Raw genomic sequence first — 288,358 nt, forward strand, 5'->3', positions numbered from 1 at the left:
TTGAGCACAGCTTAATTCTGTGAAATTTGCCCTCTTTCTAGGCCGCTGGTTAGAGACTCCTCTGTCAAGAGACGGCTCAGGTCCACGCCAGGGCTGGCGGTGCTGCTTTCCGGGTCCCGTGATGGTGATGGGCGGAGGGGCAGGTTGCCGTGTCCCAGGACCGGGTACGTGGGTGGGACTCCAGGGTCACCCCTGCCTTTTCCTCGCAGCAGAGCCCCAGCTGGTGCCAGCCCTATGCTGCAGCCCCGGAAAAGAGCTCTGGAGAAAGGAAAGAGCTCTTTCCCCGGAGGCAAGAGCTCTGGCTGGATGCCATCCTCAGGTGAGCCCCGCTGCAGTAGCAAACCTCTGGCGCCAGCGTGGCCGTCAGTGGGATGCTCCAGCTGAGCTGAAAGGGAGCTCGAGAGCTGGGGGAGAGGTACCCCCACTGCTGGGGCAGCTGCGGGGCAGCGCTGGCCGACTTACTCAGCTTTAATTGTTGGTAAAGTGACACTGAGCCAATCCTGCTGCCACCACTTGCTCCTTTTGTGCCTGGATTTCTTCTGCTGTAAATGGTGCTGGAGGGGCTGCAGGGGAGACAGCAAAGCCAGGTTCAGTGATACAGAGCTCCTCCTTTGTCCATTCCCTGTGCATGGGCAAAGGAGTAGAGCCCAGGAGATGCAGGTGATCCCACTGCCCTCGACTGGTCTACTCATGGAAGTCTTGGACCTCGGTGGATCTGGAAGTGTCTTCGTTGTTCCAGCTGGGTCAAGGCAGTGACTCTGCTTTCTAGCATGGACCATCAGAGGAGTTTCTCCCACTTGGCCTTTGTTCTCTTTTCTAGCCGGTGATGTTAACTGCCTCGACCGTCAAGGCTTTGCTTCAGTGCCAGGCAAAAGTAAGCAGTGGCTACATTTCTCCTCCTTGGCATTGTGTATGGGCGGGAGGGTCGGCCTTTCTGGGATGGGAAGCCATCAAGACACAGGCCTCTTCCTCCCTGGAGGAGGTGGGGCGGAAACCTCCAGTGCCGGGGTGAGAGCACAGAGGGGCAGGCTGTGTTCCCTGTGCTCACGCCGGTGCCCTGTGCCCGGCTGTGGCTGTTCTGGCCCACGCAGCAGCCGAGAAGGGTGCTGGGGCAGGGCCCTGTGGGGCAGGTCCCGAGGAGCTGGGTGCAGCGCAGGCCTGGGGAGCAAACACCCCCATGGTGGACGGAGCCCACGACTCCCTCCTGGGGGTCAGGGCCCTGAACTGCACGTCTGTGGGGTGAGAGGCGATCATCTTCGTTTACCTGTGGGCAGAAGGAGTACCACTTTCATACAGAAAGTAATCTGGGATGGATTTATTTTTTTTCTTCCCACCTGGCCAGAGTATCCCACATCACTGTCCTCAGACTCCAAGGCACAGAGAAGATCTCAGGAGAGCCCTGGCCGAGGAGCAAGTGCGGGAGCAGCTGGAGCCAAAAGCACCTGAGCCTGAGGAGGTCAGAGCACACGCTGCTGTGCAGACAGGTGGAATGCTGTAAAGGTCTTGATTTCATGGCCAACTCAAAGCCCATCGATCCAGATACACCTGGAACAGGCAGTTCATGGTGCAGTTGGGAGCATCCCCTTGGGTGGCGGTTCTCTAGCCATTGCCCTTATAACATCTTGGAATTCACTGCTTTGAATGTTAACAAACAGGGTGAATTAGGGTGGCCTTTCCAGAGGTTAACTGACCTTTCTTCAGGTTTCAGTGCACAACCTGGCACACAAGCCAGGGCTTCTTTCTTTGTTTTTTCCAGATGCTCATCAGATGTGGCCTGAGGTCTGTGACCGGTGCCACTGCTGGGCCCTGCTGAGCCTGCTGCCCAGCGGCACTGAGGCTCCTCTCCGTTGGCACAGAACTAGGTGGTCTGCAGTGGGAGTTTTGTTCTCTTACCACCTGACTAATGTAGATTGTGTTGTGTTCTCTGTAGCTCTTCTTTTCTGAGCAGGGTCTTTTAGCTGTCTTGTAGTGGACAGGTACCATTCAGACCAAGTGCCCACATTTCAGATGTGGTGTCACCTCCAGGGCAGTTCTGACAGGGGGAGGAAGAGAGCTGCGTGTTCTTCACGGTGAGACCCGGTGCTCTGGGCTGCAGTGTCTGACATCTGCTGAGTGACGCCTGCTGCCAGGAGTCCATCCTGAGGAGGGCAGCAGGGCTGGCAGAGCACACGGTGTCAGAGGGTCAGCAGTCATGACCACGTCCCTCTTCAGTTGGGCTGTAGGTTTTTGCCATCTTACTTCACAGGAGTCACTCTGCAGCACGGTGTTGGGATGTAGTTTGTCCTACTGAATCAAAAGGCAGAGTCATGACTTCTGAAGCTCAACAGAGCCCAACACGTGTCTTTCCTTATGCTTTTGCTTTCCAGAGTTGTGTTCTGATGAGCCTGGGGACCACGGAATAAAGGTGGAGATGGTGTGTCAGGCAGACGTGCCCCTTGAGCGACCACCCGCTTTGGTGCCCCTTGAGCGACCACCCGCTTTGGTGCCCCTTGAGCGACCACCCGCTTTGGTGCCCCTTGAGCGACCACCCGCTTTGGTGCCCCTTGAGCGACCACCCGCTTTGGTGCCCCTTGAGCGACCACCCGCTTTGGTGCCCCTTGAGCGACCACCCGCTTTGGTGCCCCTTGAGCGACCACCCGCTTTGGTGCCCCTTGAGCGACCACCCGCTTTGGTGCCCCTTGAGCGACCACCCGCTTTGGTGCCCCTTGAGCGACCACCCGCTTTGGTGCCCCTTGAGCGACCACCCGCTTTGGTGCCCCTTGAGCGACCACCCGCTTTGGTGCCCCTTGAGCGACCACCCGCTTTGGTGCCCCTTGAGCGACCACCCGCTTTGGTGCCCCTTGAGCGACCACCCGCTTTGGTGCCCCTTGAGCGACCACCCGCTTTGGTGCCCCTTGAGCGACCACCCGCTTTGGTGCCCCTTGAGCGACCACCCGCTTTGCTCTGCAGCCTGGCAGAAGAAGGAGGAGCCATGGCCTGGCAAGCTGAAGGAGGAGAGGCAAAGCCAGGCTCACAAACCCTGTAGCAAAACAACCCATATCTGCAGTTTCTGGGGCAAACCAAGGCAGTAGACTGTTTCTTTGAAGCAGCTGTGCTCTGGGACTTTGCCTTGTTAGATGGCTCATCAAGAGGACAAGCCTGAGAGCAAGCTTTTTCCGTACCTCATACAGTTGTAAGTCAAGCAGTTAGCTTAGCTGTGTTCATGATGGTAACACTCTAAACAAATACTTGCAAGGCTCTGAAATTCAAAAATTCATCCTCCTACCTTATAACCTAAGTGGCAGCGCAATGCGGCCGTGATTTCCAAGTAGTCAATGGATGATAGGAGTAATTCCCCATCAGCAGTAAGCTGGAAAGGTATACCTGTATTATTCATTGTAACTCAACCTTATACATTTTTTTTTCACTCTTTCCTTATAAGGATATACAGAATATCCTGTTTGTTACAACAAACAGGGTAGAAAATAGGAATGCTGGAAAGTGCAGAAAATCCTGGAGCGCTTTCCACTTGCCCCATGCTAACTGTCATCTTTATTTGCAGTCCCAGTAACGCCATGTGTCTGGAGATCAGGGCATGCTGAGGCAGCAGGAAAGGCTTAGTCTGGCCACTCACAAGACACTTGCCTTTCAGATCTACCACAAAGAAAGCCAGTACCTCGAGGAGGAAGTTCCCCTCCAGCCCGTGGGGGTTTTGCTGCTGGCCAGGCTGAACGCACGCCTGCTCTCCAGCACTTCCTCCTGGGAATGCTTTTTGCAGAAGTAGAGGCTGGAGGGACCAGATGCTGCACAGACTCGTGTCCTCGGTCGTTCTGTTGTTTGAGTTGTTCTTCCAGGTCAGAGAAGTGGCAGCTGAAGTCTGAATGTTTGACAGGTGGCATTCTCTTGGCAGGAACCGTGCGAAGGCCGGCAGACACCGCCGCTGCAGGCCCAGGAGGAGCCCTCCGCGCCGTCGGCACCGTGGGCATTTGATGAGCAGGTCTCGGCCGAGCTGTTTGACTCGGCCTTGCACATCACGAGTGAGAGCGACTCTTCTAATTGACCCCACTGAGAGAGGTTTGTGTTATTTTTTCTTTCTCATATGTGCATATAGCAATGTAGCAGGCAGAACAGACATAAACCAGACTTGACAGTCCCATTCTATGGTATTATGTGCTCAAAGGAACCTTTTTGTATTCCTTTACAATTTTAGCTAGGTGTGGGAGAGAGGCAAGTCGACATCGGCCTGTCAGCTCTGCGCAGCCCCTGAGAAGCAGCAAGGCTTTGATGAGAAACAGGCCTTGGGAGAAAGATCAGAAACTGCTGAGTTGTGCCCGGGTGGCAGGGAAAAACAACAGACGGCGGCAACACTGAGCTGTGGGAAAATCCTGAACTGTGGGAAGTTACCGCCGTGTGAACAGCGCCTGAGCGAGCAGGGGATTGGTCTGCACAGCCCCTGTGAGAGTGGTCCTGTGCTGATAGAGAAAAGGCTGAGAGCTGTCGAATTGTTGATTTGCTAATTGTGGAGTAAAAGATTTAACCATAGCATAAATATGTCCTATTGTAATAATAAAGGGTCTTTGCTTTTGCACTTCATGGAGAGTCTGTGTCTCAGTTGCCACAGCTAGGAGAAGGGAGAAATGCATGTCCAGTCCCTGTTCCAATAAATAAACCTCAATGAAGAAAATAAACCCAAATCCAGCATCTGGATGAGCAGCTAGATCGACTTTGCCCAAAACTTTAGATTGTAGAGCTTAGTTTTCTCAGGTGTTGGCTGCAGGGGTTGGGTAGGGGTCTCCTGATGGAGGCGGGAGCTGTGGGAAATTCAGGCCTGTTGGGATCCCACCATGTAGCAGCGGGTAGTGACGACAGGCAGGTGTCCTAAAGGGGGTGGATTTACGGAGGAGCTGGAGAGGGCCACAATAAGCTGAGAGGCTGGGAACCCCGTTTCTTCCTCCGGTTCTTACTGCTGGATGCGTGTCCCAGGCGGCGCGATGGGGAGATGATGTGCAGCCTCCTGCCCGTTCAAAGTTAAATGTGGTCCTGCAAATCCCAGGTGGATCCCTTCCCCAGTGAAGCAGACAGCAGAAGGGAGCTTTCCTTGGGCTGCTTCTGCATGGACCCTGATGCCCTTGGTGTAGTGTGAAACACTCACCCCGGTCCCTGGAGAGGAGCCAGGCGCCGAGCTGTTCAGCACTTTTAAAGCCGGCCTGCTCCTAGGGCAAGCCCAGGAACAAGCGTTTCCCACAGCTGAGAAGCTTTGCTGGTTGAGACAGGGATTGCCCAAGTGAGGTGGCAGACAGGGGGAGTGCTGCTTCCAAAATGCTCCCTTTGGAGCCATGGGCCTGGCATCCGTTCATAAATCCAGCCTCCAGCCACTGCAAGGCGTACATCGCTTCCCCAAGGCGCTTGAAATGTATTGCCATCCATTTCTCTTCAAGCAGAACACACAGTAGTGCCAGGTATAGGAAAAGTCTTCTGAGGTGACCCTACGTGCTTCCTTAGAAAAGATAAGTGTCTGTTCTGCGTAAGAGAAGTCTGTAGGTGGATTTACACATCAGTTTTCTAAAGCTCTTACGCAGGTTGAGTATCATGTTATACGACTATTTCTTGAACCTCCAGATTCAATGTTCCTGATAAGGTTGGTGTAGCAAAGTAGCATCTTTCCACCTCTTATTGAAAGAGCCTTTTTGTTTGAAGAGGAAGATATGTTGCCCAGACTGTTCCCTTCTACTCTGTGAACATCCATTCCCCCTGACAAAGGTCATTTCAGGCTGAGGAGAGACAATTGATGGGAGCCAGTTTTAAGGTGGTGTTAGAACAGCTCAAACTGTGTATAGAAGCACAGAAAAATATTTAGGTTGAGCTGATTTCTGTATGAAGAATCTCCTAAAGGTCTATAAAGCAGGAAACAAAAATTCTTGTTCTTGTCTGTTCCAGCATCTGCCTGTAGCTGCTCTATAAATCCATGAATTGAAAACAATTAAGAAACACCCAAGCTGAGAGAATCGTGATATACAGAATCTACATGACGGCTCTCAGCCACTCTCGGGAATTAGTTTGTAGTGTCTGTGTTTAGAGAAGAGCTTGAATCGTTGATTTCACCGCAAACACAAGTCACATTCTGTATTTATTTTGGGATCTGCATATATAATTTGCATTAATGCAGTTCCCATTACTACCAAAACAACAGTACATAGATGGGATCAGAAAACTGCTTCATGAGCTAAATTTTGACTATTTGATAACAAACCTTCTTCCAAAGTGAGAAGAGTAAGCAAGCTAGATGAGCGAAAATCAAGAGAAAGAATTAGTTTAGATCAGACAACCAGCAGTATGAACTGAGGGGCAAGAGTAAAATCAAGTTTAGATCTAAAGGCAGGGAAGCAGGATCCACACTGCAGTTCTTCGCCGAAGTTGTCTGTCTGGTTTTGAGCTGGAAGTCTCCTCGCCCAGCAGGTTTGAACCACTGACGGAGACTCACACTGGAAGTTTTGCTCCACGTCTGCCCTGACGGCATCTTTGCCAGCTGCCCCAGTTCCCCGCTCTTACCGTGAGCTGTGATTAACCGCTCTGTCTGATGAGGGAGCACAGGCAGGCGGTGGGGGGGCGTCTGCCCACGAGTGGGGAGCGACGGCTTCACCGGGCAGCGCAGAGGGATGGGGAGGGGCTGCCTGTTGGTACCCTCTGGGTTGGCGATGCCGGGCATTGCTGTGCTCCATTTCTCACCGTCATTCTGGGAGCGCAGCTCCCGCCGCAGCACTTGATGGCTGAAGAGTATCGAAAATAAGAGGGGGCGGTTGGATGCTGCAATCCGAGATCCACAGCAGAGAGCGTGCCAGGCAGGAGCACAGCCCAGCCTGTCCCCAGGAGATGCAAAGGAGTGCCTGTCTCCCAGGCTGGGCACCTACTTGTCATCCTGGGTGTGCCCACGTGCGGCCATCGGCTTCACTCTGAACTGGAGCCAGACCTTCTCTGTCAGTGCAGGCAACCTGCATGTCTCATTCCTTGGAAATATGGCCTCTGCTAGTGCTACCCCCTGTTTTGTGTCACAGCTGAGCAGTTAGAGCTTGGGGGAAATATCCAAGTTCAGTGCCCTCCTTAGACCCAAGGAGTTCAAATCCACCCCTCTCCTAAGAGTTCCTGAACCACAGACCCGCGGAGCATCCTCAGCTTCCTCCACTGACTGCAGACCTCATGGTACTGGAGAGTCGGAGACATGGGCAGAGGGAGAGCGTGTGGGAGCAGCTCCTGCCACCCAAGGAGCAGAGCAGTCCGTGTGGAGGAGAGGGCTGGGTCCTGTTCCTTGCTCCCGGGATTATATTCTCCTTTACCCAGTTACTGTTTAATGCAAAATAGCGACATAGCGCTGAGGGATCTGGTGTAGTTGGGATCTGTCAGTGCTAGGTTAACGGTTGGACTGGATGATCTTCAAGGGCTTTTCCAACCTAGCTGATTCTGTGAAAATATGTAGTAAATCCACGTCAAGAGTCTCATGGATAGTCATAGTAAATGAGTAATAAGTCAAAGGCCAGGAACTAGAGCCCAAACCCAGCTGCGGGCATGACACTGTGGATCGAGTATGCTTCCCACTGGGAGACTTTGCCCTCAGAATGGGTAATTTTTAGGGGTATTAGCTGAAGAAAAGCCTGAAATGCTAAAGCAAGACTTCATCACTTCTTTGCAGCTTCTTTTTCTTACGTTTGTCAGTGCACGTGAGCAGTGTGGTTTTCTCTCCTAGTGTAGAAAACCCATCTTGCAGGAACAACCCCATATTAAATAGAAGAGAAGCGGCAGTAGTGATTCCTGGAAATATATGGCTTATGCTGGTAAAGACTGGAACTGGAGATGTAGCTGTGAGTTAAAGGTTTTAAGAGGAATTAAGATAAATCTCTTAAAAATACAGGTCCTTTCAATAGTGGGCATTACAACTTACAATTACTTTGCCAGCTGCTTCTAATGGCTTTGCTGGCACATTTTACACATTCGGGCGCTCTCTCTGCCCCTGGGGTCTCTAAATAAAGCCATCTGCAGAGACAGCGTGCCACTTACTCCTCTGGTTGCTGCACTGGAGTGGAGAAGATAGATGTTCGTATTTCAGTCTCTTTGCCGTATGCCAGGATGCTTTTGAAGGCGAGGAAGCTCAACAAATTAAGTGCTTTATGTTTTTAGGACAAGCTGTCTGTGTCAGCACTGGTTCACTTACAGCTCTGTTTCAGTGCGTGACTCTATGCAAAACCTAGCATCAAGACTGACATGTAGGTATGTCTATATAGAAAGATGTTTGTGCACGAAGAAGATGAGTAAGTTAAATTCTGTGTTTTCTGTACCTTGGTGGTTAGGAAACAATGGTGAAGTTGCAAATAAGGAAGACTTACACAAAAAAGATAAAATTTTAATAAGCTCGCATGCATCTTGAGTTTTGGGAATCCAGTTGTGCTGCTGCCAGCGCTGGGGCTGTTGTCTCCGACTGACCAACAGCCCGACCCCAGCGGACAGTGGAGGGGCCCTGGGCTGGGGGTTCTCTCCAGCATGGCCCCTCCTCTCCTGCCCTGGGGAGCCCAGCGCAGGACGGAGCGGAGGGAAGGACCCTCCCTCTCTCCACCTGCTGGCAATGCCTCTTGCCTTGGGCTTCCCCGCTGGCTCCAGCTGGACTTGGTGCCGCTGCTCACCACCCCTGGGCTTGGCTCTTCAGGCACTTTCTACCCACCTCCCCCTCTCCTCAGCCAGCCCACGCTGCTTCAGCGTCTCCACAGGGCTGTTCTGGCAAACGCTGCGGAAAGCCTTCCTCACGGCGGGGTGGACAGTGGCCACCACACTCCTCTCGTCTCCCCAGCCGGTCATTTCACCACGGAAGGTTATTAGGTGGGGCGAGCAGGCTTTCTCCTGCTGGACCCCTGCTGTCTCCTAGTGCCAATGACCATCGTTCCTCCGTGTTTCCAGGCCATGCTGTGGCATTCCCAGCACCTCCATCAACACAGGATCCCCTTTTCTTATCCATTATAATAATACGTTCAGGGTACCTGGTCCTATCTAAAACTGCTATGGAAATGCTTGTGTGCTCGGCCTTAACTCAGGCGTGTTATTTTCCAAGCCTCTCCAAGAACGTGACTGTGAACACTATAGTAACTATTGAACAAGATGTGCGGGCTTTGTCCTCATCAGTCTGTATGAGAGGGGAGAAGCAGCTGTGGTAATTCCCCCCCATGCTTGCTGGGCCGCCTGGTGCTTGGTGTGATTCCAACCCCTCTCCTGGGCCACACACCAGCCGAGGGTGGTGTGGATTGTAAATGGCAGGGGACTAAAGCCTGCAGCTCATCGAGGATGAACTGGAGTTCACTGCCCATTGGCCAGGATCCTGCAGCCACTCATCATGATGGTGCCGGGGACACACACACAGAATGTCAGAGGGGGGGGTCTTGGGAGGAACCAGGCACCTGGGGAGTCCCCAGCTGAAGTGCTAAGGCTTGGACAACCGGCCCAAGCCAGAGTCAACCTATAGATGAATCCTGTACATTTTATACCCAATAACAATTGCGCTAGTAGGTGTTGTACTCAGTTATAACAACGCACTTATGCTGATGTAAAAAGTGATAAAGCATGGAAGTACTGAAGCCTGAACAACAGGCCCCAAGCCAAAGCTGCTAACTTAGTGTGTAGTCATGAACACAGTATGTAAACTCGCTAGTGAGAGACGCAGCTTAGACAGAATATAGTCAGCAGTGAGGGGAAAATGTTTCCCATTTTCCTTTCTCAGCCTTCTGCAAGGCCGAGAACCCAGGTATCTGGCCTTGTAAAAACTCCCTTGGTTTCCCCCCTGAGCCCTGGCCAGGCTTTGGGTGGAATCCAACAGGAGGATGAAACCAGAAATTTCCCGCTCAGAACAGAGGTGCCAGCTGTTCTGGCCTGTCGATCTCTGGTATCTAAGGGTCGGCCCGTTTGCAGCGACTCTGGCAGCCTCAGCTACGGGTGGAGGCACCGCGTAGGATTTCCCCCTTGCCGGGACAGGCTCTGCAAACCCTCGCTGTGACCGGGGCTGCCCAGCCACTGCGGGGCTGGGGGATGGTAACGTGTGCGAGGGGTGATGTGTTTTTCTTAATCTCCATTCTCTCTCTCGTGTAGTAATGATTTAATGCATTACCCTGTTTTTTCCTGTTTGCTGCTTTAAGTGCACTATTCTGCTTTTTCTTACTGCGTGTTTTCTGTATTACACTGTTACATTGGTTATCGCCAGTAAAATACGCCTGCTCTTTTCACTCTGGTGTCGGAGTGTAATTGGTATCCGTAATCAGCAGAACACCAGCCCCACTCTGAGGGGACCCAGGTGTCTGGGGGGGTATCCTGGTGTGTGTGGGGGTCACCGGAGTGGAGGTTGGTCACAGTGGTGGGGTATTGGAGGCTGTTGGGGTTGTGTGCCATCACCCCCATCTCAATGGATCCTGGCCATTTGTCCACCAGCTTGTCAATGCAGTCCCGGGGCAGGTCATGGGGGGGTGTAAGGGGACCCTCCCAAAACCCCCCAGGAGCCCCTGCTGGCTCCCAAGATCCGCACCCCCTGTGTGCTCTACAGCAACCCCATTATCCTGTGGGGCACCCAGTTGCCCCCAGGACACCCAGTATGTCCCCAGGGCACTCTCAGTGTCACCGAAGAGCCGGGATAGAAACTTATCGACACCAATGTGATGCAGATAAGCAGACATTTCTTTATTGACGGCCGGGTGCGCGGGTGAGTGCTCTCACCAACAACGCACACCAGTCACAAGAATCATACAGTTTATGTGTTATTCACCCATACATATTCATTAAGTATTCATACATAAACACAAGAATTCCTGGAAATCATTATCATACTTCCCTCCTACTTCCGATTCTGCGCACTAAAGCTTAGAAATCTCTAGAAATGAGTCTGGGGTGTGGTTTGGGTCGGTGGCCCATGAGTCGGTGGTCGCGATCTCCCCCTGCCGGAATTACCCATTACCTAGTTTCACTGTTCCTTGGCAGAGATCTGTAAACTGTGACAGTTCATTCTCCCCAGTTCTCATTAATCTCGAGTTGTGGTACATCTGAGACCTTATCCAATGTATTCTAGGTAATAAATTACTTCTGTGTCTAGACATCTCTAACGACTTCAAACAGAATTATTTTCAATTCTAAATCTAATTCCCTAAGCAGTATGTAGGTGTACCTAGTAAATGATTACTGACCAATTCTTCGGCCTTGGTACAGGGCTATACAGAGGCGTTTGTAGTAGCATTGGTTGCTGGTTAGATGTGCAAAATGCAAGATAGATGTAAACATGTAACCCTACTAAAATATTTCTGTATTCATACTGGAATCAAACATTATTAATTCTGATTGGTGGCAAATCAGTGACATCAGGTCCTCAGTGTTCTCCCCAAGCCCTGCCCCCAACCCTGGGTACCTCCTAAGACCCCTATAATTCACGAAGACACCCCCAGAACCCCTGTGATACCCCTCGGGACATCTATGAAACACCAGGAGCACTCAGGACCCCCATCTGACCTCCCAGAACCACTCTAAGTTCCCCTCGGGAGCACATAACACCCCCAGGATCCTTCCAAGGGCCCCCAGGACCCTTCTAAAGACCCTCCCAGCACCCCTTGACACCGTCTATGACCCGCCCAGGACCCCTGGGATGCTGCCGAAGACCCCCATAAGTGCCCACATGACCCCCCCCAAGCCTCGCTGTCTTGCGCCCATTGCTCAGCTTGGCAAGGGCCCCGCACATCTCATGGAACAGCAGCGCCTCATTGGACAGCAGCGCCCCTGGACCCGCCCATGCCACTCCTGAATAGGCCATGCCCCCTCCGGGGCCACGCCCCCCGGAGGTGCCACACCCTCAAGAGAACTCCCTTTCTCGTCACTATGGCAAGGGAGAGTGGGGAAAGCCCCGCCCCAAGGTGGGACACACCCCTGGAGAGGCCACACCCCTACAGGGGAAAGCTGCGCCCCCCTCAGAGGCCCCCTCAGCCACAGCTCAATAATAATGGGCGGGGCTCTGGGGCTGTCCCCACCCACCAACAGGCCACACCCTCTGAGCCGCTCCACCCACTGGGGAGAGATCCCACAGCTGCAGGTGGAGACAGGCCACGCCCCAGCACAGCAGACCCCGCCCCAGGAAGGCTCCACCCAGGAGGCTTTAACCCATGAGGGGTTAAGGGAGAAATGGGGCAGAAATGGGGGGAATGGGGTCCCGGGTCACCGGGGCAGTGGTCGAGCAAAGGCCGAGGGCAGCCATGGAGCCAGGGCCCGGCAGGACCAGGACCCCATCACCGCGGAGGGGCTCACGGCCGGCCCTGCTCCCCCACGTCCATGGCGTTGTGAGGGGGTGACATCATACTGGGGTGGTTCCAGAACCACCGGGCAGGGTTTCCAGGGTGATGCTGGGGGGCCACAACAACGCTCCACAGCACCACAGGGAGAAGCACCTGGCACTGCCTTGGGCTGCAGCAGGGGTGACAGCTCAGCGCCCGCCGGCTCTTCGTCCTCACGCCCGGAGAGGCAGGTGAGGGAGATGGCTTCCCCCAGCTTCAGCGATCGCTGCCTGGAGGGGAAGGGCTGTGACGTGGTCATCAGCGTGGACGGTGTCGAGTTTGAGGCTCACGAGACCATCCTATGTAGCTGCAGCGACTATTTCAGGTCGGTGCTGGACGCAGGAGGGGATGGGGACAGACGGCAGCTCCTGGCCTGGCTCACAGCGCCTGGGGGTATCTCCAGCGCTCCCACCAGCACTAAACTCTCACCCAGCAGTTCCCCTGGTCCTGGTCCCTCCCTGAGCACCAGAACTCACCCCCAGCCCAGCACCTACCAGCAGCTCCGAGGCAGTGCCTGACGAGCCCCGAGGCGGTGCAGGGCTGGCAGCGTGGCTGGCCGGGCTCACCTGCCCTCGGTGCCAGGAGGTTTTCCTGCCCCATAGGCCGTTACCCGCTGCTGCTCTTGCTGAAGCGAGGGGACCCTCGCCCTGTCGCTCTCTGGCCGCAGCTCGAGGCTGTGGCTCCTTTTTACAGCCCCAGCTCCTCAAACGGGCACTAACCCCCTGCCCGGCCTCCCGGCATGGCTACTGCGGGTGCCCACGCTGGTGCCCAGGGAAGGCAGCCCAGGGGATCAAGGGGCCTGGGCTTAACCCAGCAAAGCTGGTTTTCACCCCCTCCCCCCCCGCTGCTTTGGTTTTGCAGGGCTTTGTTCAGCAGCGGGTGGAACAGCGCCGAGAAGCCAGTATATAAAATCTCCGGCACTTCACCTGACATGATGAGCCTCATCATCAACTATGCCTACACCGGGACAGTGCCGGTCACGGTCGACAATGTGCAGAGTTTGCTCATCGCAGCAGACCAGTTCAATGTCATGGGCATCGTTGGGCTGTGCTGTGAGTTCCTCAAATCCCAGCTCTGCTTGGAAAACTGCATCGGCATCTGGAGGCTCACAGGGTATTACTTCTGTCCCGACCTGCGAGACGCAGCCGACACGTTCATCCTCCGACACTTCGCAGAGGTGACCCGGGTGTCCACGGAGCTGCTCGACCTCTCCATCCCCGAGCTCAGTCTCCTCGTCGAGCAGGCCGAGCGCGGCGGGACACGAGACGACGCCGTCTGCGAGGCTGTCGACAGATGGGTCGCTCACAACCTGCCCAGACGCCAGCAGCACCACGCAGCCTGGCAGCAGCCACAGCGCGGCTACCCTGCGCGTGGGTGACGCAGCAGCAAGCCAAGACAACATCTTTCCCCCTGTTTCTTCTCTACTTTGATAAATTTTACCTCTTCAACCTACACTTAAACATGACATGATAAGTCCGTATGGTGGTTTCTGTTGTGTGGGTTTTTTTCCCTTCTACAAATAAGCTAGAACACACCCCATGAGAGGAATAATTGCTTGGAGGTTTGGTAGGTTGTTCCTGTGTATGAAGCCAATTTGTGCCGTGACGAGCCGCCCCTTCCACTAACAGGTTACAGCCATTTCTCCAGGGGTGCCTCCGGTAGCAATCGCAGCAATCCTCACTGCACACAGCCTGCGCTTTCTCCTGAAAAGCCCGTGGAGTAACACCGGGAAAACAGGATGATAGGGGCTTGAACGCTCCTCACTGGCTGAGAATCTGGTTGCAGTTTCAAGAGATCGCCTGTATTGCCTTTTTTTGGAGTATTTACAAACCCATGAATCTCCAGTGTCACCGTCATTCCAACCCAGCGAGAGGCCCCACTGCCGGCCCTCGGAGAAAGCCAGAGCCGGGACCAAACCCAGCTCCAGTCAGCCCAGGAGATCACAACAGACCCAGATGCAGAATTACACGCAGACCTGGCAAACCCATCACTGCCCCTTCAGAGAACTGCAGGATGGTTTGTGTTGGAAGGGACCTTAAAGATCATCCAGTCCCACACCCTGCCCCGGGCAGGGACACCTTCCACCAGCCCAGGTTGCCCAAAGCCCCGTCCAGCCTGGCCTTGAACCCTTCCAGGGAGGGGGCAGCCACAGCTGCTCTGGGCAGCCTGTGCCAGGGCCTCACCGCCCTCACAGGGAAGAATTTCTTCCTCAGATCTAATCTAAATCTCCCCTCTCTCAGTTTAAAACCATTACCCTTATCCTATCCCTACCCCCTGATCAAGAGTCCCTCCCCCCTTTCCTGCAGCCCCTTTCAGCCCTGGGGGGCCGCTCTAGGGTCTCCCCGGAGCCTTCTCTTCTCCAGCTGAACCCCTCCTCTCTCAGCCTGTCCTCACAGGGGGGTGCTCCAGCCCCCCGAGCATCTTTGAGGCCTCCTCTGGACCTTCTTGAGCTGAGGGACCCCTTCTGGGGGCCCAGAGCTGGACACAGCACTGCAGGGGGGTCTCACCAGAGCTGAGCAGGGGAGAGAATCCCCTCTCTTGACCTGCTGGCCACAATTCTCTTGATGCAGCTCAGGACACGGTTGGCTTTCTGGGCTGCAAATGCACCGTGCTGGCTCATAGTCACTGTCTATGACAAGCTCAGTTTCTTACATGAAATGTGTCTTTAAGTCATTTCATCTTTCTATAGTCATTTCCCCAGAAAAAACCTTACTGTCCTTTATAAAGTGCTTTGAATTCTATGGATGAGAAGGACTGTATGAAAAGAGTCAGATTTTAATCACTATTGTTACTATTAACCTAACATGATGATTTGTCAAATTATGAGTTTAATGACACATACTTTTCAAAAGTAAGTAGTGATGCTGGCAGAAAAGCCCTATACACTACTTTCTACAGTTGGTCATATTGACAAAAACAAGGCTTGTTTAATACAGAAATGTTCCTGATAAATTCCGGAACTTCCTGACAGAGCAAAAGCTGTGTATAATCCCTTCATGAGGAGCAGAAGAGCAACCCAGGACGGACACTACCCAATTCAAAAGCTGATACGATTCAGGGGTCACCCATCACGAGCGTGGAAACACGTCCGACACGTTTTCCCTGCAGGAGCTCCATGAGCACAGACGGCACCAAGAACCTCTTCCACTGCTTTCAGCACGTGGAGAAAGAAACACACAGATTCGGATAAACCCCATCGGCAGCCCGGCTGTTCAGGAAAAGCCCGGCGGCCAAACTCGGTGTCAAGAGAAACAATGTCCTGAGGCAGCCAGAGCGTGAGTGCGGACGTTAAAAACTGCTGCTATGAACCACTCCGGTGTGAAATCCCGTCGATGGACAGCCTGGGACTGGTTTCATCATGCTGTGCTTGTGCCACCTCGAAGAAAGTAGCTGAGACTTGGTAAAACCAAGGGAGGAGGTGTTGCTTTCACAGTTAAGTTGCTGAATTTGGTAAGATACATGGACCTTCGGTCCCCTTAATACGTGAGCAGAGCAAATTTTTACCCTTACTGAATCAAACTGTACACACCACACTGCTTTATCCCTCGAGCTCAGTTTCTGACTAAGTCATGTTCACCACGAAGTGCAGCCCACTTTTTCATTCACATTTGCAGTGGGATATAGCAAATATGAATTCTGGCCACACTTGGTTGCCCTTTTCATGTCTAAAACCTCACTGAAATGCACAGCATGACTGCAAGGTGTTCTACTTCTAACAATATGTATTTTGTTGTACGAAAATTGAATCACAATCAGAGGTAGACAATATTTGGGAAAAAAATGGAGTACACGATCAACGCTGTAGAAAAAAAAATCCAGAAGAGCTGTAAAAGTCAAAAGTGACAACATCTTCCTTTTTCTGGTAAGGATATTTAATTATTAATCCACATAACAAAAATAGTGAATGTTAAAGAGCCTTCTGCTTTGGCAAACTTTAGTTTATATTTGGTTAAAATCCCTATTTTTCCTGTAACATTTCCTTTGAGAGGTTCTCAAGGTACCTCATAACATGCCTGTGAAATACATCACTTCTCTCCCTTACAGATGAGAAAATCAAGCAAAGCGTAATTAATTCATCCTTCTAAAGCTTCAGTCATCCCTAACACAGAGATCAAAGATTCTGGGAGTGAGGGAGCGAAACAGAGAAGCGATGTTAACCCCAGTCTCCAAATCTCCTGGTGAATCAGGGATAAACCTCCTTGCAGCGTGCTAAGGAACCGATTTCAGATTAATCTCTCAAACACGGCCACCCCTCGCCAGGCTGCAGGCAGAAGGATGTGCCACCAAGACAGACGAGGTGCTGCCGTCCGACGGTGTCACTGGCCCTGCCACTTGCAATCCACTGACAAAATGGTACTGAACTGCTGACCTAAGTCTGCAGAGAGGGAACGGAGGTTGTATGAGGCAGAGCTGGGACTGAGAATAAGATTGGATCACAGTGTGAAAAATCTGTTCCTTCCCAATTACTGAGCTTCTCCGATAAGCTGGAGGTTAAAAACAATCCTGCCAAATCACTGATGATTTCCTCAAATATACAGAGAACTCGAGGCTGAAGTGTCTATTTTGCTTGACGAGCAAAGCAGACACGCTGAGAGGGAAGGAGTGAAATACATTAACTACAGACTGAGTGAGAGGGCATCAGAAAACATTCTGATTTTTCAGAAAACCTTCTTTATGATCCCCAAAGTGTATGCAAGGCAGTTAGGGGGAATCTTTGGAATTATGGGGAATCTTTGACTGGCTTCTCTTGCCAAAAACAACTGGAGGTTGACAAAAAGTCAGCCCTATGGTGGGCCTGCCCCATCAGCACACACACAAACGTTTATTACCCCAAGGAAACAAGTCCCCCACCCTCAGAAACCTGAAGGATGTGGGTTTAGCAGCCACTACATCCAAAGGCTGTGGTTAGGAACTGTAAGCGAGGCATAGCCAAGACACCAACCAAATGCAATAAAATCACAGAGCAGTAAAAATTCAGCTTTGGTCTAGAAAAAAGCCCACCACTATTCTGCATGGTATCACTAACGTTCAAAATAACGTTTGAAGGCTTCACCAGATGCCAGATTTCTTTATCATCACGCACGATGTACAACACTTCCCATCTTAAAAGCACACACCGACGTGAAGGGATGTTGCCTGCAGGAAATGCGACCAGGGACCCAGCACATTGCCTGCAGCGCCAAAAAGCAGCAGTAACACGGGATGGGAACAGCTGGCCCAGGAGCAGCCCTGCAGGAACAGCCCGGGAGCTGCAGGGAATCAGAAGCTGGATGCACACCCTGTCTCATAAAATGACAGCAAAGGTCCCCGGGGCGTCCGAGCCGGAGCAGAGCCTCCGAGGCACGAGCGGCCGCCCCTCCGCTCTGCCCAGCACCGAGGAGGCTGCTGGGCACTCGGCTCCACGGGAGCCAGCTCACGGGCTGATCCACCAGCAACCGAGAAAGTGCAAGTTTGGAGCCAACGGAGCCGTCCAGTCTTGGGAGGAGCTGGGGTCTGCATTTCTGCAGCAGAGGACCAAAGCGGCGGAACACAGCACAAAGCCAGGAAGCTGAGGAGCAGCAGCTCTGCTGAACGTCGGCCCTGAGCAAGGTGGGAAACAGCAGATTTCAACAGCAGCAGGGATGCTCCGGGTTAGAGCTCAGGGAAAACTGTCCAGTGTAAAGGCTGATAAAGCGCTGGCAGAGGGTGCTTACAGGAGAGGTGGGGACTTTTTAAGAAGATTAAACAAACACCTTGTAAGAAGAACACGAGCAGATCTGACCCTGCCTGAGGCCAGGAGGCCAGACGAGGCAAGAGCCCACGGCCCCGGCCGAGCCCACGGAGCTGCGTGTGGCAGCCCTGAGCCTCCCCACGGGGCCCTGCAGAGACACTGCACAAGGACAGAGCTCACCCCGCTGCCCTGGGACAGTACGGCAGACACACGCCCAGGAGACCTCCGCGTACAAGGACAAAATTCTACAGCCACTGAACAAATCTCAAAGCTGAATGAACTGTTTGTCTCCCTCTCCCTTCAGAATTCCTACACACACACACACACAGAGTTTTAATATAACTCCAAGAATTTGAAATATGGGTAAAAATATCTTCTCACAGCTATTATCTCCATACTACAGGTTTGACAGTGAACTCTGTACAGTGCCTTAAAGCTCCAGAATAACTTGTCATCAGCTCCATCCACATTTCTCCTCTTATGAGCCTTCCCCACCCTGCTCCTACTTCCTTATTTTCTTTCTTCTTCTTTTTTTTTTGTTTTTTTTCCTACACTATGGAATTATCGCAAAAAGCAAGATGAACAAAGATGATTAGATGAAGGTCACAAGCTGAAGTATGCGAGTTTTGGTATCAGCAGAGTTAAATACATCAGGGAGGAATGAGATATATTGACAGCTGAAAGGTTTATTCATTTGCAAATTTTCTGCTAGATCCACTTTTGAGAAAGTCAGAATGTAATAAACAGTCATTCTCTGCAGGGTTATGGATGAGAAAAAAGAAGAGTTCTAAGTAGTATTGATTTGGGGTGAAGTGGCAGAACGTGACAATCAATAGAGTTTAGTCAGATAAATAGGAATCACACCAGTCATGACAGGATTGTTACAGGAGTCAAAATCTGGTATTAGCTTGACCTGTACTGCAGTTTTGTGTTCTTAAATAATTAACCATCAAAACAGGAAGGCAACTTTAGCCGATCTGTATATCCCTAGTAATACAAATAGGTACCAAATACCGGGTACCAGTACTTCAGCTTCTTAGAAAGAACAGTGAGAGTCTAGACAGTCTGAAGTGCAAGTTTACTTAAGTGAAAACAGTCATCTGACAAAGAAACAACAAAACAGTCAGCAGCACAGTCCTTGGAATAGCTTCCTTTGTGGAAGCCCGAGCACTGTGTTCAGATATCTACCATACTTAGCCATGAAAGTACCAAAATACTCCATGTGTTACGTAGGCTATATTGAGTAAAAATAGTAGTAGAAATGTCACCTGAAAGCAGTTTCTAAGATTTTGTGTGATTTAGGAGCCCTGTGACAGAAAGAAAAAAAAAAAGAAAAGAAAAAAAAACCAAAAGAAAAAGGTGTTAATTGCCAGAATTTGCTTTAAGATAATCTTGAAAATGCTGCAATATTTTAGGAAATATTTATTACAGTTGAAAACTTGCTGAGGTTCCACATGCTCACTGATCTGTATCGGCATGCTACTCATCATGTCACGAATCAGACATGCAGCCACTGATACAGTTAACAAACAATCCATACTTCAAAGTGTCCCATGAGCAGGGGCAATTCAAAGGCGGCTGTGGAATTTATGTGCAAGTAGAAAGGCTCACGCTTCCCCCACCGCTAGAACACCACCAGCCCCGCGAACACAGCCGCTCCTGAGGGTGGGGAAGGCCAAGGAAACCCTTTAGATTACCACACAGTAATTTCTTCATCCATTTACCTCGAAGAACATACTACGAGGCGAGTTATGCGTTTTTGAAGGCCCCTCCGCTGTTACAGCACACATTCCTCATTCCCAAACATTCACCACTCTCCCCGTTGTTTCTGCAATGTTTCCAGCTGAAGGATCAGAAAGCCAATCGGCCTGGTTCATTGTCAGTGCTGGAACAGCAGTGCCATTCTTTCTTATCCCCACATGTAGGTATTCGTTTGATCTTCGATGCTAGCAGCACCTGTCCTCTCATTTCAGGGCAGCATTACAACACGAGGAGAGGCTGCCATCCAACCAGAAACAGAGGGTGCAGTGACAAGACAGCACTAAGCAGACATATCTAAATCAACCCCCCAAACAAGGACATGCTTATAAGCACAACGCAGGGGCGTCCAGAATTTCTAGGCTGTTGCCTGAAATCTCTGCAGCAATTCCTGCAGTAATATGCCCAAAGTTTGCATGCAGAGCCACATAAATTCAGGGGGTTTGGCTTGCAAATGCTTCAGTGGGTACCAGGATGCTGCTGCACTGTTAGTTCAAGATGCTCTGTAGCTCATCGGTCTGCAGGGAGAGGCGCTCGGAAGACCTCGCGATGTACGGGAAGAATAGGGAACCAATCAAACATGCCAAAGAAGAATGTTACCAAAACACAGCCATGCTTAAGGTGGATGCCTTTAAGGAGCATATATAAAGCAATTGCGCAGCTAATAAGTTGAACAAGTAGTCAACCCACATATTGGCGTCTGTGCTTTTGTTCCCGCGAAGGTTTTAACCTCCTGCAAGGGTTAGCGGTGATCTGAGTGCCACACGTCTGTGGATTGGCAGGTAGAAAAAGACAGCTGATGCCTTACCACAACAAATGGTGACCCCGACGTGATGGCAGTGGTGATTTCGGTGTGTGGACCGGTGGCGGTCGGCGGCACACGGCAGGAGGTGACGGAGCTCCACGCAGGACGGGAGACTCCACGGCGCGCCATGGAGGCCACAATCAAGGTACTTAAAACATGGGGAATGCAATATAAGACTTCCATGAAGTTGAGCGCTTTAAGAGCTATGCTACAAAGATTATTAAAGCTCGGCATTTTGGCCGAGCCGATGGATTGCATGAAGTCAGAGCTCTGGCCTCTGATAAAAGCTGATTTAACAGAGCAGGCAAAATTGGGAAATCCAGAGCACTTGGTGACTTGGGATAAGGCAAATGCATTGATGAAAGCCACCCAAGCCGAACAACATGCATCTAAGGATGCACACAGGGGACTGCAACGCTTCTCAGAGGAGACTACTCAGTCGGAGGAGTCCGCGGGGTCCAGCAGCGGTCGGGGCGCGCAGTATGGAGATGGCAACGGCAGCCCGGGGCCTCCCCGAGCCCCTGCGCCACGGAGCGGCCGCCTGCGGATGAGCCCGGCACCGCGCTCGGCCCGGCCCCCCGCACCCCCCCCCCCCACCCCGACAAAAGCAGCAGGTTTTTTCACGGAGAAGGTGCTGACGCTGTCATGCAGCACAGGCTTTATATGTTCTTAATGGAGTCTTCGTATTTGTAATATTTGTCATTCTATGTTGTGTCAGTAAGGAGTGTGGGGGACTTGTTGGTGTGGTTGTGTGATTGTTCTGCGTGTGTGAGACGCAGCCCAGCTGCAGCTGCGGAGTCATCGGTGCTGCTGTCTGTTCGGGCTCAGTGTTACATGTAAAATGCCTCCTCTAGCGGGAGGCAGCAATTCTGTGTTGATTGTTGTCTTGAATTTAGGTGCGTGCTCTGCGGGGAGAGTGCACCACTGAACCATCTGCCTGACGGAAATATTCTTGAAAGATCATCTACCACCTGACAGGGGTTGGTTTTTTTACCAGGGGTCGTAGATGCTGGTTATAAAGAGAAAAATCAAAACTATGGTCTGTACCCCTGTGCTCTGTAACAAAACGGTCAAAAATTGTTCAGCTTGTTAATTTTACTGTGGCTCCCCCTACTACTATGCCGAGAAGCCGCGATGACTCGGGATTTGGATCAGCAGGTACCCCTTAAATATTTTTGGACTCAGACAGTGACACAAGGTTAACTTCTGGTAAAATGTACTCTCGTTAAAGCTAAAAAATCTGTCGAGCTGACAGGCATTTTAGATACTGGTGCAGATGTGACCATAATATCTGTGAGCAGTCTGGCTGTTAGCTCTGGTACCTCAAATGCTTTTCAGGGTTGGTGTCATGCTGTAACAATTCAAAGCAAGGATCTCATTCATGTAAGAGGCCCAGAAAATTAGGTAGCAAATATTCACCCATTTATATTGGAAACCCCTATTACGTTTTGGGGTTGTGACTGTGTGGCTCAATGGGGAACTCCAACTGGATCAAATTTGTCTTAATTACCACTGTAGCACAACCCACCCTGAAACCCACCCTGAAACTCACCTGGAAAATGGAATCACCGGTGTGGGTGGGTCAGTGGCCCTTGCCAAGGAAAAAGTCATGCCACCTTAATGACTTAATTCAGGGATAATTAAGTTTCTTATTTTAAAGAAAAGTGGTTAATAGTGACTTTTACATGATCTCCAACATATTAATGATACCACACAGGATAAAAATACTTTACAACCATGAATGCCCTCCCCAACAATGATTACCTGAAACTGGCATCTTGTAGTAATTGATCTAAAGGATTGATTTCTTTTATCATTCCCTTGCATCCGAACGATGCACCTACAATTACCTTTTCTATTCCCACTATTGATGTCAGTGAACCTGCAAAACAATACCACTGCATTATTTTACCATAAGACATAAAAGTCCCACCAGGTCCCCCAAACTGTTACATATCATTATATGGATGACATCCTTACAGCAGCAGTAACACAGGAGATCATGGAAAAGGCTCTTGCTTTAACCAAGCACTCACTATCTCAAATGGTGTTGCAAATACTACTTGAAAAGGTAGATATCATCACCAGGCAGTACCTGGGCTGAAGGATTTGTGAACAGACTATGGTCCTGCAACAGCTTAAACTTAAAACTGATGTTAAGACTTTAAAAAAGATTTACAGAAACTGTTAGTAACCATAAATTGGATACAGCTGTGTGGGCCTAACTCATGATGATCTGCATAGCTTGTTTGATATTTTATGAAAAGATCCTTCACTGACATCACCCAGAGTACTTACAGAGAAAGCAAAACAAGATCTCCACCGTATAGCTAACCCCATCTCAAACAGACAAGCATCGCAGGTACACTGCATTCCCCCACGGGACAAGCCATCGTAGAAAGAGCACGCCAAACCTTGAAAGCACTTTTGCAAAAACAAAAAGGGAGAGAGATCTTGGCTCCAGGTCAGCCATATGCTCCGCTGTTTCAGTGGGATGAAAAACACATGCCTTTTTTCCACCAGAATGCCAGAGCAAAATCAAAACCAGTTTTCTTTGTCAAGGCGTCAGGCTAAAGACATCACTGCAACTTGCCCTGAATACCAGACAGACTCCATCTCCTCAACAGGGAAGTGGTGTCGACCCTTGGGGACTCACCTCCTCAGAATTATGCCAAACTGATGTCACTCACTCAGCTGCATTTGAAATGTTAAAATATGTACATGTGTCTGTTAATACCTTTTCTGGAGCACTGTTTGCATCCTGCCATACAGTGGGGAGTCAAGTACCTGACCAGCATTCCCCACTCACCGACCGGTCAGGACATGGTGGAGCATACATCTAGCAAGCTAAAGCGTCTATTACAACAACAACAACAACTAAAGGGGGAAGATGCAAGATACCAGATCAACAAGAGGACCAGAGCAAGTCTCAAGTGTTAACAAAAAACTTAGAAAGTAGTAACTGAGGAGGACCATATCTTTTAATAACCTGGGGAAGAGGTTATGCTTGTATCTCCACAGGTCTCAGTCTCCAGTGGTCACCGGCAGGGTGTGTGCAACCACACCTGAGGGTGAGAGGCAGCCAGCACTCAGGATCCAGCTGTGGGTGCTGTGGGTGCCCCTGTGCTGACAGTTTGTGATCTCTTCGACTGATCATTTAAGCAGAATGTCTGGGTAATGTTTGCTACTGCAACAGGACAAACTACACTACAGTTGCCAATTCTTTTAAGAGAAAATGCTAACAGTAATTGCAACTCCTTAATGAAGTATCTAGGCTTACTAGTCACTATTGAAAGATGTAGTTTAGATGAAATGCAGTTATTAATAAGGATGAAATGCTGTAAGAATGTGTGTATTCCACTTTCTTTGTTTAGCAATATTAAGAATTAAGAGCTCAAGTGTTTAACCTTATTAGAAACTCCCTTGGTTTCCCCCTGGAGTGCTGGCCAGGCTCCAGGTGGAACCCAACAGGAGGATGAAATCAGATGTTCCCGCTCAAAGAAAAGTGCCAGTTATTTTGGCCTGTTGATTTAGAGGCCGGACCTGCTTGCAGCGACGTTGGATGCCTCACCTACAGATGGACGCATCACGTAGGGCTTCCAGTTTGTGAGGAAGGGCACTCTGAATTCTCGCTGCATCCAGGGTTCCCCAGCGATTGCAGATCTGGATGTTAGTACTTCTATTAAGTGTGCTATTCCGTACTTTCCTTACTGTTTATTTTGTAGTATTTAGTCATATCTCTTATTTATCAGTACTGAAATTAGCCTACTCTTTTAACTAATAATTGTAACTGCTGTACTGTTTCAGCCTTCTGTGGAACTATTGTAAGTATGCTGTGTTTTTGAAGTTTGTCTAACCCTTAATTGATACAGCTCTCAAACAAGCCTTGCAGGTGCCGTTGCAGAAACCAAGAAAGGGGAGATCTGGGAGGCATCGGCCTTACACAGCCTCTGACAAACAGCTAGGCTTTGATGAAGAACAGGCCTCAGAAGATAGATAAGAAACTGCTGAGCTGTGCCAAGGTGGCAGGGAAAAATCAGTCAGGACAGCAGGCATTTTGCCTGGGCTTAGCAACTGCTGCCGACCCATCCCAGACCTGTTTGATTGGAGTTAGAGCTGAGAGGCTCTCTTCCCCCAGTAGCTGGGAATAGCATGCGAGGTCAGGCCTGGGGATGTATATAGTTTGGTGGACAAAAAGCCTATCTGACACATGGTTGGTATAATCGGACAGTCTGGCTGGGATGGCAAACCCGTGCCTTTAGCCTGGGCTTGTCAAAATACCAACAAGGCCGCCTTTGTTACCACAGTCGCTGTTGTAGCGGACCTCATAGGATGCCTACGCAACATGACCCTTCAACACTTTGGGAAGGAACCTGACACAATACTCATCCCCTGGAAGCAGCAAGTGTGGGACGACATGGTTACACGTTCGGAAGACTTACAACGTGCCATCTTTGACTTTCCAGGGTCCATGACAACTGGAAAGGGTCTACAATGTGTTACACACCTGAAGACACTTCAGCTACAACTTACACTACCCCTAGTCATGTGCCCTCTTAACAGCACAACATACTTCACAGATGCCTCATCACAATCACAAACAGCTGCAGTCGTATGGAAAGCTGAAGGACACTGGGAAAAGAGGTTGTGGACTCAGACTAATAAATCAGTACAATGGTTGGAAGCCAAAGCGGTCCAGACGGCACTCCAGCAGGAAACAGAGAATCCACTTAATATTGTTCCAGACTCTCTCTCTGTTTATAAACTTGTACACAAAATGGTAACCATAGGATTTGTGCAGACGGAAGTATCGACTTTGCTTTATGACGCTCTACAACAACACGTAGGACAGGCCTTTCTTACACATGTGAACAGTCACCAATCCTTACCTGGTCCAATTATAGAAGGCAATCATAAGGCTGACCAGGTGGCTTGGGGTGTATAGTCACTAGATGCTGCAAAGCATTTACATGCCTTTCTACACCTCAGAGCAAAAGCTTTAGCAAAAACATGTCATATTTCTCTGTCACAAGCAAAAAACATAGTGGCACTTTGTCCCTACTGTCAAAAGGGCCCACTGTGGGAAGCAGGTGTCAATCCAAGGGGTATCTCCCCCAGTCAGATATGGCAAACTGACATAACAGAATTTGACCTATTAAAACCAAATAAATACCTCATGGTAACCATTCACACCTTGAGTTCTACAATATTAGCCACGATGGCTTGCAGACAAACAGCCAGACACATTATTGCTCACTGGGAGGGCGTCATCGCCTTATTAGGGAAGCCACAAGAGATTAAAACAGATAACGGCCCTTGTTTCATCGCGAGACGTACGAAAGAATGGTGTGCATTATGGGACGTCAAGTTAGTACACGGCCTTCCTTACAGCAGTCAAGAGCAAGCAATAGTGGAATGTGCGCATCGCACCCTAAAATCCAAACTACAACAGCTTGGGGAGGGGGAAGGTCATAAGGGGACAATACCCATAGACCGGCAACAGACTTTATTGTCCCGCGCCCTTTATGCTTTAAATCATTTTGTAGAGGCGGCGAGTCCACACTTCCCCTGTGGAAACACTTTATGCCAACCCAGGAGACAAAAAATTATCCTTTGGTTCAGGTCAAGGAACCGGGAGTGGGAATTAGGCTGGTCACTGAGAGTGTTTGGGCGTGGGTATGCAGCAGTGGAAAAAGATGGTTTAATTAAATGGATACCTGCCCGATGTATAAAAGCTGAAATAACCATTTCTTCTTAAAGTTTTTGCGGATTTTCTGTGGCTTTTGGCTACTTGGATCTTCTGCTAGATGAACCATCTCGCCCAAACCCAACATATGGGCAAGCACTACAGAGAAGCATGCAGCAGCTGTGGTTAATACAGAGAAAGAATGGAAAAAAAACCCAACACCAAAAAAACCAACAACGAAAAAACCAACACCAAAAAACTCACCCTTGCACATGAAGAAATAGAACAACAAGTCTTCAATTATTACAAATATAGCTATATAGCATGGGGAGGGGGAAGTGTAGGGAGAGGCGCTCGGAAGATCTCACGATGTACAGAAAGAATAGGGAAGTAAAGATCTCGCGATGTACGGGAAGGCATATATAAAGCAACTGTGCAGTTAATAAATCGAACAAGAAGCAACCACCATATTGGCGTCTGTGCTTTTGTTCCCGCGAAGGTCATAATCTCCTGCATGGATTAGCTGTGATCTGAGCGCCACACCTCTGCGGATTGGCAGATAGAAAAAGACAGCTAATACCCCTACCTCAACACAGGACTACTGCAGCTGGAATATTTTTGGATTGCAGAGAGACAAAGCTCCTGCTTAAGGAAAAAGATTAAAAAAAAGAAAAAAAAAGGCAGGGTGTCATGGAATGCTGTTTTGACTGAATATCACCTAAGGCCCAAGCCCTCTACTCATGTTGTTGGATAAATGAGATTGTCTTTGTTATTTGATTTCTCTATCTCGATACTGAATTTCACACCTCCTATCTTATTTTATTGAATCTGATGGAGAACCAAAACTTGCTGGCTTTAACTTTGCTGGTATAGCTGCTGCTACGATTTGGGAATAATTTTTTGAGGGGTGATATTAATGCATATTAAAAGACAAACCTGTGCTGGATATTAGATGACTGAACTCCAGTAAGATTTAATTCCCATTTCTACCATTCTGTTACTTCTTATTAAACTTGAAATAGTTGTCAGATTTTATTTTTCTATTGAGTCTACCAACAGGAGAGTACAATCAGTACTATAAAAGTGTGTTCTGGAATGTAAGCATTCAGTTTCTGCCCGAACTACCACGACAGGTGATTTACCATTCCACTGAGAACATTCTTGTCTCACTACAGACAGGGCAGTTTGCAGAAACCTAGGCAGGAACAAGGGAGGCACAATCTTTCGTGGCAATATCCTGGGCTTAATTTAAATTGCCTCAGCAGATAATGGCCAGTGCTGGCAGTTTTTTCTCAACTAAGTAATCCGACATCACCTCCGTGAATGGGAGGAGGGGAGCGTAGCCAATGCACAGCAGCCCTTTCATTTACCGAGGTATGACTTTGTTTGCAGAGAATATGCCCTGGGGTGGTGGCAGGAGGGAGGAAGAGGAGCCACTTCTAGGAGCTTGGGTCTTCTGCTTTGATTAGGTCACAGCTACAAATAGATTTAGGACTCAGCCATGGTCAGTATTTTGCTCCTACTCGTACACAATGCTTTTAGAAATAAAAAATTAAAAAATGGAATGTGAAATTAAGGTGGTTGATTTAAATGACAGCAGAAACCAAAAAATTACAGATCTCATAGTCCAGCAGCTCCTTAAAGGAGTCTTAAACATCAAAAAGCAAGAAAAATCCTTGCGGGACAACATCCCACCCAAGAGGAGGAAGATGGTGGAGCAATGGGTGGGAAAACGCTCCAAAACCCCGCGGGAGGCGAAGCCGGACAGGCACAGCGTGGCGGCAGGCAGCAGCAGGCAGCAGCAAGCGGAGAGCATCCGATGCCGACCACGTGCCCGGCAAGCGAGCCAGAACCTGAGGGACACCACGGACAGAGTGACGCCGCCCCCCGACCCCTTCCGACAGGCGGGCAGAGAAGACGTGGAGCCGGATCCCCGTCGCACGCAGCCTGCGCCCGCCCGCTCCAGCCCCAGCCCCAGCTCTCTCCCGGCTCTCTGTTTCTCACTTCATTAAAGGTTCGATGTTCGTTTCACAGCGCCTCTGCCTGGGCTCATCCCTGCAGCGGGAGGCGGGGGGCCAATGCAGCCCCTGACCCGTGTGTAGATCTGACCCTCCACCGCTTCACCCACTGCATGAGGAACCCCCCATGACTCTGGGTGGAGATGTTGAATCAGAACATTAGTTCCCAGACTCACGGTTAACGAACTAGAAAGAGCTCTCAAAAATCCATCTGCTCCCATGGAAGCAGAAAAATTCTTCTTTAGCTTTGAGAGCAGGACGAAGCCATCTGGGACTCGATACGCTCACGCTGCACAAACCCCCTGTTACACCAGTGTTACAAATCTCGACAAATCGAACACCATGTCCCGGGCCATTTCCAAACATTTAAAAACGTTACATCAAATCGCCATATCTCCTGGGGGATTTTCACTTCCTGGCCTGTTTAGGTGGACACCATCCTTAAATTTTGCCCTGGTTTGAGCCCAGAGGGCAACTGCGCATCACACAGCCGCTCACTCACCCCTTCCCCGCAGTGCTGGGAAGGAGAAATGAAGCAAAGAGCTCAGGAATGGAGATAATGACAGAGAGGGGTGGCTCGAGCACCCATGAGTCAGGGCAAAAGACAGACTTGTTAGGGGAAGAAAACAGGAATAGCACCTGAATTCAAACACTAACAATGCTTAACAGACACAGTGGGACAGTGAAAAGCGTTATGTTACCACAGTTAAAAACCCCTCGCCCCACCCCTCCCTCCCTGGATAACGTCCTTGGCTCCATGCCATGCAGCTGCCGCCACAGCCCGATCAGTTTTTAACTGTTTCAGGAATTCCTGTACCAGTCGCCATGCAGTTGAAGATGACACAGCGATGGTGTTCTTCCTTACGGCCGCCTCGAATAAGGCGCTCCCTGCCCCTTTCCATGTTTCGAGATCAAAAGCAGACCGTGCATCAGCAGGGACCCCATTCCTTTTGCACCAGATAAGCAAAGTGCGCAGGGCTTTCCCCTCGTCAGAGGGAGGTGGCAGCAGAGGGCTCCACGATGGGAGGTGGAGGGGGCACTGCCTGAGGGGCTTTCTGCTCATTCGGTCTTTGTGGAGGAAACAACTCATCTTGTGCTTCCTCATCAGAGTCCTCACACAATCCCCTCGCCCTCAACCACGTCTACGTTTGGGACGGGCTCCCCCCGCTAGGTCCTTATCTTGACCTCTCGCCACCAGGACCCGGCCCGAGGACACCCCTGGATTATAAGGTGTTTCCCCTGAGCTTGCTTTCTCCGCCTTAAAGTCTTTTAAAGTCTCTTTTAAAAACCTCCAGGTTGTAAGGAGGTCGGCTGCATTCTTATTACCGCGAGAGGCACACTCCAGCAGTTTCTGTCCCAGTTCTTCCCATTTGCTCACACTAAATGCAGTGGCAGTGCCAGCTTCATACCCTTGCGCTTTGATTCACGACAACATTTTTTGGAGCGCTACATCATCCAATTTGACTCCCCTGCGCTGAAGCACCAACTTCCACATTGTCAGAATCATACCCTCCTCCTTAGAAAGGATGGCACCCATCGCTTTGTTCCCAGCCACTCACCTGGACGGTGTCAAATTCCAAAAGGTTGTCGGGACTGTGCAGCTCTCCCCGCCACTGCGCTTGACTGGGCTCCATCTCCGCAGCTCTTCCTGCCGCCGTTATTTATTTCCTCGGTGTTGGGATCACATCGGGGTCACCATTTGTCGTTGTTGAGACAGACACGACAAACACCGAATTGTGCAAAATGGCTACTTTATTGTTCCAACAAGCCTTTTAACGACTTTATGAAGCGTTTGTGTTCATGTGTGACTGGTTTTGGTGGAGACTAACAGTTCACGGCTGGATGCCCTCTTCTCTGTTGCAGCCTCGATGACCTTCCTCTCCTTGTGGTCAGGCAGTTCCGGTCTGGCAGTTCCTTGATCTTCTCAGCTCTTCTCGGGACTTTCAAGTCTCTTAAGGGTACGTGGTTATCTGCTCAAAGTCAGTATCAAACTTACATTCTGATCCCTCAGACCAGCCCAGGTCTCCCATAGTACCAGTACTGGTTCCCAGCTCCAAGCACGGGAAGAGACACTGGGCGGCTCAGGCAGCATGCTCTGCCCGAGCCAGAAGGTCGCTGGGGCACAAGGGGCAGCCCTGGCTCTGAGTTCAGGGAGGAGCAGTGTGGGAGGCTCCCATGCCCCAGCCTTACCGTGGGGGTCCTGGCTGATGGTGGGATACAGGCAGGTACCCCTGCAGTGCACCTGGTACTGTCGGTTCGTCCCCAGCACCTCAAAATGCAGCGTCTGATCAAACTGCCCCGGCACCGTGGAGCTGAACTGGACCCTCAGTTCTACCTCGCCGTGGGCAGGCACTATCCACCGGCAGCTGCTCAGCCTGGCAATGAAAGAGGAGGCTTCAGACATTGATAACGAGCAAACGAGAGAAGGAGGCGGCTCATGGACTCGCCATCCCCCCATGGAGGCCCTGGCAGAGGGTCCCTGCGGGGCTGGGGACGATGGACCCCGCTGGCAAGATGGACGTGAAGCAGAGGGATCACCTCCTCCCTCACGGCTCACCTGACGGATCTCCCCGGGGATGGGACCGTGTCCATGTTGCTTTGGTGTGCCCCGGGGCGCTGCGTGGGTGCTCCCGTGCCCGGCGCCTGGAGACCTCTCCTGCCTGGAGACCTCGCCCGGCTGGAGCTCCGCTTCCTCCTCACAGCCTCCGGCCTGCCCGCGGCTTTCTCCTTCCCCGACTGGCCCCTGCTTGGCGTGACCTGCTCCTCTGACACCTTCACACCAAGGCAGAGAGGAAAGGGAGAGAGGTGAGACCTGCCCTGAGACGCCCCCATCCCAGAGAGAAAGCTGCAGGTTTGTTAACAGACGGGAGAGAGAATAAACCACCAACCACCTCTGCCCATGGATTTGGTCTTCCGTATGGGACTTTGTTTTGCCTACAACACCCCTCCTTGCCCAGGACCCTCTCCTCAAGGGAAGTTGAAGGGTTTAGCTGATTTTTTTTTCCTCTCATCTTACAGAACTGGCCCATATTTCAAGCAGAGCTGTCTCTTTCAGACAGACAGGAGGGATGCCTGCAGACATGGAGCCCTGTCATGTCTTCGCTGCCCTTCCACAGTGATCCTTTTCCATCCCACCCACCGCCCATGCCCCCATCCAGCCTGGACCCTGCCCTGGCACCTCCACTGCAGGCACATCCAAGAGACTTCTGGTGTTCTTCTTTTCTTCTTCTGCAGTGGCACCTTCAGGCACGACAAAGGCGAAGTGCTCGAGGGCTTCTCCTGCTGCAGGGACCATCCGCTTCTCCGGGTAGCGGATCACGGAGTAGAAAGCCGTAGGTGGAATGGGAGGCCCCGAGGGACCCAGTCCCAAGTCATCCAGGATCTAAAGCATAAGAGAAAACCCTGTTTATGCTCCCGTCGCCTTCATCCTCACACTCCCTGAAAGACACTGAGCTTTTGGCAATGGTTTTTTTTATGTAGATGGAGTACAGTGATTTTTTATGCCCAGCGGGGTGGGCAGGCTCCAGAGCAGTGCCAGGACCTACAAGTGGGACCTAGAGAGAAATCTGAGTGACTCGGCTGAAGGAAACAATGACCAGGAGCTGCCCTGCCCTGGGACCACTGTGAATGATTTCCAGACTGGGAAACTCTCTGAACAGAGAGGATGAGAGCCCCCCCTCTTCCCCCCGACCTGAGGGATGGCAAGAACTTCCCCAGCCACGTGGCTGCTGTGAAGCCATCGTGGAACATCATCAGTGGCCCGGACAAGGCTCTGTGCTGTTGTCACCTGGCGGGACACAATGCACCAGGGCCCAGACCACGGCAGGCTCAGCATCTGAGCCTCACAGGGCTTTACCTGCTCTGCCGCTGGCAGCTTGCCACTCTCCAGGATCGCCCTCGTCACATCTGCAGAGCTCAGCACCTGGATGTCCAGGCAGGGCACCCCGACGTCCTGGCCTCTGGATGACCCTTCTGCACCTTCCCCTTCCAGCCCAGATAACTTGGAGTCCTCAAGAGCCTTCAGTTTTTCCAGATGCTCCTTCTCCAGCCTCTCCTGGTGCTCCTTCTCTCTGTCCTTTTGGCTCCTGCAACGGCGCTGGCCTTGGACTTGCTGCTGTACCACCTCCTGGTTCAGAGGGGACAGCAGGATACCCTGAGCCCTGTCCCAGGATGACAAAATATGTGTGACATCCTTCTGCGATGCCTCGTAGATCTTAAACCTCAGGGCCAAGTTCTCGCTGTCACTCTGCGCCTCGGTTTTGGTTTCCCCCTGTTCTGGGTCCGCAGGTTGTACAACCTCTGCTGGGCAGACATCTGCCAGGGGAGCCTCGCTCTGCTTTTTCTTATCTTCCTTGTCACTTGCAAGAGAGTCCGGGTGCTCCTTTGCAGATCCCTTCCTCTCTCCCCCCTCGGTGACTTCGGACAGGTTGCCAACGGATGCTCTGGTGTTTCTGGTGGATGCGTTCGTATTCTGGGCAGGACGAGCAGGAAAAAGCGGTGAGCATTTCCAAGCACCAACTCAAATGCTGTAGGACAGCGGCGAGCTTTGCAATAGCACCCCATGTCTCATCTGAGGCTTGTGCTAGGTGCTCTACAAATCCCAGTTCAGAGCGCAGCTGGTACCCAGTTGAGCTCAACTGAAACTAAACTCCCCAGCGTCAGACTGATGAGGAGTCCTGCAAACCAGCTGAGAAATGGAACAGCTTCCCCGACCCAAACTTAAGACACCTCCTTACTCCTGTGCAGTCCTCCGGGCACGTTTCTGGTGTGCTGAACATCCATCCCTGTGTCTGGCTGACACTTTGGGAAGCCTGGCTGCTAATGAATACCTAGAGGGCCTGGTGGTATCTCCTGCCAGACAGGTAGCAAAAGACACCACATCCCAGGCGGGTCACGGCTCAGAGGTGTAAGTCACATGCAGAACGGGGACAAATGCTGGACTAAAACTATCTAGGGCTCGGAGTTATGTGAAGCCATGACTCAAAGGCAGCATGACCCTAGAAGAGCAGCTCTACCCAACAAACCCAGCCAAAAATAGCCCTGGCGAAGCAGCAGCAGGATCAAACACTGGCTGCTGTTTCCCAGCACAGCCGCGTGTGTTACCGACGGCCAGGTGCTCATCCCCAGCACTGCGGGTGGCTGCTGGCTGCGCCAGGAATGGTTCGGCTCAGCAGGAGGGGCCCCAGGGCTTTTACTCATCTCTATAAACACAACCACCCACCTGCCCGACTCCAGGCTGGCTTTTCTTCCTTGCAGCATTATCTTTCCCAGGCTTTCTCTTGGCCCACTTAGATGACTTCTTCAGATCTTCTTCCTCCCTCAAGTGTTCTAGCTCCCACCGGTGCTTTTCCTCAAGCTCTTGAGCCAGCCGCTCCATCTCCCTTCAGCAAGACAAACAAAACATCCCCAAGAGTCACTGCCAGAAATCTGGGCTCGTTGCAATCCCAGCTGGTCCCGCACTTCATTCACTGACCCTGAGGCCAGGCACAACCGTTAGACCAGCTCTGTGGACTTCCCTCAACCTGGGGAGGCTGGGACATCCAAAGTGAGGGAAGGCGGGAGGGGACCTCCAGGGCCAGCCAAATCTAGGCTTTGCTGTCACAAGGCCTAAATTGCACTACTTCTCCAGTGAGGTCCACCTGGACACCTCCAGCAATGCTGCCAAAGACTGGCTGATCCAGGGAAACAAACTTCAGCTGGGGCTGAAAGAAGTGCTGACACACAGGCTCGCTTTAAGCAAGTCCCTCCCCAAGTTTCAGGCAGGAGTTAAGAGAGCCATAAGCTTATCCTGTGTATCCTCCTGAACAGGGCTGCTTTGCTGGATCAGAGCTTCCCCCAGGCTCACCTGCTGCTGCAGAAGCTGAGCCTAGGAGAAACCAGCTTTATGGCTGGTGTCACTCAGTAAAGGAAAACCCTGGGAGCTCAGCAGTGCAAGGGCCTCACCTGCACCAGGACTGGGATCTAAACCAAGCCAGCACAGCTGTGCCTCACACCAACCCACACCACAACCCCTCTGGTTTGGAGAAGAAGGGCGATGAAGAAGATGAGAATGAACATCATTAACTAGAGACACCTGTAAGCACAGTGGCAAGGCAAGCACAGAGCCCAGCTCCCTGCAGCCTGTGTCCAAGCCGAAGGGCTCACCACTAAAGCGGAGAGAGGATGTTCTCATCTCACCGGAGGAAGGTGCCTCCTCTGCTGGGAACCAGGGAGGTGGAACTGGCAGTCCTTGTGCTGCTGGTAATTAATGCTTTTGGCCTTGGTAACCCCTCTGAGCTCAACCAAGGTCTCCGGAGCAGGGAAACCCTTCGGGGACACTATCCTGGGGAGACACCCATAGAAAGCTTACAGACCTCTTCTTCCTCTCACGCTTGACTTGCAGTATACTGTTATCAAACTGAATTTTCTCCTCCTCGGTGAGGGCATCATACTCGTCCTCGTCCATCTCCCAGAGGCGTGCTTTCTCCCTCCTGGCAGCTTCTTCCCGCTCCCGTCCTTCAGCACAGACCAGAGGAGAAACCGTCAGTGCCTGCAAGCAGAGCTTGCTGCTCTGGGTGAGCTGCCAGGATTCACAACTCTGTCCCGACCCAGCCTATCATCCTGCCAGGAGATACTGGCGAGCTCACATTCCTGCTTCAAAATTCAGACAAGCCCCCAAACTATCGCTGCTCAGTGAGTTCCCGTGCCTTGCCTGGCTCACACGCCCCAGCGCCGTGGACGGCTGGCCGGTGGTTAGTTATTGAGCCACAGCAGCTTACACTTGTGCCCAAGCTTTAATGTTAGAGACTGAGGTCAGCCTCAGCATTGCTGTATTTTAAGCAACTGTGAGCTGAGTGCTGGCTACACCGAGGCAGAAGGTGGAAGGATTAATAAAAACCCCTCTTACAAGTTCTGCTGGTAACCCAGATACACACGGGTAAGGTTGAAGGCTTGAGAGAGAACATGTCAGAGTTACGGAGACGAAGAGTCTCACCTTCCTGCTCTTTTGCGGCCATCTCCCTGGCTTTCCAGGAAGCATAATCCTGGAACAGGTTCACAAAATAGATGTAAGGCCGATTTCTGACAGCTCTGAGCAGGCAGAGGAGAGCAGACGCCGTGCTGCGTGCATAGAGGGTCTCCAGGCCATCAAACACCACTCCCTGGTAGCAGTCGCTCAGCTGCAGATAAAGCCAAAAAGGAAGAGAAAGTCAGCTGTCGCACGCATTGGGCTCTCAGCCAGTCACTAAAGCCTGTCGTCAGAGATCACCAGCCATCACAGTTCCAAGTGCAGCAGCTCAGACAAGCTCTGATCTTCCCCCGCGCTCTGCCAGCTCATGGCATCTGCAGCTTCACCCATGGATCCCTGCACGCAGCCCAGGACTCCTCCAAGAGCAGGCACAGCCCTCCTCCTCCTCTCTGAATTGTACCTCGCTGCCTGTCTCTCCCTAGCAAGAATGCCCCCACCCCACGTACCTGCAGCCTGTCAGAGAGGATGGCCACCAGCAGGTCCTCGGGCAGCACGCAGCTCCTAAAGCCCAGCTCTTCTGATGTGCTGCTACCGATGCTCAGCGATCGCTGCGCAGGAAAGCAGGGACGGGGAGAGAGGTGAGAACTTGATGAGCCTTGCAATGTCGAACACCACCAGAAAAATCAACCGCTTTGGAAACCCCCAAACAATTCCAACTGCTGGGCTTGGAGCTGGGGTTTCTCACTAGCAGGAGACTAGAACAAAACTGCAGGCCAGCAGCTCCGGGGGAGCACGCTGGAGGGTGCGTGCGTGGCCAGCAGAGACCCAAGCTCGCAAGCCCCCAGCGCAGCATCCAGCAGCTTTGCCCACGGCTGCAGCCACATTAGCCAGGACTGCACTTTGCCAACAAACGGCTGAGATGCCGTAGAGTGTTTCTGCCAGGGTTTCATTCCCAGCCCGAGCCATGCCCAGCCTGCCCAGCTGGCTCTCTGCACTACAGACCCCTGCACCAGGCTCTGGGTGACACAGAACCTCCACTGGAAGCACCCCCTTCACTTCTCAGAGGCAACAGAAAGGTCCCAGGCATCAACCAGTGCAGGCCGTGCTTCACCTGGGAGCCCGTCAGATCCATCAGATGCTGCTTCTGGGATCGGGCTGTGGGGCCATCCCTCTTCTCGCCTGCCGCAGCTCTCACCTGGCCTTGGGAGCTGACGGACTGCCGGCTGACTTTGTCCACAGAGCTGGACCGGCTCGTCTCTAGGCTGCGCTTGGCCTTGGCGTGGAACTGCTTGCCGAGGGACTCATCTGCGTTGTGACCTGCGGAGGGGACAGACGCTCAGTGGGGAGCAAGCAGGCACCTTCCACCCCAACGGGCACAGCCCTGCGCCCTGGCAGGGACACGGCCCTCGTCCCCCAGCCTGCCGGGCACTAGCAGCACCCATCTCCAGAAGCAGCTCCTGCCCTGCTTCTCTTTTTAGCATGGTAAAGCACACCACCTGATACTGGATTTTAAAGCCAGAGAGTTTTTAAGGCACAGCTCCGCATCCCTCCTCACAAATGTGCACGCAGGTGACGCCGCACAGTAGCTCCCCTATGGATCAAGCCGAGGCTCCATCCTCCAGGAGCATCATTTCTGTACCTTGCGCCCATCCTGCACTCTCACGTGGAGACGGTAACATGCAGCCCTGCCCCAGCTGCATCCCCATCTCCACTGGAGCCAAATCCTCCGCATGGGCTAACCCCACCTGGGGCCCAGACCCTTCTTCCTTCCGCCAGCTCCCAACCCAACCAGGTTCAAAGCTGAGCAATGCAAAACTTCCCCCACCAGAACCAGGGTCTGGCCTCACCCTGCAGAGCTCGGGGCACCAACTGCCCAACCAGGTTTTCTAAAAGTCTCTGGTCTCAGGTGGAGAATGGCACCACATGCACGAGCTGTGTGACCTGACAGCGTGTATAGGGAAACCTCTGGAGAAGAGTCTCATCTGAAACTCTGGGAGGTTATTCTTCCCTTCCTCTCGTGTTTCTGAAGCCACACTCAAAGTCAGTTGTCTAGTGCTTCATGAGCAGCTTCAGAGGGCTTCTTCCTTGTTCAAGTGGGCATCAGTTCTGCCTGATGGCCACGAGGAGTCAGCTGGATTCAGCTTTGAGGAAATGTAAAAAAACCCTGAGAAAAATTCAGGTGTGCTTCACCACTCCTAGGAAAAGGAGTGTGTGCTGAGAAGCCCAGAGGCAGTAAAAGTGCCCCTGTCTGAGCCCTTAAAACAGAGATTATTTTCTTTAATAACATGAAATGCTTTATGAAATGGCTTTGCATTTCTGCACGCTGCACCCATGTTCCCTAAGAGACCCAAGGGCTGTCAGACTCCCTCTCTGGAGCAAGCAGAAGTGGACGGTCAGGGTGGGTTTCTGAAGCGCTGCTCTGGGTCCAGCGTGTCTCCTTACCGGCACCCTCTGCCTCCTTGCAGCTCTGCTCGATGGCAGCCCCGATGCACAGCTCCTGGGCGCGCAGCCCTGCCGAGCTGCTCCTGTCCGAGATGGCTTCTGTCACCACGGCGTCGATGGACAAGCAGGCAGCGCCGTAGTATTTGGACAGGGCAACCGCTGCCGCTGTCTTTCCTTGAGAGAGAGGAAGACTGCTTGGTGACACTTGCACGTGAAGCGTTTTCAGGGACAGGCTCTAGAAAGTCCCCAGACAGGATTTCAAAGTTTCAAGGACAGTGGGAAATCAAGTGCCCCTTTAGGGGAGACCACGAGGGAGGGAGCTGAGCACGGCTGGAAGCGTTGTCCTCTAGAGCCAGGCGGATCACCTCCACCTCACACCCAGCTGAGCGCTTTGTCCCTCGTGGGGACCTCAACCCTGGGCCAGGACATTGTTTCGAGCCCGGTCCCGCCACCCCTGCGCTGGCCGGCGCTGCCTCAGGCAACGTCTGGGCACAGGCTGGGGGTCAGTGTGGGCGAGGGACCGCGCCCAGGAGGCAACCTGGGCACTAGGCACCGTGCTCCCACCAAGCAACGGGGACACGGCCACCCTGTGTGGGGGGAGGATAGCCTGGCTCTGTGGACACGGGGTGAGCCACAGCACTTGCCCCAGCTGGTGAAGGCCTGGGACCATTTCATGTACCAGCAGGGCTGTGGCTTACCTCGCTTCGCTTCAAGTGGTCAATCAAGCAGCACGGCCCACCAGGACGTGTCTCTCCTGCTCCCCCCGCATTCCTTGCAGCCACGGGCTCGGCTCACCTACCTGTCAGGGGTGCCCCATGGACGATGACGACGATCCCTCTGCGGTCTCGGGCCGCGCGCCCCTCTGCAGAGATATCGATGCCAAGGTGGCGGGCGATGGCCCTATGCACAGGGCTGTCGGTCACTTCTCCCGAGGCCGCCCTGCTGCTGGTGACGCTCTGCCCATGCTCTGCTGTGCGGAACCAGATAGAAAAGTCAGCCTCCTGCCTACCTATGACCCTGATCATCCTCCCCATCCCCTCAGATCCTGGGAGAGAAGACTCTGCTGAAACCAACACATCTCACCATGCCCCTCCTTTAGGCTTGTGCAGATCAGGGTCTGCCCTAGATGGTGGTCAAGGTGCCTCTTCAGAGTATAGGAAATGGGCTGGCAGAAAGAGGAAAGAACAAGCCTTTGGCAATACCTAACAGGACTGGGCCAAATGTCCCGTCACCTGTCAACGTGGTCCCAGGTCCTGCTGAGTAAGGGGCGGACAGGCAGAACCAGGCATTTTACACTGTCCCAAGGGAGAGGCTCCATTTGCACATTGAGCGATTATCCAAAAGCTGGATGCTTTAGGAATATTACTCCAGGAGATGTAGCTGGGCTCTGAATTCATCATAACACATTTGCAAAGAGCTCCCACCTTTGCCCTTAGGAGATCACCAAAAGCCATCTCGGCTTGCAGTGTCACGCAGGACAGAGAGCGCGCTGCCCTGCCTAGGAAAGGGAACAGCATCACCCTGATCCCAGCAGCTCCTGGGGCAAAAAGGTGCTCATTTGGCAAAACTGGGAAGAACCTCTCTGGCCTCTCACTTGTCCCTGTCCCATCTGCAACAATACCCAGCCCCTGTCTTTTCTCAACACCTTCCCTCTCCTCCGCGTTCAGATTTAGAGTCCACCTCATTGGACTGGCTTTCATCAAACACGGAGGAGAAAACGAATGAGCTCTGGGATGAGACAGCGTGAATGATCCCAGCAGAGGACTTTCTTCCTTGATCTGACAGAGACTGGACATTTTCAAAGTCTGCGTGTTACAAGGCACAGACTTTCACGCTGGAATTCCTCCACCAAGCTGGGGAATGGGTGGCTGCTGAAAGCCTGGGCTTCCCGTGGAGAGCTCGGGGTTTGCGGGCTGGACTCCCCGCTGTGTCCACGCTCAGGACAGCCAATGCCAAACCCTCACCGTTGTCCTGGCCTGCTGGTTCCCCAGTCTTGGACTCCTCATCCTGCAGCCTCTTCTGCTCCTGATAGTACTCCAGCACCTCTGGGGGCAGCTTCTCACCCGGGGCACGTGGAGGCAGCAATAAGGTGTTACGGCAGTCATAATCTTTAAGCATCTGCAGGATCTGTGCATGTAGGGAAGAGAAGACACATGCAGGACGTGTTTCTAACAACACGGACTATCCAAGCCCCTCCACAGTCTGCCAGCAGAGCTGGCTAACCCTGAAATGCCACCAGGCTTTGCCCTGGGGACTGTCTCCATCTCCCTGGCACGAACCCGGGAATGCTGGAGCACTGTGAAGCTACGGGAGCGTGCACATGGGGACCAGAGCTTCCCTCTCACCTGCTCCTCAGCAAGGTACTGCTGGTCGAACTCCAGCGAGTAAAACTCGATGGGGAACTCGCATGGGTTCTTCACCACCACCGTCCCCTCTGCTCCACGGCTGTGCGGCAGCAACGGTCCCAGCTCGAGCACTGGGGGGCTGAACTCCAGCCGTGGCTCCAGCCCACGCCCCGAGACCTGCAGCTGGAGGTTCTGGCTGCTCTGGCAAACAGTAATCTTCATCTCACTTCTGTAGGACTTCTGAAAAGAGAGAGGCACAGAAAGCTCCTCCATGAAGTCCCAAGTGACAGGGCCGCAAATTCAACTCTTTCCCCAGGGCAGGGGTGTCACCAGTACCTCTAAGGGAATGGAAAACAGATGCTTACTTCCAGCAGGGGCTACAGCATCTGCATGCTGGCTCTGAGGAACTGGGATGAATCCTAATGTGAAGTCTAACTGGCTATTTTGGTGTCAGATGAATCTAAAATGCACTATCAGATGTTTTCACCTAGTCACAAGGGAGTGTGATGCTCATGAGAAAGGTCCTCAGGGTTACGTTTCCCAGACACAGTCCTGGCACTGCTGCATCAGGCAAACATCAGCTCGATGAATGAGGCAGGTGAGCTCTCACTGGCTAGAAATAAGGGTCGACTTCTCTGCTCAAGAAGATGGTTACACCTCTACAGCAATTAAAACATCCCTGGGACTGTTCCCAGGCACGGAAGCACCTGTGTCCATCCTGTTACCCACTGCCAGTTTCCAAGCCACGGTGGCCACAGGCAAACTGCCTTTGGGAACGCCCCGTCATTGCAGCTGACTCCCAGAGTGCCTGGGAACGCGCAGGCAGGCTGAGCCAGAGCCACAGGGACTGCTGGCAGCAACCACTCCAGGTGACTGTCCTGCCGTGCCCAGGAAGGTGCCCGGTGGCTGTTTTGCCTGCTGGTACCAGCAGCAGGACTTGACTAGACTGGCCCTTGCAGGGTTATCCCCTGTGAGCGCGCCAGCTGCTCTGCACCAGGGCGCTGCAGCCTCAAACAGGCGCCTGCAAGGGGGAGACGAGGGCAAACAGGCAGATTTCCCCCCATGCACCAAGAGGCAGCCAGCCCAGCGTGCCCTGATGCTCTCTGAGCAAGCTCCCCAGGGGGATTTCAAAGCCCCTCTCAGAAGAGTGTGCTGCAGGGGAAACTGAGGCACAGCGGGTACAGGGCTTGCAGAAAGCTCTCTGTGGAGGCAGACGCCGTCTCCTCCTCCCCGTGCTGGGCTCTCGTTACCACACTGTCCTGCCAGACCTCCTGGGGGTGACACTCGCCCATCTCACCTCTTCTGTGGGCGAAAACCTCACTCGGACGTTGCATCGCTGTCCCGGAGCGAGGGTTCCAGCCGAGGGCAGCGCCTCGAAGACACACGGCTGGGCTTTCAGCTTCTGGGGCACCTTCTGACGCACCCCCGCTGGCCAATGCTTGTCCACCTGAGCACAGAAAACAATTGTGTGAGGTCTCCTCGGTCTGCGAGGACAGACCCTCGGTTCCCACAGTGCTCTGAGACACCGTCACGGTGCTGAGGGCACCCACAGCCAAACCAGCCGAGGCCACCCCTGGCCTGAACTGGAGGGAGAACACGTCGGCAGGGCAGGCAGATGGGGAGGCACCGTCCTCAGAAGAGGAGGAGCGGGGGAAGGTGGCAGAGAAGTGAAGCACCAGCTAATGCCCAGGTCCAGGTGAGCCAGCCTTGCTCTGTACCCTCCAAAGCTTCCTCAGACGAGCTGCAGCCCAAGTGCTCACGCAGCCACCGGGGCAGAAAGGGCAAGAGAGGCAAAGAAAACCCAGCCGAGAAGGTATGTGTTACACATGGTCTGTGCTTTACCTTCTTAACAGGCTCATTTATAGTGATGAGCCAGTTACAGGGGACCTGGACCTGATTGTGGAGCTGGATGGTTTCCTCCTGGCACTGCCCACACTGGAGAGTGGAGAACTCCAGCCTGTCCCTGGAGACGCAGAGGGCTGGCATGGCCACGCTGGCACGGAGGTGGACGTGGAACGTGGGGCCTCCTGCTACCTAGGGAAGGACAGAGCATCCAGCTGAGAGCCACAGTGACATCTACTGCTGTCCCCAACCTGCCCCGAGAGGTGCACGGGCACAGTGGGGCGAGGAAGCACGCCGCAGGTACCTTGATGGGCAGGAGCACGTCCACCTCTCCCAGCGGCAGGTTGGCACTCTGTGGGTCAAAGCGCACTTCAAATGTCTTGCTCTCGCGGCAGGGCAGGTGCTTCACGTGGTCCAGCTCCACACTGAAACCTTGAACAGATGAAAATAAAGCAGCTGAGATACACAATCGACATGAACGTGTCACAAGCACGTTAAGGCCGTATGTCCTGGCTGGCAGCTCTGTGAAGGACCCCTTTGTACCTGTGGAGAAGACTGCCACTCCTTCTCCCTTGTCACCGCACAAGGAGAAAGGGTTTTCACAGCCAGAATCCAAGACCCACATGGTAAAAAGGAAACATCTCAGTTGAGGAGCTCCAGCCATTCCTTCACTAGGGATCCCAGGAAAGGATGCACAGACCTCTCCAAAGGAGAATTTCCAACTAAGATTCCCCCGTGCCATGGTGCTCTCTGAAAAACGATTTAGAGGAGGCACCTGATCACCCTTCAGACACGGCGAGGCACCGTTTGCTGGTGCTGCAGCCTTACGTCACGGCCTGTTTCGAAGCCTGTTTTGATACAACAGAGGACCTCACAGGCTGTCTCCTCACTAAAGGCTGAACAGAAGTGCTATGGCATGATGAACTTTAAACAAAGCACTTCCAAACCACAAAGGGTCCATCTGTTTGCAACACAAGCTCATGGAGTGCCCATCAGATGATGCTCATGGTAGCCAAGAGCAGAAGATGCTGAGAGGTGACCAAGGTGATCAGCCCACCCAGCCCCGGAAGGGAAGCGTTAGGGCAGGCCCGGGCGGGCCGGGTCTCTGAGTGCTGCTGGCCCGGAGAACTCAGGCTCTAAAGCACCAGGCAGCAGGTCCCAAGGAGGAGAGAGTTACACATACAAGCACTCAAAAAACCTCCCCATGTCCAGTGGCTTAAGCTAAACTGTCAGAGACAGCTCCTTCGAGCCCACGTGAAGGCTCTTCAGCACTGGTTACCTGTGTCACGCAGGACCTGTCTGTCAGCGCAGAAGGACACAGGGAACTGCCCGGTGTTGGTGATCCTCACGACGTGCGTGGGGGTGTTACCGAGAATCACGTACCCAAAGTCCAGGAGGTACTCGGGCAGCTCAGCTCTGAAAGGAGGAGTAAGGACAGTCCTTAAACCACAGCCTGGCTGCATTTCCAAGAGCATGGAAGATGCAAATAAAATATTTCTGGATTCACTGTTGTAAAAACTCAACTCAAGACCATGAAATCCAAGGCCTGACCACCTGGTAATGAGACTTTGGTAAGTCACGAGGAGCATAGGACCTAGGTTTTATCAGCTACCAGTGGGGCCTTAAAATAAAATTAGTTTAAAATGAATTATCATTTATCACAGCTCCTCTGCTACGGGAAGCCACTGTAGGTAAGTCCAGTGGACCTCCACTGGTCTCAGTGAAACTGCTATGCCCCATGTGCAGCCCCAGCCTGAAAGTGCTTCAGGACCTTGTCATGGGATTCGCCTGCACAGGAAATCTTCACTGCTCTGCAACCAGATCTGTCCCCAAAGCAGCACGGACAAATGTAGTAATCAACACCTGCAAGATTCATGGGAGGGGCCTTTCCCAGAGCAATCTCACTCGGCAAAGCACCTACGTGATCTGTTTTGCAGAGCATCTTCCTGAACTGGAGGCTACCGTGCCCATGCCTCCTCATGGAGGAGCAGAGGGAAGATACCGAGGTAAGCCCTGCAGTCCCACCAGCATCCGAGCCACCTGATTTGTCAAGGGTGTGTCAGCCTCTGCGGTTCCCTACTCTTTTTGCTCAGTGTGGTCTGTTAGCCGGAACAAAGATTTGAGTTGCCTCTTTCAGATCTGGTCAGCAGGGACGGTGCTGGTGCTGTCTGGAAGGGCTTGATGCTCTGCACTGGCCCCCTCAGCCCTAAGAGCAGGACCCAGCGCCTGTGGGGAGCTGAGCACCTCCAAAGCTCAGGGTGGCTCTGTGGCAGTGAGGACACTCAGCTGCTCACAGGGAGCACGGCAAAGCCGCCAGGATCAGACCCTTTCTGGAGTCCCCACTACCCCCAGCTCTCAGGAGCAGGGGTGCACTGCTGGGTGTTACCCTCGGGGCACCTGGAGACAGGGTACGGGAGCCCCTACTAACTTGAGAAGCCTCTGACGAGCCCGCTGGTCAAAGGCAGTGGCCTCTGGGGGACCAGAGGTGAGAGCTTTCTGCTGCTCCAGGGCGTGTTCTTCCATCAGCAGCTGCTCCATCTGCATCTGCAGCCCAGGGTCCAGCTGAGGGAAGGAAAGGCAGCGGCTGGTTAGCAACGGTCCTTCCCAAGGCTCCCCCCTGCTCGTGCTGGAGGGGTGATGGGGTCCTTCTGTCTCGCTGCTCAGTGTCTGTGACACCTCCTGCTCTCTCAGTCAGGGCCTCATCTCAAGGGCAACGAACTCCAGCAACTTCGCCTGCCCAGTCACTGTTACAAAAGCTGATCTGGCCAGACAGACAAGCCAGGAACCTTCCAGAGCTCCAAGTCTTTGCCTGCCCCCAGCCAGTGCCAAAGCAGCTTGGACAAGAGCTCTCTTGTAAAGGGAGCCACGATAAAGCTGCTGTCTCTTAGAGATCAGCACTGGCAGCACAGTCCCAGAGCACAGTCAGGCTGCTGCTATTAAGCTCTGTAAACCTGGCAGGGCTTGGGTTGTGAGCAGCAAATCCCCCAGTGATGACCTACATCCCATCACGAAGTGCCATAAATTTCATCACTTGAGCAGGGTCTTCAGGATCTCTCCCTGGGGCAGCCCCGGGGGCACTGCTGAGCTGTGCAGGATCATGGGCAGGTGTGGGCAGGGAGGTCCCAAGTGCCAGCAGGGCCCCGGGAAGCCTGCTGCGGGCTGCAGGGGACCCAGTGACACCGGGGGAGGGTGGCACGCGTCAAACGGGGCAGCAGCCATTCTCACCACGGCGTCCAAGGGATCTGGGGGTGGCTCCGCAGCCACAGCCGCCCCCAGAACTGCTGCTTCCTCTCTCTGGCCATCTTCTTCTATCTTTTCTATCACCTCCTTGAGGACCTTCTCATATTTTTCATTTCCTGAAGGAAGAAAACATCCACAAATAGAAGCGGGGCACAGAGCCATTCCCCTCAAAGCTGGGAAGCCCCACTCCCCCGACTCTGGCCTCTCCCAGAAACACCCTCCCCAAGCAATGTATGGAAAGTCCATGCTGCTTCTCCTCTATCAACCCTGATGTTCATTCCCACTCATCTTCCTCCCCACATGGGAGCATCTCATCCCCTGCAATGTGCTGCAAATCCAACCCTGCCAAAATCCCTGCCAGCCTGTGCTCAGCTTTCCAGAGCATTTCTGTCTAGCCATCACCTTCCCAGGACTCCGACACATGCTGGAAAGCTCTGCAGGATGGTTCCTGGGGCAAAGCCCACATGGGCTCATCTGCCAGAGCTTCAGGAAGCAACCGGGGGTTGAGTGTTGGTCTGACAGCCCTGAAACCTCCAGGCTTGGTGGAGGCAGTTTGAGCTGCCCTACGGGCATCTGACATGGGGGAGAAACAGGGGCCCCTCCTGGGGAGCAGACAGGCCGTGCTCACCTTTGATGTTCCTGGGCAGGTCCAAGTAGATCCTGGGAAAGCTCCCCTCTCCCTTCACGGAGATTTCTTCGGGCTCCAGGTGACCCACTTGGATCTGGAAAGTCCTGCGGAAGGCTCCAGGCACTCCTGGCAGGTAGTAGACTTTCAGGACTTGCTCCTTGCCAGGTCCAACGTAACCCTGCAGGGTGTGGGAGAAGAGGGAGGGAATGCACCAGAGAGGGTTTGGTGGAGGGATGGCTCAGACGACAGACATGCCGAGAAGAGAAGGCAGGTTCTCGTACATAACAAAGTATCAGACAGCATCACCTTCTAGCTTTCATAGAATCACAGAAGCTGAGGTCTCCTACACCAGGTCCTTCGGAAGGCCCGTAGGGATGCATTCCCCCAGGACAGACCCACAGACCACCCCCTGCTCAGCATGAGCACAGCTCTGCCCCTAATGGTGTTTACCCTCTGCTAGCAAGAGCCAGACTGAAGAAATAAAAGCTCTTTTAGCAGCCACTATACAAAATAAGGGAAGTGCCCACACTCTCGGCATGGCCAGCAGCTCCTGCCACAGCACACCAGCGGTTCCCAGGCTGGTGTTGAAGGGCCTGACCCCTTACAATGATCCAGCCAAACACCTCCTGCCTATGCGGTTACACCGGGGTGCGTGAGCCTATCCAGACTCACGGTGACCTGCAAACATGCATCTCTGGAAAGGCAGGAGCAGAGACTAGGATGAGATCTGGGGAAGGCGTTGCCAGGAAGGGCACCTCCTCTCCGGGCTTCCAGAAAGGCTGCCCCAGCCCCAGGCTAGGCTCACGCCAGCCAGGCTGAGAGCTAATGCAAGCGGACAGCAACACAGCCCTGGGTGACGGGACACAGCCGCAGCTTCCCTCGGCTCGCCCTCTGCACGCTGAGCTGGACCCTCGGCTCCCCGCTCCCCTTCAGGCTGCAGGGAGAAGGTGCTGAGCGGGACAGATCCTGCCACTTGGTGCCCTGAGCCCCTGGTGCAGTGCAGAACACAGCTGCAGTGGAAGCCAGCCCTGCCAAGCTGCCAGCACCGGCGGGGCTGTTAAAGCGACCGACTGCGCGGGGCCAAGCAGAGCTGGGTCTTGGGAAGCTGGCAGGAAGAGGGCATCAGTGTGTCACCCCTTGTAGGAGACAGGCATGAGGAAATGTGAACGCCGTTTGGCTTCCTCTTCCCACTGCAAAAAGGGACTAGACAGGAATGCTGCTCCAGCCCAAAGACAGCCACGCAGGACTGAGAAGTTCGGACGGTGGGATGCTGCAAACTCCTCACTGTTCCAGCCCTGCTCCTGCCTGGCCCCCTCACTGCCCCACAGAGCTCCTGCAGAGCAGCAAAGCTGGGGGAGTGGGGGACCGGCACAGGGGCTGCTACAATTCTGCCAAAGCAGCTTCATGCCCAAGTGAGAGAGGATTTAAGTCCCGCTCAGTGCTGGCAGGGGCCTGGCAGGGTGTGCTACAGGCAGGGACAAGGGCTAAGCCCTGTCCGATCACACAGCCTGGGCACGGTGACCCCCAGGAGAGCCGGCACAGCGCGGCCCCGGTGCCCGCACAGCCGGAGCGCTCAGCAGTTGGGGTCCCCAGAGCCACCAAAGCGCTGGTGCCTCCAGCCAGTGGCTGCTGTGTGACGGCAGGGTCACCCGCTGGCAAAGGCCGTGAAGGGGGGCCGTTAGGACCGCGCTTGCTGGACCACCCCTGCCCCCCAGCAGCAGCTGCTTACAGCCCTGTCTCTCCCGTCTGCTTTTGTGGGTTGCTTTCTTTTTTTTAATTTTGTGTTTTTCCCCCACAACCCCCTCCTGGGCAGCCTGACCCACAGCCAGGGTCCAGGCGCCACCTCCGTACTCACCGTGCTGGGCAGGACCAGGGGCACGCCGGGCAGGGGGCTCTCTGCGGTCCCCACGCCGGGACTTAGCACCACGTAGTTGAAGCCCATCTTCCCTCTGTTCTGCAGGGTGACCTCTGCTTCGGTGACTTTGTTAAACAGCTGGAGAGAGGACAGAGGAGTGGCAAGATGAAGGCACAGGCCTGATACTGGGAACCTCCTTCTGCTTTCACTGGGATGTGAGCAAATGAACTCAACGCAGGAGAAAAGCAGAGGCAGAGGACATACGGGTACTTGAGTCTCCCTGGTTAACCTGGGTAAGCCACCACCACAGGGCACCCCTTAGCCCTACGCAGGAACAGACACTGATGGTGGCACGCAGAGGGGCAATGCCAACCACAGAGATCAGTCATAAGGAAAGCAAAGAGGAGACAAGCTCTCTGCACCTCATGGTGTGTCATCTCACACCCAGCTGGGACAAAGGAGGTGGCATCAAGACACTGCAGAAGAAAAAGCACCTGTAGTGACAGCAAAATGGGAGACAGGGCCAACAGCTGGAAATATCTGTGGGGTTTTTGACTGAAAAGAAGTGGGGATTATTCTAGGACATTCTCTCCAGCTACAGTGACTGGGAAGCCCAAGTTAACTTCCTCCCTGGTTTATTTTGCTGATTAATCAAGAACATTAAAAGAGAGCCCCTCCTGGGACCTCAGGCTTTAGGAGCGGATCAGCAGATGGACGTCTTGGGGCACGTCCCTCTGGAGATCACCACTGGGACCCTGCCTGCCCCAGGAGGCGGCGTTAGTTACCTTGAGGAGGAGGAATTCCCAGCTGGAGGGGGACGGACATGGTCATCAAAAACCAGCTTGGATGCAGCACATATCACTCCAAGGTTGTACTTCCAAGCCATAGAGCCAACAAAGTAGTTGGGAAGGGGAGAGAGCCCCAGCCCTAGGTGGCAGCAACACGCCGGTGATGGTTTCACGGCAAGGACCTCTGCCAAGAGAAGCGTGCGGTACCTGCAGCCCGCAGTCGATCTCCGTGACGTCTAGGAGGTAGTTGATGAGTGAAGCCTCCCCGCTCAGCGCGATCTCATAGGTCGGGCCTCCTTCCACCCTGCACAGCGCCGTGACGTGGGCGACGATATTTGTGTGGCCAAAGAAGGTGAACATGACCCGCTGGCTCTTGCCTGGCTGCAGCACACCGCAAAGCGGCAGGACATCGAAAACCTGGAGGTAGGCGAGGAGAGATCAAGATGTCAAGCATGGAAATTGATGCAGAAGAGCAGCCACGGCTTGGAGCAAAGTACAGACGTGGCTGGAGGGGGCTCTTCCTCAAACACAGGCAAAATCATCCTAATCTCATCCTGTACCCATTCCACTTAGCAGTGGAGGGGCCACGGGAAAAACCTTCTCCCATGCTCCCTCATTAATTAATACACTACATATTAAAAGTAATTTGGGATGTCGCCTGGCAGCAAGAAATTCTCTCCACTGCAGAACTTGCCTTTAAAAGCACCTTTTACTGCCCTAAGCAAAACACAGTATTCAGAGGTGAAAGCTCTCAGAGCTGGGGGGAGGACTCCAGCCCAGCTCATCTGATGTTTTTCACTCTCTCCGATTCGCATGCTGCGCGCTCTCAAGATGCTACAGCAAAAGCTACTGCAGAAATTTCCTGTTGACCACTTGATTAGCAACAAGATGAAGAATGCCCTCCATAGCTGCTGCACAGGTCAGCCCTACGACACGTCCTGCGTGGCCTCTCCAGTGACCGGTTGCTTCAGCAGCGCTGTGCGATGGGCTTGGAGGGACGCGAGGCCACTCTGCGAGCAGCATCGAGGGCCACCAGTGGGGAGGGGAGCTACAGAACTGCTTGCCACACTGGAAACGTGGCACAAGATGGATTCCCACTTACCTCCTCCATTCCCAAGCTGACGGGCTCTGCCTCCACAGACTGCATCAGTCTGTTGATCCCCACCAGGCCCTGTGTCTCCACAGCCCCTTCCAGCTCCTCAGCAGGGGATGGCAGCACCTGCAAAACAAGCACCATGGGCTGCAGCGAGCACCTGGCTGGTCTGGGCGAGAGCACTCTGCTGCAGGCTCCGCCACCTCACCCAGCCAGGAGCAGCTGAGATGGGACCTGGGTGCAAATCAAGTACGGGTATGTCCGTGCCATCCGTTGAGTGGGTCCAAGCCCACCCACAGGTGAGACACGGGCTCCGCCTGCGCTTCCTACGCACAAGCGTGCATGGGGAAGCTGAGTGCACCCAGCCCTCAGTCCTGGCAGAGACCTCAAGGGCATTTTGCACCCTTGTGCCAGACCAGCTTCGCTCACTCCTGCCCAGGGAACGTGCCCAGAACCCCATGCCTAGACAGGTTGGGTTCTTCAGGACAAAAGCAGGAGCACAGCTGCAAGCGAGAAGTATCAAACCAGGAAAATAAGGGCTTGGCACAAGTATCCCATTTCAGAGAGTGCTTAGGTTTCATCTCGCGCACCCATCAGTGCTGGAGAGCTGAGGATCTCCCCCAGGTCACTCTCTTGAATGACACCTTCCTGAAGAAGGTGGCAGAGATATTCTTCTGTCTCCCAGCAGCTGAGAGCTGGTGTTTGACCTCAGCGGTGCCATGTTTCAAAAGGAACCTCATCCCCTATTTAATAAGCGAGGGCTTTGTGAGTGCTTTTGAAGTGTGGCAATACCTGCTTCTTCAGTAACGTGAAGAAGTGCTTTGTGCTGGGGCCTTGGCATCAGCAGAATCTGCATGAATTTTTATGGGACATCTTTACACCTAATCAGAGGCTACATCTCCCCAGTAGATGAAGCTCAGAATCAGAAGATTCAATGCTCTTTCTCTCGTCTCCACATTTTCAAGCCTAGCAAAGCTTTGCCAATCACCTATTCCCAAAGATTCTAACCCGCATCTTTCCTAGGCCTATGGTCTCCCACCTCCCCAGGGAGGTTATGTGGGTATTGCCTTGACACAGTCACACAAGCAGAAGGGGAAGCTGCAATCCAGGCGTATCCTTTGAAGCCTTTTGGATCCTACTTAGCCACACCTACTGGATTTTCTCTGGTTTGTTTCTGCATACGTTGCAACAAAGCAGGAAATAAAGAAGATTCCACGCTTCTATCCAAAAACATACAGCCACGCTATTCTTTACGTCTACGGGGTATCATTTCTCCTGATCCAGAAAAAATGTGCCGTTATAATGTTAAAATGACCGAAGTTTGGATGTGAGCAGGTGCAACCCCTCTCCTTGACCTTAATGTCAACGCCAGTGCTTTCAGAACTTCCCATGCTTTCTCGCATCCTCTTTTATTGCCCCAGGAGCAGCCTCTGTCCCACACGATGCAGAACAAGGCGCCAGTTCCCACTAGCACGGACGTCAAGCTCCAAAGCACCGAGGTTCACCAGGAAGGTCAGCAGACCAAAGGCCATTTTTCATGCCAGGAGGAAGAGACAATGACCTTGAAAAGTCTCATTTTATCAAAGATGGCTCTGTGGCCATCCCTGCGATACTGCAGGTCTCGGGTGAAGGCAGAGACATAAAAACATGCAGCTCCAGCTGGGGGTGAGAAGGTGGTACCTGGAGATCACAGTACTTGGCACAGCTTGATACAGGAAGGAAATTGGAAGCCTTCACATCATGATGCAGATAAAAGGCTCATTTTACAGTGTAAAAACGAGCTAAAAAACCCCAAACTCAGCATAGGTCTGTAGGATCTCAGTGGGCTTCTCCAAGCAAAACTACCCGATTTCTCCCTCCCCAGAAGCCCCATGTCCAGCCGCTGGCCCTGCTGCCCAGCCCACCCTCAGGGCACACGAGAGCAGGGCAGCTAAAAGGGGGATTGGCACAAGCACGGCTTTTCGGTGGCAAGCTGGGGGAGGCAACGCAAGCGGTAGGTGTACAAGAAAATCTACCTTTGCTTCCAGGGAGTCATCTGCATCTGCTGGCTCTTGAGCAGGATCCCCTGCGGCTCCCAGGGCTTCAGCTGGCTCCTCCACACCTCCATCCCTGCAGCTGCTCCCTGCAGACACCGAGCGCTCCGACCAGGCTCCCTCCTCCTTTGGTGGTTGGGGTTTGGTGAAAAATTTCGGTACCGGAGGGCTGAACCTGGAAAATAACATGACTTTGATTGTGGACCTGCAGTGGGAGGGAGGGAAGCCTGCACGAGCAGCTCCTCGGCAGGATGCGGCCCCCGGCTGGGCACTGGTGGTGTGAATTCAGTAACGGGTCTGAGCCAGCAGCTCCCAAACCAGGATGGAGCAGGTCAGCATACGGGGCTGCCTAGGGATGACGCTGGTGTAGCGGCGGTGCAGGCAGCTGGCAACTGGTTGCAAGGAGAAATGGAAGAGGACACGGGTGAAAGCCTTGTAGGGAGGTAAAAATCACAGCAGGAAAGGAAGAGACACACAGACTGTGCAAAAAGGTGAGCCTGAGACACAAAGGGGCAGATCCGGAGAGCAACAAGCCAGTGCAGAGCCACCAGTGCCCTCCTGAAAGCACCCACAGCTGCAGACTGGGCCTCCCCCACCCAGAGGGCCAAGGCGAGAACTTCTGCAGCTCCACCAGGTGCTAACCCGGAATATTTCCCCTGACACCACCCGCAGCTGCAGGTCAGCACAAGCAAGCAGCAACGCCCGAGGCTTTCTCCAAGCACGTAAGGCAGGAGCAGGGATAGAGCCCGGAGCCTGCTGTGCCCTAACCCCGACAGAGCCCAGCGCCGTGCGGGGCACCCACGGAGCCCGGCACGGGACACCCCACACACGCGGGGCAGCGTGGAAAGACCCGCTGAGCAACTCCGGGCAGAGACACGGCTGAACAGCCCGTTGATCCCTGAGGAGCGCCGAAGCAGCAGCGATCGGTGCTCCGGGGAAGGGAGCTTTGGGCATTTGTAATCAATACACGGCACACGCCGGTGACAAGGCGCAGCTCCCTGCTGTGCCACCGGCATGCCCTGGTTGTGACACAACGGCTCCAGCCGCACCTCGCGCTCAAAGGGCAGCAGCTCTGCTGAAACAAGGCTGTAACCGATGTGGCATGATCACCTCCCCAGCAGCTTCTACACACAAACCATTTGAGGACCAATTTGGCAAATGGTTCAGCAAAGCAGTTCCACAGCTCATCCTACTGACAGAACTGAGTTGATAGTCTGACCAACACGTGTCAGTAGAAAGTGTATGGTTTAACATTTTCAAACAGTCCCAGTGACTCAGACTACATTCCCTGTTTCAAATCGCAGCAGGTGCTCACGGTAACTCTGTTCATCCTTCCAGTGCCCCATGGAGGGACACGCTGGAACCGTGCCTGCCTGTCACCACGCCTATCTGCAAGTGTTCCCGGGGGCAAACGAGCCCCGTCTTTCACAGCACTGTGGGTGCTTCATTCCCAGCCGGGAACTCAGGGCCTTTAACGACGTGCTCCCAAATGAGTATTTGTCTCTGGCTTTGCAGCTTATCGTTAAAGGCTGGTTTCCATTTCTGGATTAGAGGCTCCGCTCCTCACAACCCCCGAGAGATCCCACCTGACTTGTCCTTCCTGCAGCCACATGCAAGAACAAGGCTCTGCCCAGGCGAGCTGCCCCAAGCAGGGACCGATGAGCAGCAGTGCCGTCACCCCCCCCAGCCCCCCTCTGCCTGCTACTGGGACCCCATGGGGGACCCCAAAGGCCACCTCGGCACCGTCCACGTGGAAGAGCAAAGCAGGGCTGGAGGGGACGAAGGCGCGCGCTTGCCCCTGCAGAGCATCGCCCATCTCCAGTCCCGCCAGTGCAACCTTCGCTCCTCTCAGCCGAGGCGCCTTAACAAGTATTGGGGTGCCCTGAGGGGTGACCCACCTGCTCAACACCTCCAGCAGCCACTAACTTGGGCATCTGCCTCAGGATGAAATCAATCCAGCTCATCTGCAACAACGGTGCCTCCGGGCAGCCTGCAGCCGAACGCTGCCTGTCCCTGGTGACAGGGAGATGCCCCCGGCGCAGGGGCAGACACATCCAGGGCCAGGAGCACTCGAAGCCCTCCAGCTACACACCAGTCCATGCACCAGTTCAGCGCATGGCTCTGGCCATTGTCATGGTGATTGTCCCAAAACTGCTAGCTGTGACTCCTCCTAGCCAGGCAATGAAAGCGCGGCTCTCAGAGCTGCTTGTGATAAATACTGCAGGTTAAGAACAGCTCCTGAGGAGAGGTAAACCCCCGAGATGCAAAATCCATGATCACTTACGAAATTACCCTCAGTTGTATAGAATGGCTTGAGGCCACCTCATGGGATCGTGGTGCCTAGACAACAGTATTTTTCACTCTAAAGCAGAAGCCTCTGGGACCTGGTGCTGGGAGATGATGTGATTAGTGAGTCCTGCTGTGGAGAAGCACAAAGCACGGAGAGGGACTTTTTCCAGTGAATGAACAATAAGAAATGTAACATGAAAAGAAAGGGAGGGAGGAACCCAAGGTGCAATAGAAAGCTGACCCCTGGGACAAGAAATCTTCCTGGTGCTGAAGGGGGTTGTCTTCAAAACAGAGAAGAAAGGGGAAGATGCTCAGCATCAGCCCAAGCTTTAGGCAGCTCTTCCCCTCCAGCACCTCCTGGCCAAGGCTGTGAATGCAGGGAGGAAGGCCAGGAGCAGAGAGCAGCTCCTCCACCTGCAGAGAGGACCCATCCCAAACCAGAGGGGCCGAAGGGCTGTGGACATGCCTCCATCAGCACTGTGGAGCTGAGAGACGGAGCCTCCTGACATAAGCAGGTCAGCCTGGAGCTGGAGGGGCTGAAAGCAAGGGGTTAAGCCCTCCAGGTCCATCTCACCCAACCTGGCCACCCCTCAGGTGAGACAAAATGCATCCAGGAGTTAACAGTGGGGATTTAATGGCAGCGAAGGGCAGATTGACACCAGGGGGAGAGGAGTCCTTCCTGCTAAGGCCAGGACAGCCTTGTGTCACCCACTGTCCCCAGCCTCAGAGATGTTGAAAGAAAATATCTCAGACTGTCTCTTGGTTTCTGAGCCTGCTAGGGCCACAGCTTCCCACACCCGCCCCCCAGAATAGAGGAGCTAGAAATCACACTGCTTCTGCAAACTACACGTGAAGATTCACACAGGACGACATGACCCGGCCGCCTGAGGCTGTGCGAGAGCCAGCAACATGAGGACCGTCCCCCCAACCCTGCAGCGCTGCAAGAGGAGTGCCCCAGCTCCCACAGCCCGGCCAGCACCGGGGACAGGAGCCAGAAGCCACCGCCCCTTTGCATGAAATGCAAGAGTTTTAACAGTGCTGAGACTGCTTCCCTAGTGCATGGCACCCACGTGTGGAGCATCCTTGCCCAGGCCCCCAAGGACCACCCGCTGGTGCCCCCACTAGCCACGGCACTGGGTTAAAACGAGCCTCCCAACAAAGCACGAGCTCTTCTCAGCTCATCACAGGGAAAAGCACCCGAGACCGCATGCCCATGAGGCACCCGAACAGCCTACAGGCCCCTACAGTGCACTTTTATTTCTCCTTCAGGCCATCAGATGCATATTAAAAAGGCACTTTGGAGCCAGCTACAGACAGCTCAAGGGTGTTTTCAGCTGAAAACAAAATAATATAATACAGGCGCAAACCAAAAGCCTTCCCAGTGCACCATGTGGGAACACTGGGCTTGAGCTGGGCCAGCTGGCCAGCAGCTGAGGAAGGCAGTGGCGAGGGTTTGCCCTCATCAAGAGTGACTTCTGAACAGCATTTCATCCAAATGGCCCTGAAGCCTATTTCTTTGCTGGGATAAATTCCCCTGCTGAGCTAAGGTTTGTGTATTTACTGAACCACCCACTGAAATCCAGACCAGGCAGCGGAGAGACAGAGAAGAGAAGCAACATTGCTGCGGTGAGACCCGACACCTCCAACTCCTGCCTTGCACTCGCTGCAAGGGATTAAGCTGGATTTGGCATTCATCTAAATCCAGCGAGCAGTCCCACTGTGACCAAGTATTAATTAACTCAAAGTTCATACGCAATTTCAACAGCCACTTACTTATCCAAGTCAAAAACGTGTCAGTTTTGAGAGATGAGGGAGAATTTTGATTTCTTGTTTGAAAGCAGAAATTGTGTGGGAATGGATGCAGCAGAACTGAAGTGTCTCACGTTCCCGGGGCAGCAACCAAAGCTCGCCAGCACCTTGAAGCAGGAACCACAGGATTTGATTTTTGGATGCACAAAATTCCTTGGCTCCTGCTGAAGCCCACAGACCTTGGCCATCCCATCACTTTAGATGAGAAGAGTCAGAGGAGGGCCTGAGGCCCCTCAAGCTCCATGTGACAGGGCTCATGCCTCTCCCAGAGTATTTCCATGAGATGTGGCTGGTCCAGTTTTGCAGGGGAGAGGCACTAAAGCTCCTCAGGCACTTTGGTTCAACCGAAGCTGGACCAGGGCCAGCCACCACTGGCACTGCAGGCACAGCAGCTCTTTGTGGAGATCACCCTGAGGCAGCAGTACTTCCCTCTCTTGACAGGTCACAGCCCTGGAAGAGTCTCCACTGACTTTACTGGAATTATTTTGACTTGCACTGCTTTTACAGATGGTAAAACATGACCCAGTAAGTCCTCTCCTTCCTCATGCTTTGCACGTCAGCCAGGCAATTTATAAGCATCAGGTGAGCTCCTGACTCTCTATCAGATAGAAAAATGCTTCTCAATCAGACTCTGGCCAGAGGTCCCTCTGAACAAATCAGCAGCTCTAACAATAAATGTAACTGTAGTCTTTGTTCAAAATGAAACAAGCCCTGACAGCTGTATTTTGCAGATGCTATTTAAAGTAATCGGCACCCATTACAATTGTACCAGCTGCTTCAAAAATCAGCTCTGCCAACAGACGACTGCATTGACTCCCGTGACTGATAGCAAAGCAGGAGGGATGTGCTCCAGCCGTCTTTGTGGCAGGGATCTGGACACTCACCGTTTCAGGATGCCTTCATGGGGACAAGCGCTAGAGCTCGGAAACACAAAGGCTATGGCTGCAAGGGTTAAGAATACTAGGAAGCAGGGGGGAGCAGAAGTGGTTGAGCATAACCAGCTCCTGGGTGATTAGAAAGGCAAGCAGGAGGCTCCCAGCCCTGGGAAGAGAGAGATTCTCAATGTCCTCTCCTTAGGGAAAGGCTGCAGGAGGCCGAAGCTGGATCTCAACAAGTTTGTGAAAAGGGTGAACAGGACAGTCTGAGGTGGTAGAGGCCAGGCTGGGCGGGCTTGGCAGGCCAGTTTCACCCTAAAGGAAGCCAAAAAGCAGCTCAAGCCTGACCTGGGGCATCCTGGAGGTTGAGGACCAGCAGGTACCTGGGCTCTGCTCAGGCACCCATGTGCTCTGGGTGCCTCGCTGCACCCAACGGCAGTACAAAAAGACCTTGCAACCCCCGGCCAAGCACCCTCCAGAGCACAGGGGCTCACAGCTGCACCAAAGGAAAAGCCAACCACGGCCCCTCTGCCCACCAGCTTGCATCACTGTCTCTCCACGGTGCCAAGAGCTGAGCGAGGAAAAGGAGTGAGATACAATGACGGCCCATGTCCTGAAGTCCTCACCTAGAAGGAAATGTCCCCGCTCATCTTGACAGCATCTGCTGAACCCCAGGAGGTGCCTCCACTGGCCCGCACTGGTGCAGGCTGCCCAGCACGCCCGGGGTGGGCAGCGATGCCACAGCACACCCTCCCAACGGGGCTCTGCAGCGGGTCACCGCGGGGAAAGACAGGAGAAGGTAAAGCAGCAACGATAACTAAGGCAGAAGGAGAAGCAAACCAAAACAAGCTCCAGTTTCATGTACTTCCTAGGATCACATCCCCAGATCACTCAGATGCTGAAGCTCCACCCCGCTGAGTACGCCAGCACTGCCACCCATCCCCTGTCCAGAAGGAGCAGGGCTTGTGGCACCAGCAGAAATCACAGATCTAAGGCTGTGCGTGGCTTTCGCCTTGTGTAAAAGGTGAGTTAACGCCACTGCTGAGTTACTAAAGGTCACTCCCACAGCACAACATCATTACCCCCTGCTTTACCAAGAGCAAGGCAGAAATACTCCCAGGAAGCGTGCTCACAGGCCAATGGCCCCACTGAGCTCCTGGGGCCAGGGCAAGGGACGAGCAGACAGGATTGGCCTGGTCCAGGTGACACCGGGACAGCTGGGGACAGCTGTGGGGTGATGGAGGCAAGCGGGTGAGGGAGAGGTGACAGGTCCCACCGAAGAGGAAGCAAGCAAAGCAAGCTCACAGTTGGAAGGGTTTCACACAGACAGAAAGATGACTCTCCTGAGGGCAGAGCAGCTGAAAAGGCGGCATTAATTGAGTCAGGCACTCTCAAAAATGCATGACATGTCACAGCTGGCCCAGAAGGACCCTTGGGGTGCCCAACCCCCCGGGACTCCTGCCTCCTGCTACAAGAAGCGGATGGTGGGAAATAAACCAATCCTTCCGGCACCAGCCTACACCATTAACTCTGGGGTGGGCATCTCTTTGCGCTGCCCCACTCTTTGCAGAGCCCCATTAAATCTCCCTGGGACCTGAAGTCCTCCCCAGGCTGCTGTGCTGTAGAGAGCTGAAGGTTTGCCCTCTCTTTGCCCCTGGCTGCCTCCCTGTCCAAGTCAGGAGACACAGACTGATGGTGATACATCCCCGACATCCCAAAGTCCTCACCTGGGCTGTGTGAACACGGGGTCCATTCTGCCTTAACCCAATTGCTACTTGTTCTCTGAGCTGGCAAAGCAACCCACCTGCTTCTGCGAGCAGCGTGGCAACCTGTCAGAGTTCAAGGATCACCTGGACAATGCTCTTAGTCATATGATTTCGTTTTATGTGGTCCTGCAAGGATCAGGGAGTTGAACTTGGTGATTCTTATGGGTCCCTTCCAACTTGAGATATTCTATGAATCAACGCTCCTGCGCTGCTACAAGGGCAGTAGCAACAGCGGGTCTTCACACTGTGGCTGTTTTCAGGGATGAGGAGATGGATCAGGCGGATAAGAGATGATTTTTTTATAACACGCGCATTTAACAGAGCCTGTCACAGCATGGAGTGGCTCCTAGAGCACATGGAGCTGGTGGCTGTGGCCAAAGAAAACCTTGGCAAAGAAAGCACTGTGGACCAAAACATTGGCTTTAAGCAGGAAAAGTAGCACCCATGGGGCTTCCAAAGCCCAAAACGTACTGCCCCGAGGAGCTGATGGCACCGGGGGGATGAGGAGGGGGTATGCTCTACTGCCACCCATCTGAGACTCCCCAGACCAGGGGCACAGTGGATGGGTGCATTCCGGATGGACAGGCTGCTGCTGCTGCTGCTCCCTCTCCCCTCCGCTGGCTGACAGGGGACTGCTGTCAGATTTGTACCTTGCACTGTTGTTCACTGCCTGCATTTTCCATTTCTTCCTTGTTACAAAAACAACAAAGCAGAAACACCATCAAATGTAACAGAGAGTTGGGGGTTTCTGGTCAGTAACAAGGCTGAGATGGAAGGAGAGAGAGCGAGGAATGAGAAGTTACTAATGCTGTAGGAAAACCCACTTGGGAGGAGAAAGGCTCCTGGTTGGTTCAAAACACATTGGCCGAGAAAATCCTGGATGGAAAAGAAAGAGTGATTTTCTACATGTTTAGCTCAACAAACCCTTTCCCCAAAGAATCTACTGGCAATTCATTACACTGGATTTGTAGCTAAGAAGTTCCCACTCCCCAGACACGCCAGATCAATACACAGAGGGGGTTGGACAGGTGCCACAGAGGGGCAGAGCTCCCTGCTGATCCATCCTGGCACACGGACTGCTCGGTGTGTGTCAGCTCTGTCCCAGGGAGGAAACGTGTCTTGCATGAAGGGGACAAAGAGGTGATGCAGGAACAGCAATGCTCAAAGTAAATGACAAGGCACGGGTCCTTAATAGAGGATGAAAACTCCAGAGAACAGCGAAGTTTGGCGATGAGGCTTTGGCAGCCTTTGTCACAGGTCTCAAAGAAAATCCTTCTATATCCTTTGAGATTTAATGTCTTCCCTTTGATGGGAAACCCAAACAAAGCTGAGGAGCCAGATACTGCCCTTAGAAAGGGGGACAAATCAGTCTTTCATAAAGAAACCTTTAAGGTAGGAAGTATGATGAAATCTCTGAATTTGACTCCAGACCTACAGTCTCCTGCTGGGTGACTCTGGTGACCCATTCCAACGCCGCAGAAAACATCGTGGTGCAAAGGCTTAACTCAGCTTTGAGCTATCAAAGGCCCAAGGGGTGAGGAGAACGTATTCTCAGTCTGTCTCTAACCACGTAGAGGTCTAGAAGAAGAGTCACCATGAGAGATTGATGGCTCAGCAGTGCCAGAGAAGGGCCATGGGTTGGCGTGAGTTGGGCACGTCCCACCACACAGCAATGGTTGGACTGTGTTGCTTATATGATTGCTCTGCTCAAAGTAGCAGCAGTGATCAAAGGGTAAGTAGGAAAAATAGGTTGAACAATTTGAAGCAAAAAAGATCTAAGCACACAGTCTTGTCCAGGCAGAGGAACATTGTTCTCTCCTGGCCAAAATAAACGTGTGTGTCTGATCGATGGTGGGAGTCTCTGATGATGGGCTCCAGCAAGGTCAGATGGATGGATGGTTAAACTCTATTGATCTCACCTTCATGAGACCTGGTGTTTGATTCCCTTGCTGTCAGACTGGGTGAGTTTGATCTGATAATTTAGAATATTAACAGTTCTTAATGTGGACCAGAAATAATATCTGACATGCTGCCCTTCTGCCAGGCTCTTAATGAGCAACTTGAGGTGTCAATAGCTTGGAGACCATCTTCATTCCCAGCTCTGCCATGGAGAATCACATGGTGTCTGCTGAGGGACCCACAGAAAGTACATTTCTGCTTAATTAACATACAGAGCAGAAAAGGGAGCTGCCACAACATCCCCAGTGCTAACGAGCCAGTGAAGGGGCTATGCCAAGCCCTTCGGAGCAGAGGCTGCTCTCCTGCCAGATGCTCAGGACCCTCAACTGCTACCGACTCAGCAGAGTTGGGTGACGCGGAATCCCCTGGAAGAACAAGCACCTGCAGGCTCAGGTCCAAAGCCAGTTTAGGTGGAGACGGGTCAATTAAAAGCTGAAAGCTGATTCAGCGTTCACATTTCCAAAACCTTAAATTGGTTCTAAAGAAAGAAAAGAGTAAAGATAGACAGGCAACTGGCCAGCAAGTGGCCCCAGAAGAATTAATTCCACACAGGCTTTGCTGTAACGTGCTTGCTTCTCTCTTATTATAAAATATATGCATTGGTCTATCATCAAAATTAGATTTTCATTCTAGCTTGCAATTAAACCCTAATCTAATTTAGCAGGAGATGACAGGGGCCTCCAGGCTGGGCTTACAGCTCTGCTCCTCCTTCCCTGCCCACCTCCCTCCACCTGCTTCTGTGGGCTTTCCTCTGCATTTTAGGGTCTGTTCTGGTAGGTGCCATGCATCAAGAAGGGCCACACTAAAGACTGGTTGTTACTCGGTAAGATCCGGCTGTGAACAGGCTACCCCCGTGCCCAGGTCTTCTCCCCCAAGCTCTCCTCATCGCCACAGCTAATCTCCAGTTCCCAGTAGGTTGTCTCCTCTGAGCCAGATCCCAATTCTCTAAACAAACCTGATTATTGATGATCTCTATTATTTGTAATGGCAGCACTTCAACACACAATGGTTAACTTTGCTGGGTTTCCTAGGGCGTTATGGAAAAAACATTTGCTACTGTAATTAAAACTGCCCAGACTAGACTTTTGACTAAGCAGAGAGGCCACAGCGGGAGGAACTGCTAGAGATGTGTTTATAAATGTGCTCCAGCACAACTGCAAGATTGCTCTTGGGCTTGTAAACCACAGCCCAGCGCTGGCTGGCCCTGCTTCCCAGGACGTTCAGACAAGTGCTCCCACCAACGCCTACAGCTGCACCCACAGCTGCAGCAGAACCTGCCCTTTCCCTGTGAGACACTAAATGGCTGTTTGGGGAATGTGATGGTGCAGTTTAACGATGAAAACTCACTTCACCAGTGTGGTGTTCGCCTCAGGCCACAAAGGTCTGAGAAAGCAGCTTTCCAACACCAGCCTTCCTTCCCAGGGGAACCAGTATGGGGGCTACAGTAAAGCAGCAGCAAGAGACTGTGTAGGTTCTTAGTGTAAAATGACAACACATAGGGTTGGCAGGGAAGAAAAATCATACATCTGCTTGTCCCAGTGCCTAGGTATGGGTTTGTAGCTCCAGAAATAAAGCAGGACTCTAGGTTATGGACAATGCAGGAAGTGTTGGTAGCATCTCACAGCCCCAGCTTGGCTGGAGAACGCTGTCTCCTTCCCAGCGTCAGACTGGTGGAGATCACTTATTCCCTGAGCACCTAAGCCCGACCACGGCTGGGAGGTGTTACTCCCCCAGGGAAAGGTGAAAGCAATTTGTCACACCACAAGGAAACAGCCTTGGTCTTTGCAAAGCACAAACAGGACACAAGGAAGGAGAAGAGCTTCAAGGAGAGAGCAAAGGGGCACATACCTCATCTGGCTCACGCAGCCGTCCATCAGGAAGGACCAGTGGTACTGGACAAGAAGCGGGCTGCAGTTGGTCATCTCGATGTAACGCACATCTTTGGTGTCATTCAAGATGCAGCCAAAGTCCAGGGCCGTGGGCTGGATATGGAGATTTGGGAAGCAGACTTCTCCCCGAACGGTGACCTGCTCCTCATGAGGATGCTCCAGAAACTGTATCTTCAGAACCTTCTCCACTACCCGGCTACACAAATCCTCTTTATAAGCAGGGTTAAATCTGATGGAGAGAAGAAGTTCCTCCCCTATCTCCAGCTTCATGGGCTGCAAGGAAATGAAGAGTATTAATCACCAGTGTGATGAAGTCCCAAGGTCTGGAAGCACGAAACGTGGAAATGTTCAATGTGTGACCCCAGCGTAGGCTTCTCAGTTCATCCTGTGTTTTCTTCACAGTGTGTGCCTGACTGCAAGCCCCACCACGCTCTGTCTGAGACTATCTCAGGCCCATGTCCCTGTGCTCTGCATCAATACACGAGGAAAATAAATATTCTACTGCTGAATTCGGGACCCCCAGGAGCGATGTGCTAAATACACACTAAATCAGCATTTGGCACACCAGGGCCTTTTGCCCCAGCTCTAGAGGAACTGCTTTGCCCTCCCAGCACAAGCAGCATGGCACTGCAGCCTCGCCCTTGCAGGGGCTAGTCACTGGCACAGCACAGAAGCAGTGGCCGTGCCTACAACGTTTAACAGAGCCCATGTCCAGCCCCTTCCTCCAACAACAGGGCAGGGGCCAGGCAGCGGCTGGAGGAGCCTCCTCAGCCTTCCTGGAGGCAGGGCTGCCCCTGAGGAAAGCCAGCTGCTCTGGAGGGTATCTGAGAATGGCTGCTGGAGAGCTCAGTGACTTCCAAGAGACACCGTTATACACGGCTTGCCCAGGCCTAGCTGCCTGCTCCCCTCTCCTCACGTCTTAGAGCCAGGATGTATTTCCCCAGTTCAGATGATATTTCGTTTTCTTCAGCAGCTTGATTCAAATCTGACTTAGGTCAGGCCAGTCTACTGCTGAGTCTAAGGAATAAACTTCTCTACTAGAGGACCTCCCAGCAGAAACGTACCACCACACCCCCCCTCTTCAAACCCCACAGCGGGAGGGCCCACGGCTGCTCACCTGAGCGTCTGCAGAGAGGGGCTGCCGCTCCGCGTCACAGATTAAGAAGGGCTGCTCTAAGGCCAGGACGACGCTGAGTGGCAGGGCGGAGGCGTTTCTTAAAGAAAGAGGCTGGTGCTGCAGAGTTAGGACATCACCAGGTTGCTACAGAAACAGGACACAAGGGGAAAAAACAACATGAAGTAGCCACGAAACTCCTTCCCTTTCTGATGCATTTCAAGTTTTTCAACCCCAGAAGTGCATACACCTCTATTCACTATTTTTGTTAGTTTCTATCCTTCTAGGTGGTTTTTCTCTAAGTATATCAGATCCTTTCATGTTTAGAAACCACAGCATCCCCCGGGGACAGGGAAACACTCTGGCACACAGAGGAGGGAATAGGACCCTGAGAGGAGGCAGCTGCATGAACAAGACCAATAGCAGAAAGTGAACCCAGAGCACTTGTCTCCATTTTCTATCCTCTTGAGAAGAATGGCACAAGATGATTTTCACTCACATAGTCATTTCTTACAACCTTGTCAGCTCTAGTAGCCTCATAAGAGCAGTGATGCTGGTCAGAGGAGAAAAGCGAGCAGGATTTGGCCCACAGTGGAGAGCCTGCAGCAGCCTAAGGTTGGCTTTGAGCATCTACAGGCACATACAGCCAGGAGAAACCTCAACAGTGGCGCTGCAACGGGTGTCCTGCTGCCCCTGCTCCAGTGACAAGCTGTCTGTAGCCTCAAAGCTCGGCTCTGCCTAAGCTATTTCTTCCTGTTTATGCATTGCTCTGGGCTTCCTGCATGGTTTATATAAACTAGACAGTGTTTGGGAAACTTGTTCTGGATGTATTGACATCAAACAGCTGCAGTGTCATAACACTCAACAAATCCGAGCACATGGCATCAAGCAGACCACAGGCAGACATCAGGGACAGCTGAAAAGCTTCTAATTAAACCTGAACTGCCTCCTCACAGGATTTTGTGCTTCTCTGGAAGCCTGGGAACCAGAGGAGAGGCCTGAAAACACAGAAACTAAATAATGAAGTATCTTCTCTTTTTCAGACACCTCAAGGGAGAGGGAAAGGTGATGCAGGAGTCAGGATCCAGAGGCTAAGGGGCACCTGCTTTGCGCTGGCATTATCATCACTGCAGCTGAAGGATGTCTGCGGGTCCTTTGAAGAAGGTGAAGCTTGGGGAATTGCAAAGAGCTACCATCCATGCCAAGAGCAGAGAAGGCAAACAGACAAAATGACAGGTTTTTCTCATCAGCCTGAAGAGCTGACAGGAATCTCAGTTCTTCTCAGCTTCCCTACAGGATCGGTGTTCAGACATCACCGTGCCTTGGAGGATCCCCAGAAGCCTCCCTTCACCCCGAGTACAGGAACTGGTGTCTCTCTAGAAGTAGCCATGATCCCCCTCGGCAGAGCAGCTGTTCTCTCTGTTTTACTTGGGTGAAGTTAAAAACCAGTCCCATCTCTGAAAACACCCTCGCTTACTTTACGAAGCCCCTCAGGAAGGGTGAGGAGGGGGTTTAGTATCGCTCAGCTGCAGCACTCTGCTCGCCCACCTCAGCCCCAGCACACGAGGTGGCTGTGCAAAGCCCACGCTGTTCTCGTGGGTCCCACACATCTCGCCCTGTGCCCTTGGCTCAGCAGCTCAACTCTGTCTCCACATCAAAAAGGCAGAATACAGCTGGTGGGACTGCTCCCGATCCCAGAGGGGCGAAATATTGATCTCAGTGTTAATGGCAAAATCTTGGTCCCGCTCAGCTCAATAGTCAAAGCCCCAGAGACTTGGAGAAGCCATTTAACTCCCTCCTTCGAACACAAGCACACCGCCACCAGGCTTTCAGTCACCAGCCATGCTCTTCAGTGCCAGGATGAAATCCAGAGACTTACCTTCTCCACCCGGAAAGTGATTTCCCTGGAGGACATTTTCAGGATGGGAGCGATGAACTCGCAGGTGACATCCACTTCCATTATCGGAGCCTTCTCTGCCTTGCTCCCCACGACGGCGTGGCACAGCAGCCGCTCCTTCACCACCTGCACGGAGGAGTCACCCGTCACCCAGCGGGGCCCAGCAGGGCGTCCCCAAAACGCACTGTATTTGCTGCCCACCCAACCACAGACCCTGTTACCGCCATCAAGTTACAGCCACGGGACTCCTCAGCAGCCCCCTTTTCTTTTTATGCTGCATCCCATTTATTCTGCTCTCAAACGTCCGTAATGCCACACCCCACTATCCACAAAAAGCCCTTGTGAGTCATGTGCTGCTACAACTGTAATAGTCCCTGCCCCAAATTATTACTGTTTTGATTTGTCCCACTGCCAGGCATAATACTTACAGAAAGCTGTAGGAACTTATTAAAAAAAAATTTTTAAAAATGCAACTATATTAAGGGAAACAGGTGACAGAAGGGCCAATGCTAGCAAACCCTCCCTTGGAAGCTTAGAGGACAGGATCCATAGGAAAAACCCAAATAGGCAGACTGCCTTCAGGTAAAGAGGGGGCCACTCATTCCTAGCAGGTACTGTGCCCTCCTAGAGCTGGTTTTAAAAGAAACCTCCCCAGGAAAGAGAGGTCTTGCAGTTTACATGAAAACCCTCTGCTTAAGCTGGATGCTCTTAAGACTTTTTCCTGATTTCTCATGGTTTCAGTTCTCCAAAATCCTCCCTTCATTTCTCACTCTTCCCTCTGCTACAACACCACAACTCCTCCTCAAAGCCTACAGACTCAAAACCATCTGTGCTGCATGTGCGATGCAGGGAGTTGGGCTTCTGACCGACATCAAGAGTATTAAGTTCTCAAGACCCGAGGAAGGTGGAAAGCCCACTCCCAGGGTCTTGGTTTTGACTGCAGGAGCCAGGCAGCCACAGCTCAGCTCACAGATCCTCTTTCAGCTTTCCCGGCAGGACAGCCTCTCCAGCACCCTGATCACTTTATTTCCTTTCTTTTCCCTGCTTCAACAAAACCTTTGGGCTCCGAACTGCACAGGGACAGTCCCATTGCAGTCAGTTAGGTGAGTAATCAAGTATTCCTCAAGCTACCTACCAAGGCAGCCCTTTAAAACACCTTTCAAAACACAAGTATCAGCAGGAGCTTGATGCAGATTTATTCCACATTCGCCTAAACATCTGTGCCCAGCAGTCTTGGAGAGAGGGAATGCACACCAGGGTTAGCTGGAAGTTTCTCCGCAGAGTAGGATTTCCCCTGGAAATAAAGAGTCCAGGGAGGAGAACACCCCGTGACCCTGCTGAACTCTCCCCCTGAGCTGCCATCCAAGGGTGCTGCGAGACCTGGCTGCCCTTGGCACCCCGGGACTGGCTGAGAGACTGAGGTGAGCCGTTATGGAAATACTGACAAAGTCAAGCTGTCAATTGTAACAATCCCTGCAAACAGTTTCCCACGTGGATGAACATCACCCGATCACTACAGCTGACACACTGTGTTCATTTTTCTGCTCCAGGACTCAGTGCTAGACAAGCCCTCTGCCCATGCTTGTCTACAGAGGAAAAATGATGCTACTCCCAGACACTCCCTCCCTTCACAGGTGTTTTGTTTTACTCACTGCTTCCCCCAAATACATTACTTTGCACTTTGTTATTTACTTTCTGCCTGTGCTCCTAGTCTAAGCGTAACTTATTTTCTCTGCCCTTCCTTTCTGCCTCAGCACATGACACCTTGTAACCTGCCATTTGCCCCTGAAGTAGCAATATGTCTGTTTTGGTATCAGCAGGTTGGGTTTACAGTAGCCATGGAAACATGAAAAACCCTTAGGAACTGACAGTGGCCAGCAAGGAAAGCTGGTGCTGCCATGGTAGCTTGTGCTGTTAGAACAGTTTCTTGAAAGCACTTGCTCCTGATGGGGAAGGCTCAGCCCTCGGCGGGGACCTCACCTGAGGAGTGCTGGAGAAGCATTCCAGCACCATCTCTGTAGTCTTGCCCGGCATCAGCTCCACCCTCAGCGGCTGAACCTTAAACCCAGGGCGGGCAGGTCTGGGGCTCTGGGAGGAACCTTGGCCCTCGGTGGTGCTGACAGCAGGGACACGATGACGCCGGCGAAACGAGCCAGAACCTGCTGTTGACCAGTAGAGCCAACGGGTGCGCCGTCCTTTGTTTGTTATCTTGAAGCGGTAACAGCAGGGATCCAGGCTGGAAGGGAAAAGAGATGGAAAAAGTCACGGGAGCTGCTATCTCCCAGCGGTCACCCGGCTTCAGCACCCTGATGGCATTACCCGACTGCACACTCAGCAATAAAAGCACCTCCAAAAAGGCTGACCTAGCTCAAAGCTTCAGCAAAAGCCAGACCTTGGTTGCCCCTAAGTTTATCAGCATCCAGCAGCTGCTCTGTTTGCGTACAGCAAGGAAGAGCTGCATGAAGATCATCATCTCAGCTGCTGCAGACAGAGCATCACCAGCCTAGAGACCCTCCGGTGACCTGGGCACCCCTTGCCTCGCTGGCGGGGCCCCTGCCCTGGCACCCCCAGTCCCTTAGGGAGCATCCAACCTCATCACCCCCAACACATCGTCCTTTGCCTGAACAGTGCAGCTGGTGCTGTGGTTTAGGAAGATAAATGCACTGTGAGAACACAGGATCAACAGAAGTTTCCCCAAATCAAACATGGCAGCAAGACCAGGTCTAGCTGCTGAGGGGATGGAGCAACGATGAGAGATTAATAACTAGAGCTAGATATAAACCAAAATGAATACTCAATGGAAATTGATTTCTTCATGTAAGGAAACACTAACTGCAGGCTCGTCTGGAGTAATTATTTTACCCTCTATAAATCTGAGCATGACCAGGACGTGAATTGTTCCTGGAACAGTTACTGGTTTTCTGAAAAGGACAGAATACACGGCTTACAAAATGCATGCCTGCCCCAGGCAGCTAAATGCACAGACCTGAGCCAAGAATAGAACAAACCAGCCGCTGAAACAGACTGTTAAAACATGATGCGTACAAGCTTAGTGTGAAATGGTTTCTGTGGTGGACAGCACAGACGAAAGCCTGGAGAAGCTCTGGGTGGATGCAGAATCTGTGGCTCTGGGAAAGCCCAACTCATCTGAGATGTTACCTGGGTCCCGTCTCAGCTCACCTGGGGCAGCTCTGCAGCCGACAGCAAAGGCAACAACTCCAGAGTCTGCAGAGCAAGACGTGAAGGGGGGCAGAGGACCATGACACAAATCACACTGACATCGCCCACTCCGTTGGGTAGCCAGTCTGTGGCTGCACAGAGCACAGGACACGCTGGACAAGCACCAACCCCCTGCAATGTCCCTGCGTATGTGGGTGGCTTGTGCATGCATATTTAACCCCCCAAAATCTATCCTAAAGAGTAGGATCAACCTGCTTTTTCTACCCCCAAATTTAGGGATTGGACCGCTGTGGACACTCTGCAGCCAGGGAAAATAACAGGCACCTCAAAAAGACTATTATTCTCATCCTAAGAGGTGTCCAACACAAAGCAGGCAGCACTTTGAAAAGGTTTATTTTTCTCCCATTTACAGGAACAGGCCTGGTCAGATAGACGCGTTAGGACCAGTGAACCCCCTCCTTTGAGCCAAGCTCTTTAATTAACACCTTCCATTTATCCTGCCCAAACTCAGTGGACTTCTCCTCCTCTCCCTTCCAGAGCTGGTCCAGTGCCGCCCTCGCCTGCCCGCGCCTCAGGCTCCGCTGCGGCGGTGACGCCGAGGAAAGCCGGTGGGAGAGACGAGGGAAGAGCGACTACGTCTGATGAAGAGCAGCCCGGCAGGGGAGACGGGGAAGGCAAGCAAATGAGGGATGACACGGGGCAAAGAAATTCTGCTGCTCCTCAGGACCGCTGGGCAGAGGGCAAACAAAACAGCACCATTAATTTAGTCAAGGACCTGCTAACAAGCTACCACCAAGGCGTTCCGCTGTTGCGAGATGATACTCCACAGGGAAGGGAAAAACAGTCAACATGATTGCAAAGGGAAATGTGTTTATACTTGTAATGTAGCATCTTCCACCCAGAGGCTTCCAGGACCTGCTGTTTTCCTCCAAATCTCTTTTTGTTCAAGTGAGGAAATAGATGTATTATAACTAAAGACAAGTCAGTGACAATTTAACAACTGGTTTCCATTTTGGTGGCTTTTGAGGGTATCTAACAACTTTCAAATGGCCACAGAAGGAAGCCCTGGGGCTTCAGGAAAACAGAGCCAGGACCTTGAGCGCTGAAGAACAACCAGCCTGAAGGACTACAGCAAAACTGCCCCTTGCTGAGCCCACAGCAGAAGCTGAGAGATACCCTACCTGAAGTGGGGTCCCAAGTTGAGCTCCGGCGCAAAGAGTTTGTCAGTGACAATCGTGGTGCCAATGCCAACAGCCCGGACGGGGATCACGTAGGTGTGGCTGTTCTCGATGAACAGGTTCACCTCGTCCTTGAATTTCTCCGTGTCATCCAAGCTTGCTATGACAGCTACTGACACCTCTGTCTCAGGAGGAATCACTCCTTCACTGGGTTCAATCCTCCAGCACGAGCATTCACGAGCCTGTAAGACAAGCCAAACACTAACTTAGCATGGAAACCACGGACCCTGGGCTCTTGTGGGGTGCAGGAAAAGGAAGGGCTGAAGATATGAGGATAAAAACCAGAGAGGCTCCATTTCCCTAAATCCAAGCTGGAAACAACAACTATGCAGGAGCTTCTACAACCTGTATTTTACCTTCCTTTAACAGACTCACTTCATTAACCCAGTGTTGCCCAACCCAAGGGATGCTCATCCTCAGGAGGAGGTTATTCCTCCTCCAGTCTCTCTTTTGGAGCGCACACCAAGGGAAGCTACTTCACCTCTCCTGGCTTCCTGACAATGGTGGCTGGGCTGGCATAAAGGCTCAAGGCCAGAGGAAGCCAGGACTGCTCAAATCCCACCGCAGCAGCCACACGGCTGGGGGATACTGCTGAGAGCCTGAAGAGTAACTCTGCAAAACCGGCTGATCAAAACCCTGACACCAACGTCTTCTTTCCCAAGAGGTACTCAGTGCTTCTCAACAGCCCCCGAAGAACTGAAGCACTCGGTTCCCACTGATCACCAGCTGCAGTGAGGTGCCCCAGTGCCCTCTGCTTTGGAAAATTCAGCTATAAATGTTCACAGCAGGGCAGTAAAGCAATAAGCAGAAAGCAAACTGGAAGGCACGTGCCCTGTAGGCATGGCCCGAGCTTCCAAGCACTCTCTTCCCTCTGGTTTCTCATGGACTTCCCTCCACAGTTGGGGCAGTGAAGGTGCTGGACCCCAGCCCCTCCAAAACCACGCTCCCAGGGAGCAAGCCTGCAGAGAGGAAACACACACCGTGCTCCCTGGCCAGCGGGAAATGCACAGGGAGGCAGATGTACAGCTTCCAAGTGTCCATCACGGTGGGGGTGGTGCCTGCACCCCACACTTCAGTGCTGTGTTTGGGGTGACAGGCACTACTCACCCAAAACCCCGCAGTATTGTAAGAGAAGAGGTTTCCCCCCGCCTTTTTTATTTTTTAATGGAAAGCAACAGTGTGCTTGGAGGCCTGACATGATCCAAGCAAATGCTCGATCCAGGTGAGGTTAGCTCGAGTTTCCATCCGTCAGGCTGGCAGCACTCAACTCTAACAGGACACCAGCCAGCCCAAGGGAGAAGACTGTCAGAAAACCAAGCAGCACTTTGAAGTCTTGGGAAGCATTTTAAATAACCCCCCAAAGCAACCTCTGCTAGCAAGGGTAAGACTTTCTGCGGCCAGGGAAGCAAAAACTTGCTGAGCAGGCAGCGTCCCAGCAGCGTGTGTAGGATGCCCCAGCTAGGATAGCTCCTTAGGCTGGCTGTGCCCTGCATGGAGAGCAGGTCGGGTCTGCACACCTGCGTCCCAGGTGGAGCATGCCAAAGGCATCAACATTATTCCAAGTGCTGGCAAAATCAATCAACTCTGCTCCATTTAATTTGTCCTCTAGAGCTGCAAAAGAAAGTCTTTAAAAAAGCAAGATGAGAATGGGATGAAGGAAGGTTGTTGGCACAGGGTAAACTCTGGGGCCTCACACAGGATCCCACCACCCCTCCTCTGCTGCCCCTGCATCCCGTGCGCAGCCCATCACTAGCCTCAGAGGATCCACTGCGCTGCCACCAGCTGAGGGCTACCCAGCCAAGGCGTTCACACCAAGCTGGTGGCTGTTAGCTTTTCTTTGCCCTCTGATTCATGGTAGCTCACTGGAAAAGGAGACCTGATAGCTCCACCCCAGAGGTGAATCTGCATGTCTGCTATCTGGCAAAGCTCATTTATCAAAGCTTGGCAACAAGCCAGGCAGTAAATTGTACCCAAGAAACTATGACTGAGGAATAATGACAGGCTGTCTTGATGGAGCCAGACTTTGAATTTCCCAGGGTGAGCCAGGGCCAACAGCCCACTCCAGAGGAGCAGGAATGGCATCGTGTCCTCATTCTTTCCGTTAGCATTTGGTGTGGGTCCAAGGGGCAGCACGGGGCAGCACAGTGCACCACTGAACAGGAGACCTGCCGGGACCAAAAGGCTCTGCCGGGCCAGACTCACTCAGGCTTCCAGGTCAGCTTCTGCCTACGTGGATCCAGGCTGCGTCCCAGAGACAAGGAATCTCTTGGAGCCACGCTAAAAATTCCCCCCACTTTGAAGACCACGATCTAACTTCTGATAACGTCCCTGCTACTCGCTTATCCTTGAATGCTCCAGAACACAACCCAGCAGCCCTGTGCACTGGATAGACAAAAACAGTGGCTATTTTTGTCCCTGCAGGAGCTTGCACAGAGTCCCTGAGTGCTGGGCAAGGGTGGGGATCAATCACTTATTCAAGAAGCTCAATGCTGAGATCATTAGCTTCTCCCAGGACAGATTTCCACTGCGAATACGAGCTGCCAGAATTTGGATATAAGACACCACTGTGCATCTAAGAGATGGATGGATGGATGGATGGATGGATGGATGGATGGATGGATGGATGGAATGGCATTGATGGCTGGGATGGGATGGATGCCCTAAGGGACGACTGAGGAGCCACCACACTCAGTTCTCTTGAAGCTGCATAAAGCTAGTTAATTAAGTGATCTGGTCATTCTGGCCTTGCACAAGTGAAAGAGGAAGCAGAACTCAGTATTAAAATGCAGCTGTACTTTACCAAGCCACAGCCCTAGCAAGGGAGCATTCACACCTTTGTCAGCCGACCCATCGCTCCTCACGGAGGCTGCCCATGAAGGGGAAATAAAACCCCGTCCCACATCAGTTGTGCACAGAGCCTCCTCCCGGGTGTTTCAGCGGTCCTGAGGTGGGGGACCCTGCGTTCTTCATTTCAAAGCTACTCTTTATCCGCACAAACTGCCAGTGGCAGAAGAGAGCCCCAGACGGCCCCGAGCCCCAGCAGGAGGTGGAGGTCAGGGCACGAGGCTGGCTGGATGCTCCCACCAACCACCAGCCGCCTCCTGGCACCTCAGCACCAGCATCTCCTCGGCGAAAGCACGGATGGGGACCACTTTGGTTTAGCCTCTGCCCCAAGGCACCATCAAGGGGATGTTTTGTGAAATCAAAAGGCAGAGCCTCTAAAAAAACTAAAGTAGTGTGGCACTCACTGCCACTGACAACAGAGCCTAACTTGTCAAGCTTGGTTCAGCCAATAGCAGACTGCTGAGCGAGCTAACTAAACTTGTCTCCATTTGTGTCCCTGGTCCAGAGCTCACCCCTCCAGAACCCATCTGCGCTTCCTCGCTGGGCTGGGGAGATCAGGGCCACCTGGTTTGATAACCAAACTCCTCCTGCTTTTCCTTTGGGAAAAGCACCCTCCTGAGTCACTCTTGCTTCTCGGAGCATAATTGCCTTGAAGATTCTACTCTTCTTTAATTCATTTAGCCAACAGGTACAGCATGATACGACAAGTTTAATTTCCCTAGACAAGCAGGATAACAATTTCTTCCATTACTAAAAAACAGCAATTCTGAAAGGGCATGAACTCATATAAGATACCTAACGTGATAAAAACCAAACTGCCCCCTGTGGCCAGGTTTCAGGCACCTTTTCCAAGGTCTCCTCCACACCTCTGCTCCCCTTTCTAAGAGCCACATGCTCTGGACTTAAGCCTGCTGGACCTAAGCCTGTGCGACACTGGGAGGGACGCAGCCTTCCACCTTCCTCAGGTTTTGGTACAACCTGTCACCAGGGCAAGACTGACGCTCCTGGCCATGACCCCTGCTCATGACCGATGCCGTGTGTTTCCAAGCACAGGTGGCTACAATGAATGGTTCCCTCCAGCTCTGGCAAGACCAAACTGGCTGGAAATCAGCAAATTGGTACTGCTGCATTAGCAAAACATGGCCTTTAAAACCTAAACTAAAAGGTGAGCTTTTGGAGCACCATGAGGCTCTGGTGAGACAGCTCTGGAAAGAGTTAAGCCTGTGCATCTGTTCCCGTGCTGGGCCTGGCTCATCCCCATCCCCCACTTTGCCAGCTGACATTCTGGTATATTTTGTTTTCTGTATCGGGGCGACTGACACTGGCACTGCCTGGCTCTCTGGCCCAGTCGCTGTGCTGGTGGAGGCGACTGACACTGCTTCTACCTGTTCCCCCGGCCCGGATACTGTACCAGTAACTTCACTCTCAGGTTCTGTAGCCTTTTCTCCCCCCTGAGGGCAGTGGGTGGTATTAAAGAGGACACGGTAGGCATGGGCAAGTCCCCAACACATTGCAGCGATTTGTGTCTCCTGGGTTTTGCCAGCTTGGTAACACACCCTTTCTAAGCACTCCATCAGCTTCTCAGGGCTCTGCATTTGTCTGGGAGTGAAATTCCAAAGCATTGGGGGTGCCCACCGACTCAGGCCTTCGCCCATCTTTTCCCAACCCCTTGCCACTCACTATTATCTGACCTCGGGGCAGGTTTCCAGGCACTGCTATTGTTAGAGAAGCGCCGCATGGCCCAAAACAAGATCTGGCAGGCATTCAGAAAGCATTGTGCTGCAATCACACTGGCCTGCAGGCTCCAAGGATAATTGAAACTCTCAAAAACCGAGAGGATCTCTTCCCCTGGCTCACCCACAGAGGGGGTGAGACCCCTAAAAAAAGCCCAAACGGCAAACAGGTACTGGCCCGCCCCCCCCCCAGCGATACAAACACATTATAAGCAGTCAGGAGCCAGTACAGCAAAATAAGACCCTTTACACATTTTCCACTGATAACAAACACCAGCACTGAGAACACACAGTGGATATAAGGAATAATCCAGCTCCACCACGCAAGCAAGTGGGCCAGCATTGCAAACATTGTCTTATCAAACCGTACAAATACAAACAGAAAAACTGCACCCAACAGATTGCTCTAGCACACTCTGGTCAGGGTCTGTCCCTTTTTGATTCTTATTTCAACCCTCTTGTGCCCCACGTTGGTGCGCCAAAAAGGCTGTGTTGGTTTAGGCCCTGCCGGGACCGGAGACCACGTTGCTGTTGTCACTCCCCCACCCTCGGATACAAGTAGGGCACAAACCCCGGGTTGAGATAAGAAGAAATTTAATACAGCAGTGTAATAAACAATCTGAACAACAACAGTAGCTATGATAACAACAATAAACAGTAATAACAGTAAACAAGACAAAAGATATACAGAGAAATACCGCAATGGTTACAGACAGCCCCGTGCTCCCCGCCACCAAAGCCACAAAGGAAAAAGAATTCCCGTGCTCCCGCGCCTGGACCTGAGGTCAGCATGGTATGAATAACCTGGCTGGAGATCCCTTCCCCCTCTCTGCTGGGGAAAACTTAACCCTATCCTAGCTGAACCAGGACAGCATCTTATCTTCAAAAGTTCTGCTCACCTTGGAAGAGACCCCATATTCAGGGCCAGTGTTGCCCATATCCTGGAAAGTTAATTCAACACTCATTTCTAAATAGCATTACAGATATCATTTGAAGGGCACAGCACTGTTACCCACAAAAAAAGCATCTTGCCTTGCTCAGATAATGCTCTTTTCTCCCATAGAGCAAGAAGAAATCTTGACTTGACAGGAACAGCAATTTGCATGTGATGGTTAATACCACCACCAAGGTGGCACCATGGCCATCTGCATTACAGCATTTTCCTTTCCTGTTTCGAACAAGATACTAAACTTATACTTGCCCTGTTGCTGTCCCTTTATTTAATCTTGTTCTGTTTGTTGAGCTGACAGTCAGCGTGCTGTAACATTGCTGATGCAATGCTGCTGTGAAAATGTCAATCATAGCTCCTTCCTTTGAGCAGGGACCGTGATCTCTAAGCCTAACTGCAAACAGCCACGGTTTCAAGATCAGCCATCAAACAGGAGACAAGGAAATCACAGCTCACCGTCCTGCAGCAATCTCCGGGCAGGAAATCAAAGCAGCAGCTTTTCTGTCTTAGAGAACACAAGACTTGGGCTCAGGGGCACAACTGGATGCAGGATGCCCAAGTCACCCACCAGCAAGGCTAAGGGACTGCCTCTGCTCTCAGAGGTACGTGTGCAGTTCACCCTGGCACCTGACTGCATCTCAGATCTTATCTCCAAAATTATTCAGTCCTCTCTTCTTCCCCTCAATAAACGGCCAGGCAGCCTAAGGCAGCAGCAAAGGGCGAAACTTCAACTGAGGCAGCAAAGCAGCACCAAAGGAGGCAGCTGCTGGGGGCAGGGAGCAGCTGGAGCACACCTCGCCTGCCGCAGTGCTGCTCCCCTGGAGCTCAGCATCGGGGGGATGAAGAGTCTGAAGAGCCCTTGCTGAAACGACTGATCGAGCAGGTTCTCAGGACCTGCTCCCTTGAACACCTCCGTGATAGCAGCAGCTGTCCTGAGAAGCCGAGATGCTCACGGTGGGGTAAGTCAAGCCTGTGGGGTCAGCGGGGGGGACTACGGAGCAGCAGAGCCCACCCTTACTGCAGGGCAAGAAACCATCCCTGACCCCCCTGCTATTATTGTTCTATTTATTGATTAGCCACAATATTTGCAGAGATGGCAGTGAAGCAGGATAGGACTCATTGCCCAGCCCCACGCCTTAGGGCCCTGAGGCAATGCAGAGGCAGAGACACCCTGCGAGCCCCCCGGGACACACAGGCTGCCCGGGGAGGGAGGGCAGGCGTGAGGCCGGACAGCAGTGCCGGAGCAGCTCTGCGGGTCAGGGCCTGCTATGAGCACGCAAACCCCGTCCTTCACACACCAGCACCACCCACCCCAGGTGGCTTGCTCTCTGCAGAGATGGAAAGCAGGTTTTCATTGTGGAATCAAAGCAAGCTGCCCTGGGAATCCCCCACTTTGAGGTTACATTTATCCCCCAAACAGCTGGAAAAGCCGCGTGAGGGAAATTCAGCCCCGTCCTTGGCCCAGGAGGCTGAGCCTGTACTCTCACACACTGCCTGATGCTCCATCCACAACACCCAGTCCACAGTGCCAGGCCTGGGCTAACCAGCCCCAGGAGTCTGACCCACCTGGCACGGAGAAGAACAAACCCCCTCCGAACCCTGCTTTCAAGCCCCTCACAGATCCCCCCTCCAGTGGGGAGCACACCCCACCCGGCCTCAGCGCACGAGCCCGTGCTGGCTGCATCAGCCCTGCTCCCCCTGCCAGGAGCAACCCACCCTCCCTGGGCCGTGCAGCTTCTCACCCTACGCAGCCTCCAGGATTAAAGAGCCTTTCTCTGCAGCCAGTCTCCAGAGGTGCTCTGCAACGCGACGGACTCCACCGTAGGTACACCACCATTACACTATGTTCTTGTGCAACAACCCAGCTGGTTTGACACCCAGCAGGTGTGAAACTCACCTCACTGCGAGCAGTTTGAGGCCAGACCTCACACCCTAGTCTCTGTCATTACCAGCAGTTCGGCACAAAGCAAATGCAGATCTAACAGGGAAACCGTGTGGAAACCCATGCCCTTTCAGGAGCAAAGGGCCACGGCGTTCTCTTGGTCTCAGAGCTCCAAACACATGAGTCTTAGAGCTAAATACCTTCCACAAAATAAAGGGAGAACTTGCAACACTGATCCAGACTCATTTCTGCTCAAGCATCTATGCAAATTTTCTGTTTTACTCAGGGGTCCCCCAGCTAAAACTGCCCCCAGACCAGGCTCCTCTTGCTGCATTGTGATGGAATACATTGCTTTCTCAGTCATCTAGTGATATGCAAATGTTGCATATAATAATTAAGTCACAGGTTGCTTGTCAGTCATTTTTGTTGGAAAATAGCTCCACAGACACTTACCATCGTTGCCCTGAAGGATGCAGGGATGACACTCTGATTGGAGAGGTGGAGAGTTCGGGAGGCATCTTGCAGAACTTGGATACTGTCAAAATTTATTTTGCTTGGATGCACGTAGACAACTGGTCCTTCTCCAGTGCTCACTAGATGGATTTTCTGCTCCAGAAAGCAGGTAGGAAAGATCAAAAAAAAGAAGAGAGAAAGTTTAAAATGATTAAACGGCTCTAAGGGTACTCCTAGACTGGGGGATAATTACGGCTGTTTGAAGTTTTCAGTGTTGTAAAACTGAAACCAAAGGCCTGGAGCCAGTGTGGGACCTGGACTGATCCCATCTGAAAGACACAAGCTCCCGTTATCAGGGGATAAAGAAACCCTGTTTCCCATGCTTGCTTTTTCACACCTCCTCCGCACTGGTAACTCTCCTTCCTCTACCTTGTGCCTGCTCCCACTCCTTCTACTGCTCAGTCTTGCCCCAGAGCACCCTCCCTGACTCCTGCTGCTGCACAGCACACTGGGACAGTGGCTTTAGTCCCAAAGCTACGCCTGTGAAAGCCAGCACCAGCCAGAGGCAAAGCAGGCCCTTCAGAGTAGAGATCACACAAGTTAGTTGCTCTGATTTGCACTTACGTCTATTCCTGGTATTATACGGATAATGGGCATTAATTATTAATAATACAAGCAGTATTTTTTCCTTTTGACAGTCTGAGACCCAAAAGTTCTGTTCTTGAAGAACTGTCACAGACTACTGGGGAAGGAATGTGGATCCCTTTGCTAAACCACCTCCTCACATCAGTAAAAACATTCAGGAGGCATTCAGGAGATTTAGCAGCATCATTTCCACTTGTTTCATTAAAAGTTTAAATCCCTGTAACTACTTCCAAAATGTCAGCCTTTCTTTCTGTTACAGAAAGCTTAAGGCTCACAGGAGCCCTCCGACATCCTCTTTCATCCTCAGAGATGAGAAGACATTTTAAAACAGCTGCTTCAAAAGTTGATATCCTTTTAAATTAAACCTTAATTAACTGTATTTGATCTTGATTTCAGCTAAATGAAGCCAGGACACTACAGACAACATTCTCTTGCCTACATTTCGTGGTCATTGCTGCTGTTGTGTATGCCTGACTGTGAACATCAGCCTTCAGGAAGCTTTAGTCCAGGAATGCTTTGCCTCATCCATTTCCAAGCTTGGCAGAAAAAAAAAAGTCTCCGTGCTCCAGGTGCAAGCGGCGTGGAGACTCATGAGTCTTTGGCTGGGGCTCTCAGCAAAGAGCTATGACGGGTGTTTCTCAGACGTGACGGGCCTGACTTTCAGCACGGCCTCTTACACAGCGCTTGCGTTAGCAGGATTCAGGGATGTCCCTGTGTGCTCCTGAACAAAAGGCCTAACGAAGCACCAGAGCTCTTCATCTAATCGCACAGCAGAGTACGAGACCCAGGGGTTGTTCTGGGCTTCAGACTGGCCTTCTTATCCTGTCTGACCTAGCTGTAATTAAATGCTGTGTCAGACACTTAGATTACCACCTGGGATGATACCATCCTTCCTCTTCTCTAGGTGAAGGGGAGTGGCTGCAAGTATACTTGAGATTACAAGACCTCCTGACCTCGTTAATGGATAGGAACCAGTAAAGTAGGATGCTTAGTTTTAACGTTAACCATCACTTGTGTTTCACTAGCTTTTATTTTTCCTGTATTGTACTGCAATGTATACTATTTCATTTATACTCTTTTCCTAACTACCCTCTGACATCTCACCCACTTGTAAAACATCTTGAAACCTGTAAACCCTTGCCTAGTGGAGACAAAACAGGCCTTAGACAGCCTGGTAAACTCCCTGAGTACCTCCCTGATAACAGGGACCTAAGAACGCAAGACAAGCGCCTGAGAAGACGCCAGTGTCACGAAAAGCGACTGGGAGCGGGTTTACACCAACCCCCTCGGAACAAACAGGAGCTGAAGGATGGTGAGGTCACTCCATGACCATGCATGGACATGGGAAACCTCAAGTTCAGCCAGCGGGCAGTGTGAGGAAGACGATGTGGACCACCAGGGGGGAGAAGACCCTCAGTCTATTTTTACAATGCACGCTCATTTACTACGTAAATGAACTCTGTATATTAGTCAGAGAGCTTTGCTAGTAGCTGCGGCACTTGTGGTGGAGCGATCCCCAGCGCTGCCCAGCGCTGCGAATAAAGAATCCCTGCTGAACAGTCATAATTCTGACTGTGAAGCTCTTTGTTTCACAGACATTAGCTGTTGCGTATGCCACAAACCCCTTCTTTCCTTGTCCACACCAGCATATATTACAAGTTCTTGTTTTCCCGGGAAGGATCCCCGGAGTTAGCAACCCTGCCTGAGGCTTCACACCCCACCAAGAGGAGTCGCACCAAGGCCCACGTCCCCCAGAACTCACCAGAGGGGATCCGTCACTCCCAAACACTGCAACATGAGCAACAGTGTCCTGCTCTCCCGTCACCTGGGCCTCCAGCGTCAACGGGACCTCCACCGAGCTGCGAGGCTGGACAATCCCCCACGGCACGGGGCTGGAGTACCACACAGAAGCGTCCTCCTTGTGTTCCTGTAAGGGACAGAGTCAAACGCAACACACAGGAGTGACCTTGGGGGAAACTTTGAACTCCTCAACATCTACCACAATGGCAATTCACACACATTTTCAAAAACCCCTAGGAGAAAGCAGAAAGGTACAAAGCAAGATACAAGACTTGTATGGGCTTAGCATCCTCAGAGGGTCCAAAACCTGCTGCACCCACACCCACTCCTGTGCTGGCAGCCTCCTTGCAGAAGCTTTTCACAACCCTCTAAGTTCTCCTGCATGAAAGCACCCCAAAGACTAGAATATAAACTGCTTCCTAAAAAGTTTAAACTGCTTCCTGAAGTTTATATTCAGGTAGCTTCCTTTTCTCAGCAACCTTTAGGTTTCAATATAAACCAGCAAGGCCTTATCCAAAACCCTTTTTTTCCCTAATAAACCCTTGGTAACGTCTGAGGGCAGGAGGCGGATGCAATGCCAAACCTGAGGAAGAACCCTGTAGCAGCCTGGGAGATCGCTGTCATTCACAAGGGTCAGCATCTGCTGGTAAGGGAATTTTAGGAAGCACCGTCCGAACATCATGACAGGGTTGAGCACTCGCAGCGCAGGAACCACGCATCTAGGCAAAGAGAGGACCGAAAGGGAATTAGAGATACGAGAGAATGTGGAGTTCGTTTACTCCCCAAGTAGCATGAAACAGAGCGTAGCACATTTGTCAAATAGACACTTAATACCCCTACAGCGATAAATGGCCTTTAACTGCTTCTGACTCCACCACCCCCTGTAAAGCTGGGGCAAACCCCGGGACTCGGCCTCGCAGAGGCTGCCAGGTGCCCGGGCAGCGCACGGTGCCCTGTGCCAGAGCTCTCTGATCAGCTCTGCCCGCTCTTTGCCCCAGGAGGCTTGCAAGGACCCTCCCAACAGTCCCGGCAAGGCGTGAGCTCTGGGGCAGCCTTCCCCCCGAGTGCTCACCAAGGCTCAAAGGGCACAAGACCCCAGTGTCTCAGTGAGAACGACTGCCTCCTCTCCCACACCGCTGTTGCCCTGCCTGAGAACTCAGCCCTTTGCCCGGCGATGGAGGGCACAAGCCACCCCCTGCCTCAGGCAGTGGGGGATCACCCTCTCCCAGCTCCTGCACCCCACGGCTCCGTGCACTCTCTGTCCCCATTTGCACTTGTTTTACAAAACTGCAGCCCAGGCACTGACTGGATGACTCTGCCTGGGAGAGGGAACAGCACAGTGAACTCATCCCTCTTGGAATTAAACCGACACCCACCGCAGCACAACAGGGCTGAATCTGCCTGCAGCAAGAACAACTTCTGGCTTAAGTCTGAGAACATTAATGCTCAAAAGAACCAGAGGGAAGCAGAGAAATCTGAGCTCACCTTCCACATCAAGGACTACTTTCCCCTTCATAAGATCTTGCTTTGAGCTTCCCCTCACCAGTCCTGCCATAAGCCCCTTTCCCATTCCCATGCGCCTTCGTTAAGTGACCCAGACACCAGCTCTCAGCAGGCTGCTCACTGCGGCCCAAATGGATGTTGTATTTTGGCTGCAACCCAGCACAAGTCCGCCACTTGCAGGAAGGAGGAAAGATGGCCCTTTGGAAATTTATTACACCTCAAGCACCAAAACCCAGGCCAATAATGAATAGAATTACTGTTCCCTTTAGAAAAAGGCTCAGGGCCACGCCTGTCCGTGGAGCGCAGGTGCTGCTTTCAGAACACTGCCCATCTCACATCTGGCTGGGCAGAACTACGTCATTAAGCAACACTTGTCACTGGGAGATGGATCCAGCAAACCACGTGCAAGGCAGCATGGTGCTGGATGCACGAGGAGAGACGACGAGCTGCAAGGAAAACATCGATACCTGGCTGTGAGGAGCAGCGCCGACACCACCCTGCCAACACCGCACACATCCACCACCAGAGCCAGCTCGTAGCTCTGCAGAGTGTTGGAGCACAGGGTGACCTGGTGGAAGAGAAGAGCACCGAACACTTCATCACTCCCAAAAGCCATCGTGCACCTGTGCTGTCCTCCGGTTCTCGTTCCATGGGCAGGAAAGGGAGGATTTTGCCCTAACTCTTCTGCTGGTCCATGTGCAGAGCACAGTTGCTGGGAGTAACAAAAGTCTTCTGACATATCTGCTTTGTTAAATACACCTTGCACTTACCAGGGCACATGTAACCACTATTAGATTAATGCTCTACTCCCCACTGTATTAAAATTAAAAGACTAATTTTTAATCTCAACTACAACAGCATAAATGCAGAGGCAATCTGTTGAATTCAACAGATTCATCTTTACACTGGGAAGCTGAGGGCAAAATGCAGCCCAGCAGGTGCTGTGCAGTTCATGGCTGCCAGAGATTTTTCAGTCCCCACTGGAGATCACGGCAGTGAATACAACTCATTCTGCTCATCAGGAGAGGACAAATAAGATTGGGAAGAAAAGGAAAGTGCTTTATACAATGACATCTCTCTTTTTAACAGCCACCTTCTGTCCTCACCCTTCCTTTGCCCACTTTAAATCAAAGAAACTGCTCCAAGCAGCTCTCAGAAACAGATAATGGCTTCTGCACTTGACCATATGGGACATGATCTTCAGCTGACCATTCTGGGAACAAAGCAGTGGTCCTCCAGAAAAGCCCCAGAGTAACCCAGCTAACAAAAGCCCAACACCAGTGCAGATATCCTCCCCGCGTTGCGCTCAGAGCTAGCGGTGCTAAAGCCCTCCCATCCCTCAGTGAAGCTCCAGCTCCACCCGCTTCTTCCCATACCTGGATATCCAGGAATCCCAGGGGGCGGATGGTCCCTCTGCGGGGCTTTATGCTGAATTCTCTTGGCCTGAGTTGACGCTGGGCTCCCTTTCTCTGGAGCAGGTGAGTGTTGTCTGTCATCTGAGCAAGACTGCTGACACTGGGCTCTCCCAAGCCGTCCCCAAGAATGCGAAGGTTGAAGGTGAGGGGCACCAAGGAGGTGTTAGTGAGGCGACACGACAAGGTGTGAGGAAAGCCTAGGAAAATGACACAAATATGAATTTATGCACCAACTGTCCCATGATTCCTGATGTGAATAGCCTGTTACGATAAAACCGGGCTTGGAGTTTAGCTCTTTTAAATCTGAAGTACAGCTAACTGAGAAGTTACGCAAGGAATTAATTGTCACTTAAGCTCCCTTTTACGCTGATCGCAGAGATTCCTTCCTTGGAAATGGCCACTCTTGGCGATGCTGAACCCCACAAGTTTCTCTCTCTCTAGCTGTGAGGAGCTCTCTCGCCTGCCCCCAAACCTGCACCAATTAGTTCTCACTTACAAGTGTCCATCCAGACAGACCATTTATTCTCAAAATTCAATGCCCTGTTGACTCTGGGAACACTCCCACAGTTTTCAGTATATAAAAGCAGGGTATTGTCATCGAGGAGAAGCTGCAGTAAAAGGAAGGAAGGATGAAACTGGGAACGACAGCATGACGCAAAGCACTCTAACGCAGTTTCTCGAGGCAGGACCCTTAAGGCATCTCCTGTCTGGGGCTACCAGACCGAGCACGTGACAACTCACGGCCCCGCACTGGAGGCAAACCTGATGCTTGCTCAGAAATCAGCGGGAGTCATGTTCCACCCCACCTAACAAACGGGACATGGCTTCCACACTGCACACTGCCCTGCACAGGTCGGCATCACTTGAGCTGTGATACTCGCCTTCCCTCATGGAAAAGCAGTGACACAGCCACACCTGGGGGGGTGTTCTGCAGAGACAGGACATCAGCCCACAGCCTGCTCTGGCCTGGACATCTGGCTCGGCTGGCCAGCTCTGCGAGAAGGAGACATCTCCCGTGGCCTGCTCACCAAGCGTCGTTTGAATACAGACGGGGAGGAAAACCAACTGCAGCCACAGCGGGGGGGTTCTCCATGTCCAACCACAGTGACCACTGCCCACCTCCAGCAGTTACTCCAGCAGGGAGGCAGGAGGGGCACAAAAAGGACAAACACAGACTTCACAGTTCCAAATGAGACCAAAGTCGCCAGATGCAGGTCAACAGTCAGCAGCACAATACAATAGCTGCCTTCAGCTGAAAAGCCCTTATTAATGAAATTACATTAGGGAGGATGAATCTCCTGTTACACCTCCACATTTCTGTCTGGTGTGTTTCTTCTTGTTTTATTCAAAAGGAAATAAAGAAGTAGCAGAGTGGTGATGAAGGGAGGGGAGAAGCAGCTCAGGAAAGGCAATGAGTCTTCTTAAAAAGTCCATGAACAGCATGAAAACACAGAGGCATCCTGGGCACAGAATGATAATGGCCCTTCAATCAGTCCACAATGGATTTCACATTTAAACTGTCGATCATCTCAGTCAAAAGCCTTTTGTGAGCCTGAGATGGAGAACCAGAAGCTGCATTTCAACGGGGACGCTCTGGATGCTCAGCCCCAGGCTCTGTCAGCAGAGCTGGGCCTGTGGTGGGGAAGGAGGAGCCCGTGGTCCGAGGACATCAGTGCCTGATTCAGAGCTACTGCTTGGGCATGTTACCTGGTGGGTGACAACGAGGGGCCCTCACAGCGCTAATTAACATCTGGCACTAAAGGTCAGGGGGGTAAATGGTATCCCTGCCTTGCCACAGGAACATTGACCCAGAGCAGCTACAGGCCAGTATGTGCCTTGAACTCCCTTCTGCTGCAGGCCCATCCCCTGGGCCCTCTGGGACAAGGACTTTCACAGTCATTCTGCTGTCAAGGATTGAGAGGTTGGGGCTGAACAGACTACAAGGACACCAAAAAATACTGACTTTCTATCCCTTTGGTCCTACTGATCTCACGATGGCACAGGACTGCCTCGGCAACCAGCAGCCCTGGCTTTAACACCCTGAAGGCTGCTATGGAGGAGCACAAGTGACAGATGGTCTTATGTTAAAATGCTCCATTTTGGTAATTCCCAGAGCTCTCAACCCGTGGACCAAGCCCAGGGCACACTCACCGAAGGAGACATCACCGAAGTGGAGGGCAGGGACGTCGAAATGAAAAGTCGGTCCAGTGACACAGCCCCTGCAAGGACAAAGACAGGCAGAGGAGATGTTGGCTCGGTTAGAGAGAATGGCAAAGCGCTCAGCTTTCCGTACCGCTCGGGTGGGTAAAAGCTGCTCTCAGAACCAAGGTGGGTTTCAAATCAACCTGTCACCCCCGTGCTCAGCACAGCACCCATGTGGACAGCAGGCAGCCAAAGCAAAGTGGTCAGCACCCGACAGCTGCTGCTGAGGCTCAGGGCACCGCGGCAGGGTGTGCCCCCACGCTGCTGCTGGCCCCAGGAAGGTCCTGGAACAAGTGATGGCTCTGTGCCTCGGTTTCCCCACCCGTGATGTGATGGACAGAGGTGTCCACACAACAGGGGACTCACTGTAACGAGCCTTCCCAGCTACGGGTTCCCTGCTTTGGTATTTCTTAGCTGGAACTGGTGTTTCCATGGAGTATATGAACACCTTTCTCAGAAGACCTGATCCACACAATCATTACACATGCAGGACACATGAATCCAGGGGAGCCCCAAACATCCATTGAGAAGAGCAGCAACAGTTCTACGCAGAGGACAGTTCGATCTTGGAGGGAAGTATCAGCTTGTCACCAGTGCACCAGCTGACACACCCAAGGGCACCACCTCGCCCGTCCCTCAACTCAGCAGACAGGCTCCAAACTCCAAAACTCACTCACATCCACTGAAATCCATACTCGAAGCTGCACAACAAACATTAATTGACTTCATGGTTGATGACAATCAATGCCAGCTCTGCCTCAGTTAAAAATCAAGGGCCACAGTGAACAGTGCCTTCTCACTTTACTCACATGAACAGACCCCAGCAGCCCGCGGGAGGGACCTGCGTCCATCCCTGCTGTCCCATTTCCAGCATCCCTTTCCAAGCACCAAGGAAACAAGCATCCAGCACCTTGTAAGGTTGGTTTCCATGTAACGAGTAATCACCTATGGTCTTGACACCTTCTGACCGCATAGTCAAAGAGCACTCAAAAACTGACTTTCAGGAGTTTCAATCCAACGCTACTTCTAGATTCTTGCAGTTGAATCAGCTCCTAAGAATAAGCCTGGTACCAAACCCCTGCTGATGGTGAAGTTCCCTCTCCAGGGACCTCACATAACCAGACTTGACCTCCCAAGCCCTAACAGCTTATTCCAGACGGAGCAAAGGGAGCAGATATGCTTTCCATCACAGCATTTGCCAGGAGACGATGGAAAAATACCTCCAAACCAGCCACGACTGGGGATGACATAAGGAAACTGCCAAGGATGAGCCTTGCCAGGCAAGTGGGGAAATGACTGCCCCTTCTCCTGAGTGCACCGAATCTGTGCTCTGGGAAGTTAAACTGGAATGACTGCCCAGAAGGCTCAGGCAAGGAGCCAACCCAGAGCTGGTAACAGTACAGCTTGCAAGAGAAGGGGGGAATAGGCAGTGGTTTTGACAAAAACTGTGTTTTACAGTAGCATTAAGTAATGCATGTGTGAAGGGAGATCAGGGTCCTGGCAGAGCAGGAAGAATAACAACACAAGGTGGGAATGGAACTGCTTGAACTCTCATCCCCGTTCCTTCCTTTGCATCCCAGTGTCCCACCAGCCAGCTTTCCTCTGTTCAAAAGAACCAGAAGCTTTTCTCCATGGAGGATGAAATCCAGTGCACAAAACCTTCCGAAGAGGGAGGCTCAGCTGGACCTGGTGGGTGGACATCTCAAGGGCATTTGAAAACAAACAGTTTGAGCTGTGGGGCTGGAGAATGACAGAAAGGCTGGAGAGGGATCCTTGAAAAGCAAGACAGAGCTCAAGGAGGCAGATGCCATCTCAGGGAGGAGAGGACTGCAATGGGAATTGCTGCTGAGGGACAGCTGCATGGGAGCAGGCGGGTGTGCTGGGCTGCCATCAGATGGGCTGCATAGGAGCCACCATCCAGGGAGGAGGAGTACAAGGATGGGGAAGAAATAAATAAAAAAGGACCAGCAATCCTCTTTCACTGAGACAGAAGGTCTACACTGAGCCCAGGGCAGTGCTGGCCAAACAGGGCAGAGAGTGGCCACGGAGAAGGGGAGGGCATGATGGGCACTGAGAGTCAGGGCATCACTGGGCAAAAAAGGACCACTTCATTTGGCTGTGGGGAAGCCAAAACACAACCGTCCCTCTGACAGCTCCTTCCTTCCTTCCCCAGGAGCAAGGCCACTGTGAGGCAGAGGCAGCGGGCGCTGTCCAAGCAGTATCCAAGGGATAAATGCATCCTTACCAGCAAAACCTGCCCTTGCTCAAGGAGAAAGCTGCTCATGCAATAACACCCTGTGACCAGTTTGGGGGAGGAACAGAGGAGAATAAATTATTTGATTGTGAAATGTTCCCTTTTGATTTCCAAAAAAAAGCAGCACTTTCCCTCCAAACACAAAGCCAATGTAATTCTTTCTTTACTGAGCTCAACAGACCTATTCACCACTCTTCTCTTGCAAAGTAATAACCTTTCTGTTCTTTTTTATCCATTTCCCTCATTTTATTGGTAAAGTCGACCACAGAGTCCTCCCATTGCTTTACTGCCTTCGTCTAGAGCCTCCCAGCAGCAGCAGCCCAGGAGGCTGGTTGCCGAGGAGGCACAGCCAGCCCCACAGCTCCAGGGCTCCCAGCACCAGCTTTCCTGCCTACACCACGTCATCCCACCAGCCCGCGGTTAAAGACCAGCTGGGACAAGTTTGCATGCTGCTGCGGTCCTGACAAGTGAGCTTTGCCTCTCCTATCATCAGCTTTTTTCCCCCTTCTCCCTTTTGCTTGGTGAGGATTATCTCTTGCCCTGGCACCAGCCGCAGAGCTCCCCGTCTGCCCCGTCAGCACTGCTCTGGCTGCAGAGAGGAGGCACCACCACAGCGCTGGCTGCACAAGAGGACAGCCTGTCCCAACCCATGAGCATGAGAGGTGATGCTGAGGCTGCTGCTACCCATTTGGGATGGATTATTAACAGAGGATTTTAAAAACACTGCCTCTGGCTGCAGCCACCCAGGCTGGCCCATCCCCAAAGCCCTGCTGGCCTTGCTGTGTGTTCAGGGGGGTGGCCCAGACCAGCTACTGCCCAAAGCTGATGCCATCCCGCTGTCTGACGTTGCCCAAGGGGGAATGAGCTACCTGTAGGAAGGAGTCACTCCAGCTCCTGGGTACCCGGACTGGGCAGCAGGCATCTCCACACCTTTCCTGTACAGCCTCCAGGCAAATTGTTTTCCAGCACAGGTAGTCACTTAAAGCCCCGGGGCTCTCACACAGACACGTGTTGGAACCTGCTGCTGCCAAATTCTGTGCAAACAGCGTCCTGCAAAGTCACAGAGCCACCCGCCCAAACCATGAAGGCAAAGCTGCTTCCCAGAGGAACCCAAGACTTTGAAAGATAAACGGGCACAGGAGGCATGGTCACAGGTGGCAGCAGCTCGAGGGAGCTGATCCTGCCCCTCTGCTCCACTCTGGTGAGACCCCCCTGCAGGGCTGTGTCCAGCTCTGGGCTCCTCAGCACACGGAAGACATGGACCTGTTGGAGCGGGCCCAGAGGAAGCCACCAGAGGGATCAGAGGGATGGCACACCTTTCCTGCGAGGACAGGCCCAGAGAGTTGGGGTTGTTCAGCCTGGAGAAGGCTCCGGGGAGACCTTACTGTGGCCTTCCAGTACTTCAGGGGGGCTGGTAAGAAAGATTTTGACTGGGTTTTTAGTAGGGCCTGTCACGATAGGACAAGGGGTAATGGTTTCAAACTTAAAGAGGGAAGACTCAGACTAGATATAAAAGAAAAAATTTTTACAGTGAGGGTGGTGAGACACTGGCACAGGGTGCCCAGAGCAGTGGTAGATGCCCTATCCCTGGAAACATCCAAGGTCAGCCTGGACGGGGCTCTGAACAACCTGATCGAGATGATGATGTCCCTGCGCATTGCAGAGGCGTTGGACTAAATGATCTTTAAAGGTCCCTTCCAACACAAACTATTCTACAATTCTACGATTTCCTCTCGCAGATAATTACGCTTCATTTGCTGCTGCAACTGCAATGTTCAGACTGGAGTCAAGGTTAAAAAGCCTTGACTCTTAGCGTGAGGATGCTAGGATCCAAGCCAAGACTAAGACCTTAGACAACACCTTTTTTTCTCTGTTTCATCCTAAAATGAGGTAGGTGGGAGATGATTACCCAACAGCTACAGATGCATACACCAAGCTCCTATAACCCTCCTCACCTGATCGTCAAGGTCACAGGCTCAGGGGATCCAGTCACACTGAAGCTGAATTCTTCTGTGAACTTCCCCAGGACGGTGGAACTGAAGGAGATCCGGATGACCTGGAGCCCATCTGGAGAAACGATGCCCTCCTGGGGGAGGAAGGTGAAGCAGGAGCCCAGAGCTGTAGCTGGAGGGACCAAGTTGAAGGCAGCGTCGATGGCTCCTTTGTTAAACAGGACCACCTGCAGCAGCAAGAAAGCAAAAGGGAAATACATAAGGAATCTTCCTTTCTTACAGAAAGCTGATTTGTTTTCTGATTAACCAATTAACATCTGTAAAATGCAGAAGATGCTGTGTCCTGCTGCTTGGCAGAAGCCAAAGAAAATGCAGCAGGACAAGTTCTGCCTTTGGGTTTTTCATGCAAAGCAGTGACAGCTTCATAGACACAGTCACTCGGGGTTTATTCCACTGACACAGAGCTGCTCACTTTGACTTGCAGCGCAGAGGAGCTGCTCAGCATCACCAAGCCGATTCAGACCTGTCCCTAAGAGCAGCAAAGGGCAGCTGCAGCTTTACTAGTGAATCATCACACAGCTGATTCTGCTCCCGACGAGTTCGATCCTGCCGAGGGCACAACACATTGCAGCCAACAAGTTTACTGCAGGTAGAAGACACCTCAGGGCAGCACTATCACCAACTTCAGAAGCACTCCTCAACTCTCCTATGGTATGTCATTTAGGATTCTTATTTTGTCTTTAATGGGATACTTTCTTAGTCTTTGCTCAAACAGACGTGTCGGAAAGGATGAGCGTGCGGTGCACAGCAGCTCCGTCTACTCCAAAGAATTTCTCTTTCCTAAACATTCACAGCCACCACCTAAGACTTTACCATTATCAGAATAAACTACAAATTTAAAACTAAGCCGTATTTTGTTGAACACTCGAGAGATCTACTGCCTCAAACAAGTGACATAACCCCGCAGCACTTGTTGAGATTCAGCTCTTCTCACGTTGGGCGAGCAATGCCCACAGCTGCTGCCAGTCACCAACACACCCACCCAAAGCAAAGCAGTAAAGTTTCTGATTGCTGCAGGGTCAAATCCTGCCATTTCCATGGAATTAACTATCTGCTTTGGATTTCTTTTCCCTAAGTTTTGTCCTTGTAAAACCTGGTAGAAAAATTGAGACAGAAGCATTTTTTAATTTTGCAGCTGCTGTTAAAGATATTCACGTATTCAAGCTCTGCAAGGGTAACCTGGAAACTACTCTCTCCTCTCACGTCTTTTACACCTCAGTTACAAATTGCACTCAGGGATCCTGTGCTGAGCTGAGGTTTACCTCCAGTCAGCACAGCACTAGCAGTATCATCTACTCAGTCACATTTTCTCAAGTAATGAAAATAATAAAAAGATAATCAATAAAGTATCACCATTAAAAATGCATAGAGAGCACAATATTTTGGTAAGAAAACACCTTAATGCATCCTTCCCTGCCCAGTCAAGCTTTTGAAAGTATTGCCTCATTTCCTACCTCTTTCAGTTGCCCTATCTCATTTTTTTGCAGAAGACACCATTGGCAGGGGAGGCAAATACGTAGAAAGTTCCTTTGCCTCATCTCCAGAAATGCTTTGCTCTTCATAGAGATGCAGCAAATCTGAAGAGTGGCAAGAGACTGGTCAGCAAGGGGAAGCACTCCCAGTTCCGCGGCCAGACCCAGCTCTGAGCCAGAGGCTGGACAGATTTCCTCCAGCTCCCAGGACCGGCAGCACGCACTGACCCGAAAGCTGGCTGCAATGGCCTGGAGTTCAAACTCAGTACATTTGTTCCAGCTGCTTTTTAACAGCCCGAGTACAAAGGTGCATTGCATCCAGGGCTGAAACAAAAGCCTCTGAATATTTATCTTTTTGTCCCAGTGTTGCTTTCATCTGTCAAGGGGGTATTTTTTCACATGAAGCCTCCCAGCTGATCCCCAAGGAAGGTTGCCAAAAAGCAGGGATTAAGACTTCACAAACAGCATAGGCACCTTTCAGATCCCATCAGAAGTATCCAGATTCTGGGAAAGCCCCCAGACTTGACTAGTATGTCAAACAGTCCCTGCTGACAATGACCCGAGTTGCCAGAAATCCCACAGGCCCACGAGGCTCACTGCTGCCCCGGGAGCCATCAGGATCCCCCCCAGCCCCTCAGAATCCCGACTACTCACCTCATAGCTGTGGTTTAATCCAACAAACACCTTCCCGATGTCCAGCTGCTCACAGCTGAAGCGGAGCCGAGGCCCTATGCCTTCCCCTTTGATGCGCAGGGGCAGCCTGGTCTCGCGGCCTGCGGAGAGATTTCCACTTCAGTACAGTAATTGCCTCTGTTATCCCGGACTGTCCAGGCTGCCTCAGTGCTCCTCCCTGACTCTGGCCTGGATGGGAACAGCTCTAGGTGCTCCAGGAGGAGACACAGGACTCTTCCCTGCCCTCAGGAGATATGCCTTGGGGCTGGCTTCTAATTTCTAACCAACCCCTCGGGCTGGTTTCTCATTTAGCCATCAGTTAGCGATGCTGAGTTTAAAACACAATCTGAATTTCTTCCCATGTTCTTAGATGAGCTCTGAAATCCATTCAGTGAAGGCACAAAGCTCATGAAACAGAACTGAAGATAAAAATATGCCATCTGTACTGATGCAATCGGAGACAAGAGCACAGGAGCCGACAAGTACGAGCCCAGGCAAGGCGAAGCTCCCTGCTAACGGCGCTGTGCACGTCTGACAGCTGCCTAGAGCAGGCAGAGCATCCCAGCACTGACACACAGCTCCGTGCCCGGGGCTCCAGGGCTCACCTCCTGCAGCGGCACCTAAATACGACAGGGCTTTGTGATCTCCAGAGAGCAGCACTCGCCTGTGCCCACCATGATACCGAGAGCTCAGCTTTGTAAAGACACCTTACCTGAGGCATGCTGAACAGGTATGGAAAACCTCACTGCTGAGGTCAGAGAAGCCATGAACATACTGCTAATACACACAGCCCTTGCTGCAAAGGGAACCGAGACGGCAAGGCTTATAGCTAAACTCTAAGATGATCATTTTCTTCCATAAGAAGATGCTAAGATGACAGGGTGGGATCCTGCAGTCCGAAGGCTGTTCTGAACCACTGCAGCAGCCTCAAGTGCCTGAACCCTGGCTCCAATTTGGGCTTGGGTCTCCCTGCCATCCCATCCTACTCTGCACAGAAAGCAAGTAGCACAAGGGGAAAAGAAAGGCCCAGAAGTTGTATCTAACCTTCAGTGTAGCTTTTGTGCAGAAATATTCCTCTCTCCTTTTGTGTAATGCTCACCATTCATTAAAAATTAGGGATTGAAGGTTGATTTTTTTTTTTTTTTTTTAATCTGCTGCATAGTTGTTCCAGAATGTCCAAAACTACTTCCTATTGCAAAGAGCGGCCCAGGTGGGACAACACAGTGACTCGATCACAACTTGAAAAAACTCTCCCTGGGAACAGCCCTTTCAGTGATTGCTGACTTTCTCATCTTGCAACCATGGAATGAGGACCTTTGATAATGTCCAAGCCAGAAAGGAAGAGCGTGGGAGCTTTTGTCGAATTCAACATTTTTTAAGTGGTTCCAGACAAAGCCCAGCTGACAGCAGACATGACAGGTTGCACAGCTCAGGCATTAATTGGAAGGCTGTGTATTTCTATTTCCCAGACACCATAAGAGAGGCAGTACTGGGTGCTACCTGTCAGAAGATCACTCCACCTTGCAGCACATGTGGCTTAATTTTCATTAAAAACTCTAGGTCTAAATAATCAAAGCTCTTAGGTAATGGCAAAGATTTCCAAGTGACAAGCTTTTGTCCATGATCATGCTGAGACACACACTCCCTGGCCACTGCAATCAAAAAATCAGTGGCGGTTCTTCCCCTTCTGCAGTAGGCCCTCACCCTCTCCAGGTGGTCTCTGGAAACCATCCTTTCTTCTACCCCTACGCTGAACTTAAAACTTTAGGAAATCCCAGAAATGTTGCTCTTCCTCCTTCCAGGTGAACCACAGAGCGGGCTTTTCCCAAAGGAGGAGGAGCAGACTCAACTGCAGGCAGCATTCAGGAGAGCTGAGAGGGAAAAAGAGAGAGTAAGTCCTCCTGCTCGCTGCGGCTTCCAGGAGCATCCAGCCTTTGCCCAAGGCCTGGCTACAGCTGGGCTGTGGCCCTGGGACGCTCCCACCGGAACACGTCCCCGAGCACACAGGCCAAGGGCATGGAGGGGCTACAGCCTTGTCCTCAGTCCCAAACCCACCCCTGGTGCTGTGGAGCGAGCACTGGGATCTCAGCAGGAATAACGCAGCGGCGGGTCACAGGGTGCACAGGGTGGCGCTGCTGCCTCGCTTCCAAATAAATAGGGGTCTAGGTGGCCCAACAGCACGGGGCTCTGCTGCCAAAGTCCTTAACTTCTGCTGCTTTCTGACACTCAGTTGCTTGCTCACAGACTGTCCCCGTCCCTTGTGACTGGTTTTGAACATGATTCTCATCTGACCACATCAATAGTGTTACATGATGCAGGACAGTTCTGTCAGAAGCTAAGGGACTGATCATCACGTGGGATTCTGCTGCTCCCTGCAGGAGTGGCTTAAGAAAGGGTCTTGCAAGGTGTAACCCAGCTCAGTTCTGTGTGCGGACAAACCTAAAACTGAATTTTAGGTGTCAGAGCCCCCACCATGTGCTTCCTTCCAGCCCTCAAGAGCCACAGCTTTATTTGCATGAATAACTAAGAAAGTTCATTTTGAGATTCAATATTTGACGAGGGCAAATTTCAAACCACTTCTTAACTGCCAGCTTGGCAAGTTGCACAGTGCTGATTAGTTCTGTAAATCACTGCATGCAGAAGCATCTGCTTGGCAATTCAAGGAGGCACCTGCAAAAAAGTGGAGGCCAGCAAAGCCCCTTTCCAGAGGGGCATGAGATCCAGCTGCACAACTCATGGGGCTGCACTGGGAAAAGCTCCCAAGCGTTCCCAGCAAGGGACACACACCCTCTGCAAACCATCCTCCAAAGGCGTTGTGACTGGCATGCAAGTGCATGAGGAAGGCAGTCACGCTTCTTAGAGGAATCAAGAAGCAAAGTTAACTGACTCTCTAGTTAAAGATCACTGTTCTCTTTTTAAACTCTTCTTGCACTCAGGGGCCTTGACTCTGGGACAGTTTCCACCCTGATAATACAGGGGGTCAGCTCTGGTTTGTAAGGGAGGGGGCTAGGTGCATCATTTCAATGACCTCCTTGAGGTTCTCTTCCAAGGAGCCAGTGGGGGAGTTCAGTTCTCCCAAGGGTCCATCAGGACCTTTTCAAGAGCAGGCTTCTCTTTCTAAACAGATCGTTTGCTCATCTCTGTTTCCTGTAACTCTCAGACCAGCTCAAGGGTTGCATGTAAGTAGTCTTCCTATTTCTCTGCAACAAAAACGCTCTCCTGGCACAACCCCTGGAGATGCCTGCAGCAAAATGATGGACACCCCCATCACAAGAGCAAAAATCCCAGAGCCAGAAGCACAGCACTGAGCGAGGAATCCCTCAGGCGCAACTTTTTAAATCGATCCTTTCCTTCCACAGCTCTAGCAGCTGCAGCTGGGAGGCAGGAAGACACTTTGTGAACACAAGCCCTGGGTAATGACTGTAGGGGGCATTTGCCAAGTAAACCCTGCACAATTACAGTATAAATAAAAAGCTGTTTCATGACATTTGTATCCCCCAGCTTAGGGCAGTAAGTAAAGCGACAAAGCAGCTGGGTTAGTGACTTCAGCACACTCCAGAACAGGCGCCTGGCTGCTGGAGGACCACGGGCCTCGCACCTCTTCCTCTCAGACGGGGAAAAACCATCACGTTCCCTGGATGGAAGCTTGACAGCGCTCTCCCAGTCTTGAAAAACACCTTAAGCAGCACCACGCAGAGACAGAGAGGAAGGACGAGGTCACCCGAACCCCGCAGCCTGCTGCAGGCACTCCCTGCCCCGTGCTAGCACAGCAAAGCCATCACCTCTCCCAGGGCACAGAAGGTGCAGCTCACGTGGGCCAGAGATAACTGCTCCCAGCAAAAGACGCGATGGCACTTCTGTCAGACAGGATGAGCATAAAGCTTGCCTAGCAGACTGCTCGGACTCTGATTTCCAGGGAGGGCGCTCACCCCGCTGAGCACAGCAAGCCCTGTGCAACGTACCCGGAGGCGCCACAGACTCAGAGCCACAAGGTGACAATTCTCACGTGCTGGCCAGAGGTGTCCTTCTGCAGACAGCCCGCGCTCAGCAGGGCTCAGCCACCCAAGGTCTGGCAGTGTCGGGGTAGTGAGAGGGGATCCAGGCTCTGGCAGCACATTTGTAACTCAGCTCCTACCGCCTCAGGAGTCTGATGATGCATCCGTGTAATAAAGACTCCTCCTGGAGGCAAATGGTCTACAGGGACGTGGTGCTCGCCCACTGAAGCTTAGCTCTGGAGCTCTTTGGCCTCTACGGGCACCTGGCAGCAGAGCAAATGCTGGCAAACCCACGGCATGAGAACTTAACCCTTCACTGCCTTGGTTGTTCTGGGATCAGTGACCCAGGCTTGTAGCCACACATCCTGAGGGCTGGCCTTGGACAGGAGACCACCTGGAAACCGCAGGGGCAGTGGGCACGTGCCAGCACCCTGCTGACCACTGACCCTTCCTGCCAGCTACACGAGAACCGAGGGGGCTGCAAGACTACTTGCGCCTCCACGGTGGGGAACAGAAGCAGGAGAAAGGAGCCGTACCTGAGATGTCGCAGTAGACCGTTTGTTGATAGACTCTGGCTTCTCGGGGTCTAAAGATCACGTTAACTTCAGCTGAAGAATTTGGCCAGATATCTCCCTCCTGAAACAGAAGAAGACAGCAAACCACTTAGCTTCAAATGTCACATTTCTTGTTTTCAACCACAGCCCTGTAGCCTTTATGTAGAGCATCAGTGAAGAGCAGGGAACAAGCAACAGTTATCAACAAAATTTAGGGGGGTTTGGAAGCAGCTTCAAAAGAACTTTCTAAGTCTCTTACCTTTACTGGCATCTGGTAGAGGCATTTTGTTAAATTAGGGCTATAATGAAGCCACCAAACTGGCTCACGCTCCAGTGAATCCAGTAGGATTTCTCCAGAGATGCCAGTCATGTTAAGAAAAAGGTCCCTCTCGCCTCCAAACCTTCCCATGTATCTCTGTAGCACTATGGCTACATGACGACTTTTACTCAGGTCAGGAGAGATTTAACAAATCAAAGAGAATTTCCCATTCTTAGTTACAAAGGTGCTGCCTCTTATACCCTTCACCTGTACATGCCCCTAAGTATTTAACGTACTGCGGTGAGTGGGGCACGCAGCACCAAGCAGAACGAGCCCTCCTGCCTGGGGATAGAAGAAGAACAGGCTCCTGCCCGCTGGCGGCTGCTTCTGCCCCGAGCCGTGAGCAGCCAGCCAGCACGCAGGCTCCTCCAGCTGACGGATGATCTGGGAAAGGAGTTGAGAGACAGAAGCATCCTGTTTCTCTCTGCGAGGTGCACACGCTCCTGTGTCCCTGAACACAGGCTCAGAGAAGAAGAGATGGGATTTGCTTACAGCTCCACACCTCTTTCAACCAACAGGCTCTTTTCCGTGTCATGCTCTTGCTCAGGGATTTAAGTCTGGGCCATGCTACCAGTGTGTCTGCAGCTCTCTGCTGCTTCCTCGGGGTCTTCTCTCTCTGCTTCTCACCCAGAGAGTCCTGGCACTGGCGCTCAGTCCCAGGGAGCCTTGTCGCACAGTTTCGGAGGCATGCCTGGTTTCTAAAGGCTCTCACTTCTTGCAAGTGAGACACCACTTACATCCCCTGAACCCCTAGCATTACAAATGTTCCTTGTGTGTTTGTTGACATAAATAGAGGCACCTCTGACAACTGTAATAACACTCGACAAAGGAAGGAAAATATCAGCTTATAGAAGGAGACGAACAGAGTTCTTTTTCTATCAGCAAAGCGAGGCTTTGATTCTGCATGCTGCTGGGTATCCTCGCTGCTTTGTCCAGAAGAGCCTTGAACGGAGTGGAGCCTCTGGCACTCCTGCAGCATAAATATTAAGTAACTATAATACTTCCCATCGAATTAGCCCTTATAGCTCAAAGGACAGCCCCCACAACAACTGAAGAGCTATGACATGGGGAGTTATTGGGCTGCAGCTGCAAATAATTCCCTAAGGCACAGCCTGCTCAGAGTCAACAGAACAGAGGGAAGAACTGTGAAATAACTCACAGAAAATACTGTGAGTTATTTCTCCTGGGAAATTAAAATGGGCTGTTGAAGAGGTTCCTTGCATTCCTGCTACCCCACAGGGGAAAAAAGAACTGCTGCTTGGAAGGAAATGCTTCATTACCCACCCTTGCAGGCTACTGCTACACGCGTCCGAGCCTCGGGGCACCTCAGGAGCCAGCCCCGTGCCTGGGCGATGTGTTCTCTATAGGATGGCAGTGGAGTCAGAGCATGGAGAGCCACCATGGATGGTAACCAGGACAGATGTAAAACTATGCAGTGCTGTGAACATGGTATTGCAACACTTCTGGCTGAAACACTTCTGGCCTCAGACAGGCTGCAACTGGCAGGTGGCATAAAATACAGACGGTGGATGTACGATGGTACAGCACCACCACTCCTGCTGTCCTACCCTGGCTTTGCTACAGCATAAAGCACGGTGATACAGGAGGGGATGGCACCCGGGACTCACAGCTACACAAGTGATCTCTCTGCAAGAGCCCAACCGTAAATACATGGCAGATCCTATCTCTCCTCCCTCAGCCCCTAAATAATGAGGATCTGCTAGATCTCCACCAGTCGGAGTCAGAAAAAGCTGGTCTTGAAAAGCCAGGCACCACCAACTGCTGGTCAAATCACCTGCTTTGCTTTGCAGAGGGGGAAGGCAATCCATGGAAGGAAATCACACTCAAAGCAGTCAAAGAAAAAATAGACAGAGCTGGCAACAGAAGTACTAAAATGACACTCAAAGTGCATCCTCTCAGCTCAGGGCACTTAGGAGAAAGGCAGTGCCAAAGCTAACATCTGCCTCTTTCCATAAATAACAGAGCCCACAGGGAACTGTGGGATGGACCACAGCTCCCACTGGAGATGGTGCCTTCCGCCAAAAAACAAAGTGCTCTGCAGTAGCTTCTCATGCGGATGGGGACCGGCTTGGTTCCCCAGCTGAGGTGCAGGTTTGCAGCAACAAACACCACTGTCACCTCCTGGCCCAACCTCTGGATCAACAACAGGAGCACCTTCGTAACCTGGACATGTTGTCGACCACCTCCATCAGCCCAGAGTTCACATGTGACACTGAGGAGTCACTACCAGGCAAGGACAGGACAGTGAGGACTTGTCAAGGTCAGTGTAGCAGTAAGTCCTCGTCCTCCCTCTCCTCTGGTTGCCATTTCCAAGGAGTCAGCTCCCACAGGTCTCCAATGGGACTTACAGACAAGCTGGGGCAGGGAGGATGCAGCAAACAGCAAGGACTTTGTCCCTTGGGAGCCACCTGGGCCTCTATCACACCTGCCTCATGTGTAGATGCAAAAATAAACCAAATTTGAGATGCGCTCAGAAAGTCAGAGCTGCGTATCAGCTTGTTTCCCATAGGCTTGGGCAACTGCTCAGAATGTTCTCATCCACATGGTAATTCCAGAATCACACCTCCTCTTTTCTGTTATTTCCATCAGCGAGTAAACCCTATACAGACTGGTGACCTGCTGCAGCTTCTACAGATTGCAGCACCTGAAAATACTGGCCGCTAACGGTCCACTGACATAAGGTCCCATCTCTGGGGGGCCTCTCCAGCAGATTTTACATGGCAGTGCACGAAGGGTGTCTGTCCAGGCTAAAAGTTACAGGGCTGTCACCGCAAAGAAGGTTGTGGAAGCCAGCAGCAGTGGAGTTTTAGATTCTACATTTAATAAAAGTAGAAAATGCTTACTACCATTTGATGTAAAGACACCCATATGCCAGGGGGAAAGACAGGCATGAGCAAAAGTGAATGTGAAACTGATTGTTCCATAAATAATGGGATTCATGGAAATCAAAAGGTTGATAATGCTGGACAAAACAGAAGGGGAGAGACTCATGTGGTAGCCCACTTATAGTCAGTCCTAGAGCAACCTGTGTAACATTCCATTCAGGAAAGGTTTCCCCTCGAGACTTGAGGCCAGGCTACACTTTATGTCCCTATGTCACTACATGGAGCGCCAGGACTCGGCGCTGTGGGCAGCCAGACTTCTGGACCTCACCTCAAAGCATTCAGGAGCTTAAGAGCAGGTTAAGCTACTTGTAGAGACAGTCTGACTGTAAAGCAGCAGGAGCCCTGAGGCACACTCCAAAATCAGCTCTGACACACCGCAGGCTGGTCTTAATGCTCAGCTGATCAGCTCCCTCTCTCTACAACATTCCCACTGCTCCGACACAATCTCTTGGTCACATCATGCTGCTGTCAGCTACAGTGGTGTGAAACTGCCGCTGTGCCAACATTGGTGGCTCTCAGCCTTATATGGGATATAGGAACAACTAAGAAGAGGAGATGATCCCCTTCCTTGAAAAAAAAAAAAAAAAAAAAATTAGTTTCACCTATTTTAAAAGGAAGAAGAGGTTGAGATTATCCTAGGATTTACTCCAAGACGAAAAGGGATTTTACATTGCTCGGACAGTGGGCATTCTTCATCTCAGACCATGCAAATACTCAGAACCAGGGATCTGGCCGATTGCAGGATATGGGGTTTTGCTTGCATAAACAGAAGAGGCAATAAAAAGTCTGTACCTATGCGCCATGAAACTCAGGAAGTCCGTTTAAACCTGCCAGCCTTGTGTCCAGGCTCACAGATGACACTGGAAGGGAGATTGAGCCGTGGTATCCATCCAGGTTATATGAAGAGATTGGTATGTCTGTGATCACACTTGGGTTGAACTTGGCCTCCTTTCCACAGAGGACTATTTCATTCCTCAGGTCAATATGTGAACTGAGAGCGCTCTAATGTCCTTTGTTAATCCCCACACACTATGTGTAAGCTGTGCCCTTACTCATCGTTATCGATAGCTCTCAACAGTGTAAGGACACTTACCAAGCGCCCTTAATTTATAGCCCTTGCAGCAGAGCTCAGCTTTAGGCAGCCTCTCGCTCTGCCAGGAGCCCACAGAGATGCTTTTTCCAACAAGCTCTCGCAGCCTCCCTAGAAACCTGGTGTTATCTCTTGGCCCATCAAGCCAGCTGACACAGGGACCTGCCAAGTGACCTCAGCCAGGGAGGAGAAGGAAGGGAGGTTCTCAGCTATCACTTACCATTGGCTCAAGGCTGAACACATCGTCGGAGAAAAGCATGGAGTCTCCTTGCACCTTTGCCCGCTGGTTATGGAAGGGGCGGGAGAGAAGGGGAAGGCGTTCTCCAAGAGCAGAGTCCACCCTGCACTCCCTCAGACAACGATCCATCTTGACCTCTTTCCGCCTCTGCAGCCTGCAGCCACGGGGAGAGACAAACCAAGCAGATCATTTAATGAGCAACATATTTGCAGAGACTCGTGTGAGCGCAGGGGCAGCAAAGCGCTCGGGGAGGATCAGCAGCAGCTCAGCGAGGGGCTGACCCCAAGCCACGGGGTGCCCCACGGGTCAGATTATCACTTGCTGGCCGCCACCACGGCACGCAGGTTTACTCCACGCTTACAAGCTCAGAAGAGGTTTCTGAAAGCCAGCAGCCCTCGAGAGCCTCCTGGCTCAAAGCCTCTGCCACAACTGATGGAGAATCCACCGACCACCCCAACTGGCTTTTCCTACCACAGAGCTGCCTGGGGGAGCCAGATCAAGATGAAGGAGCACCCACTGCAGGGCTTCCCTGGCAAGGGGAGACGCAGCTGGGTTTCAGCTGCAGGCCACTGGCATCACTCCTTTTTCCTTCCCCTTTGGACCTGCAGGGATAAGCAAGCTAAATGTGCTCTCTGTGCCCTATACCACTCCTCACCAGAGGATCCCAGAGCACTGTAAAAGCAAACCAATGAATTCAGGCATTGCATCACTTCGGTGAGACCAATGTCTATATGTGCATGGAAACAGAGGCCCTGAGAGGGGAAGGCACTTTTCCTGGCATCACCCACTAAAGAAGTCTGGACCAGCATCTCTGAATCCAAACCCTTACGTCTGGCCTTGAACCACCTTATCTTTTTCCTCTTTTTGGCCATCTCTGTAGGGCTTTGATGCAGTTCATCTCTCCCTTACTTGGCAGCTGTAGCAGAAATCATTCTAGAGTTTAAAGATCACAACCAAGAGATAAGGGAGCACTGCTACAGAGAAGTTGCTTCCTAGCTGGCACATCGCTGTCCCCTCTGCACACTCCAGTCCCCGGCCATGAAGAACCAGCAGGTGACAACTCTGGGGGGATGAGTGGAAGGCTCCATGTGTAGCAGCAGATCGAGGCAATGTAGTAAAACCAGGATAGCGATCATCACCCAGCTAAATTCAAATACAGTTCCAACGGAAATACGGTCACGGATGTTACTAGCTGTACACAGACAGAGCCTGGGGCAAAGGCTGGCACCAGCACCAAAAGTACTTGCTTTGGCTCGCCCCCCCTGGAGCGCAGTGGGGAATGTTTCTCCACGGCTGACCTACAGCCCTGCGCGTGAGGAGGGCTTCCCGCCACCGATGAGCAACCCCCAACTCAGCCTCCATCAGCGGACAATAATTCCACCATTACATCCCAGAAAGTCCTGCAGGAGGGACACACAGCAAACCCCTGGATACACCACCTAAGGATCCAGGTCTTCTGGGGTCACAGCCCAGAGCAGGGTCCTGCACTGCCTCCTCTCATGGAAAAAGTCCTCTCTGCTCTGAGATCTCTAAGGCTTCTCTGGCAGCAGGACAGTGGCCTTGGAGCTATGACCATCCCTGGGATTGCAAGGAGGAAGAACAGAACGTCCTGGTCAGACTCAGGACATAAACCGGCATGAGATCAAATGTAATTGGAAATGAATCAGGTTGAAGTGAACTGTGGGGAAGCCCGGTTGCTTCTGAGGGGAAAGAGGATCACTCAGGGTCCAATCTGAGACAGGCAGGTGAGGAGAGAGCGGTAAAGGAAGGGTCCAGGCAAGGGCCCAGAGAAGGCAATGAGGTTTTCTTTTAACACATTGAGCTTGCATGGAAGTCACACACTGTGTAATTAAAAATAGAGAACAGTGGAAAACTAGTTTTGGCCTTCAAGGCATTTCTGACCTAATTATGTTGAACTTTATTGGCTCAGAAGCCCTTAGAAAGTGCTCCAGTTTAAGGCACTTTCCTGATTAGCTGTGAGCTAACTCCTATACACCTACATCCATGCAAGTCTGGAAAGTCCCACAAAGATTCCCTTAATCACCCAAACTTGTAAGTGTCATTTCCAGTTCATCCCCCCGGGCTATAAGTGTGTCTCTGCTGCCTGAAAGGGGAATGTCAAAGCTTCACCACAGACACCCTTGGAAGAACCTGCCCCATCTCTCAGCACCATGAAGACACAGGCTGCTGCAGCCCAAACGCGCTCTGTCCCGTGCTGCCCTGCCTTCCCTGCGGAACCCTTCACCTCCAAAATCTCCCCAGTCTCTGAGGAAGGGTAGAAATACCTCGTTGTGCTGGAAACCGGGACAGTGCAAGGCAATTCAACATCCTACAGCAGGACAGCCTCAACTTGCTGGGCCAACACAGCACCTGACCCTGCACATTCCTGGAGAAGGAGCCTGCCACCTTACCAAAGCTGGAGTGGAAGAAGCTGCAGTGAATATCACAACAGTTATGCTACCTGCAGCTATGTTAAGTGCTGCTACTCAGTGCAGTCCCAGGGAACGAGTGCTGACACTTTCCTCAGCCTCATGGACCCCCCATAACCCAGGGGTCTCTGGATATCAGTGGTTTGGGGCTCCCTAAAATGCAAATTTGCTCTCTGAGGGAATCCAGTCACTGCAATCAACCTTTCCTCCACAAAACACCATCCTCAGCTGGACTATGGATGGAGCTGGAATGCGAGGCACTGAGCTCCATTACCCTAAAGCCCAGGGACACCTAACCTGATGCCATACATGGTTTACTTGTCCTAAACCATTCAATGCACCACACCTCTTGAGGCCACATGTTAGTTTTACCCTTGGGCAGTGTATCTTACTGAAATGAATCTTTCAAACGAACCTCAGCCTCTGATGATCCTCCTCTTCCTGAGTTGAAAAAGCCTTCCACTGGAAGTGAACTTTGATTTCACTCCGATTGTGAATGACTACAGATCTGTGGTTTGACAGTGTGAGGTAAGTCTTCTCAACTGTCAGGGAGCTCCTGGCCAGACCGATGTTGACATCTACAGCTGCTCCAGAGAGGCTCGTGTGAATATCTTCACCTGGAAAAAAGCACAGGGGAGTCTTTGCTCATCTCACTTGCTGATGGAAGTACGAGGAACAAAGCAAACCACCAGTAACAGAAGAAACTCTTACAGCTTTTAGCTGTATTGGCAGTTCCACAGATCAGCACATTCATCACAACCTGACAGCTACCCGTGTACAGAATGAGGATGGCACCACCATCAGCACCTTATTTCTGGGTGCATTTGTAGAGATCTATCCCCAAGGTGACAGTATTTACAGTGAGATTTTTCCGATGTGCCCAGGTGGCCTTTGGGTTGCCATCCCACTCGAGTCATAGAGAATTCTGCATCCAAGTCGTTCAGGTGACTCCGAGGAGTCCCACCTCAGTCAGGGCTTGCCCAGCGTTGTGTCTCTCCTGATCCCTTGTTGCTGACACCCAAAGATGCCTGGGGGCACGCAGGCAGGAAAGGGAGGTTTGGAGGAACAAGTGACAGCCCAGGGCAGGATGGGACACAGAAGAGAGCTTCACTGTGTTGCAGAAGCAGCGCCCTCACTTGCTGTGGGTTTGTGAACACGTGTCAAGACGAGACTGGTGGGGCACGGCCCACCCCGACCTGCCCATTACAGCCCTGCAAGCCCATTTCCTCAGCCGGGACCCTGCTGCTTATGCCCGAGTCTGCAAGTCTACGCTGCGTCTTCCCAAGCCGTTCAACGACCAGAGCGAGGGCATCTTTGCTTGCCACCTCAGAGCCCGCTGAAGAGGAGAGTGTCCCTGGCTGTGCACATCAACTGACCAACGACTGGGGCCTTGCTGGAGGACCTGCCAGCACGTCACCCTCCCAAACAGTCTCCCACCAAAGGCTCCCTCCTTTCCAGAGTTTTCAAACCTTCCTTCTTCCCAGCCAAGTAACTCCTGGCAGTCAACTGAGATCAAACTTCTGTACCAAGCTCACTCTTCCTCTTGCAGGCAAGTGTTTCCCAGGTGAGACTCAAACAGCAAACATCAGACATGCTCTCCAGAAACGGCATTTCTGTGGAGTGGTGCTTAAAGCCTCAGAGCCAGCCCCAACGGACAAGTGCAGCAGCCTGGCCGTAGCCTGGAGAGCATCCCTCTGCAAAGGCAGAGCCTCCTCCTCCCTGCACAGGTCACAGCAAGGCAGCCAGCCAACGGACCTGCCTTTAAAGCGCTACTGTGCAACAACACAGGGAGAGCGCTGGATGTGTGCTGGGTGCACTCCTGAAATCCTAAGCCAGACACAACACAGCAGAATCACACTCATTCCAGGGAAAAAAAAAAAAAAAAAAAGGAGCCCCCTCTTTTGGGGGGGCACTGGGGATTGACTCACCCTTAAAACACTAGTTCTCCAGAGTCATTCACTCATCTCCACACACAGAGAACCCAGCCTTCATGCCTGTATAGCCTCAATTTCTCCGCTCTTAAGGGAGTATGGAGTGGTAGGGATTTGTGGTCAGAGATGAGAGTTATGCTGCAAGGACAGCAGCAATGTTTACAGTGACTTGACAATCTGCTTTCTATAATGGACAGCTTGGCATACAGAAATGACTGATGTTCAGGAGAGTTACAGAGGCGGGTATGCTTTATGAGCACTGCCTCTCCCTCCACTGAATCCTTGGCATATATTGGCAAGCAAAGGAGCCAGGAGCCAAGAAATGGGAGACATGCACAGTGCCTCGAGCTTGGGTTTATGGAAACACGAGCCAGCGCTCTACAACGATCAAGATGACAAACTACTGCAAAATAAACACCATGAAAATTATCATCGTCTCCCTGCCTAAACCCATGGCCACGTGCATCTCGAAATACTGGGTATAGTTCTGATCTCAAAAAAAAAAGCTGAAGCATCTCAAGCTAAATAGAGAAGGACAGAAAGAACAATTTAAAGTATGAAGCAGCTTTTATAAGAAGATTGACTATGACTCCTCATCCTAGAAATCATATGGGCAATAGATGGGAGAGGTTTGTAAAAGCATGGATGGCCTGGGAAACGTGAATAAGGAAAAAATTGTCACTATTTGTCATAAAACAGGAACCTGAGGGCCTGAAATAATGTTATTAGACAGAAATTACACAAAAGTGGCAGTCCTTTTCCAGGGAGTATTCCTTCCTTTGGAACACACTGCCACAGGAGGCTGTAGAGGCTAACAGCTGCAAATCCAGGGAGAAACCGGACAAATTCTTAGAAGATAAAGGCATCAGAAGCTATTCAACAGAGATGAGAATAAAGCCTCCAGCACAGAAAAATGCTAACTCCAGAGCCCGCGAGGGAGAAAGCATGTGCACCGCCTGTTTCTACACAATTTGCTAAACATCCCCTACTGCTGCTCTCGCGGGGAGTTGCTGGGGACGCAGCCACCCTTGCGCTCCCGGCTGCAGGCACCGAGGACTCTTCTGAAGGCTGGAGGGTTTGCCGGAGCACCTTCTACCACAGAGAGCATTTGGCATCGTGCTGAATACAGACACCCACAAATCGCCGGGTCCAGGAGTGCGCACAGCTGCCAGCGAGTCAGGAGGAAGCCACGGATCTGTCTGCCAGGCCCATGAGCTGACACGGAGAGCGGACCGGCCAGGGTCGGCCACGGGCGGCTGCAGGCTTCATGTCTTGGGTGTCAAATCAGATGTGACGTTTCATTTAAGACTCTTGGCTGTTTTTCAATAAACGCCTCTGTACTGTAACAGCGACATAGCACTAGGCATTTCACTTGGCAGGGCAGTGTCCATGGTGTGTGGTTTGGGATGCTTGGCTGCCATGAAAGCGCATCTACTGAATCTAGATGTGTCTGCCCTATCATTATTTACACAACGTGATCTTATTGCAGACTGTCAACTCTCTCATTCTTACATGCTTCTGATACATTTCCTACAGGTGGCAGGACACAGCTTTCACTCTGCAACCTGAACAAAGCAATGCCTGAACTTGAAATTAAACGCTAGACTTTTTACAGAGCAGCAGAGCAGATGCTTCGGGTTGTGCACTCCTGAGTGGTGCTCTTTGACACAGCAGAAACACCTCTGTGTTTTATCCCAGCATCCATCCACATGGCTACAGACACAGGTATCAGCACACCACGATAACTTTTCACTATCTTTAAGTGAGAAATCTGTGGGACTCCTGTTCTGCAGGAAAACAGACAAAGAGAGAATTTACAGAAGAGCTAAAGCATCTTTCTGAATTCTTCTAATACTACACAAGCATCCTGGTACAAGAGGGAGTAATTTTCAGAGCAGTACAAACTGATCTTAAACAGAAAGGATAGATGAGCAAGCCCTTGAACAAGATTTCGAAACAAATTTCAGGTTTGACGAAGAACACATTCCTAGTATCCAAGAGCTGGTACTTTCCTTCATTGATTACTGCTCTAAACATTAGGAAGCTGGTAGCCAGGTCGATTAGACTGAAGAGAAACAAAACAGCACCCTGATGCATTTTGTCTTCACCACGACATATTCTTCCTCTATCCCTGGGTTTCTCTCTGAGATTCTCTCTCTGAATTTGGATTGTAAATCTTTTAGAAGTGAATGACAGTCACATTTGGAATATTTAGGTAGCATGGAAAGCAAGTGTAATTTCATTTGCCCAGTCTGTCAGAAGACAGTGCCTTCCTGCTGCTGCTTTTTCACCGAAAATACAAGCAAGCAATGAAAGGAGAGCTCTTCACTCAAAAGGATGTGACTGTACCCCCATATCGACCTATGAGAAGTAATTCTTTTGCTCCTGCTATCATACCCAGCTGCCTCCACTGCCGGCATATTCTTGTTTTTCAAGCAGCGTGCAGAGGTCTCCGTTACCACTTCACTGCCGGAGAAGCGAGTCACCTCACCAGGCCGAGCGATCTCTGGAAAGCTGGAGAAGTCACCTACAGCCTGATCCAGCCGCCCCACCACGTGCTTTTTGCTGCGTCTCCCACAGAGCTACCACCAGATCAGAGTCAGGAGCGCTCCTCTGAGCTGTTTCGCTCTTGGGAAGCTGATGGCTTCACCTACAGGATGCGCCGATTCTCCGCCGGCCTGAGAAAGGCGTCTGTCCGTCCCCACGCCTGTATCTCCAGCCCCAGAGCAAAGCATGGAGCAGCGACAGTCATTTGCAAGTGCTTCTCCGCGGCGGTGTTCAGAAGCTGCCTTCAGACATCATTAAACCATCACGTTATTTACTCCAGACCTCCTTTATAAACCTCACCACTAAATAACTGCTGCTGGCAACACAGGTGTCTCTAAAGAACCACTCCCAGGCTACAACAAAGCTCAGAGCATCCTCCTCATGACCGTGCCCACAGTTGTTGCTGTAACGGCCAGAGTCCCCAGTGTGGCCCCGGCCTCAGCAAAGCACCCACTGAGCCCACGCAGCACAGTGAAAGCAGAGGGTCTCTACCCCAGAGGCCCTGCAAGGAGCCATAAGACAACAGATGGGGATGAAAAGGGAGGTGGAAAGCAGTGACCAGGCAGCAGTGCTCCACAGGACAGGCTGCAGGCTCTTCAGACAGCTCTCCTGCACGCTGAGCCATCTCCCTGCAGTCAGGCTCCCGCTGTGCATCCTTCTGTGACCGAGCACCCACCGCATTCCCCAGCACCCCTCTGCACTGTGCTTAGCAAGAACTGTTTGCCTGGTTCCAGGATGAAATACTCCGGCACAGGAATATCCAGAAGCCAGCACGGAGGCTTTGTCCTGCCCAGCATGAAGGAGCTTTGCAGAATGTTTTGAAAAGGACGATGAAACCGTCAGAGGATGGAAGACCACTGCCGCGTACCCAGGATGCCGCGGGCTATTTTTAATCGTTATTGCTACCACAGTAACGACACGCTGGGGTACCCGACTGGCTGAAACATTGCTTTTGGCCATGGGGAAAATGGTGCAGGAACTTTCATTCTGATTGCCTGGCAAAGACATGCTCAATAGACCACCTAATAAATCAGTCACCCTTCAAGCTGTGCTTCTGCTTCTCAGCAGATGCTGATCGATCCACAAGGAAAGGAGGCTAATGAATGTTCAGTTCTGTCCTGAAACACCTCCACCGGTAATGACACTTAGAACACGTCAGTGATTTCCACTGATGATAAGAGTAGACAAGCTGTGGTCAAGGATGACCTGCAGAGAGATGAAAACCACATTCTTCCAGAAATCTTTCATGTGCTAAAAATGGGGGATGCAGCGTCACGCAGATGTCTGTTTCTGTGCATGCCTGAGGATGAACAAAACAGCCAGAAGGAGATTTCTAACTTCCAAGCCACCCTCCTAGTACATACACCCTAGTCTGTGCTCACGCAGTCAGCTCCATGGGTTGCTGGAGCAGGGGTTTTCTTCAGAGGGGTGTTATGTAGTTGTGGAGCTACAAAGCTGTGCAAAGAAACCTCAAGCAAATGAAGCACAAACTTCATTCCCCTTCATCTACCCTCAAAGTGACAAATCAGCTCTCCTGAAACACAAGGCCCTGGAGAGGGGCCATACTCTGCAAGGAGCAGAACAACCTTACCAAAAACAGCATGAGAAAAATTCATTATTACAAGCAGCTCTAGGAAAGGGGAAACAAAGACAGGAAACAGTTGTTACCTATTACCTGTTTTGATAGAGACAAACACTCTGGAGACCAACTAGACTCACCCATCAATCTAAGTGATTTGAACTATAAGAGCATATAACCAATCGGCTGTATAAAGTATTAGTTACCAACCCTCGGTCTGTTGCAGTGCTGCTACTGTTAAGATGCAAAGTCAACATATAATTGCACAAACTCCTATTTACACCTTTTTTGCCTACAATACACGACTCCCTCCACTCCCTTTGAAGCAGATGTACGAGAACATAAAAGTCTGACAGAAACCAGCCATACTGCTGGGAATTCTCACAAGAGAAGGAAAAAAAAGCACAACATGCACTCACCACCTACGACAGGCGGAAAGAAAAATCCCCTTGCAAAGTTTTTTAATGCCTCATAGCCCAAGGAAAATCTAGAGAAGCCTCTTGTACAGCATCAGTCTGGCTTACACCTTAGGATCTAACACGGGAAACAAGATCTTCTTTAAAAACTCACAGAATAATGTCAGTTTCTAACCATCTGCCAGCACTAAACACAAAATAAAAAAGAATTACAGCAGTTAGTGCACTACAGGGAAGCTTTGGATTCAAAAGGGGCTGTTGCTTAGGAAGCGGAAGATTTCCCCACCTCTTAGCACCTGTAAGCAGCTACCGTAAATCTTCCTGGTGTGGAAGGAACGGAGAAGTGCATGAAGATGAACACCTGCAGACTGGAGTGGCAGTGGCACACAGCGGTGGGCGTCAGAAGCTCACCGTCTGTTGCCATGAATTTAGCTCAACAGTAGCTTAACGCTACTCACAGAAGCACCAGAGCCCCTGTAAACACTGGCACAAGACTAAGATTAAAGCCAGAAAATGGTTTTAGTATTCCCACCCTGGTATCCTGCACAATACAGGGACGAGTCAAGTATGTACCGAGGTAGGGAGTTTGCTCAGGCAAGTACTGAGCCTCCTCCATTTCGGCTGAAGTCAGTTCAAATTGAGAACACTCAGCAACTTGTCTGAGTGATCTCAGGAACAGAAAATGCAGCACAACAAGGGCTAAACCTCAGTTAAACCCTGCTGCCTGTCCACATGCATCAGTGAATTTACAAAGGAGAAAAAAGAGGAAGGAAAAGACTTGGTCTACAGACTAAATCAATAGGATTTTCATTTCACTTTCAAACGAGTTCCTAGAACTCAGTGACTGCAATGCCAGCCTTGCAAGACAGATGACAAGACCCTTGGTCGAAAGGGGGTTCTTAGAGGAAAGAGAACAGAGCTCTGCAAAGGTAGTTGCTTTCTCCAAGGCCAAACCACAGATGACTATCACAACAAGGCAGTGTTTTCTCAGATGCTTTATCCTCGTGGTAGCTGAGATGTTCAGAGGTGCTGGCACGTCCACGCTACCATTACTTGTTCAGCCTCAAACAGCAATAAACAGCCAGGGCTGGGATTTCATGAGTGTCCTGCATGTGTACAGGGACCACTAACACACCGCCAAGCCCCTGCATGGGTGGCCTCATTACTGAAGTAAGCCTGCTCAGCCAAGGAAAAGGATTCAGCATCCCAACACGTTTACGTTCCCAGATGGAGTATGAGCTGGGCTTTTTCACACCCAGACCCATGTACATGGGGGAAATGGAGGAGTTGGGACATGTAAAGCAGTGAAGATCAAATTTTCACTGTAAATCATTATGCTCTTAGCAGCAAAGACATTTTCTTCACAGTCACCTGTAAAGTTTGTAGCAACACAATTACCACCACGCGGACAGCCTGTCCAGGGGACAGCACCTGCACTCCTAACCAGGACAGTGTAAAGGAGGCACAATTTTAATCAGCCAAATAGCAGGCAAAGGGAAGAGCTTCGTGTCTCCTTAAGCAATGCTAGGGACAGATTTGAATTAAAATTAAAGCCAGGCAACACGCACCTGATCCTGTATCAGTCACACTAAAACCAGTGGGATTCACTGAGAACTACTGCCACTTGTGAGCAAGTCAATACAGACACAGAGTAAAGCAAGGAAAACGCCTCCCAACACCCTACACTGATATTTTGCTCTTAGTGCCTCCGCTTCATAAGAAACAGTCTGTTGGCAGCTCTGAAAGAGCAGCCCAGCTGCTTTTTGTATGCGAGTCGCAGGGAGTCTGACAGCGCAGGACAAAGCAGCCAGGGCTCTCCCCGCCAGGCTGGGTAACACGGTCTACGCCTAAAACAAGCGGCTTTTAAGACTGATTAAATGCTTTGGTTTCACTTCAGCAATTAATCTCAGCAGCCTTTTACTTCTTTGTATGCTGCAAAGTGTGAGAAATAATCCCTTAATTATTCCTTGCTCTCCTTCTCAGTCTGTGGTTTATTAAAAAATAACTGCAGTGCCGTATTGACAGGCAGGAACAAATCCTGCCTTCATCTCCCAGGCAGCTGCACCACGTTACGGGGAGGTTGCCCACCCCAGAGCCAGCAGATAGTTTGGTCCCTGTGGCCTGTCCATGAAAAGCACTTTGGCAAAGATTACCCATGGAGGGATCAGGTGTTAAGAACAAGGCTCAGGTTTTCCAAGCAAGCTGTGAAGATCCCGGCCCTGGATTCTTCAATTGCACTTTCCATTTCACATGGTATAAACCCCACCGCCCTGTTAGCCCTCATCCAACCCAGGAAAAGATCTATCCCTCTGAAGTTTATCCTATAGGTTCCCTAAACGCATACAAATGAGGCACCTTTTGTCGTTCTCTGAAATGTCAGTTGTTCTGTCAAGAAAGTGTTACCCAAACCAACGAGCTTCTCTGAGCATAAATTTTCTGTGAATGTGTCATTGACTGAAAAATATTAAACAAAGCTGTGATAACTCAGAAGGCTGCAAAGAGCATTTGGAAGATATAAGAGAATTTACAGAACTTCTACAAACTCAAGACAATAAAACGCTCATTGCTGGGCTAAAGCATCGCAGTCGCACCTAGGTGAGGACATGACACTTCCCAGGAATGAAGTTCAGGAACAGGGACAAAACAAACCTCTCTTTCAGGCAAGAGAAAATGCACACCAAATGCGTTCAGGCAACTGAAGAAGTGTCTTGATCAGCATCACGAGATACCTCTGCTGAACCAAGGCAGACAGAAGCCTTTTAACATCACACCTTTTCTTGAGTTTTTCCCACCTACTCTTAAAGTGACACTATTTGTCACTTTTTCCCCGAGGTAAAGGACAGGGGAGGTACACCTGGAGAGGGAATTAAGGTGGCTGCGACATCGGGCAATGATGGTAGATGACTGTCATGGGGCGTGCTGGGGGGAGAACACCGTGCTGACAGCAGGGATGGACCAGCACACAGCCACACAGGACACACAGAACAGGCTCAGCCTTTGCCCTTTAACTGCTCCCTTCTAAGCACTGAGACGTGCAGAGGTTTTGAAAGAAAAACTTTTAGAAGTAGTTTGCAAAGCAAGTTTAACGTTATTCTGCCTAGAAGGGGCTCTGTTCTGAAGGATGCAGAGAGCGTGCACCACGCAGTGCCCAGCACTTACCTGTGTCATAGTGAACTACCAGGGAACCGGAATGATCCCCGGTCTTCAGCGGGTGAAACTCCACTGTCACTTGCACGGCATCACCAATCCCAAGAGTCCCGATGGAGGGATCCACAGAGAAGGGGCTGCAACGCAGAGAAAGAGACACATCAGGGCTACTGTGGGCGATCCGGGGACTATACTCCTTTTGCAGCCTACTCCACTTCAGCTCATTGGGCAAGCAGGAAGCAAACAAACCACAGCTAGCAGAAAAAACAGAACATAGAGGATCAGAAATGGCGCTACAGACTCTCACTTCTGAAGAGATTCGGCTCTCCGAACATCCTGTGGTGTCAAACGACCTCACCTCCCCCATACTCTGCATCCCCATCTCTGCAGGGAGGCTCAGGAGTCCGACTGCTGGCAATACAGCCAGAGGATGGGTTCTGAGGAGCACAGAGAGGGTGAGAGCGATCTGCCTGCACAACCTGACACTGACTTCCGCAGGAATCTCTCTTTTCCTGCCACCTATAAACTCCACCTCAGGAGATGCAAATGTCAGGGCACTACCTGTCCCAGTGAGACTGCAGCCTAGCAATCAGACAGGAGGGAGAATAAGTGTCTTTCTGAAGACCAGAGAATAAATATGATTTAATTTGCAGAATTCATTTTTTTACCTTGAAAACATCCTAGTTTAGCCTAAGAAAGGGTGCATTTCGTCAGCATTACAGTGAAAGCTGCTCTAAGAAAAGGAACAATCAGAAAAAGCTGAATAAGTGCAAACGCGGATTAGAGCGATACAAGGACGTGGAAACAAGACACGGCAGGAGGATCCCTTGTACAGCCTGAACCGTTAAACCCCCGGCTACATGAAGTGCCATTACCAGGAGCACATCAAGGCGGGTTTAACAGGGGTTTTTCTGTGTATTCACAAGCACTGCAATCTGGGACTCTGGGTTGTCATCCAAGCTCGGTAACTGTTTGCTTGGCCCACCAGGCAAGTTCTGTGCAATGCACTGGAAAGAATTATGAAAATGTGTTGGGGTACTTTGGATTTAATATGAGCAATTATGATTTGTCACCAGGTAAACGGCTCTTGGCTGACAGACACAAACCTCAGTGCTTTAATGCAAAGGGACAAGCCAGGTGTAACATGCTTCTGCAGCTGGGCTTCATGGCTCTTCTACAGCCCCACTTAGAAAACGAAGTTATTGCTTTTAGTGCTTTGCTGGTGGTCAATTTGTCACCTTAAAAACATGCTCTGGAGAGTTTTACCATGATTAGAGAATGCAACACACACAAAAATACTGAGAACAACTGGAGCCATGCGCAAGCTGAACTTTGTTCATGTAAGTAGTGACAGCTGATGAAATTGCTGGAGTTTCTGCTCATTAAGGAGATGTCACTGCAATTAGGGGCCTGACCTGCTCCCATTACAACCACGGGAGCACTGCCACCGAAGCACGGGGCCTGCAATGTTTGTGTGCTGGGCCTGAGACTCTGGAGAGAGGAGGAAAGACAAGGCACCACCAGCCTCAGAACCGGGCTGTTCTACACGGTCCTGCACCCGCACTGATGGTCACTGACAGGACTGCTGCAGGTCTCTGCCAGGGCTTGGGTGGGATCATTGCCTGGTGTGGGAAAGGCAGAGATTTTGGAGTTTTTTTGGTTTTGTTTTCTGTTTTCCTTTCAGAAATGTTGCCAGAACAGAAAAGCTGCCAGTTAAGGGGGATCCTGGGCAACACTTCAGCACTACCTCCCATCCTATCACCTTCCTGCTCCTTCCCCATGTCTACATACTCCTGCCCTCAGATGGATGGGAATAACCCTCCCGAAAATACCTTCATCTTTTCAAATTGTGAAAGGAGGATCCAGCCAAGTTCAGGACTCGGTTCTCAGGGCTGAGAAATGGAGCACAAATCAGATACTGCCTGTCCTACATCCTACCCCACGCCGTACCCATGAGACAACTCTTCCTGCTGTAGTGGGAGCTCATTACCCCTCACATGGACCTGGTTCTCCAAGACCCAAAGATGCAAGCTCCATGGTTTAACTTAACTCCCCTGAATTTCAGTCACCATCACTAAGCTGTTGTCTGCAGCCTACAGATGAGATGCTAAGGAGACATCCCTGACACACTGTCACAGCCAAATGAAAACCACTGCTGAGAGATGGCACTAGCGGGATAGACATTGGCTTTTTACCCATTAAATGTGAGCTGTTCTTTGGGATAATTTGCATCCTGTTAGATCTACCCTTTTAATGAATCACCACTGCTCCTGAAAGACAGAAAAGATAAGGTTTGGAGGCTTTTTAATAGCTCGTTTTCTTCTGACATGCTTTGTAACTATGTCCATTTGTAGGTTTGCTTTGTTGTACAACATCTAGACTTTCACACGTCCAGATCTCCCAATGGCACCTTGCAGTCCCTTATGCAGCTTGTGTAAACATATCTAGCCACACCAACTTAGGAGAGACCTGCCCATCAGTACTTGCCGAGATCTTGCCTGTTATTGCCCTTCAGAAAGAAAGCAACACTAGATTCGTAAGGAATTTCATCATGATATATTTTGGCATTTACATCTTGCTTACTTTCACCAGGCAACAGCTCCCCATCTTGACAGCTGGGCATCCCGTGATGATACCAAAGGCCAAATACTCCTGACAGAACTGAGAAATACGACTGACAAGTGAATAAAGCTGGCAGTTCTGTGGCCCAGGCTCTCAAACTACCATGCTGCCTGTTCTCCTGAACCACACCTTTGGCACACGCAGTGTGCAAGGAGGCCGCAATATACTTCAAGTGCCGTGGCATGTTTATCTCCTGCAGCCAACCTTTCTTTGGTCTACTGGGGCCTTATAAAATCATTTGAGTTTGGGAAAATAGATTTCATTACAAGCTACCTCCAAACCCAAGGAAGACAGTAAAATTACTGGTGATTGAATTGCCTCTTCTGTCTACTAAGATCTATTGCAGGGAAAAAAAAAAAAAAAAAAAAAAAAAGGTAGTTTCATCTTGGCATATATTATTTTATAGTAACGGTATAACAACCAAACTCAAGCAATATATCTTTTCCAGTAAACCCAGCCTGCTACAGTCAAAGCATCCAAGACTCCATCTCTGTGCTAAAAAATCCTGTCAGCATCACGCAAGGTCTGTATTTCCCTCTTTCACTGCACCTAGGCTCAATTTTCATGTCCTTGGATGGTCTTTGCACATCCTATGGGAACTCGCCAGTCTCACGCCTCCATGTAGCATATGGGTACTACAGGGAGGGATACAAGGGGGCTCGAGGCACTGTGCCTCGCAGGATAATTTCCTGAACCTTCAGAGCTTGGTGGGGACATTCCTAAATGGATCTTATCTCAGACTGATCCCCTCTAGCCCCATAGCATGGCACAGCACAACGTCAGCAATGTCAGGAGAAGGCAGTGCTGCACTGAGATCTGCTTCCAGACACCCTTTTCAACTCGGATGTACTGGGATGACATTTATCTCTGTGAATGTCATGAAGCAGAAACTCGTTATCCTGCCTTAACAATGAGACAACAGGAAGAGACTTTCTCTATTTATACTATTATTACTTTTTATTACCATGCTATGCAGCTAAGAGCTGGGTATGGACATGCAGAGGGAGGAGAGCACGAAGCCAGACTGCATAACGGGGAGGGCTGTGGTGGTTTTCTCCCTCCATGAAAAGTGATCAAATACGCGGCCATGCTTCTGGTAGAAACCATGGCAAGGGAGAGCTCCAAACGGGAACAGCAGAAGGATGCTGAATTGGCCCCATGGCTTCACTTAAGAGCTCTTCCCTGGAGGGAAATGCACAACAAAAAACATCAAAGCCTTTAGATAAACGAGTAACAGGCAGGGAAAGTCATCATGAAGTGACCAGATGCAAGAGCTGAGGGGAAAGGTTAGGACTGGAGATGGGCTGAAAAATGCACGGAAGGTGAAGGCAGACAGGTTATGCTTGATGCCACAGAGAAGGAAATCCAGAGAAAAGCTGCGAGGAAACGTGGTATGAGCAGCACGATGGACTAGGAAATGGTGACATCTGCAGCTGACTTGTAAATGGGCAAGAGCCTGAATATGCTCAGGCCAGAAAACACAAGTTTAAATTGTTTAGATAGAGAATAAAGGACACAGAGGTCACTTGATGGATCGATAAGCTTAGACAGATCTCTCACTCCCTTCTACTCCACTAATCCTCCTCCTCCTCCTCCTCCTCCTCTCACATGCAAGCATGTATTTTTAAATACTCTTTTAAGAGTATTTAAAAAGAAATCTGAATGAAAGTCAGGGCAACTTAATTAGAATAAAATGCTACTTATATTCAAAGATATAAATCATCTGTTTGAAATTTCAAAGCAGCTTTCAAAAGTTTATCATGAAATGGAAGAGATGGCAGATGCCCTCAGCTGACAAGGGAAATCATATCAGCTTCCCATCCCTGTACACATGCAGTCCAGTTGTTCAGAATTTTTTTGTGTGTAGTTTGAAATAAAACATTTGCAATGCTTCCCATTTCTTTATTGCAAATCTGGGCGGAAATATTTGCTCAAGCTCAGAAACTCTTAAAATCCGTATCAAGGAGGACTCGACGTGCTGTATCACTCAATAGGAGAGTTGGAGAGTCCATTGCAAAAAGATGATTACTGAGATTTTACTGAGTATTTATTTTGGTGGCAACAGCTAGATCTGGAAATCCCAGAGGAAAACTGTGCAGTGATTTACAAGTTCCCGCCTACGTGTTTCCACAGGGAAAAGAAGCAGCCTCCTTAAACAGCATCCTAGAAGCCTGCTTAAATAGCCTTGCCAGGGTTTGGTGGAAGCTCCTCTTGAACCCTCATGTTTCACAAGAGAAAAGTAAAGACTGGCCTTTTGAGCCCTGTTTTCCTGGAGAAGAAGTTGAAGCAGCTCAGGTGCACCAAGTCAGACCGCTGGTCTTTGCTGCATTCTTGACCTCAGCTCCTACACCAAGGCCTCCGGGACCAAGCAACTCACCACGAATTACCAGCCAACTGAACCAGTTTCCCTGCAGCTGCATCACCCTCTCCCATTCAGCCAACTGGGAAACCGGGGGCTGTCTTCTGAGACCAGAAGGAGCAGGACAGGCTGTCCACAACACAGCTCATGTCAGGCATTTGATTCGGGACCACCGGAACACCATGTGCTTGCAGCCTCCCAGAGCATGGGTGTCTTTGGCCGACACTGGTATGGAACCACTTCAGAAGGCACTCGGGATCAGGAGGTTGCAAGCTGGATACTTACAGATTGGAGCACTCTCCAGGAAATCTGGGAGAGATAAAGCTCTAGAAGAAAAGGCCCCCAACCCATGCACCAGACACTTGCTGCATCTTTTGCCTGTGCCCTCATTAGCATGCTGCTTTGGGGCTGTGGTGCAGTTTTTAAGCCAGTGTCTGCTCATCTCCACCTAAAAGCTCATTCTACTTAATATTTGGTCCCACGGACCAGACCAAACCCACTGGAAAACAAAGTTCCTGGCCTGTGTCAGGGCCTCAATACCAATTGCTTTGATCTACGATTTCTAATGGCACTTGCATATAAAGACACAGCTGCTGGTAAATTTGTAAATGTCTCTCTCACCAGCTCACAGCTTGCCCATCTCTTAACACTGTGTTCGGTCTACAGGAACCGAGCTCCTAGAGCTGTCGCCTGCCACGCAGCATCTTACACAGCCCAAGGGCAGCCAGGCTGCCTTCCTTCATGTGCTCTTTCAGTCTAATGGAATCGGTCTTGCGAGATGCTCTGTTGGAGACACCACTGCAGTACAAAACCTCGCTGCAGCACGCAGACTTTTATCACAGGTTCCATCATACTTAAAACACTATAAGCAACAGCAAAACCCACGTGTCCTGCCCGTTTCCAGCTACAGCCACAACACAGCAGCTCAGATGCTCTGGTTCCTTGTTGTTACCAACCGTGTTATCATGCAACAGTGTTTTGCACAAAGAAGATGAGCTCCTTTACCTCTCAGTGCTGATGCGGTAGCGAGCCTCCCGGTTACCCATGTTGCGAACCAGCAGAGTTTTCTGGGAGCTGTACTTGACTGGACAGACGGAGAAGTTCAGCTGGTCAGGGAAGTCCAGGATAGCTCGGGCACCTACAGCTCGGATTGGCACAATAAACTTTTCCCGTTCTGTGATGCAGGTGAGCTGGTGGAAATAATCCTGCAGGGAAAGAAACAATCTCAGCACAGTGCATTTTGTACCATCCCATGGCAGAAGAAAAACTGCTGGTTTCTATGACTCTAACAGTAGCATCCAGTAACGTCAAAGGGCTTTTTACCTTAGGGACCTTTCATTCCTTTAGTGTGACTTGAACAAGGCTGCTAACTTGCAAAGAAGAAACAATCCCATGGATTCACCTGCTTTCACAGCAAGCTGGCAGAACCTGACGAAATTTTCTGATACTTTGATTCAGAGGCACCAACATAGAGCAATTTCATGGAAGGGATTACAGCAGTAACAAGAACCCGTGATCATCCCCACCGCAGATGATCAAAGGCTCCACTAAGCACCCACTGTGCCACAGTACTAACTCCAATCCCAGCAACACAGTGACCTCACTGATGCTGGCCAGGGAGGGGATGCTCAGGTGCCTTTTCAAAAGGACTTTGCCACGTGCACGACCAACACTCAGTCTTTGGTGAAATATTTAACAAGCTGGACATGGGAATTGTTTTAATGTCAGGTGAGTTTAGGGTAAGTGTGTAATTCCTACCCTTTCCCAGAGCAATATAGGGACAAGGCTGGGGTCACACACCCTTAAAAAGCTATCTGATCCATCTCCCAACCGCAGAACTGGCTCAGCTCTACACCCAATCTACTCCTGCAAGATGTCTGACAAGTACTTAAAAGCACTAACAATTCCACCCCTGCCCTCCGCAGCCTATTCCAGCTCTACACTAGACTTTAAGAGTTCTTCCTGTGCCTAATCTCAGGTACATGAAGGCAAGGCTAAAGCAACAAGGATTTGGCCTCAGAGACAACCATGACCTTGAGAGAGCAAACTGCCTCTCGCCATTCACGCACAGGCACGTTGCGTGCCGAGCCCCCTCTCCAGGGACGCCCTGGGACGCTGCATCCTGTACAAGGCTGGACTCAGCTCTTCAGAGTGCCCTGACCTTCAGCCACGCTCCGTGACCCACCAGAATGGGACCTTGCACCAAGCTGAACAAAGCCTCAGGCCAAACCGGGGGAAAGCCAAGGGAAGAGGGGTGCCAGGCAGAAGCTGGCTGTGCAGGCCGCTGTGGACCCACAGTCCTGTGAGCATCTGCAAGCTGAATAACCCTCCCGTGGGAGGAGATGGGGGCTGCAGATCTCCACTGCAGCACTGCCCTGCCTTACCAGCTCTGCTAGGCATTTACTTACAGTCTACGGGTACAGCTGGAACCAATTCACAGCCTTGTTTTACTTTGCAACTGCAAACCCTTAGACGGTTTCAATCCAGGTTTCTAAACAAACATGCCTGGGTGAGAGAGGGGTTGCATCGCTTCCACACTTTAAAGTTTCTTTTTAGACCCACCAGCTTCAGTCTACAGATTTTCATGAAAATACAACTTCATCCTTCATACAACTCCTCTCCCAGTTTCAAGGAAAACACCTGTCACTGTACGATGGTTCCTCTTCTCCTATTCACCTTCGAGAAGCAATAAGTTACAAGCTCAGGCCTCTGAAGTATCACCACTGGCATTTGAATTTCACCCAGTGAAATTAAAGAACTGCTTGTGTCTCAGAGGTGTCAGTTCAGGCTCTTTGCAAGCTCAGGTTAACGTTAATTACTGTCACAGTGACAGCAACCTTCACTGCCCAGCACACCAGCAAACGCAGGGGGCGGTTTTGCTGTGAAACCAACCCTAAATACCTCACTGAACTCATTGCATCAGACAACTGCGAAGAAGAGATCCTTGTAGCACAAAGTAACGTAGCAAGTCAAGCAGGGAAAGCTCCCGGCTGAAACCAGGATATCATAAAGGCTGGAAAAGAAGGGCCATTAAGAGAGGAGAGACTGGAGGATGAAGACAGCTTCCCATGAGAAAGGGTGGCCCTTCTCCTGCCTTCCTCAGCCACCAATTCACAGCAGGCTTTGAAATTCATCACTTGGCTCCAGGTTCATTTTGCACAGGGCCATTTGCCTTGATTTTCTGCCCCTTTCCTCCCCTCAAAAGTCATCTTAAAAGGATACTTGGAATAGCTTCAGTGTGCTACCAAACATCTAACAGCGCCCGACTGAATTCTGATTTCAGTAATGCAATAACTCATCAGCCTGTCATAATTTACATTAACGAGCATTAATTCAGTCTCCACTGAGCAACAGTAGTGAATTTGGCAAACCTTACAGACTGAACGTGTATTGCTTGAATATATTGTATTGCTACAGCAAAAAGAGCGAGAGGACAAAACAGAATAAGCTGTGCTATGTATTCATATGCTTCTTGCTTCCTTCTTCCTTTAAGATAATCTATTAATAAGCCAAAGGACACACACAAAGGTAGGTATTTCTGTCTATTGCCAGTCAGTTCCACGATGCTTTCCAATTAGGCAGAGACTGTCAGACCATAACGCAAGGACACCCGAACACAGGGTGGCACGAGAACAGCCACACCGTGCAGCTGAAGCCCTAAACCCGAAATGTGTACAACAGAAGCAGCAAGAGTAACTACCTGGAAATGCTGACCCACAGAAAAATTAATATTTCTTATTTCTAAGGAGAGTGCCAATAAACAGAGACATGCCAGCTCTTTATTTACCTTCTGACAGTCCCATCCTGTGGCACATTCCCAAATGACTGCAAGACAATAGGAAATTGCTCATTTTTCAAGCAAGCGCTATATGGCACGTGGCATTTCAGCCACTAACAACTCACATGGTCCTTTTATTTAGGGCTTAGCCACAATTTTACTCCCTTCAATCAGGGGTGACTTTGCTGAAGTCAGACTTACCCCGGGGAAGAACAGATTCAAACCAACTCCACAGCAGGAGTGCCCAGCCCTGGCAGAGGAGTTTGTACCTGCGTCCCAGCTCACGGGGTTATCCACCCTCCCTGCAGGTGATGGAGCAGCAGAGGGGCAGAGCCTCTTCAAAGGCAGCGCTCGTCAGCCTTCCACAACTAACACACAGGTGTTCTGCGTGCAAGCCACTGCCAGCCCAGTGCAGGCGGCTCTGCAGAACCATTTCCCAAAGCCTCTTTGCTGAGGGGTTTTCAAGGCGCCGTGCACCTCCTGACTGCACTGTTGACCCGTTTCTAGCTGAGCTACGGCACTCTGGTGCTTCGCTGGCCCCACACTCCATCAAGTACGAGACAAAATGCTCAATTTGTACAAAATTCTGATTCAGCTGTATAAATCCCCACGTGCTCCTCACTGAGCAGCAGGCATCCCTCTCCCCATGCCCTGCACAACCCCCAGTGCACCAGAAACCACCGGAGTGTCGCTGAAGCTCTGCTGGCAGAGCTCCCTGCTCCATACACTCGCCAGTTCAAGGGCAAGACAAGGGACAAAGTATTGGACATGGGGGTTCTGAGGGTTCTCTCACCCCACTTGTGGTGATGTTCACGTGTTGCTCTGCTGCCTCTCTAAACTCGAAGAGCAGCACTTTGCCCTTCACGGGCACCAATATACCTCTGCCACCTCCCAAAAGTACACTAATTAATATGAATAAATCAGAGTTTGAAGGCACCGGTGTACTTTGCAAAGCCTACCTCAATGAGATTAAGCTCTTGTGTCACTTGAGTAGTTTGGAGAACTGCCCTAGGACAACAAAATTTTAACCCTAATGATGTGAAATAATTTCTCATCCCTCCAAAGGAACACATTCTTACACAAGCATGGGGAGCTAGGGACCACAGGGCATTTTCTCTTCAGTTTTCTATATCCGTGCCGTTTGAGGATAGGACAAAGTGTTAAATTATATCTAAGTAGCAAGTGAAAGATGAAAAGCAGGTAGGCCCAAAGAGTTCTTGCACCGCTGGCCCGGTGCAGAAACATCTACTGACTCAAAGCTGTCCCCTAGCCTCGTCTCTCCAACAAAGCCATGCGAAGGACAGTGCTAAGAGGTAGCAGGACGGTGGTGAAAGGACTCAGCCTGCCTGTCCTTGTTTCCCTGCAGTGCTTCCTCCTGTCCATGCCAGGTATTAAATTCTTCTGCACTAACAAGCCTCCAGATAACAGCATTGACCCTTCACATCACAGCACTGAGAATCAGACCTGCCAGGGCCACAGCACTGATGTGCAAACCTCTAAGCAAAGGCACGGCGCGTTTGGCATGGAAGAGGTGCCAGCTGACAGAGCAGCCACAGTAACACGCGTGACGGCCACAGCGCAGGCTCTGGGTAACGTGTCTGCCTGCAGCTTGTACCTGCCCGTTTATTCCCCTATGTGCTCGTTCAGGCAGATGTCTCAAAGCCACCTGCAGCCCAACAACCTCCTGCCGAGTTAGGGACATCTAGAGCTCAGTGTGCCTGTGCCAGGCTGGCTCCCTGCCACCTGCACAGCGCTCCCTCTGCCCCAGCCTCCCAGCTGCATCGCAGACAGACAAGTGTCCTCAGGGAAGCCCAGCTGCAAGGCTTGAAAACAGAGGGGATGGAAAAGCACCATCTTTGCTCCAGTCCAGGGTGAGGCAGGGAAGTGGCTGCCCGATGGGAAACAGAAAAGCTCTCTAGATCTGTTTGTTCCTCTAGTATTTTCCACAATAATTAAACCCCTACTGTTGGGATGAGATGGTCAAACATCAATACCCCACCCTGCCATTTTCCTATAGTTCCACATGCATCTTCCCTCAGGAACACTCAAGGAAGCGCAGGGAGGGAAAGCACAGCCCGTCAGTCCCTGCTGCAGCAGCTAACAGCATCCTAACAGACCAGCTGCAGACTGCCCGACCACAGCCTGGAGCAGACCCCACAGCAGGCTGTGGGCTATAACCAGTGCGTAAAATCCGCCATGACTTCAGACATAATGTTCTACTGTCTCGCTACCGTGGCCAACACGCGAGGAATTAAGGTGACTCCAGTTTCCACGGGTGGCAGTCCTCACTCTGATCAGGCTCACTTTAGGTCCTCCAAGTAACAAGTCACTTTTAAACACACCTCTGTATCTACCGTTAGTGGAGCAAACCCATAATCACACAGCAGTGGACAGATACCAGAAACCAACCCCTTGGGAGGCCGCCCCACTACAGACGGCAGACTCTCTTATCTCTCAAACCAGCAGACATGACATTAAATGTTCCATCGCTGAAGGACAAAAGTGATCTGAAACATGTAAGAGCCTCCAGCCTATGAGAGCATAATCTTCCCCATGGGGAAGGAGTTTCCCCTGGTTCTAGATCCAGGACAACCCCACTGGAACCAGGACAGTCCTCAAAACCCACAGCAGATGCCCTGTTCTGAATCCAGCCCAGCAGGTTCAGCTTACACTGAAGGCACCAACCTCTCTGGACCTCCAGCCTCACCTTGTTCTCCTCCGGGGTGAACAGGATGCGGAAAGTTGAGCGCATGCCAGGTGCTACTTTACAGCACACACCACTGGGGCTGGTCAACTTGAAGTAAGGCGACGGCTCCAAGACAACCTTCACCAGCCGAGGAACCTGCAGGGAAGACAGGAAACTATGATTTTGCCACTCATACGGACACATGAGGAGAAAATACCTGGCCGTGCCCTGGGGACATCCCTCCTTAACCACTTTTCCAAAGCACTTCTAACTCTTGAGGTTGTCACAACCCAGACTGGAAGCCCAGAGAGTCGCAACAGTTCTGTGATCCCCTTGGGTTAAATTAAGGTGAAACGACACCAAGCGACCGGTTAAAATGTTTTACTTGCGGTAGAAAACAATTTAAACTTGGAAAAGGATAATAAGCAATGTGGTGTCTTACAAAGGGAGAGGGAGACGGAGAGGGAGAGCAATCCGGATCAGCACCCCTGGATCCAGCACTGTCTCAGGTCCGATCATCTTGGCTGGTGGGTGCAGATGCAACAAAGTTTCTGTCCCCTTTTCAGTTCATCTTACCAGCTGGTTAGCACACTTCTGCTTCTGGGGCAGAAATGCTCACCTCTTGTCAGGCCTTGCCGCCTCTTCAATGGCGACGGCACGAGGCCGTTAGCAAGGCCAGCATGGTGTCTGGCTGACACAATGGAGCCACACAGTACCGGGCTTACACAGTGCAGCCAGTGATGAGCGGTCTTGGTGCTCGAGGGGAAACTTTTGGTTTCACTCAGTTTCCCCCCCTCTGAGGTCCACATAAGGCATTTGTCAACACAACTACAAGGGAGTGGGGGGGTGCAGCCTTCCATACACTCCCGCTCCCTCAGGTGACATTCCTTAGACTAATCCAAAGGCCACAGCTGGTCCTGGAGGTTTTCTGTGTCGATGAATGTTTGAGGCATCAATGCCTTCAGTTCCTTACAGAGGAATACACCGGGATGGAATCCATTCTGCCAGGGCACAATAGCATATCAACCAGCCCAAAGAACCTGCGGGCTTCTGCCTGCACACACCCAAGCAGTCACGCCTCTGGAGGGGGATGAAATACCCAAAGGCAAAACAGTACCTGCTATACTGGGGGGAGGAAGAAATTCACTTCTAACATACTGGGTTTGAGTGGGGCAGTCAAGCTGCACTGCTACAGTCACGCAGGCAGACTAGCAAGAGGAGACCACAGACACTGTGGCCTTACTGGGAATAAAAGGAAACCTGGAGAGCAAAAGGAGGAACATAGGAAGACAACGAGACAAGAAACAAGGAGATGGCTTAAGGGAACTTAGAGCGGGCTGTAAAGAAGCAAGGGAGAAGCAAAATACACTACAAGGAAAGGCTGATGCAGAAGATGAGAGCGGTCAACTTGCCAAAATGATGGAAAGCCACACAGCCCCCCAGGCTGGGCCTATCAATTATGGCCTTCAGAGGCATTTTCTGCCTTGAGATACGTGACCAGCACTGACTCACGGTGTGGTTTCTTTGTTAAAAGCCACTCTCGGCTCTCTGGAGGCTCTTGCTGCCTGGTGCCTGTAGCCAGGCAGCTGCCAGTGCAGGCAAGGCAGATTTCTGGGCACTCCTCCCCACACCCAGGAGTCCAGGCAGGTACCCTGCTGCAGGTTTCTGCCCTCTGGGATACCACAAGCACAGACACAGCAAAGAGGTGTTTTCTAGCACACTGATGTCAACGCCTGAGCACCAAATCTCATCTCAGAAAGTCTAAAACAGGCAATTTTGACTGACAAGCAGCTTCACTGATAAATAACCCATGTGAGGCCTGGGCAAAATGGAGGTTCATTCTTCACCACCCGCTCGAGCCCGATAACCCATGGCCAAGGCAGTCCTGACGTCTCCAAACACCCTTTGCTCCCAGCAGTGCCCTGGGACAGCAAGACCCAGGAGAACATTTTACACTGCAGACAAACATTTTGGTCACCGAGACCCTTGGGAGATGAGCTAAGACCTTCAGCAAAAGCCACCGAGAACATCGCTGAGAGTGGTGAGGAGCAGCCTGAAGACAGAAAAGCAATTTTACAACACACAGGGAAGAGCAGTAACTATACAGCAGAGCACTTCTCTATTTGAATGACTACAGAGCCTCTATCTGGAATATACACTTTGCTGTTAGCTGGATTTTTATGGATCAGACAACCTCAGGCGACCATGCAGTACAGGTCAGCGTGATTTGGAGGGATCTGTGAAACTGGTGAGAAAACTTTGAGACAGAGTACAGTGTTGCTGGACATCACCAAAAGCCAACAAAATTAGAATATAAGCACCTCTCTTGGGATTATTATCTCTATGTTTGTGTACTTTAATATGCCAAGGATTTCCCTTAAAGCTGATCTTGCTTTTCCACCAGAGCTGTCCAATGGCTGAGGACTTACTAGCTTCAAAACTAATTCCTTTTGGAAAAAATCAACAGCTCACGCATTGCCTCCCCTTTACACGGCATACAAATCACAAGGTACAGCTGCACAAGTTTATTATCTTTTACTGGGAATAGCAGAAATGCGGATGCAGATGTTGTTTTCCACTTGAGGAAGCATGAACAGAGCAAATTGACTGTTTGCCTGTTGGCTGGTACTTGGCAACGACAAATATTTTGAAGTGCCATCTGGATAACGGAGCAGCTGAAGCCCAAAAACTTAATGGGAACAAAGCAGAGCCATAGGAACCAAGAGAAACTGAGGCACATTTAAACTAGGAAAGAGGATACCTACAGCAAAGAGTGCCCAGAATCAGTGTGGACCCCATGAAGGGTGTCCCTTGGACAGGGGCACCCACGCTGCTCTTTCCAGTACTCCCAAGCTAAACCAGGCAAGGAATGGGGCAGGACTCTCCAGGAATAACTGAGGGACCACCCTGAAACTGTCTTTGCCAAAGGGTCTTCCATTTTCAACCATGTCCCTGTCAAAACCCGTTACCTCAGAATATACTTTGACTTCTCTTGCTGTTCCCCCACCTGCAACATGCCCTGACAGATTTTTTTGTCCCCTTGTTTTTTTTCCAACAAGACCGGTAGATTTGGAGGGGGATTAATTCACGTGCTCTCACGTACACTTCCATCTGCCCATCTTGCCCTCCTCTCACATACACATCTTCTTCTTCATTACAGAACAGTATCTTTAATTACACCTTTCTTTTTCGGAACTTTCTCTGCTTCCAGCACACTTACTCTTACGTGTCAAGAGAAACCCTTGTGTGTACGATGCTCTCTCCCAGAGCACTTTCCCACTCAGCTCCTTTCCTCTCTCCTGTCTTTTCCCACTAGCTGCTCTTGGAACGTGCCTCATTCAAGCAAACATTTCCCCTGCTGAAATTCAAATTTTCCTCCTTATAGTGCAACAACATGGCTGACATTTTTCAACTTCTCCCTTCTCAACTTTTCTGGGAAATCTCAAAATGATCACAATTTTTTCAAGTAAAGGTGGAGACCTTCAAGAGAATATTACTCTGGATGTGCTGCGGTTCTCCAAAGGGAAAGCAGAGAGCCACGCTGCTAAGAGAAAACTGAGCAGAACTGCATTAAGCTTAGCAGGAGCCTAAAGTGACGCTGGAAGGCCTCCCACCGCTTCTGCTGGATCAGTCCGTTTCCCCTGCTGCTTCAAAACACCCTTCCTGGAGTGCTAATGCCACTAACCATAACCTCCTCCAGCATGAAGTGGAGAAGGCTCAAGCCCTGGGCTTTGACAGCGAGCTGCACAGAGGCAGCTGAACAGGCTGCGAGAGGCAGAGGTGCCCTGCCAGAAACCGAGACTAACCAGGGAGCCACCAGCACATGGTGCTCACTCGAGGGAAAGCAGGAGAGAAGGTAACAACTTTACAACCCCCAACATCCCCATCAATGCAGGGCTTTCAAGGGGAAGGACGCTGACTAGAAAAGCTCCTTTGCGTTAGATACCACCAATGCGTGGCCAAAATCAGGGGGAGGATTCCCAGCATGGGAAGACTTCCACCGTCTTGCAAAATAAAGGTGGTGAGACATGTTATTCTGGATGTGTCGTGCTGCAGCAGATAACTTGTTACGCTGTAAACCACAGGAATTACACGGCTCTCCCAGCACAGTGTTAAACCTCTGCATCCCAGCACTTACCTTGTCAGTGTTCCTCAGAATCAGTGGCACTTCATAGACCTCGAAGGGGACGTAGTTCTGAAATACCACCTCTGAAGGAAAAGGCTGAAACAAGCTCTGGTCCAGGTCAACTGCTGAGAACTGGAGAGGCAAGACAGAGCGGTGAGAGGAGGGTCAGCTGCTGGCAGAAAGATTCACGACAGAATCCTACACCGATCTCCAGTGGAGTACAGTCTCTCGGTGAGTACATCCGCACAGCTCACGCTAGGGAAACAGCCCCCCACCTCTGTTCTGAGCTGATCAAAAGTGTCTGGACCACACTAAGCAGGCTCAAGCTAAGAAGCTCTTTTGGTAGGTGTTCCTCCAGGTTTCCTTCTCCAGAAGGCAAGGCAGCGCTTACTGCCAGCAGAGCCCTGTGCTGACGTGGTCACACAGCTCCAGAGCCCTTCCTGAAGAGCCACCAGCACTCATGGAGCAAGCAAAACCCAAGAATTTACAGGAGATATCTGTATATCTGGCAGCCTGCAAAATCTCACACCCTGTAAAGGTCCCACACATTGTTCCAACCCAAAACATTAATGCACTTGGTTTTGTTAAATCTTTTTAACAAAGCAAAACAAGTAATCACTATAGGCCCTCAGCCTTCAAAGGCCAATGCTGCCACCGTCAAAGGAGTCCCATGACCCCAAGCATTTGACAGTGACTACACCAAAGCACGAGGTGGCTATTTCACCAGGAGGATGGAAAATGGGAAGCTCGGGCCCTTGTGGCCTGCCCCTGCCTTCCCCCAGTATCAGCTAAACTCCAGCAAAACCCACCAACTTCAGCAGAGGTTATTTATATTGATTTAGCACAGATCAGGACTTCCAACCTCTCACCAAGGAAAAACGTTCTACCTTTCCCCAGCAGAAGGAACTCCACCACCACCAGCAGTTTGAAAAGACAACAGGCCCTAGGCGCTGAGGTATTCAGATGAGCCAGAGGCACGCCTGTCACAAACACACACCCTCTTCAAATGTCACATCAAACAGCACGGAAAAGGGCAGGAAAAGGTTACCTTGTGATGGGAGGCTTCTCCCATGTCTAGAAGCTGGGTAATCCGGGGCCGCCTCATCTCCCGGGTGCTGGCCAGCCTCTGCTGGGTGGTAAGAGACATCTCCTTCAGGAAGGCAGAGGGAGTCAGCTGAAATGCAAAACACCAGCAGAAAGGATTTACTTTTTTTTCTTTTCTGCAGGAAGGATTTTTGTGTTCAAGTACCACTGATCAATAATTTGTGATCACAGCCACTAGGATAGTCCTGGAAGTCCTGTAAATTACCTGCTGAAATATTTAACATCAGTAAGTTAATGATATAGAGCTGAATACACACGCTCCAAGCAAGTGGCTCTGTCCCTTTAGCATCTCCTTCATGAGGTGATGTGACATGTTTGGGGATTTCTGCTTTTTGGGTATTTGTCCCCTCTTGAGTTTTGCTGGATTGAGCCAGAGACCTTTGAAGAGAGCGGGGAGGAGTTATCAGAAATCCCCTAACTCCACCCTTGCACAGTGCTCACACCAACTCGCAGGTGGAGATGGCACTGCTGGGTGAGTCAGAGGAAAGCAGAAGAGCAGTGTTGTGCCAAGACAGAGGTGGAGAGGGATGGGTCCAAGTTTTAGTTATTTCTTTTCCATCAGCACTTGCTTCCTCTCTGTTCTGGCCTCACAGACCCCTCCACAGGAGGATACAGAGATGTCTCCTTGACAGAGCCTCAGCACTGGGTCACCTCCAGTGAAGGGAGCTCCAGCCAGCAAACGGGACAGTTGTGGGTGGCAAGGAGGAATCGCCCTGAATCCCCACTGCTGTTTGCAGGGCTGCATCAGTGCTCCACACAGGACACGAGATGCCATAAAACAACTCTTTTGGAAGCTATTCTATCTGGGACAGCCGTGTCCTCTCAAGACTCCAGGCGGTTTGAGCAGCCCACCACATGCCCAGCAGCCCAGCGGTGTGGCCAGGGCAGCACTGGCAGGTATGCCCCTGTGACAGGAGATGTTACTGCCCACACAGCAAAGAGGACGGAAGGCAGCACATTTGTGCTTCAGCTGTTCCCGTGCAAGGCCCAGTACATTCCTTTATCTCGGCTCCACTGGCACCTTCAGGCAAGACCCTGGACTTTCCCTGAAGCAATACAGCCCACCCCCCCTGCACCATGACAGCCCCCTCCAACAGAAGTACGGCAGCAAAGAGGTGGGGAGTGGTGCCTGGCTCCACAGCGCCTGACAACGCGAGGGGAAGGCAGAGGAGGGGCAGGGGCAGCTTCCCTAAGGAGCCTTAGCCCAGCTCCTACCCGGCCCCCAGCAGGTACTTACAGGCACACGCCGCTCTGCCTCTCTGACCAGCTTCGGATAACAGCGTACTGCCGCCTTTCTCTGGAGTCCATCAGCCATTTTGGGGGATCCCATGGACTGATGAATCTTGCCAGTGGCCACGACTAGGAAAATCTGGAAGGAGTAACAGTGAGACTTTAAAAATCCAGAATCCCATTCACGGCAGACCCAAAGGATACACCTGTGTCTCCAGGCTGTGGCATCCTTCCTAAGTGGAGAACATAAGGCTGCCTCACACTGTTTCGTGATTAGACCATATGTAAGTGGCAGAGTTAAGATTCATAGAAGTCAAACTCCATAAAAAAACTCCCTGAGCCAAAACAGACTTTAGCTGTGGGTGCAGTCCCAAGAGCCACAACTATTTGTTTTCATGAACTTCAGCTGTCAGCTGACAGTGAGATGCACCAAGGGTCCCTTCCAGGAGCCTGATGGAGATTCCCCAGATCCACATACTATCATTTACTGCTGTGGCTCCTGCCTTAAGTCTTTACAGTCCCATTTTCCCCTTCCCAGCATCCGATCTCTGCTATTCTGGCTTGGCAACTTTGCATCTCCCTTTTTATTTACTCTTTTTCTGGCATCCGGACCACAGTTCAAAGAACCGTTTAAGCTGGAAAAGACCTTTAAGATCATCGAGGGCAGCTGTAGACCCAGCACTGCCAAGCCCACCGGTCCTTTCCCTGGATGTACGCAGGAGCTGCTGCTCAGAAAATCACCTACGGATTTCAAATGCAGGACCGAGGGCCCCTGCCCCGGGCACTCCCCTGCCCCAGGTACCCCCCTCTCGCACAAGGGATGACCCCAGCCCCGCGGCGTGGGGCAGGGGGTGTCAGTGCCTCCCCGAGCTCCCCCGCAGCCCCGGTCCCTGCTCCGCCAAGCTCCCAAGCCGCCCCGCCCGCAGCTGAGCCACCCGGGCAGCACCGGCACCCAGAGCCACCCTCCGGCTTTTGGCCGTGGAGGGGACGCAGACACCGCCCCGCAGCATCCCTCACCTCTCTCACTCCGCGGGGGCTGTGGGGACACACTCACGGGAGGATCCCCACTGCCAGACTGGCTGGTATCCCCACTGCCAGACTGGCTGTTGCCCCCGTTGCCAGGGCAACTGGGCATCACAGCCAGCCCCAACACCACCATGGCAACGGCAGGGATGGGGGGTGGGGGCTGGGGGGGCAGCTCTGTGACATGGGGGCAGAGGGCACAGGGATGCTCAGTGCCCAAAGCCCGCAGTGAGCACAGCCAGCAGGCCCTGAGACCGCCTCCAGCACACCGCCCGGCTCCAGCACAGCCGCAGCCCCGGGTGCGTCACCCCGGCTCGCAGCAGCGGCTACAGACAGTCCCTCGCTGACCCCGTTCCACTCTCTGACCCACTCCTGGGCCTCACCATGCCTGGAGATGGAAAAGTCCTCAGATAGACCCCTCTCTCATGGAGCTCCCTGCCCAGGTACATGGGTGCAGCTGAGACAGGGAAGTGCAGGAGGACCAAGTCTCCTCCAGGCTCCTTCGCAATCACCGGCCTCATCGGTTCCAAGAAGACTTTCAAGCCAGCCACAAAATGAAGCATCAGCCATCGCCCCCAGGGAACACCCACGCTTTCAAAAAGAGAGCCCAGGAGCTGAAATTCACACCACCCGCCATGCTCAGGACCATGCACTCGGAGGAGCTATGGGGTTTATATCGCTGCCCCCTCTCCATTCCTGGGCTGGGACATAGCCACCTCTGCTCCCTCAGGGACCCACAAGTCCCTCTTCCCTTGCCAACACTCTCCCTGCCCCATGACCTCCCTCTGCTTTCCTGCACAATATCCAGCTGTCACCAGTAAGCTCAGCTTGAAGCCATCATTGAAGCCACAGGTCACACTTGGCTCTCTGCTGGCTGCCTGCGTTTCTGACTCCAAGAGGACACATGTGGGGCAGCCCAGGGCGTGGAGAGGAGATCACAAAGCCCCAGCACAGGCACTGCCAGCTTCTGGACACCAGGACCAGAGCCCTGGGGGTGACACAGGCACATCAGAAACATCGGTCCTGGCATCAAGCGCTGCACTCACCAGATCAAACCCACAGAGTAACTGGGCACAGCTGGTGTCTTGCAGGGGACACGGAGCTGCAGCAAAGGCAAAGACAAGGGCTGCAGTGAGGCCCCAGGGCGAGGAGGGCAGTGCTGGCACAGACACCTTACACCGTCCATGGGAGCGTTCCCTTCCCCCGTTTTAACCCATGAAGGAAGAACTCCAGCGTTCAGCGAAGGAACTGACTGCAACACTCAATGCCTTTTAGATGCTGTCAAAAGGTTTCCTACCAAATAACTGCAGTGAGATCACTTACCCAGCTGCATCATCATGAAGTCCCAATCATGAACTCCCAAACAGGCAGCTCATAATCCTCTCTAATCCAAGCAGGGTTTGTACTTGTTTTCTTCTGAGAAAGAAGGGAATAAAGTTGGCTCAATGGATACAGAGAAATGATTACTTGCTTTGAGACTTATTTACTTATAGCACAATGCTTAGCAGTTTATTTACTTATAGCAAGTTATAGCATTACTTATAGTATTTTTGAATATTACTAAGAATCTTGCTTGCCCTGAATTTTCCCAAGGACTACTGTGTCCATCAAAACTGTGAAAATCTACCAAGAACTGCTGTGTTCAGCAAAATATTACGGTTTTGTCCTTGGGGAACAGGAGTGCTCTAACTTGTCGGGTCCTGGCAATGAGTAAAGATAGCCATGTACGGACGACAGAAGTCCCACTGGTTCTCTTAGTTAAGACAGAATGAATAAACCAGCTGGAAAACACTAATTATTCAAGAAAATGGTCAAGAGAATCTGCGCATGCTCCGGGGAAAAGTACAAGGTGAGAAGGACTGTGAGCCTTCCTCCAACAGACCCCCAGAGACGCCCACCAGGAGGCAACGGGCAGGTGCAAAGAGAACATCAGCTGCTGACACCAGCCTCTAGACCTCACCCAGCCTCACTTATGCATACGGATGTTTGTGTTATGTAATCCAATGAATATGGATATCCACACTCCATAAGTTTCAGGTAAAATGTGCTGTTATGGTGCAAGCTTTGTGGAGAAATCCCCTTGCACCCCGGCGGCAGACCGGTGCTTTATAAATCTCTCTGAGTTGTAGTCTGTTTCCGCGAATCAGGTTAAACAGAAATTCTGGCGTAAAACTGGGGAATTCGGTGGTCAAACATCGATCTGGAGACCAAGGGCCATTTTGGGGTGAAAAGGGGGGGTTTGGGATTGGGGGAACTCACCCTGCAGCACCCAGGTGAGGGTGGCCCCAGTGATGTGGAGGCACCGTCCCCCACCCCCACGGCGTCCCAGCACTGGTACTGGAGGGGGTCGGGGCTGAGGCTCTCGGGGTACCCCTGGGGCAGCAGCACCTGCAGGGGGAGGACAGGTACCCCTGGGACCCCTAGGAATCTCAGATCCTCCCTGCAACCCCTGCACTTCAGGCTGGGAAACCTAGGAGAAGCAAAGGTATGTAAGTACTCAAAGTTTGAACTGAGTTTCTTGATCACCTAGAAGGTTGCCTTTAAGAATATTCTGGAGTGCTTTATTCCTTTTTTCTTTTTATACTTTAGAAATACTTTTTGGCATTGCTGGATCGTGCAAAAGCAGAAGCTGAACATGATGAGCATTACTACAACGCTATCACTGTAACAGCGAACTATAACCTTGCCAGAATCTATGAGGCGATGTCTGAATTTCATGAAGCAGAAAATCTCTATAAAAACATTTTAAGAGACCATCCCAATTACGCTCATCGTAAGAAACATTTGGTACTTTAGTTTCACAGTCCTCCTTTTAATATCAAAAATTCTTCCCATTTACAGTGTCTTCAGGTCACCTTGTATCTGTCTTTGCTTCTTTTCAGAGTAGTTTTGGGGCTTACCTACATGCTATTTCCCTACCTTTTCCTTTTTTGAAGGCCTGCATCATCCTTATAGTCTAATATTCAGCTTTAAGCCTTCTAATTCTTGGTAAATCATACTGTACTCCAAAAATCTAGCAAAATTAGCTTATCTAGACTTGTATGCCTTTGCTTACTTGTGCCCCACCCCTAACAAAGCCTTAGTACCTCAGCCCTCGGGTGCAATCAAGGCCATCCACTTGATACACCCAGGCTTTGCAACCCTGCCTGTGTGGGTGGAAGTAGAGACCCTCTGGGAGAATCATTTTATCTTGGACCTTGGCCCTCCTCCAGGGAAGAAGAGCTGTTGAGGGTGTTAGCACAGCTTCTATGGCACATCCTGTTTTTCTTCCTCAATTCTGCTGAGACGGGGAGTCTAAACAATCTTAAATTGATGGTGCAAGGCCTGCACAAAAACAAGGGGAGGCGTATGGGACTGTTCACAAAAGACATACCAGGTGCTGATAATGTTGCTAGGCGACTATCCCCTAGCCCAAAGAGAAGTTTCTTATGGTCTTGTATGTTGGGTTGTATGTTCCAGCAACAAATCATCCTGGATTCTAGCACAAAGTGACCTGGCGGTTTGGCCAGGGCCCAGGGAAACAACTGAGACTGCGCAGAACGATGAGGTGAAAAGTTCATCAGCGAGGAAGAGGAGATACTTCATCTATGTGACCCTCGCCCGTAAATCTGCGACCACCGAACAAGGCCAAAGGAGCTCACTGCGCAGGCGCAAGGGGAGGAGACCTGATTGCCATGAGAAGCGAGGGGAGGCGGGGTAGACTCTGTATATGTACAGGCGTTCTATGAACATGCACTGTTCTGTAACGTATGAGCCGGACGGGAGCTGCAAACGGTGTGCATGCTGGTGGTGGAGCGATCCGCCATGCGCCCGGCGCTGAATAAACATACCCACTTTATAACTCCAGAAGTTATAGAGTGATTTCTCCGCAAAACATTGCTTTTCCTCTTGCCCTCAAGTAGCTGACCTGTGGTATCTTCTGCAAAGGCAGGGTGGTAGCCCTTGCTCAGCAAGCTGCAGCACACAGCATGCCCCAGCCTCATCTACAGCCTTTTCCCTGTTTGTTTTCTGTTGTTGCCTGCTGACTGATACTCTTCCTAAAGACTGTGGAGATGGGAGAGCCGTTTAAAGTGATAAGAGAGAGTTCCTCCATTCTTTGAGGTTTCTCAGTCGTCTTTAAGTTATGAAACTAATGAAAAACATTCACATTACTTTAACTGTCAGAAATCTACGATTTCTGTATCAACACTGAGGATGGACATTCCTCTTCACAGGGTGTGTCTCATGGTGAATAGGGTATGAATGGTGTCTCGACGTTTGCTGTCCTTGGCACACCAAGAAAAAGACTGCTTTTGAAATTCATGCATGGCCAATATTTTCTTTGTTTGAGATAACTTTAACCTGTTTCCTGATTTTTATTTTCTTTTCCATTTCTATTTTTAGGCTACTTGCGCTTGGGAGCTATGGCTAGGGATAAAGGGAATTTTTATGAGGCTTCTGAGTGGTTTAAAGAAGTACTTTGGATAAATCTGGTTTGTAACCCTTTAAGTGTTTACAGTTAAAACACTTGAAATACTACCTTCAAATTTTGTTTTCCTTTTGTTACGTTTTGATTTTGTTCACATAAACTAGGGGAAGAAGAAAAAACTACTGCAATCTGCTGTCTGTGTGTTTTGTTGTTCTTTTCTAAAATTCTAGTTAAGAAAACAGCATTTAATTCTTGAAAAAGTAACCTTGCAAGGGAAAATAATACTTTTGCAAATTGCATTTTTATTTAGGACCATCCAGATGCTTGGTCTCTCATTGGCAATTTTCATCTGGCTAAACAAGAATGGAGTCCAGTACAGAAGGAATTTGAAATGATATTGAAACAGCCCTCCACACAAAATGATACTTACGCCATGCTGGCTCTTGGCAACATCTGGTTCCAGACGCTACATCAACCCACAAGGGACAGAGAAAAGGTAATGGGCGTCTGTCTGCCCTGTGTGTGGTTTTATTTATTTACCTTTTGCAGGCTCTTAGCTACTCAGAGCCTTTCCTTGATGCCTGTTTGGCATCTTGTAGGCTGTCAAACTTCTGGGTGGATCTTTTAATACCCCATTATAGACATGAGGGATCAACTGAGGTACTTCATTCTGCGGGAGAAGCGTCATCAAGATGGTGCATTAGAGATCTACACACAAGTACTCAGAAGTGATCCAACGAATGTGTATGCTGCTAATGGCATACGTGAATATTAGACTAATTTTCCTTCAGAGGTGATGATATTCTTATGTTTCATGCTTTAGTACAGAATTGTTTCTGCAGGGCCTGAATGCTATGTAGTGGAGCACAGGAAAAAATGGCTTTCATGTGCAATTTATGCCACTTAGTTTTTAATGGGGAACTTCATTCAGTCAATATTTTGTTTTCTTTGGTAAGAGTACATAGTACATGAACCTGGAAGCTTACACTGTAAATATTACTCTCCCCTTAGGAGCTGTCTTGGCACATAAAGGATATTTCTGTGAAGCTCATGAAGTTTTTGCCCAAGTGAGAGAGGCAACAGCAGATATCACTGACGTGTGGCTGAATCTGGCACATATCTATGTAGAACAGAAACAGTGCTGTGTAGAACAGAAACAGTGCTGTGCAGATGGTAACATCTCTAAATTGAACTAAATAATATGTTGGGTTAGATGACTTCTGGGTGTTTCTCTGCTGTCATAGCAGCTGTGAAAGTTTCTGAATAATATTTTAACGAGTTAGGTCTGTTTCTAGCATGCTGTTAGCTGTCAAGTCTAGATTTAAAACCAAACTGCCAAATGTGGGTAAGGGGTAACAAAGCAACTACCATTTGTACACTTTTTTTTTTTTTTTTGTGTTAGCAGAGTTAAAACATAACTGGGTTAGAATTTTGGTCTCAGAATTAATTTTCAGTGAGAGAGGTTTCAGTCAGCATAGTTAACTGTATGTGATTTACATTCAGATGTTACTGAAGAAAGTAAATGCAATTTGTTGCTGGGATTTTTTTTAATAGCAACAGTTCCTATTTTTGTTCTTGCAAATGACTGCATAAGTAATAATCGGAGCTGTCTGATAAGATGACAGGGCCATGATTTCTTTCACCAAAGTTAGTATCACAAGGTAATTCATGTTGGAAGAAATTGGTTGAGGTCATCTAGTTCAACCTGCTCAAGCAAACTAACTTCCAAGTATCAACCTATTCTAACTAGATTCCCTCAATTAGTTGATGAAAGGCATACAAGTAAGCTGAAACAAAAGCGTATGCTGAACAGGATAGAAGCTAAGAACAAAATGCTTTCACTGAGAGTGGGTCTACACTGAGGCTCAGAAATACTTTTATCAAAGGAATCTTGAAGCTTTTTGTGATGGTCATAAGGAGAGATACGGGGCCTTTCTTGTCTGATCAAGACCTCAGTAGTCCCTGTCCTCCAGTGAACTCCTGTTAAAAAGCTTTGGTCACACAATCACATTTATTCTGTTGTGTTTGAATTACAGTGGGAAACTGGGTATCATTCTCACCTTTGGATTTGTCAGAAAAACGTTGTACTCATTTGCCTGTATATTTAACTACAGCTGTTAGTAGAAATGTGTTTATTTCCTGCGGTGTTTTATTGATCCCTGGGTTGCGCTATGCAGTCAGCACAAGCCACAGTCTGAGACCCATGGCACTGGACTCAAAGGGAGATGAACTGAATAGTCTAGCTTACTACAGCCACAACAGTTATTCTACTGTACTCTACCACAAAGCATACCCACCCAAGGCAGACGTAAGCTAAATACAAAAACTTTGACTCTAAAGATGAGTGAAAATTGGGCACTCACAACAGTGTGATCCAAGAGTAGTGGATCCAAGCATTACAGTTAGGGCAGTTACTGTACTGAGCTGGAAATAAAAATGACTTTGTATTTCTTACTATTTTGGAGGTTTAGAAAGGGTGAATGATTCCTCGAGAAAAGAGTATGTCAAACAAAAGGTGCTTGTTACTGAAAAGGATACAAGTTTTGTAACTGAAGCTTTGATTACAGACCCACAAAACCTATAGTAACGAGTCTTCCTTTACACTCCAGAACAACTAGATAGCCCTTGGCATGCCAAGTTATTCAGCTATGTGGACAAAACAAGTATGTTGCCGAGTTATCTGAAAGGTGTGGATTTTTTTTTTAATTAATTGCATCAGATACATAGAATTACTACATTAAATATGTTTCAATTTATAAAATATCTTGTATGAATAAATAGATTTCATACCATCCAGCGGAGAATAATTGAGTGCACTTAAAAGAAGTCATGTTTGTTGGACTTACTTTGCAAGTACCACCTATTGTAACGATTCTATTCTATTTTAAGACCTAGAGAGCCTCCTGGACTGCTGTCAGTTTCCAGGAATACCAGGTACTGTTGGGATTCTAGAGGGCTTTCTGTGAGAGAATGGCCATGTGAGCAATCCTGTATGAGAACAAGACTGGTAAGAGCCTCAGCCGAGCAAGAATGCGATAAGGATGTGACCCCGAATGAGGGGGGAGAAACTCGATGAGACAAACAACCCCCGGCAGGGGTTGGGACGGAAGAGGAGGTTCCACAGGGCAGGCAGCCTGGCACGGCTGATGTGGCACCTTTTATCCAATCATAAGAAGGTTTAAAGCGCGGGCTAAGTTAACTGTCCAGTCTTGAGGACTTGTACTGCATGTTACTCACGTGTGCGGGAGAACGTTATAAAAGGGCTTTCTTAGTTGTAATAAACGGGCATTGCTTGATCCCATTGGTCGTGTGCGTGCTCAGCTCTCCCGCGAGTGGCGTCCCTGGGTGGGGGCCTCAGGATTGGCACAAAGTCTTCACTGAGGAGGACTCGTCGGAGTGCAATCTGAGGGGGAGAAAGCCAGTCGACATACCCAGACACTGCCCCGGTGTCTGAAGGTGAGAAGCAGCACACTCTAACTTTAAAAGGGAGAGACAGAGGGAGAGATTGAAGATAACAGACCCACGAAAGGCGGCAGCTGGGGAGCAATGGGGCTACCTTGCCAAGGACGAACAGGCAGTGGTGAAACTCCTCCAGTGTGTCCTCTCTATGAGGGGGAAAGTATTCACTCTGGAAGGTTTAAGGTGGAGCCTAGAAAAGGGACTTGTATCTACTTGGGAATCTATAGGGAAACAGCTTTGGGATTCGATCAGTGATGGAGGAAGGTCAGCAAAAGAAGTGAGCAGCTACAGCACACTCTGGAAACAAATCCGAGAGACTTTAGGGATCGCAGCGGCATCTCATTCTGACAATCCGCCCCCGATGCCTGCGCCCCTAGCGGCTCCCGTCGCGTTAGCTCAGGAAAAAACCTGTTTACTTTGCCAGTCACGCCGCCAGGTCCGCGGCGGGCAGCGGGGCCTGAACCGAGAGCTGTGCGGCCAGAGCTGAGCACACCAGAAGGGCACCTGATGCCGTCAGAAGGGGAATGAGGCGGCATCGGAGGAGTCCGCGGGGTCTGGCAGCGGTCGGGGCGCAGTATGGAGTTGGCAGCGGCGGCCCGGGGCTCCCCCGAGCCCCCCCGCCGCGGAGTGACCACCTGCGGCCCAGCCCGGCACCGCGCACTCGGCCCCCCCCACCCCCGACTAAAGCGGCAGTTTTTCCACAGAGAAGGTGCTGACGCTGTCATGCAGCAACGGCTTTAAATATTATTAAGGATGTTCTCAAGATTGTAGTACTTGTCATTTTATGTGTGTCAGTAATAAGTGTCAGGGGCCTCTTGGTGTGGTTGTGTAATTGTTCCGTGTGTGTGAGACGCGACCCAGCTGCAGAGAGTCATCGGTGCTGCTGTCTGTTTGGGCTCAGTGTTCTCAGTGTTACAGGTAAAATACCTCCTCTAGCAGGAGGCAGTCATTCTGTGTTAACTGTTGTCTTGAATTTAGGTGCGTGCTCTGCGGGGAGAGTGCACCTCTGAACCATCTGCCTGACGGAAATATTGTCAAAAGGTCATCTACAATCTTACATGGGTTGTAGATGCTGGTTATGAAGAGGAAAATCAGAATTATGGGCTGAACCCCTGTGTTCTGTAACAAAAGGGTCAAAAATTGTTTAGCTTGCTTACTTTACTGCAGCTCCCCCTAATAGTATGCCGAAAAGCCGCAATTACTCAGGATTTGGATCAGCAGCTATTCCTTAAATATTTTGGGCTCAGAAAGTGACATGATTGACTACTAGTAAAATGTACTCTAACTAAAGCTAAAGCATCTGTTAGAACAACAAAAAAGGGGAGATGCACAGTATCAATCTACACCTCACAAAAGGCTAAATAAGGCATTATATGTCATGAACCTTTTAAACATTCCTCTGTCTCACAGGTGCCACCAATATTGTGTCATTTCTCATCACAGATACCAGATCAACAAGAAGTCCAGAGCAAAGCTCAAGTGGTAACAAAAACCTAGAAAGGGGTAACTGCGAAGGACCATTTCCTTTAATAACCTGGGGAAGAGGTTATGCTGGTGTCTCCACAGGTCACAGTCCCTGGTGATTACTGACAAGGTGTGTGCAACCACACCTGAGGGTGAGAGGCAGCCAGCACTCAGGATCCAGCTGTGGGTGCTGTGGGTGCCCCTGTACCAACTGTTTGCAATCTCTTCGACTGATCATTTAAGCAGAATGTCTGGGTAATGTTTGCTACATAACAGACACTACAGTTGCCAATTCTTTTAAGAGAAAATGCTAACAGTAATTGCAACTCCTTAATGAGATATATAGGCTTACTAGTCACTAGTGAAAGATGTAGTTTAGATGAAATATAGTTATTAATAAGGATGAAATGCTGTAAGAATGTGTGTATTCAACTTTCTTTGTTTAGCAATATTAAGAACTCAGGTGTTTAACCTTATTAGAAACTCCCTTGGTTTTCCCCCTGGAGTGCTGGCCAGGCTCTGGGTGGAACCCAACAGGAGGATGAAATCAGATGTTTCCGCTCAAAGAAAGTTGCCAGTTATTTTGGCCAGTTGATTTAGAGGCCGGACCTGCTTGCAGCGATGTTGGATGCCTCACCTACGGATGGACGCATCACGTAGGACTTCCAGTTTGTGAGGAAGGGCACTCTGAATTCTCACTGCATTCGGGGTTCCCTAGCAATTGCGGATCTGAATGTTAGTACACCTAATATTTAAGTGTGCTACTCTGTATTTTCCTTACTGTTTATTTTTTGTAGTATTTAGTCATAACCCTTAATTATGGGTAGTGAAATTAGCCTACTCTTTTTAACTAATAATTGTAACTGCTATATTCTTTTAGCCTTCTGTGGAATTATTCTAAGTATGCTATGTTTTGAAGTTTGTCTAAGCCCTGATTGATACAGCTCTCAAACAAGCCTTGCAGGTGCCACCACAAAACCAAGAAAGGGGAGATCTGGGAGGCATCGGCCTTATACAGCTCTGACACATGGTTGGTATAATCAGACAGTCTAGCTAGGATAGCAAAATATGACTCCTTCAGCAGTACCAGTAAATGACACTTGGTTTTGTAGTGATGCTTACACAATGAGTTTACATCTTGAAGAAGGAAGAGTATTTAATAATGATTCGGCTAAAAGGTTACCAATTACTAGATGGTTAAACGGTTTGGTTTTATATGGAATCACAGTTTTGATTGTCATTGTAATCTTTTAATGATGTTAAGCTCTGTGTGGAAGTGTTTTGAGAAAACGATGGACCGAACAATAAAAGGGGTCTGGATCGCTCAAAAACAAACAGAGGGATGCGTGGTGTTGGAGAACGGCTTGCAGAGAGCAAGGCCATGGGTCTGTGCAGGAGCTGACTGCAGCCATCTGAGGTAAACAAAGGAAAAAACCCAGGGTACAGTTACACTAACAAGGACTGTTATGTTAACAAAGAGAGAAACTGAGGTACACAATGGCCTTGATGGTAAAAAAACAACCTTGGGAAAGAAAGCAAGTTAGAAGAAAGAGGATGTTGTGACATACCTGAAATGCCACAAAGCGTTGGGATATTATAATGTAACCTTTTACATGTATCCAATAGATTTGCGAGTAGTATGCATGGTTATTGTAGAGTGCTTATATAAGGGGTGATTTCTTTCAATAAAGTTGAAGCTTGCTCTGTCATTCACACTGAATCGGCTGCTTGCTTCCTCCGCAAGTGGCGCACCGAACGCGGAACCCGGGAAGCGGCGGACGGACTCGGAGCAGGAAGGCGACAAGATCGCTGAGAAAGAGCAGCAGATGCGTGCCATCTCCAAAGCGCCAGGATCGTAAGACTGACATCGGAGCAGCTGATCCAAATTACTGCTTCAGGAGATATTGCCACCCGAGAAGGGCTACCCCGGAAAGGCCGCAGTGGGATAACCAGGAAAGGACACAAGGAATTACAGGAATAAGGCTGAATTTGGGGAAACCTAGGAAAAGCCAGCACTGGTCGGTAGCTACTTGATCGGATATTAAAGAAGGTCATCAAGCTACACGATTCAGGACAGGAAATTAAGGAAATTTGCCCAGGCAGGAATATTACACGTGAGGTAGCCCAAAAACTTTTTGCTTTTTAGAAAAGCGAGGAATAGGTCTGATAAAAGACTTAGCTGCGCTGATTAGTCTAGGCAAGGCTAAGGGACACTTTAAAGAGCCAAATTTATTGTTTAAAGAAGCAGAATGGTGTGATAATCTTTTAGACCCTGACACTGTAAATCCTGAAAAAGAATCTGTCCTCTGTCCTCCCTTAACTGAGGATGATCCGTAGGTAAAAGTGAGGCGAAAAAACCTTGGCACAACAGAATATGGACATGGCAAGAAAGATTCTTACTCCTGTGAGCTATGAGCTGGGTCATCAGCCACATTGGGAGGAACGGCATTTTTCTGTTATTAAAGATTTAGAGGAAAGCATTAATAAGAACGGGCTGCAAAAACTCAGACCACAACAGCTGTACTGGAGGCGATGGCTCAGGGATATCGACTGGCCCCACAAAAACTGGCTAACACTTTTAAGAGAAAAACAGCATTCACGCCGGCACAGTGCTCTACCTGGAAAACCGAGCGTGTGGATCTCCATGCTTAACATTCGGAGCTGGCGGCGGCGGCCCGGGGCCTCCCCGACCCCCCCGCGGAGCGGCCGCCTGCGGCTGAGCCCGGCACTGCGCGCTCGGCACCCCCCGCCAAAAGCGGCAGGGGGATGCGGCACAGGCTTAGTGCTCTTAACGGAGTCCTCGTATTGGTGATAGCTGTCACTTTATGTTGTGTCAGTATTAACTGTCAGGAGCTCCTTTGTGTAGTTGTGTGATTGTGTGTGTGTGTGTGTGATTGTGTGTGTGTGTGTGTGAGAGAGAGAGAGAGAGAGCGAGAGAGAGCGAGAGCGCGCCGCGGCCGCTGCAGCCGCGGAGTTCTCTGCCCAGGGAAGCGGCTGGCCAGGAACTGCAGGGTCCTAGTGCCCGCCCGCTGGGGCATCGGTGCGGCGGTTGGTTTGGGCTCAGTGTTCTCAGAGTTACAGGTGAAATACCTCCTCTAGCAGGAGGCAGTCATTCTGTGTTGATTGTTGTCTTGAATTTAGGTGCATGCTCTGCGGGGAGAGTGCACCTCTGAACCATCTGCCTAATGAAAATATTGTTAAAAAATCATCTGCAATCTGACAGGGGTTGTTTGTTTTACCAGGGGTCGTAGATGCTGATTATGAAGAGAAAAATCAAAATTATGGTCTGTACTTGTTAATTTTACTGTGGCTCCCCCTAATAGTATACCAAGAAGCCGCAGTTACTCAGGATTTGGATCAGCAGGTACCCCTTAAATATTTTTTGGACTTAGATGTGACACAAGGTTAACTTCTGGTAAAATGTACTCTCATTAAAACTAAAAGATCTGTCGACCTGACAGACATTTTAGATACTGGTGCAGATGTGATCATAATATCTGTGAGCAGACTGGCTGTTAGCCCTGGTAACTCAAATGCTTTTCAGGGTTGGTGTCATGCTGTAACGATTTAAAGCAAGGATCTCATTCATGTAAGGGGCCCAGAAAGCTGGGTAGCAAATATTCATCCATTTATATTGGAAACCCCTATTGCATTTTGGGGTCATGACTGTATGACTCAATGAGGAACTCAAATTGCATCAAATTTGTCTTAATCACCACTGTAGCACAACCCACCCTGAAACCCACCCTGACACTAACCTTGTGAACCGAATCACCTGTGTGCATTGTCCTGCAACAACTTAAAACTGTTATTAAGACTTTAGAAGATTTACAGACACTGTTAGGAACCATAAATTGCTTACAGCCGTTGTGGGCCTAACTCATGATGATCTGCATAGCTTATTTGATATTTTGTGAAAAGATCCTTCACTGACATCACCCAGAGTACTTACAGAGAAAGCAAAACAAGATCTTCACCGCATAGCTAACAAGCATCGCAAGTACACTGCATTCCCCCACAGGACAAGCCATTGTAGAAAGAGCACAAGTGCTTTGGCAAAAACAAAAAGGGGGGAGAGATCTTGGTTCCAGGTCAGCCATATGCTCTGCTGTTTCAGTGGGATGAAAAACACATGCATTTTTTCCACCAGAATGCCAGGGCAATACAAAACCAATTTTCTTTAAAAAAGAATTTAAAAAATTTTCTTCTTGCCCTGAATACCAGACAGACTCCATCTCTTCAAACCTTTTAAACATCTCCCCTGTGTTACAGGTGCCACCAATATTGTGTCGTTTTTCATCACAAATACCAGATCAACAAGAAGTCCAGAGCAAAGCTCAAGTGTTAACAAAAACCTAGAAAGGGGTAACTGGGAAGGACCATTTCCTTTAATAACCTGGGGAAGAGGTTATGCTGGTGTCTCCACAGGTCTCATCTCCAGTGGTCACCAGCAAGGTGTGTGCAACCACAGCTGAGGGTGAGAGGCAGCCAGCACTCAGGATCCAGCTGTGGGTGCTGTGGGTGCCCCTGTGCTGACAGTTTGTGATCTCTTCGACTGATCACTTAAGCAGAATGTCTGGGTAATGTTTGCTACTGCAACAGAACAAACTACACTACAGTTGCCAATTCTTTTAAGAGAAAATGCTAACAGTAATTGCAACTCCTTAATGAAATATCTAGGCTTACTAGTCACTAGTGAAAGATGTAGTTTAGATAAAATGTAGTTATTAATAAGGATGAAATGCTGTAAGAATGTGTATTCAACTTTCTTTGTTTAGTAATATTAAGAATTAAAAGCTCAAGTGTTTAACCTTATTTAGAAACTCCCTTGGTTTCCCCCTGGAGTGCTGGCCAGGCTCCAGGTGGAACCCAACAGGAGGATGAAATCAGATGTTTCCGCTCAAAGAAAGTTGCCAGTTATTTTGGCCAGTTGATTTAGAGGCCGGACCTGCTTGCAGCGATGTTGGATGCCTCACCTACGGATGGACCCATCGCATAGGACTTCCAGTTTGTGAGGAAGGGCACTCTGAATTCTCACTGTATTCGGGGTTCCCCAGCAACTGCGGATCTGAATGTTAGTACCGTATTTTCCTTACTGTTTATTTTGTAGTATTTAGTCATATCCCTTGCATGTGGATAGTATGGGATGCTTTGTACTTCATAGGGTACCTTTGACAATTTATTGCAGTGACTAGGAATAGTATTATTGATTGTAGTAATTATTAAAATAGCATATAGTTGTATAATGAGAAATATTAATAAATTTATGCTTGTGCAGCCTGCACAAAAAGAAGAAGGGGGAATTGTTGGAGAACGGCTTGCAGAACAAGGCCATGGGTCTGTGCAGGAGCTGACTGCAGCCATCTGAGGTAAACAAAGGAAAAAACTCAGGGTACAGTTACACTAACAAGGACTGTTATGTTAACAAAGGGAGAAACTGAGGTACAGAACGGCCTTGATTATGATGGTAAACAGCTTTGGGAAGGAAATAGGCCAGAAGAGGGAAGATGTTGTGACATACCTGAAATGCCACAAGGGGCTGGGATATTATAATGTAACCTTTTAGAGGTATCCAATAGATTTATGATTAGTGTGCATAATTATAGTTAGTGCTTATATAAGGTGTGATTTCTTTCAATAGAATTGAAGCTTGCTCTATCATTCACATTGAACTGACTGCTTGCTTCCTCCGCCCACCGCAGCAGGCGGCATCGGCACCATGGCCACTGTGCCAGGCTTCCAAGAGAAAATCCTGCTGCCCTGCGATAGCAGCAGTGCATCAGACAGATCTGGGGTGTGAGACACACAGCTATGGACAGAACGGTCCTAACACTGCCAGCTTGCAAAACGCTGCGCAAGGATCACATGCTGGGTTTTATCAGATAATAAATAACTGCGGAAGAGCCCACACTGACAAACATTGAGTTTTACCCATCCAGTTTACTGGCAAACTGGGAGAGGGAGTTTATACAGGTGTAATCTACACCTCTAATTCTTTTGCCAGCTCCGCAGATGGACCAGATGATAGCAAAGGGGTCTTTCCTCCTTCCCCTTGCCAATATAATTATGTCCGTTTAAGAACTTCTACCAACACAGCTCTCTTCATTCATGATGTGGGAGGTTGTTTTGGTTTTTAGCATATTTCTAGCTGACAGCTAATCTACAAAACATTTTAAGCCCAGACCAAATCACAAGATTTGCTAGAGATAAGGAACACCACACTTGCTTCATATTATTCAACTGTATTTACATTAGCCCCCAAGCAGAACTACTTTATGTGCATCTGCTCCTTGAATTTGCTAATGGTCCCCTCTCATTGGTGAAACCTGGGTGCAATCAAGTTTGCAGCAGTTCAAAGTGGGAGACGATTCTTCTAAAGTTTGCAATAAACAGGCAGAACCAACACAAAGAGGAAGATGCAAGAAACCAGCCTCCTTGTCCATGACACTGACCATTTACACCAGTGTGGGTTAAATGCCTTTCCTCTGCAGCGACAGGAATCATTGCTCCATGTGCAAAGCATGGAAGAATGAGGACTTCAGGGTTTACTTGCAAAGTAAATGCTACAAAGTGAAGACAGTTTGTAGAAGTTCTGTAGGAATATATTCTATTAAACCAAAAATGAATTTAAAATTAGGGTGATGTAGGACCACAAACATGGAAAAATAGCTTTATCTTTGTACTTATCTTCACATGATGAATAATTCATCACACCTTTACCACCTGGAGTTTTCCAGAAGCTTACAGTCTGATATTATCTGCACTGCTTTAACTGATGCCCAGGTTTCTCAAACTGTGAACTCCCCTGTGGTGGCATCACAAATGAGGTATTCTGAAGTTCACATTTTTTCTGTTTCCTAAAATCACAAAATGACACAAAAGGACATTCTTACTGGAAACCGATTGCTCTCTTCACTACTAGTTTTAAAAAAAAATATAGGTCTGCTATTTCTACAGCACATGTAGTCACACAAGATACAACACAGTATCAAAGCAAACTGGAAATAAACACAGATCATCGTGTATGATTACAAATGACCCATCGCTGACGTAAATCAACAGCTACCTGGCACTACAGAAACCTCAGAAGATACAGTAAATTCTTGCAACGTATTCACCCTAAACAAGATTATTCTTCACCTTACTGATGGTGGAAAGACCATGCAAAACCAAACAGGACTGCGGAAAACGTCAGTTTTCCCCCCATCTTTCCTTCCCTATGAAAGACCCTGGGATGCATTCTTCTGTGCCTCAGCCATTGATGTAAACTGTGTTTCAGCTGTTGTAAAGCAACTGAGTTTTTGAATGAAAATACTGAAGAACTGATTCAGTCTGAACTGGTTTGTCTGAGCTATGATGTTAGTGATATCCTAGTTTTAGGTATTGAAAAAAAATAATGAGACAGGTTCCAGAATCAAGAGCTTCTTTAAACATAAATAGAACAAGGAGGGGGAGGGTTTTTTACTCGTCTTTCAATATTTTAAGAGTTCTGGACTACTTAATAGTTTAGCATATTAACAGGTAAATGAAATTGTGGAATAAAAGAGCTAGAAAACATTCTTCCCCATTTAAATGAAATCCACGAAGGAGAGACAAAAGAAATGCGTATTTCAAAAGCTCTCAGATAACATATGAGGGTGAGCAACATCTATCTGATGAAAAAAACCTGCTAATCATCTGGACAAATTACCTAATGATTGAGGGAAGAAGAGGTAATATGAAGACTGGTTTTTGAGTTAAGTCAGTAAGCAAACAAAAAGACCCCATACACATTTACATAGAGGACCTATAGCATGACTGATTTACTCCATTTGTATTCACCAGCACGCTATTATCGAGACAGATTTTGCCTGTTTGAGGAGAACATACTACAGCAGACCATGTCCACCCATATTTGAGCATAATTTAACTAACAAAATTCCTCTGAGATGTATAGAGAGTTTAATACATGACCATCTCATTGTCCCTGTTGCCTTGGATACAAGAACTGCTCTGAATCAATTTAATAATTAAGGATTTGATCTTGGAAGGTTCTGTGCATTCTGGCTTCCATCCAGCAAAGCACTTATCCACCTGCGTACCTTTAATCACTCTAATGGTTTCAATAAAGTGGGACTACTTACATCCTTAAAGTTAAATTACATGCTTAAGTCTTGCTGGATGACAGCCAGAGCAATCAACACCTTGCAAGAACAAACCCAAGCAAGAACGGTCATTACAAAAGGGAGGATGTGGTACATTTTGTTGTTAAGTTTTTGTGACAGAAAAAAAGGTGCATAAAGTGTTTACTACTTAATTTCCTGCAGATTTTTATCTGATTAGGAACTTTAATACATGATTATATATTTAATGCATAAAATCAAAGTTATTTCAGGGTCCAACAGCATACGGCGTGAATAATCTAACCTGAGCATATATCTGATTGCCACAGGACCCTCAAAAAGGGTAAGGCATTAACAGGAACAGACACTGGCTGGGTTCTGCGGAGTGAATCTGTGGTCTACAGCTTCACTGTGTCTTAAGGACTGCTGAGATTTCCAACAAAGTTTATAAATGGAAAGTTCGGAAAGTTCTGACTCTGACTGCAGAATTTAATACGAAGCAGGACCTTTCTCTCATCCATCCCCTTGTCTGCAGATTGTTTGACCCCATCCCTTACAGTGGAAGCTAAACATAATGCACACAAACAAGCCATTGTTATCAACATAGAAGTCCCCAAGGTTGAGTTTACATATGGGGCTTTTTTACTAAACAGAATTAAAGTGTAAACTTGGCAATGACGCAAGAAAAAAAAAAAAAAAATCAAATCTCAGTAGGAGAGGACTATTACTAGAAGCTCTTACATCTCTCTGGAGAAGAGCAAGCAGGTTAGGTTCTCCTGTGTTCATGCTACCCCTTTTCCTTGAACCCAGAGCTGATGTTCCCTTCCCAGCAGAAGTGCCTTACTCTGCGCAGGGCCCTCCACAGGTACAAAAGGAGTGAGTAACCAGCTGGAGGAGCTTGGGGCAGCACTGGGAATGAAACTCAGGGGTGCCAGCTGCTGAGTTTTCCAGTACAAACACTGTCTCTCCACCCTTCACAAGCAACAGGCCTGGATTCCCACCTAGGGTGGAGTATTAGGCTATGAAGGTGGGGTGTTAAGAGCCCTGGGGTTTCTCCCCAGCTGAGCTGGACACAGGCTAAAAGCAGAGCCAAGTGGAAGAAGGAATTAGGGTTTCATCACATTTGCCACACCAGCATGGCAAATCCCCATACCATACTGTGTGCTCATGGCCAAGTGAGGAATATCCACTGCCCAGCCTCCTGCCTCTCCTCTTCCCCACTCCGTTAAATCACCGTTGAATTGTCCAGACAAGCTTTCTGGGTCTAATTCTTCTCTGTCTTGAACCATGTAATTGACTACCTGAAAGGGTTACTGACCTTTTTGAGAGCATTTAAAATCAAGAGACACAAGTGAAAAGGCTCTCCAACTCTCAGTGCAAAAATCCAAGCCTGGGTGGTACAGACCAGAGAGTCCGACATACAGCCCTTACCTGTACAAGAGGGATAACAGCGCTTTCCTGGCGTGGAGAAATGCTGTGAGTATTTGGAATGTGATCCAAGATCCCAGCAGGTAAACAGGTTTTAAAAAGGTATTTATAGACAAAGAGATAACCACATTTCCTCTCCCTTCTAATCTCTGTCAAATCAGGTTTCAAACAGAGTTCTCTTACTCTGTCCTTCCGTTTCTTATACTTTAACTTCAATGTTCTCTGCAGAGCATGGAAAACCCTGGCATATGGGAAAAACCAAGAAGATGTAAAGGTATGAAGTAGTCCATCTAGCTTCTCCCCGCCCTCATCATCTTCTACCCAAACTAAATAAAGCCAAAGGAATAACATCTATAGACAAATTAAACTCAATAGGTTGAAGCTGCTCACAAGGGAGTGATCACAGTCTAAGCAAACAAATCCTTTCCAACACTCTCGAGGACCATTAGCAAAAGGTCACTTTCAGGTTTCACCATTCTCTCTTCAGCTGTTTAATTGCAACACACCGAAATACCACTGCCCACTCGAAGAATTTTAGACAGAAGAAACCGGAATTACTAACTAATTTACAGATGGGGGATAGGGATGTTCAAAATGGGTGCCCGAAGTCAGAGGAGGAATCACCAGACCCTGCTCATCGCTAGAGAGGATATGGCCTGAACACTCAACCCTGCTGACCCCTCAGCCCTCCCCAAGACCAGGTGAGGTTAACTGAGAAAGTCTGAATCGTCTTTGTGAGGAGTCTGAACACCTTTTAAACGCCCAGCCTCCCTCATGCACATCGCACAAGTTCAGCTATTCTCTCTTCTCAGGAAAAGGCCTTAACTTGCCTCTCTGACTTTCCCCGACACATTTTCCTCTCCTCCGGTGGGGTGCCAGGGCAGACATCCCTCCTCTCAGCAGCTGCCAGCCATGCTGTCACAGCTCCCCAGCTCAGACGGGAGCCAGCTTGTGCCCACGGAGAGGGGACAGCCCCAGCTTGTGCCCACGGAGAGGGGACAGCCCCAGCTCACGGCTGCTGACATGCCTGTGCAAGCACTCCCTCCTGCACCCGCTTCATCCCCAAGAACCAGCCACGCTTGCCCTGCTTTTTATAAGCAGGCACAAATCTCCCCAGAGCAACAGGAGTCTACCAACAGGCTTTATGTACGCAAATAGTTCAAAAAAATACATAACATGGCAAGGGGGTGGAGGAGGAGGGGGAAATTCGACATTGACGAGGCTGCATGGAGAAACTTTACAGTTTCCATCCTGTTCTCAGTGTCCTGCAATGTTAGTTTATCACTTCTCAGTGCTGAGAAATGTTCTTTAACCTTTTCATTACTTCATTTTGCACAATATCAAGAGAAAGAAAAGGGATAGCTGCCAGCAAGTAGAACTATGCAGAGCACCAGCTGTCCTGCAAGCACCTGACTTTCTTCATTAATGACTAATATATTCAGGTAGTAGCAAACAACAAGATTTTTGCCTTTTGCCAACAATATGGATATTTAATATAGTAGGAAGTTTTGCCTGTTTATGAGCACCTATAGGAAGAAGAACCTGGTAGAACAGCTGGTATTGGGGGAAAGAATTCATGATTTAATTACCTCAGTTTATTAATTTGATTATCAGTATTTTCAAAAAGAGGGGCCAGCGACACTGAATGGATGAGGGTGGGGGAAGGAAAACAGGAAAATGGTAGTTTAAGCCATTCATATGATGGCTTCCCCTTGAAAACACATGCATCCCAGACAAGAGTGACAAACGCATCAGAGATTTCTATCAGTTATTACCTGGCCTGCGAGCTGCTACTAAACAAAAGCCATGCTGTGAGGATTCATGCACTAGGACAAGGAAGGAATTAAGTAACTGACTTGGCTTTTACTTTAAAAGACTAAAGACCACTGCAGCCACAAGACCTGACACACCATTAAACAGCTGCCATCTGGAAAAGACATTCTGACTGATGAAACTGGGTAAGGGAGAGCCTCAGGATAAAGTAGTAGTAAAGAATCATGTGTTTAAGCAGAAGACATTTTTCAACAGACAACTATTTCCTGTTTAATAAAAGTCTGGGTCTGTCGTTCTTGTGCACTGCAGAGAGAAGTCTTGTGTGAGGCTATATTCTTCCCAACTAACCTTTTGCTAAAACAAAAAAGCTGAATTTGATACTACCAGGAGGTACAGCCTCTATTCATACCAGCCAACATGGACAAGACTGCAAGGTTTGGCCCTTTTTCCCCTGCCACGGCCCCCTTGATAACTAAGCATCTCCTGCTGCCAAAGGAACCAAACCAAAGCACAGTTTAAGCTTCAGCGCAGTATGCATAAACAAACAAGTTTTCCCTGCCACAACCAATGATCTCCCTGTGTCACTGTACTGCGGTGAGACTGGGACTGATTCCCTCCTTGGTAAGACAGTGTAAAGTCAAAATAACTTCCCAGAAATCAGAATTAACTTCCATCCTGTTTAAATGGGTGTAAGAATCCTTCACTTCTGCTTGCCCTGCTTGGAAAGGGAAACAGTGTTTGAGGACAGCATAGCACAACTGCAGATAGGCAAATTCATTAGGATAATCCTCTCTGAGCACAGCGAGTGTGCGTACTTCTCTGTCGAGGCAAGGGGATGACCAGATGCCTCAGACCTTGTAAGAATCAGTAAAGAATTAAGGTTTTTCTTTGTTGTTGTTGGGTTTGTGGAGGTTTCTTTAAACAGAAGGAGATGCTTAAGGCAATACAAGTAGCAGCAACCTGCTGTACGTGACTGGATGCTGCAATGCCACGTAAACAAAGCATTCACAACTCCACACTCACCTGCTCTGTGAATGAATCACGTCATTGTACCGTGCTCACCATATTGCCAAGGAGACCTGAGACATCTTGGTTACTTCCACCTCTGGTCACATTGATAATAACCAACAGGACTGGCTTGCCTGAGACAAGAGGCGGTCACTGGGGAGGGAGAAGTAACAAGCAAAAATGAGTCAAATACGCTCCTGTTACAAAGACACCTGGATATCCCATTATTGCTGCACGACAGAAAGAGCATGATGCTGCCCATGATACTTCATGGAGGTAAGGGTAGCAGGTGGTTCATTAATGCAAATGGTCCCCAGGGAGACTGATCTATTTAGTTATTACATATTATCCCCTGTAACCCCTCAAACCAAAGTTTTAAGAACAGTTTTATATCCTTTATATATCTATGCAGAGTGAACAAATCAAAAGTATTCTACACAGGAGTAAATCCTCCTCATACTCTGTTTCCTAAGGTCAAAATGACTGAAGCATCCAATTCCCTCTACTGCAAGCAACGGCTATTCTGAGTGTGTTTTAAATCCCTATTCAGAACCTCTTCCTTTCCTCCTCCACAAAACCCGGGTAAAACAACCCCTTTTGGCATGCAGGAACCCACATTTCATTTCAGTCCAGGAACTAAGGACTTTGGAGACTGGAGGGGAAAAAACGGCTAAACGGCTCAACCTCAGTGTTCACTGTTTCCCTAGTTGTCAGGTGCAACCACGATGAGAGACCACTGAGATTCAACTGGCTCATCTGGAAAATCAGGGGATGAAGAAAAATATTCATACCTCAAGACAACACAGCTACTCTGAGTGCTATGACCTGGAGTTTCCTCAACAGCGGCTTCTGCACAGAAAAAAACCACCATGCCCTCGTATCAATGAAGGTTTGGTTTTGCTCCAGAATACTAGGACACCATAGCATTAGGACTTGCACACAGCAGCATAAAAGAGACTGAAGCAACAAAGATGTTGCTCTCACTGCTTCCAGACAAAGCGGTGCTACAACAGCCCTGTTACAATCACATCTACTTCAGACACAACTGGATTTGCCACAGCATTGTCTGTAACCATCAGCAGAAATGTCAGATTTGGGCTTGTTCTCCTAGACTCCAGAAGCAAGTCAAGGTGGAAGACTCCGGGCTTGTTAGTTTTCAATACTGACAGCAAGCAATGACATGCCTGTGGAAGAGGCATGAATTAATTGAGGTTGGAAGGGACTCCTGGCGGTCATTTGGTTAAGCAGTTTCAGTATCTCCTTTCATCTTGCAGAGTTGGACCAATTTTGATGTTAGATCCAACTTCATATTTCGATAAAGTTGGTCATGAACTTGCCCAGATGAGTTCTGAATACCTGCAGTGATGGACATACCACAACTTCTGTAGGCCCTGGTTCTAGTGTTTGACCTCCCTCACAGTTAAAGAGTTTCTTACAACCGAATTGGCATTTTCCACGTTGCAGCTTCTGTCCATTCCCTCTCGTGATCGCTGTGCAGCTCCAAGAGGAGCTTGGCTCTGTCTTCTCCGTAACCTCTCATTAAGTAGTTGAAATCAGCTGTCAGACCCCACCTGAGCTTTCTGCTCTTTAGACTAAGCAAACCCAGCTCCCAGAGCCTCTTCTCATGTCCCGTGCACCCCTGCCCCCATCATTGCGGTGGCTGGACTCACTCCAGTGCGTCAATAGTTTTCTGGTACTGAGGAGTCCAAAGCTGGACACGTTGCTACAAATATGGCCTCAGAAGTGCTGGAGAGAGGTGTGTAAACACTTCCTTCATGCCTGCTGGCTACACGCTTGATAACATCATCACCCAACAAGTGGTTAGTGCTGTTGCACAAAGAGCAAGCAGGGAAAACATCAGACTGTGGCCTGGCTTGAGGGATGCTCAGCCCAGGCTTGAGAAAATCTTGTGACCAAACCGACAGAGTAATTTGGAGAACTTTTACACTGGAGACATGTCATAATGTTTCCCCCAACAAGGTTTTACAAAAATAACAGAATCTTCCATTCCGAAAACACAGCGTCCCGACTGCTCCAAAAAGCACAGTTGTAGCTGTCTTGACATGGCCAAGTGAGTAGCTAGCAGACAGTGCTGAAAGAAAGCATTAAGGAGGAGGGAAGAGTTTATGTTTTTCAAAACAGGTAATGCACGTGGGAAAGAAAACCTTATTCCACCTGTGCCCAGCTGTCTCACTATATGGACCATCTTGGTTCTGGTCATCTCTGGCTCTGCCTGCCTGCAGGCTGTGGGCGGGCGAGGTGTTAAAAGCGTGGGGTGAGCCTGTCCTCTCACAGCTCTACCGTGTTGCTACAAAATTTCTGAAGTCCAGATCTACTCAGATTTTACTTGTATTCCTGTGGAAGTTAGTCATGGGTTATTCTTTTACACAGAAGTGGAAGAAAACGCTTACTCGTTGTACCTTTTCTCTTCAGAAATTACTGGGGGATGTTTTAAAAGAAAGCAAGTTTCTAAAGAGTTTTTGTTGCAAAGCAACTTTTTTAACCTGTATGCAAATTTTCACATTCTACACTCATCTTCTCTCCTGTTTTCCCCTTCACATTCCTTTCTTCTCCCCAGCACCTCTAGAAACAACTATAGCGTGTCAAAAGTTAGCCAAAAAACCCTTGGCTACTGTAGTCAAAACACATTTATAGAGTGATCAGTACTGTAAAATAATTCAATTTTTTCTGCTACGCTACCATCTCTCACATAGTTATAGAAGCACTATTTCTTGTGATTAAAACAAATCAGGAGATGTGGTCTCCCTTTTGAAATTCAGAAGTTTAAATCCCATACAAAAGTTGGCTTAGCTAGTTCCTATACCTTGTAATGCAAGTAAGAAGAGAAAAAAATAAAGAATTAAGGACAGAAATGTACGTTTTACATGAGCACTTCATTTTATGTGAGAACAGCTTAAAGAAACAAAGTTCAAAGATGTCATTTCATCAATGACAAAGATATGCTCACAATGTACAAACTACACACACACACACAGAGGGGGGTGTTCCTAATAATTTCTGTATTCGGAGGCTTTTGATCAGTGCCATCATTTTTCCTGTGTTAATGATGTAATTTAAGGTAGTGAGAACCACCTCCTGGTAATTCTGGCACACATCACCTACCAAAGACTGACAGAAATCTGTACAACACAGAACAAGTCTGTCATCCCAACCAAAGTCAAATCACGTGTGAGAACCTACTGCTGGTGCTCTCAAGCATGAACCCCAGATTTTTCTAGCACTTCTGCCCCACTGAATGCAATGAAACAATTCCTGAGAACAGGTTACTTCAGTGCAGGGTTTCTCTCCTCCTTTGATGCCTCTACTCCCTGTCCCTGTAGGAGGCGGCCTGTCAGTCTACAGAGCAGAGAGGAGGAAGGCAGCCTGCAGACTGCCCAGCCGACACAATGCCATTACATTCCTGTATCAAGACAAAGCAGACAGAGCCAGCAGTGGCTTTTATGTGCCATGAGGTGCCACCAGTAAGGACCTGTAATTTCACACTTGAAGCGTGAATTGTTTAATTATTGCTTAATAGTTCCCCCAAGTCTACTAATAAGTCTCCTGTTTTAAGCAGTTAGGGAGGGTTATCAAGCAAACCAAGAAAAAATAATACCAAAGCAAAAGGGACAAGCCTACGGAAGATTTCTTCCTAGGTCCTTCCATTACGGCGCTTCTCGGTCAATGGCACAAATATCTGAAGAAGTTACTGAAGGGCACCGAGAGATCACATAACCATTTATGCACTGCACATTTTACTTATGGAATTGTCTTGCATTTTTCACAACAGAGAAGTTTACAAGGTCCCCTATTAATTGCAGACCAAATGATTTTTGTCCCTGAACGTTTTTGATTCCCTCATCCACATCTTGATATACCACAGAATTTTTGGTTTTTTGTTTGCCCAGGCCCTGGGGTTATGTTCATCGTGAATACTTACTTTCCTGACTACAGAAGATCTCCTCATCCATACAGATACATAGCCACTGTGGTGTACTGTAGCAATGAGTTCTCTACCATAGCTATTCACAACGGCAAAATAAACTTTTCACAACAGTCAGGTAGGTTACAATACATTAGATTGCAAGAACATTGCACAGTGTTTAGTTACAGGTCACTCGGAGAGGATTTGGTCTGTAAAGCCCACGGCAGGAGTCTACTTCTTCCAAAACCCCAAGCTCCGTAGCACCGTAAAGCAACAACTGGGAATCTAAAACTCCGGCACGTACATACATGCACACTGCTCTGGTGGGTATGTTAACCTCTGAAAATGCTGGCAGCCTTCTGACGAGACATCACCAGGACATTCTCTGAAGAGTATTTCCAGTCATTATTGATTCTCTTTTAATTAATTTAAACACTGAACTGTAGTGTTTATGATCCCACTGACTTTAGCAGGTTTAGGGACAATGTTCAACATCCCACAAATGCTACCGGTTTGCACTGCATGTGGTATGACAGGACGCTGTCAGTCTGGATAAGAAAGAGGTGTACCAGGATCACTCATCTCTAAGCTTCCGCTTCATCATCCTGCCTTGCAGGCTGCCAGCTCATCATCAGCCTCCCACTGTCTCAGGAAAAGTACCCACCTGTGCCCTGCTTCCCCCCCTGCTTCCTCCAAGGGGAATACGGATGCTCCTTTCCTCTCCCCCACCCCCACCCCCCCCTACATACTTTTAATCCAAGGATGTCACAACAGTGTCCCATTTCAGTATCAGATCTGCTGTCAACCAAGCATGGCCCCAGCCACTCTAAATTAAGGTCAATTACACTTTTCCTCATTTGACTGCTCAAGACAATTTTCAGGTTTCCACAAATACGGTTCTTGAACACACTCAGCACTTTCTGCTACATAACTGCTTGCATCAATTCTTCTATAAACAATTCCATATTTCAGAGAGGAGATTTCATTCAAAATTACTATCTAGTATAATTTTTTAAATCTTCTCAAAGAATAAACAACTATTTATCTATGTGGGTTTTGTGCTGAAGATTTAAAGATCATCCTCTTCTATGGGAGACAAACACCGAGCTTTTTGCTGTTATGAAGATGAGTGCGAGCCACTGGATATTTGACAGACAGTAAAATTTGTTATTTCCAAAAAAATCATGTCTCCAGATATGGACCAATTTCCCTGTATGCATATGGAACCAAGACCACACATAAGGAAACAAATAGAAACTCTCCCAGCTCCTATGCTGCTCTGCAGTAACCCAGCCCACTGAGCCATGCAGGGAAGGATCCAAAAAAATCCAGCTACCTGTACTGGTTTGGGGAACCACAAAGGCAGAGGGTTCAGTAAGAGAGCAATCTGAAGTTATCTGCCTGATGGTGCCAAGAAATGACATTTTGTAGGTTATACACACATCAGCAGTTTCTTGTTAAATAATCCAAGGGAAAGTATGCATGCATTTTCTGCCCAATGAAGCTGGTTTGAAAAACACCTAAGGACTGAAATACCCGGGGTATACAATTAGTTAGTGCAATGAAGGATAAAGCTACGGGGTACCTGAAGCGAAGAAAAATACACCTCTGTGATCCTGTTACCCTGACAGAAGGAAGAGCGGCAGCGCAGCTGTGGTGACACGGCTCCAGCGCAGGTTGGTGCCATTTAGCAGGGAGCCCAGAGAGCTGCCCCATGGACAACAGCACCTGCTCAGAGCTCCCTTCTCACACAGTGATGGATACACAGCCACCATTAACAACAGCATGAAGACACCCTGTTTGGTGAGGCCACACCTGGAGTATTGTGTCCAGTTCTGGGCACCTCAATATGAGAGAAATCTTGAGGTGCTGGAACGAGCGCAGAGGAGGGCAACGAAGCTGGTGAAGGGCCTGGAGAATAAATCCTGTGAGGAGCGACTGAAGGAGCTGGGACTGTTTACTTTGAGGAGAAGAAGGCTGAGGGCAGACCTCAGCACTCTCTGCAACTCCCTGAAAGGACACTGTACAGAGGCTGGTGCTGGTCCCTTCTCACTGGTCATGAGCCACAGAACAAGAGGGAATGGCTTTCAACTGCAACAGGGAGGTTTGCACTGGACATTTGGAGAAAAGGTTTCCCAAATAGAGTGCTCAGACAGTGGAAGAGGCTGCCCAGGGCAGGGCTGGAGTCACCATCCCTGGAGGGGTTGAAGGGTCGTTCCGATGAGACGCTGGGGGCTGTGGTGCAGGGGAGAACTTTGCACCATAGTGGGGCTGCGGGCTGGACTCGATGACCCCAAGGGGTTTTTTCAACCTGAATGATTCTGTGATTCTGCGAAGACAGAGTTTCTCCCCAAAAGCCAGGTCCTTAGATGTGGGAGCATCAGTGCCAAGGACTGCAGGGCCCTTCCGGTCCCCTCTGCAGCTGCGCTCAAGTACCTGGATCCTCAATGGTTCTGAGGTCCCAGAACAGGCCGAGACCAAAACTCGCTGCCGTGGGGGCGGCTGTGTCCAGAGCCCCTGAGCACACCGCAGTGGGGGCACCGCTGCTGGGCCTGTCCGAGCTGTGCGGGGGACAGGCGGCTGTTTCCAAAGAGACAGGTTGCTCCGTTTGACATTTCTGACGTGCTCAGCGAGGTGAAGGGAGACTTGTATCTCGTCTCACATAGAATGTTCTGTCTGAGTCAAAGAATGACCCCAGCAACTCAGTTCACCAGAGGATGCTCATGGTTGAAAATGAATCCTTCACTCTCACAATTGTCATCTCCTGGAATAACAGATAATGATAGCAAGTATATTGAAAATGCAAGAGTCTCCAGCTGGTAGCTCAGGATGGGTGATCTTTGCAGGTTGAGCTGTTGCTGTGGAAGTAAAACAGCAGCAGAGAATGTTTTATTAAAGAGTTTGTTCTGCTACACCTGGAGTTATTGGGCTGATAAGTAACACAGCAACAATAGCAACATTTTTAAGTGTTGCATACATTAAGTTGAGTGTATATATAAAGCTGCATATTTACAGAGCTGCATGGGGTTTTACTGCAGTATTCTATGAAATATAGTAAATATTTCTGTGTAGACTTTTCTGAAATAAAAATACACAAAGAAATCATTGCAGAGTGATGCCACAGAAACAGGTAAGCCACTGAGAAGATGCACTGCAGGATCTGACAGAGAAGAGGAAAAATATCATCAAAAAAAAAATCAAATGTCACAAAGTTTCATTAGAATGGAAAACAATGCACAATTTCAGTCTAAATTTCCGTTATATTTGTTTCCTAAGGAGTGTTTGTACACAACAATTCCGCAACAGGGTGCCATTCTCTGGCCCACCTGCAATTAAGCCAGTTGTTTCCACATGGAGCAACTCTCTTGGAAATGAAAACATTCCAGAAAAGCAGAGGGTCTAACAAGCAACTAGGAACTTGCTTTAATAAACACTGAATCTAAGCATTAACTCCTTTAACAACAGAGCAAAGGAATACCCCGCTATTATTCATTACTAGACTGGAGTGATACGGTACTTTTCCCGTTTTGATTTTTTGTTAAAGTCTTACTGAGAACTTGTTTACTCCAGGAAATAACAGATATAATTATACTCCTAAAATTATGTAAAACATTTCTCAGTAATGGGTAAGCATACTCAAGAAGGGTAAGCTTTATCCATGCTCGCTTAGTTTGCTTCTAAGACAATTCACTGCAGAAAACTCAGCCACTGCTTTATAATTATTAATCCTTCCAAAGGCAAAGCCTCTTCTGTTTGCTTTTATAACACACGATTATTTTTACAAATTAACCTACTATGTCAACAATTTTGAATGACTGTCCCCTGCTGATGCAGGACACACATGCAGTACAGCATGCACAGCTGCCTACATCTGCTAGACAAATTCAGGTATCCCTGCTCAGATCCACGTGTGCCTGCTGGGTCAGCTAAATCTTGAATTCAGGACTGGAGCCAAATCAAATGGTTTGACCCCATTTACAACGTTGCCTAATCCAGTTTTCTACCGATAGGCATCTTGCATGCATGCAGTCAAGAAAAAAGGAAAGAGGAAAAGCAGCCTGAGTTTACAAACCCATAGCTACCGATTTTCCAAAGCTACAAGGGCCCCGCATGGGCCGGGTCACTCCTCTCTGCGGACATCCATTTCTTACGCTCTTCTCTTTGCACCGGCCGGCGCTGGGGAAAGGCCACAGAGCACCGTGGGCCATCTCCTGCCCGACGGCCATGGCTCCCACATCCCCGAAATGCCGTGAGGGTGCGCAGCCACCCTAGAGAGCGGGGGCATGGATCTGGGATGGGGCCACGGCGGGAGACAAGACAACAACGGCCCGAGGTCGGTTCCACCAACACCTCGGCGGGTTTCCCCGCAGGCAGGAGGCACAGACCCCTTCCTAGCACGGGAGGGGATGTCTGCGCCCAGTCGTTTCATCTGGGGGAGAGGAAAGTTGGCTCGTGTGCATCTGCAGAACTAGCTCTGTCAGTGCTAATGGAAAAATATATAATGAATATGTTGTTAATCAAACCTTTCTGATCTTTAGAAGTATGTAATGGGAAACGCACTACCACAGAACAGCCAGGGGTCTCAATCAGCTATAGAAGGCCCCAAAAAACCTACACGTGCTGCTGGTAGAGTTGCTTTTATCTTTTGCATCTTCTTTTATTTTTTTCTTTCCTCTCACATTTGAAGCAGCAGAAGCTCACACCTGCACTGGGTAGCACAGACCGGCCAAGAGCAGAGACACAGCAAACCAGTGATAGCAACCTGCCTGTGCAGCACCCTCCACCATAAGCCACAAACAGGAATAGGGAGCAACAACAGTAGTGCCACTGCAGTAGCGCAGAAATATGAATTCTAATGCAATTATTTTCAGGAAGAGAAGAAATATCCCTAAACACTTGCTACAAATTTTTAATGGAAGAAAGTACATGCTGCAAAGCACAGCACCATCACTAAGTGGTCTAGTTAAGAAAAAAGCCTCACATCTGTACAATTGCTCGATAACTGTCCTCAGAGGGGTTTTGTCCCCTTCTCAGAAACACAAGCTTCCAGTCACTCACAAATACAAAGTACTGATCCGAGTGAACCGCAGTAATTCTCAAATAATTTCCCCAGGGAAAATGACACCGAGTAAGGAAGCTGCAGGTAATTTCCACAAATTACCAAGAAAGTTCCATCCTCCCTTTTGCTCATCACACCCAGCCACCTCGTAAGGGAGGAGTGGCTTACCTGGGGCAGAGTAGCAAGGCTGTGCTTTTATTTTCTGACATGAACAAAACCGGCTTAGAGATGTAAACCCCTCCAATATCACCAACACAAGAACACCCCATCCTTCTCTTTCACATACACACTTGAGAAGCCTGTTGCAGAGACAAACCACTGCAGATTAGTGATGCCTCAGCTTCTCAAGGAGGAAGACGAGTTGCAGCAGTCTTGCCAATCACACCACTCGGCACATGCCTCCTAACAGCTCTTCAGACACCCCAGCAGAATTCCTACTTCTCATTTCTGACACAGCCATCCACAAAAGTCACCTCTGACTCCACTCATACATACACCATAACTTCTCTCACATGACTTGGGTCCAAAGTAGTGACTGCAGAAGCCTGGACCTTAAGCACCCGTGAGAAGAGGCTGAGTAGGGCATAAGTACACACCACCATTTCCATGTTCCATTTCAAATTTACAACAAATCCACAAGCAGAGATCTCTATTGTATTCAGTCCTTCCTTCCCCCTCCATCCAAGTTACAACAGCCATCTGCTCTGATGTTCAGATGCTGGAAGTCTTCACTCCTGTGTTCCTAGAATAAAGGTCCAACTCATCTTAGGAAAATCGATTCTTCACTTAAAATAAATGCAACTGTAAAGACTCATAGCGGCTTAGAATCTCCCCGAGTCAAACACACACTTGTGAGAGAAAATGGGAACATGCACCAAAAGAGCCATTTTAAAGAAATTTATAGGTAATTATTTGATAGAGAATAAACAGAACTTTTGTTTCCAAGATTACAACACGGCTGTATATAGAGTCTGACAGCAGTGGATACTATAAATTAGATGTGTTACACACCACCTTACAGTAGTTAAATGAAGTCCATCAAGAGTGCCAGCCTTCCCATCAGCAGAAATACATGGTATGACCCTTGCAGTGGACGTGGTCAGGTCAGTAAGAGTTTTGTATGCTTAGAGCTTGTGCTCGCTTCTTCCTAGATTAGGGTGGCTTTATATCAACAGCACTACTAGAGAACGAGAACATGACTTCAGGATAAAAACGCCTATTAATGAAAGTGGCACAATATCTGTATCACCTGCAGCTGTGATGCTTCCTTGTGGCTAACTCCACACCAGGTGTAACAGGCTTCAGTGAAGTCTTCCAGCCCCAAACTGGAACAGAAGAGACACACCAGCCTGCAGCTGTAGGGAAACACAGATATACATGACAAGAGACAGCTATCTGTCAAGCTGGCACCTGCCTGACCTAGGAACCTGCATGCAAAAACTCGTTTCCCTTGGGTTTCTTGGCTGCCCTTGTGTGGTCTGTAACTGGCCGCTGTGTCCTGAGCAGCCTCTGCCCCAGACAACACTGTGGCTTGGAGCAGGCCATTTCACAGATCAGATGAGGCTTGCTGTGAGGTCAGTGACAGGCGCAGTTTATCTGGGTATGAGAAAAACCCCACAGGCAGGCAACAGACCCCTGAAGGGGAATTACTTAAAACAGAGGCAGTGGCACGAACTCAGCCTCCTGCAAATGTACGAGATGGAATCCACAGAGATATCTGGGCTGTGGTTATGAGCATCAGTACAATCCTCAGAAATATCCTGGTTCATCTGGTTTTGTATCTTCATGACTTCAATACACTTCATAGTCAAATATTTTGAGCCACGATCAATCACTACTTCAGAAAGACACACAAATGACTTTCAAAAGGATTCATTTCCCCTGTATCCTCCTAGGGGTATCAGGGTAGTACCAAGTTGTTGAGTTAGAGGCTTCTGATGTAGATTTGTCTGTAGTAAACACACAGACATTGTTTCCTGATGACAGCGGCAATGGCAGGGAAGACTCTCTGAGCCTGAGAGGTGAATTCAGTATGACGTTAGCTGAAGGACAATTGCACCCACCACCCTACCCCGTAAAGCCACCCCAACAAGCCAAAGCCCAAAGGAAATCATTTTCTAGCATCTTAACGTGCCGACACGCCCAGCACAGGATCGGGCTGCGCGAGAGGCCCAGCTCAAGGGAAAGACACCCACCCTGGTGTCTGCAGAGCTGTTTCTCTCGCAGATTCTCGCTCCTCTCTCCGGCTGCCGCTGCCCAGCAGTTTTCCCCCCTTCTCAAATATGTCATCCCAGAGGCGCTCCCACCGGCGCTGATGGGCTCAGCCCTGGCCGGCAGCGGGTCCATCTTGGAGCTGCCTGCCATTGCCTCTGCCGGACACGGGGGAAGCTTCTGGCCCCTTCTCACAGAAGCCGCCCCTGTAGCCCCTCCGCTACCAAAACCGTGTCACGCAAACACCATCCGCAGTTAATTCTTCCTGACCGTACCTTCTTCTGTGCCTCCTTCAGGCACAGCTGTCCAGCTACAAAGAGCCCTGTGTGGAAAGCTCTCGGCAGGGTTAACACATCCTGCCCGTGCCTGCTGCTGCTGCCCACTGACAGTTCATCATTCATGGCCATTACCTGCTTTCCCAAATTTTCCTTCTATGCTATGAACCACTAGTCTCTGTCTTGAATTCTGCCTTTTATCTCCCTCCCTTCTCTTGAGCTCCATCTCTATCCTATTACTCTTTAACCTCTCTTTGGAGGTTGTGGAGCCTTTCCCTTTCTGCCCTTGCTTTGACTTCTTACTCCTAAGTTCCCAGGTTTCGCCCTAACAGTGCTCTCAAGCGTTCATCTCCCAGTCACGGATGGCAGTCAGTGGGGTAAACGGGACCCCACGGCCTGAGGAGAACAGGATGCCTCACCCTGTTCCCACGCTAAAACTCCATTTCCCCCCCCTCGCTACTTTTTGTGCGGGGGCAGCCTAGGACCTGAACGGGACCACGGGTGTTCGTTAGGGACACAGGTGTACGCTCTTCTTTCTGCTTTAGCCCTGCCAGTGGACATCGCAGAAGCAAGAAGCAGCTCTGCACCCCAACAGTGGAAGCAGCTAACAGCTAACCCTGTACTAACAGGGAACAGCAACATTCTCAATCCAAAGAGAGAGGGAGGGAGAGTAAGAGAAACACTGGGTGCAAGGATTTGGGTTAAAAAAAGAGACAAAGAATACATATAATAATACTTTGTGGTATCAAAGATTTGTTTCCAAGACACTGTGAGTTCCTACGGCAAGAAGTGGGGCACTATTTAAGCCCCGCCAAATGGGTTTGTTCCCTTTGACGTTAAAGAAACACCAGAACGGGAGACTCTCTGAAAGGCTCCGATTTTCCAACTTTACTGGGGAGCAAGGGAGAAAAAGGAAGGGATTCAAGCTGGGCAGGTTACAGAGCGCCATGGTGCTAACGGCACGCGCTGGAGGTGCCCTTGGCAACCGCTGGAGGGTAACATTCTAAAGCCCCTAGCAACTGCCTTGGCTGGTTCAACAAGCCTGCAGAAGGTACCACCTCCTCCCTTCAAGACTCTTTCACTGCTGGCTGGAGTTTCTGTTTCAAGAAAGAAGCAGAGACCAGCTTCCAAAGGTCCAGTTTTTGAGAGGAACTACTGCTTTCAGGATAAGATTGCCTGCCGTTAGCAGCACAGAGGAGAAGCAGCCTAAGAGGTGAAAATGGGAGCACTTGGGAATGACCCCTACTTCCGTTTTCATCCCCCCTACGCACAGGTAAATGCTGGAGATTTTACAGGGCTTTGTAACCTTGATTCTCTTGACAGACCGTGCTGAAAGGGAGCCTTACTATCTCAAGTCTGAAGTTGGTATGTCCCTCTCTCTGGGTCATGGCAGCACCTGTAGATCAAACTGCTGATTTTTGCAAGTGCTAAGAGCTAAGATAACCTAAACTACAGACAATTCCTCCTGTGAGCGGGGTTCAGATACTCAAGGAAGACGTAAAAGTTAAAAATCGTCCATAAAGATCACCCAGCGCTTTCTTAACAGAGTGACATGACGCTGATTCTGAAAAAAACTGGCACGTTTATAGCTTCTGCTCACAGCAACTGCCTGGGCCCCCATAAAGTCACTTCCTTAAAAGAAAGACCTTCAAAACGGGTCCGTCCTCCAAAGACATACTGTTCTATTCCACTGAGTGAAAACCCAAGGGTGGGTGTGGGGCTCTGGGTTATTGCATCCGCTTCAGCATCAGGGATTGAGGCGTTCACACCTGGGAAATGGGCATTGGCCCCAGACCCCAGCCTGTCTCAGGGCATGGCCCCCTTGTGCTGGCTACAGTCCAAAAGTGGCCGGATTTGGAGATTCTGCTCCTAGACCCAGTGTTAATGCCTGCACCCGAGTGAAACTTACCTTCAAATACACAAGCATCTTCAAGGGGGACTTTGCTTTCCTTCAAAAAACGACACAGAAACGCATTCAGAATTAACCCTCAACCTGGCATTTTCAGCTCTCAGCTGGGATGAAGCTCAGTACACCACGTACTAAACCATTTAGGCCATTTTTATTGTTCCATTTACAACACCTGAAAACTCTTTTTCTCCTGCAGCAAAAGTACCACAACATCTCCTGTTTCTGGGAAAAACAACCCCGAGGCTGCCTGAGGATCAGCTGTGCTTTCCATCACAGCAAACCTCGATGTATCAACGGATTTTTTTTGCCACCCACTAACAGTGAGTAAAAATACCTTACCAACCATTTGTTCACTCGACTAAGGAAATACGCAAAAATGTCCTTCTAGTGCTTCCATACCCTAGAGTAAGGTCAAGAAATGCACCCTGGCAAATCAGTCAGGTAAGATCTGCTATCGCAGCAAGGCCAAGGCAAGGCAGGGAATTGCCCTGGCGTTTGAATGGGGTCGCCACATTGGACTTTTAGCTGCCACGTTACGAATCTTCGTAGCTGCCAGTTACGTGAAAGGTGAAGTGGCACTTTAGGTTGCTGAGATCCAAGCAGTAAAAACGTTGCTTTACTGGGGCATTGGCTAGATGAAACCTCTCCAGCACTGAAAATGGCCAGTAGGCAGGTAATCGTTTGAGAGAAATGAAAAGCAGCGTGTGTGACCGAGGGGGGGGGGGGAGGTTGGCAGGGCCACCAGTAGCAATAGCTGTTGATGGAGCACAACACGTCACACGGATGAGACACCCCTTGTATAGGTAACGTCAGATGACAGTCCTCTGTGTGCAGATGGATGTCCAGTTCAGCGCTCTGAAAGCGTTTTTCAGGCTTGAACACTGTATTTCAGTAGCCCGCATCCAGTCACAGTTTGCAAGGCAGTACCAATGTCATCAGAGTAGTGATGGAAAAGAACACCCTCACAAGTTTCCCTCAGTCTCTTCTAAGAGGAGCTCTTGCCTACTGGCAGTCCTGGTAGGCAGCTGGAACATGGAACAGGGGAAGAGTCCAGGGTGGGGAACCAAGACAGATGTCAGAAACTGGGCGGGAGCAGGCTTGAAGGCAAGTCAGCATGATTTGCCACAGAAGCACAAACAAGTAGACTAAAAGAGAGTTGTTCTGGGACCTCCTCTCCAGAGCTGGAGACAGGTGTCAGAAGAGAAGCCCAGAAAGACCTCCAGTCAGAAGCAAGCGCCTTGTGCTCCTGTAATCTCCTTCAACTCAGTCAAGGTGGATTTGCCTTACAGTCCCCGGAGCTAATGATACCCTAGCCTGGACACCGACAAAGGCTCTATCAAGTCAAACTGCTCTATCTTACCTTCTCTTGCATGAGATACAACCAATCTGATCTGCAGGAGTGTTAGGAAAATGGGTTGCATGTCACCCACACGCTGCTGCCAACATCACGGGTAGATAGACAATTCTAAGGAAAAGAGTATCTTTGATGAGTTTCCTCTGATTCAGTGTAAATTACCTTCAGGAACTTCATGGTCTTTCTCAAAATCAATACGTTGTACTCAGGAAAGAGAGGTGTGATTCAGAAAATGCTGATAGAAAGGAAAGGTCTCCAAGCTACAAATGGGTAAACCTGTGCTTAGCGCTGCTAAATGCTTCAGAACTGATGCCACGGGCAGGGAGACAGGCCTGCCTGTTCTTCAGCCTGTTTCAAATATTCTCACAGGTGGGGTCCTAAACTCACGGACTCCCTGCAGCCCGGGTACCACTAATCACAGGGTTCCCTGGTTGTCAATAACTGCAAAGGCACTGGAAGAAGGAAGGTTACTGACAGAAATTCATCCCTCCCCCAGCTGGAAGAGATACCCAGCCTTTCGCAGAATGATCCAAGCGTTCCTCTTCTCAAAAGCCTTCGTCCAGCAGGGCCTCATCCCTCCGTTCGCAGGAGCCGGCACCTGTGTTTTTCCCTGCTTCCTGCAGCTGGAAGATGCTCTTTTGCCAACCTCCGCAGAAGGCTTTTCCCTAGAAGGCACAACCTCCCTGTGTAATGAGGCCTTCAGTGTCAGAAGGGTTTCAGAACTGTACCTGCTGCTCTCAACCCTCATTTGATATTCTAGTTCCCTCCTAACAAAAGAAACACCGTGTTCTTTTCTGCAGATGCCCCACTGCAACAGGCTGCCCACCAAGGGATTCTGCATCCAGACCCTCATCAGCAACCCCACAGAAATCAACACAACACTCGACTGCCAATTCACCCACCGCTCATCATAAACCTCCAGGATGACGAAGATGATGAGGAAGAGGAGGAGAACTGTAAACAAGTTTTTTCTTTCTTTTACAAGGAAGTAGAAGGGGGGGGGGGGGGTGTTTGACACCTCCCAGCTCATTTACTCGAATAACCGTTACAATTGTAGAAAAGAGTTGTTGACAGGTTTTTGAAATAGTTTCCAGCTAATCCCCAAGTTATTGGAACCGGTAGTCACCAGGTGAGAGCGAGGCAACATTCCCTAACTCCCGGGCAATGCCTGGCTGTACAGTTCAACAGCAGGATAATTCCTCTTTTTCCCATTAAATAGAGCTGAAGTCACAGGTTTGTTCACAAAAGACAGTGCTCTGACTTCCACTTAAATAATTCCTTCAACTGCTTTCCTCAACTCTGTAGGCAGCCTCATGTTATTGCAGAAAGTTATCCTTAAATCCAGCAAAGAGAATCCATACAACACTCTCCACAGAAACTGAATGTCTGTGTCTATGTTTCTATACGCACAGAGAGAGATTTAGTTTTTCGGTTTTTAAAATGTAGTTAAACTGTTGGACGTATCTCACTCAGAGATCCCAGATTCACAGGGAAGGGACGAATTGCACGTTCCCAGAGAGCAGGAGCACGACCTACTCTCACGTGCGCACTCCGCAAACCGCTGTGCTCCTTCTCAGGCAGCCCCAAGCTGCTCTTCACTTTCCCCTGCCCTGCAGGCTGCCTGGCAGGGCTGCCTGCTCATGCTTCCTAACTCGTGTTCAGTCCCAGGAACCCACAGGAACCTCAACAATACAAGACGCGGGGCTTTGCGCATCTTAGCGGCCTTACCTGAGACAGCCAAGGAGCACGCTTGGCACGTCCTGCACGCTCCGCTGGCAGACACTGAAGGAGAGGAACTCTGCGCAGAGGGTTTCTGACAAGCACTCCCCGCTGACATGTTTCATCACAACATTTCCTTTGGGGGGGGGGGGGGGGGGGGGGGGGGGGGGGGGGGGAAAGAAGGATCATGAGTACTGAAGATGGCTTTGAATCAGTTTACATCAACAAACGCTTCTTAATAGGTGTCGTGACTGCAAGTCCACTGCGCTTGCAAATACCTCATAGCAAGGAATCCATTTTCTGGCCAGAAGCAGAGCCTGCAGTCAGGAAGAAAGAAGGGCTCTGACCAAAGTGAAATTCCTTATGGTGGCTGGTTATTACCAATTGCCAAAGGTCTTTGTAGAGCTGTCTAGTAACCCTTGGAAAATATTTCCTACAGATGTTCCTGACTGGGTGCCCAAGACTGCTGAAGAGATCGAAGAGGAAAGGGCAATAAAGGAAATATGCTATAAATCTGGTAAATACAAACTTAGTCACTCTTGCCTAAACAGCACTTCTGACAAGAGAGTGAACTTTGTTGGGTTTTTTTTTTCCCTCCTGGGCTGTGTTTAGGAGAGTATTACAGGATTCAGCCCCCTCACGAACACCCCTCAACAACAACCGTGTCTTCGCCTCAGGAAAAAGAGCTGTCCCCCGTGGAAGCCACCCACCCAGACTTGCAGAAAGGCAAGTACTTTTCAACTTCTTGCACAATAGTTACCACTTTTTAAATTACTGTTACAGGGAGAAGCTATCACAGAGTTTGCCCCTCCTCCCCACTTTTTAGATTTAGTGTCGATAAAAGACAGGAATTTCCCCCCCCCCCATCTCTCTCTCTCCTGTCACTGTACCGAGTGTAGGTGGAAAAGGTAGAAATGGGCTATTAACCCTATGTGTACTTTCCGGAGATACACTACTTAGGTCTTGCATCGAGTTTTTCTTCAGGATCAAGATTTGTGTAGCCTAGTTTTAGCTGTCCTAAGGTAGAAAGGCAGTTTCCATTCCCCATCAGGCCGTGCAGGCACTCTTACAGGGCTCTTTATTGCATCGTCAGACAGTGCCAAAGAAAGGGCAGACGAGTCCCCTTCCCAGAGGTGCTCTGTGCTCTCTGCTGTCTGTCTTGGGTCTCTAGATGCTGAAACGCAGCCACACATCAAGCTTTTCTCCAACTAAACTCAGATTAAATAAATCCCCCCTTCAAGTACATTCTAAGAGATAGTAAGAAACGAGTTCCATTTTGGTTGGAAGGCTAGGCTTTATCCAACAGAAGGCAGGACAAAGAAATACCAATTCAGAAATATTTACCTCCTGTATTTTGTTTCTCCTTCATTCCTGAGCAAGTGGCATGACTGGAAAAAAAAAAAAAATCTGTATTAGATCTTTTACTGGATAAGCAAGAGTATAATTCCATTTGAGGAGGGAGCATTATGCTCTGACTATTAAAACACACCGGACTCTCCAGTAGATCAGTCATCAGAAATTGCTGCACAGAAATATCACCTGCTACTTTCAATTGGGGGGGGGCGAAAATCACATTAGTGTCAGGGACAAAATCTTCTTTTTTTGTATTTCTAATGAGATGCAGTCAGAGAAAAGGAGAGAGGTGCTTCCCCAGAGCATTTCTTCAAGTGAGTTCTCTTGAGGTTGTAGGTACAAGGATGACACACGCACCTTTCAATACGCCACATATTCCATCGGGTAGGATGCATAAATACCATTCCTGAAAAGCGAGAAGCCAAAGAACCAACAGGTGGCTGAGGCTGGTGCCTTCCTTTGGAGCCGTGGTCTTCTTTAACCTGGGCATGATGGTGTTTCATCAGAGAGCACGGCAGTCACACGCCAGGTGCTCGAGTTACACTCGGCGGGATCCAAGGAACTAACCAAAGAGAAAGAAGCAGACAACATGAGAGGTTAACGGCAATTGCACTAAACTAATCACGAGCTCCCAGAGGTGGGAGCCAGTGCCAAAGGAGATTCCCTCCATTTTCAAAGGCTCTGCCGTCTGTGCTGCCAATATTCTCAATCGCTACTGTGTTTCCTGAAGGCCCTCCTTCTCTTTTTGCGTTATTTAGTGTGGTGGGAATTGTATTGCCATCACCTGGAAAGGCAAGAGAAAGAAGGGTTTACCTGCTTGTGGGTAAGCACAGGGAACGGCACTGCCATTCTCACTGCTGAGCATCATGGGGTAAATAACATAACTGAATGCATTTGGACTGGGCTACCCACAAAGAACAATTTTTTCATCTTGTTTTCCAGCCAGGATGTCAGTTCTTGAAGAACAGTGCAACAGTTTTGTTTGCTTTTTCACTTTGAGGAATTCATGCTTCAAACCCCAGAGTAAAACCAAGTTACCAGCAAAGAGGTTAAAGGGAGGGCAGTCAAACTGATTCTTCTCATCTTTATGTCTGTACAGAAACGAGAAGAAAGTCTTCTTTCGACTCTGCAGGACCACCACTATCTGCGTACATCGTCTCCCCTGCCTTCACTGCCAAGCCAGCGCCAAAGTTCAGTGAAGCTACAGGTGGGCTCCTGCTTACACTGATCTCTTAAAATGCCTCAAATGTGCCTGTCTGGATTGTGCTGCTTTCCATCGGTCCCTGCAGGTGAAAACTCACTTACTTATGCCTGAATATGGGCAGGAGTAAATTTGATCCAGCATCACGTTCACCAACAGACTGCCGCAGGATCCACAGACAGAAAGGTGAAGCTTTAGAAAGCTTCACAGTTTGTCAGACACAATAGGCACGAACACTAATTTAGTACCTTCCGAGCAGAAAGCAGTCCTCTGCCCCACAAACAGCGTCAGATGCAGGGATGGGCCACGGGGCACAAATATACTGATCCCCACTTTTTACTGCCTCTTTTATCTCGTCAGCAAACTCCTGCTATCAGTTTAAGGGTAGCATACATGTTTGCGATTCATGTTCACTTTGTTCATATGATTTATGCGGACAGAGGACTGAATTCGTTCTTCCTGCCATTCATTCAGGGTGATCTTTCCCTTCACCTCTTTTCCATCTGTGAAACACTCAACTGTCCTCTTGATAGCACCTGCTAGGTCATAAACTTGACAAGAAGCCTACAGGGGGGATTCCCGGTCTTGTATCTTTCTGGCAATCTCTTTTGGATGGAACCCTGAATGTACGTCTTTTGCTTTCTCGATCAGCATTTTTGTCCTAAGAGCAACCATCAGCATTTTTGCTACCTTTCTCTTCAGCAGGGCCCGAGTCACACGGTCTAAAAGGCCCCGAGCAAAAGAATCAGCTCCACACAAAGACAAGACCTGGGAGCCAAGTGCAAAACTACGGTAATACTTACATGTAGCGTACACCCTGACAACTTCAGGATTACTGTGGAATCAACAGTTTGAATTAATGGAATTAAGATGGAATTAACACAACACCGGAGTATTAATAATATTCATTTTTAAGCCCCTTTTACAGAACAGGGTTAGTCCTTAGGCAGCGTACTCGGATGCAAAACCAACTGCCCGGCACAAAAACACAAAGCTGCCTTGCGCCTGGTGCTTCCGTCACAAGCAGGGATAAAACAGGAGATTGGCTTAGGCACTCCTTTCATCTAAAAGCAATTGATGCCTTGGGGCAGATTTTCAACACAGGAACATCCCCTTTGTTCGGGTCAAGGATGTCCACGGCGGGATCACCCCACTGGGAAGGTCCCGTGAGCCCCCTGGGAACGCCACGAGGTTACAGATGATCTTTAAACGACCACAGAGGGAGTCTGCATTGAATACTAGCTGCTATTTCAGAGGTGGTGTGGGATTCACCCCATGCACTCCTTGGTCCGTCAGCTCACCCCCTACTGAATTCACCTCTCAGGCTCAGAGAGTCTTTCCTGCCATTGCAGCTGTCATTAAGAAACAATGTCTGTGTTTTCTACAGACAAATCTGAATCAGGAGCCTCTAACTCAACAGCTGGGAGGAAAAGAAATCCCGATGGAAAAACGAGCTCTCCCTTGAAAACCACCCTTCAGGTAACTGCTTGATACAATTCCCTCCTTCCAGTAAAAGCACCAGGTCCCTGCCCACCTCTGTTTCAGACCCCCCCGGACGGCCCCGCTGTCAGCGCTGCCCCGAGCTGACCCAGGGCACTTCCACACGCAGCATTAGGCCATTCTGACTCCGGTTGGAGATGCAGATCCTGCTGAGGCACCACAGGGATGCAAAGCACCTCAACCCACCTTCGGGAATCCCTCGCCAGCCTTGCCACCATTTCTGCTTGCTTTGTGCAACCACCACATCCTTCTCAAGCATCTGCTTGGGAAGGTTTTAGAGGAAAAAGAACGGAACCTTTGGAAATGAGGGTCAATTAGATTAGGATGAAATTATTTTCTTTCCTCTTGCTTCTACAAGTGTTGAAAGTGTCCTTCTGAAAAGGTTTCTGAGAGAGCATGTTGTTTTATTCTAGGAAATTATGCACATAATGTTCTGTCTCTCTCTTTTGACCGCAGAGCCAAGACGATGTGCAAGTCCATAGAAAAGGAGACCGCCAGCCTCCACGCAGGAAAAAGAAGCAGCGAGGACTTCAATTTACAAGAACAAGGGAATTGGCAAGTGGAAAATCCGAAGATGATTATCTTACAAAGTCTGAAAAATCATGTGTACACAAGAACATTTCCAACAGCCTTCAATACATGGACTACGTTTAAATTTGTTAGGAAAATCTGACAGATGACATTATTTTTACAGACTATGATAAGTAATAATAACGCATAATTCCTAAAATGAATAAATAAGTTGGCTTCACTTAGCAGTTTCAGAGAACTTTTCATGTAAACAACAAGAGCGATGCGTTCTACCAAGTAGCTGGTTTGGTGCCAAAGCCAGATTTCTAGACCCTTTAGCTCTCTGCCAGACGTTTGGGGGCTCAGTCTGAGTTTCCTATTGAGATTCTGACATCTGAGCAGGGCAGCAGAACTGTGTTATGAACCAAACGAGCTTCACAACAAAACTCCCCGAATGAACTGAAAGAGGCTTTACACACATCTTGAACTAAAGGAGCAAAGATGGGGGAAAGACCAAGAGCAAAGTGAGAGGAAGGCTGAGAAGGAGGATACTTTAATTTTGCCTTCTGAAGAAACCAACCTCATGCCCAGCTGTTACCTAGATGTGACGTCTAGCTTTGTCGCAGGCGTTTTCCCTTTTCGCGTTTACCGGACCTTTGGTCATTCTTAGAGCATCATCAGTTTGGGGGGAGAGCCCTTCAGACTCCTTTCTGTAGCACTGGGATCCAGCACTTATCCGGGTGGCACTTGTAACTGGGAATGTCCAAGTGTTTTTCCTCCTTGGAGCTTCTTCTTCATTGTGACTGTTTAGAACATGGGCACGTCTAGAACATGGGCATTCCAGGGTGCCTTTGAGCTGAAATCATTCTCTCCTTCTCCCAGAAATACAGCTCTCATACAGCTCTCTACCCTACTTTACAGAGAATATCTTGCAGAAACCTCAGGGGGTCATGATGTCCTTTTTTTCTATTTAGTAATTTAATGGGGACTGTTTACTTTGAGGAGGAGAAGGCTGAGGGCAGACCTCAGCACTCTCTGCAACTCCCTGAAAGGACACTGTACAGAGGCTGGTGCTGGTCCCTTCTCACTGGTCCTGAGCCATAGAACAAGAAGGAATGGCTTTCAACTGCAACAGGGAGGTTTGCACTGGACATTTGGAGAACAGGTTTCCCAGAAAGAGTGCTCAGACAGTGGAAGAGGCTGCCCAGGGCAGGGCTGGAGTCACCATCCCTGGAGGGGTTGAAGGGTCGTTCCGATGAGACGCTGGGGGCTGTGGTGCAGGGGAGAACTTTGCACCATAGTGGGGCTGAGGGTTGGACTCGATGACCCCAAGGAGTTTTTTCAACCTGAACGATTCTGGGATCCTGTGAAATTTATAGAGGCTATAGTGATTGTAAACATGCATGCAGTTAGGTCTCGCTTTCCTTATCTGAGAGAAGAATAGAAAAATCTAGAGCATCTGGGTTAGCTGAGAGTTAGAACATGTCAAAAAACAGACAAGAAACACTTTTTGGAAATCAAGGACTAAGCATCTTGAAAATGTTTCCTCCCCTCTAATTAGACATCGCCGTTTCCAACTGCAGGACCCGACGCCTCACGGCAACACCTTCTACGTTGTCTGCCTGAGGCAATTTAAAATCTCACGCAGAGGGATACTGTGCCCAGTTAGACAAGGCCTGGCCCAGCCCTTATCTACGAGCGCAGCAACAAGTTCTCAGGTGAACATCCCTTTTGTCTGACAGTGGAAATGAGGAAATCGAGCCGGCTTCTTTGGGAAAACCCTCTAAGAGCTCAAAGGACCAAAATGGGGTGACTTTTCCACCGACGGGAGGTGCAGGGGCTGCTGGGCCAGAGTCGCAGGCCCATTCGCTGCCACACAACTTGGGGCTCCCAGCGTCTGAATGGCTGTAGCACGAGCTACACTGTCCTCCTTTCCTTTTAAATGGCATCTCAGAAAGCCAGCATCTGAAAAGACGCTTTATACAAGCCCAGTGCCTTTCCAAACCAAGATCATGAAGAACTAGCGCCTCCTGATGCAATTGTACCCACCACCCTACCCCGAAAAGCCACCCCAACAAGCCAAAGCCCAAAGGAAATCATTTTCCAGCATCTTTACGTGCCGACATGCCCAGCACAGGATCGGGCTGCGCGAGAGGCCCAGCTAAGAGAGAGAAAAGCAGCAGGAGAAGGACATGGCCATGGGGCACGATACTTGGCTCGTCCTGGGTTGTGGAATCACAACCTCAGTACATTATCTCCTGCCTCTGCACTAGAGCTTCCTGGAGAGAAATTACAAATCCTGTTCTCTTGAGTCATCAATTGCTCAGTCCAGGAAGTCATAGGTACTAACCAATACCTCACCACTGGACAATCAATACATTGGTCAATGAGATATTAGCAGTTCCTGTGAGGTGTTAACTACTCTTGACTGAAATCAGAGGAACAGACATGGATCGTTGTGTCATCAAATCCTTATCTAAGATTTGTTTTTGTCAGCCTCAACAGCACTAAGATCCACAAAAATATTCAAGACACATACATGTTTTCCAGATCATGGGTGCATCCCCTATTATATTTCTTAATGCTCTTCTGTCTGATTGTCTCTGTCATTAGAGCCCCAAAGAGGAGTCAAAGAAAATTTAAGATATCGTACATTTCATGCAGTGGGGCCCTAAAGATTGTGTATCTGTTTTTTCACATACTCACTGCATGACAAATCCCTCACACTCGTTGAAACTCACGCTACTTGAAAATGAGTCCCGAGATAACAATCCAAACATCAGAGGCAGAGGGCTACTGAAGAAGAGCTGAACTTGCCTTGGCATTACATATGCATGTACATCGTCTGCTGCTGAGCTGAAAGGCCCAAGGGAAAGAAATGATTTCTTGTTCTCACCTTACACCTGTTAAAATATACTAATGTTTTCCAGATGGTCATCAGACATCTGCTGTAGGTGCGTCATATCAGATCGCAAACAAATTAACAGTGGTATCACCTGTACTGTACTACACGTTTGCAAAGCTTCCAGCCTGAGATCCAGCATTCCTGAACAAACTTACACGGCTAAATTTAAACCATTAACCCCCAGCATCTTAGCAGCACTGATATTTTAATGAAGCTATTTATTAAGGTAGCACAACCCATCTCAAGTCAACACCCAAATGAGAAAAAAATTGGTTGTTGTAAAATAAAAACTGGATAAAACTTCCCTGAGAATTTAGAGATTGCTTAAATAGAAAGATTTTGACAATTTCCTCCTAATGAAGACATTGGCTGATAAAAGATCCCTTGTAAAGCAAGACGTTCTGTAAAGATATATATTTATTTTTTAAAACAACTGAATCTCCAAATTATTTGACTGTCTCTGCAGTCACTAGGGGTCAGTCCGGTCACAGGAACGGGCTCGAACAAGGCCTCAGAGCAAACCTTCAGTAGCCAGCGCTTTATTCCAGCTCTCCAGGGCCAAAGCCTCGCTGCAGGGTTCTGCAATGCCTTTAAATTAAGAGAAAAGGCTGCAGGAGGCTTGTTATGCTTCTTCATGTCCAACTCGGGGGAGAAGAACAACTTCTATTCAAAAATCGCTAAATAGTTATTTTTTGTCTCTTGAAATACAGTGATGATATCACCCTACTTCTCCCCTCATCCTACACCGTTTCCAAAAGGCATTTCTGTTCCCTCCTGCACCTTCTCATCAAGGAAACAGTCTTTGAAAAGAGGTGTTCCCATGCTGGGAGTCTCCTTTCATCTTTCCAGTCTGGAAAGAGTTTAGATCATTTAAACTTCCTTTGCTTTTCCCAGTCTGTTTTTCTTACAGGTGAAAATAACGATAGAAACATGCTACTGTTGTATGTGGTATTTGAGGCACCTGAGAGTACAACTATTATGCTGCAGAGTAACAGTTCCAGATCCGTGTCTACGTTATCACTTTAGACCCAGCCTTTCAGAGGGACCTTCGCTCAGAAGCGGCATTCTACCTCGGACCATTACATGATAACAAGATTTGCACAGCACAGTTAGGAACCAAGTATTTGGCCAGTAGGTTCTTCCTGCAGGCACCACTAACTAGGGGTGCAGATCACACATCTCAAACATCTAAACGCCTAATCACATTATGTTTCAAAAAATTAATGTTACCTCCTGGGTTTTTTTCCTCAAGAAATTATGAGCATTGAAAAAACCCTAAAGCAAAAGCAGACAATTCATAGATACTGCTGCACACGTGGATGCCGCATCGAGAACAATTCTCACAGCAGCAAGATCACTGCAGTTTTGCTGCTACAAGATCACAGCCCTGAGCTTCAGAGCTGAGCTCTTCTCTTACTGTGCTCCTCAGGCAGCTGACCTCAAAATATATGGCATAGCCAGGAGGACCACATGCAAAAGAAAGGTGAGAGAATGTAGAATGACACAGCAGAGTCCACTTCATACAGGGTGGCACATGTAGAAAGATCTCGTGCCCACTAGAAAGCCCTGCATAAGCCTCAAGTTTATACAAGAGCCTGCATTTCAGCAGCACCCCGCTGAAGCGACACAGACACAGTATACCAGTCACCAAAACCTAACTCAAGCTGATGATGACGATTCACAAAATTTCTGCTCAACTGTACCCCCTGCTTTCTACGATCGTTGCAACAAATTGTGTTTCTCCAGACTGTAGAGTGCATTCGGTGTCATCACCCATATACATTATGCAACAGTCCCCAGAAACATTAAGAACCTGCTGGTCATCCATCAAGGGAAGGAACCAGGAGTTTAACAAAAAGCATACTTGCAGTTATGGGGACTGCCTGGCAAATTCACAGGCACACATAGACCACCATTCCCTCCACTTCCCCCCAACAGTTGTAACTGGACGTGGGTTTTTTTTTCCTCACCCGGTTTTCTGTTCTCTCAGTTATCTTAAGATGGCACACTATTTTCATGGCCATGTTGAAGTGCCCAGAATTCTTTTATTTCTCAAGATGTGTATTATTTTAGCTGTGTTAACTCTTTCATCTCTAAGTGCTGGTCATTTGCTCAGGTGATACAGCAAATCATGTAATACTGAGCCTTAAAGAAGGACTTTTTGAGCTCATGCTTGTCCCTGGTTTCACACTAAGATAAAATATTCCTGAAGTTTGGCAGATGAGAGCATAATTAAAAGCAACCTTGAGGAAAGTAGTATTATTTCCTAAATATCTGAAATAATTAAATATTCCCATACAAAATAGCTAAGAACACTGCCTAGAAACTTCTCTTCAAAGAGTGGACGGAGCCATCCCAGAAAGGGATTACCGTATCTAGTTATCGTCGATTAAACAAGAGCTTCACAGATGGAAAACCTGTCTGGCAATAAATTCCTACTGCATCAATTTTCAATCATCTCAGAAGACAGTATCACAGTACATCTGAAATCTTCACAGCAGTCTTCCCTCTGAACACCTCCCTGTCATTACATTGCTGCAGACAGCAAGCAAAAGAAGATCTTTCAGACTAAAATGAAATTTATTAATAGAAAAAGACCAAATATACATTATTTAAGACAAACCAGGTGGGTGAAAGTACAATAAAGTCATAAATGTGACTGCTAGATATACAGTAAGAACTGTGATCTCCCACAGACTGTTGCTTATTTGCACTATTGACATTTTCTTCTTTTCTCACAGCATAAAGAAAACTTTAAAAAGGAGTAAATTACATTTATACCACCTGGAAGCCCTTTGTGTTTTAGTAGACTTGATGTACCTGAGAATAGACCCTGTATTCAGCCGCTCAAAACCTGTCCGTGTTTCCCCACACCCTGGAACACCCACCCCAGGCAGTACATTCCCGAAGGCAGCCCCTGAACTGCCTGACTTACAAGCAGTTGCATGAACACCACGCTCGTCTTCTCCACTGTTCATTTTTGTTGCTCTCACTCTTGCTTTCTATTCTCTCACTCAAGTTTTACCTGTAGCTGACAGAATACATCACAGATGTGTTAGAACAATTTTAACATCATTGGAAGCACTTTCATATGGGATATTGATTCTGTCCCATACGTTTGTCTGCCAGTCGTCAAGGCAAAAATGGCTATGCATTACCACATGGACAAACACTGATAGGCGAGAAGGCCGAAAGGATACTCACATAAGCTACATAACTGTTCTGTAATGCTCATCTTTTCCAAATTTTTCAGCCCATTACTTGTCATTCTCCTATGCTTCATCTTCTCTTTTAGTTAGGTGGTTTTTTTTAAAAAAGAAAAACAACAAAAACACAAAACCAAACGACTTGTTTATGAGAAAGTCAGCACTATTCCTTGCTTACCTTGCACATGCCAATTCCCTGACTGGGCAACTGATCAAACAGAAAAGAACAATTATTTATGGCTTACTTTATCAACTACAACAAAGAAGCCCCATGAACAACACACCAGGCTGGGTACAGGTGTCAAAAATCACAAAGCTCTCTAGAAGATGATGAGATCAGGCGACGACTGTACTCTTCTTTTACAGCTCCTTTCCAACTACTCTAAATTACATTTTTGCTTCAGAATATGGGGGTAGGCTTTAGTTAATTTTAAGCATTTTTTCCTCTAAATTTGAAGATATAGATACAGTGGAAAAGCCAAAACAGTGTTTATGTCACACTGTATCGTATTTCAAAGCTCTCATCCCCTTCGTCATTCTGTAATAGAGTTCATGTATCCCCTGTGAGTTGCCCCTTCATAGTTACCCAGTGTCACGTCCCGCTCCGACGAGGGGGACAAGTGACTCAGATTCGCAAATCCCCAATTGGAGCGGACAACAAGTCTCCAAGTTCAAGCATTTATTAACTACCTACAATGTACTAATTGAACACAGGATAATTGGCTAAGTACAGAGCAAGTTGTGGTGAGCAATATAATATGCTTTGCATTTCTTAATAGAAAAAGGAAAAGAGGGAGACAGAGGGAATGGGGGAATACAGATCACCGGTCTGGGTTCCTGCGCTGATCCCACCGGCGAGGGTTCCAGGAGGCGGCCATCTTCTTCGCTTCACTGCTTTCTCCAGACTGTCGGGGGGGGGGGGGGGGGGGGGGGGCAGGGAGAGGGGGTCAGAGAGAGAGCGCGTCCTTTCTTCCCCCCTTTGATTTATACCCACTTTCCTTGGGTCCGTCCCCTAGGTCGACCCACAGACCTACGTATCCCATGTACGGGGAGGGGTAAGGTGTTTCATGGGATGATGTTATTGGCATGATCATGACAGCCCTCGTTAGCATATTGAGGGGTGTCAACTTTAATATGCATTTTGTGGATAATGAAGCAAAGTTCATTCACCGGACACATGGCCCTTGAAATTTGCCCAGGTGCCCCAGGGCAGAGCCGTCCTGTCTCCACAGGGCTCTCTCCCCCAGCTACATCGGGCAGCGTTATCAGCTTGGGCCTCCACAGAATGCACCCTGGGACTCAGAGTTTTGTCTTGCGAGTGTTTGAGGCATTTCTTCAATCAGCCTCAACTTTTGCTTTCCCAGGTTGTTTGTCTTAGTTTCTCACAGGCCTGGTTTCTCGTCTCTCACACCCAGGAAGAACAGCACAAATATAGAAATATCAGATGGGAAGACCAGAATGGAAGCAAGCATACAGAGAACATCAGGAGAGTGTCTTTACCTTTCGATTTCTCCCTCCCCTTTTCAGGGTAAGGACTATGGGAACACATAGACTATGGGAAAATAGTGACTGTGAACAAACAGACAGCAGGTCTCCACAAGAGCACAGCTCCACCCAGACAATGGTTATCCATGTTGGGATGCACTGCCTAGCCACACCGCCATCAAAGGAACAATTATTAAAAGGATCAGGATCTTTCACTTGTGTTTTATGTTAGAGCAGAATTATTTGTTTTATTTTGTTTCCCTTCAAACAATGGGCACTATCAAGAACAGGTTAAAAACAAGCACACCTACACAACCTCCCTAGCGCCTTGCCAGCTGAAGGGGTGAGCCTCTGCCTCCTCAAGCACAGGAGACCAGCTACATAAAGCTGGCCAGCTGAGAGCTCCCTGCCCTGGGCCCAAGTTGACAATTCAAACTGACTGTTTTTTGACAGATGTTAAGTTTCTGCATGAAGCTGAGCATCGTGCTGTCGTGTAAAAAGGCGAGCAAAAACTTCAGCAAGGTCTTACTACAAAGTCAATGGATAGGAACACTTCTCCCAGCTCTCACGCAGCATTGAGGTGTTCCAGCAATTATCAGTATCCACTCCTCTCTTTAGAGTTTCCCTGCAAGCAATAGAACTAGACGCAGTCTCTGCACAAAATCAATCAATTAATGGCAAAGACTCCTCAGCATGAGAAGAGAGAGCGCATCGGGGGCATTAGGATCAGGCTTTAATGCCCACAACCAGGCTTTAATGCCCACAACCAGGCTTACAGCCACTTTCGAATCAGAACTAATACCAGCGCTACACAACAGCAGCTGTCCAAGGAGTTGGGTCCACACCCAAAATAAAACTAAACAGGTTAATTCTCTTCCTCTATCAAGAAAAAAGTAATCGTTTCTGCTCTCTGTTTAAAGCTATTCATAAAAAAAGATACAACACATTCATCTGTAGAAACTACCGTTCAGGTCAGAGAAAACCCCTTTTTAAACATTAACAAGTTCCCTCTCTTCAGCACTTCCTATAAAACAAATATTACCTATAAAATGAAGGCAGTATTAAAAAAAAATAAATAAGAAGAACTACTACAGGAGGCATATCCCATTAAATTTGGGCAATACCTGCCCGGCAACTATTTCTGACCCAAGAGACTTCTAAACCAACACCTACCACAAAAGGTTTTTTCCTTCTTCAGGTGTTAGCTAGCAGAGATCACTGTTCTTTTAATTGAACACTGTTTCTCTAGAACAAGTGCACTTTCCACTCAACCTTCTTCCCCCAAAGGAAACACCTTAATGGTAAACTGCAGTGGCAAAGAATTTTCTGTGTGTAAAACCTGTGGAGGAACCAGAGTTCAAATCAAACCTTTACAGAACCAAAATATCTAGGCTGTCTACAGGAGATGAACACTTCAGAGAGACACTCAAACTTACCACCTTAGCTTTCCCCTTCGAGTGAAACCCCAAGAAACTGAAGAAACCTGTGATCCATATGGCAGCTGCTTATCCAAACGCCAGCACACACAGACCTTCCTAAGCAGAGCCTTTGCTTGTGGTTTGCTATCAAGCATCTAAGGTGCTGTCTGCACTTCCACATCAGTGAATATCTCCGACATACTGTCACTGTGTCTGATGGCTGCTGGTGGAATCAAGGGAGGCTCCTCTTCTGAGCTCAGGGAAGACTGTGATATGGGCAAAAACAAGACAAGGGGAAAGGCCACTGGCAGATTTGGACATGGTTCCAACAAATACACAGTAATAGTACTTACACAGTTGGAAAAGCAAAAAAGGCTTCAACACCCTCTGCTATCATCTCACTAGTTCCTAGACGCTGAAGGCTGCACCCCACTCCCACAGGGCAGAAGAGCAGAGTCCTTCAGCTGATGGGCTCAGGTAAGCCAAGTAGAGAACAGCTAGAAATAACGCTGCTAAGTGATGAGAACTGGTTGTAAACTCAGACACCATTTTGATTCATTAATCTCCAACAGCTAAAGACAAACCTAAAGCAAAATCAACGGGATTGTAGACTAAGCACTCATACTGGGGCTATTTTTCAGCCTGCCGAGAGAAAATGATCAGAGACAGACACTTCACTGCGAGCAGCCAGATTAGTGCTGCTCCAGCAAACCTGCAGCTAGTTCCCATTAACTAACCTGCTTTAGAAGCTGGTAACACCATCATTAACCTTAGCTTCAATTTGAAGTGAAACCTGTCCGCCTCCTGATGATACCGTACCTGCCCTACAAGCCCGTGCAAGTTTATCTCGAGTCTTTTGGTGGCGTTGCCCCGGTGATGAGCTGTGACTGATTTTCCACTAAGGGAGGGGCACAAACATTCAAGACCTCCCTGGGAAAGCAGCAGAGCAGACGTACTGTTTTGCTGGCTCAGCATGCAGTGGCCACTTGAAATCCTACCAGGTGACTGCAGGGAAGCCAGGAGCCCCCTGCAAGTGGCCGCAGGAGCTAAGAGCCATCAGCAGCCAGCCAGCCAGAGACAGACAGAGCACCACAGTGCCAGTCATGCCCCCCGAGGCAAGCTTAGTGTTCCAGCAGCGACAGTCTGGACCAACTTAAAATATGAATGGCTTATGCATTCGCTTTTCTGAGCAGCTTGTTAGGTTACCAATACCAACATTCTATAGAATTATGTCCCTTAAGTAAACTGATGAGATTCAAAGATAAAAGGAAGAAAACAAACCCACAAGCAACCAGCTAAAAAACCCTCCAACCACTATTTGTTTAAATCCACCCACCTGAAACCTGTCTACAGCAACCCCACCTTCTGCTGTTCACTGTTATCTCCTACCATATACCTGCCCACATAATGCGATGTATCGGTAAATCCTGAGAACACTGACTACAAAAGGCAGCTTTCCAGTACGGAATTTCAGGTTATTGTTAGCTGATATTCTTCAGTGCCTACATGCATATATACAAATTATTGCTGACAAAAATCTCTCCGGTGAAATAGGGTACCTTACACAGATAAGATCCTCCACATCTGTAAGAAAAATCCAAAGTCTGATGAAAATAATTTTGACAAGTTTTTCTCTGTTCTGGGGATAATATTTGAATATCACACCAATATTTGCTCTGCAGCAGTTTCACCTTTCAATAGATTTTGTATATTGATGCAGAAAGGTTCAGGTACAATAGCTGGTACCTGACTTCTCATGCATATACAAAAAGTTCCTCAAAACTGCCTTCAAAAATCTGTTTAAAGTTTCACTCTCCTTTAATCATTACATTTTAGTATTCTAACTTTCTAACAAGAGTCATGAAGCACTTTGCCAAATAAAATACGATAAAAATCCTTCCGGATGAAGTTTTCCTTTTTAAAAGCTTGCAACACAATTCATCTGAGAAAAAGCTACACGGTAAGAAAACGACAGACTAAAATATCACACTTTCTCCATTCACAGCAGCACATTGCTTACTGTTAGCGTTGTTGTATGACTCCAGCAACACACTCCCTCATAAATATCAGCCCCTCGGAGACACCCCACTTAGTAAAGGAACTATCTCAAACAAACACAACCAACAGTGCCAGAAGGTCAGCTGACAGATGGGACGGGTGTTAAAGCCCAGATCTGAGCATATAATCTTCCCCATACCCCTAAAATACAGAGTTCAGCCTGTGACACAGGCATCATCAAAATATTTAAATGTGGTAATATTAATGTGCATCCCTCTATGGGTAAGAGCTGATCCTACAGAGCTAATAGTCGTATTCGCCCCATCAGAAAACCTTCAAGCTATCTCGCCAATATAGCAGCTCCAAGTACTTCACCAGGATTCGCATTCACCGACGCGGTTACAGGGGCCTGCGTGCAGCTGGGACAGGCAGACACGCACACCCAGCTGTACACATTTCACAACTGCAGGAGGAGAATAACAGCAGAGAAACTGTAGACAGAGATTAGAAGCTTTCTTAAACTAATTGATATACTGGAAAAGGATGCAAGCTCTTGAGTACATTGTAAACCAATGTAAATCCAGACTGCTGTCTCTCATCCCACCTCTCCCCTCCACAGCTGTGTCTGTGGCTCTGCTTCTCCCTGCATCTCCAGCAGCGTTAGGAGCCTGCACATACTCCAACAGTCAGGAAACCCATCTAGCTCAGCACCAAGTCAGCACAGACGCTCAGCCAAAGGAGAAAAATCCCCTCGGCCTGGGTTAGACCAATTTAATTGCCACAGAACTACTCTATGAAGATACACTTTAAGTAAGAGAGAAGGATTTGGTCTGTACAAGGTACAGGATTTACCTTGGGGATATTGAAAGAAATCATCTCCTCCTCCTCTCTCCTCACAATTCTTCCCTTGGGTCAGTATTTCTGACCTCACAGCTACATGATCAGACACTTCAAGAGACTTATCGAGCCAAAAATTGGCACAGCAAAGACTTAAATTTAAAAGATTAGCCTAAACAACTTACAGGAATTGTGCACTGAGCAGAAAGCTCCTTAGCCCACTCTGAATAGACAGGAAGAGTTTGTAAGAGAGGAAAAACAGGACAAGATTGTCATCTTCTACTGAAAAGGGACAGGCATTTACAAGCAAGTATCCCCTGTGGCATACAGGGGCAGCACCTGAGAAGGGTAAGAAACAGCGACAGCAAAGTCCACAGCGAGTACATAAACAATTACTTTTAGCCAAGAATAAACATTTAGACTGTTGGATTTTACAAGTTTATCAAACACACGCTCTCCTATAAGTGCTTTCTAAAACATATCACCCTACCATTAACTCCACAGACAAACTTAAAATACAAGATGCACGGAATATAACATATGAAAACAGAGAGCTGATGTATATATATTTATAAAGCACATCTCCATAAAATCAGTGATACCCTCTAACAGACTAGAAACACTCAGGTATCACCTCATTTATATTAGAAATATTCCTTTAGAACATACCGGCAGTTTACAACACTAAGCAAACAAACCCAAAACACTCCCCCAACCCTATATGATTCTAAGAACACAGATTTCACTTTTCCAATATGCTATCTGGATAGCACATATGCACACCAAAAAAAAAAAAAAAAAAGAGGCCCAACTAACAGTATTTAATTGGTTATTGGGCTTTTCTATAAGCCAGACACTATACAGAACTGTTTTAAAGTTAATACACACAGCAGAGGAAAGCATTACCTTGAAAAAAACTTCCCAAATCCTACACATTCTGAAACATAATAGGTTTTCACAACTGCTACACATAATATTGTGGAAACGATGGAGGTGGAACACAGCAGTGACATCTTAGACAGAATTTTATGTAAATAGCTGGCAAAAAAAACCCAAAAGAACTTTGTTTTCTATGCAAACATATTACTCACAGAGTAGCCAGCGCAATCTGTCCTCTCAGGTCTGTCCTTCAAGAAACTCTCTCAAATAAAGAAAGATAATACCGGAAACTAGAATTCAAACTCGAGAAAAAGTTCCACAGTGTTTCTGCTGAACTACTGCTCTCATGGCACTTCAGAACTGTCCCTTCTCCAGAAAAAAAAAATAAAAAATCTCTATTTGAGCTCTAGTCAGGAGTATAAACTCACCACTTGACCATCTCACTTCAACCATCGCTAACAGCCCTTGTATCTCAGGCACGCCCTGCCTTTTCTCCTCAATAGTTTACGTGATTGAAGCATAAGATTCAAGATAAGCTTGACTGGTCTTCATTTCCATTTAACATTAGAATTGCACCTGAGGAAAATCTTCTGTGCTTGGAGAGCTGTTAATTTCCTCCTAAAAGTTGTAGATGATTTAAAGGCATCACCTCCCCGTGAAAAACCTTCCATCCCATCTGTAGGCAAACACAGCCAGCCTTGCAACACCAAAGCACGCAGCAGAAACAGATTTTTTTTTTTTTTTTAAAATGGGATAATTAGCCATCTAGAATGGAAAAAATAAAGGCCGGTGTTTTCCTCACACCAAATAGATGGTATCAACTTGAGAGAAAAGCACAGGAAGCAACATACAAACAACAGCTCTTCCCGATTCTAGGATCACAGTAGTGCTGTGAGGATCATAAAGTGTTAAAAGCCATAATGAACTCCTGCAAATATAAAAAGCATGACCAGAGGTTTAAAAAAAATCCCTCAAGAAATCTGCTTGAAAACTTTTTTCTTTTTTGGCTTTACCACCACAACTTCTTACAGAAGCATCTGGTTTTCAAAGACTTTGAAATGTTAGCACAAGTACTGTCACGCAAATATTCAACAAATAAAGAGTAATTTTTATATTTCCACACTATGACGGTGTTTTATTCGGTTAGGTAAGTCTGTCCTGCTGAAAGTACCTTTGTGTCCGAACAGCAAATGTTGGCTTTGTTAGTGTTGAAACTTCAGGGCAAAAGTTCAGTTTGTGTTTCTTCAAAGTATCTTGCAAGAGAAAAAAAATTTTTTTTCAACAAAGGCACTACAGACCCAGAAAAGTACAGAAGCGATGTACATGCCAATCTCAGAGAAAGGCTCTGGTATGACAAGACATCAAGGCAGTCGGGAAGCAAGCTTTTTTCCAAAGACACCTTCAACTTTACAGAAGCATTATGGTTTTACCTTAAACCTTCTGCAGGCTGGGATGTCAGCAGGGCACTGTCATCTAAACGCCACGGTGCGGAGAAGCCCAGGGTCTTTCGGTGGCGTTAGAGCCCGGCTTGTGACGGACTCTGTCGGCCCACGATCCCCACGGCAGTGAGCTGCGGCGAGTGCTCAAACCCCGCCGCCATTAACCGCCTGTGCGAAGGGCTCCCGGTACCCGCCGGAGTCACAGAATCACCCAGGCTGGAAGGGACCTTGAAGATCTCCCAGTCCCACCGTTAGTCCGGCGACGCCTGTCCGGCTCCTCGGGACCACCCTGGTGAGGAGGAGCTGACCGGAGGGTGACGGCTCTCTCCTCTCGCCCCGCTCGGAGCGGAGGGCGGCCCGGGCCCGGGAGCGTCCCCCGGCGGGAGCCAGGACAGGGCTGCTGGCGGGGCCCTTCGGCGGGCTCGGCCCGGCCCCGCTGCAAAGGCTCCCCCAGCGCCGGGCTCCCCGCGCCGAGGGCCCGGCGGGGCAGCGGCCGCCCAGGAGAGTTTCCCGCGGCTCCTGCTCCGGCGAGCGCCGCCTGCCAGTGCCGCTGGCGGGGAGCGGGGTCGGACGATCCCGCCGGAGGAGAGGCGCGGGCGGCGGCGCGTCCGCCCGAGGGGCTTTTCCCGCGCAGCCCCGGCGGGGCCGGGCGGGGCCCCGGGCGGACCCTGCCCCCGCCGCGGAAAGCTCCTCTCCAGAGGTGCCCGGCCTCGGCCAGGGGCAGGCGGGGCGCGGCTGGGGGCTCTGGGCTCGGCCCCGGGTGTGCGGCCCGGGGCCCGGAGCGGTTCTGGGTGCGGGCTCCGCGCCGTGGGGACCCGGCCCCCTCCCGGCGGCGGGGCTGGCTGCGGGCTGCCCCGGCGGGGCTCTGCGCTGGGGTCGGGGTACGTGTCCGGCCCGAACGGGGGAATGCGGCGCGCCCTGAGTGTTCTGATCGGGTTACTGTGCCAGGGAGAATTCTGTCATTCCTCTCAAAACCACCGCTTTTTTCCCTGAGGAGGTTGACAGTTGGATGCTGAAAAGGCTTCTACAAGTACCTGACCTGCGGGGCCGGTTTTGCGGGGCTGCCTGAGCAAAGGGAAGTGCGTGCCCTTCCCCTTTCCCCTTCCAGCCGGTGTATCCTGAACCTGCGGCAGTGAACCGAGGGGCGGACACGCAAATGTCCTTCCCAAGCGCCCGGAGCGGTGACACCGAGGAGCAGTCTGTGGTCGGTAGGGGTAGGTCAGGCTGCGTTTGATTCCGTGTGCTTGTTTCTCACTGCCTTGGAGTCGTTCAGGGAAGAGCTGGTGACTGTGTGTGCAGTGCTACTCGTTGTGGACCTTGACGCTTGGGCTAGTGCATATTTTGTCTTGAATAACGTTTTTTCAGCGGCAGTGTAGTTGCCGTCTCGCAGTTCCTGTCTCCTCGGTGAATTCGGCTCCAGGCTTCTTGTTTTCACAGTGCCTGAGTCAATCCCGGTGTTTCTCTATCCTGCTGCATTAATTTCCATAGTCACTCTCTTTGGGTGGAAGAGGCAGGACGGTTCCACTGTAAAAATGTGCAGATGGGGTCAGAGTTGGGCTTTGCTGAGGTTTGCACAGAAAAGGGGTTGTATTGCACTTCCTCTTAGCTCATTTGTATGGTTGAAGCATAATTCTTCATCGCAGCTGAAGCAGGAGATTGCTTTGAATGTTTCTGATGCCAACAGATCTTTGATCAACAAACCAAGAATCAGCAGCTTGTATCGATGTTAAAACCCGTCACAGGTGTGTTGGGTCTGGGGTGGGGGGGTCGGTAGCAGGGAAGGGGTTCCTGTGAGTGACTCTCTGTCAGGGAGTGTAGTGATAGGATGAGGGGTGAGAGTTTTAACCTGAAAGAGAGCAGATTTAGGTTAAATTTAAGAAAGAAATTCTTCCCTGTGAGGGCGGTGAGGCCCTGGCCCAGGTTGCCCAGAGCAGCTGTGGCTGCCCCCTCCCTGGCAGGGTTCAAGGCCAGGCTGGACGGGGCTTTGGGCAGCCAGGGCTAGTGGAAGGTGGCCCTGCCTGGGGCAGGGTGTGGGACTGGATGGGCTTTAAGGTCCATTCCAGGTCAAACCATTCTATGATTCTGTGACTGACCCATCTAATATTTGAGGCTGGCTGGCTGTGAAGTAGAAAAAGAGCCAGTTGAATAAAGGCATCATTAATCCCTTTAGCCTTAGGGTCTGGATGTAGAATCTGACAACTGTGATGAGTTGTACAGACCTTTTAGTGCGTCTTCCCCCTTTTGCTACTGGTGTTTACTCTGTAGAGAGCCTTGATCCGTTCAGTACAGTGCTTCCCTCCTGACCCGCTCCTTTCTCTCTCCTGGTTTCAGCTGGTGATGCAAAGCAGGGTTTTCTTCTCCATTTTTCCCTTTCTAAAGCAAGGTTCTGTGGTGTAAAAAAAATGGGAATGCTGCCTTTAATTTAATGTTGTCCTGTCATGTCAGTCCTGTGCTGCTTCTGACTGCAAAGAAGTCTAAACACGCAGGGCAAGCAGAGGGTTGGAGGCACAAATTATGCCTTGCTGTAATTGGAGTTCCAGGGGCTCCAAACCCAGGTGCCTGGTGTCCGGCTCAGCCTAAGCGGGCAGTGAGCTAGCTAAGCCAGGTTAGAGCACCCTCTGCATATGGAGCTTAATTCATGCTGCTTCATATGCTGACGTGCTGCTTCGTATGCTGACGTACCTCTCTTGGTTTAGATCAAACAGGTGTATGTACAGCTAAGCCTCTGGATGATAAAAGTTGAACACTGTGTTAAGTGCATGAGGCTCTCCTAGCAAAATTAGGTGCAGACTGGTTGATATTTTCATTCATACTCTTCCATAAACAAAAACAAGGCAATGCTGAACATGAGCTCTTTAACAGACCACTTGGTTCTATGTCCTTCCTCTACAGTTAACTGCAATGCCCTTCCAGAATCAGAAGCACAGCAAATACATTTAACTAAAAGAAGCCAGTGTTAAATGGTCTTATTTAATGTTAGCAGGAAGCTGATGGGAATATCCTTAAATCAAAACTGATACAAAACTGAAATGTGTCCAAAACTGCTGTGTGTAGTGTCACCCTTAGTGGATTTCAAACCTCTTCATTTCCTGGTGATCAGTTCTAACTGTCTAGAGCAATGCAAGTAAGTTGGTAGCAACTTAGATCTTTTCTTACATCCACAGATGTTTTTGAAAAAGTAGTTGTGACTTCTAAGTTAGGTCAAGTGATTCACAGAAAAAAGACTCTACAACTCGAACAGAGTTATACAGCAGGGATGTTTACTCCGGCCGGGGTGCAAGGGGATTTCTCCACAAAGCTTGCACACCCACGGCACATTTTACCAAAAACTTATAGAGTGTGGATATCCATATTCACTGGATTACGTAACACAAACATACATATGCATGAGTAAGGCTGGGTTAGTTAGAAAGGCCGATGTCAACAGTTTATGTCATCTTTGCACCTGCCCATTGCCTCCTGGCTGGCATCTTTGGGAGGAAGGCTCGTAGTCTTTCTCACCTTGTTTTTTCCCTGGAGCATGCGCAGATTCCCTTGGCCAATTTCTTGAATAACAAGAGTGTTTTTCAGAAGGTTTATTCCTTCTATTTTATCTAAGAGAACCAATAGAACTTCTACCGTTTGTATATGGCTATCTTTACTCCTGACTAAGATTTCAACTAGTTAGAGCCACCTCTTCCTCAAGGCCAAAAGTATAATATTTTGCTGAACATTGTAGTCCTTGACAGATTTTCACAGTGAACTGCTTTGTTTTGATGAACACAGTAGTCCTTGGTAAAATTCCACAGAACAGTCTGGGCAAGCAGGATTCTTAGCAATATTGAAAAAATACTAAAAGTAATACTACAGCTTGCTATAAGTAAGTAAATAAGTTGCTAAGCGGTTTTCTAGAAGTAAATACATCTCAAAACAAGTAATCATTTCTCTGTATCACAAGTTGTCTAAAGATCATAAACAGGACAATTGTTTTCTCATTTATATTAATGCTGGAACAGATGTTGATTTGGAAACCTGTAAACTGAAGGATGTTTTCCACTAAGGTTGGTTTGGGTTTTTTTGGTTTTTTTTCTTCTATGAAGTCTTCAGTATTTTATTTTTTTCCCACAGTAGTTCTAAGCTGCAGAAGCAGCCTCAGAGGCACTATGGAATTACTTCTCTGATTAGCTTGGCTCCTCCTAAGGCTAGAAACTGCATCCATATTCAGAAGCTAGTTGAAGCAATGAAGCCATCTGGGGTATTGAAAGATGGAGAACTGAATCACAGGTATAACAAGGCTGTCACATTTCTTAACCTCTTGGGTTTTTAGGGCAAGCTTAACATGAGTTTTCTTTACAAGCTGGTGGTTCTTGGTAAACTGAATAATTTAGTCAATGAATAGATTTCAGAAACTTGGTGAGAGCAAGGTAAGGGTTTCTTTTTATATGTTCTTATCAAACAGCTGAAGCCTTTTTATTTCTTTCAAAGGCAATACGACTAGGATTGATATTGAAGTCCAACTTTTAACTTCTTAAGTATTGAGTGGGGCTGTAGTAACTGCCATTGAAATAGGGTATAAAAGATACTTCAACTCAAGATCTTGAAATCTTCGGGGCACTGGATAGATGTGTGAAATGGCTCTATCCGCTGACTTGTAGCAGTTAACAAAGCTGAAACAGCGTATTGTGGGGTGAGACAGATGGTCAGTGGCACTAATCTTGCCCCAAACAGCCTGCAGCACCCAGTCTAGTTTGAAGTGATTACCCTAGATTTGCTCTTTGTATAGCTCTTTGATTGTGTTAATTTATGTGTGTCTGCTGTGGGGAAGACTAATAATGGGTCTTCATTTCTGTGAATTAATGAAAGGACTGCTACATTAGTCTTTTTTTTTTTTTTTTTTTGAGTGGCAGGCACTCATTTCAGAAAAACAGTAGCAGTCTATTAGACTAACAGTTCAGCAGGGAGTGAGAATACATTGTTTATGGAGGCGGTTGTAGTCTTTTAAAAAACTTGTATGCTGCCTGAACTTGCACATAGATCAATGTGTATCTTACCTTCTAAAGTAAACTCTTTCTCTTCTACCCACAGAGTCTCCCCCCTTCAGCAGTAGCAAAAGTTGGCAGCAAAATATTTACATTTGGATCTTACTGGCTCGGAGTACACGCTAAAGGTGGAACTTTCATTGTCTGGTGATAGTTCTAATGTTTGAAAGTGACCTCCAGCAATCACAGAAGAAATGGAATCTCTTTGCAGGTGCTGACAAAGATGCTGTTTCTGTTGCTCCTAGGCATGTAGAAAGATCAGATTCTTTTTAGTCATTCTTTGAAAAACTAAAACATCAGGAGGAAATAAAAAATCTTAAGAGCGACTGAGCTCTCTCATTGACAATTGTGCAACTTCTACAAAAAGAATATTCATGTTAAAGACTCATACTGGTAGTGGCTGTCTTACAAGCCAAAATTGAGAAGCCATTGTTTCTGAGCACCTTCTAAAATAGTGTTTCCTGCAGTGTGAGAAGTCAAGCTTTTGGTTCCTTTCCCCAGTGACTGTAAGTCACATAAGGATCTTTGTGGTACACTTCTTCCCTGCCCATGGTTTGAGAATGAGTCAACTGTATCAGAAAGCAAGGTTGTCCCTAGGAGCCTTGCTTTAATCTTAGGTCTAGTAAGGGGCAGGAAGAGGAAGGGGCAGACTGAAAACTAAGGAAGCTGAAGGTGATGTGGAAGGGCTTCTGTCAGCGCCTTTGCCATGGTGTCCCCTCTGGATGTTCTTTAGAACCTCTAATTCCTTCTCCCCTGGTCACGTTCCTCTGGCCGCTCAGCCCAAGACGTTGCGGAAGGGCCGCACGCTGTCAGCTTGACATCGAGTGAGTAGGGGCTGCGCTGTGAACGTACAAACTGCTTTGTAAAATCACCCTCAGGTGCATCTGTTGCACACCTTGTGTGTGAAACTGAACTCCTGAGAAGTGTTTCTCTTAGCCTGGTCTTCCTCGTGCTGGCACTTTGAAAGACTTCATGTGCACAGCAAATGAGCCTTTGCTGAAGTGACTTGTCACCTGAGAACAGGCTCTCAGCGGGCTGCGGCACAGTTCTGACAAGGGTCTGCAGCACTGAAAACTGTCCCATAAGGTACCTGACAGCACCTCAGGCACAGTAGAAAATCAAAATAAGGAAGGCTAGGGCATGCTGTCAAATGTGGACAGAACTTTTTAGATTTCTCTGGATGTTAACCAGCAGTAAGATAGCTACAGCAATCGCTTTTCTCCCTCACTGCCAAGGGAAGTACCTTATCAGCACTGGCACTGGTGGCTCGTTGTGCACTGCTGGTTCATTACAGCACAGGATCAGCCTCTGAATCTCTTGGCTAAGTCACTTTTTAAAGCCAGTATTAGACTGGCCATACTGCTTGCAGCTTACTAACATTTTTTTTGGTTCAGAAGCAGCTCGGTGTTGATACTGAGTAGTTTAGCAGTGTAAATTCTGTAGTTTATCACAGTTTAGGAAGAACATGAAAGTAGCAAAAAATGTTTTCTTACACAGTTATTTGTTCCTTTACAGCCAGTTGAAGATGCATATGTACCAGTTGTCAAGTTTGATGGTGTTGAGGTAAGTGTTTTGCTTTTTTTCTTTAAGTGTGAAATATTTTTTTTCTTCCTTTGGAATAGGATAACTTCTCCAGGGAGCTGTGACCATGCTATTTCACGAGGTTATTTGTACCTTAGAGTGTATTTAGGAAACTGTGATTGAACGGCCTGACCACAGCCTGTCCCAGGAGAAGACGCTGCAGTAAAATGGGAGCTTATAGGAAAATAAGCCCCCAGGAAGCCTGGCAGGCATGGGACCATCCGGGACACCCCTTTCTAAACCTGCGATGTAGAGCAGGGTAGCTTGCTTGAACAGCACTTACCTCACAAGGACTGTTCAGAGTGGGAGCAAAGGCAGTGTCCTTGCTAACTCCTCCCAGCTCTGACAAGCTGGATTTCTACAGAGGGATGAGTGTGGTGTAGTTCACTGTGTGAATCATGTCAGCAGACTAAATGCTTTGCTGCAAATCAAAAATGAAGTGGCCGTGAGACAAGCAATCTGGAAAATGAAAAGTAAAATACTCATTTGACTCCTGCCTGGGTTTGTCAGCTGCAGGAATCCTTGTTTCTTGAACACATCTTGTACAGTGAATGGAGACCTGCGTGTTGTAGTACCTAAGCAAGTTACTGCTTGGTATCACTCTCATGAAGACACTTATTCTGTGACTTTCTTCTGGCCTTTGTCTGGTGCAGACATTCACAGAATAACTTTCTTGCCTCAAGAAGCAGATGCTTCAGGATCAAAAGGGCTTGCTGCACTGAGAAAATGCTCTCTCCTTTGCTGAAGTACAGCTGAGGTGATTGAATTTACGTCTTTATTCTATGATTAATTTTAAGTTCCCTTTTAATGGAAATTCTAAGTTTAGAGTAATCTTCAATATAAAAAACCCCTTCTTTTACCTAGCTTAAAAAGAAAGGGGGGATACAATGAAGGTTTTGTAAATAAATTATGGGACTTCTAGCAATTTTCTTGAGGTTTTTAGGCAAATAAATCTCTTGGGAGATGTATCTATAGTCGTATAGTTCTAAATACAAATGTTAACCACTTTTTTAGACTTGACTAACTGTTCCCCACTAGCGTGCTGTTCACAAAGAGTGCAGCATTCTAACTCACGGTTGACACTTTTTTTCCTCTTAAGATTGATCGGGTGCTTGCAAGACCGTCTGTGCAAACTGTTTCTGATTAATCTTGATCTCAGAGATGACTGGCATCTGAGAAGCCTGGATATGAGATGTGTACGGACCTTAAATGGTGAACGTATTTACACGTCTTTAAAAAGAAAGTGTTACTGAAATTGGTCTAGAATGCACATTCCACATCTCAAGTTTCTGTACAAGGTGCATAAACTGATCTCCTGTGTACTTGAGATCTGAGGAGGTGGTGAGCGGTCTTACATTTAGATGTTTCAAGGAGTTGTCTGTTGAGATAGACCTGCATTTCACGTTTCCTTGATCGGCGTGCGTGCATTGTTTCAGCTTGCCACAGAAGCTGCTTCAGATGAATAGGTAGAGCACTTGATAGAGAAGAATGTGTGATACTTCATAAAAAAACCCAAAAAGATATTTAAACTACCTGAAGCCTAACTTGTTCACTGTTTAATAGTGACTGGTTTAATTGTTCCTGGCTGTTGAAAGAAACCTGGCTTTCAGAATCCTCTAGAAAGGCCTTATTAAAAATGGTTGGGGAGAGTCTATAAATAATGACAAAGCTGTGGAGGGCACCAGTTACCTGAAGGGATACTGAATGAGAGGTGTAATCTGTAATTTTTAACGTACTACAAAGTGAATGAAACTTGATTTCATAGATTTGAATAATAAATTGTAAGGTACTGATCCAGCATAGCATCAGACAGATCTGTACCTGTTACTAGGAACTTCTGTACTTAACTTTTTTCTTAGAGTTGCCAATGAAATGCTACATCTAGTGCCAAGTGAAGAGAACTTCTGGCTCATGCGCCGTGCAATTAAACAGTGGGCAAAACGTAAGGTGATTGTTCAGAATCTTTAAGCTTCTCAGAGGCACCTCACACTGAAAAAATAAGACCGTTTGAAGTACTTCAGCTTTGGATAGCCATTTCAGTGACAGTTTTCAAACAAAACCCTGGTTTTTAGTTTAGATTCAAAGTCTGTCCACGGAGTAGAGTGGGTGTGGTTTTTAATGGGGGTAGAATGAGGAGAAGAGGGGAGTGCCTACAACACAAGGTGCTTTATTGCTTATCAGGAACCTGACGTCAGGTGATACAAAAGCCAAGTTAAGTATAAAAGCTTGATCCATAAGGAATAAGAAAGTACTGTTTGCGCATGTGGCTAGAGCAAGTGCTAGAAGCATGGTGGAATTTTTTTTCTTAAGGGAAGTTGGAGTGAAGCAGTAGCTGTAGCAGTGTAGGCAAATTTCAGAGTAGCAGTGTTTTGGGAAGTGGTGTGGTAAGGATTCTTTTTCTCATCACTGTTAAGGACCAACAGTTTTGGCTTCATTGCACTGCAGTAACAACTGACTTTGAGGCTGAAGTGTACTGAGTATTCTGTAGATTGTGAAGTTGGTGCTGCAGATTTGAAGGAATATCCTTGGGTATGGAAAGACTGCAGGCTAACGGCAGCGTATCCGCTCTAGGACATGGCATTTACTCCAACCTGCTGGGATTTCTTGGTGGGGTTTCCTGGACAATGCTGATAGCAAGAACGTGTCTGCTCTATCCAAATGCTTTGGCTTCTGCTCTTGTGAACAAGTTCTTGGTTTGTTTTGTTTTGTTTTGTTTTTTCAAAATGGTAAGAGCTATTGTTTATTTTAATTTTCAGAAAGAAGTAACAGTTCTAGAGGTAGTTCTTCATATAAGATTTGCGTTGACAACATTCAGTCCTACCCTGAATTACATGGCAGAGTTTTAGATGGACAGTTGCTGGCTTTTCTAACATGGGGAATGGCCAAATCCTGTATTGCTGAAACAACCAAAAGACAGCAATCTTAATTTACCACTATAGGACCCTAGGCCATGTAAACATTGAATTCAGAAGCCTTTAAACTTTTTTCCAACCTAAGTTGATGCTAAGCACCATTGTTTTAACATCCCAGGTGAACCCCTCAGACCGATCCCGTGTAATGTGGATCCTCGCCCCAGGCTCTCCACAGCAGAACTCTACACACAAGGGATCTGCATCAACACGAGCGGTAATGGTAGAAGAGTTCAAACATGGTAAAGTCCTTCCCATACTTGTTAACTGTTTACAAAGTATAATTCTTGCTATATGAAACCACATTATCTGAACTGGTACCTAAGCGCCATTCACAAGTGAAACAATCCTGTCAGCATATCACCTTTTCCCACCAAAACACTTGATCAGCAATGTTCCGGTGTTTCAAAAAACAAAAAGTGAAGAGGGAACACGTGTCTTGAAAGGCAGTGCCTGCAGATTGGAAGAGATCTCCAGGCCCATCAAAAGATTACTGAGCTCCATAGTAAGCCATAAGGGGTTGGCTGGTTGCTTCCCCCTTTCTTTATTTCCCTTGGAAGGCTGTTGCAGAACCCAAATCTTCTAAGCATTAAAGAGTTTTCTTCCAGTTTGCAGCTTAAAGTTACTCAGGGCCAGGCAGCACACATTTTTTCTGGTGCTCACACCCTTCTAGCTTAGTAACTCTTCTCCCTCAGTGTTATTTCCCTCTTCTGCATTTACAGGAGTCACCCCACTCTTCTCCCACTTGCTTTCCTGTCCCGAGCCAATCCCGCACTCCTGACGTCATCACGCATGACCACCTCCCACGTCCCAGCGATCCCCGCAGCTCTCCTCGCCAGTTCTCCCAGGGACAGTTCATCTTTCTGGGACGTGAAGGACCGGCAGTGCCACCACGTCAGACAAGCTGCGCTCTTGTCAGGGGCATTAACTCTCCTCTACAGTTCTTGAAAACACTGTGCCTGACACACGGCAGTGCAGCTGCCTTATGCCCCCGTCACACTGTTGGCTCCCAGATGCTCTCTTGTGCTTCCCTTGAGCTCCCTGTAGGTCTTCTTCCCCCTCCTCAGTTTTGACCAGCCAAAGAACATCCAACTTATGACTCTCAAATTCTTCCCACTCTTCTAAATATCTTCTTGGGGGTCTCAGCCTCCTGCCCTTCAGATCAGTAGCTTATCGCAACGGGGGAAGGAGAGCACTGTTTTTCCCCAAGTAAGCAAATATTTCAGCTGTTTGTTTAAATATAAAAATTAAGAAGACGGGAAAAAAAATAACAGCTAATTGGAAAGTGAAAGTTTAATTTGGTGCTGAAACTGCTTGAATACTTCTGCTGCAGCTGTAGCAGAGGGCTGGCACTTAAACGTCTGATCAGGATAAAAGCAAAAATCTTTCCACTAAGGTTTCAAATTACAAAATAACCTCATCTAAGGGAAGGCAAAATGTCAATATGTAAACATTGCTGTATGTTTCTGGTGCCTTCTCAGTACAATGTTTCTCTTATGGCACCAAGAACTTACTGGTATAAAAAGTTAAGAATTCAAAGTATTATTGTGAAGCAATTTACAGTTAAATCAGCAGTAGTGAGAAAATAGTCAAGAATTTGACTTGCAGAGTGGGAGATGGTTTGTGACTTTCTCCACAGCTTTTACTATGAATGAAGTTTACGGCTATCTCCCTATTTGGGAATGCCCTACTTTGTTAGGATTGGTCTGCTTAGGAACTCAGCAGGCTGCCTTGTTCATCATTGCGATTTTTCAGTCGGAGGAACGACAGACAGAAGGCCAGCAGGTATCAGTTTCAGCTGACTTTTGCCTGGGTGCAGAGTGAAACTTCTTTCTGAAAACAAAAGTTGTGTCTCTATCAGGATATTGGCTATTATAGGAAGTGTCTTTTTTCCACCCTTTGCTTCAGCAAAAAGCTTTTTGGCCCAGGTGGTTTTCTCCTGATGCAGAAATGTGCAAGTACTGTGAATCTTGCACACTTGTAGAGGAAAGCTGTTGCCCGCTGAGCTCTGTAGCCGTGAGGGTAGATGCTGCGCTGGTCACGTTCCCCCGCAAAGGGTGGTTGTCTTTGCCTTGTGCGCTCGCGTATCACGGGTGAGCCGTGTCATGAGACAAACAGGCTCAATAGCAGCGTCCCGGCTGGGTGAGCAGGGACACCGGCAGCGGGTCTGCTGGCCAGAAGCTGTCAGACCCCGGTGGTGACACCCGACTGGCCTCCGCCAGTGGTGACGCCTGGGGCAGGTGTCCCCACCCAGTGAAAAGAGGGCTTCTTGGCTGCTCAGGGACAGCAGCTGCTGATTGCCTTTATTGTGGGGACTTCGCGGTAGTTGGGGTGCTGGGGTTGTACAGTGCCGGCGTAACGGTTTTCCAGGGTTATCGCACACCAGTTTTAGGGAGAGCTAGTGTTACTGGGTGCTAGGGTGTCCTGGTTCAGGTGGGATAGGGTTAAGTTTCCCCAGCAGAGAGGGGGAAGGGATCTCCAGCCGGGTTATTCATACCATGCTGACCTCAGGTCCACGCGGCAGCTCGGGAACTTTTTCCTTTGTGGCTTTGGTCGCAGAAAAGCTATATCCTTGCGGTATTTCTCTGTATATCTTTTGTTTTCTGTTATTACTGTTTATCGTTGTTATCATTGCTACTGTTGTTGTTCAGATTGCTTATTACACTGTTGTATTAAACTTCTTCTTCTTCTTTTAACCTGGGGTTTGTGCCCTACTTGTGCCCGAGGGTGGGGGAGGGACAACAGCCACGTGGTCTCCGGTCCCGGCAGGGCCTAAACCAACACAGAGGGTTATGGGGTTGTAGGCTTATAGAGAGCTAGGGTTATGGGGTATTAGGGTTATGGGATGCCAGAGTGTAGGTGGGATAGCGTTAAATTGTGTTATTTTTAGGGACAAAATCTAGGCTTTTTGGTCCTGGATTCCTCGGTTGTTTGGGGGTCTCTTGCCTTAGCTTATGTTCTGGGTGGTTTTTGGAGAGTCCTATTGTAGATTATTTTCTTTTTAGGGTTTGGATAGGGGCCTCTGGTTTGTGCATGGTGTGTCTTCTAGTTGTTTGGCTTTTTTTTTTCTCTCCTGGTGGTTTATTTTGCATTTTTTGTCTTGTAACCACCATTTCTGGTCTAATACACCTGTCCAGGTTGGCCAGTGTCACTTCTGCTGTGGTCCAACTCCTTTCTGGTGAGCATTGGACTGTTTTAGATAGGTTCATGCAGAATGACTGCCAGATGATGAATGGTCGCTTCTGGGCTGCGGGAGGACTTCTGGCCCACAGGTAATGCCTGTCGGAGAGCTGAGTGTACTTCTGAATTTGTGCAGACTTCCAAATAGATGGTCATTTCTCCTGCCTTGGGGAAGAGCCATGGGACGACACCGGCCGCACAGGAGGACAAGGGTCCTGTGTTGAGTGTTGTGGGACTTGAGACATGGCTGAAAAAATGGTAGAGGTTTGTTTGTGTCTTCTGTATGCTTTGGTTTTGAATGTCTGCTTGTGGCAGTGACTTCAGACTGTCCTTAGCTCCTGTCTCAAAGCACAACCGTGTGCTTAGGGTGAGGTTCATCACCCATGATAGTGGATGTGAATCCATATTTCAAATAGACTTCTTGATTGTTTTGAATTGGGGGGCAAACTTCTGCCCAGATCTGTTCAGTCATCCTTGGTTTTGCCGCTTCATGTAACTGGTGAGGAGCTCACAGGAAGAGCAGGAGAAGGGTCGGTGCTGCCGTTTCCACGTTGGTCACTTGTGCTGCAGTTATCAGGGTTATCTTCCATCCGCGGTTTCTTGGCAAGAATCTCTTTTGTCTGTTTTGTGAAGGGTAGCGGACTTAATGGGAGACTTTTTGTTCCTCACTAGTGTCTCGGAGATTTACCTCTTGGGTTTTGTTTGATTTTTTTATTTGTTCTACTTAATTTAAAAAGCTTTTTGTAGCTCTTTAAGGATGGAAGCCCAAAGAAAGTCTTTAGGATTTCTACCCAGGAGCATCCAGAAAGGTCTGTCCGGGTACACTGCTGTCAGCCTTCAGTCTAGTGAAATGTCTGGTGGTGGTGAATGTTTAACAGTGCTGTAAGTCAAACACATTGTAAATAGACAAGCTTTGCCCTTGTTCCTGCTGTGCCTGGGGGATGATTCTCAGCAGGTTGTAAATAGTGTGTTCTGCTGTGCTTTACCCGTTTAAAACAGTGTATCACCGAAAATAGTGCCTACACAGAGCAAGAACCACCAGCCGACCCTTGGGGAGCTTCAAAGCGATGGGTAAATGTAAATGGGCTAAAAAATAGTCCCGTGGTAGCAGGTGTCACCTGCCACCTGGCTGAGGGCGCACTCGACGCCACTATCCATTCCATCGATATGAAACTGCATCGGTCCCAGTGTGGACCCTGGAGAGACACCACTCCTTGCTGGTTTCCACTTGGGCATTGTTCTGCTGATTACGGATACCAATTCAACCCAGACACCAGGGTGAAAAGAGCAGGCGTATTTTACTGGCGATAACCAATGTAACAGTGTAATACAGAAAACACGCAGTGAGAAAAAGCAGAATAGTGCACTTAAAGCAGCAAACAGGAAAATACAGGGTAATGCATTAAATCATTACTACACGAGAGAGAGAATGAAGATTAAGAGAAACACATCACCCCTTGCACACGTTACCATCACCCAGCCCCGCAGAGGCTGGGCAGCCCCGGTCACAGCGAGGGTTTGCAGAGCCTGTCCCGGCAAGGGGGAAATCCTACGCGGTGCCTCCACCCGTAGCTGAGGCTGCCAGAGTCGCTGCAAACGGGCCGACCCTTAGATACCAGAGATCGACAGGCCAGAACAGCTGGCACCTCTGTTCTGAGCGGGAAATTTCTGGTTTCATCCTCCTGTTGGATTCCACCCAAAGCCTGGGCAGGGCTCAGGGGGGGAAACCAAGGGGGTTTCTAACAAGGCCGAATACTTGGGTTCTCAGCCTTGAACAGGCTGAACAAGGGAAGGTGGATACGTTCTCTCCTCACTCCTGATTATATTCTGTCTAAGCGGCGTCTCTCACTAGCGAGTTTACAGACTTTGTTAATGATTACACACTAAGTTAGCAGCTTCGGCTTGGGGCCTGTTGTTCAGGCTTCAGTACTTCCTTGCTTTATCACTTTTTACACCAGCATAAGTGCGTTGTTATAACTGAGTACAACACCTACTAGCGCAATGGTTTCAGGTATAAAATGTACAGGATTCATCTATAGGTCAACTCTGGTTTGGGCTGGTAGTCCAAACCTTAGCACTTCACACTGAGACATTTGGGGTGTCACTGTGACATGGGGTGACACAGTGACATGGGGATGGCACTGTGACATTGACATGGCACGGTGACATGGCTGCCATTCTGACACGGGGAAGGTACATTGAAATGGGGGTGGCATTGTGACGTAGGGCGGCTCTGTGGAACGGGAGGGGCAGTGAGGCGCGAGGATGGCACTGTGACATGGGGGTAACTCTGTGACATAGGGGTGGCACGGTGACATTGCGGTGGCACTGTGACATGGGGGCGGCACTGTGACATTGGGATGGCACTGTGACATGGGGAGGGCACAGTGACATGTGGGCGGCACTGTGATGTGGGGGTGGCATTGTGACATTGGGTTGGCACTGTGACATGGCAGTCATATTATGACATGGTGGCCGCACTGTGACATAGGAACGGCAGGGTGAAATGGGGGCAGCACTGTCACATGGGGGTACTGCTTTGACATGATGGCGGCATTCTGACATTTTTGTGGCACTGTGACATGGGGGTGGCACTGTGACATGGGGACAGCACGGTGACATAGGGTGGCACTGTGATATGGGGATGGTACTGTGACATGGGGACAGCACTGGGTCATTAAAAATCCACTGTGACATGGGGGTGGCACTGTGACATGGGGACGGCACTGTGACATGGGGGTGGTACTGTGATGTGGGGGTGTCACTGTAATATGGCGGTGGCACTGTGACATGGGTACGGCACTGGGACATTGGGATGGCAGTGTGTCACGGGGGCGGCACTGTGACATGTGGATGGTACTATCACATGGCAGCGTCACTATGATACGGCAGTGGCACTGTGACATGGGGACGGCACTGTAACATGGGGGTACCACTGTAACATGGCAGTGGCATTGTGACAAGGGGATGGCACTGGGACATAGGGATAGCGGTGTGTCATTGTGGTGGCACTTCGACATGGGGGTGGCATATTGACAAGGGGCCTGCACTGTTACAGTGGGGCGGCACTCTGAGCTGGGGGTGGCTCTGTGACATGGGTGTGGCACTGAGACCTGGCGGCGGCATTGTCACAATGGCTTGGTAGTGTGACAAGGGAATGGCACAGTGACATGGGGGCGGCACTGAGACGGGGACGAAACTGTGACATTGGGACAGCACTGTGACATGGGGGCTGCATTGTGACATGGTGGTAGCACTGTGACATGGGGATGGCTCTGTAATGTGGTAGTGGCACTGTGACATGGTGACGGAACTGTGACATGTGGATGGCACTATGACATTGGGACGGCACTGTTACATGGAGAAGGCACTGTGACATGTGGGTGTCACTGTGACATGGGCAGGGCACTGTGACATGGGTGCGGCACTGTGACATGGATATGGCACTGTGACGTGGGTGGCACTGTTACATGGGGATGGCAGTTTGACATGGGGGTGTTAGAGTGACCTGGAGGTGGCATTGTCACATGGGGATGGCATTGTCACATGGGGATGGCATTGTCACATGGGGGTGGCATTGTCACATGGGGGTGGCACTGTGATATGTGGACGTCACCGTGACAGTGGGTTGGCACTGTGACATGGATGTGGCACTGTGACATGGGGACTGCACTATTACGTGGGGACAGCACTGTGACATGGGGATGGCAATGTGACATGGGGATGACACTGGGTCATTAGAATTCCACTGTGACATGGGGAAAGCAGTGTGACACGTTGGTGGGCTGTGACATGGAGGCAGCACTGTTACATGGGGATATCACTGTGACATGGGCGCGGCATTGTGACATGGGGGTGGCACTGTGACATGGGGGCTGCATTGTGATATTGGGGTGGCACTTTGACATTGAGGTGGCACTGTGACATGGGTGTGGCACTGTGCCCTGGCGGTGGCATTGTGATATGGGGATGGCACTGTGGCCTGGGACAGCACTGTGACATGGGGGTGGCACTGTGACATGGGGATGGTACTGTGAAATGGGGACGGCACTGTAACATGGGGGCGGCACTGTGACATGGGGGCGGCAGTGTTGCATGGCGGTGGCACTGTGACTTTGTGGTCGCCCTGTGACATGAGGATGGTACAGTGACGTTGGGTCGGCACTGTGACATGGGGATGGCACTCTGACATGGAGATGGCACTGTGACATCTGGGTGGCACTGTGACATAGGTACAGCACTGTGACATGGGTTTGGCATTGTGACATGGGGACAGCACTGTGGTATGGGTCGGCACTGTGACAAGGGGGTGGCACTGTGACATGTGGGTTGCACTGTAACATGGGGCCGGCACTGTTATATGGTGGTGGTACTGTGACATGGGGTTGGCATTGTGACAAGGCGGTGGCATTGTGACATTGTTGTCGCACCGTGACATTGTTGTCGCACTGGGACATGGGGATGGCACTGGGACATAGGGATAGCAGTGTGACATTGGGGTGGCAGTTTGGCATGGGGGTGGCATATTGACCAGGGGCCTGCACTGTGACAGTGGGGCGGCACTGTGAGATGGAGGTGACTGTGTGACATGGGTGTGGCACTGTGACCTGGCGGTGGCATTGTCACATTGGTTTGGCAGTGTGACATAGGAATGGCACAGTGACATGGGTGTGTCACTGTGACATGGGTGTGTCACCCTGACATGGGCGCGGCACTGTGACATGGAGACGGCACTGTGACATAGGGGCTGCATTGTGACATGGAGACGGCAGTGTGACATGGGAGTGGCACTGTGACATGGGAGTGGCACTGTGACATGGGCGCGGAACTGTGATATGGGGACAGCACTGTGACATTGTGGTCGCACTGTGACATGGGGCGGTACTGTGACATGAGGATGGTAGTGTGACATGCCGGTGGCACTGTGACATGGGGACAGCACTGTGACATGGGGATGGCACTGTGACATAAGGGCAGCATGGTGACATAGGGTGGCACTGTGACATGGGGACGGCAGTGTGACGTGTGGGTGGCACTGTAATATGTGGACGTCACTGTAACAGTGAGATGGCACTGTGACATGGGTGTGGCACTGTGACATGTGTGTGGCACTGTGACATGTGTGTGGCACTGTGACATGAGTGTGGCAATACGACATGGGTGTGGCACTGTGACATGGGGGCGGCACGGTGAGATGGAGGCAGCACCATGACTTTAGTGTGACACTGTGACATGGGGATGGCTCTGTGACATGGGGGTGGCACTGTGACATGGGGGCGGCACGGTGAGATGGAGGCGGCACCATGACTTTAGTGTGACACTGTGAAATGGGGATGGCTCTGTGACATGGGGGTGGCACTGTGACATGTCGTCGGCACTGTGACATGGGGACGTCACTGTGACATGGGGGTGGCACTGTGACATCTTTTGTCTGGTTCACTGTTATTGCTGTTTATTGTTGTTATCGTTGCCGCTGCTGCTATTCTGATTGTTTATCACTCTGTTGTATTAAATTTCTTCTTATTTTAGCCCGAGGTCTGTGTTTAACTTCCAGCCCGACCGGCTGCGGGTCGGGGAATGGCCACAGCGACGTGCTCTCCGGTCCCGGCAAGGCTTAAACCTTAACAGTGTGTCACTGTGACATGGGGGTGGCACTGTGACATGGGGGTGACACTGTGACATATGGACGTCACTGTGACATTGGGGTGGCACTGTGACATGGTGGCAGCGATGTGAAATGGGGGCGGCATGGGGTTATTAGAGTTGCACCATGACATGGGGACGGCACTGTGACAATGGAGTAGCACTGTGACATGGGGAGGGCAGTGTGACATGGGTACGGAACTGTGAGATGTGGATGGCACTGTGATGTGGAGGTGTCGCTGTGACATGGGGATGGCACAGTGCCATGCGTATTGCATTATGACAGGGGGGTGGCACTGTGACATGTGGATGTCACTGTGATAGTGGGGTGGCACTGTGACACGGGGACGGCAGTGTGAAATGGGGACGGCACTGTGACATTAGTTCGGCACAGTGACATGGGGGCAGTGCTGTGACATGGGGACGGCACTGTGACGTGGCAGCAGCACTGTGACATGGGGGCGGCAATGTGTCATGGGGGGGCACTGTGACATAAAAGTGGCATTTTGACATGGGGGTGACACTGTAACAGTGGGGTGGCACTATGATATAATGGTGGCACTGTGACATGGGTACAGCAATTTGACATGTGGATGGCACTGTGACATGGGGGTGGCACTGTAACATGGGGACGGCACTGTGAAACGGGCGTGGCTATGTGACATGGGGTCGGCACTGTGACATTGTGGTGGCACTGTGACTTGTGTATGGCACTGTGCCATGGGGATGGTACAGTGACATGAGGGCGGCACTCTCACGTGGGAATGGCACTGTGACATGTGGGTGACATTGGGACGGCACTCTGACATGGGAACACCACTGTGACATGGGGACGGCTCAGTGACATGTAGTGGTACTTTAACATGGGAACGGTACTGAGACATGAGGATGGCACTGTGACATGGGGTGCCACTGTGACATCGGGCCTGCATTGTGATATGGGGGACAGCATGGTAACATGGGGGCGGCACTGAGACATGAGAGCGTCACTGAGACATTGGGGTGGCACTGTGACATGGGGGCGACACTGTGAGATGGGGGCGGACCGGTGACATGGGGGCTGCATTGTGTCATCGTGGTGGCACTGGTACATGGAGTCAGCACTGTGACATGGCGGTGGCATTGAGACATAGGGTTGGCACTGTGACATGGGGGCCGCGCTGTGACATTGCAGTGCCACTGTGTCATGGGGGTGGCAATGTGACATCGGGGGTGGCAGCGAGACATGGGCAGGGCACTGTGACATGGGCAGGACACTGTGACATGGGGACGGCACTGTGACATGGGAGTTGCACTGTGATATGAGGATGGCACTGTGCCATGGGGTGCCATGTGACATCGGAGTGGCGCTGTGATATGGGGACGGCCCTGTGACATTGGGGGGGCGATGTGACATGGGTGTGGCACTCTGACAGAGGGGTGACTCTGTCTGTGCCATGTAACATGGGTGTGGCACTCTGACAGAGGGGTGACATGTACTGTGCCATGCGTATTGCATTGTGACATGGGGGTGGCACTGTGACATGTGGATGTCCCTGTGACAGGGGCATTGCACTGTCACATGGCGGTGGCACTGTGACATTGGTTCGGCATAGTGAAATGTGGGTGGCACTGTGACATGGGGACAGCAGTGTGACATGGGGACAGCAGTGTGACATGGGGACAGCAGTGTGACATGGGGGTGGCACAATGTCATGGTAGTGGCACTGTGACATGGAGGCGGCACTGTGACACGGGGGCTCCACTGTGACATCACAGTGGTATTTTGACATGGTTGTGACACTGTGACAGTGGGGTGACTCTATGATATACTGGTGGCAATGTGACATGGGTACGGCAGTTTGACATGTGGATGGCACTGTGACATGGGGGTGTTGCTGTGGCATGGGTAAGGCGCTGTGACATGGGGGTGGCACTGTGACATGGGTGTGGCACTGTGACATGGGTGTGGCACTGTGACATGGGTGTGGCACTGTGACAATGGGGTGACACTGTGACATTGGGGTGGCACTGTGACATGGGTACGGCACTGTGAAATGTGGATGGCACTGTGACATGGGGTGTTGCTGTGACATGGTGTAAGGAACTTTTTGGACTTTTAGCATGTCTCAACATCGCTGTCTCCACGACGACCACTTCCTGACTCAGCATAAAGGAGCACATCTTGAAGAAAACACAGAGTCCCCGACAAAAACCACATCCGCCCTAGACGAGGACGTCAGCAGTCATCTATCGAGCTGCGCCTGTGCGTGAGCGCGTGAGCCGGGTGGAGGCGAAACCGCGGCGAGACAGATCGGCCCCTCGCCAGCACGACCACCATGGACACCCGGGCATGCGCGCACGGAGGACCACGGGGTGGCACCTACAACGAGTTGGTGACAAAGGGTGGCACTGTGACATGGGGACGGCAGTGTGACATGGGGGCAGCATTTTGACATGGGGACGGCATTGTGACATGTGGGTGGCACTGTAATATGTGGACGTCACTGTAACAGTGAGATGGCATTATGACATGGGGACGGAACTGTGACATGGAGATGGCACTGTGATATGTGGGTGGCACTGTGACATGGGTGTGGCACTGTGACATGGGTGTGGCACTGTGACATGTGTACAGCACTGCAACATGAGTGTGGCAATATGACATGGGTGTGTGGCACTGTGACTTGAAAACGGCACTGTGACATGTGTGTGGCACTGTGACATGGGAACAGCCAGTGACATGGGGACGGCACCATGACATGGGGTGGCGATATTTCATGGGGATGGCAGTGTGACATGAGGGTGGCATGGTGACATGGGGGCGACACGGTGACTGTACTGTGACACTGTGACATGGGGCAGCACTGTGACATGGTGTTGCACGAGTTGCACTGTGACAATGGGGTGGCACTATCAGATGGGGGTGGCACGGTGATATGGGTATGGCACTGTGACCTGGCGGTCACATTGTCACATAGGGTTGGTAGTGTGACATGGGGACGGCACTGTGATATGGGTGTGGCATTGTGACATTGGGGTGGGTCTGTGACATGTGGATGTCACTGTGACAGTGGGGTTGCACTGTGAAACAGGGACGGTACTGCGACATGGGGGTGGCACTGTGACTTGAGGACAGAACTATGACATGGGTGTGGCATTGTGACATGGTGGTGGCACTGTGACATTGGGGTGGCACTGTGTCATGGGGGCGGTACTGTGACATGTGGACAGCACTGTGAAACTGGGGCGGCACTGACACGGGAATGCACTGTGCCATGGGGACGGCACTGTGACGTGATGGTGGCACTCTGACTTGGGGACGGCAGTGTGTCACAGGGGCGGCACTGTGACATGGGGACGGTACTGTCACATGGTGTCCCGATCCGATATCGGGGGAGGGTTCTTAAAAAATCCCGAGAGCGAGATTAAGACACAAACGAGGTCAGATGCTGAATAACCTTATGAACTTTCTCCTATCGCTCTTATTAGTTGTTATAGAAATAAAGTTCATAAGGTTATGAAGGAAAAGCAAGGAAAAGGTCGGAGTCCCTAAGCAAGAACACGGTAGAGGCGCAACTAATTACCGCCACCACGACTGGGGATCCGGCGATGTTCTGTCGGTCCGATGATGCTCCACGTTCCTGGCTCCGAGTTGGTTCCCCTCTTCTAGTTGGTTCCCATCTTCTAGTTGGTTTCCCTCTCTCAAGGAGTACACAGTCTGTCTTTTTTATAGTCCCCGTCCCCCCAGTTTGTCCGCCCATTTCCACAGGGCTCGTTGTTGTAGGTGCCACCCCGTGGTCCTCCGTGCGCGCATGCCCGGGTGTCCATGGTGGTCGTGCTGGCGAGGGGCCGATCTGTCTCGCCGCGTGGGATGGTTTGACTCTGGCTAAATGCCAGGTATCCACCAAGTCGCTCTATCACTTCCCCCCCCCCCCTTCCCTTTGTTTTCTCAACAGGGTAAAGAGGGGAAAGAAGATAAACTAACCCTTGTGGGTGAAACAAAAGCAGTTTTAATATAAGCAAAGCAAAGCAAAAGTCCGCGCGCGGAAGCAAAAGCAAACAGATTTATTCTCTACTTCCCATGAAGAGGCGATGTCGGGCCTTCTCAGGAAGCAGGGCTCCAATACGTGTAGTAGTTGCCTCGGAGGACCAAGGGTGACCCCACCCCCTTCCTCCTTTCTCCCAGCTTTTATACTGAGCAGACGTCATATGGTATGGAATATCCCTTTGGTCGGTTTGGGTCAGCTGTCCTGGCTGTGTCCCCTCCCAAGATCTTGCCCACCCCGTCCCACTGGGGAAAATATCAGAAAGAGCCTTGGTGCTGTGTAAGCACCGCTCAGCAGCAGCCACCACACCAGGGTGCTGCCAACACCCTGCAGCTCCCAGCATAAACCACAGCACCGTGAGGGCTGCTATAGGGGAAAACCGATTCCAGTTCAGCCAGACCCAATACAGTCTCCACCCCTTATTCCATACCATTTATGTTATGCCCAGGTCCCACATAATATTCATTTATCTATTCCATAAGCTTTCTTCACTCCTTCAGATGTTCAGTGTCTTGGCTTCCATCTGTCAAGATAGATGCTCAGGACAGAAGTATGCTTGACCGTTGGACTCCAGCACCGGCTAGGTTTGGGTCGTCATTGCACGTGTCTGGTTCACTCTTCATCGTTCCTACTTCCTCCATCACTTCCTGCAACATACAACTCATCCCACAGATTACTTTCCCCCCAAGGTTAAATGTTCTTGAGGCACACACTGAGTAGTCCCATCCTCCCGCATTACCCACCAAGTACATCCAGGTCCCTGAGCAAAGACAATCCCACGAGTGGGCTTGCCTTTTCCCAAGGGAGGAGCAATCCACACTGCCTTCCCCAGCCACCTCCCTGTGTGTACTACAGGGACCTTATCTCCTCCCACAGTATGAAGGGGGTTTGTTTGGGCAGGCCCAGGATGGTTAACAGATCCTCTGGTATTAATTAGCCAAGTGGCTTCTGCTAAATTTATATCCCAATGCTTCCATCCCCCATTGTCCAATGCTCTCAACATAGTCTTCAACAGTCCATTATATCTTTCAATCTTTCCAGACGCTTGTGGGTAATAAGGGATGTGATACACCCACTCAATGCCGTGTTTCTTTGCCCAGGAGTTTATAAGATTATTTCGAAAATGGGTCCCGTTGTCTGACTCGATTCTTTCAGGAGTACCATGTCGCCATAAAATTTGCCTTTCAAGACCCAAGATGGTATTTCGGGCAGTGCCATGATTTACAGGGTACGTTTCTAGCCAACCCGTAGTTGCTTCTACCATGGTGAGTATGTAGCGCTTGCCTTGGCGTGTTCGTGGCAGTGGTCCAATATAGTCAATCTGCCAGGCCTCACCGTATTGAAAACTCAGCCATCGCCCTCTGTTCCAGGGAGACTTGTGTGGCTCGCTTGATTGCAGCACATGTTTCACATTCGTGAGTGACCTGTGAGATGGCCTCCATGGTCAGGTCCACCCCTCGATCACGAGCCCATCTGTACGTTGCATCTCTGCCAAGATGCCCTGATGTTTCATGGGCCCATCGAGCTACAAACAGCTCACCCTTACGCTCCCAGTCCAGGTCCAGCCGAGCTACTTCAATTTTGGCAGCTTTGTCTGCTTGCTCATTGTTTTGGTGTTCTTCAGTGGCACGCCTTTTGGGCACATGAGCATCTACATGACGCACCTTTAGAGCCACGTTTTCCACTCGGGCAGCGATGTCCTGCCACAATGCAGCAGCCCAGATGGGTTTACCTCTGCGCTGCCAATTGGTCTTCTTCCACTCCTGTAGCCACCCCCACAGGGCGTTAGCCACCATCCAGGAGTCCGTGTAGAGATATAATACTGGCCACTTTTCCCGTTCAGCAATCTTTAGGGCAAGTTGGATCGCTTTTACTTCAGCGAACTGACTTGACTCTCCTTCTCCTTCAGTGGCCTCAACGACTTGTCTTGTGGGACTCCACACAGCAGCTTTCCACTTCCGATGGCTTCCTACCACACGACAGGATCCATCAGTAAAGAGAGCGTAACGCCTCTCATCTTCTGGTAACTCGTTATATGGCGGTGCCTCTTGGGCACGAGCCACCTCCTCAGGCCGCACTCCAAAATCTCTACCTTCTGGCCAGTCCATGATCTCTTCCAGGATCCCTGGATGGTTGGGTTTCCCCAGTCGAGCCCGTTGCGTGATTAACGCGACCCATTTACTCCAGGTAGCACTGGTTGCATGGTGTGTGGAAGGGATGTTTCCTTTGAACATCCAATGTAATACAGGCAGCCGTGGTGCCAAGAGGAGCTGTGCTTCTGTACCAACAACTTCTGAAGCGGCTCGAATCCCCTCATATGCTGCCAGTATCTCCTTTTCAGTCGGAGTGTAGTGGGCTTCTGATCCTCGATACCCCCGGCTCCAAAATCCTAATGGTCGACCTCGAGTTTCACCTGGTATCTTCTGCCAGAGGCTCCATGTGAGTCCGTGCTCCCCAGTTGATGTGTAAAGTATATTTTGCACAGCTGGTCCTGTCCGAACAGGCCCAAGAGCTACCGCTCGAGCTATCTCTTGTTTGATGTGCTCAAAGGCTTGTTGCTGCTCAGGACCCCACTGAAAATTGTTCTTCTTTCGGGTCACTTGATAGAGAGGGCTCACAAGCTGACTGTAACCTGGAATATGCATCCTCCAAAATCCCACAAGTCCTAGGAAAGCTTGTGTTTCCTTCTTGTTGGTCGGTGGAGACATAGTTGCTATCTTGTTGACAACATCCAATGGCACATGACGGCGTCCATCTTGCCATTTTATTCCCAAGAACTGAATTTCTCATGCTGGTCCCTTGACCTTGCTTTTCTTTATGGCAAACCCAGCTCTCAGAAGAATCTCAATTACTCTTTGTCCTTTCTTGAACACTTCTTCTGCCTCATTGCCCCACACAATGATGTCATCAATGTATTGTAGATGTTCAGGGGCATCACCCTTTTCCAGTGCAGTTTGAATTAGTCCATGACAAATAGTGGGGCTGTGCTTCCACCCCTGGGGCAGTCGATTCCAGGTATACTGGACACCCCTCCACGTGAAAGCAAACTGTGGCCTGCACTCTTCTGCCAAAGGAATTGAAAAGAATGCATTGGCAATGTCAATTGTGGCGTACCACTTGGCTGCCTTTGACTCCAGTTCATACTGGAGCTCTAACATATCTGGTACAGCAGCACTCAGTGGTGGCGTCACTTCATTCAGGCCACGATAGTCTACTGTTAACCTCCACCCTCCGTCAGACTTTCGCACTGGCCATATTGGGCTATTAAAAGGCGAATGTGTCTTACTGATGACACCTTGGTTCTCCAGTTGACGAATCAATTCTTGGATGGGAGCCAGAGAGTCTCGGTTTGTACGATACTGCCGTCGGTGCACGGTCCTCATAGCAATTGGCACCTGTTGTTCTTCAACTTGCAACAGTCCCACAACAAAAGGATCTTCTGAGAGGCCAGGCAGATTAGACAACTGTTTTACCTTTTCTGTATTCACACTGGCCACACCAAAAGCCCATCGGTATCCTTTTGGGTCTTTGAAGTATCCCCTCTTGAGATAGTCAATGCCCAAGATGCAAGGGGCTTCTGGGCCAGTTACAATGGGATGTTTTTCCCACTTGTCCCCAGTCAAGCTAACCTCGGCCTCCAATACTGATAGTTCTTGACAGGCCCCTGTCACTCCTGAGATCCAGATAGGTTCTGCCCCTCTATAACTTGACGGCATTAGTGTACATTGTGCCCCGGTGTCAATTAAAGCCTGGTACTTCTGTGGATTTGATGTGCCAGGCCATCGAATCCACACTGTCCAATACACCCGATCATCCCTTTCCTCCTCCTGGCTGGAGGCAGGGGCCCTCTATTCCTGTTCTTGGTCGGAGTACTCACTGTCTGACTCTTGCCGTGCCAGGCCGGAGGTTCCTTCTTCAGGATCAAGGGAGGTGATCTCAGTCTTTCTGTATCTGGGAGATCGCTGGTTACTTCCTTGTGGTTTTACACCAGCTACATTAACAACCTTCTTAGATGTCTTCTTGTTGGCAGGGGTCTTTCCTCGCAATTCATGTACACGTGCTTCCAACTTAAAGGTGGGTTGACCATCCCACTTCCTCATGTCCTCCCCCTGGTCGCGCAGGAAGAACCAGAGTTCGCCACGTGTCATGCGCCTTGGCTTTCCTTTCCCCCTGACTGGGACAGAAGAGAAATGATTTCTTGGGGAGCTCCTAACATCCAGGGCACTCGCCCGTAGAGATGAGGAGGTACCAAGACTCTCTTCAAAGTTCTGAAGCCAGGAAGAGACTGCCTCCACAGTTGGCGTACATCTTAGTCCTTCTCCTGCATCCATTTCTGGGTAGTACATCGCGGCCAAGCCGGCAGAATACGAGGATGGCGCACCTTTAATCACCTTCCTCCACATGGCCCGTGTGCATGGGACATCCTCTGGATTTTTAGGGGCTTCATCATTATCTGGATCACCATAGATGACTTCCATCACTGCTAATTCTCTCAGGTACTGGACACCTTCATCTGCAGTAGCCCACTTCCCTGGGGTGTGGTCCATAAGATCTTCCTTAAAAGGATACCTTGCTTTAACACTTGAAAGGAGCCGTCTCCACAGACTGCAAATTGCTGTCTCTTTTCCAATTCCCCTTTCAATTCCTCGATTTCTAGCAAGGGAACCCAGCTGTTGGGCTTCCTTCCCTTCCAGCTGTTGAGCATCTGCCCCATTATCCCAGCATCGCAGCAGCCAGGCAGCGATCCGCTCACCCGGCTGGCGGCAGTAGTCTTTCCGCAGATCTCGCAGTTCTGATGACATCAGGGACCGGGTAGTTTCTGCCTCCTGTTTCAGTTCTGTTATTCCCTCTTCTGATACCTTTGCTGAAGGACCAGCTTCTTCCTCCTCTTTCTCCTCCCTTATTAATCGAGGGTATGGGCCTGTTGTTCTCCTTGTCCATTGTTTCTTTTTTACTACTGGGGCAATCTCTGTTGTTGTTATTGTTTGAGTTCCCATGTCAACCACAGCCCTTTGAGAGTGCTGAACTGCAGCTCGATAAGCACAGGCCAGGCCCCAGTAAAGTGCTAGAAGTTGCTGATTCTCATTGGGATAGGCAAGACACCCCTCTATCAGGTGATGTGTCAATTTTGTGGGGTTGCTTGCCTGTTCAGGGGTGAGATCCCAGGCTACAGGAGGTGATAACCGTCCTAGGAATCTGCCCAACTCCTTCCACTCTCCCTGCCACCCAGGAACAGGCCGCCTCAGAGCACATTTTGGCACCGATTCACTCAAAATTTGCGTTCTCTTACACCAAGAGCATACCGAGCTCCACACAACCCACAACAGGCGAACAGCATTAATAAAGAGTATCAATGAACTAACATAAGGATGACTAAGTACCTCGGGAGCCTGCAAAATAAAACCACTCATGATGTTCCCGATTCCTTGCAGCATGTTCCCGAGCTTAACAAAATAAAGATAAGCAGCGCAATAAACAAGCCCGTGACCAGCACAAGAGCTTGTTGCTTAATAACTACTATAGCTACAGCACATTTAATATAAAACTGCCGTTGTTTTGCCCCACGTTGGGCGCCAGAATAGACTGTGATGGTTTGACTCTGGCTAAATGCCAGGTATCCACCAAGTCGCTCTATCACTTCCCCCCCCCCCTTCCCTTTGTTTTCTCAACAGGGTAAAGAGGGGAAAGAAGATAAACTAACCCTTGTGGGTGAAACAAAAGCAGTTTTAATATAAGCAAAGCAAAGCAAAAGTCCGCGCGCGGAAGCAAAAGCAAACAGATTTATTCTCTCCTTCCCATGAAGAGGCGATGTCGGGCCTTCTCAGGAAGCAGGGCTCCAATACGCGTAGTAGTTGCCTCGGAGGACCAAGGGTGACCCCACCCCCTTCCTCCTTTCTCCCAGCTTTTATACTGAGCAGACGTCATATGGTATGGAATATCCCTTTGGTCGGTTTGGGTCAGCTGTCCTGGCTGTGTCCCCTCCCAAGATCTTGCCCACCCCGTCCCACTGGGGAAAATATCAGAAAGAGCCTTGGTGCTGTGTAAGCACCGCTCAGCAGCAGCCACCACACCAGGGTGCTGCCAACACCCTGCAGCTCCCAGCATAAACCACAGCACCGTGAGGGCTGCTGTAGGGGAAAACCGATTCCAGTTCAGCCAGACCCAATACACCGCGGTTTCCCCTCCACCCGGCTCACGCGCTCGCAGCTCGATAGATGACTGCTGATGTTCTTGTCTAGGGCGGATGTGGTTTTCATCGGGGACTGTGTGTTTGCTCCTTTACGTTGAGTCAGGAAGAGGTCGTCGTGGAGACAGCGATGTTGAGACATACTAAAAGTCCAAAAAGTTCCTTACACATGGCAGCGTCACTATATTACGGCGGTGGCACGGTGACATGGGGGCGGCACGGTGACATTGGTGTGGCACTGCCACATTGGTGTGGCACTGTGACATTGGAGTGGCATTGCCACATTGGTGTGGCAGTGTGACATGGGGGCGGCACGATGATATGGCAGTGTCAATATGACAAGGGGGCGGCACTGTGACATGGGGACAGCACGGTGACATGGGGATGGCACTGTGACATGGGTCAGCATTGTGACATCGGGGTGTCACTGTGACATTGGGGTGGCACTGTGACTTTGTGGTGGCACTATGACATGGGGACTGCAGTGTGATATGGTGGTGTCACTATGAAATGGGGGTGGCACTGTGACTTGGAAGTGGCAGTGTGCCATGGGGACAGCACTGTGACATGGGTGCGGCAATGTGACATGTGGGTGGCACTGTGACATGGAGGCAGCACCGTGACTTTAGTGTGTCACTGTGAAATGGGTTTGGCTCTGTGACATTGGGGTGGCACTGTGACATGAAAATAGCACAATGACAAGGAGTGGCACTGTGACATGGAGGTGGCACTGTGACATGTGGGCGGCATTGTGACATGGGGCTGGCACAATGACATGGAGTGGTGCTCTTACATGGGGATGGCACTGGGACATGGGGGCGGCACTGTGACATTGTGGCGGCACTATGACATGGGAGTGGCACTGTGACAAGGGGGTGGCACTGTGACATGGGGTGGTCATTCTGACATAGGTGTGGCACTGTGACATGGGGACAGCATTGTGACATGGGAGTGGCATGGTGACAAGGGGGTAGCACTGTGACAAGGGGGTGGCACTGTGACATGGGCGGGTCACTCTGACATGGGGTGGCACTGTGACGAGGGGGTGGCACTGTGACATGGGGACGGCACTATGATATGGGGACTGCACTGTGACATGGGAGTGTCACTATGACTTGGGCTTGTCACTGTGATTTGGGGACATCACTGTGACATGAGGGCGGCAGTGTGACATGAGGACGGCACTGTGACATGGGGGGTGGTGCTGGGACATGGGGATGACACTCTGACATGGGGTGGCACTGTGACATGGTGGAGGTACTGTGCCATGGGGACAGCAGTGTGACATGGGGGCGGCACGATGATATGGCAATGTCAATATGACAAGGGGGCGTCACTGTGACATGGGTGTGGCACTGTGACATGGGGGCAGCACGGTGAGATGGAGGCGGCACCATGACTTTAGTGTGAGAAATGGGGATGGCTCTGTGACATTGAGGTGGCATTGTGACAGGAAAGTAGAACAGTGACAAGCAGTGGCACTGTGACATGGGGGTGGCATTGTGAAATTGGGTTGGCACTGTGTCAGGGCGGTGGCACTGTGCCATGAGGACTGCATTGTGACTTGGGAGTGACACTGTGACATGAGGGTGGCACTGTGACATGGGCGTGGCACTGTGACATGTCGTCGGCACTGTGACATGGGGCCGTCACTGTGACATGGGGGTGGCACTGTGACATCTTTTGTCTGGTTCACTGTTATTGCTGTTTATTGTTATTGTTGCCGCTGCTGCTATTCTGATTGTTTATCACTCTGTTGTATTAAAATTCTTCTTATTTTAGCCCGAGGTCTGTGTTTAACTTCCAGCCCGACCGGCATTGAATCGACTGCTTGCTTCCTCCGCTCGTCAAAAGTCCGTGGACTAGAGCACTGTGACATGGGGACAGCACTGTGACATGGGGACGGCACTGGGTCATTAGAATTCCACTGTGACATGGGCACAGCACTGTGACACGTTGGTGGCACTGTGACATGGGGACGGCATTGTTACATGGGGTTGGCACTGTGACATGGGCGCGGCATTGTGACATGGGCACAGCACTGTGACATGGGCGTGGCACTGTGACATGGGGACAGCTCTATTACATGGGGGTGGCACTGTGACATGGAGATGCCACTGTGACATGTGGTTGGCAGTGTCACATTGCAATAGCACTTTGACATGGAGGCGGCACTGTTACATGGGGTGGCACTGTGTAAATGGGGACGACACTATAACATGGGGACAGCACTGTGACATGGAAATGGCACTGTGACATTGGGGTAGCAGTGTCACATGGGGACGGAACGGGGTCGTTAGAGTTGCACTGTGACATAAGTGTGGCACTGTGACATGGGGATGGCAGTGTGACATGGGGGTGGCGCTGTGCCATGGGGGTGGCACTGGGATATGGGGACGGCACTGTGACATTCTGGTGGCACTGTGACATGTGGACGTCACTGTGACAGTGGGGTGACACTGTGACATGGGGACGGTACCGTGTCATGGGGTTGGCACTATGATACGAGGACAGAACTGTGACATGGAGGTGGCTCTGTGACATGGGTGTGGCACTGTGACTTTACTGTGACATGGGGGTAGCACTGTGACATAGGGACAGTACTGTGACATGGTTGCAGCATTGTGACATGGGGACAGCACTGTGATGGTGGCGGCACTGTGACATTGGGTGGCACTGTGACATGACGTTGGAATTGTGACAATGGGTTGGCACTTTGACATGGGGATGGCGCTGTGACCTGGGGGCGGCGCTGTGACATGTAGACGGTACTGTCACATGGGGGTGGCACTGTGACATGGTTTTGGCACTGTTACATGGGGATGGCAGTTTGACTAACGGGGTGTTAGAGTGACCTGGAGGTGGCACTGTGACATGGGGGTGGCACTGTGACATGGGGATGGCACTGTGACACGAGGGTGGCACTGTGACATGACAATGGCATTGTGACATGGGGTGGCATTGTCACATGGGGGTGGCACTGTGATATGTGGACATCACCGTGACAGTGGGTTGGCACTGTGACATGGGTGTGGCCCTGTGACATGGGTGCGGCCCTGTGACTTGGGGGTGGCACTGTGACATGGGAACAGCACTGTGACATGGGGATGGTACAGTGACATGGGGTGGCGATGTGACATGTGGACGGCACTGTGTCATGGGGATGGCAGTGTGACATGAGGGTGGCATGGTGGCATGGGGGCGAAACGGTGACTTTATTGTGACACTGTGACATGGAGTGGCACTGTGACATGTTGTTGCACGAGTTGCACTGTGACATGGGTGTGGTACTGTGACATGGCAGTGGCACTGTGACATGGGGGTGGCACTGTGACAATGGGGCGACACTGTGAGATGGGGGTGGCACTGTGACATGGGTATGGCACTGTGACCTGGCAGTTGCATTGTCACATTGGGTTGGTAGTGTGACATGGGGACAGCACTGTGACATGGGGACGGCACTGTGATATGGGTGTGGCATTGTGACATTGTGGTGGCACAGTGACATGAGGGTGGCTCTGTGACGTGGATGTCACTGTGACAGTGGGGTTGCACTGTGACATGGGGACGGTACTGTGACATGGGGGTGGCACTTTGATATGAAGACAGAACTGTGACATGGGGGCTGCATTGTAACATGATGGTGGCACTGTGACATTGGGGTGGCACTGTTACATTGGGGTAGCACTTTGTCATGGGGGTGGTACTGTGACATGTGGACAGCACTGTGACATGGGGGTGGCACTGTGACATGGGGACGGCACAGTGACAATGGCATGGCACTGTGTCATGGGGACTGCATTGTGACATGGGGGCAGCACTGTGACATTGGGACAGCAGTGTGATATGGGGGCATCACTGTGACATGGGGGCGGCACGGTGACTTTAGTGTGCCACTATGAAATGGGGGTGGAACTGTGTAATAGGGGTGGCGCTGTGACATTGTGGTGGCACTATGACATGGGGACTGCACTGTGACATGGGAGTGTCACTATGACTTGGGCTTGGCACTGTGATTTGGCGACATCACTGTGACATGAGGGCGGCAGTGTGACATGAGGACGGCACTGTGACATGGGGGGTGGCACTGGGACATGGGGATGACACTCTGACATGGGGACGGCACTGTGACATTGGAGTGGCACTGTGACATGGGGTGGCACTGTGACATGGGCATGGCAGTGTGATATGGGGGCGGCACTGTGACATGGGGGTGACACGGTGACATGGGGGCGGCACTCTGACATTGGCATGGCACTGTGACATTGGGGTGCCACTGTGGCTTGGCTTGGCACTGTGACCCGTGGGAGGCACTATGACATGGGTGTGGCACTATCATATAGGGATGGCACCGTGACATTGGGATGTCACTGTGACTTCGGGATGTCACTGTGACTTCGGCATGGCTCGGTGACATGTGGATGGCACTATGACATGGGGGTGGCAATGTGATATGGGGACGGCACTGTGACTTGGGCTTGGCACTCACTGTGACATGAGGGTGGCACTTTGACATTGGGAGGGCACTGTGACATAGTGGCGGCTCTGTGCCATGGGGACGGTACTGTGACATGGGGATGGCACTGTTACATGGGTGTGCACGGTGACATGGCGGTGGCACTGTGACATGGGGGCTGAACTGTGACATGGGGATGGCACAGTGACATGGGGATGGCTCTGTGACATAGGGGTGGCACCATGACATTGGGGCGTCACTGTGACATGGGGGTGGCACTTTGACATGGTGGAGTCACTGTGCCATGGGGACGGCACTGTGACATGGGGACGTCATGGTGACATGGGGGTGTCACTATGACATTGGGGTGGCACTGTGACTTTGTGGTGGCACTATGACATGGGGACTGCAGTGTGACATGGTGGTGTCACTATGAAATGGGGGTGGCACTGTGACTTGGAAGTGGCACTGTGCCATGGGGACGGCACTGTGACATGGGTGCGGCAATGTGAAATATGGGTGGCACTGTGACATGGAGGCAGCACCGTGACTTTAGTGTGACACTGTGAAATGGGGATGGCTCTGTGACATTGGGGTGGCACTGTGACATGAAAATAGCACAATGAAAATGAGTGGCACGGTGACATGGGGGTGGCACCGTGACATGGGGGCGGCATTGTGACATGGGGCTGGCACAATGACATGGAGTGGCGCTCTTACATGGGGACGGCACTGCGACATGGGAGTGGCACTGTGACAAGGGGGTGGCACTGTGACATGGGCAGGTCACTGACATGGGGTGGCACTGTGACAAGGGGGTGGCATTGTGACATGGGGGGTCACTCTGACATGGGTGTGGCACTGTGATATTGGGTCAGCAGTGTGACATGTGATGCCACTGTTTACTTGGGAGCCTCACTGTGACATGGGGGTGGCTCTGTGATATGGGGACGTCACTGTGACATGGGGGTGGCACTGTGACATGGGGACAGCATAGTGACATGGAGTGACGCTCTTACATGGGGATGGCACTGTGAAATGTGTGTGGCACTGTGCCATGGCGCTGGCACTGTGCCATGGGGACTGCATTGTGACATGGGGAAGGCACTGTGTCTTGGGAGTGGCACTGTGAAATGGGGACGGCACAATGACATGGTGGTGGCACTCTGACATGGGGACGGCAGTGTGTCACAGGGGCGGCACTGTGATATAGGGAGGGTACTATCACATGGCAGCGTCACTATGATACGGCGGTGGCACTGTGACATGGGGACAGCACTGTGACATGAGGGTGCCACTGTGACATGGCAGTGGCATTGTGACAAGGGAATGGCACTGTGTCACGGGAAGGCACTGTGCCATGGGGACGGCACTGTGACATTGTGGTGGTGCTGTGATATGTGGACTGCACTGTGACATTGTGGTGGCACTGTGACATGGGTGCGGAACTGTGACATGGGGACTGCACTGTGACATGGAGTGGCACTGTGACATGGGAGCAGCACTGTGACATGTGGATGGCACTGTGACATGGAGGCGGCACTGTGACATGGGGATGGCACAGTGACTTTAGTGTGACAGTGTGAAATAGAGATGGCACTGTGACATTGTAGTGCACTGTGACATTGCTGTAGCACTGTGACATGGTGACCATACTGTGATATGAGGAGGCAGTGTGACTTGGGGGCGGCACTGTGACATGGGGGGTGGCACTGTGACATGAGAAGTGGACTGTGACATGGGGACGGCACGGTGACATGGGGATGGCTCTGTGACATGGGGACAGCATTGTGACGTGGCGATGGCACTGTGACATTGGAGTGACATTATGTCATGGTGTGGCACAGTGATATGTGGATGACAGTGTGCCATGGGGGCACCACTGTGACAAAGGGGTGGCACTGTGACATGTGGACGTCACTGTGACATGGGGACTGCACTGTGACACGGGAAGTGGACTGTGACATTGTGGTGGCACTGTGACATGGGGACAGCACCGTGACATTATGGTGGCACTGTGACATTGAGGAGGCACTGTGACATGGGGGCGGCACTGTGACATGCGGGTGGCACTGTGACATGGGGACAGCACTGTGACATGGTTGTGGCACTGTGACATCCTGGTGGCAGTGTTACATGGGGGCAGCACTGTGACATCGGAGTGGCACTGTGTTGGAGAATGGCCTCAAGAACAAGGACATGGCAGTACGGTAAAACTGTTTCGAGATGAAATACGGGGTGATTTGTTACGTCTGCACAAGACAGATGTCGCTTGAGTTGCTTAGCTACTATCTCCTGCCTGGAACTGGAGCTGCCCCCCTACCTGCGAGTATGTCAGCAAGAGATTACTCCAAAAACCTACCCAAACTGGCTCAGCGGTTTGGCCCGGCCCCAGGGCGCAATGGAGGCTGCGCAGGACTGCAGGGTGGAAAGGTCAGCAGTGAGGAAGAGGAGAAACCTCCTCTTCACGACCACCGACCAGCCCTTCACGCCCCCTGCCCAGGACAGTAGGAGCTCATTGCGCAGGCGTAAAAGGGAGGAGACCTAATTCCAATAAGAAGCGAAGATAGGCGGAGATAGAACATAAATATGTATAGGCGTTCTATGTATATGCAATACTCAGTGGATATAAGGGTGTAAGCAGACACAGTAAAGCTGAAGCTCGCTCTGTCATTCACGTTGAATCGACTGCTTGCTTCCTCCGCTCGTCGAAAGTCCGTGGACTAGAGCACTGTGACGTGGGGACAGCACTGTGACATGGGGACGGCACTGGGTCATTAGAATTCCACTGTGACATGGGCACAGCACTGTGACACGTTGGTGGCACTGTGACATGGGGACGGCATTGTTACATGGGGATGGCACTGTGACATGGGCGCAGCATTGTGACATGGGCACAGCACTGTGACATGGGCGTGGCACTGTGACATGGGGCTGGTGCTGTGACATGGGGACAGCACTATGACATGCGGACACCGCTGTGACATAGGCGTGGCGCTGTGAAATGGGGAGAGCACTGTGACATGGGGGTGGCACTGTGACATGTGGGTGGCAATGTGACATGGGGATGGCACAGTGCCATGCGTATTGCATTATGACATGGGGGTGGCACTGTGACAATGGGGCGACACTGTGAGATGGGGGTGGCACTGTGACATGGGTATGGCACTGTGACCTGGCAGTTGCATTGTCACATTGGGTTGGTAGTGTGACATGGGGGCAGTGCTGTGACATGGGGATGGCAATGTGACATGGGGATGACACTGGGTCATTAGAATTCCACTGTGACATGGGGAAAGCAGTGTGACACGTTGGTGGGCTGTGACATGGAGGCAGCACTGTTACATGGGGATATCACTGTGACATGGGCGCTGCATTGTGACATGGGGGTGGCACTGTGACATGGGGGTGGCACTGTGATATGGGGACGGCACTGTGACATGGGGGCGGCACTTTGACACGGGGGCGGCAGTGTTGCATGGCGGTGGCACTGTGACTTTGTGGTCGCCCTGTGACATGAGGATGGTACAGTGACGTTGGGTCGGCACTGTGACATGGGGATGGCACTCTGACATGGAGATGGCACTGTGACATGTGGGTGGCACTGTGACATAGGTACAGCACTGTGACATGGGTTTGGCATTGTGACATGGGGACAGCATTCTGACGTGGGGACGGCGCTGTGGTATGGGTCGGCACTGTGACAAGGGGGTGGCACTGTGACATGTGGGTTGCACTGTAACATGGGGCCGGCACTGTTATATGGTGGTGGTACTGTGACATGGGGTTGGCATTGTGACAAGGCGGTGGCATTGTGACATTGTTGTCGCACCGTGACATTGTTGTCGCACTGGGACATGGGGATGGCACTGGGACATAGGGATAGCAGTGTGACATTGGGGTGGCAGTTTGGCATGGGGGTGGCATATTGACCAGGGGCCTGCACTGTGACAGTGGGGCGGCACTGTGAGATGGAGGTGACTGTGTGACATGGGTGTGGCACTGTGACCTGGCGGTGGCATTGTCACATTGGTTTGGCAGTGTGACATAGGAATGGCACAGTGACATGGGTGTGTCACTGTGACATGGGTGTGTCACCCTGACATGGGCGCGGCACTGTGACATGGAGACGGCACTGTGACATAGGGGCTGCATTGTGACATGGAGACGGCACTGTGACATGGGAGCGCCACTGTGACTTGGGAGTGGCACTGTGACTTGGCGACGGCGCTGTGACATGGGAAGTGGACTGTGACATTGTGGTGGCACTGTGACATGGGCGCGGAACTGTGATATGGGGACAGCACTGTGACATTGTGGTCGCACTGTGCCATGGGGCGGTACTGTGACATGAGGATGGTAGCGTGACATGCCGGTGGCACTGTGACATGGGGATGGCACTGTGACATAAGGGCGGCATGGTGACATAGGGTGGCACTGTGACATGGGGACGGCAGTGTGACGTGTGGGTGGCACTGTAATATGTGGACGTCACTGTAACAGTGAGATGGCATTATGACATGGGGACGGAACTGTGACATGGAGATGGCCCTGTGATATGTGGGTGGCACTGAGACATGGCAGTGGCACTGTAACATGGGTGTGGCACTGTGACATGTGTGTGGCACTGTGACATGGGTGTGGCAATACGACATGGGTGTGGCACTGTGACTTGAAAACGGCACTGTGACATGGGGGCGGCACGGTGAGATGGAGGCGGCACCATGACTTTAGTGTGACACTGTGACATGGGGGTGGCACTGTGACATGGGGGTGGCACTGTGACATGGGGGTGACATTGTGACATATGGACGTCACTGTGACATTGGGGTGGCACTGTGACATGGTGGCAGCGATGTGAAATGGGGGCGGCACGGGGTTATTAGAGTTGCACCATGACATGGGGACGGCACTGTGACATGGAGTGGCACTGTGACATGGGGAGGGCAGTGTGACATGGGGAGGGCACTGTGACATGGGGACAGCACTGTTTCATTATGGTGGCACTGTGACATTGAGGAGGCACTGTGACATGGGGGCGGCACTGTGACACGTGGGTGGCACTGTGACATGGGGGTATCACTGTGACATGCGGATGGCACTGTGGCATGGGAGCGGCACTCTGACATGGGGACAGCACTCTGACATGGGGATGGCGCTGTGACATGGTGGTGGCATTGAGACATAGGGTGGATCTTTGACATGGGGGCCATGCTGTGACAATTGCAGTGCCACTGTGTCATGGGGGTGGCATTGTGACATCGGGGGTGGCAGCATGACATGGGCAGTGCACAGTGACATGGGGACAGCACTGTGACATGGGGACGGCACAGTGACATGCGAAAGGCACTGTGACATGGAGGTGGTTCTGTGTTGGGATTCTAGAGGGCTTTCTGCGAGAGAATGGCCATGTGAGCAATCCTGCGTGAGAACAAGACTGGTAAGAGCCTCAGCCGAGCAAGAATGCGATAAGGATGTGACCCCGAATGAGGGGGGAGAAACTCGACGAGACAAACAACCCCCGGCAGGGGTTGGGACGGAAGAGGAGGTTCCACAGGGCAGGCAGCCTGGCACGGCTGATGTGGCACCTTTTATCCAATCATAAGAAGGTTTAAAGCGCGGGCTAAGTTACCTGTCCAGTCTGGAGGACTTGTACTGCATGTTACTCACGTGTGCGGGGGAACGTTATAAAAGGGCTTTCTGAGTTGTAATAAACGGGCATTGCTTGATCCCATTGGTCGTGTGCGTGCTCAGCTCTCCCGCAGTTCCGTGACATGCGGAAGGCACTGTGACATGGGCGTGGCACTGTGACAATGGAGTGACACTGTGACATTCTGGTGGCACTGTGACATGGGTACGGAACTGTGAGATGTGGATGGCACTGTGACGTGGAGGTGTCGCTGTGACATGGGGATGGCACAGTGCCATGCGTATTGCATTATGACAGGGGGGTGGCACTGTGACATGTGGATGTCACTGTGATAGTGGGGTGGCACTGTGACATGGGGACGGCAGTGTGAAATGGGGACGGCACTGTGACATTGGTTCGGCACAGTGACATGGGGGCAGTGCTGTGACATGGGGACGGCACTGTGACGTGGCAGCAGCACTGTGACATGGGGGCGGCAATGTGTCATGGGGGGGCACTGTGACATAAAAGTGGCATTTTGACATGGGGGTGACACTGTAACAGTGGAGTGGCACTATGATATAATGGTGGCACTGTGACATGGGTACGGCAATTTGACATGTGGATGGCACTGTGACATGGGGGTGGCACTGTAACATGGGGACGGCACTGTGAAACGGGCGTGGCTATGTGACATGGGGTCGGCACTGTGACATTGTGGTGGCAGTGTGACTTGTGTATGGCACTGTGACATGGGGACGGTACAGTGACATGAGGGCGGCACTCTCACGTGGGAATGGCACTGTGACATGTGGGTGACATTGGGACGGCACTCTGACATGGGAACACCACTGTGACATGGGGACGGCTCAGTGACATGTAGTGGTACTTTAACATGGGAACGGTACTGAGACATGAGGATGGCACTGTGACATGGGGTGCCACTGTGACATCGGGCCTGCATTGTGATATGGGGGACAGCATGGTAACATGGGGGCGGCACTGAGACATGAGAGCGTCACTGAGACATGGGGGTTGCATTGTGACATTGGGGTGGCACTGTGACATGGGTACGGCACTGTGAAATGTGGATGGCACTGTGACATGGGGTGTTGCTGTGACATGGTGTAAGGAACTTTTTGGATTTTTAGTATGTCTCAACATCGCTGTCTCCACGACGACCACTTCCTGAAAACACAGAGTCCCCGACAAAAACCACATCCGCCCTAGACGAGGACGTCAGCAGTCATCTATCGAGCTGCGCCTGTGCGTGAGCGCGTGAGCCGGGTGGAGGGGAAACCGCGGCGAGACAGATCGGCCCCTCGCCAGCACGACCACCATGGACACCCGGGCATGTGCGCACGGAGGACCACGGGGTGGCACCTACAACAACGAGTTGGTGACAAAGGGTGGCACTGTGACATGGGGACGGCAGTGTGACACGGGGGCAGCATTTTGACATGGGGACGGCATTGTGACATGTGGGTGGCACTGTAATATGTGGACGTCACTGTAACAGTGAGATGGCATTATGACATGGGGACGGAACTGTGACATGGAGATGGCACTGTGATATGTGGGTGGCACTGAGACATGGGTGTGGCACTGTGACATGGGTGTGGCACTGTGACATGTGTACAGCACTGCAACATGAGTGTGGCAATATGACATGGGTGTGTGGCACTGTGACTTGAAAACGGCACTGTGACATGTGTGTGGCACTGTGACATGGGAACAGCCAGTGACATGGGGACGGCACCATGACATGGGGTGGCGATATTTCATGGGGATGGCAGTGTGACATGAGGGTGGCATGGTGACATGGGGGCGACACGGTGACTATACTGTGACACTGTGACATGGGGCGGCACTGTGACATGGTGTTGCACGAGTTGCACTGTGACAATGGGGCGGCACTGTCAGATGGGGGTGGCACGGTGATATGGGTATGGCACTGTGACCTGGCGGTCACATTGTCACATTGGGTTGGTAATGTGACATGGGGAGGGCACTGTGACATGGGGATGGCACTGTGATATGGGTGTGGCATTGTGACATTGGGGTGGGTCTGTGACATGTGGATGTCACTGTGACAGTGGGGTTGCACTGTGAAATAGGGACGGTACTGCGACATGGGGGTGGCACTGTGACTTGAGGACAGAACTATGACATGGGGGTGGCATTGTGACATGGTGGTGGCACTGTGACATTGGGGTGGCACTGTTACATTGGGGTGGCACTGTGTCATGGGGGCGGTACTGTGACATGTGGACAGCACTGTGAAACTGGGGCGGCACTGTGACACGGGAATGCACTGTGCCATTGGGACGGCACTGTGCCATGGGGACGGCACTGTGACGTGATGGTGGCACTCTGACTTGGGGACGGCAGTGTGTCACAGGGGCGGCACTGTGACATGGGGACGGTACTGTCACATGGTGTCCCGATCCGATATCGGGGGAGGGTTCTTAAAAAATCCCGAGAGCGAGATTAAGACACAAACGAGGTCAGATGCTGAATAACCTTATGAACTTTCTCCTATCGCTCTTATTAGTTGTTATAGAAATAAAGTTCATAAGGTTATGAAGGAAAAGCAAGGAAAAGGTCGGAGTCCCTAAGCAAGAACACGGTAGAGGCGCAACTAATTACCGCCACCACGACTGGGGATCCGGCGATGTTCTGTCGGTCCGATGATGCTCCACGTTCCTGGCTCCGAGTTGGTTCCCCTCTTCTAGTTGGTTCCCATCTTCTAGTTGGTTTCCCTCTCTCAAGGAGTACACAGTCTGTCTTTTTTATAGTCCCCGTCCCCCCAGTTTGTCCGCCCATTTCCACGGGGCTCGTTGTTGTAGGTGCCACCCCGTGGTCCTCCGTGCGCGCATGCCCGGGTGTCCATGGTGGTCGTGCTGGCGAGGGGCCGATCTGTCTCGCCGCGGTTTCCCCTCCACCCGGCTCACGCGCTCACGCACAGGCGCAGCTCGATAGATGACTGCTGACGTCCTCGTCTAGGGCGGATGTGGTTTTTGTCGGGGACTCTGTGTTTTCTTCAAGATGTGCTCCTTTATGCTGAGTCAGGAAGTGGTCGTCGTGGAGACAGCGATGTTGAGACATACTAAAAGTCCAAAAAGTTCCTTACACATGGCGGCGTCACTATATTACAGCAGTGGCACGGTGACATGGGGGCGGCACGGTGACATTGGTGTGGCACTGCCACATTGGTGTGGCACTGTGACATTGGAGTGGCATTGCCACATTGGTGTGGCAGTGTGACATGGGGGCGGCACGATGATATGGCAGTGTCAATATGACAAGGGGGCAGCACTGTGACATGGGGACAGCACGGTGACATGGGGATGGCACTGTGACATGGGTCAGCATTGTGACATCGGGGTGTCACTATGACATTGGGGTGGCACTGTGACTTTGTGGTGGCACTATGACATGGGGACTGCAGTGTGATATGGTGGTGTCACTATGAAATGGGGGTGGCACTGTGACTTGGAAGTGGCAGTGTGCCATGGGGACGGCACTGTGACATGGGTGCGGCAATGTGACATGTGGGTGGCACTGTGACATGGAGGCAGCACCGTGACTTTAGTGTGTCACTGTGAAATGGGTTTGGCTCTGTGACATTGGGGTGGCACTGTGACATGAAAATAGCACAATGACAAGGAGTGGCACTGTGACATGGAGGTGGCACTGTGACTTGTGGGCGGCATTGTGACATGGGGCTGGCACAATGACATTGAGTGGCGCTCTTACATGGGGATGGCACTGGGACATGGGGGCGGCACTGTGACATGGGTGTGGCACTGTGACATGGGGGCAGCACGGTGAGATGGAGGCGGCACCATGACTTTAGTGTGAGAAATGGGGATGGCTCTGTGACATTGAGGTGGCATTGTGACAGGAAAGTAGAACAGTGACAAGCAGTGGCACTGTGACATGGGGGTGGCATTGTGAAATTGGGTTGGCACTGTGTCAGGGCGGTGGCACTGTGCCATGAGGACTGCATTGTGACTTGGGAGTGACACTGTGACATGAGGGTGGCACTGTGACATGTCGTCGGCACTGTGACATGGGGATGGCACTGTGATATGGGTGTGGCATTGTGACATTGTGGTGGCACAGTGACATGAGGGTGGCTCTGTGACGTGGATGTCACTGTGACAGTGGGGTTGCACTGTGACATGGGGACGGTACTGTGACATGGGGGTGGCACTTTGATATGAAGACAGAACTGTGACATGGGGGCTGCATTGTAACATGATGGTGGCACTGTGACATTGGGGTGGCACTGTTACATTGGGGTAGCACTTTGTCATGGGGGTGGTACTGTGACATGTGGACAGCACTGTGACATGGGGGTGGCACTGTGACATGGGGACGGCACAGTGACATTGGCATGGCACTGTGCCATGGGGACTGCATTGTGACATGGGGGCAGCACTGTGACATTGGGACGGCAGTGCGATATGGGGGCGTCACTGTGACATGGGGGCGGCACGGTGACTTTAGTGTGCCACTATGAAATGGGGGTGGAACTGTGTAATAGGGGTGGCGCTGTGACATTGTGGTGGCACTATGACATGGGGACTGCACTGTGACATGGGAGTGTCATTATGACTTGGGCTTGGCACTGTGATTTGGCGACATCACTGTGACATGAGGGCGGCAGTGTGACATGAGGACGGCACTGTGACATGGGGGGTGGCACTGGGACATGGGGATGACACTCTGACATGGGGACGGCACTGTGACATTGGAGTGGCACTGTGACATGGGGTGGCACTGTGACATGGGCATGGCAGTGTGATATGGGGGCGGCACTGTGACATGGGGGTGACACGGTGACATGGGGGCGGCACTATGACATGGGGGCGGCACTCTGACATTGGCATGGCACTGTGACATTGGGGTGCCACTGTGGCTTGGCTTGGCACTGTGACCCGTGGGAGGCACTATGACATGGGTGTGGCACTATCATATAGGGATGGCACCGTGACATTGGGATGTCACTGTGACTTCGGGATGTCACTGTGACTTCGGCATGGCTCGGTGACATGTGGATGGCACTATGACATGGGGGTGGCAATGTGATATGGGGACGGCACTGTGACTTGGGCTTGGCACTCACTGTGACATGAGGGTGGCACTTTGACATTGGGAGGGCACTGTGACATAGTGGCGGCTCTGTGCCATGGGGACGGTACTGTGACATGGGGATGGCACTGTTACATGGGTGTGCACGGTGACATGGCGGTGGCACTGTGACATGGGGGCTGAACTGTGACATGGGGATGGCACAGTGACATGGGGATGGCTCTGTGACATAGGGGTGGCACCATGACATTGGGGCGTCACTGTGACATGGGGGTGGCACTTTGACATGGTGGAGGCACTGTGCCATGGGGACGGCACTGTGACATGGGGACGTCATGGTGACATGGGGGTGTCACTATGACATTGGGGTGGCACTGTGACTTTGTGGTGGCACTATGACATGGGGACTGCAGTGTGACATGGTGGTGTCACTATGAAATGGGGGTGGCACTGTGACTTGGAAGTGGCACTGTGCCATGGGGACGGCACTGTGACATGGGTGCGGCAATGTGAAATATGGGTGGCACTGTGACATGGAGGCAGCACCGTGACTTTAGTGTGACACTGTGAAATGGGGATGGCTCTGTGACATTGGGGTGGCACTGTGACATGAAAATAGCACAATGAAAATGAGTGGCACGGTGACATGGGGGTGGCACCGTGACATGGGGGCGGCATTGTGACATGGGGCTGGCACAATGACATGGAGTGGCGCTCTTACATGGGGACGGCACTGCGACATGGGAGTGGCACTGTGACAAGGGGGTGGCACTGTGACATGGGCAGGTCACTGACATGGGGTGGCACTGTGACAAGGGGGTGGCATTGTGACATGGGGGGTCACTCTGACATGGGTGTGGCACTGTGATATTGGGTCAGCAGTGTGACATGTGATGCCACTGTTTACTTGGGAGCCTCACTGTGACATGGGGGTGGCTCTGTGATATGGGGACGGCACTGTGACATGGCTGTGGCACTGTGACATGGGGGCGGCACGGTGAGATGGAGACGGCACCATGACTTTAGTGTGACACTGTGAAATGGGGATGGCTCTGTGACATTGAGGTGGCATTGTGACAGGAAAATAGAACAGTTACAAGCAGTGGCACGGTGACATGGGGCTGGCACTGTGACATGGGGGTGGCATTGTGACATGGGGCTGGCACAATGACATGGAGTGGCGCTCTTACATGGGGACGGCACTGCGACATGGGAGTGGCACTGTGACAAGGGGGTGGCACTGTGACATGGGCAGGTCACTGACATGGGGTGGCACTGTGACAAGGGGGTGGCATTGTGACATGGGGGGTCACTCTGACATGGGTGTGGCACTGTGATATTGGGTCAGCAGTGTGACATGTGATGCCACTGTTTACTTGGGAGCCTCACTGTGACATGGGGGTGGCTCTGTGATATGGGGACGGCACTGTGACATGGCTGTGGCACTGTGACATGGGGGCGGCACGGTGAGATGGAGACGGCACCATGACTTTAGTGTGACACTGTGAAATGGGGATGGCTCTGTGACATTGAGGTGGCATTGTGACAGGAAAATAGAACAGTGACAAGCAGTGGCACGGTGACATGGGGCTGGCACTGTGACATGGTGGTGGCATTGTGAAATTGGGTTGGCACTGATTCATGGCAGTGGCACTGTGCCACGAGGACTGCATTGAGACTTGGCAGTGGCACTGTGACATAGGGGTGGCACTGTGACATGTCATCGGCTCTGTGATATGGGGACGTCACTGTGACATGGGGGTGGCACTGTGACATGGGGACGGCATTGTGACATGGGGAAGGCACTGTGTCTTGGGAGTGGCACTGTGAAATGGGGACGGCACTGTGACATGGTGGTGGCACTCTGACATGGGGACAGCAGCGTGTCACAGGGGCGGCACTGTGATATAGGGAGGGTACTATCACATGGCAGCGTCACTATGATACGGCGGTGGCACTGTGACATGGGGACGGCACTGTGACATGAGGGTGCCACTGTGACATGGCAGTGGCATTGTGACAAGGGAATGGCACTGTGTCACGGGAAGGCACTGTGACATGGGGACGGCACTGTGACATTGTGGTGGTGCTGTGATATGTGGACTGCACTGTGACATTGTGGTGGCACTGTGACATGGGTGCGGAACTGTGACATGGGGACTGCACTGTGACATGGAGTGGCACTGTGACATGGGAGCAGCACTGTGACATGTGGATGGCACTGTGACATGGAGGCGGCACTGTGACATGGGGATGGCACAGTGACTTTAGTGTGACAGTGTGAAATAGAGATGGCACTGTGACATTGTAGTGCACTGTGACATTGCTGTAGCACTGTGACATGGTGACCGTACTGTGATATGAGGAGGCAGTGTGACTTGGGGGCGGCACTGTGACATGGGGACTGCACTGTGACATGGAGTGGCACTGTGACATGGGAGCAGCACTGTGACATGTGGATGGCACTGTGACATGGAGGCGGCACTGTGACATGGGGATGGCACAGTGACTTTAGTGTGACAGTGTGAAATAGAGATGGCACTGTGACATTGTAGTGCACTGTGACATTGCTGTAGCACTGTGACATGGTGACCGTACTGTGATATGAGGAGGCAGTGTGACTTGGGGGCGGCACTGTGACATGGGGGGTGGCACTGTGACATGAGAAGTGGACTGTGACATGGGGACAGCACGGTGACATGGGGATGGCTCTGTGACATGGGGACAGCATTGTGACGTGGCGATGGCACTGTGACATTGGAGTGACATTATGTCATGGAGTGCCACAGTGATATGTGGATGACAGTGTGCCATGGGGGCACCACTGTGACAAAGGGGTGGCACTGTGACATGTGGACGTCACTGTGACATGGGGACTGCACTGTGACACGGGAAGTGGACTGTGACATTGTGGTGGCGCTGTGACATGGGCACGGAACTGTGATATGGGGACAGCACTGTTACATTGCAGTGGCACTGTGACATGGTGGAGGTACTGTGACAAGAGGATGGCAGTGTGACATGCCAGTGCACTGTGATATGGGGACAGCACTGTGACATGGGGATGGCACTGTGACATAAGGGCGGCATGGTGACATAGGGTGGCACTGTGACATGGGGACGGCAGTGTGACGTGTGGGTGGCACTGTAATATGTGGACGTCACTGTAACAGTGAGATGGCATTATGACATGGGGACGGAACTGTGACATGGAGATGGCCCTGTGATATGTGGGTGGCACTGAGACATGGGTGTGGCACTGTGACATGGGAGTGGCACTGTGACATGGGTGTGGCACTGTGACATGTGTGTGGCAATACGACATGGGTGTGGCACTGTGACATGGGGGCGGCACGGTGAGATGGAGGCGGCACCATGACTTTAGTGTGACACTGTGAAATGGGGATGGCTCTGTGACATGGGGGTGGCACTGTGACATGTCGTCGGCACTGTGACATGGGGACGTCACTGTGACATGGGGGTGGCACTGTGACATCTTTTGTCTGGTTCACTGTTATTGCTGTTTATTGTTGTTATCGTTGCCGCTGCTGCTATTCTGATTGTTTATCACTCTGTTGTATTAAATTTCTTCTTATTTTAGCCCGAGGTCTGTGTTTAACTTCCAGCCCGACCGGCTGCGGGTCGGGGAATGGCCACAGCGACGTGCTCTCCGGTCCCGGCAAGGCTTAAACCTTAACAGTGTGTCACTGTGACATGGGGGTGGCACTGTGACATGGGGGTGACACTGTGACATATGGACGTCACTATGACATTGGGGTGGCACTGTGACATGGTGGCAGCGATGTGAAATGGGGGCGGCATGGGGTTATTAGAGTTGCACCATGACATGGGGACGGCACTGTGACATGGAGTGGCACTGTGACATGGGGACGGCACTGTGACATGGGGACAGCACTGTGACATTATGGTGGCACTGTGACTTTGAGGAGGCACTGTGACATGGGGGCGGCACTGTGACATCGGAGTGGCACTGTGTTGGAGAATGGCCTCAAGAACAAGGACATGGCAGTACGGTAAAACTGTTTCGAGATGAAATACGGGGTGATTTGTTACGTCTGCACAAGACAGATGTCGCTTGAGTTGCTTAGCTACTATCTCCTGCCTGGAACTGGAGCTGCCCCCCTACCTGCGAGTATGTCAGCAAGAGATTACTCCAAAAACCTACCCAAACTGGCTCAGCGGTTTGGCCCGGCCCCAGGGCGCAATGGAGGCTGCGCAGGACTGCAGGGTGGAAAGGTCAGCAGTGAGGAAGAGGAGAAACCTCCTCTTCACGACCACCGACCAGCCCTTCACGCCCCCTGCCCAGGACAGTAGGAGCTCATTGCGCAGGCGTAAAAGGGAGGAGACCTAATTACAATAAGAAGCGAAGATAGGCGGAGATAGAACATAAATATGTATAGGCGTTCTATGTATATGCAATACTCAGTGGATATAAGGGTGTAAGCAGACACAGTAAAGCTGAAGCTCGCTCTGTCATTCACGTTGAATCGACTGCTTGCTTCCTCCGCTCGTCGAAAGTCCGTGGACTAGAGCACTGTGACGTGGGGACAGCACTGTGACATGGGGACGGCACTGGGTCATTAGAATTCCACTGTGACATGGGCACAGCACTGTGACACGTTGGTGGCACTGTGACATGGGGACGGCATTGTTACATGGGGATGGCATGTGACATGGGCACAGCATTGTGACATGGGCACAGCACTGTGACATGGGCGTGGCACTGTGAGATGGGGCTGGTGCTGTGACATGGGGACAGCACTATGACATGCGGACACCGCTGTGACATAGGCGTGGCGCTGTGAAATGGGGAGAGCACTGTGACATGGGGGTAGCACTGTGACATGTGGGTGGCAATGTGACATGGGGATGGCACAGTGCCATGCGTATTGCATTATGACAGGGGGGTGGCACTGTGACATGTGGATGTCACTGTGATAGTGGGGTGGCACTGTGACATGGGGACGGCAGTGTGAAATGGGGACGGCACTGTGACATTGGTTCGGCACAGTGACATGGGGGCAGTGCTGTGACATGGGGACGGCACTGTGACGTGGCAGCAGCACTGTGACATGGGGGCGGCAATTTGTCATGGGGGGGCACTGTGACATAAAAGTGGCATTTTGACATGGGGGTGACACTGTAACAGTGGGGTGGCACTATGATATAATGGTGGCACTGTGACATGGGTACAGCAATTTGACATGTGGATGGCACTGTGACATGGGGGTGGCACTGTAACATGGGGACGGCACTGTGAAACGGGCGTGGCTATGTGACATGGGGTCGGCACTGTGACATTGTGGTGGCACTGTGACTTGTGTATGGCACTGTGCCATGGGGATGGTACAGTGACATGAGGGCGGCACTCTCACGTGGGAATGGCACTGTGACATGTGGGTGACATTGGGACGGCACTCTGACATGGGAACACCACTGTGACATGGGGACGGCTCAGTGACATGTAGTGGTACTTTAACATGGGAACGGTACTGAGACATGAGGATGGCACTGTGACATGGGGTGCCACTGTGACATCGGGCCTGCATTGTGATATGGGGGACAGCATGGTAACATGGGGGCGGCACTGAGACATGAGAGCGTCACTGAGACATTGGGGTGGCACTGTGACATGGGGGCGACACTGAGATGGGGGCGGACCGGTGACATGGGGACTGCATTGTGTCATCGTGGTGGCACTGGTACATGGAGTCAGCACTGTGACATGGCGGTGGCATTGAGACATAGGGTTGGCACTGTGACATGGGGGCCGCGCTGTGACATTGCAGTGCCACTGTGTCATGGGGGTGGCAATGTGACATCGGGGGTGGCAGCGAGACATGGGCAGGGCACTGTGACATGGGCAGGACACTGTGACATGGGAGTTGCACTGTGACATGGGGACGGCACTGTGACATGGGGTGCCATGTGACATCAGAGTGGCGCTGTGATATGGGGACGGCCCTGTGACATTGGGGGGGCGATGTGACATGGGTGTGGCACTCTGACAGAGGGGTGACTCTGTGACGTTCTTTTGGCACTGTGACATGGGGACGGTACTGTGCCATGCGTATTGCATTGTGACATGGGGTGGCACTGTGACATGTGGATGTCCCTGTGACAGGGGCATTGCACTGTCACATGGCGGTGGCACTGAGACATTGGTTCGGCACAGTGAAATGTGGGTGGCACTGTGACATGGGGACAGCAGTGTGACATGGGGACAGCAGTGTGACATGGGGGTGGCACAATGTCATGGTAGTGGCACTGTGACATGGAGGCGGCACTGTGACACGGGGGCTCCACTGTGACATCACAGTGGTATTTTGACATGGTTGTGACACTGTGACAGTGGGGTGACTCTATGATATACTGGTGGCAATGTGACATGGGTACGGCAGTTTGACATGGGGGTGTCACTGTGACATGGGGGTGTCGCTGTGACATGGGGGTGGCACTGTGACATGGGGACGGCACTGTGACATCCAGACGGCACTGTGACATGGGTGTGGCACTGTGACAATGGGGTGACACTGTGACATTGTGGTGGCACTGTGACATGGGTACGGCACTGTGAAATGTGGATGGCACTGTGACATGGGGTGTTGCTGTGACATGGTGTAAGGAACTTTTTGGACTTTTAGTATGTCTCAACATCGCTGTCTCCACGACGACCACTTCCTGACTCAGCATAAAGGAGCACATCTTGAAGAAAACACAGAGTCCCCGACAAAAACCACATCCGCCCTAGACGAGGACGTCAGCAGTCATCTATCGAGCTGCGCCTGTGCGTGAGCGCGTGAGCCGGGTGGAGGGGAAACCGCGGCGAGACAGATCGGCCCCTCGCCAGCACGACCACCATGGACACCCGGGCATGCGCGCACGGAGGACCACGGGGTGGCACCTACAACAACGAGCCCCGTGGAAATGGGCGGACAAACTGGGGGGACGGGGACTATAAAAAAGACAGACTGTGTACTCCTTGAGAGAGGGAAACCAACTAGAAGATGGGAACCAACTAGAAGAGGGGAACCAACTCGGAGCCAGGAACGTGGAGCATCATCGGACCGACAGAACATCGCCGGATCCCCAGTCGTGGTGGCGGTAATTAGTTGCGCCTCTACCGTGTTCTTGCTTAGGGACTCCGACCTTTTCCTTGCTTTTCCTCTCTGTCCTATCGCTCTTATTAGTTGTTATAGAAATAAAGTTCATAAGGTTATGCAGCATCTGACTTTGTTTGTGTCTTAATCTCGCTCTCGGGATTGTTTAAGAACCCTCCCCCGATATCGGATCGGGACATTTTTAAATTGGCGTCACGGACAGGATCCCTTGAGACGAGAGTGCTGTGTTACCTTGTTGTCTTGAATGCAAACCTCTCAGGGTGAAAAAGTTCTCTGTGTTTTATATTAAGTTGTGATCTCCTGAGAGCAAACAGGGAGAGCGTGGACAGTGATGTTGCATTTGTGTTTGGGTTAAGTTGTGACCTCCTGAGAGTGAACGGGTGAAAGTTATTTATCAAGTTGTGGCCCACTCAGGACGAAAACCCTTTGCATTGCTTTTGTGTGAGATTCACATTTGGTCTTCTGGGAGAGAATAGGGGAAATGTGACATTAAGGTTTGACCCTCTCAGGACGATGTCCCCTTTGTATCAGGAAAAGGGAAAAGGAATGTGCTGTGATGATGCGCCCTCAGAGGCTGAAGGAATAGATATATTATATGATCTTTTGGAGGCACACAGATCCCATCCCTCAATTCAGGGGCGAGACTGGGCGAAAAACCACTGGTTCCAACCACAGAGTGTGGTGGATCGGATAAGGGTATTGCAGAAGGAAGCTAAGGTTAGAAAGGGGAAAGGAAAAGCTATCATTTGTGCAGTGCTAGGAGCGAGTCTGGCAGCTGCAATGGAAGAGAAAAAGGAGAAGTATAGCCAAACTGACACTTTGATAGACTCGCTGCAGGCGGTCATACAGACCCTGCAAAACCAATTGAGAGATACTAAAGGGTTGTTAGAGGAGGAAAGGGATCAAAATAGAATATTGAAAGATGAATTGAGAGAATACATTTTGGCAGAGGCAGATACCCATGCCGAGGCAGAAGTGAAACTTCTGGAGAAAGGGATACGTCAAATCTATCCCCAAGGAGATTTGCAGAAGGCAAAAGAAACTCTAGAAAGTCACCCCCACATGTATCCACTGGTTAAAACAGAATATCTATATGAGGACGATAGTGATAACCGTCCTCAGGTTATCACCAAAGAAGTCCCATTTACATCAACTGAATTGGCAAAACTGAAGAAAGATTTTTCAAGGACTGCAAAAGAATCAGAGACAGAGTAGGTGTGGAGAGTGTCTCTGTCAGGAGGGGATGGAATTCTACTGTCTGAGAAAGAAGCAGAAGGATATTGGGGTCCGGGTGCGTTTCTAACCACTGGCGACTGCCGAGCCCCATGGTCTCTGACTCAGAGAATTGCATACTGGGCCGGAGGGCTGAACCCCTTGGAGAGGGGAGATCCCCTTGCCATAACAGGTACGGTGGATCAACTAGTGGAAAGTGTACAGAAGGCAGCCTGTCTGCAGATAATGTATGATCGGGAGCTCAAGCCCAACCAAGGCTCTCCGATGATGATGCCTGTGGACCCAGAGAGGATGACTCCTCTGATACGAGGACTCCCTGACTCCCTGAAACCCATTGCTATTCAATTGCAAGGGAAGATTCAAAACACTCCTAATGGAGAAAGAATAACGGCCGCTCTGGAGGGGATAGTGACCCCTGACCACCAACAGCAAAGGAAGAAAACATGGACATGGGGAGATGTAGCTCAGGAATCGATTAATTTTGGGAGAAAATATGGTCCTGTTGGTGGACTGTCTCAAAGAACTGAAACCAGGGTTGTGCGGGCTGCAGAGCAAATTAGTGGGCGACAGTCATCAATGAGGAAGGGACAAGGCTTCGGATCACCCCGATTTCAGAATCCTGGGGAAGATAGGTCCCTAACTCGACTGGGATTGTGGCAATTAGGGCTTCAGAAAGGCATTCCTCGGAAATTGATGGATGGACTCACGACTCAAAAATTAGAGCAACTTGTGGAGGGATGGCCCGAGCAAAAGGTCACTTCCAAACCAACCCCTAGTGCTCCACCCTTAATAGACCTTGGGGAGGAGCCAACTGGAGAAAAGGAGGTGACGGGAAACTAGACCCTCTGCTCCCCAAAGGTGAGGGGGGATGCGGAGGATGGATGTTTTTAAGACAACTCACCTGCAACACAAAAGGAGACTTACTGATTACTGTTGCTGTAGGACCAAAGAAAAGACTGGTGACATTTTTAATTGATACTGGGGCGCAAATTACCTCACTAACGCGGACTGAAGCGGAACAATGTGGAATCGCAATTCCATCCAAAAATTTAATTGTCCTAAATGCCCTGGGAAAAACACAGTCAGTACCTATGACTTCAGTAAAATTATGGTTACCAGGAGAGGAAAACCCAGTCAACACTATGGTAGCCATAGGATCTTTCCAAACAAATCTTTTAGGCATAGATGTTTTGAAGGGCAGACAATGGAGGGACACTCAGGGAAACTCGTGGTCCTTTGGTGTCTCCCAGATCAGGCAACTGACCAAAAGATCAAACACAGAGGTGCGCTTATTGCAAGCAGCACCTGCTCTGCCTCCCTCTAAAGTGACAAATGTTAAACCTTATCCATTGCCTCTAGGAGCAAGGGACGGAATTACACCAGTCCTGGAAGATCTGAAAAAACAAGGGCTTGTAGTTCCCACTCACTCCCCCTTCAATTCTCCAGCATGGCCAGTCCAAAAGCCTAACGGCAAATGGAGATTGACAATAGATTACAGGAGACTCAGTGCTAACACAGGTCCCCTTACAGCAGCTGTACCAAACATTGCTGAATTAATAGCAACCATTCAGGAACGGTCCCACCCTGTCATGGCTACAACTGATGTCAAAGATATGTTTTTCATGGTCCCTTTACAACCCGAGGACCAGGATCGCTTTGCCTTCACCTGGGAAGGGCAACAGTACACTTTTACACGACTCCCTCAGGGATATAAACATTCCCCCACACTAGCTCACCATGCTCTAGCACAAGAGCTAGAAACAATTCCCAGAAAACCAGAGGTAAAGATTTATCAGTATATAGATGATGTACTAATAGGAGGAAGTCAGGTAGAAGAAGTTAGGGAAACTCAGAAGGACATCATCACCCATCTAGAAAGCATAGGATTGACAGTCCCACCTGAGAAAATACAGACACCTTCAAGTGAGGTAAAATTTTTAGGGATCTGGTGGAAAGGAGGTATGACGTGTATTCCCCCCGATACTCTTTCCTCTCTTAATCAGATCAAGATGCCAGGGTCAAAGAAAGGCTTGCAACACGCACTAGGATTGCTTGTGTTTTGGAGGAAACACATTCCTGACTTTTCGATTATTGCTAGGCCTTTGTATGACTTATTGAGAAAGACAGCTCAGTGGGAATGGACTCCGGTCCATGACGAGGCTTTACAACTACTGGTGTTTGAAGCGACTGCCTATCAAGCCCTGGGTCCAATCATCCGACAGATCCAGTTCAAATTGAATGGGGATTCGCCAGAGTGGACTGTCCATTCACTTATGGCAAAAGGGTCCAGAGGGTCCTGTTAGGCCCATTGGTTTTTATTCTCGTAGCTTCAAAGACGCTGAAAAAAGGTACACCACTTGGGAAAAAGGTCTATTTGTAGTCAGTCTAGCTTTAAGAGAAGCCGAACGCACATTCGGCAACAATCTATAATTCTCAGAGGCCCATTTAAAGTGATCAAAGCAGTTTTGTCAGGAACTCCACCCCCTGACGGAGTAGCCCAGAGAGCCTCCGTGCGAAAATGGTATGCACAAATAGAACATTATTGTGAAATCTTTTCTGTAACTGAAGGAACCACAAAAGTGTTAAATATACAGGATGAGGTAGACCCGAGTAGGGAAACACCCGAGCTTTCACCTGTAATACAAGTAGCTCCTCCATTTTCTGAACAATTGCGAAATGTCTGGTTTACTGATGCCTCATCGAAGCGAGAGGGAAAAATTTGGAAGTACAGAGCTGTGGCACTTCGGATAGACACCAATGAACAGATCATTACTGAAGGAGAAGGTAGTGCACAAGTAGGAGAATTAGTTGCTGTGTGGAGTGTTTTCCAACACGAGGCTCAGTCTGCTTCTTCTGTCTATATCTATACTGACTCTTATGCTGTGTTTAAAGGTTGCACTGAATGGCTTCCGTTCTGGGAACAAAATGGATGGGAGGTCAACAGAATACCCGTATGGCAAAAGGAAAAATGGCAGGAAATCCTTACCATTGCCAGACAAGGGAAATTTGCAGGAGCTTGGGTAACATCTCATCAGCAAGATAATACCCCTGTGAGCCGATGGAACGCCAAGGTGGATGAACTAGCTCGGCTGGCTCCCCTACAAAGCACCCAGATAGCAGAAAATTGGGAACGCCTGTTAGAATGGCTACATGTAAAAAGAAAACATTCAGGAATTAAAGACCTGTATTGTGAGGCACAAGCCCGAGGGTGGCCAGTTACCAGGGAAGAGTGTAAAACTTGTGTATCTTCTTGTGAACAATGCCGCGTCCGTCTGGACAGACATCCACTGGGAAGTGACCCCCTGCACTTAAGAGAGGGAAAAGGCCTATGGGAGGCCTGGCAGATCGATTACATCGGTCCCTTTCGAAAGTCAGAAGGCAAATACTATATACTGGTAGGCGCAGAGATAGTGTCTGGGCTAGTGCAAGCTAAAGCATGTTCTAAAGCAACAGGAGAAAACACAGTAAAAGCTCTGAAAGAATGGTTTGGAATCTTCCCCAAACCACAGTCGATCCAATCAGATAATGGCTCACATTTCACAGCCAAAGTGGTCCAAGAGTGGGCAGCTCAGGAAGGAATTTCGTGGGTGTTTCATACTCCGTATTACCCACAAGCGAATGGAATTGTGGAAAGAACGAATGGTCTACTAAAACGCTTCCTCAAACCACATAAGCCAGGATGGGCTGAGAGGGTGTGGGATGCAGTGACCAGCGTCAACAGTCGCTGGGGAGTAAATGGATGCCCGAAGATCACAGCATTCTGTCCTAAACCTCCAGCAATCATGCCAGCCCCACACGGTCCCGACCATGCCAGCAATCCATCTCATTTCCCAGGACAACCTGTCTTGGTTGAACTCCCCACAGTGGGCAAAGTGCCACTGGTGTTGGACACACCTCTTAATAAATACACCTGGAAAGCAAAAGATGCCTGTGGGAAAACTCACAAGATTCACACTAGATGGATTGTTCCCTCCTTCTAACCCGAGAAGCGATTTGTTCTTTTGTTTCACTTTCAGGAGGAAGCAAGCGACGCAGACGCACCCACAGAAGAAGTGAAGCAGATGCAGATCTTAGTGTAATTTTGTTAGGATGTATATGCTGTTTTTTATTATAGTATTCTGTGCATTTACCTATGGGAGTGAAGGGAAACCAATTCCCCCATTTCCCCTCAACCCATATGGCCCCTTTGAGGACAATGAGGGCAATTTTTGTTAGCAAAACCTTTAATCTAAGTCACTGTTGGGTTTGTGGAGGACCTCTAGGATTGTCAAGCTGGCCGTGGGTCTCTACACCCCTTACCCCAGCACAAATTGTAAGTAACTATAGTGAAACTAGCAACACCACCTGGGATGACAGTGGAACATGGCCAATTCAATTTCCTAGTATGGGAAAATTTTGTTTAAATCGCACCCAGAAGGGAGGGGTCAACGTGGGAGAAAGTAAGTATCAATGGACACTCACACATAAATTGGTTAACAAAAATAGAGGTGTTTATATATGGATGTGGCTTAATGAAAATGGGCGTAACAAAGGATTTCAGGGGTTTTGGTCAAACAAAAACGAAACTGTATATGCTAAATTACAGAAAGATTATTTTTATCATCAAGTTTGTGAGTGGAAAACTGACACTGGTGCCTGGTACTGTACCGCTCGAACGAATAGTTACCTTAATGAGTTTTTTAGCCCCTTGGGGGACAAAAACACAACTTACTTTCAAATTCCAAAAACTGCAGCTGGACCATTTGCAAACGGTGCCAAAGCCCAAAAAGGCCATTATTGGATTTGTGGACATACTGCCTACAACTACCAGCAAACTGGTCAGGGATTTGTTATATAGGGATTATTCGCCCTCTGTTTTTCCTTCTTCCAGAGGCGGACGGTCCTCAATTGGGAATAAGACTATATGACAAATTAGGAAACAAAGGGATTGTCCGCAGCAAGCGATCTGTTGAGTTCAAAATTGGTGGAACTCAAAAGCGGGGAGAAAATGAGTGGCCTCCCGAAAGAATCATTAAGCATTATGGGCCTGCAACCTGGAATCCCAATGAACCAGTATCAGGGGCAAGAGAACCAATTTATAATTTGAATTGCATAATTCGACTACAAGCAGTTTTACAAATTATTACCAATAAAACTGCTAATGCTATAGACATTTTAACCCAACAATCTCAACAGATGCGCACTGCAATCCTTCAACATCGTATGGTCTTGGACTATCTGCTAGCAGAAGAGGGAGGGGTATGTGGAAAACTGAATGTTTCTAATTGGTTTTGGAAATAGCTGACGTAGGTGAAGTAGTCCTTCAACTAACTACAGACATTAGGAAACGGGCCCATGTCCCTGTTCAAACATGGAATGGCTGGAATGGTGATTTATGGTCTTGGTTACCCGGAGCACCATGGGTAAAACAGCTTTTATTTTATCTGTTATGTGTATTTGCTGCCTTGATGTTTTGCCCTCTATCATTCCTTGCTTTGTTCAGTTAATTCAACATGTTGTATCCAACATGCAATTCACATCTACTGCCTCACCTGATGGTGTAAAACAGATTCGTGCTGTTTGCCAATCAAAGTCTACCACTGTATTAATCATTTAAACCTTATATATATATCTCTACACATGTCTCCTTGTTCATATTTAGGATAGGCGCTTTGAGGCCTAAACAACACATGCGCTCTGGGCTGGGGGCGTGGAAATCCATTTTCTTGCGGCGTAGACAGACCCCCAACTCAGGCAAACTAGACCAGCATTTTGTAACTCCGTAATTTTTTACAATCTATAGCAACGATGGATATGGATTGCATTTCTGCATTAGCTTTAATTCTTGTTTTGTCGGCTATTGCCTTGTTTGTTATTGTTTCGTTTTTGCCATTGCCAATGTGATCTTCGTAAACTATCTTCGTCTTCCTCTGTCGCTTCACCCGAGCAACAACCGCTGCCTTCTTCTGCTGATTCCCCTGCGTCTCCTCCTCAATCGTCTTCTGCCGCTGTTCCTGAGCCTCAACCATCCTGTTCTTTTGCCGTTGTTCCCAAACCCCAGCCATCATGTTCTTCCGCCGCTTTACCCGAATCTCAACTGCCTTCGTGTTCTTTTGATGATCTTCTTGAATCTCGAGTCTAGTTTGTAAGATGTCTTTGTTTTATAAAGTTAATCAGTTTTAATATTGTTAGAAATAATAGTATTGTTTATTCGTTTTGGTTTAAAGTTAAAATAGAATTTTCCAGGCTCGGATGACGCATGCGCTTTGGGATAAGGAAAGCCCTTTTTCCCTCTGCACATACTGATCCTGATTCCAGCAGACCGGAGCAGCAGACCACGTGCACTTGCAGGGCCCTGAACATTTTTTGTATCTTTTGTTTATAATGGATTGCTTTTTAGCATTACTTTTAATTCATGTTGCCCTTTCTGTTCTGTTGGCTATTATTTTGCTTATCATTGTTATACTTCTGTTTTGTCCCTGTAAGTGCTTTCCATGGAGAATGTCGCTGCATCCCTCTGCGGATTCAGAGCCTTAAAATTAGTTTATAAAATGTTCTAGTTTTATAATGTTAATTGGTTTAAGTATATTTGTTAGAATTGTTAGATAAAAATGTTTAAATATTGTTAAAAATATATGTTTGTTAGATAAAAAATGTTCACTGTTGTCTTGTTAAACTAAAAATGTTTATTGTTGTTAAAAAGTGTTAAAAGGTGTTTGTCTATTATTGTTAAAAATAGTGTTTAAAAATGTTTACAAAAAAAAAAAAAATCATTTATTGTTGTATTTCGCACTTTTCTAGCCTTTTCTCTCTCCTCTTTCTGTACTGTTATCTTTCATACCACCACGAAGATAGCGATGTTGAGCCACGGGGTGGTGTAAGGAACTTTTTGGACTTTAAGTATGTCTCAACATCGCTGTCTCCACGACGTCTCATCTCCTGCTGTTCTTCCAGCTCCTCCAGCTTACACTTTATCTCCTGCAGTGTGGACCTGGTCAGTGAGACAGAGGCACAGGCAGGCTTAGCCTCCACAGAGACACTCAGGGGGTGTCCCTTGTCCCCCCAAGCTCCTCCTGCAGGGTAGGAAACCCTGTCCCATCCTTTTACCCCAGTTGGAGGGTGATCTGGTCGCTGACATCCCCTTTCCAGGTGGCTCCAGCTACCTCCAGCTTTCCAAGGGCATCTTCCAGCTGCCTGATCTGGGAGAGGCAGTGGTGGATGAGTCAGGGCACAGCTCCTTGTGTTGTCCCAGCCCAGGGGCCCTTCAGCTGCCTCCTCCCTGCCCAACTCCCCCACTGGCAACCCCGCAGCCCCCCAGGGACTCACCTTCCCGTTCTCGCCCTGCAGGTCGCTGGTCAGGCCCTGAAGCGAGGACACCCGGCCCTGGAGGTCGGCCAGGATGCTGGCAATGCTCTCCTTGTCTAGGTGTGGTCCAAGGGGACACACTGTCAGTGAGGGGGTCTCACCTTCGAGGCCAGACTCTGAGTACAACGAGCCTCCAGCCCAGGGTGTCCCCATGCCTACCCCCCCCCCCACCGGCCATCCCCCCACAGGGTCCCACCTCCCCCTGAGAAGAGTAGGCGCAGCTTCTCAAGCTCAGTGTGGTCTGACTTGGTGGCTTCCAGCGGGGCCACCTGCTGCTTCAGGGTGGCACAGAGGTGGCTGAGCTGCCCGATCTGGCGGAGAGCCTTCACCGTCTCTGCGTAGCGGTCGGGGACACTGCTGGAGCCTGAGGACCCCCAGGGCACGGGAGGCTCTTGTGAAGGGGACGTGGCTCTGGGATCAGCGTCAAGGGGGATCTCTAACCCCTGGGATGTCGGCAAGGTCCCCACCGCCGGGTGGCCTGTCCAGGCAAGCTGTGTGGTGGATAAAGCCTTGCCTCTCTCCTTGGGACTTGCATCATCCATCTGTGTCCCCAGAGCACCAAGGATAGCTTCAGCAGGGATTTTCTCAGCACCAGAAAGGCTGGAGTCCATGCAGAAGGGGCTTGGCGGAACCCCTGCTCCTCCTCCTTGGGTCCCTGGAGGTGTTGGCTGCACCCCTGGGGTGGTGGTTTGGGTGTCAGAGGACCCTGGCTGTGCCCCTGGGGTGGAGGTGTGGGTGTCAGGGGCCCCTGACTCTGTCCCCAGTGTGGTGGTCTTGATACCAGGGGATTCTGTCTGTGTCCCCAGGGTGGTGGCACGGGCATCAGAAGTCTTTGTCTCATCTGAGGAAGTGCCTGCCCCCTTCTCAGGGGCCACTGGTGCTCTCTGGGTCCCCAGGGAGCCAGGCTGTGTCTGTGGAGTCCCCTTGCTGGTCCGTTTGCTGGTCCTGGTGTAAGGAACTTTTTGGACTTTTAGTATGTCTCAACATCGCTGTCTCCACGACGACCACTTCCTGACTCAGCATAAAGGAGCACATCTTGAAGAAAACACAGAGTCCCCGACAAAAACCACATCCGCCCTAGACGAGGACGTCAGCAGTCATCTATCGAGCTGCGCCTGTGCGTGAGCGCGTGAGCCGGGTGGAGGCGAAACCGCGGCGAGACAGATCGGCCCCTCGCCAGCACGACCACCATGGACGCCCGGGCATGCGCGCACGGAGGACCACGGGGTGGCACCTACAACAACGAGCCCTGTGGAAATGGGCGGACAAACTGGGGGGACGGGGACTATAAAAAAGACAGACTGTGTACTCCTTGAGAGAGGGAAACCAACTAGAAGATGGGAACCAACTAGAAGAGGGGAACCAACTCGGAGCCAGGAACGTGGAGCATCATCGGACCGACAGAACATCGCCGGATCCCCAGTCGTGGTGGCGGTAATTAGTTGCGCCTCTACCGTGTTCTTGCTTAGGGACTCCGACCTTTTCCTTGCTTTTCCTCTCTGTCCTATCGCTCTTATTAGTTGTTATAGAAATAAAGTTCATAAGCTTATGCAGCATCTGACCTCGTTTGTGTCTTAATCTCGCTCTCGGGATTAAGAACTCTCCCCGATATCAGATCGGGACACCTGGGTACAGGCTGTGTCCCTGGTCCCTTCAGTCCCAGCACTGAGCTTGCCCCATGCGGGGTGTCCGTGTCTGCAGTGGGAGGCTCGGCGGGGACAGCCTGACCTGTACTGCCATCCTGGGAAGAGGAGGCAAAGGGGAGCAGGTTTATGGGCAGAAGTGCAGCAGCAAGGGCCACCCGCCCTGTCCCCAAACCCCCCAGCTCATGGAGCCAAACTCAAGTACCCCAAAGGCAGAGACTGCCCAGCCCACAGAGACCCCAGAGCACCCACAGCCACCCGGCCCCTCCCCAGCCTCCTTATAGTCCTTTGGCCACATCTGTGCCTGCAGAGTCATTTTAGCAGCCGATCCAGAGGATCAGCAAACCCCCTGCTGATGCCACCTGACACAAAAGCAAGGCATTTTTCTCTCCAGCCATGGGATTCTGTACTCCAGAGCTGCTAGACTAGACCCACTTCCCAGTCTAATGGGCTGCATCTTCATGTCAGGAGCAGCAGCCCCAGGTAGGATTTGGAAACCCTCTCATGGTGGGGTTCACCCCAGAATGTCCCTCCGCTGTCCCCAGCTCCCACCCACCAGCTCCAGAGAGACTATGAGGGCAGGGAGCCATGGTCCTGCCCAACGCTGAGCAAGGACATGGGGCTGTGCGGCCACTCCAAGGGTTTCGGGTACTCGCTTGCCCCACAGAGGGGCTGTTGGGGGCTGTTGGGGGCATAGACGATGAGGAGGTCTCTGTTGGGGCAGCCGAAGAGCTGCCCTGGCTCTGCCAGTGCCAGGTCCTGCCTCCCGGCGGGATGCACAAGGAAGACAAGTGCTGAGTAAACCTCCGCTGAGGCCCCGGGGTGCGCAGCAGCTGGAGGCGCTGGGGCTGCGGTCCTGCTCAGTCCTGCTCCCACAGCTGGGATGCCCCAGCACCCACCACCGACAGACCTCGACCTTCTCCTTCTCCTCCTCCTTCTCCTACTCCTCCTCCTCCTGCTTTGCTGCCCACCAGGCAATCCTCCAGCACCTCCCAGCGCACCATGTTGCTCACCTCCTCCGGGGCCGGGTAGAGGCTCAGCCTTTCCTTCAGCTTTTGCTGGGGAAAAAAGGGATCAGAGGGTCAACCCTGGCCACGTAGCCAGGTGGGGTGGGACCCACAGGAGCACTGACCCCCCCAGCATCACTGCCCAGCCCTGCTGGGCCCCTGACCTGACACGGAGGGACTGCGTGCACTGGTGCCACGGGGATGCAGCCGCCTCCATCCTGGAGCAGGATCCGGGTGTGCGTGGGGCCGTACCACGTCACTGTCCAACGCTGTCTGGTCATGGAGGGCCGGCAGCTGGCCGGCAGCATCCTGGAGATTCCCCCGGAGTGGGACAAGGAGAGGGATGGCAGCTCGGACACAGGAGCAGGATTTAAAAGGAGCATCCAGGAATCAACTTGGGCACAGGACAGAGGGATGCCAGGCAGGGCTGTGGCTGTGTTGCATCACTAGATCTTTATCTCCACTCCTTCTCGGCACCCGTGTTTCTTTGTTTACAGCTGTTAAAAAATGTCTTAGCATCTCTTTGGTTGATGCATGCAGTCACCTCTTCAGCCTTGGGACACCCTTCTTGCTCTTCCCTCCTGGCACCCTTGACACCCAGGGCCGCGGGGCAGGGGCAGCAGGGTGACACAGGGGCAGGGAAGGGGGTGAGGGCCCAGCTGCCTCCCGGGGACAGTGGCAGCATCTCACCATGCCAAGCGTCTCCTGGATCGTCCGGATGTCCTCTTCCATGTGGGACTGCGCCGCCTTCATTCCGCCGATCTCCTCGAGGAGATCCTGGGAAAGAGCTACGGCCTGAGAGAGGGGGGTGGCAGGGGTGAGTCCTGGGGGCACTGCGGGCAGCACTTACTATTCATCACGCCTTCAGCAGCCAAGGAAGGGCAGCAGCTCCCCAGAGACCCCCCCACCCCTGCCCCGGGGGGGCCCACTGTACAGTCCGAGTCAGCAGGGACGGATCCAGCCCCGCCTGTCCACGTCGGCCGATTCAAAGGGCAAAGAGCTGCTGCCACCCTGTCAACCGCAGCCTGGCCTGGGAGGGCACCGGCAATCGCCGCTAACAAAGCGAGGAGTGATCAAGCAGGGGCCTGCCCCGGGAGGGTGAGCTCACCCGGCCGGGAAACTCTCCCTGCTGCCTTCTTCCTAGGTGTCCCAGCCTCAGCAGGATCCAGCCCTGCAGCGCTGAAGGTGGCCATTTCCTTGAACCTGAGCTTATTTCTTCCCACTGGGGATGTGCGCAGCCGCAAGTGGCTCAGCACTGTGCAGGATGAGGCCCCTCTCCAGTCCCCACCAGTGCTGGGTTTAGTGCTTGGGCGAGCCAAGGGGATTTAGGGTGGGAGATGAGGCCCAGGAGATGCTGATGGAGCCTCTCAGATGCCTGAGGAGCAGATGCGGTACCCAGCTGTGGGTCAGGAGTAGGGAAGGAAGGGATGGATAGTGGTGGGGCAGGACCTCCACAGGTGCTGAGCTTCTGACTGGTGGAGCTGAGGGCACCAGGTGCTGTATTGGACCAACAACTTGATGGAAACTTGGGGAGAACCCTGAGCAACTGGAGCAGCATTTCAGCCCCAGCTCTTTCTCCCCCAAACTCCATCCTTTTCCCACAGTGAAGCTCCACACACCACCTTGAGCTTAGGCTTAAACCAGACCTAAGGGCAGACAATGGTGGTGCAGACCCCAGAGGAGGGGGTGTCTCGGGGGGGCACCCAGGGAACTGGGAGTAGCCTCTACCCTGGAGATGCTGCTCTTGTTCTCTTCCTTCTTTGTCTTCATCTGTCCCATGTCGGCAGCCATGGAGGCATCACGCGGGGTGCTCACGGTCCCCTGCAGCGGGTCCTTCCAGGGGGTCAGCAGCTCTGTGCCTCGGCCTCTGCCCTCTGCCCCTTCTGCTCTGAGGGGTGCCTCGGGGGGCTGGTCGCGCCCCAGGGCAGGCAGGTCCTCCAGGCCCAGGTGCCCCAGCACAGCCTGCAGCACGCTGTACAGCACCGTGAAGTTGACGGCCCCGACCTCGGGCGTCCCGATGGCGACGGCCAGCAGCTGGGACAGGCTGAGCGGGGCCATGGCTGCTGCCCTGCCCAAAAACACGAAGCCTGACCTAGGGGGGACACACAGCACTCCTTTTGCCTGGAGGGGACCTGGGCAGGTGGGAGGGATGGGCAGCCGGCAGCCGCCCGCCTCCTCCTCACCACAGAAAGTGGCCGAAGCAGCAGATGACCCGGTGACACCCCGAGGGCAGGGCTGTCTGGGGGAGACGGGGGGTGTCTCCTTCCCCGGCCACCCCCAGCCCCATACTCGGCTCTGCCTCACCCCCAGCGCCCCGAACCGCCCGGGTCCCCCGCCCCTCCAACCTCTGCCCCCTCCAACCGCCAAACTGCGCTCCCCTCCAGCCCTCACCCTGAGCCCGCCCCTCCCCTCTTCTTATTGGCCAGCAGCCGCTGCTGCCCACCGCCCATTGGCCGAGCCCGCTGCCCACGTGCCCGTGTTTCCAGGGCAGGACACAGCAGCGCCTCCCAGTGCTAGGCGACGCGGCGGCCCCGGCGGCGGGCAGGGCCCAGGCTCCCCGCTGCCTTCTCCGCGGCAATAACCCAAAATGCAAACGATGACGGCTAATTTTGACGCAGCTCCCAGCAGCCCGTGGCTGTGCCATGCACAGAGACCGTCCTGCCCGTCCAGCACCCTGCTCCCCCCAGAAAATCTCCCAGACAAGCCCAGCCCCGGCAAGGAAGCACCTCCATTTATTTATTGGTTATCAAAAGCATGACAGATTTCACCCTCTCCCTCAGACGTGGGAATGGTGGAAGGCTGCTGCTGATTGCATCAACACCGCCCTTGCAGCAAAGTAAAGAGCCGTGTAAGCGGGAAAAAAGAAACGCAGCTAAACACAGGCATCCAGACAGCCCCAGGAAGTGTTCAAACACTGGGAAAAAACTTCGAACCTGAGTGATCCATCGAAGTACTTACAAAAATAATCAACAAGAATTTCTTTTCCCTTAGAAACCTCCGGCTCAGACCACCACAGGGTCAGAGCACCCCCTTGGCTGAGGCACTCAAAGACCATTTCCAAGAAAGGATGAGGGTGGGCAGGCAGGAAGCGGAACAGACACCTCGTGTTTTTAAATGACACCGGATACCTGTTTTCAGACATTAAAATCAAAGCATCTAGATCGGCACTGTATTCTTCTTTTTCAGACTGGGAGGACTAAATTCCAAGAAGGATTAGAAAGATTAACAGATGGGAACAAGATGCACAGAGGTGAGATAGGGAATTTAAACAAAAAATGGGCGTAACAAAGGATTTCAGGGGTTTTGGTCAAACAAAAACGAAACTGTATATGCTAAATTACAGAAAGATTATTTTTATCATCAAGTTTGTGAGTGGAAGAATGACACTGGTGCCTGGTACTGTACCGCTCGAACAAATAGTTACTTTAATGAGTTTTTTAGCCCCTTGGGGGACAAAAACACAACTTACTTTCAAATTCCAAAAACTGCAGCTGGACCATTTGCAAACGGTGCCAAAGCCCAAAAAGGCCATTATTGGATTTGTGGACATACTGCCTACAACTACCAGCAAACTGGTCAGGGATTTGTTATATAGGGATTATTCGCCCTCTGTTTTTCCTTCTTCCAGAGGCGGACGGTCCTCAATTGGGAATAAGACTATATGACAAATTAGGAAACAAAGGGATTGTCCGCAGCAAGCGATCTGTTGAGTTCAAAATTGGTGGAACTCAAAAGCGGGGAGAAAATGAGTGGCCTCCCGAAAGAATCATTAAGCATTATGGGCCTGCAACCTGGAATCCCAATGAACCAGTATCAGGGGCAAGAGAACCAATTTATAATTTGAATTGCATAATTCGACTACAAGCAGTTTTACAAATTATTACCAATAAAACTGCTAATGCTATAGACATTTTAACCCAACAATCTCAACAGATGCGCACTGCAATCCTTCAACATCGTATGGTCTTGGACTATCTGCTAGCAGAAGAGGGAGGGGTATGTGGAAAACTGAATGTTTCTAATTGGTTTTGGAAATAGCTGACGTAGGTGAAGTAGTCCTTCAACTAACTACAGACATTAGGAAACGGGCCCATGTCCCTGTTCAAACATGGAATGGCTGGAATGGTGATTTATGGTCTTGGTTACCCGGAGCACCATGGGTAAAACAGCTTTTATTTTATCTGTTATGTGTATTTGCTGCCTTGATGTTTTGCCCTGTATCATTCCTTGCTTTGTTCAGTTAATTCAACATGTTGTATCCAACATGCAATTCACATCTACTGCCTCACCTGATGGTGTAAAACAGATTCGTGCTGTTTGCCAATCAAAGTCTACCACTGTATTAATCATTTAAACCTTATATATATATCTCTACACACGTCTCCTTGTTCATATTTAGGATAGGCGCTTTGAGGCCTAAACAACACATGCGCTCTGGGCTGGGGGCGTGGAAATCCATTTTCTTGCTGCGTAGACAGACCCCCAACTCAGGCGAACTAGACCACCATTTTGTAGCTCCGTAATTTTTTACAATCTATAGCAATGATGGATATGGATTGCATTTCTGCATTAGCTTTAATTCTTGTTTTGTCGGCTATTGCCTTGTTTGTTATTGTTTCGTTTTTGCCATTGCCAATGTGATCTTCGTAAACTATCTTCGTCTTCCTCTGTCGCTTCACCCGAGCAACAACCGCTGCGTTCTTCTGCTGATTCCCCTGCGTCTCCTCCTCAATCGTCTTCTGCCGCTGTTCCTGAGCCTCAACCATCCTGTTCTTTTGCCGTTGTTCCCAAACCCCAGCCATCATGTTCTTCCGCCGCTTTACCCGAATCTCAACTGCCTTCGTGTTCTTTTGATGATCTTCTTGAATCTCGAGTCTAGTTTGTAAGATGTCTTTGTTTTATAAAGTTAATCAGTTTTAATATTGTTAGAAATAATAGTATTGTTTATTCGTTTTGGTTTAAATTTAAAATAGAATTTTCCAGGCTTGGATGACGCATGCGCTTTGGGATAAGGAAAGCCCTTTTTCCCTCTGCGCATGCTGATCCTGATTCCAGCAGACCGGAGCAGCAGACCACGTGCACTTGCAGGGCCCTGAACATTTTTTGTATCTTTTGTTTATAATGGATTGCTTTTTAGCATTACTTTTAATTCATGTTGCCCTTTCTGTTCTGTTGGCTATTATTTTGCTTATCATTGTTATACTTCTGTTTTGTCCCTGTAAGTGCTTTCCATGGAGAATGTCGCTGCATCCCTCTGCGGATTCAGAGCCTTAAAATTAGTTTATAAAATGTTCTAGTTTTATAATGTTAATTGGTTTAAGTATATTTGTTAGAATTGTTAGATAAAAATGTTTAAATATTGTTAAAAATATATGTTCGTTAGATAAAAAATGTTCACTGTTGTCTTGTTAAACTAAAAATGTTTATTGTTGTTAAAAAGTGTTAAAAGGTGTTTGTCTATTATTGTTAAAAATAGTGTTTAAAAATGTTTACCAAAAAAAAAAAAAATCATTTATTGTTGTATTTCACACTTTTCTAGCCTTTTCTCTCTCCTCTTTCTGTACTGTTATCTTTCACACCACCACAAAGATAGCGATGTTGAGCCACGGGGTGGTGTAAGGAACTTTTTGGACTTTAAGTATGTCTCAACATCGCTGTCTCCACGACGTCTCATCTCCTGCTGTTCTTCCAGCTCCTCCAGCTTACACTTTATCTCCTGCAGTGTGGACCTGGTCAGTGAGACAGAGGCACAGGCAGGCTTAGCCTCCACAGAGACACCCAGGGGGTGTCCCTTGTCCCCCCAAGCTCCTCCTGCAGGGTAGGAAACCCTGTCCCATCCTTTTACCCCAGTTGGAGGGTGATCTGGTCGCTGACATCCCCTTTCCAGGTGGCTCCAGCTACCTCCAGCTTTCCAAGGGCATCTTCCAGCTGCCTGATCTGGGAGAGGCAGTGGTGGATGAGTCAGGGCACAGCTCCTTGTGTTGTCCCAGCCCAGGGGCCCTTCAGCTGCCTCCTCCCTGCCCAACTCCCCCACTGGCAACCCCGCAGCCCCCCAGGGACTCACCTTCCCGTTCTCGCCCTGCAGGTCGCTGGTCAGGCCCTGAAGCGAGGACACCCGGCCCTGGAGGTCGGCCAGGATGCTGGCAATGCTCTCCTTGTCTAGGTGTGGTCCAAGGGGACACACTGTCAGTGAGGGGGTCTCACCTTCGAGGCCAGACTCTGAGTACAACGAGCCTCCAGCCCAGGGTGTCCCCATGCCTACCCCCCGCCCCCCACCGGCCATCCCCCCACAGGGTCCCACCTCCCCCTGAGAAGAGTAGGCGCAGCTTCTCAAGCTCAGTGTGGTCTGACTTGGTGGCTTCCAGCGGGGCCACCTGCTGCTTCAGGGTGGCACAGAGGTGGCTGAGCTGCCCGATCTGGCGGAGAGCCTTCACCGTCTCTGCGTAGCGGTCGGGGACACTGCTGGAGCCCGAGGACCCCCAGGGCACGGGAGGCTCTTGTGAAGGGGACGTGGCTCTGGGCTCAGCGTCAAGGGGGATCTCTAACCCCTGGGATGTCGGCAAGGTCCCCACCGCCGGGTGGCCTGTCCAGGCAAGCTGTGTGGTGGATAAAGCCTTGCCTCTCTCCTTGGGACTTGCATCATCCATCTGTGTCCCCAGAGCACCAAGGATAGCTTCAGCAGGGATTTTCTCAGCACCAGAAAGGCTGGAGTCCATGCAGAAGGGGCTTGGCGGAACCCCTGCTCCTCCTCCTTGGGTCCCTGGAGGTGTTGGCTGCACCCCTGGGGTGGTGGTTTGGGTGTCAGAGGACCCTGGCTGTGCCCCTGGGGTGGAGGTGTGGGTGTCAGGGGCCCCTGACTCTGTCCCCAGTGTGGTGGTCTTGATACCAGGGGATTCTGTCTGTGTCCCCAGGGTGGTGGCACGGGCATCAGAAGTCTTTGTCTCATCTGAGGAAGTGCCTGCCCCCTTCTCAGGGGCCACTGGTGCTCTCTGGGTCCCCAGGGAGCCAGGCTGTGTCTGTGGAGTCCCCTTGCTGGTCCGTTTGCTGGTCCTGGTGTAAGGAACTTTTTGGACTTTTAGTATGTCTCAACATCGCTGTCTCCACGACGACCACTTCCTGACTCAGCATAAAGGAGCACATCTTGAAGAAAACACAGAGTCCCCGACAAAAACCACATCCGCCCTAGACGAGGACGTCAGCAGTCATCTATCGAGCTGCGCCTGTGCGTGAGCGCGTGAGCCGGGTGGAGGCGAAACCGCGGCGAGACAGATCGGCCCCTCGCCAGCACGACCACCATGGACGCCCGGGCATGCGCGCACGGAGGACCACGGGGTGGCACCTACAACAACGAGCCCTGTGGAAATGGGCGGACAAACTGTGGGGACGGAGACTATAAAAAAGACAGACTGTGTACTCCTTGAGAGAGGGAAACCAACTAGAAGATGGGAACCAACTAGAAGAGGGGAACCAACTCAGAGCCAGGAACGTGGAGCATCATCGGACCGACAGAACATCGCCGGATCCCCAGTCGTGGTGGCGGTAATTAGTTGCGCCTCTACCGTGTTCTTGCTTAGGGACTCCGACCTTTTCCTTGCTTTTCCTCTCTGTCCTATCGCTCTTATTAGTTGTTATAGAAATAAAGTTCATAAGCTTATGCAGCATCTGACCTCGTTTGTGTCTTAATCTCGCTCTCGGGATTAAGAACTCTCCCCGATATCAGATCGGGACACCTGGGTACAGGCTGTGTCCCTGGTCCCTTCAGTCCCAGCACTGAGCTTGCCCCATGCGGGGTGTCCGTGTCTGCAGTGGGAGGCTCGGCGGGGACAGCCTGACCTGTACTGCCATCCTGGGAAGAGGAGGCAAAGGGGAGCAGGTTTATGGGCAGAAGTGCAGCAGCAAGGGCCACCCGCCCTGTCCCCAAACCCCCCAGCTCATGGAGCCAAACTCAAGTACCCCAAAGGCAGAGACTGCCCAGCCCACAGAGACCCCAGAGCACCCACAGCCACCCGGCCCCTCCCCAGCCTCCTTATAGTCCTTTGGCCACATCTGTGCCTGCAGAGTCGTTTTAGCAGCCGATCCAGAGGATCAGCAAACCCCCTGCTGATGCCACCTGACACAAAAGCAAGGCATTTTTCTCTCCAGCCATGGGATTCTGTACTCCAGAGCTGCTAGACTAGACCCACTTCCCAGTCTAATGGGCTGCATCTTCATGTCAGGAGCAGCAGCCCCAGGTAGGACTTGGAAACCCTCTCATGGTGGGGTTCACCCCAGAATGTCCCTCCGCTGTCCCCAGCTCCCACCCACCAGCTCCAGAGAGACTATGAGGGCAGGGAGCCATGGTCCTGCCCAATGCTGAGCAAGGACATGGGGCTGTGCGGCCACTCCAAGGGTATCGGGTACTCGCTTGCCCCACAGAGGGGCTGTTGGGGGCTGTTGGGGGCATAGACGATGAGGAGGTCTCTGTTGGGGCAGCCGAAGAGCTGCCCTGGCTCTGCCAGTGCCAGGTCCTGCCTCCCGGCGGGATGCACAAGGAAGACAAGTGCTGAGTAAACCTCCGCTGAGGCCCCGGGGTGCGCAGCAGCTGGAGGTGCTGGGGCTGCGGTCCTGCTCAGTCCTGCTCCCACAGCTGGGATGCCCCAGCACCCACCACCGACAGACCTCGACCTTCTCCTTCTCCTCCTCCTTCTCCTACTCCTCCTCCTCCTGCTTTGCTGCCCACCAGGCAATCCTCCAGCACCTCCCAGCGCACCATGTTGCTCACCTCCTCCGGGGCCGGGTAGAGGCTCAGCCTTTCCTTCAGCTTTTGCTGGGGAAAAAAGGGATCAGAGGGTCAACCCTGGCCACGTAGCCAGGTGGGGTGGGACCCACAGGAGCACTGACCCCCCCAGCATCACTGCCCAGCCCTGCTGGGCCCATGACCTGACACGGAGGGACTGCGTGCACTGGTGCCACGGGGATGCAGCCGCCTCCATCCTGGAGCAGGATCCGGGTGTGCGTGGGGCCGTACCACGTCACTGTCCAACGCTGTCTGGTCACGGAGGGCCGGCAGCTGGCCGGCAGCATCCTGGAGATTCCTGAGTGAGAGCTGCCGCCGCTGCTGAGTGAGAGCTGCCGCCGCTGCTGAGTGAGAGCTGCCGCCGCTGCTGAGTGAGAGCTGCCGCTGCTTCTGAGTGAGAGCTGCCGCCGCTTCTGAGTGAGAGCTGCCGCTGCTTCTGAGTGAGAGCTGCCGCCGCTGCTGCGTGAGAGCTGCCGCTGCTTCTGAGTGAGAGCTGCCGCCGCTGCTGCGTGAGAGCTGCCGCCGCTTCTGAGTGAGAGCTGCCGCCGCTTCTGAGTGAGAGCTGCCGCTGCTGCTGAGTGAGAGCTGCCGCTGCTGCTGAGTGAGAGCTGCCGCCGCTGCTGAGTGAGAGCTGCCGCCGCTGCTGAGTGAGAGCTGCCGCTGCTGCTGAGTGAGAGCTGCCGCCGCTTCTGAGTGAGAGCTGCCGCCGCTGCTGAGTGAGAGCTGCCGCTGCTTCTGAGTGAGAGCTGCCGCCGCTTCTGAGTGAGAGCTGCCGCCGCTTCTGAGTGAGAGCTGCCGCTGCTTCTGAGTGAGAGCTGCCGCCGCTGCCTGAGTGAGAGCTGCCGCCGCTGCCTGAGAGCTACCGCCGCTGCTGAGTGAGAGCTGCCGCCGCTGCCTGAGTGAGAGCTGCCGCCGCTGCCTGAGTGAGAGCTGCCGCTGGTGCTGAGTGAGAGCTGCCGCTGCTTCTGAGTGAGAGCTGCCGCTGCTGCTGAGTGAGAGCTGCCGCCGCTGCTGAGTGAGAGCTGCCGCCGCTTCTGAGTGAGAGCTGCCGCTGCTTCTGAGTGAGAGCTGCCGCCGCTGCTGAGTGAGAGCTGCCGCCGCTGCCTGAGTGAGAGCTGCCGCCGCTGCCTGAGTGAGAGCTGCCGCTGCTGCTGAGTGAGAGCTGCCGCCGCTGCCTGAGTGAGAGCTGCCGCTGCTGCTGAGTGAGAGCTGCCGCTGCTGCTGAGAGCTGCCGCTGCTTCTGAGTGAGAGCTGCCGCTGCTGCTGAGTGAGAGCTGCCGCCGCTTCTGAGTGAGAGCTGCCGCCGCTTCTGAGTGAGAGCTGCCGCTGCTTCTGAGTGAGAGCTGCCGCTGCTGCTGAGTGAGAGCTGCCGCCGCTTCTGAGTGAGAGCTGCCGCCGCTTCTGAGTGAGAGCTGCCGCTGCTTCTGAGTGAGAGCTGCCGCCGCTGCTGAGTGAGAGCTGCCGCCGCTGCTGAGTGAGAGCTGCCGCTGCTGCTGAGTGAGAGCTGCCGCTGCTTCTGAGTGAGAGCTGCCGCTGCTGCTGAGTGAGAGCTGCCGCTGCTTCTGAGTGAGAGCTGCCGCCGCTGCTGCGTGAGAGCTGCCGCTGCTTCTGAGTGAGAGCTGCCGCCGCTTCTGAGTGAGAGCTGCCGCTGCTTCTGAGTGAGAGCTGCCGCCGCTTCTGAGTGAGAGCTGCCGCTGCTTCTTAGTGAGAGCTGCCGCTGCTGCTGAGTGAGAGCTGCCGCCGCTTCTGAGTGAGAGCTGCCGCCGCTGCCTGAGAGCTGCCGCTGCTGCCTGAGTGAGAGCTGCCGCCGCTGCTGAGTGAGAGCTGCCGCCGCTTCTGAGTGAGAGCTGCCGCTGCTGCTGAGTGAGAGCTGCCGCCGCTTCTGAGTGAGAGCTGCCGCCGCTTCTGAGTGAGAGCTGCCGCCGCTGCTGAGTGAGAGCTGCCGCCGCTGCCTGAGTGAGAGCTGCCGCTGCTGCTGAGTGAGAGCTGCCGCCGCTGCTGAGTGAGAGCTGCCGCCGCTGCTGAGTGAGAGCTGCCGCCGCTGCCTGAGTGAGAGCTGCCGCTGCTTCTGAGTGAGAGCTGCCGCCGCTTCTGAGTGAGAGCTGCCGCTGCTTCTGAGTGAGAGCTGCCGCCGCTTCTGAGTGAGAGCTGCCGCTGCTTCTTAGTGAGAGCTGCCGCTGCTGCTGAGTGAGAGCTGCCGCCGCTTCTGAGTGAGAGCTGCCGCCGCTGCCTGAGAGCTGCCGCTGCTGCCTGAGTGAGAGCTGCCGCCGCTGCTGAGTGAGAGCTGCCGCCGCTTCTGAGTGAGAGCTGCCGCTGCTGCTGAGTGAGAGCTGCCGCCGCTTCTGAGTGAGAGCTGCCGCCGCTTCTGAGTGAGAGCTGCCGCCGCTGCTGAGTGAGAGCTGCCGCCGCTGCCTGAGTGAGAGCTGCCGCTGCTGCTGAGTGAGAGCTGCCGCCGCTGCTGAGTGAGAGCTGCCGCCGCTGCTGAGTGAGAGCTGCCGCCGCTGCCTGAGTGAGAGCTGCCGCTGCTGCTGAGTGAGAGCTGCCGCCGCTGCCTGAGTGAGAGCTGCCGCCGCTTCTGAGTGAGAGCTGCCGCCGCTGCTGAGTGAGAGCTGCCGCCGCTGCCTGAGTGAGAGCTGCCGCCGCTGCTGAGTGAGAGCTGCCGCCGCTTCTGAGTGAGAGCTGCCGCTGCTTCTGAGTGAGAGCTGCCGCCGCTTCTGAGTGAGAGCTGCCGCTGCTTCTGAGTGAGAGCTGCCGCTGCTTCTGAGTGAGAGCTGCCGCCGCTTCTGAGTGAGAGCTGCCGCCGCTTCTGAGTGAGAGCTGCCGCCGCTTCTGAGTGAGAGCTGCCGCTGCTTCTGAGTGAGAGCTGCCGCCGCTGCTGAGTGAGAGCTGCCGCTGCTGCTGAGTGAGAGCTGCCGCTGCTTCTGAGTGAGAGCTGCCGCTGCTTCTGAGTGAGAGCTGCCGCTGCTGCTGAGTGAGAGCTGCCGCCGCTGCTGCGTGAGCTGCCGCTGCTTCTGAGTGAGAGCTGCCGCTGCTTCTGAGTGAGAGCTGCCGCCGCTGCTGCGCGAGCTGCCGCTGCTTCTGAGTGAGAGCTGCCGCCGCTGCTGCGTGAGCTGCCGCTGCTTCTGAGTGAGAGCTGCCGCTGCTTCTGAGTGAGAGCTGCCGCCGCTGCTGAGTGAGAGCTGCCGCCGCTGCTGAGTGAGAGCTGCCGCCGCTGCCTGAGTGAGAGCTGCCGCCGCTGCTGAGTGAGAGCTGCCGCTGCTGCTGAGTGAGAGCTGCCGCTGCTTCTGAGTGAGAGCTGCCGCTGCTTCTGAGTGAGAGCTGCCGCCGCTGCTGCGTGAGAGCTGCCGCTGCTTCTGAGTGAGAGCTGCCGCCGCTGCTGCGTGAGAGCTGCCGCTGCTTCTGAGTGAGAGCTGCCGCCGCTTCTGAGTGAGAGCTGCCGCCGCTTCTGAGTGAGAGCTGCCGCTGCTTCTGAGTGAGAGCTGCCGCTGCTGCTGAGTGAGAGCTGCCGCCGCTTCTGAGTGAGAGCTGCCGCCGCTGCCTGAGAGCTGCCGCTGCTGCCTGAGTGAGAGCTGCCGCTGCTTCTGAGTGAGAGCTGCCGCCGCTTCTGAGTGAGAGCTGCCGCCGCTGCTGAGTGAGAGCTGCCGCCGCTGCTGAGTGAGAGCTGCCGCCGCTGCTGAGAGCTGCCGCCGCTTCTGAGTGAGAGCTGCCGCCGCTGCTGAGTGAGAGCTGCCGCTGCTGCTGAGTGAGAGCTGCCGCCGCTGCTGAGTGAGAGCTGCCGCTGCTTCTGAGTGAGAGCTGCCGCCGCTGCCTGAGTGAGAGCTGCCGCCGCTGCTGAGTGAGAGCTGCCGCTGCTTCTGAGTGAGAGCTGCCGCCGCTTCTGAGAGCTGCCGCTGCTTCTGAGTGAGAGCTGCCGCCGCTGCTGAGTGAGAGCTGCCGCCGCTTCTGAGTGAGAGCTGCCGCTGCTGCTGAGTGAGAGCTGCCGCCGCTGCTGAGTGAGAGCTGCCGCCGCTGCTGCGTGAGAGCTGCCGCTGCTTCTGAGAGCTGCCGCCGCTGCTGCGTGAGAGCTGCCGCCGCTTCTGAGTGAGAGCTGCCGCCGCTTCTGAGAGCTGCCGCCGCTTCTGAGTGAGAGCTGCCGCCGCTTCTGAGTGAGAGCTGCCGCCGCTGCTGAGTGAGAGCTGCCGCCGCTGCCTGAGTGAGAGCTGCCGCTGCTGCTGAGTGAGAGCTGCCGCCGCTGCCTGAGTGAGAGCTGCCGCTGCTGCTGAGTGAGAGCTGCCGCTGCTGCTGAGAGCTGCCGCTGCTTCTGAGTGAGAGCTGCCGCCGCTTCTGAGTGAGAGCTGCCGCCGCTTCTGAGTGAGAGCTGCCGCCGCTTCTGAGTGAGAGCTGCCGCTGCTTCTGAGTGAGAGCTGCCGCTGCTTCTGAGTGAGAGCTGCCGCCGCTGCTGAGTGAGAGCTGCCGCCGCTGCTGAGTGAGAGCTGCCGCCGCTGCTGAGTGAGAGCTGCCGCCGCTGCTGAGTGAGAGCTGCCGCTGCTTCTGAGTGAGAGCTGCCGCCGCTGCCTGAGTGAGAGCTGCCGCTGCTGCTGAGTGAGAGCTGCCGCCGCTGCTGAGTGAGAGCTGCCGCCGCTGCTGAGTGAGAGCTGCCGCCGCTGCTGAGTGAGAGCTGCCGCCGCTGCCGAGTGAGAGCTGCCGCTGCTTCTGAGTGAGAGCTGCCGCTGCTGCCTGAGTGAGAGCTGCCGCTGCTTCTGAGTGAGAGCTGCCGCCGCTGCCGAGTGAGAGCTGCCGCTGCTTCTGAGTGAGAGCTGCCGCCGCTGCTGAGTGAGAGCTGCCGCCGCTGCTGAGTGAGAGCTGCCGCCGCTGCCTGAGTGAGAGCTGCCGCCGCTGCCGAGTGAGAGCTGCCGCTGCTGCTGAGTGAGAGCTGCCGCTGCTTCTGAGTGAGAGCTGCCGCCGCTGCTGAGTGAGAGCTGCCGCTGCTGCTGAGTGAGAGCTGCCGCTGCTTCTGAGTGAGAGCTGCCGCCGCTGCTGAGTGAGAGCTGCCGCCGCTGCCCGAGTGAGAGCTGCCGCTGCTGCCGAGTGAGAGCTGCCGCTGCTTCTGAGTGAGAGCTGCCGCCGCTGCCGAGTGAGAGCTGCCGCCGCTGCTGAGTGAGAGCTGCCGCTGCTTCTGAGTGAGAGCTGCCGCCGCTGCCGAGTGAGAGCTGCCGCCGCTGCTGAGTGAGAGCTGCCGCCGCTGCTGAGTGAGAGCTGCCGCTGCTGCTGAGTGAGAGCTGCCGCTGCTTCTGAGTGAGAGCTGCCGCCGCTGCTGCGTGAGAGCTGCCGCTGCTTCTGAGTGAGAGCTGCCGCCGCTGCTGAGTGAGAGCTGCCGCTGCTTCTGAGTGAGAGCTGCCGCCGCTGCTGAGTGAGAGCTGCCGCTGCTGCTGAGTGAGAGCTGCCGCCGCTGCCTGAGTGAGAGCTGCCGCTGCTGCTGAGTGAGAGCTGCCGCCGCTGCCTGAGTGAGAGCTGCCGCCGCTGCTGAGAGCTGCCGCCGCTGCCTGAGTGAGAGCTGCCGCCGCTGCTGAGTGAGAGCTGCCGCCGCTGCCTGAGTGAGAGCTGCCGCTGCTTCTGAGTGAGAGCTGCCGCCGCTGCCGAGTGAGAGCTGCCACTGCTGCCTGAGTGAGAGCTGCCGCCGCTGCCGAGTGAGAGCTGCCGTCGCTGCTGAGTGAGAGCTGCCGCCGCTGCCTGAGTGAGAGCTGCCGCCGCTGCAGCGTGAGAGCGGCCCCTGCTGCCTGAGTGAGAGCGGCCCCTGCTGCTGAGTGAGGGTGGGTGAGAATGGCATTTCTGCTGCTGTTACTGGTGAGAGACGCGTGTCTGTAGTAGAGAACTTGTTGTGGGTTACATGCTTGGAGGAGAAAGCGGGGTTTGGTGTGACCGCTGCCATCCTGGCTCCCAAGTGAGGAGTGCACTGGTGCTGTGAGTTACTCGGTGTCACAGGCAGAGCTGGGTACCCGCCGTGGTGGCGGGTCCCGCTGGTACTGGTTATCAGGAGGGGGATGCCGCCTGCTGACACCGGTTGGTTTCTTCCTCAGGGAAGGTGAGGTGTGATGTAGAGGCGCAGCTTTCCAACATGTGTCTTCAGTTTCACCAGTAAAGGGATAAGTAGTCGTATTTCAGAATGTGTTTTGATTTTAGAGATGTGCATTTCTGAGGGGAAGGAGCATCCACGTTCTCTAACTTCAGTCACAGAACTGGGTTTCTTGTGTTAGAAGCCTATTTTTCCTCTATGGTCGACATAGAGGCAGACAGAGAGGCTTCTCTGTAAAGCAGTTCAGAACATCTACGTTGGATTCCTGCCCTGAATTGCTCCCTGATGGAGCCCACTGTTCTTCACAGAAGGAGCTTAGGGAGGCTGGATTCATAATATAATCTTAAGTCAGATATGGTGGAACTCCTCTAACCAACTTAATTATATATATATTTGCATTTTATGGTGGAAAACCACCCAAAAATCAGTATTATGACACTAAGTCTTTCCTTTTCATTTTAGAAAAACGTTTCCATAAAACACTGGTGACCATCAGCAAGTCTTGCAATTACTGTGTAATGGTGCTGTCAGGATTTCTCAGTGTAACGTCACTGACAGGAACCAGCTGCAGATGACTTTGAACATCTCATTCCAGATGGGATCATGAAACACACTGTTGTGCTACATGCTTGAAAATATTTATTATGACAAGGGGGCAAAAAGAACCTTGTCGGTTGTAACGAATATGTGATTGTGTCTCCACAAAAATAGTCTTAAAGTCGTCCATGACGCGGGTATTTCAGTTTTGGATGTTTGCAATTGAGAGGGAGTAATGGTCAGAGACACTTTTTGAAAAGATTATGCACATGCTTTTGTTTTTATATAAAATAACTAGTTGCCTGACTTCAGTAACGCTTCTCTAGTGTGTGGGTTTTAAGGATGTGTGTACAGGTGTTTGGTTTGTCTGACTTACTAAGCCATTAAAATGGTGCCATTTACAGGGGAGGGGAGAAGTCCTGCTTTTGGATCTCCATCGCTGCCCAGCAGAACTGGCACTCCATGTCAGGAATGATTGCAAGCCGCCAGCCTTTCTCCCTGCCTGACAGTGAAGCAGATTTTTTGGTAGTTCTGTTGAGCTGTGTAGGATCACTTTGTGTGCTTGAAGTTAATCCTTGGCAAAATTCTCAGTTGGGTCAGGCCAGTGGTTCTCTTCCTTAAAGGTTCCCACCTCTATTCATCATCATCTGGTTTTCAGTCTATCTGTAATTTCCAATTTAAAGGGGGGCATGTTGGGTTGGGTTTTGCTGTTAGAAAAAAACCCCAAAACAAACCAGAAGAGTTTTTTGCCTCAGTGTCAGGCACTTGCTAACAGTTTGTCTGGGCTTGTTGGGGGTTTCCTGCAGTCCCAGGGGCAGGTTCCTGGCCAGGGGCGCGCAGCCTGCCGGGGGGCGATGGGAGCGGGGCGGCAGCGTCCAGCTGGCCCGGCCGGGAAGGACCCGGCGGTGGCTGCGGGAGGTCTCGGGGTGACTCCAGCTCAGTCCATGCATCCTGGTTCAGTTATCCCGCGGGGACAAGAGCTGCTCACTGACCTGGAACCAAATGTACTGAAATGTAAAAACACATTCCTGGACCTCTTGCTTCAGTGATTTTCATGTGAACTAAGAAATGTTAAAGATCAGCCCCGTGCTGACAGTGTTTATACTCTCTGCTGCTCTGTTCCTTGCAGTAGCATATTCTTAGTGATCTGGTCACACAGCGGGTGTTTTCATGCGGAAGTGTGCCATGGAGAGCAGCAGAATGGCCAGAGACACTTTGGCTGGTGTTGGACAACAGTATTAAATGAGAAAGTGTCTGTGTAGTCTGCTTGGATTTATATCTCTTTATAATCCCATAATGAAAATAAAATCAAACATATAAATCAGAGATGGTACATTCAGCTGACAACTGTGGCTTGTCAGAAAGGACATAAAAGAAAAAATATTTTAATGAACTGTAACTCTTTCCTGGGTGTTGGGATTCTAGAGGGCTTTCTGCGAGAGAATGGCCATGTGAGCAATCCTGTATGAGAACAAGACTGATAAGAGCCTCAGCCGAGCAAGAATGCGATAAGGATGTGACCCCGAATGAGGGGGGAGAAACTCGACGAGACAAACAACCCCCGGCAGGGGTTGGGACGGAAGAGGAGGTTCCACAGGGCAGGCAGCCTGGCAAGGCTGATGTGGCACCTTTTATCCAGTCATAAGAAGGTTTAAAGCGCGGGCTAAGTTACCTGTCCAGTCTTGAGGACTTGTACTGCATGTTACTCACGTGTGCGGGGGAACGTTATAAAAGGGCTTTCTGAGTTGTAATAAACGGGCATTGCTTGATCCCATTGGTCGTGTGCGTGCTCAGCTCTCCCGCGAGTGGCGTCCCTGGGTGGGGGCCTCAGGATTGGCACAAAGTCTTCACTAAGGAGGACTCGTCGGAGTGCAGTCTGAGGGGGAGAAAGCCAGTCGACATACCCAGACACTGCCCCGGTGTCTGAAGGTGAGAATCAGCGCGCTGTAACTTAAAAGGGAGAGATAGACAGTTTGAAGATAACAGATCCGCGAGAGGCGGCGGCCGGGGAGGAATGGGGCTACCTTGCCAAGGACGAACAGGCAGTGGTGAAACTCCTCCAGTGTGTCCTCTCTATGAGGGGGAAGAAATATAAGTTCACTCTAGATAGTTTAAGGTGGAGCCAAGAAAAGAGACTTATATCTACTTGGGAATCTATAGGGAAGCAGCTTTGGGATTCGATCAGTGATGGAGGAAGATCAAAAGAAGTGAGCAGCTATAGCACACTCTAGAAACAAACCCGTGAGACTTTGCAAGAGCTGAGCAGCGAGCGTGCTGCGGATGCTTCTGCTTTTACAGCGATCAGAGTAGCATTTCCTTCTGACAATCCGCCTCCGATGCCTGCGCCCCTAGCGGCTCTCCTCGTTAGCTCAAAAAAACCCCGAAACTGTTTACTTTGCCGGTCGCGCCGCCGGGTCCTCGAAGGGCAGCAGGGGCGAAACCGAGAGCTGCGCGGCCGGGAGCTGAGAACACCCGAAGGGCACCTGATGCCCTCAGGAAGGAGAATGAGGCGGCATCGGAGGAGTCCGCGGGGTCCTGCAGCGGTCGGGGCGCAGTATGGAGTTGGCGGCGGCGGCCCGGGGCCCCCCCGAGCCCCCCCGCCGCGGAGTGACCGCCTGCGGCCCAGCCCGGCACCGCGCTCGGACCGCACCCACCCCCCCAACCCCCGACGAAAGCAACAAGTTTTCACAGAGCAGGTGCTGACGCCGTCATGCAGCACTGGCTTTATATGTTCTTAATGGAGTCTTCGCATTTGTAATGTTTGTCATTTTATGTGGTGTCAGTAAGGAGTGTGGGAAACTTCTTGGTGTGGTTGTGGGATTGTTTGTGTATGAGATGCAGCCCAGCTGCAGAGAGTCATCGGTGCTGCTGTCTGTTCGGGCTCAGTGTTCTCAGTGTTCCAGGTAAAATACCTCCTCTAACGGGAGGCAGTAGTTCTGCGTTAATTGTTGTCTTGAATTTAGGTGCGTGCTCTGCGGGGAGAGTGCACCTCTGAACCATCTGCCTGACGGAAATATTGTCAAAAAATCTTCTACAACCTTACAGGGTTACAGGGTTGTTCGTTTTACCAGGGGTCGTAGATGTTGGTTATGAAGAAGAAAATCAGAATTATGGCCTGAACCCCTGTGTTCTGTAACAAAAGAATCAATAATTGTTCAGCTTGCTTACTTTACTGCGGTTCCCCCTAATAGTATACCAAGAAGCCACAATTACTCAGGATTTAGATCAGCAGGCACACCTTAAATATTTTAGGCAGTAACCAAGATTGACTTCTAATAAAATGTACTCTCACTAAAGCTAAAGCATCTGTTAGAACAACAAAAAAGGGGAGATGCACAGTATCAATCTACACCTCACGAAAGGCTAAATAAGGCATTATATGTCATGAACCTTTTAAACCTGTCTCACAGGTGCCACCAATATTGTGTCATTTATCATCACAGATACCAGATCAACAAGAAGTCCAAAGTAAAGCTCAAGTGGTAACAAAAAACTTAAAAAGTGGTAACTGGGAAGGACCATTTCCTTTAATAACCTGGGGAAGAGGTTATGCTTGTGTCTCCACAGGTCAGTCCCTGGTGATTACTGACAAGGTGTGTGCAACCACACCTGAGGGTGAGAGGCAGCCAGCACTCAGGATCCAGCTGTGGGTGCTGTGGGTGCCCCTGTGCTGACAGTTTGTGATCTCTTCGACTGATAATTTAAGCAGAATGTCTGGGTAATGTTTGCTACTGCAACAGAACAAACTACACTACAGTTGCCAATTTTTTTAAGAGAAAATGCTAACAGTAATTGCAACTCCTTAATGAGATATATAGGCTTACTAGTCACTAGTGAAAGATGTAGTTTAGATGAAATGTAGTTATTAATGAGGCTAAAATACTGTAAGAATGTGTATTCAACTTTCTTTGTTTAGCAATATTAAGAATTAAGAACTCAAGTGTTTAACCTTATTAGAAACTCCCTTGGTTTTCCCCTGGAGTGCTGGCCAGGCTCTGGGTGGAACCCAACAGGAGGATAAAATCAGATGTTTCTGATCACAAAAAAAAAAAAAAAAAAAAAAGGCAAGCCAGTTATTTTAGCCTGTTGATTTAGAGGCTGAACCTGCTTGCAGCAACTTTGGATGCCTCACCTATGGATAGACACATCGCGTAAGATTTCCAGTTTGCGAGAAAGGGCACTCTGAATTCTCGCTGCATCCAAGGTTCTCTAGCAATTGCAGATCTGAATGTTAGTACTCCTATTAATTAAGTGTGCTACTCTGTATTTTCCTTACTGTTTATTTTTTGTAGTATTTAGTCATATCCCTTTATCATAGGTAATGAAATTAACCTACTCTTTTTAACTAGTAATTGTAACTGCTGTATTCTTTTAACCTTCTGTGGAACTATTCTAAGTATGCTGTGTTTTGCAGGTGCCGCAGCAAAACAAAGAAAGGGGAGATCTGGGAGGCATCGGCCTTATACAGCTCTGACACATGGTTGGTATAATCAGACAGTCTAGCTAGGATAGCAAAACGTGACTCCTTCAGCAGTACCGGTAAATGACACTTGGTTTTGTAGTGATGCTTACACGATGAGTTTACATCTTGAAGAAGGAAGAGTATTTAATAATGATTCGGCTAAAAGGTTACCAATACTAGATGGTTAAATGATTTGGTTTTATATTGAATAACAGTTTTGATTGTCATTGTAATCTTTTAATGGTATTAAACTGTGTGTGGAAGTGTTTTATGAAAACGATGGACCGAACAATAAAAGGGGTCTAGATCGCTCAAAAACAAAAAGAGGGATTCGTGGAATGGTTAGAAAACAACGGACGTGTTATGAGCGATCCAGACCGAGTGGCCTCACGGTAACAACAGCCTGGAGCTGGTGTGAAGAACACCTGCAAAGCCAAGGGGCTGAGAAACTGCGTGCGTAGCAAGAAGATAAGAAAGCTGAACTGTTGAAAACAAGATGTTTGCTTAGCAGGAGAATGGCGCATGGACACCACAGCCTCTTTTTGGCAAGTGTCTCCAGTTGGGACCAAAAAGGCATTACAACTAGTCAGTCGCCTTGCATGTTGGACTGCTAAACAAATGAACTTGACATCAAATGTAATAGGTGATTTGGCTATGGATGTCAAGAGTCTTAGACATGCTGTACTTCAAGACTGGGCTGCCATTGATTTTCTGCTTTTAGCACGAGGGCATGGGTGTGAAGAGTTTGAAGGAATGTGCTGTATGAATTTATCTGACCATTCGGTATCTGTAAGAATCTGAGAAAACTGAAAGATAACATGAAGAAGTTAACTGTTGTAACATCACCCTTATCAGAATGGTTTGGTTCATTGGGAATGACAGGATGATTGAAAGAGTTGTTATAAAGGGGAATTGTGGTAATTCTTGTAGTTATCATGCTTGCTGTTATTTTACCGTGCTTAGTTTCCTGTGTTAGACATTCGGTACAAAAGGGCCTGCAAGAAATTCGGATTGCTCAAAAACAAAAAGAGGGATATGTTGGGATTCTAGAGGGCTTTCTGTGAGAGAATGGCCATGTGAGCAATCCTGTATGAGAACAAGACTGATAAGAGCCTCAGCCGAGCAAGAATGCGATAAGGACGTGACCCTGAATGAGGGGGGAGAAACTCGACGCGACAAACAACCCCCGGCAGGGGTTGGGACGGAAGAGGAAGTTCCACAGGGCAGGCAGCCTGGCAAGGCTGATGTGGCACCTTTTATCCAATCATAAGAAGGTTTAAAGCGCGGGCTAAGTTACCTGTCCAGTCTGGAGGACTTGTACTGCATGTTACTCACGTGTGCGGGGGAACGTTATAAAAGGGCTTTCTGAGTTGTAATAAACGGGCATTGCTTGATCCCATTGGTCGTGTGCGTGCTCAGCTCTCCCGCACCTGGGACTATTTGGGTTTGCAGCAGAGGCAAACCTAAGTAAAATATTCTTAGAGTAATTTCCTTGATGCTAAGCTAGTGAGCTCCGTGGGCTTTCAAGGCTTCATCCCTCTGGAGGATAACACCTACATACAGCTGGAGATAAAAACAGTGTCTGACTGACTGATCTTAGGAGCGGTCTCACTGTCAGAAGCACAAATCTGCAAAACGAAAGAATCCAAGCCAAGAAAGCCACTGCCCAGTTCAGCATTGAGCTACCTATAGCCTGCACGGGCCCTGCCGTTAGATTTTGCTTCCTTCCGATCGGTGAGATACCTGACACCCACAATCCGAGGTGTGTGGCCCTGAGAAAGGGCCCGAGAGCTCAGGGGGAGCATGACCGCGACCTCCAGTGTCCCTGGAGCTGGCAGCAGCCCCCGGCCGGGGCGCGGGGCCTGGCCGGGCCGTGGGTGCTCAGTGAGGCCTCTGTGCCCCCCGGCTCCGCACAGGCTCTGCCGGAGCCGCTCACGGCTGGGCTGGAGCTGGCACCTTTCTGGGCAGCGCTTCCTGCGCCCGCAGAGCAGCCCTTGGGACGGGCACAAACGCCCTGAGCTGGGTTGCTGGTGACCTGGGAACGCCGGGCACGGAGCGCTCGGCGTGTGGGGCAGGGACAGGTTCTCCTGGATCTCACCGCGTGCGTGTGTCTGCTCTGAGACAGCAGAGCTCCTCGCATTGTGCCGACAAACGGCGATGCTCCTGCTGGAAAGCTCCCGCTCAGAGTGCGGAGTGTCACGGGAACCGTCTGCGTCAGCTGGGGAGACACGAGCGTGTCTGTGCTGAACGGACTCGGTACAGAACCAGCCATCGGTGGGAGACTGTTAAACCAGTGGGCAAGCTGTTTGATCTGCCAGTACCCGTTGTGACACTGCCAACACCGGGTTCGTTCCGGACAGCATGTTACACAAGTCTCTGAAATCACCTGGGGCCACAGTCTGCTGGATCGGATGATGAAACAGGCTGTGGGGTTGGGTTGCAGTGATGGCTTTGCAGAACACTTTGATGGAATCTGTTTATTTTTTTTGACAAACAGTTTTAAGGATATTTTCATCTGTTATTTGGAAACCAATTATGTTAGGATGAAATGAAAAATTAATATGTTTTTAATATAAGTGAACTCAGATTAGCAGTCCTTTCTGTCTTCAGATTTAAAACTAGTATTTTCTTGGGAACAGGTATTTTCTGCAAATAATCCTATTTTGCCTTTGAAATGCATTATTTTGAGTATGCTTAAATGAAGAGGTTCATCCCACATCTGTGGAGTTTTCTTTTTTGCTCATTATTCGCAAAACTAGTCAGTCCAGTAAGATTCAATTGTACAGACGCTCCTGATGTTATGCCAGTCTGTGGAGACAGACCAGGGAGCGACAGTCCCCTGTGCTCACTCATCCGCAGACACTTGCATTTGCAAGTGTGAAATTCAAGCAGTTGTATGTGCAGCTCGTTGCCCTCAGTATAGATATATTTGCTCAGAAATATTAAAAACGTGCTAGAGATACTTGGGAAATTTAGAAGAAAACCAGGGAAAAAAGTGCATTGCAAAATTACTTGGGTCTCACTGATTCTGTCTGGCAACTCTAAAAGCAGAAAGCATGGGCTGGCAGGGAGGGTGAAAAGTGTGCAAGGGTTTTTTTTCTGCTTTTGTTTGGAGATAGTAGAGTTTTGAAAAATTTACTTTTTTTTTTTTAGTGAGGCCTTTTTTTAATAAGAGTCCTGCAATTTGTAAGACGGCGTAGTGTTTTCATTTCATTGTAGACTGTCTGTCAGTAAGAATTTGGAATGCTCTGTTTTCTGTTAGTATGTACCGGTACAGATATTGCTTACAGAAGAAGTCAATGAGTGGCATATTTAATTAAGTCTAATTGGGTGACCATACCCTAGTAGTGTGTGTTCAGCTTAGCCCGTTGTTCGGAGTTGTTTAACGGGTGTTTGCTCCCCGGTGGAAGGTTTAAAATCTCTCTGAGGCCGTGTGAGCACGGTGTGTGAGGCTCTGCCCTGTGCCGCAGGGACAAGCCGGGAGATGCGGCCCCTTCCCACGAGCCCCTTCTCTGTGCAGCACCGGCCGGGCCTTCGCAGAGCAGGGCCTGGGTTTGATGGAGCCTGAATTACCCTGGTGTGAATGTCTGTACCGAGGGCACCTGCCCGTCCCTGCAGGGGAGTGTCACATCACCGCTGCAAGCGCAGCAGCCGGGGTTGAGATGGAGAGCGCTCGGAATGCAGCGGAGAGGGGTTTGTAATCCCCTCATTGGAATCTATTTCCGAGTTACTTTTCCCATATTCATTCAGTTTAGAGCTGTGTCTGTAAGTTGCCTTTTCCTCAAGTGCATTTTCGCAGGTTCTTGGCTTCTCAAGGTAAGAATGAGGGAAAGGCAGATGTCGGTGGGATCCGCACACTGACCGTGAGCTGCCGCGCGGCCAGAGCGCGGCCAGCGCTGCCGTCAGCCGGCCGTGGGGCTGGGCTGTGGGGCTGGGGGATATCCAGTGGGTTAAAGTCTCATCAACAGCAGCTCGAGGCTGGCACCACCTGTGTAAAATGGGCTGATGCTCCTGCTTTGTCTCTGTGGGTGGAGGTGAGCCTGTGGGGTTTGTCATCTCTGCTGGCATCTGCTCTCAGTACCTGCTGAACAGAGCACCTTGGCTCAGGGACTTTTCTCATGCATGTTAGGTGATGACTGCTGGGAGACCTGTGTTGTTACTTCTTATCAAACTCCTTGTCAACAAAATACCTTTGAATATTGGAGCATTTTTAAGAAAGAAAAGAATGTGGTAGAATTTTTGTAGCTTTTTTTTTTCTTCCAAGCAATTGCAGTAGAATCCTAAAAGCATAGATCTAGAATAAGAAGAACCTGATTTTGTAAAACATGGCAAAAAAAGAAAGACAAAGCATTGAAGAAGTGGTCATAGAGCTCGGAACTGGCCTTGTTTTGGTTCTGTTGTTCTGACTTACCGAAAATATTCTGAAAATAAGTATTCAAAAGAATAAGTGGAAACATGCATCTACTGATTATCCTTAAAGATTCTGTAAAAGTGCAGGGAAATTTTATTACAGCTGTGCTCGTAGAACAGGAAGAGGAAGATGTATCCTCAGGATATTTTCCTGCAGTTTTGGAGCGTTTTTGCCAGACTTCCAGCAGTAATGTGATAAAAGCTTCCAGACATTCTGTTTGAGAGCTCTGTCTTGTGTAATTCTCCTCCCATCCTCAGCACGGGCTGAGGGCAGCTTGGGGGGGCGGTGGGGGTGGGGAGAGCGGGACAAAGGTTGGCAAGAACATGTTTTTTTTTTTCCCCTGCAACTTTGTCAAATGGCCCTCGAGAAAAATGGCCTTCACTTGTGCTTTAGACCCAGAGCCAGCACGGGATTCATCAAATGCATCTGTTATCTAAGTGCAGTGAAAGGTGGGGAAGGAGGGAAGAAAACAGGAGAAAAAAAATGGAGTTTATTTTTTGTGGTGGCTTTTTTGTTGTTGTTGTTTTTATTTGGTTTGTTTCTGTTTTGGTGGTGGTGAGGATGTGGGGTGTTTTTAATAACTATTTCAGTTCTGTGATGTGATTTATTCTATGCCCAGGTAGCACCCGTGCCCCCAGGAAAGGGGGGGGGGGTGAGGCCCCTGGGTGGGAGAGGAGGCCAGAGCCCATCTGGGGGGCAGGAGGGGTTGAAGTGTCTCCCGCTGTTGGCTGGGGGATTTGGCAGGCCTGACAGCAAACAAAAAGGAAAATCAATGTTGTGTTCTGTTCCTACCCTTAAGAAATACTTTAAAAGGGAAAAAAAAAAAATCAAGAAAACCGATGAATGTATTTCAGTGGTGAAAACAAGGAACAGATTCACACCGCTGGATGCGGCCTGCAATCCCCTTCCTTTCCGTTTTGAGCATTACTGCGGTACACCGCTGGTGAGTGATGAGCTTTCTCCGTGGAAAGCAGCATGTCCGGGCAGCAGCGTGGCAGCCGCAGGAATTTCCAGCGGGTGCCCCAGCTGAGGAGGTGGATCCCTTAGGGTGGAGGCTGCAGCCCCTCCAGATGTTGCTGTGACCCCTCCGCGGCTGCAGACCGGGCTGCACTCTGTGCTGGGCTGCAGAGCCCTCCCTCAGCTGCCTCGGGGGCAGGACTGCGCGGAGGGCGGGGGGCTCCCCGGGAATTCCCTGTCCTGAGACATCAGGGCTGGTCTGACCCGTGCTGTTGTGTTCCAGGGCATCGCCAAGCACGGCAGGTTCTGCTGGGGGCTCCCTGCCAGGTAGAATTCCCGTTTCTTAGTTTGAAGGACGCTGTTTCAGCAGCCCCGTGCAGCTGTGTGAGGTGTCTGTACACAAGCCCTTGAGCTCGCTCACGGGGCTTTGCAGTTCATTTAGTGCTTTACTGAGCGCAGCTGCACTGTTCATTTCTGAATCTGGTGTGCAGGCTGGGTCTTTTTTGTCCATCAGCACATTTGAAAAGGGTTTGACTAACTGCCGTTCCATAGTTCAGACCTGTTGTCTGTTGCCATCACTCTAACTGCATTCTCAGATCATACATAGAGCTCGATGGTGACGCTCAATGATTCTATTTCGTTGAAATTGCTGCCTCCCATCTCATCCGTGGAAATGCTCTCTATCTGAAACGCAGCTGCGTTAGGATTTGCTGTGATAAATGTGAATTGATAAATGACAGTCAGCGTGTCTTGTTTGAACATTATTATAGATTCCAAATTAAAACTCATAAAGCATTTTTCTAGATGCATGAATGGTACAAGCTATGGGGAAGAATAGGTTTTGGAAAATATGTAAAAGGTCCCACAAATGGACAGGCATCGTGTTTTTAGCACGGACTGATTCTTGCCTTAATAATTAAAGCGAACACTAAAGTGACTGCCCTGCTAATGGGTTGAAGCAATACACTTAACAACATCCTGCTCACTGATGTGTGAACAATCTTTGTTTCCAGCTTTTGTGAATATATCTAGGAAGGAGGTGACTGATGCTCCTGCTCCATGCAGTTTTATTGCAACTCAGAGCTGCAGCTGCCACAGGTTCAGCAAACGGACTCTCCAAGTGAAGGTTAAAAGCAGTTTCTGTCTGTGGGAATACAGTAATTGCTGAGCTGGGAGAGCTCTGGGGCCCGGTGCTGGTGACCAGATCTCAAAATCATTCCACTTCAGCCAGAAATGGGAGCTCTCTGGAGCAAGTTTCTATCTGTGTTCATTTATTAGTAATTGTGGAACTTCATTTTGAATGGACGATGTAGCTGATGCGTGTGAGGTCCACGTTGCCTCACAGTCAGGTTTCACATGTTTATCCGCATCAGGAGCCTTGTAGTGGGAGTACAAATGCACCGCGATCAATCTGAAGACTTAGGAAATGGTACAGCAGCTCTGGTCTGTCAGTCCAGTTCATGATTTCAGTCGTTGTCAGTGCAGGATCTGCTGGATTAATATAAAGGTGTACTGCAACACCAGGTTTATTTAGAAAGGGTAGGAAATGAATTTGTACTTATGGATATTCAGACTCTCCTGTCACTGGACTCTTCTGTTGATTTAACTGACCTTAATGCCATAATTCATCAGAACCGACTCTGTGGGTACGTGTACAGTAAGTGATGCTTTGTACTGAAGAGTGGAAGAGAGCAAGGCTGTTTTCTGTTTCTTTAATCTGTGTACAGCACACACGGTTTTGCTCATCTAATTCTGTGTGTGTATGGATCTATCTTAAGGTTAATTACTTGTTAGATGAACACCTGGTGTTCTGCATAGTGGAGCCTGTTGACTTCAGAAAGCAAAATTGCATGTGAAACCGTCACACAGCCCTTTCCACTTAGTTTTGTTTTTGCAGTAGGCAGGGTGCTTTATCCCAGCCTGTGTGATGGCGATGTTGGTTTGAGTTTCATAGGAGTGTGTGTAATATATGTGTTTAGGATGTAGTATCTGTGTTTTTATGAATGCTGACAGTGCTTACGTATGGTATAATGAGCATTGTCTGTTTTGGATAAGAGGATTGCTGGGTTTTAAGAATGAGGGGGAATTGTTTCTGTTCCTGTTTGGTGCATCAACGTCACTTCCTTATGCCTCTGGGTTGTATATGTTTCTCTGTTCTTACTCTCTTCATTTATTGTAGAATGTGCTGCTTCCAAAAATACTGAAGTCAGAGCCAAAAGAAAGAGTCCAACGTACAGTTAGACGGGTGAGGTTTTCAAGAAGTAATTAATCTTTGGCTTCTAGATGTCTTAATCCTGGAGAGCTGTGGGAGTTGTAGTGAGGTACTAAACCAAAAAGTCTGAGGTCTGAAATTTAATTGATGGTTAGTTTGGAGGCTGAACTGTAAAACAAATCTTATAAAAATAAATGGCTCAGCCAACAAGGATTATTGGTTCAATATAGAGCTGACCAAAATAAACTAATTTAACTTAAAAACTATTTTGTTAAGACACAAAATCAGCTTGTTTTATTCTAATTTCTGGACATTTTTAATTAAAAAGATTTAAGGTTCCCCTCAGTTGGCAGGAAAAGATAGGGCTGTTGATACTCTAATGTCTTTTGTCTTCAAACAAAATCTGTTTTTTAAAGAATTTGAAGACTGTAAATTAGGCATTCCATTAGGAAATTATATTTAGAAGGCTTTTGGTGCTTAAAGCCTCTTAAGCAGACGTTGACTGGGGCAGTTGCAAACTTGTGTTTGTGTGTGTGTTGTATCGTTTAGATGGTGCCCTGAATTTTAGAAACAATTACTATTGAATGACATTCTTCTGGTGTCATACTGTCACCCCTTGTCAAACATACATTTTTTCTCAGCGTTTTTGGATTAGTTAGTATTATCCCTATTTAAAAGGAAGGAGTGTTTGACTGCTGTAAGTCCTCAAAAATCTCTGTTAATGTCTCTTACAGCACTTGCTGGGCCTGAACTCATGCTGCTCCCAGTCTTCACAGCCCTGTCTGGACTTGGGAACCTTTCTAAGCAATTGAATTTTGAAGTTTTGTAGGAAATAAATGAGTAATCACATGTGACTTTTTGGTTTTGCTTAGTTTTTCTTGCATCATGCCAGAATTAATCACATCTTTGTCTCTGAAAACATCTCAGCTTCATGTTTTTCTTCCCTCGGCCTTCTGACGGAGAGGATTTGCACAGCTGACTTTCACAACTTTTAAAACAAAATCTTTACTTGGGGATCTGGCACACAAATGAAGTATTTAAATGAGTGCTTGTATTACTTTTGGATCATTGTCCTCCAAATCCGGAATAAACCTGGAAGGCAAAATCAATAGAGTGCATTAGCACTTAATAACAGATTAAAAAAAAAACCCCAACCCAAACACAAAACAACTGAGACACAGGTCTCTTAATTGTATTCTCAGTAGGTATATTTTCAGAAATTACCCTTGCAGTTGTTAAATAAAATTTTCTTCATCAAGTCTTTCAATTTCAGTGGAGTTACAGGCAGTCTGTAAGACAAAGTTAAATGTGACTAACTCTTGGTTTCCTGCTGTAAACAAAGGCCATGTTTATTAGCACTTGCATACTTCAAATAGAATTTTCAGAGCACTTACTAATGTAAAACTGCCCGTTTTGAAAGAAGAGATTATGCTGGTGGAGGCATAAATGTGTTGTAAAGTAAATCTCATGTGACTTTATTTTTCTGAGCATCTTTTCGGTAAAATCAGTCTGCACCAAATGTATATGAGTTTATAATCTCTCAGCCTTGCAAAAGCAATTTTGGCAGTACAGTGCAGTTTTAGGGTGCGAAGGGAAGTAGTGCAGTGCGATTTGGCAAACCCTGGATTTCTGAGATAATCTTTTCACCTGATGCTCAGGTGCTGTTTCTCCCTATCTTGTAATGAACCTTCCGTGTGTGTGGTGTTGTTCAGAGTAACTGTACCCAGTGCACTCGCTGACTTCAGATCGATGGGGAAAAGCAGTATATTAGCATGTAAGGTGGTTTGACTATTGGCAGAGTACTGTATAAGAAACGGGCAACCGTATTGGCTCGGGTTTGCTTCAGTAAGTACTGCTTTTACTTACAGCAAAGTTTTAGCCCCTGGGGATAGATTAAGTGTCAAAATAACTTTTCACATTTTCTGAGAGGTCACAGTTCTGAGTTCAACAGAACAGAACAGCTCCAGTGAGCTCTGGATGTTGAACTGGGAAAATGGTTATTTAATTAGAAGTTGAAACCCATGTTGTCTGGAAAGTGCAAGGAAGTTACTTATTCTGAACAAATAGTCAGAAGCTGAGGAAAGGGAAATAAAGATCGACGAAATCATGAAGACTTATGTAAACCAAAAACTGGAACACTGGGATGGCCAGCAATATTAGAGAAACAATTGAAGGCTGGAGTTTCTAATCATGTTTTTTTGAGCTAAATGTATGTGTGATATGCTCTTGTGAGAGAGAAAGGGATGTAGAACTTACTCTCTTTGTTTCTGGCTCCTGATTCACTAGGCTACACGTAAAGTCTAAAAAGTCATTTATGATCAGCAAAGTTTGAAGACTGGGTAGGAAGACTGAAAAGCATGTGGCAGCAACTCTCAGGGCTCAAGCACGCAGCGGCTGTGACATGTCAGCTGCTGCAAGGAATGAAGTTTGTGCTTACCGGCAGCTAAACAGATACTGAAACAAATTTTTACCATGTGAGGTAAAAATGCTTTGCTTAAACCTAAATGAGGTACAGCTGATATTTGATCCTTTTTTAAACTATAAGATTTATGTGGAATAACTTCTGTGAACTGTGGCTTTAGGAGAAGTTTAAAATGTAAAAATCAATAAAACTTTACTGAACGTGTATCTGAATAATCGTCTCATAAGAATAGGGCAGGCTGAATTTTGTACCAAATCTCAGATGACTTTGTCATTCACCTGATGTTATGGCTGTTTGATTTCCATTTTTAGTTGCTTGCAGCTTCAAAACGTTTTATTGCTCTGTTCTAAAAATTGCATTAATTTATCTGTTGCTGCCTTTTATAGTCTCCAAAGAATGTCAGACTTGCTGTGAGAAATGCAAGTACTCCGAGGAGGCGATGAAGCAGTAACTTCTCTCCTAAAGACTCAGCTGTGTGATCAGTCTTTTCTCGGGCTTGCTCACCACAGAACCACGTGTGGAAACAACAGGCAGATCCGCCACCGTTTCAAGCATGTGCAGAGGCAGGATCTGTGTGCTGGCGGTTGTAGCTGTGCAGCTCTCAGCAAAGCCAGGATTTAGTAGAGTGTCTAGTGATGTTGTGGCAGTTGCACACTCTGTTTTACCCCTGTGAGCTATTGCTAGTAGTTTATAAATGTTTATGGTTTTTCCTCCTTTTTTCATGAAATACAGAGGAAATAGTATTTACATCTTGAACTTACTATTCAAGTCAAACTTGCTGAACTCAGCTCTAATAATAACAGAAAATGGCATCCTTAGCAGAGTGGATACTGCCTGCGATCTCTTGGCACCACTCTGGTGCTGCTTCCTTCTCATCCACTGTTCTCTTCTGAGTGACGATACCACCATTATACTGATTCAGCATGACATCACTTGTTCAAGGGAACGTTGATAAAAGTTAGCTTTCGGCAAGTTTAAAATGTGACCATTGATCATTGTGACTTTGATCACTGAGTCTAACAGCTGACACAGTTTTCACCGGCCTTTCCCTGGTCTTCGAAATGCTGAAGAAAAGTAATGTTTCCCAGACTGGAAGTTTATGCTCCCCTCTTGTTGAAAGTTCAACAGCAGTTCAAAGGTTCATTAAGGAATGCTCATTCTTTCTGTATGCTGCAGGGGCTGCTGTGTAGATTCAGTTAAATGTGGTTAGAATTGCAATGCCTAGTTCGTAATCAACATAACCTTTCTCATATGCTCATATTTAATATGTTTATTAACTTTAATTTTTTTACATATTAATTTTATGCATGGTCTATTATATATGTTAGTAGTCTCTAAGAAGATAGATTTAAGACCCATCTTCTCCACTGAACATTGCAAATGTGCTGCCCCTTTTTTTTCTTTCATTGTGTGATCTCTGTGTGTGATGGGTAGCTGCAGCCTATACGCTGTCAGATTGGTGCAGTTCATTTTCCATGAGAAAAATTGCTTGTGGACTGCAGAACAACAGACAGTAACTTTCAAAACTCCAGAGTTTCTGTAAAGAAATGAGATCAGTCAATGAAATTTTTAAAAAGATCTATTGAAAATAATAAAATCTTTAGGTACTTTAAAAGCTAAATTAAAAGCAGCTTGTAAAGGTATAAATGGAATCATTCAGCTCCCATCTGTTCCTTTTTGCTAGGCTGTCGTAGTGTCTTTCGATTAGATGCCCCAGCCGTTTCAGGCAGTCTGTTATTTACAGAGGAATGTGTGAGCTATTTGTTCTGAATCCGTGGCAAAAGCTGCTCTGCTTCATGGTTTGTAGTTAAAATATTCTTGTCCTTTTCAGACGCTAGAAGGGTGTCCTCTGTGCAGAAGCTGATAGCAGTGTTCCTGTGGTCGTGTTGTGTTTTGTGTACTTGGGAAGCCGAGGATGTTGTGTGTGTGTGTTTTTGTCTTTTGCTGTAAGTTTGAAAAATGCTCTCAGGTTTCCCCAGTCCTGTATCTTAAGTTTCAGCACAATAGTTGGGCAGTAGAGTACGAGCTGGTGGTGACTGAGCATGTAATCAAATAGGTACAAATATTTTTTGTTTATTGGCAAGGGAAATTTTGAGAAGAAAAAGAGAATAACGGTGTGGACAGATGTTGACAGACTGTTCCAAAGCTGTGTTTTGTCTGTGGTTCCAGAAGAAGAGCTGGGGCTGTGCATCTGTATGTATTTGCAGGTTTGAGCATAGTTCAGAGCCAGATTTGTTCATACTTACGACCCGCTGTGTTAGGCTAGTGTCTTAACCAGGCAAAATATAATTAAGGGAATCCGAGCTACTTCACGTTGTGCTTTCAAGCCTGTTTTAACGTGATAGGGCTGTGACAGTAAGCTTGTAAAAGGGAATGAGTCAGCCTTCTTGAAAGAGCGAGTTACTTCCTTCCTTTTTTCCCCTCAGTTCCCCATGAGATTCCCCAGCGTGTTTGGCTTTGCTAAAATGGGTCACTGTGGAAGTACTAGCAACCTTAGCTACAGAGAGTGAGAACAGAGTGGTGCAGTGAATGTAATCCTTCTAGCCTTCATACATAAAATACAAAGACTGACAGGATTATTAGTCAAGTATTAATGAAATCCACCACACTGTGCATATGTCTAAAAAGCATAACACGTACGAGACAGTGAAGTTCCTTTCTGAAGTTCTCAGAAAGGTCGTGCTGTGACAGAGACAGCTGAATGGACAGTTGCAATCAAAATTAAAGTCCCTGTCTCTCAGAGACAGAAAATGTCTTACCTGTATGTGGCAGATTTTTGACCCTCACTTCCCAAAGGAGTAAATGTGGCCTGTCAAGTAGGGTGATAGAGAAGGATGGTAGATCTAGTCACTTTAATTACCTGGGTTTGTTCCACTGAAATGGGGTTGCCAGGATGTTGTTGCCCGAGTTATATAGCAATGCAGATGCTGTACTCTTGCGTGCACAGAGTATAAGGATGACAACATTTTTGCAAAGTTTTCACATTTGAGCATTTGTCATGCAGTTCAAAAAGACTGTTTAATAGTTGTATCTGTTTACTTAGTGCTGCATTATTTCTGCTTCATACCATGAACAGAGAAATTACTCTGTGTGTGAAGAATCCATCCCAGATGAAAGAAATGAGAGACCTCAGCAAGGCAAGAGGTTGAATTTGGGACAGATATTTTAATTTCCTTTCTGGTTTTGTGCTATAACTCAACATGTTCAGACCATTAGCTGAGCATACTGCTCCACCAAATCTCAGTTTTGTAGACTAACGCAGGATTACACAGGAGCTAAATTGAAGTAGACCATTTCAGGCTGCTTCTTCAGATGACTTACCTTGTAAGAATTTATCAAACTGTAGCCCCTGCGCACTGCAGGCTGGAGTGTGACACTTGGGACTGAGGCAGCACAAATGAGCTGGCTTAAGCACTAGCCCAGCAATCCCAGCGCAAAGCTAATTCAGTTACTGCAATGCCCAGACTGTCTTCAATATCTCACTTAAAGTGGGCCTAAGAAGGTTCAGAAGAGGTTCAAAGGAGAGCCTCTATTTTTTTTAAAGTCAATTGATGACATTGAGTTCGTAGGAAAAAGAATAAAGTTACTCCTGCAGGGCAAACATGCAGTTACCCCACTGTAGGTAAGACAGCACATGGGATCAAAAGCTCATAGGCTTTAAAAAGAACATCTGTCGTTTATTTCTTCCTTCCACTTCTTAAATTTGTGTATATAGATTATTTGAATGTAGAGCATGTCTGGCTTTCTTTAATTAAAAAGAGCATAACATGTATATTCAGCATAGAAATTGTTGAACTGTTGTTCAGCAGTTTGGTTTAGGGGCGACACATTTGGATGTAATTTCAGTGATTTTAGATTGTTTCTCTTCTGGCTAAGAATTAGTTCTCATGTTGCTGAAGGCTTTTGGGGGTTGGTGATTATTTTTTTCTTTCTTTAAGTGTTGCATCAGTAAAACATTCCATAATCCTGTTTTTAAAATATGTTAACCTGTGGTCAGGATTTTCAATAACTTCAGACCCTTCCCTGGGCAGGACGTCAGCTTAACATTCCTTCTTTGCAGTACTGTATCTTCATTCTCCCGTGCAAATGCCAACAGCCCTTCTTCCCCACTCCTTGTGCCTGTTGCTTTGAAAGAGTTAAATTCTAACAGTCGGAGGAATTGTCCTAAAGGTCCTGTGATTTGGCTAAAAGGTAACATCTTACTAGCTTAAGGCTTTTCTCATGGTCAAGCTAAAAGAAGTTTTTCTTTAATATTCTTTAAAAAAATTATGGAGTTAAAGAGCTCATGTTATAGTTCATGTGTTTGCCATATGTTTGTATGTATACGTATATATTTTAGTAGCACCAAAAATTCTCTCATGCAGTGTCTAGAAAACAGAGGGGGTTTGTTTTGGAGGCTTTCTCTGGATGTCACTGTCTGTGGGTGAGGCATTTGCAGCTTCCTGTTGAAAACCTGGGATTTCAGAGGCATGTCAGGGGACTGTGTAATTTGCTGCATCTTTTAGGACACCAAAAGGTACTGGTCCAAGTCTGAAGTTGCATGAAGAACAAAGAGGAATCTTGCAATCTGGACCAGAAATAGTGTCAAGAAGCAAGGTGGTAGGTTGAAAGATCCATTAAGACAAAATGAATTTTTCATCCATGCTTCCAACTGCTGTGTTAATCCACCTTTGAAAGAGAACAGGGTGGCAAACAATAGCAAAATGAAGCCTTCTAAGTTACTGCTACTGATCAGAAAATGTGCTTGATTATTGTAGAGCATCAGGAAAAAGTAATTTATAATAGGCATCCACCGTTTATCTTCAGTTTTACAGCACGTCACAAGGATTCACCTGGTGATCTATGGCAGTCCCATCCCATCGGTGTGTGGGTCAGCACAAAGACTCAACTCAGCTGGCAGAGAATCTTTTGTGCAAAGTGCTGTGGGAACTAAGGTCTGGGGAAGAAGGCAGAGGTGGAATTTTTCTGAGTTAATAAAAAGGTTACTACATGTAGCAAAGAAAATAAAATTTATTAGTTTAAAAAGCAATTAGGAAGAGAGGGAAGAGGAGGGGAATTGGCTTCAAACCTGGGAAAGTTCAAAAAACTCACAAAAACAACCCAAAACGTCAACCCAAACCCAACCAGTTAAATTAAAAAAAAAAACCCACATTACTTTTGGACTTCAGGAAGAAACTATCCAACCTTATCTGAAATGATCTCAAGGTCAAAAATCACAAATCTCAAGGTCAAAAATATATGCAAATTTTTCTCTTGGCTGTATGGAGGGATTGCCCTTCTGCTGCAAACACACACAAGCTTTGCATTCTCCAACATTCTCTTGACGGCTGTGATCTTTATGTATTTCAGTCTTTCCAATCTTGTGCTTTCTTACCTTTCTTTTTTTCCCTCCATCTGCAGTACTCTCCATGCAAGTTAATTTTTCCTGTGTATTTGTGTACATATGTATATTCCACGTTTCTGTCTCTAATGCACTTTGTAAATGGGTATTTTTTTCTGTCTTGTGTTGGCCTCTCTCCAACAACACTGTGACATCCGTGTGCTGAAGGGTGTGTCTTGCCATTGCCAGTAGCAGCAGTTTGGGACGAGGTTTTTCAGAAAACCACTGTACTGTGTGGGCAGTGAAGAAATGGCAGCTATCCTTGTAGCAAGCTTCTGCCCTAGAGACAGCATGGGCGACAACTACCACTTTCCTCAGTGGTTCTGATTAAGTTTTGCTGACAAAAATTTTATGCAGTCGCTTTTAAGAAGCTGTTTAGCAAAAAATCTTTTTAAAAAAAGTAGCTGTTGTACCACATCATTCTTAATTTATAAGAATGACAAAATATTAGAATACTTTCTCTTAAGAAGACAGCATATCCCGTGGATTATAGATTGATCTAGCTAAGTATAGGGACAGAACATGAAAATTAGTAGTAAATTATTACAATTTGTTCCTCTGCAGGTGAGTGGAGACCCAGTCACGCATTATATAACAAAATTTACTTGTCATAGCATGTGTTACCAAAATGTCCAAGCAAATTAAGATGTACACAAAAGGCAAGGCAGTATTACCATACTAAAAAGGGACCTGAGGTGTTCTTTGGTAACCAGACCCGATATAGAAGAATTATATTTTGTCCAAAGGCATCTTTAGCCTTCTGACTGAAGTGTTGAAAAACTGGATAGCAATATGGCAAGTAACTGCTAAGTCACTCTCAGGAAGGAAATAATTTGAGGAAATCCGTTTGGAAGGAATTATTAGAGGAAATCCTGGAACTTTTCAAATACCATTTCTGATTTATGAAATTTTCTTCTCTTTACATGGCGGTCTTCTGTTAAGTGAATGTGTTTTTTTCTGTAATGCAAGGGTAGTTTGGTTTTAATCATGCTGAAACATTTTTTTCATTCTTGGAAAACCTGAGAAATGAACTTCAATTGAATATATGTTTTAGCAAACAATAGATACTTTGATGAGGTGCCTCATGACTTGGTGTGCTTGTAAGAGTTTAAACATGTGATCTGCTCTCAAATTTTGCTGCAAATGTGGTCATCCTCTTCTTATTCAAGTTTTTGCTACACGTCTGTACTGAGCCCATAAGGCTTGGATGCAGTAAGCTTCCAAGGGTGTTGGTACGCACTGACATGCTTTCCTCCTCGGGCTCCGGTGTTTTTCCTCTGCTGCTGCTTCACAATAGGAGTCTAAATCCCAGCTGGTTTGGAAACATCTTGAATGTTGGGTTTTCTGTCCTGCTAGTCAGTTATTTGTCCTCAAACAGGTTCCTCACATTCCTCCACAGCTATGTTGTCTAACGGCTGTAGTTCAGCTCTTCCAAAAATGATAGAAGCAATACAAAAAACAATAGTTTGAGGGAGTCCTAAAATAACATCAGCGTTTATTTAATGGCATGAAAAATACCCTGAGGGATGAAAGATGTCCAGGATCTCTCTTGTCATTGTCTTGTAAACCATGAAGTTGTCCAACTTGGTACATTTTATCCTGACTAGGTTTTTGCTACTTACCTTGCATGTTCCTTATTCTTTCCTTTTCCCAGCTTTATGAAGATTTGAAGGTTATGCTAGTCTCTTCTTTGTTTCTGTGGACTTAGTGCATGACTTCTTCCCAAGAGACGACGACTTCTTTTTTTTTTCATGTTTAAGGAAGGGTGACTCCCAAACTCCATCCCTGAGGATAAAAGTAGTAGCTCTTTCTAACTCTAGTCAATATCCTTAACATTATACTTTTTCATTCAGATCAGTGGAGAAATTTCAGCCTTTTCCATTATTCCTAGCTTGGTGAATATATTCTCGCAGAAATAAACTTGTTCTATGGGTACAGCAGTTTTCATAGTGATAGTACTGTATGATTTATTATTCCTCACTGATACATATAACAGTTCCCCAAATCATTACATATGTTCTGTTGACTTCCACTTAATTTGCATGTGTACATGTGGTCTGTAGTAAAAAATGTAGTCAAAAACCTTAAAAGCACTTTCTAAGCAGCCTTTTCACTTGTCATTATCTTTTTTCAAATCTGTGATGCAAGAACAATTACACATCACTCCAGTAGGATTCCTGCTGGTAAGAAGACTTACTAACACAAATCAAAGGAATCCCAATAGAATTTTATATGTAAAATTCAAATCGCTAAGGTGACTTCCGCACACCTTTTGTTGGCCCCTCGTGATGTCAGGTGCTTTAACAGTTTAATCGCCAAACCACTTGTGTAAACATCTGTTTGTTGGCTCTTCTGTTTGATGGTGAGCTGCTTTCTCCTTGGAAGTAGCAGCAGACTTCGTATAGCTTAAAATAGAAAGTATGGGAGGGATAGTCTGGTCATCTAGGGATAGAATGGATTATAATTGGTATAGATTAGTAGTTATGATTTGGATTTGAGAGGAATTTTCTCCAGAATGTACAGATAAGAAGTTCAGTAGCTGTACTTAGAGATTTTTGTTTGTTTTGGGTGGTGGTTGTTGTGGTGATTGCTTTTCTCTTCCCTTCTAAATTTAGGATGACAATGTGTAACTGCAGAAGAGCAGAGCCCAGGTAGGGGCTGAATTCCAGCCCCCCCCCGTTTCCTTCTGTTACCTGTACAATAGAGGCATAACTGGGTATTTTGGTTTTCGTTTCAGAACACAAAAGATCTTTATTTTGTTCCAGATTTGAATGAATCCCGATGAAATTCAAG

General features: G+C 50.0%; 2 protein-coding genes across 2 annotated transcripts; one reads left to right on the forward strand and one right to left on the reverse strand.

The window, feature by feature from the left end:
- Window positions 1-5,745: 5,745 nt before the first annotated feature.
- On the reverse strand, window positions 5,746-131,952 carry LOC141963909 (hydrocephalus-inducing protein homolog). Its single transcript, XM_074913645.1, is given in 52 exon segments — window positions 5,746-5,750; window positions 6,529-6,783; window positions 30,479-30,663; window positions 30,846-31,060; window positions 31,467-31,670; window positions 32,145-32,759; window positions 33,510-33,669; window positions 34,642-34,783; window positions 35,262-35,445; window positions 35,741-35,889; window positions 36,336-36,551; window positions 37,677-37,850; window positions 38,476-38,646; window positions 39,298-39,332; window positions 39,334-39,481; window positions 39,635-39,803; window positions 40,022-40,261; window positions 41,319-41,468; window positions 41,864-42,055; window positions 42,168-42,295; window positions 43,143-43,279; window positions 44,292-44,425; window positions 45,089-45,219; window positions 45,732-45,909; window positions 47,587-47,724; window positions 48,582-48,791; window positions 49,477-49,593; window positions 51,483-51,675; window positions 62,047-62,360; window positions 63,205-63,348; window positions 65,081-65,224; window positions 67,079-67,334; window positions 69,460-69,698; window positions 77,378-77,530; window positions 79,785-79,949; window positions 80,406-80,541; window positions 81,793-81,893; window positions 82,702-82,937; window positions 84,892-84,959; window positions 89,152-89,375; window positions 91,335-91,453; window positions 95,884-95,983; window positions 100,437-100,608; window positions 102,781-102,798; window positions 103,299-103,500; window positions 112,516-112,640; window positions 118,490-118,689; window positions 123,970-124,104; window positions 128,087-128,206; window positions 129,123-129,248; window positions 130,416-130,547; window positions 131,815-131,952. Coding segments are annotated over 52 exon segments (8,742 nt in total).
- A 107,690-nt stretch (window positions 131,953-239,642) lies between these two features.
- On the forward strand, window positions 239,643-242,665 carry LOC141963910 (uncharacterized). Its single transcript, XM_074913646.1, is given in 2 exon segments — window positions 239,643-241,187; window positions 242,366-242,665. Coding segments are annotated over 2 exon segments (1,845 nt in total).
- The last annotated feature ends 45,693 nt before the right edge of the window (window positions 242,666-288,358 follow it).

This window comes from Athene noctua, chromosome 9 (genome assembly GCF_965140245.1).
Source record: "Athene noctua chromosome 9, bAthNoc1.hap1.1, whole genome shotgun sequence".
NCBI classification, from domain to species: domain Eukaryota; kingdom Metazoa; phylum Chordata; class Aves; order Strigiformes; family Strigidae; genus Athene; species Athene noctua.